This window comes from Marmota flaviventris, chromosome 11 (genome assembly GCF_047511675.1).
Source record: "Marmota flaviventris isolate mMarFla1 chromosome 11, mMarFla1.hap1, whole genome shotgun sequence".
NCBI classification, from domain to species: Eukaryota; Metazoa; Chordata; class Mammalia; order Rodentia; family Sciuridae; genus Marmota; species Marmota flaviventris.
In genome coordinates, this window is record NC_092508.1 from 28,171,540 (window position 1) to 28,459,897 (window position 288,358).

Below are 288,358 nucleotides of genomic sequence, written 5' to 3' on the forward strand. Positions count from 1 at the left end.
AAGAATACTTTCTGGAATTATCCAAAATATATGATGAAGCCAAAAGAGGTTTTTAAACACACCCTTTCTTCCCCTTAGGGTTTTCCCTAAGTCATCCCTTCCCTGTCAGAGCTTGCTGCACACACAGAGGCACAGCACTTGACAGGTGTTAGGAGCTACATTAGCCACTCATGTAGTTGTCTAACCCACTAGACTTTGTAAGTGCCTCAAGACCAGGAACCCTCCCCTTACCTCAATACCTCTTCTGGGCCTGTTTTTTGACCTGAACAGAGGGGAAAAAAACCCACAGGACCCAAAAGACTGAAATAAGTAGTCTAAGTGGAGCAGAGAGAGCAGCCACAGCTTGGGGTGACATAACAGAGCAGTCATGGAAGACCCATGGTGAAGATGTGTTCTCATATTCTTACAGGTGAGAAATTTCAGACATCCCTCATTTTATTGTGCTTCTCAAATATTGTGGGCTTTCTGTGTTTATTTTACAAATTGTAGCAAACCCATGTCAAGCAAGCCTGTTCAAACCATTTTTTCATGTGTCTGGGTCAAATGTTGGTAATTTTAACAATATTTCAAGTTTTTCCATTATTATTATTTCTGCTGCAGTGATCCATGATTAATGATCTTTGATGTTACTGCTGTAGTTTTTTGGGGGCACCATGAATGTCCATCACATAACAGGCCAACTGAGTCAGTAGGCCTTGCCTATGTTCTGACTGCTTCACTGACTGTTGTTCATTCCCCATTCCTCTTCCTCTCCTTGAGCCTCCCTATTCCCTAAGACACAACAACATTAAAAAGAGTTCAATTAATAACCCATAAAGGCCTGTAAGCGTTCCAGAGAAAGGTAGAGGTTCAGGTCTCTCACTTTAAATAAAAAACTAGAAGTGATTAAATTTAGTGAGGAATACAAACCAAAAGCTGAGAAAGGTTGAAAGCCAAGTCTCTGGTGGCAAACAGTTAGCCTAGCTGTGAATGCAAAGGAAAGTTCTTAAAGGAAATTAAAAGTGCTACTCCAATGAACACACAAGTGATTTTAAAAAAAATTAAAAAAAAAAAAAAGCAGATAGCTTATTGCTGATGTTGAGAAAGTTTTAGTGGTCTAGATAGAAGATGAAACCAGCCACAACACTCCTTTCACCAAAGCCTCACCCAGAGCAAAACCCTCACTCTCTTCAAATCTGTGAAGGTGGAGAGAGGTGAGGAAGCTGCAGAAGAGAAGTTTGAAGCTAGCAGAAGTTGATTCCTGAGGTTTAAGGAAAGAAGCCAAATCCATAACATAAGGTACAAAATGAAGCATCAAGTGCTGATGCAGAAGCTGCAGCAAGTTACCCAGAAGATAACTAATGGAGGTGGCTAAACTCATGTAGATGAAATAGCCGTCTATTGGAAGAAGGCACCTAGGACTTTAATAGCTAGAGAGAAGTCAATGCCTGGCTTTGAAGCTTCAAAGGACAGGCTTTCTTGTTGGGGGTAATCCAATTAATGACTTTTAAATTGAAGCTAGTGCTTACTTCCCATTTACCAAATCCTAGGTCCTTAAGAATTATACTACATCTACTCTGCCTGTGCTTTATAAATGGAGCAAGCCTAGATGAATTTTAAGCCCATTGTTGAGACCTACTCCTCAGAGAAAAAAAAAAAATTCTTTTCTTCTCCTCCTCCTCCTCCTCCTCCTCCTTCTTCTTTTTTCAGATGGGGTCTCACTATTTTGCCCAGTCTGGTTTCAAACTTGTGAGCTCATGAACTCATGAACTCAAGTGACACTTCCTTCTTGGCCTCCCAAGAAGCTGGGACTACAGGCATGTACTACCTCGCATAGCTAAAAATAGATTCTTTAAAAAATATTACTGCTCATTGACAATGCACCTTGTCTCCCAAGAGTTCTGATGGAGCTATATGAGATTAATGTTGTTTTCATGTCTGCTAACACAACATCCATTCTGTAGCTATATATCAAGAAATAATTTTTACTTTCAAGTCTTATTATGAAATTCATTTTATAAGGTGATAGCTGTCATAGATAGTGACTCTTCTGATGGATTTGAGCAAAGTAAATTGAAAACCTTCTGGGAAAGATTTATCATTCTAGGTGCCATGAAGAACATTTGTGATTCATGGAAGGAGGTCAAAATACCAGCACCAACATAAGTTGATTCCATTAACATGAGGGTAACCCTCATGGATTGCATTGAGGGGTTTGAGACTTCAGTGGGGGCATAATAGCAGATGTAGCAGAAATAGCAAGAGAACTAGAATTAGAAGCAGAGTTTAAAGACATAACTGAATTGGTACCATCTCATAATAAGACTTTTGTGGGTGAGGAATTGCTTTTTATAGATGAGCAAAGAAAGTGATTTCTTGGTGAAGATGCTGTGAACATTGTTGAAACAACAACAAAATACTTAGAATGATAACTAAAATTTGTTAATAAAACAGTAAGTAGCAGGGTTTAAAAAGATTGATTCCAATTTTGAAAAAAGTGCCAATTGGATAATATGGTACCAAATTCCATTGCATGCTATGGAGAAAACTCTTTTGAAAGAAGAGTCATTCAATGTGAAAGATTTCACTCTTGTCTTATTTTAAGAAATTGCCACAGTCATGTATCATTCAGTAACCCACCACCCAGTCAGTCGGCAGCCCTCAACATCGAGGGAAGATCCTCCATCAGCAAAATGATTATGGTTCACTGAAGGCTCAGAAGATCATTTGCAATAAAGGATCCTTTCAAATAAGGCATGTCCATTGTTTGTTAGACACCAGTGTCATTTACACTTAATAAACTATAGTATAGTATAAATATAAGTTTTATCAATCAATCTGTGATTTGTTTTATTGTGATATTAGCTTTATTGTGGTGGTCTAGAACTGAAACTCCAGTATCTCTGAGATATGCCTATGTTAAATAACAACTGAGGATTTTTTCCCCAAAACGTATAAAGTACAATGTGGTACCTATAGAACTTACAGACATGAAGTTTTCTTTACTGATTTGAAATTTCTCTTAAAAAGGGAAAAATAGTAGTAATCATGTCATAAGAATATTGGGAGAATGAAATGAAAAGACCCACATACATCATTTAACACTGTCTCTGGTACATGGGAAGTGACTAGTGATATTGGATATTATCGTAATTCATAGCATCTAATTAAAATAGAGCTTTCTTATGTCACTAGGAAAAATTAATTGCCATTTAAACATCATTTGACATGATGATTTCTTATCACCAAAATTATTTTATATTAATTGAAAAACTTTTAGACTTATTTAGGCAGATTTTTAAATCATATTTCTTTCCTATGTTATATATGAAAAGTCAAATCATTTCAAGTATTTTAAGATACTAAAAGTCCTAAAGAACTTATGTTCAGAGTCTAATTCCTCTAAATCATTTTTCTTTGCAGAGACATTGATTTCTGTTTTGTTTTTTTTTTCCCCCTCATGGTGGTGTTGTCTGTCACATTAGGAGTGTTGGAAATAAGAAACGCAGCATTTCTAAAATGTGCCCCTCTTCTGGATCCCAGATTCTCTCTCAAACCACTAACACCCACTCTCCTTGTGCTTGCTCCATCTTACCAGAAAGTATCAATGGAAGTTTTTAGACAACAAATACATTCATATCCGCCCCCCCGACCCCGGAACCCTCCCCCAACCCTCCCTGCACCCCCCCCCAAATTCCTGCTCTTCACCTCCTAACCTGTTTCTTCTTCTCATTTCTTAACCCCATGATTGCAGTTCCTCAGGACAAAAATCCCTGGAGTCCTCCTTGGATCTTTTCTGTCTCTTACACCCCATATCCAATTCAATGAGGCTTTAAATCCAGAATCTGCCCTCCTCTGCTGCTGCTGTTCTGGCCTGTGGCCTTACCATCTCTTCATCTCTTGCCTATAATTATCTCTTAACAGGTTTTTCTGCTTTCATGTTGGCCCCGCTACAATCCTGTTCTCAACACAGTGGCCAGAGCAAATCTTGCAGTACTCAGTCAGACCATATTTTCCCTCTACTAAAAAACCATTCCCATTTCACTTACAGTGAAAGTGTTTGCAATGGCCCCCAGGTCTACAAAATTGAGGCTCCCTGATTCCCCTTTCTCCGTCTTTCCTCATGTCTGTTGCATGTTGCTCCATACTTCGCTGGCTGTTTCTCAGTCTTTCAAGGTTTGTCCTTCCCATGGGGTCTTTGTGCTAGCTCTTCCCTCTTCCCGGGATCCTCCTCCTCTAGGCCTGCACAGTTAGCTCCCTCGTCTTCTTCTAGACTTTGCTCAAATCTCATGTCCTCATCAAAGCCTACTTTGACCACCCTGTTAAAGACTGCAATCTGAACCTCTTCCAGCCCCAGTACACCTCATTCCCTCTAAGCTATTCTGTATTTTCCTTATCCCAGTATATAATATACTATATACTATAAAATTTACTTATGTATGATGGTTTATTGTTTATTATGTCTTTCCTCAGAAGGGTAGAAGCATTTTGATTTGTCCACTGATATTCCTGAGTGCTTGAAACAGTACCTTATAGGCATTCAAATATGTTTCATAAATCACACCGAATTGTGATAGGCCCTATGACTGAGGCCACACAAGTGCCATGGGGATATAGAGATAGCCCACACAAAGAGGAGGTTAAGAGAGACTGAGAGTCAATGCCTCAGTTGAACTTTTAAGAATTGAACTTTTTGAACTCAGTTGAACTTTTAAGGCTGGTAAAAGAACTAACAATGAAATCAAAGGTGCAAATATTCCCTTGGTGTCTTATAGCTGGGCCTGCTATAACAAAATACCTTAAACTGGATGATTTAAACAACAAATGTTTACTCCTCACAGTTCCAGAAGTCCACAGCTCTAAGATTCTGCTAGCCAGAATAGCAGTTAAAGAAGTTTACACTCAATATCTTTAGAAGGAAATTCTATGATAGAGGTTTTTCTCCTTGGACGTATTCTTTTAGTGTATACCAGGGATTGTATTCAGAGTTAAAGTGTTTGCTATATTAGTACCTGGAATGAGACATAGACCTATTCTTGAATCAGCTTCTTAACTTATGATGTATGATTTATGTGTTTTTAACAATAGGTGCCATCTGCTAGCTTCATATGTAAGTAATTATTCTTGATAATTAGATGTCAAGCTTAGTTGTTTTTAGCTGCTGGAGGATTGTATATACTGTCAACATGAAAATATAACACATTTTAGAACTGTGCATTCTTGAAAATGTTTGCCTGTGACCTTTAAATTTCAATGGGTTGGTGCTAAGTCCCTCTTCCTTCCCAGTTTTGACTCTGCTTATAGAATCGCCTAAACTCAGTCCCTCCCTGGCACACAGTAATCAAAATACATTGTTTAAATGACTGAATCAAATAAATTTTGATCCAGAAGAAACATAGTGTAAGTCTTAAGGACTTGTGAAAACAGAACTTAATGCACTGTTTTGTGCCTGTGAAATAGGGTTCATCATAGTATTGACCTCAGTCTTTTTTTTTTTTTTTTTCAGAGTAGAAATTAGAAGTTTATTAAAGGACAGCAGAAAAGACTTCTCCCGGAGGAAGAAGGGGACCCAAGAGGTGGAATCCCATTGACCTCAGTCTTTATGAGTGAATGTCATATGAATTACTCATGTAAAGTCTTTGGCACATTTCTTATATTAATACATTTAATAGTAAAACTTATTTTATTAATAGATTTTATTTTTTAAGGACAGTTTTAGACTTACAGAAAAAGTGAACAGTTAATACTGAGAATTCCTAGACAACCCTCCCTGTTCCATACCATCTAGTTTCCCTATTATTAATATCTTAAATTAATATGGAATGTTTGTGATGATTAATGACCTGCAAATCAGTGTAACCATTATGGAAGTGGTATGGAGATTCCTCAGGAAACTTGTAATAGAACCACCATTTGACCCAGCAATCCCACTCCTCGGTTTATACTCAAAGGACTTAAAATCAACATACCACAGTGACACAGCCACATCAGTGTTTATATCAGCTCAACTCACAATAGCTAAATTATGGAACCAACCCTGGTGCCCTTCAACAGATGGATTGTTAAAGAAAACGTGGTACATATACACAATGGAATATTAGTCAGTTTTAAAGAAGAATAAAATGGCATTTGCCAATAAATGGATGGAGCTGGAGAATATCATGTTAAACAAAATAAGCCAATCCCCAAAAGCCAAAGGCTGAATGTTCTCTCTGATATGCAGATGCTAATTCACAGTAAGGGCAGGGGCTAGGGAAGCATAGAGTTATTTTGGGTTAGGAAGAGAGGAGTAAAAAGAGGGGAGAGGAGTATAGAGACAGGAAGGATAGTAGAATGAATCAGACATTATTACCCTATGTATATTGTGATTCTACATCATGTACAGAGAATGAGCAATTATATTCCATTTATGTATGATGTATCAAAGTGCATTCTACTGCCATGTATAATTAATTAGAACAAATAAAAATATAGAATTTTTGTGATAATTAATGACCAATATTGTTTGCATCATCATTATTACCTAAGGCCAAAGTTCATTCAGAACTCCTCAGTTGTTGCCTAATGTCCTTTTCTGTTCCAAGATCCTATCCAGGATACTTATTGCATTTAATTGTGTTATCTCCATAGTCTCCCTTGGCTGCGACAGTTTCTCAGGCTTTTCTGTTTCTGATGAACTTGAGAGTTTGAGAAACACTAACCAGATACATTGTAGGGGCCCTCTCTGTTGAAATTTGTCTTTGGCACATTTTAAGACATCTGAAAGTGTTGATTACTGTTATTGCTTAGTTTTCAGATTAAAATGTGAAACAGAAGTGTAATGTGGGTGGTGGAAAGTTTTGTTGAAGATTCATTATTGAAAAGAAATATTGATTTTTTTAAAGCTTGGTCAGTTTATCAGTGCTGAAAGAAATGTTTGGATAAAATTCGGCTTGCCCACATCCAACCTTCCATCTGTCTATTCAATTCAGTAAATATTTGCCACGTCCCTATTATGAAGGTAGAAGTATATTGGATGCTGGGAATTCACTGACAAACAAAACATTTGTCCTCATGGAGCTTCAAGTCAAGTAGGCAGACAGTTAATAAACAACTAGAGAAATAAAAAATATGAAAGATAATTTGTAAGAAGTACAGAAAATGAAATATCCTTATATTAAAGAATATATCAGTAGGTGAGAGAAAGGGAAACTAAGATCTTTTATTAGTTAGATGCTAATCTTTTTTGTTGTTGTTTTCTTTTTACTTATATACATTCTACATGACAGTACATATCATACATACATGGAGTATAACTTCCCATTCTTGTGGTTGTACATGATTTAGAGTTACACTGGTAGTGTATTCATACATGAACATATGTCTGATTCATTCTACTGAGTTAGATTCGAATTTTAACTCTGAGAGATAAAATACTTAAAATAAGGAACTTAAACGAGATAGATATTTTCATGTTCAACATGTCAGGGAGTTAGCCCAGGGCTAATATGGAAGTTTTGTAGTGTCAATATCCCAGGTTCCTTCCATCTTGTTGCTCTGCATGGATTCTCTCAGGATCAGCTCATAGCCTAAGACAGCTTCTAGAGCTCCAGCAGTCACAACTGAATTCCAGCCAGCATGAAATTAAGAGGGAAAAAGACCTCCTCCCTTTTCCCTGTCTGCTTACTTCTTGCATGCCAGAACTCAGTCAAAATGGCCTCACCCAGACCCCTTAGTTTTTACTCAGGTGGGCATGTATATCAACTAAATATCAGCAGTTTTGTTGCTATAGAACAGTGGTTCTAAAACTATAGCAAGTCATCTGTAGGACTTGTTGACATACAGATTGCTGGGCTCCATGCCTAGTTTCTCATTTAGTATAGGGGACAAGAATTTGCATTTTTAAGGAATTCCCATGTGCTGCTGATAATGCTCATCCAAGACTACATTTGGAGACTCATTGCCATGAGCCTAGATACTGGGGCAGAAGTCTTTGATGCAGACTGTCATTTGGTCTTTGATCATTTACATTACTGAATTGAGATGAGGCTTAATGAGATCAAGTATCTCATCTTTGATATATAAGTTCTGGGTAGCTAAACACAATTTAGTCATTTTGGTATTAGGTCCCTGTTTTGGTTATCTTATGGTTACATAATAAACTTCTCCAAAGCCCAGAGGCTTAAGTAGTTATTTGCTTATGCTTCTGTGGATCTGCAATGTGAGCAGGACTTAGTGGAGAAGGTGTGCCTGTGCTGGAGCAGGCAGGTCCAACATGGTCTCCTCACATGCTTGGGCTGTTAAGAGCGGGCACTTTGGTCTGCTCTTTGAAACTCTCTCTGGCAGAATAGCCTGGACTTCCTTACACAGAAGCTCCAATATATCAAAATGGAAATTCAAAGTCTTCTTGAGGCCCAAGCCTACCAGTCATTCTGAGTTCATCTTGCCAGATTCTATTGGTCAAAACAAGTCATGAAGCCAGCCCAGATTCAAGCAGAGGGGAGACCATGGTCACCTATTTATGGGAGGAGTGGCAAAAACACATGGAAAAAAAGCATGTAGTTGAGAGGAATTACTGCAGCTGTCTGCATGGTCCACCACAGACAGGAACCGGAATGCCAATATTATTATCATACAGACACAGACTTGTTATTCACTGGGGTTTATCTCTATCGGGACCAGAGTGTAATTTGGAGAAAACACTTCCCAAATATTTTAGTATACTGATAGAAAAAAAAGTGTGGCCAGATCAAATGAGGTTTTAGAAAGTTTTTTTGGTTATTGAAAAATCTTTCCTATGCCTTCATTGATATGAAAATTCAAAAATGAGGATTGAGAACAAATTCTGGAAATAAGCTCATAAATAACTTCCTGTTAGCCTTCTTTAAATACATGGCTATTTTGATTGAAAGATGGGGAGTTCAACTTTTGAAAGCCAATATTTAAAAAATAATGTCATCCTACCCAGAGAATGTGATTGCCACTGTGAAAGAGGTCAAATTTATAGTATATTTTTATATGAGGTATTGGTTAGGATGTGGACAGAGACTCCTCTTCCCACCCCCACCCCATGGCATTTCTACACACGCTTGAGATTTCAGAATGCAGGAGTGAGTCACTGATTGTTTTGAGCATTGCTCACTTTCACTGCACTCTAACACAGAAAGTACTTCTGGGAAGGACAGGACAGGAAATAAGTAGCACTATAGTATGAATAATTTAGAAGAACACTCCTCTGTGGAAGAATTCCGAGAGTCCCAGAAGCCTTTGGAGGAAGGGGATGCCGAGAGGCAGGCAGTGCATGGGGAGATGGACTGGTAAGGGCTGAGATATGGCTCAGTGATAGAGTGCTTGCCTAGCATGTGCCAGGTCTGGGGTTCCATCCCCAGCACCCCTCCCCTCCCTGCAAGAAAGACTTCTAAGTTACAAGTCCTGAGCCCAAGTTTCTCTGTCTTACAGGCTGCTGCTTAGGAGATGCGAATTAGGCTTATGTGATGCTAAAACAACCAATTCTATATCCTCTGTTCATTTTGGATAGAACCTTTTGTTCCCATCATATGATAGTTTTTCTCTCTTTGTGGTTTTCCTCCTAAGCAATTTTCTACACAAAGTCTTTCTTTACTTTTAATATCCTATCTCTAGTAATGGGCTTTGAGGCTTTTCTCCTGTAATGTCTTTAAGCTTTTTTGATTTTGCTTTGGAATGAAATAACTCTTTCAGTCCTCAGCCCTGGCACTCAATGGGACCTCTGAAGTTGCTGGTCCACTGTGGGAAAATTCCAGCCTGGGCAGAGGCTGTGTTGTTTGTTCACCAGGTGTCAGACAGATCACAGAGCGGGGCTGCTCACAGCCTGCGCTTTCTGGTTTGAATAGCAAGCTTATTTACTTCTTTGACTTTTTTAAAGGGTGCCCAGTCCCTCTTTTTAATTTATGCCTTTACCCGGTGAAAACCAAATCCAACCCCAAATTGTCACATTCGAGGAAGTTGCTTTTGTCTGAGGAGCTGATAGAGCACTAGGCCGTGATTTTATTATTTCCCCAGAAAGCAAGAGCCTGTTCTGTGGTTCGAATGAAAAGCTCTGTGACTAACAGGATTCTTTATTCTTTCCTTTCTTTTTTGGATTACATTTCTCTCCTCCGCTGCCAGGTCACTTCATGACGGCTCTCCGGCTGAAGTGATTTATCACATAGAGTGAAGAAGTGGGAACCGTCTGGTTTCCTTTTACCCGCTCGCTAACGGCGGCGGGGCTTCTATTCCTGCCATCAGGGCAGGCAGACAGCCCATTGCTTCGGTTGTGTGAGCTGAGGGAAGGAAACTTGACTCATAACTACTGTGGTTCTGGAGAAGTCCCCCGGCATGTTGGGCAGCGAGCCAGTGGGTGCAGTCTGCCTTCTGGTACTCCCGCCTCAAGCAAGGGCTTTGGAAGGCAGGGCTTAGTTTTGTAGCCAAACTAGAGATGGAGGTCCTTCTGCAGTAGTCATGGGGATCTACTCAATATGGATTTTATAGTTAGCCGAAAAGTAAACTGGAACTTGAGCAGACCGGGCATTTTGCCTCTTTCAAGACTCTGCCTGTGTTTCCTCCTCCTCCTCCCAGCTGGTTGGCAGGATCCCTGGGGATACCTACAGGCTGTTGAGAACTTCTCAGGATTGGACACTCCTTAGTCATAGATGAGCACGTTTTTGAAAAGATGTGGCAGTTTGACAAATCCAATTAGTAGCTTACTGTCAAAACAATAGCTGAAAGAGCAGGTGATAAAGCATCTCTAGACTTGACAGCTTTAGAGGTCCATCTGCAGAATAGGTGAGCCATAGACAATGAATGGGGAGAGTGCAAATTTGCTAATACATCAACAAGTAGAGAACAAATGTCAGTGCAATTCCTGGTATCCTCTTGGAGAAAACTCTGCTTAGGAGTTCTCTGACTTCCAGGCTCTGTGCATCGGCTCCATTTATATGCCTAGAAGAGCCCCAGTTTCTAAGCTGGTCATATCAAGTAGGAGTCTGTCAGCATACTAGTAAAGTATAAACTGGAAGAAAGAAGCCATGCTGGGGATTTGAAACAAGAGGGTAGTGAATGCAGAGAACTGGTTATATAGGAGCTAGAAGAACTGAGAAACCAAACAATGGCTGGTGAAATCATCCAAAGTATAACAACAGCAGGAAGCTACAGCTTCTAAACTGGAGGTCAATGGAGGGAGGCACTCTTATTAAAGAGGAGGAGGCACTAGGGTCAGCTGGAGGAAAACTACTGTCTTTGGGTAGCTAAAGCTGGGGAGATACTGATATAGTATCCTGGAGAGGAAGAGGGCTCTCAAGGTTCTGTTTCTGGGATCCAGAACAGAGCAGGAACATGCAAGGACAGGCTCCTGTGGGGAGCATCATGCAGTGTGTGTATATGGAAGGGAGCTCAGGATCAAGTCTTATTGGGTGTGAACTTAGTGTCTACTGTTGTGGGGGTGACTCCTGGCTAGCATGAAATCTACAGTGGCAGCACCTCCAGCCATCACATGATCTGGTACAGTTAAGAGTTCCATGTAATACCACATTCTTATAGGAACATGGGTCACATGGGTGTATATGCCTTTATTGAAAACTTGTTGAACCATCATATTTAAATTGTACCTTAATAAAATGTATGTTAGCATAAACATACAAGAGTGTTATGCTCCAGCGTCATACTGTGTTTGTTACTTATAAACTATTATGAACTGAACTGTCTCCTTCAAATTCATTTGTTGAACCCCAGCCTCCAGCATGACTGTATTTGGAAATAGTGCCTTTAAGAAGGTAATAATGGTAAACTGAGGTAATAAGGGTAGAGTCCTATGTTAGTAAGCTTTTTGCTGCTATGACAGAGTAGCTGAGAAAAACAGTTTAAATGAGAAAAAATTTGTTTTAGTTTATGGTTTCCGTCCATGGTTGGCTGGCTCCATTGATATGGGCCTGTGGTGAGGCAGAACATCATGATAGAGAGGGTTTGGTAGAGCAGATCTGCTTACCTCATGGTGGCAGAGACGGAATGAGGGGGAAAGGACAAAATACAGTCCCCAAGAGTACATCCCTAAGGACCCACTCCCTTCAACTAGGTCTCATCTCCCACAGTTTCCATCAATTCCCAATAATGCCATCAAATGGATTAATAAGGTCAGAGCCCTCATGATCCAATCACTCCCCAAACCCTACCTCTGAATACTGTTGTCATTGGGGACCAAGCCTTGAACACATGAGACTTTGAAGTGCATTCTAGATCCAAAGTATACAGGGCCCTAATCTGATAGGACAGGGTGTCCTTATAAAAAGAGGAAGAGAAACCAGAAATGTCTCTTTCTTCACAAGCACATAGTGAATAGGTCATGTAAGGACTCAGCAAGATGGTGGCCATCTGCAAGCGAGAAAGACTTCATCAGAGACTAACCATGTTGGCACCTTGATCTTAAATTTGAGCTTCCAAAACTGAAGAAAATAAATTTTTGTTGTTTAAGCCACCTAGTTTGTGGCATTTGAGTTATGGCAGCTGGAACAGACTAATCCACAAGCTATATGACCAAAAAAATCATGTATTTTTTGTCACCTTCATTTATTAATCTCAAGAACAGAAATGATGAAAGTTCCCTTCCTGCAGGATTTTTGGAAGAATTAAGTGTAATATGAATTTAAAGTCCATAACATATAGTATGACATGTAGCCTTGTTATTTATAACCTTCAATTTTTGCTTTAGTATCCCTGCTCAGAATTCAGGGTCTTACTTTCAGTTAGATTACTGTCTCCTAAGTTCCCAGCCTTGCACAGGATCTCCCTAGACCTCTCCCTTGGATTCTGCTTTTGACAACCTCTGGCCACCATTTAAGGTCTTCCTGGTGTCACTCAGAATTGTTATTTGCTTTACTTTTAGTTGTCTCTACTCCATTTGGTAATGTCATCTCCACCCTGAGAATATCATGTTGTTACAAGTAGGTGCTTTGGTCCATCCACCTAGTGGCCCATGTCTGAGCCAACATTTGAATCCATTTCCCATAATCCCATCCCTTCTAGTCCTGGCTCCATCCCACAGCATGTGTGCTGAGGTTGGTTGGTCCAGCACATGTCCCTCCTTCTGTAGCAATTAGGCTTCTTACACAGGCTCATTGACTTATGGCAGCTCCCAATTTTCTGTCCATAAATGCATTGGGCTAGAAAGAGATATAGATGAGCTTGCTTTGAAGCTGCATTTTGTAGGGCAAGCATTCCCTTTTAGGATGTGTTATTGAAACCTGGGTTGTGGGCTTATTTGGGTTGGATTTTGGGGAAAATTATATGTGCTCATGTGAGGGGCCATGGTCACAGGCCAATCAGATACCGTCTCCTGACATCAGTCCTTCTCTTGGCACATTGTTACTGGTTTCATGCAGGCATTGGGATCTATGGTTGTCTATCTGAATTTTGTTAGGTGGGTTGCAAACAGTGGTCATCAGGTTTACAGTGACTCTTTTTGCGTACTAGTTTTCTATTGTTGTAATTACAGAATGATGCTACCTGGTTATAACAAGTTAAATATTGAGAAGTTTATAAAGTACAAGGGATACATATGTCTTTCTTACTCTCCTTTGTTCTGACTCTTCTCCAGAAATTACTATTGGTGATTGTGTTCAGTTCATCCATTCAGATTTTTTCCTATGCTTAGATGAATAGACACTTTCACACATGAACCTACTTTTTTCTCTCCACTATTATTAAAAAGAGAGTGAGTGAGGGAGAGAGAATGGCTCATATTTCAATTAGGACTGTTGTTTGTAAGTAATAAACCCTATGAGAAATATCTAAAGCAAATAGAGGAATTCCCTGTTAAGAGAATTTAAACCACAGGCTTCACTCTTTTCTCTTGTTTCTGCCTCTCTCGAATCAGCATATTCCACAAGCAGGAACTATGGTCACCAGAAGCTGTCTGGCTCATAGCTTTGGGTTTCCCCCTGTAGAGGGCTGGTCCTTCTGCCTTTAGTTCTAAATGAATTGTTTCTAAGAAGGACTTTGATTGGCCTGTTGTATTGTTTACACTACTTTTGATTAGAAGCAACTGAAAACCCAATTTGGAGTGGCTTAAACAATAGGAACTCATTCTTTTCACAGATCAAGGTGTCTAGAGTTAAGTGGTTGCTTATGATCCAATGCTGCCATTATGGATCAACTTTTCTGTAGTTCTCTAAGTCATGCCCCCATGTTTGCAATGGATAAGGTAGCTGTAAACATCATGTCTTCACTTGAACAATGGCTTCTTTAAGCTCTCTCAAAAGCAAAGCCTGAGGCAAAGGCTTGTATATAGTGAGGTGGGTAGGTGATTGCAGGGTGCAGGATCAGGGACCAGGGGAAAGAAGCAGGGAAAGAGGGCCAGTTAATGAGAGGAGTGACTGTGCTAGGGATGACTGGCACTCAGTCCTGCTAGGACCTCCAAAGAGACTCTATGAAATGTATTTTAGAATCATTATCCTGGGGAATCCAAGATTCTCCATCCCTTCTGTCCCCAGTTAGACAATATGACAATGAACACAGCTTCCTTCAGTATCTACATATATACAGCACATACAGTTCATAGCTACATCATATTTCACTATACAGATGAGTTACCCTTTGGCCATTCTCCTATTAATGGACATTTAAGTCACAGTCCAAGTTTTATCTCAAGTTGCCATAAGCATTGAAAGGGGCATGGCTTTGGTTAGGGTTTTGATTCTAAGACCAAGGGACCCCTCTTTTATTCTATTCCAAAAATTGGCACATTTAAAAATATAGAAAATTTTATCTTGCCAAAATACAATTATCTCATACTAACCTATTCAGAACGAAAATAGAAAAGAGGTAAAAATAGCTTCTAAGTAGCCAAATAGATGACAGAGCCAGGAATTCCAGATGGAGTTGGCAGTTCTGTGTGCAATGTCACTCTGGCTTTGTCTTAAACCTCATACTCTTCACTTGTGAAAGAGAGCTTTATTAGGATCCCATTTAACCTCATTTTATTTAAAATTCTAACTGGATTGGTATCCTAGTAACTATTTCCACAGCAAAGGAGAAGAGAAGGAAGCCACACTGGAAAAACCAAAATAAAAAAGTGACCACAGATAGAAAAAAGAGGAGGCAAAAGACAAACAAACAATGCAACATCAAAAACCTTTTTAAAAATGTCATGCACATGCAAAAGAAGATTGGTGTTCTATCTACTCCATGGGAACAGTAAAAAACTAGGGTTCACAATCAGAAAGAATCGTTAAAATTGCTTCCACAGTGCTCTTTTAGGCAAGGAAATGAATAATTTATTTTAGGCTATTATATCTTTTCATGCCATATTGACTCAGTATAGTTCTTCTTTTTGTGTAATATATTTTAGGGAGATTTTTCAGAAGTTTGGTTTAAAAAGATGAAAAAAAAAAAGTTGATTCTCAAAGCTCTGGGGAAATTCACTCTCCAAATAACCCTTTTCTACAGAGTTTTAGCAAGAAATTTCCTCCAGTGGGAGGGATCCAAAGCCACTGATCTTGGGCATTATTAAAGCTTCTTTGAGTCTCAGTTTCCTCTTCCATAAAATGGGAGTAACAATAGTGACCATCTCATGGGGTCATAGTGGGGATTCATGTGTCATTCTATATAAATTGGTCAATAAATATGGTTGTGACTATTGGTGGTGATGATGCTTATGATGTTTTAAAACTGAAGATATTTTGGAGTCTAGAGCTGGCACCAAGGAGCAGTTCGGCCTCTTCCTGTGTGTCTTTAAGCAACTCATCCTCTCTTATCTTCAGATTTCTTGTGTACAAATGAGAATAATTATAGTTAACTAGTAGGTTTGTCAGGAGGGTTGAACCAGATAGTTTTACAAGTAGTATGTAGCACAGAGATGGCACACAGAGCATAATAGCTATTATTATGAAAAGCAAAAATTGGAAAACCACTCTTTAGTTTACTTACATGCCACAAATATAATCCCAAATAATATTGTCCATTTCCATGTTCTTTTTCTCACTTCTGTGCCTTAAGCATTGTTAATATTATTTTTTGAATTATAGGCAAATTCTGAAACCAAGAATTCCAATATGATAGCCAATACTTTTGTGTTTCTATTTTTTAATGCCTAGATTTCAGGGGGTTTCAGATCTGGAAACTTGAAAATCATTTTGTTGCTGTTATACAGATTTTTTTTTGCCCATATTAAATTTTAATTCAGAGTCTCTGTTTTTGCTTTTCCTTTATTTCTACCTTTTTCCCTCCCCTCACAACTTCCTTCTGATACTCCTGTCTTTGTTTTCTTCCTCTTAATAATCAGGTTGCCTTCAAACTGTTTCAGAAAACTCCATGGCATGACGGACTAGATCTATTCTGTGGAACAGCAATTCTGAGAATGTCATATCAAAGCTAGCACCTACCTTTTGGCTTCCATGAACCCGAGTAAGTGATGATCTGCTCCATGAAGGCTGCCATTGCTCCAGTTATTGCTTTCTCTTTCATTTCTGCCTAAATGTTCCAGTCTCCAAATGCACTGAATATTAATTTCAGGTTGCAATCATTTTATCCTTTTAAACTCACATTTCTTTCTTAAATGCAACTGTAAACTTGTATTTTAGATTTTGTTTTGCTTGTTAAGTCCTTAAAGATGATGCTGAACAATTAAAATCCAATTTAGACTGGCAAAATACTTCAATAATATAAAATGGTATTGTTTTATGGTCAAGTCCTGACCATACAGAGAAGTTGTTTCAGGGAAAACAAACAATTTTTGCTTGGATTCCAAGACTATTTTATTTGGTATTGAGGGAGATTGAATTATCTAGATTGTCTCCAATAAAGAGGATTCTCACTTTCTGAAAATATTAAAGCACATGAACTCTTGAATATATTATTAACAATTTATTTGTAGAGAATAAAGATACAAATGCATATTACCAGTTAGTGCATGGTGCTTATTATTTCTTCTCTGAAGAATGGGGAAGGTCATTGTGAGGTTTGGGGAGGTTAGGGAGAGAATCACTTGTTCAGGCATGTTTAATAAGGCTCTGGGAAGGGCAAGAATGGGAGAAGGGAGTCCCATGAACTTGCAGCTGGGAGAGATTTGTGGTCCACCCCTTGTCTTTTCTAGGGAGCAGGGGCACAGTTTTGCATATCCATTTTCAGGGAATGAGATGGCATAATGGCTAAGAGCACAGGGTCTTCAGGCAGACAAAGCTGGCTTCAAGAGCCAGCTCTATCATTTGCCAGTTGTATGAACTTTCATAAATAATTTCACTGAGCATTGGTTTCTTCATCTGTTAGATAGGGACAATAATGATACCTTTCTTTCAGGGTTCCACTGAAGATCAAGGGAGAGAATATTTGGCACAAGGCCAGGCACAAGTTACACTAAATAAATGTTTAGTATTGTTATGATTCTTTTAGTATTATATTGCTTTATTATTATTATCATCAAATTTTATAATCTAATAATGTAGTTTAGTTGAAGAATAAGAATTTTATTTCTTCCTCCAAGTAGTCATGTGATCCTTGACTTTACCCTCCACCTTAAGATGGGATGGGCTTAGTTTCTCTTATGCATTTTTTTCATCCTATTTGCTGGAATTTAAGGAGAATAAACCTTTCTGTTCCATTCCATTCCCAATCTTTTTTCTCATCCACTTAAATGCAATAAAACTCTGCTTGAGGTAGATTTCATAAGCCATATGACAGCAGAGAAAAGTGGTTGCTTGCTCTTTCCATTTGAAATGTGGATGTGGGCACAGTGGAATTCTGTTGGAAGAGATAGTGTTCTAGAACTCTCAGGAGCCTGACTTCTTAGGTTTGAAGGACTCGGTGCTCCGAGTCTTTGCAGGGGTGATTTTTGTTTTGAAGCCTGATTTGGTCTGGTGATTGGGGACTCCCAGATGTCTGTGTGACTTGCTGGGTGCTTTTTCCTCCGTGGTTACCCAGACTGCTAGAAGGTGAAAGGAACACTATGTCAGTCCTTTTTGGCCTTTGTCAGCTGCAAGGAAGCAGAGAGAAGTGAATGTCAGCCTCTGGCTGACACTGAGAGGTAAGGAGGAAACAGAAGCTTGCCAACAAACCCTGGCAAGGTCAGTACTAGAGCTGCAGGGTTGAAATCAGAGTGTGTCTGTGATCTTTCTGGCTCAAATGATCTGTTATTGTGCCTGCACTTCAATAATCCAAGTTTGTGAATGTATCTTTAATTTACAGAGTTCTTTCTTATATACCAACTAGTATGGTCCTCATAGCAGCCTCATCCGGGAGGCCAGGGGCAGTCTCAGCCTATTTTACAGAGAAGAAAATGGAAGCTTTCTTTCATAGATTTTCCTAGGCCACGGGGATGTGTGAACTAGGACGTATTTCCTGACTCCAGGTTCCACTGTTCAGAGTGTTTTGGGCTCTGCTGAACTTTCCTAGGTAAAGACAGTGCTATGGCTAGTGGCCTAGTGAGAGAATCTCTAGGCGCTGAATTACTTCTGCTATTCTGCATGCATTTCTAAAATTCCTTTAGTTTGGATTAATCAACTAGAGGTTGGTACCTCCCTAAGCCCTCTCTTACAAATGCAAAGAAACCTTAGAAGAGTAGGTCAATTGTAAATGGTAACTCAATTAACATCCCTCTTGGAAACCAGATAAGATCAAGGTAGTTAGGGATGTAGTGTTTGTGGCAGATTGGGAGAGGAAACCTCTGGAATTTAATGTGCTGTCTGAGAAGGTAGGGCCTGGGAGGGTATACTGTTTTTTTTTCTTGCTGTGTTAAAAATTTCCACAGAGTCAGTTGCTAAAAAAAAAAAAAACACATTATCTCTGTTTCCATGGATCAGGAGTCTGGGTACATGTTATCTGCTTTCTCTGCTCAGGGTCTCATAAAACTGCAGTCAGAATCCTGGCTCTACTGTGTTCCTTTCTGGAACTGGAAATCCTTTTCCAAGCTCACATGGTTATTAGCAGAATTCAGTTCCTTGTGGTTGATGGACTGAGTTCCTCAGCAACTAGATGCCAATTGCAGCTCCCCACCACGTTGTCCTATGGCCATAGGCAGATCACAGCAAAGCAACCAGCTTTTTCAAGGCCAGGTGCCCCTTCTCTCTAGTTTCTGAGATGGAATTGTGTCTTGTGTAATATAATTGTGGAGGTGACATTTTGAGACTTCATCTGGAAATCCAGACCATTAGGAAAAGCTGGGCTTTCATTCTAATTGGAAAGCAGCTAATGGGAACTGAGTAGTGGCTGCCCCCTTGGACCAGGAAGGTTTCTTTAGTTTTTAAAAATCCTTGTCTTCCACTGATGCCTTATATGCATTCCTACCTGACTTGCTTTAATTGTTACTGTGCCCATTTGTCTATATCGGGCATTTGAGTTTGGGACCCAAGATTACATTTTGGAAGAAATGGAGGAAATGTATGGCCCTAGAAAATAGAATAAAAATGCTCTGATTGAGGAAACATGATGAGCTAAGGCAATTATGGCCCATATCCTCCCCTATATGTAATTATAATATACAAGAAGGTAGGATTGAAAAGAACTGAGTTCTAATACTCTCTCTGCACTCAAATGCAAATAATTGGCCCTGGAATTTATTTTCTCTGATCCTCAGTTTCTCAATTGGGATGCTTCCCCTCCCTGAGGTTCTGATTCAAATATGTTTGGGTTGGGGGCCTTGGAATCTGTAATTTTGACAAATTCCCAAGGTGATTCTTAGTGACCAGCAAACCTGGACGTTAACCAGCAGCTACCGATATAGACGTAAGAACCAGCTCTTGGAGGACAATAACAATTGGAGCTCATCTAAACAATCAAAAATTCAAGGGGATATTTCAGTTTTAGCAGGAATATTCTCAGGGAGAAAATATTATGAAGTTGAGAATCTGAAAACCTGAATTAGAAACCAAACCATCTAGATTGGACTGTCACAGCAGGGTAGGTGAAGTGTGTATGTAGTACACTGACCCCCTTACTACCACCATCACCTCCTTCCCAGTCACTAGCTCTTGGCTTCCTACAATTCATAAACAGGATGGTTAGGGTCATTCAGGTTCTGAGCAGGCCGTAGCTGCAGGTAGGCTCAATGAAGGGGCTGACAACTTGTGTCTTGTATCTCAAAGCAATTTGTAAGTTGCTGATGGAGTAGGACTATCCTTATACTGAGTATAATGCAGTTAGTGCTGATTGACTAGGTGAATCAGAAAGAAGTGAGCATTCACTGTCATTATGAACACTTGCCCAGGTTTGGTGCTTGGTGCCACTTGCATGTACTCTCTCACTCTCAGCCTCCCCAGGAACATGGCCAGAAGCCTTCCTGACTCCTGGCATGCTCTACTGAGCTGAGAGCCATCTTTGGAGAACTGATAGTTAATGAGGGGCCTGATGTGTAGAAAATATTTTATTTCCATGCAAAAGCAAATTAAATGCCTCCAATGTCTTGTTTTAAAATTAAAACTATCATTTTTCTTTGAGAAAAAGATCCTTTGGATTTCTGAATTTCAAATTCTGGAGCACATTTTTCTAATCAAGGGGAATTTCTAGTGACTTAGAAGTGCAGAAATCCTTACTGTAGGCAAACTTGAATTTTAACAGTACATTATCCTGTTTGAAAGTTTAAAAAAAAATGGTATGTGGTCTAATAACGTATGATGATTTTTCATGATGGTTAAAAAAAAACAAAATTTATCAATTAATAATCAACATTAATATTGCACAGTCTACTCTTGGTCAATCAGGCCTCAAGAAATCTCTAAAAATAAAAGGACATATCAGGCAAAGAAGGACACACAAGTTTTAGGAAGTAGGGCTTAGGGTAAGATGTTTCTTTCCCTACCAGGACACTTGCTGAAATACAGTTTGGCAATTAACTCACATATTTTTCGCCCTATATCTTTGTAATACACAACATTGGTTTGGTTTAATGACACAAGAAAGCATTGAAATATTTCAAAGCTGATAGTCCTGGTAAAAACTTAACTTGTACCAAAGTAATTTTTTTATTTATGGGCTTCGGGGGCATTTATGGTGCTCTACAAAGCACAGAAAAGACAAGTTTATGCTCTGGGCCTTCTGAGAGTGCTTAGCATTTAGATAGCAGTGACAGGTACCAGCTGAGTGACTTTGTGAGTTATTAGGAAAGATGGCCTCCTGGTAGGGATGATGGGCTGCACTGCTTGGGGGAAGAAGATTATATAGGATATGGTCACCAGTCACTGCATTTGAAGCCACTTTTCTAGAAGTGGTGATGGACCTTTAAGGGACAGAAGGATTGCAGAAGATACAAAAGAGCAAGAAAGCCATTTGATATAAGGGAAACAGTAAGACCAAGGCACAGTGGTGTTCTTATCTATTGTGTTCAAGGGACATATTTTGGGGGCTAGAGGCTGAGTGTTAGGGGGGATCTGGAAGATGAAGAATCTGGGCAGGTAGTCTGGGAATAAAGCAGATAAAAATATAGAGTTTTCTATGGAAGTTTCTGAGTGAAAGAATGGTGTAGTAGTAATAATTTTTTTTTTGAATAATTACTGTACCAGCTTCTCCATCTCTTGACTCACACCAACTCTGTTTTTATTTTATTTTATTTTATTATTTTAGAGAGAGAGAGAAAGAGAGCATTTTTTTAATATTTATTTTTTAGCGGACACAACATCTTTGTTTGTATGTGGTGCTGAGGATCGAACCTGGGCCGCACGCATGCCAGGCGAGTGTGCTACCGCTTGAGCCACATCCCCAGCCCCCAACTCTGTTTTTAGTATCTTTTTTTATGGATGTGGAAATGACCAAGGTAGGATTTGAACACAGTCTTTTCACCTCTACAGCAAATGCACTTACTCACTAGGTGGGCCAGTACTCCTCAGCATGGTAGATGGTTTTTTAAGGGAGATTAGTCTGGTGATGATACTCTGGGAAGGAAGAAAAGCCTAGTGTTGGGAAATCCAATTAGGAGGTGATGGCATAATTCTAGACATCCTAGACACCATGCTTAGTGTTGCTTCCTGCCTCTCCATCACTGGATTTCATCCATTCTCACAGACGATGCTAAATCTAGTCTCCATCAACTTTTGCCCCTTACTCTGCTTACCTCCAGTGCAGCCAGAAAGTCTTTGTAAAGAACAAATCTGATCATGGTACTCTTTTAATTAAACCCTCTGTGTAAAATCCACACCCTTGGGTTACAGAGTTTTTCATGAGCTAGCTCTTGTTTTCCTTTCTGGTCTCATGTCCAGATACCTCTTTCCTTCCTTCCTTTCTTCCTCCCAGGGTTGCAAGGCAAAGGCTTTATTTATTTATTTGTTTGTTTGTTTATTTGTTTATTTATTTATGGTGCTGAGGATTGAACCCAGTATATCACATGATAGGCAAGCTCTATCACTGAGCTACAGTCATAGCCCCTCACCATTTTTTTGACCAATGGTTCACCTACCAGTTGTACATTAGAATCACCTGATATCCAGTTCCCACCTCTGTTATCACAAACTTGGGGACAGGGGCAGGCAGAGAAGACTTAAAAAAAAAAAAGTCTTCTTAGCTGATTCCAATGTCTACTTCACAGACAGACTGGACAGACTCTACTCTCTGAAAGAACCTGCTTTCTTCCCTTGTCTAAGTGTTATGCTCGAATTTGGGACCCCCAAAAGACCACCAGAGACCAAGATTGATGTAAACAGCAAAGATGTGTTTATTGCGAGCTAGCTTGGTCCTCCGCACGCAACACAGCGACTGGTGATGCTGAGAGTCCCCGAGCCCAGGGTTTGCAGCAGTTTTATACATTCTTTGGAGAAAGCAAGGACCCCCACATACATCATAGCATCTCTTAGCAAATCATCACACATTGCAGGAAAATCAAATAACAACTCTAAAACATGATTAGCACATTCACTGGCGGGAACAAGTTGGGTAGGGGTGATTGGTTACTACAAAAGTGGGATTCATTTGAACTGATTGGTTTAAGCCAAGAGGGGTGTTGGTGCTGAACTACATGGTTTCCCAACACATTATCAACCACCATAAACTACTGGGAGGGTCATCTGGCATCCCAGGTATTTCCCTGTCTCATGCTGATTCGTGGCTGCTAGGGGGTTACTATGGGTCTCCACCTAGCCTGACTGAGTCAGGGACACCTGGAGCAGCAGATCTCTCCTGTTATTTGTAGATTAACCACTTAGCAGGGTGGGAATGTGCCTAGGAGTGCTCTGTGGGTCTTTCCAATGATAAAGGTCATGTCCCCTCCTTGGACAGGCTTTGCTCCTTGATAGAGGCTGGTTTTTCATAAGCCTTTGCACATGCCGCTCTTTCTGCAGGGAGCACCTTTCTTGTGTCCTGTTTCACTTGGTTGACTCCTATGATCTTTGGATTCTGCTTATCACTTTCTTGCTAGTGTCTAGATGGGTGCACGTATAGACTCCCAATAGATATTTGTTGAATCATTGAAAAATCTTGGTTAGATGATTAAATAATGCCCTCTCCATCAAGAATAGTGATGTCCTAGAATGGAAAGTTATACTTCACATATATATGATATGTCAGGATACATTCTACTGTCATATATAACTAAAAAAGAACAAATTTAAAAAGTAATTAAAAAAACTAACCAAATGTGGCCTTCAACAACAACAACAAAAAGAGTCCTAATGTTCTGATCCCCAGAACATGTGAATATGTGGGCTAATGTGGCAAAGGGATATTGCAGATATGTTCAGGTTAAGGATCTAGAGTGGGGAGACTATCTTGGATTGTCCAGGCAGTCCCAAAGTAATCACCAGTCTTCCTTTTCATAAAAAAGAGGCAATGGCATTAGAATAAGGAAAATGATGTTAGGACAGAAGCAGTGGTCAGAGAGGTAGTGCTGCACCACTGGCTTTGAAGCTAAGAGGAAGGAGCCATGAACCAAGGGATGCAGGCAGTCCCTTGGAGCCAGGAAAGGAGAGGAGGACATTGTCCTTTAGAATCTCTGAAGGTATCATTGCCCTGGCAACAATCTTGACTTTGACCCAGTAAACCCTGCTTCAGACTTCTGACCTATATACAGAAAGGTAAGAAAATAAATCTATAATAATTGAGATTGATTTAAATGATTAAATTTGTGATAATTTCTTAGAGCACAAGAGAAAACTAACACAGATGTCCTGCCTGAGCAACTTTTCCTGATCACTTCTTCTCTGAGGGGCAGGGTCAATACTTTTCCTGTTGATATCCATACACTTCAATGTCACTTTTCTGTGCCTTGGTTCCCCTGTGTGTAAGTACTTCCCTCAATGGGTTCATATAAGGATTAAATTACTTAATGAGTTAATATATACAAAGCCTTTAAAACAGTGTCTTTTATTTAGTAAGTGCTTGATAAATGTTAGCTGTTTTTATTACTAAAACACAATCCACTTATCACAACATTATAATTTTTTTCCCCTCTTTTTGTACTGAGATTGAACCCAGGGCCTCTTGCTACATCCCAGCCCTTTTAATTTTAATTTTATTTTGAAACAAGTTCTTCCTAATTTGCACAGGCTGACTTTGAACTTGCTATCATCCTGCCTCAGCCTCCCAAGTAGCTGGGAGTATAGGCAAGTGCTACCAGTCCTCCCCCTACCTTTGTATTTGCTGAATGAAGAAAGTGAGTGGGGCTGGGTGAGGTGGCTTTGGAGGCTAAGCCCAGAGGATTTCGAGTTGAAAACCAGCTTTAGCAACTTACTGAAGTCCTAAGCAACTTAATGAGAACTTGTCTCAAAATAAAAATATAAAAAGGGGCTGGGGATGTGGCTCAGTTAGGTGTCCCTGGGTTCAATCCATAGTACCAAAAATAAATAAATAAATAAATAAAGTGGAAATAGAGGGAATAGAGATTAAGAGATGGATGTGATTAAGAGATGTTTGATTTTAATACTTCTTTCACACCTATGGGCCTGATCCCAGGGCCTCAGCAATCATCCTTTCTGGAATTGATCTAGTAAACATTTTCCTCTTAATCCTGTCCTATTTAAAAAAAAAAAAAAAAAGGTTTGTTTCCTGGCTTCCATCCTGCAAATCCCCTTGGTTCTCAGCTCTTCTGGGACCTGGTTATGCTTACTGGTAGCTCCTGTTTCCAAGAACTCAGTCTCAGAGCCCTGAGCTCCTCTGCTGCCTTGGGAAGGGAATTCAGATCATTTTAAGGAAAAAGGAGAAAGATGATTCAGAAGTGGGTAGATGGTTTCAAGGCCACTGACTCAGTGACTGGCTAAGAGGAACAAACTGGAAAAGGTTCAGAGGCCCCTACTGTGGTGGCTTCCCCTTCCCTGGCTGGCCTTACAACCCTGGTGCTCTCCTCAACTGCCCCAAGTCTCAGTGTACCCTCCTGCCAAAGGGGCCATCATAGCACCTGCTTTACCAGAGTATCCTGAAGGTAAAAGAAAAAGTGGCCCTCTGGAATCCAGCACAATGCCCCATCCATGGGCAGGACCCTCTAAATGTCTCTGGCATTAGTTTGAGCAGGAATGGCAGTAAACAGACATTATATTATATTACCTATAACAGTGACTTTCAAACTTGGGTCTTAGGAGCACCTGCTTATACTCTTAATATTACTGAAGACCTCAGAAACCTTTTGTTTATATGTCTATCTAGTGATATTTGCCACATTATAAATTAAATCTGATAATCATAATGCACCAATGAAAAATGAAAACAAAAACAAAAGCAATAAATACCCACCAACCAGTTAAAAAAAAATTAAAACTCAAATATTTAAAAATATTTATTAAATCGTGCAAATGAAAGACCGAAGCAACCTTATTCTACTTGGGACTTCATTTTGCTCTGAAACTTCCTACTGCAGTCCTAAAGTCAGGAAAATACCACAGAAAGCTCTGTGGAAACAGTTCTCAGAAAAGCTGCAGATGGTGATAGCCTAAGATAGGCCAAGATATGGAAATGTCTGAAATTCCAGATGGCCCCCACCTAGTGTGGTGACCAATATCTAAACTAGAAGCCCTGAAGCTTGGAACGTACCCCCCCTTGCAACACCCTCACAGTTTAAACCAATCATTTTTAAGTGTATCAACCCCTTGAACTAACCAGTAATCTTTTCCAGATTCTTTCCCGCCACTTGATGCGCTAATCATGTTTTAGAGTTGTTTTATGATTTTCCCGTGGTGTGTGATGATTTGCTATGATGCTATGATGTATGTGAAGTCCCTGCCTTCCCCAAAGAGTGTATAAAACTGCTGCAAACCGAGCCAGCTCACAATAAACACCTCTTTGCTGCTTACATCGATCTGGGTCTCTGGTGGACTTTTGGGGGTCCCGAACTCGAGCATAATACAAAGAATAAAACCATTATATGTTAATATATCTTTTTTTTTTGAGAGAGAGAGTGAGAGAGAGAGAGAGAGAGAGAGAGAGAGAGAGAGAGAGAGAGAATTTTTTAATATTTATTTTTCAGTTTTTGGTGGACACGACATCTTCATTTTTTTATTTTTATGTAGTGCTGAGGATAGAACCCAGTGCCCCCCGCATGCCAGGTGAGCACACTACCGCTTGAGCCACATCTCCAGCCCCTTAATATATCTTTTTAAAAATAAAAAATAGCCTATTTTTCCAAAACAAGAATAATTAAAGTGGCATTACTTTACACTTTTGCAAATTTCTTTTTTTATATATTTTAAAAATTTGTTCTTTTTAGATACACATGACAGTAGAGTGTATTTTGACTTTAATGTCTGGCTTAATAGAAGGTAGCCAGGTGCCTATGTCTGCTTCTATGTTAGTCTGATGTGGTACCACATGTCAGGGAGTCTCTGTAAAAGTTCACCATACACTGGTGAGAGAATGAGGGTAATAAGACAAATAATATCTTAGTTTCATTACAAAATAGTTGGACCTCAATGACTGCCTGAAGGATACTCAGGCAGTTCCTAAAAGCCTACACTGGGCTTATCTGCCCCGACTGGAGAAACCTATTGACCTCACAACCAGCCTAACCAAAAGCAAGAGAGCAGCAAGTTTGATAAGTGACTCTTTGGGAAAGTTCCTTCTGGCTTGGAGAGCCAGGGACATACCCATTCCCTGGCAACCTATTCCTAATACTCCCTTTGTGTTAGTCAGCTGCTGATCACTGCTGTGACAAATACCCAAGAAAACCAACTTAGAGGAGGAAAAGTTTATTTTGTCTCATGCTTTTAGAAGTGTTAGTTCAAGGTCAGCAGCATTGCTTTGGGCCTGAAGTGAGGCAGAACATCATGGCCTGTTGTGTTGCGAAGCTGTAATGCCAGACTCATGGGACCCCACTAGACCTCCAGGAGCTGAATCCGATGCAATCACATAAGAGTCTTTATTTCAAGCTCTAGCCTGGACTCAAAAACTTTTTGACTCAGCTGTCCCGAAGAGTGAGTTCTGGTCCTTTGTTCAGTGAGGATTTATAGTTTTTTTGCAGGATACTCTGTGTATCAAAACATCACACAGCAAATCATTTCACACCACAGGAAAATCAAACAACAACTCTTAACATTGATTAGCACATTCACTGGCGGGAACAAGTTGGGTAAGGGTGTTTGGACAGTACAAGAGGGGGATTTGTTTGAACTGTTTATGGTAGTTGATAACAAGTTTCCCAACTTGTTATCAACTACCATAAACTACTGTGGGGTCATCTGACATTCCAGGTATTTTCCCTGTCTCATGCTGATTGGTGGTTGCTAGGGGGTTGCTATGGGTCCTCACCTAGCCTAACTGAGTCAGGGACACCTGGCGCTGCAGATGTCTCCTATTATTTATAGACAAATGACTCAGCAGGGTGCTTATCTGCCTATGGTTTTTCCTGTGGGTTTTTCCAAGGACAGGGGTTACACCCCCTTCCTTCGGACAGGCCTTGCTCTGAGGTAGAGGCTGGTTTCTCAAAAATGGAGTTACATCAGTTTCTCAAAGCAAAGCTGCTAACTTTATAGAAATAGAGAAAAAGAAAGGGGCTGGGAGATCAAACATGGTTCCCAAGTGCATGCTTCCTGAAAGGAAAGCGAGGAACCGGGAGACAGGTGATGGGCAACAGAGACCAGGCAGAGATACACAAGAGAGTTTATTTATCAGAGATGACAAATAAAATCCATCTCTACATAGACAAAACAAACTTGGGGTTTGAGACTTTTATGGAGAAGGCTCTGGGATTAGAGCAGGGTGGGCCCTAACGTGGAGGGTGGGGTTGGTATGAAGGAGTGGTGAGCCTTTCTCTGAAAGGCCCTTGGGCGGGAAAGCCTTAAAATGGCTGTTTTCACTTAAGATGGCCATTCATATGCTAAGCAAGTACCTTACACTTCCAATTACCGACTCCCTTATCTAGGCCCTATCTCCTATAGTGCATGCCACCTCCCAGTAGTCTAATTATCTGTCAATGAATTAATTCTTTGATAAAGTAAGAGCTGCCCGGAGCCATCCTGGGGCTGTGAGTGTACTACTGCTCATCAGAGCCTAATGAATAGGAGGATCTGGTGTCTGGAAACTTCCAGTGGACATTTCCTCTGTGTAAGACTGCCCAGACACATTGTAAGCCCTATTCAGCTCTGCCTGGTCCCACACAGCACCAGAGATGGGGTGACCTGCTGCATTCACACAGCCCCTCTGAGATGGGTATGACCTGCTAAGATGCCAGTCAACCTACTGACTGGAAGACATCAGGAAGCAGCAAGACTCCATCCCTGAAATCTTATCCCTGCCTTTGATGTATCCACTTAAATAAGCCACAGGAGACATTTTCTAATTGTCCAGCTCCAGCTCCTGTGTGGGCTGGATCTATTAGGTGCTCCATCCTTTAAACCTAATTCTGACTTTGTCTTTTGTTCTTCACTAATTATTCTAGATTTTAATTTCTTAGGTGGCTTACACCCTCCTGAGCAGGAAGAAAAACCTCCCTAATCAGGCGCTGGCCGCCTCCCCATAATAAAGAGCCTTCATGGTCCAATTCCTTCTCAAAATTCCTACCTCTGAACATTGCTATGTTGGGGACTAAGCCTTCAACACATGAGTCTTTGTGGACACTTCATATCCAAAGCATAGTATACCTCTTGCTTCCTTTCCAATCAGTTTGTTAAATGGTTTGAATGTGTCCCCCAAACACATGAGTGTTGAGGTAATCTCCAGTACAACAGTGTTGAGAGGCAGAACTTTTAAGGTGGTTAGGTCATAAATGGATTAATGCTCTTATCATTATGGGAGTGGGTTAATTAGCATAAGAGTGTCTAGGATTCTTATAAACTTCTTTCTCTCTCTATGACATGTTATGATGCAGCCAGAAGACACCCATTCTGAGACTTCCCAGCCTCCAGAGGCATGAGACAAACTTTTATATTTTATAAATTCCAAAATCTTAAATATTCTGTTATGGCAACACAAAACAGACCAAGGCAGGGACTGTTAATTTCTGAGCCAATCAAGGTTGGTTAGGGGTAGAATACCTATCTGGTAAGGACAGTCTGGATTTGTGTTTCTGTGGATAGATGGTCTGGGAATTTGGGGCCAGGAGATATGGGGCATTAAAACTGCCAGCCCAAATCTCTGAATTGGAACAACTTTCGATACTGAGCTTTAGAGTCATCCCTCACTGATTTTTTGCTAGGCCTACTTTTACTTCTTATTATACAGCTCTACTGTTTCTGACCTGAGTGAGAAAGGCCACTGTCTGGCCAAGCTTCTCAGAGGCTGCCAAAGGTACGCAGCCTCTGGTGGCTCTAGCATTTCCTGATAGGCAGGGCTCAGGGGTGCTGATTTATTGGGACAGAAGGATGGCATATATCTGACATTATACATTTGACATACATTTCTGTGGAACAGGGTGGGACTGAATGAGTGATGGAGGTTGGGCTATGACTCACCCACCCCCAGTTCCCCTGCCCAACTCACAAGGGTGAATTCCCCTTCTTCCCCTCTCAGTATCTTAAATGAGCACTTAGATGAGATTAACATTATAGAGCAAAAGGAAAGGTAAGAATTTCAAGTATTCTCTAGGAGTCTTTTAAGTATTCACTGAAGTATGTGTTGGTTCTTATATTCATTGGAACATAAGTCCAGAACATTCCAAATTATATTACAAGTTTTTAACAATAATTTATAACATATAGAAAAAACACTGCTTATTTAACTCAAGTGCTCTCATTTTTAGATATTTCAGTCCTTATTACATTGATATATAGCTGTAGATTATGGGTTATCTTACTATTCTTGCTAATTATATTCACATTTCTCTAGAATCCTACCCAGTAGTCACCCCTCCCCCCCCCCCCTTTTTTAAAAACTTTATTGGAGAGAGGCTCTTGCTCTATTGTTGAGGCTGACCTTGAACTTTTGGTCTTCCTGCCTCAGCCTCCTGAATGACTAGAATTACATGTATGTGCCACTGTGCTCTGCTGCTCACTTATTTTTAATACCTTATTATATTCCATTGAGTGAATGTTAATGGAGAACAGAAAGTGTGTTCTGAGTTCTGATTCGGGGAGAACTTGAAGATATCAGAAGTTTGATTAAAAAAATGAAAGGTGACAGCTGGGGATGGTGATGCTCTTCTATAATCCCAGTGGCTCTGCGGCCTGAGGCAGGAGGATCTCAAGTTCAAAGCCAGCCTCAGCAATTTAGCATGGCCCCAAGCAACATAGTAAGACTCTGTTTCAAAATAAAAAATAAAAAGGGCTGGGGATGTGGCTCAGTGGTTAAGCACCTCTGGGTTCAATCCTTGGTATATTGACAGTAGAATCTAGACCGAATAAAGACTAACTAAATGATGGTTGTTATTATCTATAACCTTTTCTTCACCTTTCTTCTTCTAAAAGACCCATCCATTTAATGAAAATCTGGGCTTCTGTAGTGACCCCTGTCATCTGTTTAGCATTTAGAGACAAAGTTGACAACTGGATCTCAGGCTGACAGAGCTAAGCAGCTTCATTTTCACATTGGGAGAGCAGCTCAGTGAACTTCCTCTGCCTACTTTATCATGTGAGTAACTTCTGGAGTAGGAAATGTGGGGTGTGGGCCAGAGAAGGGTCACTGAAATAAGTCACTTGGAGAAGTGCTGGGGCCATTCATTAATGCTACAACAGGTGATTTTAGAGCACCACTTTTTTTTCCCCTATCAATTCAGCACGAGACGCTTAGGGCTGCTAGGCCTTAAAGATGCAGATGAATTGATATTTTCTGCTCTGAAGTTCCTGAATGTGCAGAGAAGAAGATGATAGATTGAGAAAGAGTAAATGGGGAGAATGCTCAATGTTCACTCTGGGAGGTCAGGAAGGAGCCAAACCCACCTTGGACTGATGTTGGAGCTAACATAGAGTTTCTTCCAGGAATCACTCAGTGTTTTAGGTAATAACATCAGAAAAGATACTCAGGAACCAGGTCATGGAGGGCATTGTGTGCTGTAGTAAGGTGGATCTCCCTATCCATTCACTTTAACAGGCAGTGCAAGAAGTTGAAGGTTCAAAGGGACAGAAGCAATGGGCAATGAAGGATCATGCCCTTCCTCCCTCACATTGCCCTTTGTTTCTTTTTTTCATGCCCCCCAAAATTTTTATCCCTCAACAGCATACGGATCTAGTTAGGGAAGAGAAGGAGAAATGAGACAGGAGAAAGAAATTCCAAATAATGACAGTGGAGAGGAAAAGGGTGTTTGGGGAGCCAACTGGCTGATGCAGTCATTTGTATTTAAGAGATGGATGCAATTTAGGCATCTGAAAGCCAGAGGTTGTCATAGAAAATAAATTTCCCATGCCACACAGCAATTCATCAGCCCTGAACTTCACCTGCTAGTTATTTATGAGTTTGTAGAACTTGAATAAATGCCAGGCAAGTTTTTTTAATGTTTGTTTTTTCAGTTGTAAGTTTATTTTACAATATTTTTTCCTAAGACCAAATTATAAGTTAGATCCTCACAATAAAAGGTGAAGAGTACTGATGTTTTGGGGTAAGTAAGACAGTTGTTCTGATAACCCCCAATCATCAGCCAACTCTTCTTGCAACTATGAGGCAATTAAACAAAGCAGGGTAGTGTTTTTTACTTGTGAAATATGAATGTGTGTAGATTTAGCCGATGGCATCTTGACATATCAACTTTGTGAGGCAGTTCAGTGAAGTTAAAAAATATGTAAAGTTCCAAAAAAACATTGAGCTTGATTTAAATACTTTTAATTATGGAATATTAGCCAAGGATAAAGTACTTTACTCTGTGTATCTGATGACCATGATTTTGCAACATCTGATAGAACAAATTGATTTCTTTAGCATTTTTTTGATAAGTCATTTGGATATGCCTCTTAAAAGTTATATGAAGACTTCTTAGTGGAACAACTATGATTTAAGAGTGATAAAGATTTCAACTCTAAGAATAAACCACATGGTGTTTCAAATCCAACACTGTATAAAGGATCCTAGATGTCATGGTAGAATTTAGTTTTGGAACAGGAAATGGAAATTAAAATCGACTGGAAAAGTCTAGTAAGAGATCATTCAAAAGCCTCGTATTAGAAACTCTTTAAAAAGGAAAATAACATGAACAGTGATTTCATCAAAATGAGGTGTAAAAAATAAACAGATGGGGACCTTGCAGGAAAAAAATAATTGTTATAGCGAATCTGTTTCCCTTCCAAATAATTTCCCCAAATAATCAAACCTGTAAAAATTACGTAATGTGCAATTAGTAATGTTTAATTGAATCTCCTTTAGCCTTTCTTTTTCTTCTTTTTGGATCTGTACCTGTGGCCATTCATTTGGAATTAGACACGTGTTTCTCAAAGCCATAGGGAGAAAGCAGGGATACTCGGGCAACAGCCACTAGCAACTGGGCTTATGTTCAGATATGTGGAAGGGATACTTGGCTTCTTAGGCTCTGACAGGAAGATGATGTACTCTTTGTGTGACATGGAGTGGGATGGTCCAGAGCAGTTGCTGGTACCAGAGGAAGTCACAGAGGACCTCCTTCCTGCTTCTCCACAGTGGGCTCAGCTGGACAACCAGGCATTGTGTTTATGCTCCAGACAAGAAAACATGGGAGATGAGGAGCAAAAGTGAAGGTCAGAGTCCTGTAGACCTGATACCCTTTAAAATGCTTTCCTGGAGGCCAGGTGTAGTGGCACATGCCAGTAATCCCAGTGGCTCTGGAGGCTGAGACAGGAGGATCGTGAGTTCAAAGCCAGCCTTAGCAATAGTGAGGCGCTAAGCAACTCAGTGAGACCCTGTCTTTAAATAAAATACAAAATAGGGCTGGGGATATGGCTTAGTGGTTGAGTGCCCCTGACTTCAATCCTTGGTACACCGCCCTCCCCAATAAATAAATAAATAAATAAATAAATAAATAAATAAAATGCTTTCCTGGAAGAGCCACCCTGACTTGTGCCTACATTTCATCAGCCAGCATGAATTTCATGGCTGCCTCTAACCAAGGGAGGGGAGGGGTTGAACTGAAAGCTTTATCATTGCAAATGGAATAGAATTTTCTTGGTAAGGAAGAAGGGGAGGATGCTTCTGTTCTTGATTGAAAATATTTACTTTATCCTGTTTGCCATTAAATGGAAGTTAGATGTTCATTGCAAGATGATTGTGAGATGCTTACACAGGCCTTCTGCTTCTCATTTTTGTTCTGTAAAGCACGAACCACGGCCATGACATCCAGCATAGGCACTGGGTGGACGAGAGGCTACACAAGACAATGAGGCGCAATGAGTGGGTTCCCAAATCACACTGCCTGAGTCCTCTTCCTGGCTGCCATTTATTAGCTGTGTAACCAAGGGTATGTGTCCCACTTGTTCTGTCTGTCAAGGGGGGTGATTGTACAAACTACAGGCACTGATGTGAAGAGTAATTGAGTTAATATATAAAAAGAGATTAGAAAGAGCTGGGCACATAATAAAACACTCCACGGAAGTTAGCTATGATTATATAGTATTTTCCAATTATTTATTTAAAAACAAATGAATAATCAGGGATTAGTCCAAAAGTACAGGCTTGCTTTCTACCACACCTAAGTTCATGAGGGTTTTCTTCACTGCCGTCTTCTTTTCCTTCTCCTCACCCTCTTCTTTAAAAAACATATTTTGGCTGGGCACTGTGGCACATGCCTGTAATATCCCAGTGACTCAGAGGCTGAGACAGGATTGCAAGTTCAAAACCTAAATAACTTACTGAGAACCTGTCTCAAAATTAAATATAAAGCATTGGGGATGTGGCTCAGTGGTTAAACACCCTTGGATTTAATCCCCAGTAGCAAAAACAAACAAATAAACAAATAATACCATATTTCTCCCGAGTCTGCTTTGACATTATTCTCTGGTTCAGAAAAGAACTCCTAAGGGAGTTCTTTAGGGAACAGCTTAGTGGCTTTGGTGCCTGGGAGAAGGAGCCTAGCAGCTGAATGCCATGAACCACTGGGATGAGATAGGCTCTTGATGTGGGTGCCAATCACAGCAAAGTGATTGGCAGGATAGATGTTAATTTCAGCTGTCACCCATTTCTAATCCTGGACTCTCCCCAAGACTCTTGACTCAACCCTGCAGTGGTTTGAAATGGATTTTATTAGGCTTTTATTACATCTTTATATCTATTTTTTCTTCTTGGGATCTAAAGTACACAAGACAGTACCACATGCTTGGACAATATTCTGTTCAAGACCTCTTCTAATGTTCAGCTCTCTCTCTTGCTCTCTAATGCAGTAAATCCAAGAGTGAGGTCAGAGTTTCAGAGGCCCAACTAGCTTGCTAAGTGATGAAGCATTGAGGCTATTTTGTGTTGTTTCCCTTCTTATATTTCTTCCTGAAGTAGAATTATAAGTAGGATGCTCTATAATCTATGGTCAAAAAATAGAATAATCAGGCAAATGATTCTATGATAATGTCAATTATAAACGTAAGATATTAATAATACATAGAGTCAAGAATTCAGCTGAAAGATAACAAAAGACAAAGGCACCATATGTCTTGTCTCCTCATTTTTCAGTTCTTTTTTCCTAAAGGGTCTCTCTCTAGAGTGGTAACAGGATTTTAAAAGTGAGTAAAACTTTTGCCCAAAAAACTCACTTGCTGATTTTTATTTTGAATAATTTTGTGACTTCCAAAACCCCGTTTTCTCTTATACTTTTTGAAAACATAAAAGAAACAAAAATCCACACTAATAAACACATCAGAATGTCTTTAAAGCCTTTTATTTTCCTAACTGGAGAAATTTCTGGAGTGATAAAGGAAAATAGTACTGCATTTGTATCTAAATATACTTTCTTGCTTTTGCTCTACTTCAATGAAAGTGTTTCTAAGATTCTTGTGTAGAGTTGATCTTCCTTTGTTAAGGATACTGTTTTTCAGAATAAGTTTTAAGAAATATTCTTTTTTAAAAAATCTATTTTTTCTTTTTAGTTATAAAGAAAAATGCTCTGTAAAATGTTTACTACCTTGAGCTTCCACACTCCTGTTGAGGGTTCTATTCCCTCTGAACTTCCGGTGGGTGATGTGTTGGCAGCATGTCTGGTGCTGAGGACGTGCGTTTTATTTTATTTCAGAAAAGCATTTAGCTCATTCTCTCTCTCCTCTCCCTGCATAGAGAGAAATGTAAACAGTGATAGACTAAGCTCTTCACAAGTCTTTCCCTGATTTTTTTAACCTTCCACAGAGTTCAAATACATGTAAGAAGAAATGATCTTATTTAACAATAAGCAATAACTATTATGACAAGAACTAGAAAAAGTTTTGTGAGATACTAAAATCACCAGGTAAGTGATTTGAACTTTCAAATCTGTTAAAACTTCCCACCCTGTTGGACAGTGGATGAACCTTCATCTCTGTGACTACAGAAAGTCCCTTGTGACCCTCACGATATGTGAACTTAGAGAGCATTTTTCATTTAAGCAAGACTCCTCAACCCAGCATTACCAATTCTTTATGGCAAGGGGCTGTCGTGTGCATTATAGGATGTTCAGTGGCATCCCTAGCCTCTACCTGACAGGTGCCAGTAGCACCCTGCCTCAGTGTGACAACAGAAAACATCCAGAGATGGCCAAATGTCCCTGGGGCAATATGGTCCCCAGCTGGGAACCACAGGCTCACCGTCATTTTCAGTCCAGAAGTATAGTGACAGGTTCTCTACAAAGCACAAAGTGGCTGGAGGATGTCAGGGATTAGAAATCCCAACTGCTGATGTGGCAGTTCAGGGACACTTTACACACACCCAGTCTGTCATAAAGTGGGATCAGGGGTCAGCTTCCCAGTACTGGCCTCAGTCTGCCTAATTGACTGGTCCAGCAAATCCTGGGAAAGTGAAGGAACAAAACTGAGCATCTCCCTGACCAGTCCAGGATGCTCATGATACATTGTGGACTGTTTCCTGGGGATATTCTAATTGTGTAGGAGAGGGAAAAAATACCTCTTCCTCTACTCATTTGAGGTTCATGGCTGAGGCCCTCATGATTTACAAGAGCAGAGCATACATATTCATCTAATATAAGTTTTAATGTGAAACAAGAGCCTTTGTAAGGAAATTAAGACCTCTAAGAAATGAACAAATCTGAGTGTTTTTATTCTAGGTTTGATGAAGAGTAAAAAGCCATGGGAAAACATCAGAGGGCCCAAAGGCCTGGTGGTGAGAGTCTGGGAAATTAGGTCTGATGGTTCAGACCCTCTTCTGTGGTTCAGGAAGAATGGTGTCCCCTTCCCTCTGGTATAGGGAGGGCTCTTTCCCATGAGGCTCTTGTAATCTACTTCAGAGCAAGGTCAGAGGACCCTTCATGACCTGTTCCAGGGGAAAAAAGGTTGGGGAATGGTGAGAGTAACCTACTTGTTTCTGCCATCTTCCCAAATTTTTTCAATTAAAAACACCTTGGCATAGCCTGTCCTGAACCCCAACATAATACATACATATTCTTAGTATACAAAAAAGAAATTTTAGAAAGGATTTCAGTAGCAATTAGTGATTATTCAAGTGTATTAAAAATGGAAGAGGTTTTATTTCCTTTCTCCAAAATCTTTGTCGTTTCAAAAATTATTATTTGTGATAATTTTTATCACACAGCTAACACATGTTCACAAATGAGAAAGCAAAAAATAGGTAGAAGCTACTGAGAGGTGGGAAATCACCCTAAATTGTATTATCTAGAAGTTACTAACAGTAACATTTTGATATGCATTTTCTGAACATGTGATCATATTACAATTCTTTAGCAGGTCCACTTTGAATAACACTTTAATAATATGTATTTTATATCTAACAAATGTCCTCTGCCTTATGGTTACTTTTCAAAATCCTGGTGAAGTATGAGGAACAAGTATCATCACATCTTATTAATGGAGTAGTGAAAGATTTGGAGGGTTTTGAAGGATTACTTAATGTCACTAAGTTTATCAAAGGGAAAGATTTGAATAAGGCCATGGGTTTTTGGCTCCCTAATTCAGTGTGCTTTCCATCAGCCTATTTTAATGATTTAAAATGTAGATTTATGTGAAAACCGTTTTTTTTCCTGAAACTTTTGGTACTTTAGAGATAACTTATTATTTAAATAAAGCCTAAAACCTTTAATGGGAAGTTGTAATGGTGAAGGGAGAAGATGGAGGAAAAGGGCAAAGGAAGTGGGAAGGGATAAATGAGAATTCCTGTATGCAAATTTTGCCTCCTGCCCTTTTGCATTTAGATTTGCTGAGTTCTATGGCTGCTAAAGAATAAATATATGCATCACAATTCTCAGAGATAGAGCAAAAAGGATTTAACCTAAAGACACTGGGCACAGACAATAGTGAAAATCAGTGAAATGAGCTGGGTGTATGTAAGGGAGTGGTGGGGATTGTGGCAATTGATAGAGGTCATGCTGCATCTCAGGAGGTGGTCACTCCTCAGCTCCGGTGAAAAAATGAGCCCAGTCCTGCCAAGTCTTCTGATTTTACTAAGAAATCCAAAATTGGATTTTTATGTAAAACGTTTTGTAAAGAAACCCACTATAGTTCATTTTAGTATGTTTGCAAGTGAAGTGTGACCTCTAGACCTCTGCCTATTCTTGGCATATTTGATTTTTGCTTTCCACATATTTTCAGAGTTGGAGTGCCACCAAGGATTGATCTGGTGAGTATAGTTTTTCCTTTCACTTGTACATATTCCTCATGAGGGGCCTCATGACGAGTGTCTTTCTTACTCGATAGATATCCCTAACCTTGTTTCTGTAAAAGGCATTTCCTCTCCTCAGGGCTGTTGTCTACACACTCTCCACATCTAGTTCCTGTGTAGGTTGCCCTCTCATGGACAGGGACTTATGAACAGACAGGGAGGTGTAGGCCTCCGAAGTCAGGTGTAAGCAAATTGCCACACAGTGTCTCATATCTCACAGTCTCCTTTTGGTTGTGATTTCTTTGTCATTTTATATGATCTGTTCCTGAAGAAAACCAGAAGGCAATTTTACATTCATAACCATAAGCCATTATTTTTTTTAACCTAAAAAGATATTAATGAACTTGTTTCCTTCAAATAGAACAAACTCTTCTCCCTGGAGGAAGAGGATAGTAGTCTCTCAGATGGTGTTCAGATTAGAGAAACTTCAAAATATTCTGTTCTAGAATTCTTCTAAGTTTGCTTTCATGAGAAAAACATTTCTTCCCCAAGGAATTGAATTCTGAAAGTTCAGGGGAACAGTAGCACCATGTTATTTTTTATTCATTTCTTCCAGTGCCCTGTAAAACACATGTAAAAAACTGTACAAACCCAATCCCAAATTAGATATAAATGTAAAAAGGGTGATGTGCTATGCATGTAATATATTTATTTTATGCACACATGCAATGCTAAGTGGATGCACTGTTCTATAAAGCATTTTGGGAGTACAAGGGACAAAAAAGCGACCTGATATTACACAGAATCATGCTATTAAGAAATTGACCATGAGAGGGCAGCATTGTCTACACAAATCATAGAATTGCAACTAAATTTGAACCTCAGATATTTTTGTGAAGCCCATCCACCATATTTGGTTTCAGACACAAGGAATAATAATAGAAGCAGTATTATTCATGCTTAAATTCACATTTTTTTTTCAGTAAAACATTTTTAATCTCTCGGTCTGGGTAGTCATTAGGAATAAGCTAATTATTGTCTAACCATGGCACATATCTTTTACCCTCCTTTTATTTTATTCTTTTTTTCCAGTGTATTGTCTTCATATTCTGTACCCAATTTTTGTAGTTTGATTATTTGTTTTAAAAATCAGCCTGTTCTTTAAAGATCCTGGCCATGTGAGTTGATCCCAGTCAGTTGCTCAGTTTCAGTACTATTTTTAAAGCTCTTAGGCGATCTAGTGTAGTGGGTAAAAATGGGCCTCAGCTGTGGGCAGGTGTTGATTCTGCCACTTAGAGATTTGCTCTTCCCCCTCAGTGAATTGAAGGTAATAATAGCCTCTACCTCACAGGGCTTCATAATGGATATATAAAGTGCTGGGTGCACAGAAAGCGCTCAGTAAACATTGCAGGAACAGCAGTGTTTTTTTTTTCTTTCTTCTTTTTCTTCCTTTCCTTTTAAAAAAATCGAATGAATTGTGAATATTTAAAAATATGGGAGAGTTTATATAAAAACCACCACTTGATCCAGTTTTATCACACAAGTTACTTGCCTGGCTTCTGGTCCTACAGGTTACTTGCCTGGTGTTTTGTGGCTGCTCAATTCTTCCATTTCTCATTGTCTCTTCTTGATCTTCATATGATGATAAAATTGGTATCACAGCCAACAGGAATGGCTGTAGGAAAGAAGATGAAAGATAACAGGTTTTTTTTTTTTTTTTTCCCTCCAAGTTGTAGATGATTGCTCTCAGTCCTAACAACTCTCTCTAGATTCTTTTATCTGAGCAATCCAAGGCCTTTAGCTCTGCAGTGTAATCTAATTTGTTTCTTTTGTCAGATTTCATTGTGAGGTTGAAGGCTTTGAGAGGCTAGGAGAGAGCATATCCTGTGGGAGATTCTGCTTCATTCATCCCTAGGTGGCAGGCTGTAAGGTCAGGATGGTCAAACTGGGGAGGACAGCTGTGGCCTGATGGGAAAACATAAAGCCACTAGGGACAGTTCCACGGTGACATATTTTATCCTTTTCCCCATTCATTGCTCAGCCTTCCCACCCTTATGTGTGAAGGATTCCTGATTTTTATTTTTCATCTTGAAAAAAAAAAAGATACATGAACTATTATTTAGAAGGTTATTTCTTCCTCACTGCAGGAATACAGGGAGAAAGCTTTGTGTCCTGAGAGTTCAGGGAGAAATTCAGATCCTCTCATCTGTCTTGCGGAAGTGTGCTAAGTTGCCAAAGGAAACCACTGCTGCTTTCCCTGACTGCCCAGCAGTTCAGTGCTGGAGGCAGATGTGCTTGTTGCAATGCTCTCAGGGTGGCAGCAGACACTCAGAATGGTGTTTCCATCTAACTGATTGCATTGCAACTCATTGAAAAGCAGAGCACATCGAAGGGCCTCTGCGAGAACACTTTGCAGACTATAAATCGGGGCTGGAGGAGATGCTTAATTAAATCAGTCCTGAGGTCACAGGAAGGAAAAGCACACCTCTCCCTCCCAGACTTGACCTGGTTCACGTAACGTGGCAGCTAGAGAACTTGGAAATGTGTTAGTAGGGCTAATGTAAATATACCAGAAGAGGCCACTTCCCTGCCAGACGATGAAGCAAGAAATCCTATCTAGGCAGACTCTGACCTTCCAGTTTAATTCTGCAAGCCAGAGACACACAGATGAAGTTGGCCAGAGAGGCTGAATTGCTGGGTGTCAGATTATAGTACCAAGGACAGAGTTTCTTGAACTCATTTCTTAAGAGTCTTGTTATTTGCCATTGGGGATTTGGGAAGCCCAGATTAGCCTTCTATCAGAACTGAGTGTGCGCATGGGCCCATCACTAACACCTCCCGGTTCATCAATGAGGACACCTAGGGTTAGCATCTGGGATCCTAAAAAGATGCAGAAGAAGGTAAAAAGGGCAGGCCATCAGTAAGACATGCCACATGCAGGAAGGCCCAGCACAACCCAGGGTGTCTCTTTTCTCTCTTAGGCTCTGAGCTTACATGGTCACTGTGTGCGCCATCTCTCCCCACCTTCTTTCCCCACCCTCCCCAAATTTAAAGGAAGGATCACATGACAGGGATAAAGAGAATAGAACATAAAGGCAGAATGACAGCACTCAAAGGTGTGATTTTGGTTAAACTAGAAGAAAAGAGAGCTGAAGAAGTAACTTTTATCCAGTTCAGCCAGTGAGCACAGGGCGCTGAATGCTGGTCATAACTGTATGGTCCAGCCTTGAGCTCTCAGGGTCCAGGGTCATGATATGAAACAAAGGAGTCTGTGGCTCAGAATCATTACCCCATCCCTTGCGTCTATAATCATATATTGATCCCACTTATTTTTCATTCATAATTTTCCATGATGCCTTATTTCCCATGATACATCCGTATCAACCCCATTAGCCCCTTCGGATCTATTTGTTAGCTGGATCAATTCTTGTTAGGACTTTAGGTTAAGTCAACAGTCCAGGGAGGAGGGAGGGGAGCTCTGGGGTAGGCACAAGCCTCCCCGCTTGCCTGTCATTATTATTTTTTAATTGTATCCCTTACTCTCTGGCACTTTCTGGTTTTCTACCCTTCCCTTCTTGCTTTCCTGCCCCTTACAAATCACAAAGAGGGTCTGAAGGACAAGACTAGGGTTTATGGTAGTGGTCAAGTATTTTCTTCCCCCTTGGCGGTTGTCCCTCATCACTGTGCCCTCTCTAATGAACAAAAGAGATGAGAAGTTGAGGAGGAATCAGAAGTGGGGACATCAGGACCACAAAATAAAAAGGTGTGTGGGTGTCAGGCATGGTGGCACACACCTGCAATCTCTGCTACTTGGGAGATTGAGGCAGGAGGATCCTAAGTTTGAGGTCAGCCTGGACAACTTAGTGAGACCCTGTCTTAAGACAGAGCACTTGCCTACCATGAGCAAGGCCCTGGTATTGATCACCAGCACCACAAACAAAGCAAACACCACCACCAAAAAGATTTATGGGAGGCCTGCTGGGCAGGGGGTCTGGTGGCAGGGACTTAGGATCCAGCACTGAGATGAAGGAGGGATTTGACTTGAGCAGTCATCATCTCTCTGGGCCTCAGTTATCTCAGCTGTAAAAATCAAGCAACCAGACTGGATGTGCTCTAAGTAAGGCTGGCTCTAGGGTTCTCTGAGTTCATGAACTAGGAAATGGCAGTTGGCAATTTGAAAATCCGGCAGCACGCTTTGAGAGTTAATTTATGTAAATAAAAACCCCTACTCTTCCTGTGATCTGTATATTTATACCCCATTACCAATGCCATTATATATGAATAACTTATTAGAGCCAATCACAAAAAGAAAAAAAAAGAAGTAAACGGCTGAATGATGAAGAAGGCAATGGTCCTACCCGGCTCATTCTGGTGAATAATTTGTTTATTTCCTCTCTACTTGGGGTTGCCACTAAAGCTAGGCTGGAGAAACCAGTAAATATTTTTAATGTGACAAGAAATTTCAAAGCTTTCTGTGCATTGCGCACTGTTGTGACTAAGAGATTTATTTCTTTTATTATTATTAATATTATTAACTATAACCTTTGGGCCTGATCTAGTACAAGAGCCCTGTGCCACCAGGAGATGGGTGAGAGGCCAGGTGGAGCCTCCTCCAGGTGCCAGACCATTTTCTAGTAATTCCCCAGATAGTGGCCAGGGCCTTTCTGGTAGGGAGCATGGAGCTGATTCATCACCCATTTCAAGAATATTTATCTTTATTATGGCATTGCCTTATGTATTTTAGGTTAATCATGTAGACAGTTTCAAAACCTCTTTGGACCCACACACGTTTTGCAGGCTCTGATACCATTGTGCATCTTGTTCTACCCACTAGCAAGTTTATTCTCATCTCTCAAGTGCATTAAGAAAACACACACACACACACACACACAAACCATCTGTCCATCCTTGTGAAAACCTAATAAAAGTAATAGCAAAGAGAGCCAGGGTTTATTCAATTTGCTTTAGATCTGGGCAACATTAATTTCCTTGTCTCAAGACAGCCCATATCATAGAAGGATTTGATAAAACTCAGCAAAGGCAGATGCAGGGCTGGTAAGGGTCACTTAGTGACTCCTACTGGCACAGAGAGAGTTAAACTTAAAAAAAAAGTTGAAAGGCAATCTTGGCTCATGTTACCCATTAGCCTGGATATACTATTGACCAAACTTATAGTCAGATAATGCAAACAATAACAAAGTTATTGATTGAGGAGCTGTCAGGCAAATAGGTACTTATCATGATGCTGCTGATAAGCTTGGAATCTCCCTCCTGTGGCAGCTACAGAGGCCTATTGATTTTGCACTTGGTCATCTGTGGCTTCCAGCCGACATGAGATCTGCAGGCTGATTCGATATGCAGGAGCAGAATTTATGGCAGGGCAACACTGCGATCACATAACAGAAGGTCACCAAACTCTGGCTGTGGGGAAGGGAAGGGTTGATGGTATATCCAAAAGAGAAGCTGGCAGTGCTGCTGGGTCACAGAACGCTTTGGGGATGTCTCCTCCTTAGGGTATATTTCTCTCCCCCATGTCTGGATGCCTCACACAAGAGCAAGCCCTTAAGCAGCTGGCATTAGTGCTGAGCTTGGAGCTGACCAGTAGGGGTGCGGAAGACAGATGAGACCTGCAGACCCTCCCCACTGAAAACCAAATGCATCACCTCCACGGCACATCTGCTCCCAAACCTGGGCCTTCCAGTTGGCAGGGAAATCTGGCCAGACGTATTATTATTGCTTCTCCCAGCATGTGATCAGCCTGAGGCATTCATGGTTGATTGTCTAAATTTTAGATGTGAACCAGCAAAACGCCATCTCTCTTAGCACTTTTAGTATTAGCCAATTACATGGCTGTGAAGGAAATATAATAATACTCATTATAATATTTTGGATAGCCTTGCAGGAAAAAGATGCTTGATGTCTGCCAAAGGGACCCGGGTGATTGTTTGACCTTGGAATGTGATAGAGAGTGGGGGAATCGGGTGTGGATGAGAGCAGTGAGGGGGGGCATTTATTTTCCTACTTTCCCATAGACAATTCTGTAGCTGATTTGCTGGTCTTATACATGAGGGAACAAAACACTTTGTGCTCATTATTGCCAGTTCTCCTTTATGCAAAATAACATCAAAAGGCATGTGATATTTATGTAAGGTCACGTCTAGGAAGGAAGAATTCTCTCCATTCATTCATTCCAGTCACCATTCATTCAGTGGGTAGCTACTGAGGCTTCACCATGGGCCAGACATGGGATGCAGGGTACAGAACGACATGAGGCGGCCAGTTCCTGCCCCAATGCTGGTTTCCATATGGTGAGGGTTGAGTGGGAGCAGGGGACGGTAGTACACACACATGTGTATCTACTCATTTTCCTATTTTTGGAGATTTAGATTGTTTCCAATTGTCATGCTCTTGTAAATAAGGTCTGGGCCTCTGAGAGGCCCAGGGATTATTCTGTGGGAAAACCACGGTCAGTTTTAAAGGCATTGCTTTCTGAGCCAGGGTGGGTGTCCGCATTACAGATGTTGTTTTTGAGACTTCTTTTTTGGAGTTACCTTTCAAAAACTTATTTTTAATATTCTCAGTTCTTGGAGGGTGAATTGGATTTGACTTTTAGAAATATTCAAACATCATCTGGCCTTACATCTGGTGAACGTGGTGGAGTGAATCATCATCCTCTTTTTTTTTTTTTGTTTTTGGTAATAATGTGTGACTACAAAGTAATGCCATTGATTTTTTTCTTTGGAGGGGTGGGAGAGTAAGACTCCTAAAGACATTCTGAAAGTGATCAAGACTTCTAAGCATTTGGAACAATGGCAGTGCCTTTGTTCTAGAAAAGCAGGACAGAGGAGGGAACACAGGCTGTGAGGTCAGAGGTTTTTGCCTTGCCTCCTTCACATCCTCTCTGGGTGAACTTCAGCCAGTTCCTGAGTTCACACTAAGCTTCCAGTTGATCATTTGCACAATGAAGCTAATTTGGCTTTACAGCACAGTTATTGTGAAAACTTAACAGCATAAAATAAGTAACGGTAAAGCAACTGCTACAGTGCCTGACAAGTGGCCATTGTTATGGATAATATGTGAAGAGTTTCTAAAAAGGAATAATTCAAAGTGAGTCACAGTTCTTTTTTTTTTTTGTTTGTTTGTTTTTAGAACTATAACTGCCAAACTTGTCCACAAAAGATATCAATGCCAACCTTTTTCAATGCCATGCTTTGTTGGAGATGATGTTTATTGTCTCAGATCTTCTTTCTACTCTTCTCTACCCTACTCTGTACCTATGAGGATGTATCGGTCAGACCTTGGTTCCCTGGCTTCTGAATGGGTCCAGACAAAGGTGGCACAGACAGGCCATCAGGATATTTACTCTCCCTACTTGCTTTACCAAAGTTCTTCCCTGGGGACCACAGCTCTCAAGTCTCAGCCCTTCTCTGTCAGAATTCCCCTCCCTTTCTGACTTCTCACCTATGCCAGGTAACTGCTGTGCTGTCATAATCCCTGGGGCACTTTCCCAGCCTAACCCACACCCACAAATATAGTCTCCACTGAGGTCTCCTCAGTTACCTTGTCTGGATCCCCGACTCATTCAGTTACCATATACTTAGTTTTCTAGAATTGATTGAATTCCCTAATGTTAAGATAAAATGATTTAATTGTGTTGATCGTGTCTGGAAAGAGAATGGGATCCTGGAAATTGGGGAGCTATGCAAAAAACAGAATTTAACTGAGAAACTGAGAGCAGGCTTCAGACATGCACATGCTGACGTTCAGAGTTTGCTTTCTAGGCAGATTGTCAGAGTTTGCTCTTTCTTTTTCCTCCTGTAGCGTTCCGCGTGTCTTCATGTTAAGTGCCTGCATTGTCAGAGGAGCACTTAGAGTAAGTAATGTTGCTCAGTGAGTCACAAATGGAATCCATGTCAGCCAGTGTCGTGAAATGGATCTATAACTGGCTTTTTGTCCCTCAATTTGAGATGATCTAATTCAATTTCTATGATTTATGGCTCGAGAGAAGACACTTTCTATCCCCCTTTCCCACTTTCCTTCTTTTTCTCTCTTACTCCCCAATTTCTCAGGATCTGAGAGAAATTCTTTTCTGAAGTCTAACTGAAGCCTATGATCACACCTACTGATAATTGTGATTACATTGTTTTACTATTGCTGTGAATGCAGGAGATATAGATCACTGAGACCAACCTGTGTCTTTGGAATTGATGAGATTTCTTTTTTGTTTTTGCAGTACTGGGGATTGAACTCAAGGCTTGGTGTATGCTGGACAAACCCTCTGCTTCTGATCTATATCCTTAGTCAAGATGAGATTTCTGTTGTTGGAAAGCCAAATAATTTATATATATATATATATATGGAGGTTGGCTGTGCAAAATCATGAGGACTGTGTTAAGGCAAATGCCTTGTCTGATGGCCTACATGAGCTGCTCAATTAAAGATGGAAGAAGCTATAGTGATGGACACTGCCCAGCCTAGATCCCTTTCCCAGGCTAAGGCCCCATCCCAGTTATTGGTAGTGTTGACTGATAATATTACCCAGCTTTTCTTTCTCCAAAGAATTGCTCAAGGCAGGCAGAAGCCTCCCTAGGGAGGTCCTGCCGCTGCCACCAAGCCTGTAAGTGGCTGATATGGAGGTTCACCTCAGCCAAGGCCTCCTATGGTCTACTCAGGATCCCCTAAACTTCCCCAGTCAGCTTCCCTCATTTCCTTTTAGCCTCTCCACTTTTTTCTGATGAATGTGTCCTCCATAAATCATGTGTTCCTGAATCCTCATCTCCAGCTCTTCTTCTAGGGAACCCAGGCCTTCTCTCTGTCGGAATGTGGAAGGAATTTTAGGTTAAAGGTAGACGGAGACAGGTGCACTTGCCGTATTTGCATTCAGTTCATTTGCCCAGGGCTGCTTCTCAGAATGCTCTTGGAATAGGAACCATTTTGATGGCTGCATCTGAGGAATCTGTGGACATAAATAGTTGAGTTCTGACTTTCACCTGTTGTGAGAAGACTTTGAACATTCTGACCTGAAACCGTCTCAGGATAGACAATATGTACACCATTTTTTTTTTTTTTTTGCATCAGAAAATGTCCACCATTTGTTCTGCTGAGAGCATTTGTGCCAGCTCTTTTGTCCTTGAGGCTTTTGTTGTAGTTCATGGTATCTTTTTGATGACTTTAAAATAGTATGTAACTATCTGGGAACCTCTTGCTGTTCCTCTGTAGAGAATACCTTCTCTCTTCCGCATTTGCTGCACTCTTCATCATATTGAAACCACACTCCTGGATAATTCTCTGAGGGACCCTGTCCCTTTCTAGCCACTCCAGTCATTCCCGCATCTCTCTGACCTTCATTCATTATATTTCACACAACTGTGTTCAATCTGTCAGGGCTCAAAACACAATAACCCAAACTATCTCACTTTGCGAGCTGAAAGAGATTGGAAGGCCTCAGAAGAAGCCTCAGAAGCCAGGCACGGTGGCACAATGCTTGTAATCCCAGCTACTCAGGAGGCCGAGGCTGACCAGTGCTGGGTCAGCCTGGGCAACATAAAAAGGAAGTCTTGGAAGCAAAGTCCTCAAGACCTGACTTTTGCCTGCCTTCCTGTCTTCTTCTCTCTTTCTCATCTGAAGTGAGTTATAGAAGTCAGAATTTCTTTTCCTCAAGGCAATTCAGACACTAGAACTTTTTTTCCCCAAAGCAAGCCACCAAACCTAGAGAGGTCACTCTCTCCCTTTTCTTTTCTCCCTTGAAGACTCTCATTCTAGGGCGGGAGATGTTGCTCTATGATAGTGTTTGCTTAGCATGTGCAAGGCCCTGGGTTTGATCCCTAGCAACACACACACACACACACACACACACACTCTCTCTCTCTCTCACACACACACACACACATACACACTGACTAGTCCTGCCCCATATGCAGGAGGAAGTAGGGCAGCACAGAGAGTTCAAGAAGGACAGACAGACCCCTCAGTCTCTGACTATTAGATTATTATACCTTTTTGTCCCATTACATTTAGTCTCTAAGTATAAAAATAGTTTTCCCCATGTGTTTGGCTATTTATATATTTATTTGGTACTGGGGATTGAACCCCAGGGTTTCTTAACTACTGAGCCACATCCCCAGTCCTTTTTGTTTTTTGAGACAGGGTCTTGCTAAGTTGCTTAGCACCTCGCTAAATTGCTGAGGCTGGCCTTGAATTTACCATTCTCCTGTCTCAGCCTCCTGGGATGGTGGGATTATAGGCATGTGCCATCATGCTTGGCTCTGGGTCTTTATTTCTGAAGGTTCCCATGTTATGTAAAAAATTTGATGAAGTGAATGTGTCATGCTTTTCTCTTGTTATCCTGTCTTATTATAGGAGTGATGGCTGTGCCCCTGATGATGGGTGAGGAAAGGTATTATACTTTTCTGCCCCTATCATACTTAAGGCACCTATAACCTTTCTTTATTAATTTATAAGTTTTTTTTTGTGGTACAATATGCACAAACGATATACTTAAGTGAGCAGATTGAGGAATTTTTACATATGCATTTGTCCAGGAAACCACCACTTGGATCAAGATCTAGAATATTTCCAGTGCCCTGTGCACTTTATCAGTACATTATCATTTGCCCACCTGTTAGAGGTAAACACTGTCATGGCTTCCAGTAACACAGTTTCATGTGCTTTTGAACTTCATATAAGTGAATCATACAATCTGTATTCCTTTGTATTTGCCTTCCTTCACTCATTGTTATGTGAGATTCACCCACAGTTTTTTTTTTTTATATTTATAGCGTCACTTTTATTTTTTGGTGTTAGGAATATAGCTTTTCTTATTATGTATTTTTGTTTCATTATTATATTTTGCCTTGTCTTCCCTTTTACCTTGAATCCTTGTCAAAGTTCAGATCATCTTTGAATATTTCACATATTATTATATTCTGCAGGTGACTGCTGACTAAAATCTAGTTCATACTATTACTTAATGAAATGAATTTTTATTTTCTCCCCTGGTTGTATTGCATGCATAGTTGAAATAGTTGAATCTGGGACTATAGCATGTTTTATTGCAATGATAACAATAGTAATAGATATTAATAGGAACTTTATCCGATGGATTCAGACTGGCTTTCTGTTTCTAGTTCATCTTTTTATTTTCTCTTAGAGCTTGGCAGTAAAGGCATCAAAAGCTTACCCTTTTGCTCATGGGTAAGCTAAGATGCTCTGAGAAGACACTGATCCCAAGTCCTAGAAAACAGAGTGGCAAAACAGAGGAACTGTTTACTTTTATCTTATTCTTTTTCTTGGATCCAATCCCAGGGTGTTCTCATCCCTGGGAAGTGCTTTAGTATTATCCCCATGGAAGCAGGTACATTAGTACAACCACAAGTATTAGAAGTTGAAAGTTTTGGAATACTATTATTATATGAGTTCTTATTATGCTATTCTTTCATTGTGTGTGTGTGTGTGGGGGGCTGATGGCTTGTCTTTACACTTATTTTTTCTTCCAACTTTTGTGATGCTTTTTATAGATATTAATTTTAAACAAATCAAATAGGGGAAGTTGTAAATGTACAAACATGAAAAAGGAGGTATTAAATGATGCCTTTCTATAGTAAAAGCAGACGATATTTGAAGTTTCTGGGGAGTTCACTATACTGGGGACCATGAGTCTGGAAAGGCCACATTACTGCCTATCTTCTCATCATTTTTATTTTGGGGGACCAAAAGTTTTCTTTCCTATGGGATCATGTTTCTGATTTTTAAATGAAATGAGTTGAAAAACAGGATTCATTTGATAAAAAAGAGTTGAAGCAAACCTGGACACATAATATTTGAAGTCTTCAATAACACACAAATACTTATTATTTGATTCACAAATACATGCACGTGGAAATAGTCCATGAAAATATACAATAGGCAAATGGAGAGTTTTAAGACATGACTGCTAGTGAAGAGAATAAGTTTTGAGAGAATTTGTAGAACAGTTTAAAATTGAATGCATCTTCTTGCTTGCTCAAAATTTGAATTTTGTTTTGGTTTTTGTTTGATTTGTGGTTTGCTTATTTAATAAAAGCTCTTGACTTTATCAAAATCTAATTGCTTCTTTTTTGGGATGGGTACCAGGGACTGAATTCAGGGGCACTCGGCCACTAAACCACATCCCAGCCCTATTTCATGTTTTATTTAGAGACAGGGTCTCATTGAGTTGCTTAGCACCTCACATAGCTAGCTTTGAACTCATGATCTTCTTGTTTCAGCCTCCCAAGCTGCTGAAATTATAGGCGTGTGCCACTGTACCCGGAAAATTCCTTCTTTATAAACAGACTGAAATGAGAATTTCTCCTAATTTCTAGCTTTTAATTTTTTTCTTTGAAATATAATTCAGTTATCATACAATTTATTCATTCAAAGTGTACAATCCATTGGTTCTTTAGTTTGTTCACAAAGTTGTGCAGGCATTGCCACAGTTAATGTTAGAACATTTTCAATACCTCAAAAAGAAACTCTATAAACATTCATAGTTACTTCCCATTTCTCTTCCCTGATCACCTACCTCTTTCTCTCAACTGTACTCCACACAACAGGCAATCACTTATCTCTCTATCTGTAAAAATAGCCTATTCTAAATATTCTAACAGTATTTCTCCTAATTATAATTTTATATCCTTTGATCAACATCTCCCCGTCTTTTCCTCCCTCTTATCCACTAAAGTCTCTGGTAATTACGATTGTACTCTGTGCTTCTATGAGATCTCTCTCTCTTTCTCTCTCTCTCTCTCTCTCCCTCCAGTCTAGGGATTTAACCCAAGGCCTCGCACGTACATGAGCTACATCTCCAGCCCATGAGATCAGCTTTTATAGATTTCATATATGTGAAATGATGTGGTACTTGTTTTCCTGAGGCTGACTGAAATGTTTATGCTGAGAAGTCTGTTGCTAGGCATAGTGCAATTCCTTTCTAAGTGATTTGCTTCTTTTCCTTTTCTGCTTTCTGGACCCTATCTTTGATCTTTTTCTTATAATATGCATAAGATAGTCTTATTTGAATAGATTCTTATTGGTATTCTTTGTCCTGTATCTGGATATTTATATTTTTCTCCAAATTTAGAAAGTTTTTTTTTTCGATTATTTCTTTAAACTTTTCTATCTCTACTCACTATTGTATGCCAATGATTCATACATCTTCTCCTTTGACATTATCCCATAAATCCTGCAAGTTTTCTTCATTCCCTTTTATTCTTTTTAATATTTTGACTATGTATTTTCAAATAACCTGTTGTTGAGTTCACAGATTCTTTCTTCTCCTTGATCAATTCTATTATTGATGTGTTCTATAAGCATTTTTTATATTGCTCATTATAATTTTCGGCTCCAGGATTTCTATTTGATTTTTAAAAATTATTTCAATCTCTATTAAATTTCTCTAATTTTCTGAATTGTTTTTAGTTTGTTGAACTTCCTGAAAACAGCTTTTCTGAATTCTTTGTCTGCAGGTTCATGCATCTTCATCTCTTTAGATTCAGTCACTGGTACCTTGTTTTGTCCATATGATGATATTTTTGACTATTTTTGTCCCTTGTGGGCATGTATCAATGTCTGTACATTGAAGATGTAGGTGTTCACTTCAGACTTTTCAGTATGGCTTTATCTGGGGCATTGCTTATCAGTAAGTCTGTCTAGCAGTTTTAGGTAGATCTTCTGTTGTAGTCCAAGTTCTTTTCCTAAGTCCAAGACTGCTAGACTGGTGCTGTGCCAGGCTGGAATCCCAGTCCTGGTTGCTGAAGTCTTCCTGTCACTGTGAGTTATTCTGAGCCCAGTTCCACTGTAGTTGGGCAGCAGTGAGGTGGGTTGTCTTGCTGTGTCTACAGGTTTCCATCTTGTGCCCAAATAGGTGTAGAGATTCAATCCATGGATATTGACCTGGATTCAGGGGATCTGTCTGGTGCTGGGTTTTTAAGTCAAAGTTCTGTGCTCAATTTCCTGTCTTTCCCCAGGCTTGTGGTATCTCTCTTCACACTGTGCTGCCTGGGGTTTGGAGATGGGTGATGTGAGTGTGTCAAACTGTTCTTCTTACACTCTTTAATGCCCTTTCTTATCATGATAGTATACCAGGTCATGTGACCTCTCACTTAATTTGCTCCACTCAAGCAGAAGTTTTTTTTTTTTTAATGCATGGATACTTGTTCAAATTAATGTTTTTGAGGGAAAATGATTGCTGGAGAGTCCTATTCGACCATGTTGCTCTGCCCTTTCTCCAAAACTCTGTTTTTCTTAACACAAACTCATGGCTTGGATAATTGTAAGATTCTTCTTAACTTCTAGAGTGATTTAACAAAGTATGTATTAATGGCAATTAGTTACTCAATTTTGAGATCTAAGTTTATTTTGTGTTTTAGGCTCAAGTCATGAATATGCCGTATTAATAAGTAAATAATTATTCTCAGATAAATCCACTCTATAATTAATATTAATAAGGGATCTGGTATTGGTAGGGTTTAGAAACTACTCCTCCCAAATATGGTGCCTTGACATGTTAAATATTTTAAGCTGAAGGAATTTGAGAAATAGTAGGTGCAAGAAAGGTTTCCCTTTCTCTCCTGAGGCAAGTCACAGTATCTTCATGTGCTATTCCTTTACCTGGAGGAAAGGAAAATCCTTACTTTCAAAAATGGAGAGATGCTAAGAAGAATCTGAGCACATAGGCTTTGTGAGATTACCAGTTTACTATTCTTTGTTCACACCCTTAGTGTTATCACATTTTCCCAGGACTTTGCATTCTTCTTTGAACTTAGTATAAAAACACATAGGCTTCATCATTTCTTTGGGTATTCTTTTTATTATGAAGGGATCTTTGTCACATAAATCTTGTTAAATAAATTTGTCTGTTTTTCTCTTGTTAATCTGCCTCTTATTAGCAAACTAGCAGGGTGTCACCTGGAGAACCTAAGATGGGTAGAGAGTGTAGCTTTTTCATTCCCTACAGCATGTATTTAAATTTAGGTAATTATGTTATTTTCTGTTTTTAAAAAAGCTCAAAACTTAATAAAACTGGAAGGAAAAGACTTTATAATCTGCTTTTTCTGTGTGAAATGTAAACACACAGAAACAGAACCTCTATTCTGGAAGCATCTGTTAGATCAACTACATGGTAAATTTTCAAGTTGTAGAATGGGTGGATTTGTAATTTGTGAAAATTTTGGTCTTCAAGAGAAGATGAGATCTAGAAAGGACAGCAGGTAGTAAGCTGAGAATGTGAGCATGATTTAATAGTGTCTATGTTTTATTGCAAACCTGGAAATTAGACATTTTCACATGTAATTTTTTTTTTTATATAACAGTTCCCAAATAAACAGTTAAAGTGGTTTAGGTGATTAAAGCAATATAGAAGATTAGTTTTGTTATGTATAATCACCTTTGCTTCGCCTTTATTGATGAAAAGAGCTTTTCTCAGCAGGTTGTGTTATCTATTTTAGATATTGCCTGATCTTGTTTTTTAAATGTAAATCAGCTTTTTAATCTTTTTTTATGTAAATTTGATAGCCCCGACCAGCAATTATTCTGCTTTGTTGCAGCTCCCTCTTTAGAACTGTCTCTGTTTTATGTTTAATTGTCCTAATTGTCCAAATTTGAATAAACCTGGAGAACAGCAACGGAGATCATTACTTGTTTTTAAATTTACAAAAAGGTTTAAACACTCCTTCCTGAGCTTCTCTTTAATTCCTTACACTGTTAATTATGATCTTGGAGATTGGAAAACCTTGTTATTGTCCCTGGAGCTGCTACTCCAAATTATAGGTTTGTTTGTTTTTGTTTTACTACTTTATATCAGATGTCTCTTTGTGAACATGATAAAAAGCTCATCAGAGAAAATTTGTTAAGTTCACTTTTTAATCAGCGCAGGATTTGAGCAAAGGGATAGTTAGGTGAAGGAGTATGTTAGGTAGCCTTGGAAGCTGGAACCAACAGATCTGGGGAAAAGAGATTCACCCATCTTCCCTTCTTCCCTTCCCATTTCTCCTTCCCTCCATCCCCCAACTCCCCCCCATTAACACATTCATCTCTCTGTTCACCTACTGATCAGATTTTGTCGGGCTTGGACCAGATGACATATCAATTCAATAAGATTTTGTTTTGATTTAATGATTTTTAGAAAATGAGTATATTTTTATCTTAAAACCGAATTTAAAAATTGATCTAGTTCGTAATTTAGTTGGAGGTAGACAAACTGTAAGGGTCCGGCGAAGTGTCGCGAAGCGTCGGAGAAAGAGACCACCAAGTGACCACTCATGCAATTGGCAGAAGGGGATTTATTGAGGATCCGATTCAGCGTGCTGAGGCTCCAGGCTCACCCAGGAAGGGAAAGCAGTTCAGAGCCCAGAGCAGGGGTTGTGCAATGCTTAAGTACACTTTTTTGGGGAGGGCGGGAACTTTACATACATCACAGTCTCCTTTAACAAATCATCATACACCGCGGGAAAATCAAACAACAATTCCTAAACATGATTAGTTCATTCATTGGCGGGAACAGGTCGGGCGGGGGTGATAGGTCAGTTCTAAACGGGGTACACATTCAAACTGATTGGTCCAGGCCCTGCAATGCCTACGTGCAAGATCATACAGAGCCCTGAGTTATTAAACAACCAAGCAGTCAGGGGGAATATTTACTGGGCGGTTCCAAGCATTGTCTTAACAGCCACAGGAATTTCAGGTTAACAATACCTAATCCTTTACATTTTAATTCAGGCCTTGCAGCCTAGAAACTTTACCATGCCCGGTCTTTTACACTTTAACTTTTACACTTTAACTTCAATTTCTTTTACCCTTACAAAACAACAACAACAATAACAACTATAACAACAACAACAAACAAACAAAAAGAAAACCAAGTAGGTCTGATCTCAGTTTATTGGGATTCTTTGCAGTTTGGGGTTCTATGTTTTGGTTAAGATCAGGGCCTTGTCAAAAAACACCTGATTCAGCAGTTAAGCACAAGGTTTATCTGTATCTGGTACACTATGACCAGTACATCTGTGTCTGGCACCACATCATTGCTGGGACATTTTTCTCCTCTATAATCATGCTGAGAATCTACTTTTCATTAATTTGCAGGTTCACTCAGCAGCGAGGGACACTTGGCATAATGAAGGATGTAGGTTAATTTTTGGTCATTCTGCACTGGTAGGTTGAGTGTGCTCAGATATCCATGAGAAAAATCCTTCATATAATATGGGAAGTCACCTATAGACAGAGTAGATAATAAGCTTGAAAGGTTTGCATGTCCAGACCTCTTCAGGGGTGCCTAAAGACAGAGCCTTGCAGCAACCTTGGCAAGTCACTGAGACCCTTGGAGGTTAATTTCCCCACCTTTGAGGTCAGGGATAGAAATCATTCTCAGGGGTACAATCTAAAGCGAACAGACAAGTGTCAGTGTTTTCGAGAGGCTCCATTATCATATACAAGGTCAGATCAAATGAAAATGAAATGTTCTCTTGGAGCATCTCTGAGTTTCAGCAGGTGAACTCTAATCATGCTTTGTATTCACAGACAGGAAATGTCTATTCAGAAAGAATGAATAATAGATAACTACTTTCTTTGTTTTATACCTAGTTATAATTCTACAACTAACATAATATTAAATGAGTTCCCTTCCTCCTTCCTGGTGATGTTTCATATTCTGGTTACATTCTGTAACCTTAAAACTCAACAGCATGAAAAATCAAACAGCTGGGGAAAAATGTATCTTAAATTTTCCCACCAATTTACCACCCCCTGCCCTCTTGTTCCAGATTATCTACCCTGTTCCTTGACAAATGGTATATTTTAAATCCCTCTACTCTCATAAAGATGAGAATTTGCGGGCTGGGGATGTGGCTCAAGTGGTAGTGCGCTCACCTGGCATGGGTGCGGCCCGGGTTCGATCCTCAGCACCACATACAAACAAAGATGTTGTGTCCGCTGAAAACTAAAAAAAATAAATAAATATTTAAAAAAAAAAAAAAAAAAAAAAAAAAAAAAAAAAAAAAAAGATGAGAATTTGCCACAGTCTGGCTGGGCACAATCAGGAGCCACTTGTCAAAAGAAACTAACTTTATTTTTAGAACCACACACGCCAAACAAAACAGCCTCTCAGGAAAAACCCTCAGAGCCTCAACTGCCACCACCGGCTTTCTACAAGCCTCTCTCTCCCACACAAGCTTCTCTCCACCTCCCACAATCCTCCTGACATGTGCATCTGTCCTTTCTCCCTATCTGTTCCTCAGACGTAAATAGTTTTTCCTCAGATGTGAGCGGTTTTTCTTCCGTCTCACTCATCTCCAGGGACAGGCAACTTAAAACAAAAGTGAAGCAAAATAAAACAGGAATCTTAAAATGGCTACCCATCCTCTCGCCCTGCCCTCAGGGGCGAGCAGTTTCACTTACCCTCAGTCGCTCCCCGTGCGAGCCACCAATGACATCATCAGCAATGGACCTCTGCCAATCTTAGCTGGTTTCTCAGATCCAGCTTTTATTTGCTAAATTTTACAAGCAAGCTTTGCTCTCACAGTGGTGTGTTAAATACTTCATTTGCTGAATCATACCTGAAATAATAAGTTTAACAAACTTGTTTTTGAAATTGCACATATTGTTTATTTTTGGTGTTATATAGCTCAAGAGTAGTAATTTACATTTAGTAAGAAGTAGTCAAAAACTTAGTTGTAAGCTATGTTGTTATACATGGTATATTTCTAGTAAGAAGAAAGGCATCTAGTGTCAAAGGATGACATAATTGTGATCTGGGAGAAATTACAGACATAATTTTATTAACTATTCAATAAAAACATGAAGGGATGACAGTTTTGAGAAACACAGTGACTTGTTCAAGGTCACACAGCTGGTTCGCTCTAGAGTTGGCCCTGAATTTCATGGTTTTTGGCATCTGGTCCAGGACACTTTCCATCACAACGTGCAGCCTCTTAGTTTGTTGGTTTTGGGTCAGAAACATAATCAACACAGGGCAGGAAGCCTAGATTATGAAAAAGTTGGAGGGGAATCTAATGAAAACCAAGCTTTTATGAAAGTTCCGGGCAGTTGACCTGTTCTATGATGTATTCATGGTGTCCAGCTGAAATTGGAATTTGGTGAGTGGCTCTTCATTGCTCATTGACCTCCTGGTTCTCTTCCTAAACTGGTGATTTTAGAGCATACAGAGAGTGTATGAATTCTAGCCCAGTATTAAAAGTAATACAGTAACAAACAAGAATAAACAAATTAAGAAAAAGTAGAAATAATACAGAATAAAGTAATAAAAGTAAAATTTTAAGAAATCTATTGTGAGATGATGGAGCAGCAGATGCAGAGCACCTGTTACAGGAATTTAGCTGTGATGAAGTATTTGAAAGAAAAGTATTTAGTGTCAAATAATAATATAATGTCAGCTCGAAAACCAAGGTGGCAGAATGACAAAAGGGCAGGGTTTAGAACACTGGGGTACACCCACTGGGTGTACAGATGGCATGTATGCCCAGTGGATGTACCCCAGAACCTATTTAAATATACACACATATAACATGTGCATATGTGTATATACCTGTGTGTGTGTGTGTGTGTAGTTTTCATTCCACAGTGTGGGATTTAGTTATCTGTGTGATATCCATTGATAAAGAGTGTCTCCAGGAATTATTTGAGATGGCAAATAAATCTTATAAGCAATTATGAGCAAGGCAGGCCAGGTAAATAGAACCTCTTACAGAGTAGCTCAATACCCCTCTCTTCACCCCTACCTACTAGTGTCCTCACACAAGTTCCTGTCCTTCTAATTCTTTCTGTCTTGATAAGCAGTTTTGGAGAAAAGCTCATGTACTTGTATAAAATTATTTTCCAGTATCCACCTTCAATGTTGATCTTGTGGAAAGAGGGACCAGGATGAGAATGCAGTATGCATCTGTTGACTCAAACTTCCAGGGAAATCACCTTTGTTAAAACTACCATATGAATGTCAGGAAGCAAGACATTCAAAGTATTCTTAGTTAGGATCATTGTTTTGGTTATTGAGTCTTATAACTAAATTCAGTTGGTATCAATGTATCAATCAGAATGTTATCATTCTAATATATTTATCTTAACATATACTCTTAATTTGTATTTATATGCTAATTTTATTTTAATTTGTAAATTAATTGTTACTATTTGAATGTTCATGTTCCTTCAAAATTCACATTAAAATTTAAGCCCCAATACAACAATATTGAGAGGTGTGGACTTTGGGTCATGAAAATTCTACTCTCATGAATGGATTAGTGGCTTATAAAAGAACTGGAGGAACTTAGCTAGTCTCTTCTGCCTTTCTGCCTTCTGCCATGTAAGGTCGCATCAAGAAGGCCCTTACTGGATGGCAAATGCCAAAGCCTTGATCTGGGACTTCCCAGGCTCCATAGAACTATGAGAAGAAAATTAATAAACAAACCAATAAAACAACTGAGCTAAGACATTAATCTATACCTATATTTAATATATTTTAAAATTTCTATTGACCCCTATCCTGGGAAGTTGCTTTCTGATATTGAGTTACCTGGGAGTTGAATTTTAACTGGAGTGTTGATTGTTGAGCCGAGAGTAAAAATTGCTTTGGAAGGATGTTTTATGGAAACTCTAGGAAAGCCCAGTGAAATATTATTACCTCACAACTGAATATATTGCTCTAATGACCAGGTAAAGGAGTCCCCAAATTTAGTCTCTTTTACTTTCAAAAAACATGAGTTCCTCTGGATGCAAAATCGATAAGTTCTATGTAATAGAGTGGCCCCCAAAGAGGTCTAAGCCCTTAGGTTTGGAACTGGTATGTTACTCTGCATGTTGAAATGGACTTTGCAGATGTAATTAGTGTTATGGAACTGAATTATCCAGGTGAGTCCAACCTAATCATACAAGCCCTTTAAAGCGGAGACTCTTCTCTGGTTGGAGGCAGAGAGATAAAATAGAATAGGAGAAATTCCAAGAGTAAGAAGAGTTTGAAGTACTGTTGATTGTTCTGAGCTGTAGGGACACTTGCAAGTTCTAGAGAGAGATCTTGGGAACTTAAGAGCATCCTTCTACTGAAAGCCAGCAAAATCAGAGACCTCAATCCTTCAACTGAAAAAAGGAAATCCTGCCAATGACCTGAATGAACTTCCCAGAAAATTGTTTCTTAAAGCCTCCAAAAATAGAAAATAGCTCGCCCAAACCTTGTCTGGGTCTTATAGCCCCTGGAACAGAGAAACTAATTGAGCCACATTCTGCCAAGACTATTGACCCATGAATGTTGTGAGACAATAAATGATAATTATTTTAATCCTTTGAAATTTGTGGTGCCCTGTTATGGTTTAGATATAGTGTCCCCCAAAAGCTCATTTGTGAGACAATGCAAGAAGGTTTGGAGGAGAAATGATTGGGTTATAGCCTTAGCCTAAACAGTGAACTAATCTCAGACGGGATTAACTGAGTGGTAACTGGAGGCAAGTGGGTGGGGTGTGGCTGGAGAAAGTGGTTCATTGGGGCCATGGCTATGGGGTATATATTTTGTATCTGGACAGTGGATTTTCTCTCTATGCTTTCTGATCATTACGTGAGCCACTCCCCTCTGCCACACTCTTCTGCCATGTTGTTCTGCCTCACCGGGAGCCCAAGGAATGGAGCACACTGTCTATGGATTGAGACCTCTGAAACCGTGAGCTCTCTAATAATTTTTTCCTCCTCTACAATTGTATTGGTTGGGCCTTTTAGTCACAGCAGCAAAAAAGCTGACTAAAACATGCCCTTCTACTGTAGAAATGGAAAATCAAAGCAATATTCGAATATTTAAGATCAGTCTAAGAACACAATCTAACAAAAATCAAGAAACAAAAGCACATGCACAGCCTCCCCACCAAACAATTTAAAGGACAAGGACAATGAAATACCAGAAAGGTCATTCAAACACCAACTGTTTTCTGTAAGATATAATGAAAAGTAAACATCTGTTTCTTTGCATAATTTTGATCAAAGGAGCATAATGTGTTTTGCACACATTTGGAGGAAAATCAACTGCATTAGGGTTTTCATCAGGGAAGAACTATACAGGTGTCAAACAGGGATCCAGGACTCTGAGCCATTCCTTATGTGAAGGAGAGGGTGAGCAGTCACAGAGTCATATATTGGGTAGAAACCATGGTGCAGTAAAAATGGAAGGGAGGAAAGAGGGATTTTCTCTGGGTTGATGTCTTATGCTAATCACTCACCTGTACTTGACAGAATTCTGCTGGCTGCTGCTCAGGTCAATGTTCCTGTAGTGCTTGTCTCTTACTGTGTGTTAATTTTATTTGCACTTTTAAAGAGTTCCTTTCAAAGTTCTAGGAAATCAGTACATATATCTAAAATAAATGTTCAATGTTAAAGGAAGAAGAATATTTTTTTGGAGACACGGGTCTCAGTATGGTATTCCAGGCTGGCCTTGAACTCCTGGACTGGAGCCATCCTCTTGCCTCAGCTTCCCAAGTAGCTGGGATCATGCCATTGAGCCTGGCGTGGGAAGATTTCTTTTCTCATCCTTTGTTAGGTTCCTAGTTAACACCCCAATAACAAAAGACAGATTTTTCAGAGAAAGGCATACATATTTAATTAGTATAAGTTTTATGTGACATGGGAGGCTTCAGAAATGAAGACCCAAAGAAAGAGGGACATCTCTCTGCGTTTTTATGCTGTTTGGTGAAAGAGTGACTGTCGGGGGGAGTTATGATTGGATAAAGGGGTATAATCTAATGGAAAATAAATTGGGGGAACAGCAAAGCCAGTTGGCTCAACTTCTCTGTGTTCCTGTGTCTTTAGAGATTAGATCATTTTTTTCAGTATAGGGTGGTCCATCTGGAGTGAAGGCTTTATGGCCCATTTCAGGGGATAGTCAGCTGGGTTTCATGGCCTACTTCAGGGGAGATGGGGTAAAGGAAGGTGAATGTCATCCTTCTGTTATTTTCTCAAATGCTAAGGTACCATATTTTGGCTACATGTGGCCTGAACTTTATTGCAAGTATTCAACAGAAAATGCAATTTACTGCTTCTAATGGATAAGATTAGGTCCACCTGGATAATCCAGGCCCATAAACTTAATTACATCTCCAAGGTGAATTTTGACAATGAAAGAAGCATACTCATGTTCTAGAGATGAGGGCTTGGACCTCTTAAAGAGACATCTGCCTATCACAAAGAGCTTATCAATTTTCCTTCTCATCACTCTCTCTGCTCAAGGGAACTGATACTTGTTTTTTGGGTGAACTCATACCTTTGATGGTTAAAAAGGTACTGAGTTTAGGGCCCTCCACTACCTGTTAATTAGGGCAGTATAATCAATTGTGGGGTACTTTGCTGGACTTTCCTGGATTTTCTATAAGACATCTTTTCAAAGCAATTTTCTGCTCAACAAGCAGCATGCTGTTAAAATTCACCTTCCAGGTAACTTGATATCAGGAAGGAACTTCTCAGGATAGGAAATGCAAATAACTGGGTCAATAGAAATTTTAAAATATATTCAATATAATCTACAAATTAAGGTATATACAATGGAAATTATAAATATAAACTTGTTATCTATAATTTATAATTATAATATGCATAATGACAATCTATAATTAACAATTGGCCTAATTTGCTGACATTTTGGTTTATTTCCCTTAAGTTAGCTTATGTATTCGTTTGTTTATTCAACTTTATTTCAATTTATTCTTCTATGATACAATCAGATCTGGTGGTTGGCTACTTCATTAAAATATTCAGTTAGAAAAAATATTGAAAAAGGATAAATGCATTCTGTCATTAGTTATAGCCTTTCACCTGTCTTTGGATATAGCATTGAGGCTTCTTTATGTATGGGTCTATTGCCTGAAGTCTTCATTGTCTCACTTATATTAAACACATCTGTAACAGTCTACAGTATTCCGTTTTAGTCTGCTTAAAGTGGATGAGAACTTGGACCTTTGCAAAGCAATTTGAGTGAAGAGTTCTAGAATTTTGTTTATTTCACCCATTCTGTAAGTTTTCTTTCCCACATATAAATGATAGTATTTCCCCCATTAACCCACCATTATTAAGTCTTTCCAAGAGTTCAACCAAGTTTTTATTAAAAAAAAACTCTCTCCACACTCACATTTCATTAGTTTCTATAACTGATTAAATCATGGGATTATAAGAACAAATACAAATGTCATTAGCAGGTGTGGGAGAGTAATGGACTTTAGGTAATCTTAAAAGAGTTCATTTTACAGGAGTGAAATCACAGAATCCTACAGGGCAGTCTATAGACACAGGTTAGTCATTCAGTCCTGTATTTATTTAGTGACTACTATAGGCCAGGCACTGTTTGGGGCCTGAGTATGTGAAAATGAATGTGATTGACAGAAACCTTTGTCCTTCTGGAGCTTCCATCTGGTACTGGCAGGCAGTGTGCTGGGACATCAGTCAGCACATATTGCAGAGGGAGTAATACCATCAGTTAATGAAATGAGTTGGTCACTTCAAAGAATCCTTACTGTATTTTCCCTTTTTCTAATCTTCCTGCTTAACTTAAGTTTATTTGAAACCTTTTTTTCTCCTTTATGTCTTACATCTTATCTATTGTCAACTTCCCCCAGATTTTTCTCTGTAGAGTCTTCTGGCAAGTGACAATCAAGAGTTATCTCATGGCGCTCTCTCTCTCTCTCTCTCTCTCTCTCTCTCTCTCAAATAGCCTGCTTTTCCAGTGCATCTCATGAGCAGATGCTGTTATCATTGGCCTCTGGAACCATCTTCCTCATCACTTTCTGACAACGGGGTTTCTCGAGCACATGACCTGTGCATTTCCACAGGGCCCTGTGCTCAGGGGAGTCACATGCTTGGTTTAATACTCTTCCTGTCATTGTCTTGAAATTCTTCATAATTTTTTTAAAAAACATTTTGTTCTGTAGTTGTAGATGGACAGTATGCCTTTATTTTATTTGTCTATTTATTTTTTATGTGGTACTGAGGATCAAACCCAGTGCGTCACTGCTAGGCAAGTGCTCTGCCACTAAGCTACAGCCTCAGCCCTCTTCATAATTTTTTGAACAAAAGCTCCTTTTTGTTCATTTTTCCCTGGCACCTGAAAATTATGTAGCTGTCCTTCCTAAAGAACCTACAGTACTTCCTTATTTTCTGACTCTATCAAATCTGACCTCTAAGGCCTAGCCACCAAGGTGAATGCCCACATTCCCATCTTGATAACTTCTTATTTTAACCTCTCTTTGATGGAGTCTTTGTTCAAGGCTGGTCAGACCTGCTGCCCTTGCATGAAATTGACCTACTTCTGCCCTGCATCGTGGCTTTAGTGGCTTCTCCTGATATCAATGTTCCTGTCTTCTCTCTGCTCCAATCTGACCCTCCAAATCTTTATAATCTGACTCAGAACTCATCTCCTTCTAACTTGAGTTTGTTCTCTCTTAGTATTTATGTAATTATGAATTTAAGCTTTTTAATAAATTTGTAAATAGCTACTTCTCACTTAGTGTTTACCTTGGGCCTCTTTGGTATGGAACAATCCACTTTACATTCATAAGCTCATCTTATATATAGAATTTTGCATTTTCTTTCCAGTTTTGGGCATGCATACTTGGTACAGTCTGACTCTCTCTCTGTAGACTTCAGATTGTCTGAACCCATGGGTCATGTCTTCCTCATTCATTTGTATTCTCTCAGCACTATACACATGGTGTTTGGTGTAGTGCCAAGGCTCTGTGCCTGTTGCCAAATTGACTGACAAAATATTAATAAAAGCTGAAAGTATAAAGTATTGCACTTCTTTCATCTACTGGATTTTGCAGTTAGCAGCATCCCAGGAAGACTTTGCTGGCCTGAGGACTTTCAAAACTGGTCTGCACCATAACTTGAAGTAATTGTTCTTGTGATTGAAACTAACAACTATATAATGCCTGCTAGGCATAATGCCAAGACATGATTTGATTTCTGGTTAAATTTGCAGCTAAGTTGATTTTTGCAAAATGTGCCCACATGTGCTCAGGCAGTAGGAATGCCCTCCCTACTTCTGTTCACTCTCAAAAGGGCACTCATCCGCAGAGTTGGATATCCTTCACTTGTTGGAATATTTGACCCTATGCATTTAAGGCTGAAGCTTCTAAGGCTAATTAGAAAAAAATTGTTGTTGATAAGCTTCTGCCAAATGTAAAATGCCATTTTCAGATGCCTTTAGGACATCCATTAAAACAGCCAGAAAAGGGGCCATGGTATTTATCAAGTCAAGGGAGACTCATGCCTAATAACAGTGAGTTGTTTTATGCCATTAAGGAATGAGCAGACCTGTCAGGAGAATGTTCAACATAAGGTAACGTCAAACTTGCTGGAATAACTTACTCACTGCGGGGCTCCCATCTGTGAAGTCGCTGGGGAAGTGGCTGCCTCCGTGTGATTCCTCAGATTTGTCAGTTAAATTAGATGCCCAAAGGCAAATCCAGCTGACAGGGGCATTATGGGACACTCCTGGAGGATTCAGAATCCATAATCCCATGAGTAGGTACCATTCACAATTTTGTGCCTGCTGATATTAGGGATCATATCTGATTTGGAAGAAAGTAAGTCATAAGAAAGAAAGCCAGCAGGTCAGTGCCTTTAAGACTGTCAGTATCAATATGCCTAATGTGTATTTTGATGACTGGGGAGATGGCAGTGGCTTTGTATTGTTTTCTAGTAGGAAAGTTCTAGAATATTCTTTTGAGAAAAGCAGTTGCGGGTTTTTAGGAATCAGACATCTTGGTTCACCAAGGCAGGCTACCTACTATCCAGGAAGTCATGTTTGTGGGATGCTGGCTGAAGTTTTACTGATATTTCCCCCATGACATAACAACCTGAGGGTGAAAGTAGTTTTTAATAGTAGAAAGACAGGTCTCTGCTCTGACCTCCTTCAGCAGCTATAGAAAGGCAACCATTAATTTATTCTTATTTACTTTGCTCACTCTCTCTTTTTAAAGGCCCTCCTTCCCCTCACCCCCACCATTCTAACTAGAAGACCTTCAGAATGCTTGGGTGGCTTGGGGATATCTTGAGTAACAGAATGTAGGAGAAACACTAAGGCATTCCTCAGAATTCTCCTTATTACTTCCTTTCCTTTCACCCACACTGATCTAGCGTCCTTGGACAAAGCCGGTAGCTATCAATTCTTTCTTCTCTTAGGGTAAGTGATTTTCCAGAAAATTCTTTGAAACTCAGTGAAATACATTATTTTTAAATTTTTTTAAAGATATACATCATAGTAGAGTGTATTTTGACATATTATACATACATGGAGTATAACGTGTTCTAATTAGGATCCCATTCTTGTGGTTGAATGTGATGTGGCATTTCACTGGTGCTATAGTCATATATGAACATAGTAAAGTTTTATCTGATTAATTCTACTATTTTTCCTATTCCCATCATTGCTCCCTTCCCTTCATTCCCTTTTGTCTGATCTATTGAACTTCTATTCTCCTCCCATCTTATTGTATGTTAGCATCTTGATATTAGATAGAATATTCAGCCTTTGGGGGGACTGGCTTATTTCACTTAGCAGATTCTCCAGATCCACGATTTATGGGCAAATGCCATAATTTAATTCTTTTTTATGACTGAGTAATATTCCATAGTGTATATATACCACATTTTAAAAATCCATTCATTTGTTGAAGGGCACTCTGGTTGGTTCCATAGCTTAGCTATTGTGAATTGAGCTGCTATAAACATTGATGTGGCTGCTTCACTGTAGTGTGCTGAGTTTTAAGTCCTTTTAGTATATACTGAGGAGTGGGATAAATGGGTGTGAACCTTGATGAAATAGACTTATGGTAAGTCTACTTCATTAAGCCCCAGATCCAACCAGATGTGTTTAGCTCATAAGGTGAATGAACACAGAGTCAACTGGAAAAATCCCACCCCTCTCCATGTCAGAATAGATGTTAAATGACCCCAAGACTTAAATGTCAGGTGGTGAAAGATTAATATTGACTGGACTATGGTGAGTATTTCACTTCAGTTTCCTTAGAATAGATCCTGGTACAAGGAATCAAATCCTAGTGGATATTTGGGAGGTGGAATGAAGGAAAAGAGAATAAAGACAGGAGACCAGTAGAGGTTGCATTATCAAACTCTCATCACTTATTCTGCATAGGAACTCTGGGAAAGTGTAAAACATACCTCAGAGTTGTCCCATCTGAGAGGTAAGGAAACTTGGGTACTTGGCTACTAAATCACCTCTGGAGACTGCTTCCAAGGACATCAGCATTCCAGCTCCTTTAACTTGCCCTGTTACAGAGCTCACATACCATTTTTTAACTGGAAAACATAACAAGATTGTGGGTATTCATATTTAGCATGCTTTAATGTTTAGATGGAAGTAGTTATGGATGGATCTCTGACTAAGCCTGTTATAGTGAAAGTGGGAAAAGAAGGTAATTAATGATCAGAATTAGTAGAAAAGCCATCTTTGGGTGGTTTACCTATGAATACATTAACAAAGTACATCTCCTACAAAGAAAACCAGGAGACTGGCAAGTGAAAACTGTGAAACACCTAGAGTTTTATAATTTCTGCAAGGTAACTAGGAAGTCACTTGCTATTGGGTCAGCATGCAAGAAATTTCAGCAAGAGAAGAGAAATTTGATAGACAGATAGGCTCAAAGAAATCTGATTGTACAATACACTTTAAAATTATCCATTGTGGACTTAATCTCCGCGTAAACCCAAGAGTTCTTTAGCTAATTCTTTTCCCAGTGAAGGAGCCAATCAATGTTCTTTCAGGGGAGAAAATTACTGGAGAGTCTAGTATGTGTTTTGATGCCCTAATGAGGCACTATGAATTACCCAACCCAAACCAATTAAGTCTCAGCCTGGATAGAGGGCTACTGAGGAGATGAGGACACAGTATGCATTTAGGGCAGAATTAACTGCTTCCACAGCTTGGAAACATGCTTGGGGGAAAGCCAAACCTTGTAGGAGTGCTGCTGTCCTTAAAGCTGGCAGCCAAAATGTGATCTAGCCCAATGTTAGCTTTTGATGCTTCTGCTTCTTTGGCCTTAAATTTTAAAAATGTCTGTAAAACATAAAATATGTTCGAACATTACATAAGGCTATTAAGAGGGGGTGAATCACAAAAACACGGTATGTCAGAGACAATAAAGTAAGTGAAATGAACTGCTGCTGACTAGCTGCTTGACCTTGGGCCAGTTGCTCAGTCCTTTCTTGTCAATCAAATAGGAAATTATAGCCCAATAATGTGGTTTTGGATTGCAGCTCAATAAGCAAGCTCTAATCTCTTGGTTACGCCTTACTGTACCATGGGAAACCAAGCACTTATTTTCATTTTAATGTGATCTCTTCCAGTGGACTGTGACTTTTTTAAGCACCCAGCACAATGCCTGGTTTGGCTTAGGAACTCAGAAGCTATGTGTTGAATAAATGTGGGATGAATAGTGGAGGAAGTGATTTCACATTCTATGGTGCAACCAGACATATGTGAATAAGCACCCCATCAACACAAATAACTGTGGAAAGAGAATGAAAAAATGTTGAATTTTTATATAGCACAGGTGCATTAGGGGGATAGAGGAAGCATGGCAGGAGAGCTGTCCCTGATGAGAGGGTATGTTGGGTTGGGTGGTGACTAAGACATAGGCTTTGGAGTCGGGCAACCCTGGCTAGAATCTTGGCTCTGCTTCATGCTATCTCTGTGTTCTTATGCAAGTTACTTAAATCTCTCAGGGCTTCTGTTTCTTATTTTGGACCTTGAAGGCTACAATAAGGATTTTATAACCCTGAAACATCTAAAAAGTCTTGAGAAACAGTCTGTAATTTAGAAGAGCTCCATTTAAGGTAGTCGTCAATATCTTCAATATGTACAAAGTTCAGAGTGAAATGCGAAACTTCCTCCTAAGTTGCCTTTCAGGTCTGTATCAGTCTTTGATAGGTATCCGAGACATTTTTTTTTCTTTTCTACCTCTGATTCCCCACTGTGTCCTAGCTCCATTTTTCTAGAATTAGGATTGCCAAAGTCTGGTGCAACTCTTGCTTATGTGTCCATCTTTAGCGGGCCATCATGATGGATCAGGGGAACAGAAGGTGGATCATGGGAACAGAGGGTGGATCCTGAAGTCCTCCATAGTATAGGCATGGTTATTCTAGATTCTTCAGAGTACAGCATCCATAAGACAAACTTTTGTTCTTGTTGACTGCTATATTGAAGTCATTTCCTTGGAGGGTGGGTGGGGCTGGGGAGGAATAAGAGGAGTGGAGAGAACAGATCCATTTTTTTTTTCCATACTGAAATAAGACAGTGCAGATCATATATCTTTTTAGCACTAGTCACTCAGTAGGTGCACAAGACAGAGTGGTGTGTAAGTCTTTATGATGTTAGTGTTCAAGGGACACTCCTTAGCTCCACTTGCTTCACCTCTTTAAATTTAAATATACATTTAGATAGCAAAGAAGATGGCTGAAATCCTGTTATTTGGGTCACCCTTGAGTAAGGATTCAATGGACTGAATCTACCTCCAACAATCTCCAAATGGGGTCCTTTCTGAAACGGAGAACCTTTATGTGACTATTGGGGTGTAAACGTCTTCTCCTGGGGGATGTCCCCCTGTTTTCCCCTCAATGACCAAGGAAATGATCAGTATAACTCCTTATCCCAGAAATTCTGGAAATCTGCTCTTAAGTCACTTTGAATAAGGGCTGTCCATGGGAAACATTTTGAAAAAAATGCATTCCATCTTCCATAATGAAATAATTAACTGCTGTGTGTGTGTGTGTGTGTATGTGTGTGTGTGATATTTCAAGTATCCTAAAGCACACCTATCTAGTCTAAGTCCACTTTAAAGAAGTGAAAATGTAAACTTTGGTTTGCTATGAATCTTCCCTATCTTTTATTCTTCTTCTTCCAGTATTTCTGGATGCCAAGAGCTTTGTCTAGGGAAGAATAAAAAAAATTACATGCTCGTAGACTATTTTGAACAGACTGATGTTTCAAAAGATTCCTTAAGATAAAACAAAATTCACAGCTGAAGTTATGTAGCTGCTTGGTGAGGTGGTGACATGGCATAATGCTTAATATAGCTTATTTTTATTTATTTTTTTTACACCCATGTAATAACAAAAAGACACAATGACATGGACAGTCATAAAGCCAAACAACTCTCCCATTTCATTTTACAGCGGGGAAAGGCACAATTTGGTATCCTGACCATTTTTATAGGGGTTCGGAGACAGGTTAGACACGTCTGAAATATGTCCTTCAATTCTTAGAACTCTTTCAGGCATTCCTGCTGAAGGATGTTCCTTGGAGAAATACTGCTATAAATACAGGATGTTTTCATTACTGCATGTGGTTGATTCAGCCTGTTGGCTACATGACATTGAGAAGAAGTGCCTGAGAAACGACTTCATATAGACCGCGTTCAAACAGTCCCTGGAGCGCCCCAGATCAGAATGACTCTAGTGGGAGCGCTTGGAAATGAATGTTCATATATCACCGAGGTCTTTAAAAACAGGTTTCAGGTTCTGTAGGCTGTCTCCCTCAGTGCAGCGAAATGATGGAATGATAGCATGTATGGAGATTAATTTCTGCCTATGAAACTTTTCACTTCTCCTTATTGAGGAAAGCTACAAGATCAATAATTCAGACGGTAGAAACAAAAACAGACCACCACCACAAAAACCCACAGAGACAGAGAAGGAGGATTTACCTGGGGACAAATAGGAAATACGGGGGCCCACAGGGTGGCTTCACCTTGTATGTTTCCTTTGGTAGTGTGTTGCCACATGCCCATGGAATAGCAGCTGGGTGTTCAAAAATTTATATGCTTTTAAAATAACAACATCTGGTATTTATGTAGCTCTTTACAATTTATAAATGCTTTACTTCTTTTATTTGAGCCTTTAAATAACCTGAGGAGGGGGGTGATATTTAATAAATGGTGAATACGGAGCTCAGAAAGATGCAGGGACCTGCCCAAGGTCACACAGCCAACAGGTTTCTAGATCTTCTGACTCCCAACCTAATACTTTTTCCAATGTCCCACACTGACAAATAAAATATTGCTTCTCTATTCCTGTAATATTGCCAGTGTTGTAAAAACATTACAACTCCCACTTCCCTGATCAAAAATTAACTACTCTTTATTGAATAGAGATTTTATGGCGTGTAAGACAGAGGGATATAGCACTTTTGATGCAGGGCGGGTAAAAAATTGACTGAGAGATGCATCATTTAGGGAGACATTGAATTGGTGATGAAACATGCAATTTTGTGGTGCTTATTGCAAAAATATAGAAAATAATGAGCAGGTTGGAGAAAAGCAGAATACGAATTGAGAAAATTATTTACTATAGTTAGATTAGTCTGTGGGTAGGATAAAAATTTATGAACAAGGGCAACCTTTGCCTGTCAAGACAAGGATAATGCAATATTGTGTGCAGAATGAAGCTAATTACTACCAGGAAGGACTTTTTAAAATATTCTCTCTCTCTCTCTCTCTCTCTCTCTTTCTCTCTCTCTCTCCCTCCCTCCCTCCCTCCCTCTCCCTCTCCCCCTCCCTCCCTCTCCCTCTCCCTCTCCCTCTCTCCCTCTCTGCTTAATATTGCCCTGAATATATAGAAATCTGTATCAATCATCTTTCTTTCTTTTTTTTTTTTGCAACACACCAATCAATTTAGGAACAATGGTCACAGAACTTTAAGAAAATACAGATATTAATAAGACTGTGGAAGAACTGGGTTCCAGCTTGATGCAGATAGTTCATCAACCATGAACACGTCAAGAGAATGTAGAGTAGACTGGAGGGTGATTTCTGGGTATGTTACAGCATAAAAACCAACCAACTATTAAAACAACAATAGCAACGGAACAACCACCCCAAACCTTGATCCCCAACTGATTGTGAACTAGATAACAGATGAGTACAATGCTGGCATGTCAGGTGATAGGGCTCTAGTCCATGTTTTTTCACTGACTTCCTTTCTCTACTTTAGACCTATATTTTAGCAATGACTTTTCTTCCTCCAGCCCCACCATCCTAACTGTGGGGTCCAGAACACCTTTTCACTCAAGTTGGCATCCTAATGTTTCTTCCTCCTATTTTTAATTTTAAAAAATTAATTTTAATGTTTTGAAGTTTGAGGATTTTTAGATTTGAAGGTTTTTAATTTCACAAGGCTCTGGGTTTGATCCCCATCACTACAAACAAACAACCAGGAGTGGATTTATTGGGTATGAAAGTCTGAGGCCAAGAAAATGCATATAAATCTCAAACTGAAAACCCAAACTGGTTTAACACAGTGAAGTTTCACTAATTCAGATTAGTTCATGGAAAAAGACTAAATTAGTGAAAAATCTGAATTATACAACATTTTGTTAAGCAGTACAGATGGAAGTTTAACAACTTTCAGAAACAGAATAAGGTCAGCATAATTTTTTTTAATAAAGTTGTTTAAAAAGGAAAATGAAAAAGAAAATTTGTACAAGGAATTGAACCCAGGGGTGTTTAACCACTGAGCTGCACCCCCAGCCCTTTTTATTTTTTATTTAGAGACAGGGTCTCAAAGAGTTGCTTAGGGCCTCACTAAATTGCTGAGGCTGACTTTGAACTCAGGATCCTCCTGCCTCAGCCTCCTAAGCCACTGGCATTACAGGTGTGGACCACCAAATGAATATTTTTTGATATACACACTAGCTGCTTTTAAGTAAAAGGAATCAGATGTATTCAGAGCATAGCCCTTTGAAACGGCAAGACTGCAGTAAATATTTATTGAATGAACTCTGGGCCCTGCACTAGGCATTAGAAATATAAAAATAAGTAAGTTCTGAGCTCTTTATGGACAGGGGCCCTGTCTAGGAGAGGAGATGCATGGATAGGCAGTTACAATGTAACTTTGTAACTGGAACTATAAAGATAGAGACAAGTTACATTTTCAAAATGTATGATGAGTTTTCATAAACATTTTTCATAAAATTATGTTTACATTATTCATTTACATGATAAATATTTTAGCTCAGATAATGTCTTGCCACAATTATGAATTTCAGATGAACAGAATGTGACTTAAAGATGGTTTGCTATAATACAATAAAGAAGGATGTGAAGGATATATTTGTACATCTTTCTGCATTAAAGTTGTAGAGGGAATCACATACCCATACAGCCAGCAATTAATAAATATTAGACAATACTAAAATGTAGTAGAAGGCATAAAGTGTTTGGTTTTTAGTAATACAAATATTAGAAACTGATTTTTTTCTGTGAAATACACTTTAGATCAGAAAATTATATTTCCTCCCTGTTGCCTGCAACCCATGTCACACCCCCTTGCCAAATTGAGCATCACATACCTTTTTATTTTCCTCCTGATGGTGGTGAAATTGGCTGTTTTAAGTTGAGGGGACATTGGCATCATGTTGCCAGATCAGTGTTTCAAAGTAGTAGTAAATCCCATGTACTTTTTATTTTTACCATTACTTTACTGGTTTTAGTGCTGGTAGTAATAATAACTTCTTTCTATCATAAGTCAAGAACTATGCAGGATTGAAAGACATGATCTTTACAATAGCACCAAACTTAGCTATTATCATCCCGATTTTATCCATGAGGAAAATAAGGTTCAGAGATAAGTAAGTTACCCAAAAGTCACTGAGACAGTAAGAAAGTGGCAGAACTAGGAGTAAAATCCCAGTCTCCTCAATATCTAAGTGCTCTTTATTACTTACAAAATAAATTCATATGGCAAGCACTTTGATGTAATTTTCTTAAGTCTATGAGGCATTTTGATTCTTTATTATTTATTTTTTTTTAGTTGTAGATGGACACATATCTTCATTTATTGTTATGTGATGCTGAGGATTGAACCCAGTGCTTCACATATGCTAGGTGAGCACTCTACCACTGAGCCACAACCTCAGCCCCTTAATTCTTTATTCTTTATTTTAAAAATAGAGGTTCAAACAAATCAAGTGACATGCTCAAAGCACCCAGCTATTAAATATCAAAGCCTGCAAGTCCAGGTTCTTTCTGTTATACCACAGGCTTTTCTTATGGTACCATCAATATTATCTGCAATGAATCAAATGCCCAGAGTAACACCCTCAGCATTTCCCAAATATGGAAAATGCTTTCTGATTTATCAAAAGATACTAACACAGCAAGGGGAGAATATTGCTAATGAACAGTGAGGAACTACATTTAGCTTAAAAAACAGATTTTTTTAAACATAACACCTTTACTTAGATATAATTTATATACTACATAATTCACTTATCTAATGTACAATTCAATGGATTTTAGTGTATTTACAAAGTTGTACAATCATCACCACCATCAATTTTTGAATATTTTGCATGATAACAAGAAACCTTATATTCAGTAGCAATCACTGCCTGTTTCCCTCTACAAACTCTTCAACCTTAGGCAACCACTGATCTACTTTGTGTCTCTATGAATTTGTCTATTCTGAATATTTTGTGTACATGGAATCATATAACCTGTAGTCTTTTGTGACTGGCTTCTTTTACTTAGCATAATGTGTTTAAGGTTCATCTACATCATATAATTTACCAGTATTTAATTCCTTTTTGTGGGGAAGTAATATTCCATGGTATAGATATACCATATTTTTTAAATCTACTCATCAGTTGATGGATATTTGAGTTGTTCCGTTTTTGGCTAGGATAAATAACGTCACTATGAGCATTCACATGCCAATTTTCTGTGGACATGTTTCCTTTCTTTGGGTATATAGTCAGGAGTGAAATGGCTAGGGTGTATGGTAACTGTATGTTTTTCTTTTGAAGTAACTGCTGGGCTCTTTTTCAAAGCAGCTGTACTATCCTCTCAGTGTGTGAATGTTGCAATTTCTCCATATACTCCTCAACATTTGTTATTTTTTTCATCCCTAGTTGGTGTCAGGTGGTAGCTCATTATAATTTTAATTTGTACTTCCCTGGTGGTGTTGAGTACATTTTAATGTGTTTATTGGGCATTTGTATATGTTCTTTGGAGAAATGCCTATTCAAATCTTTTGTCTATTTTAAAATAAGGTCAACTTTTCTTTTTATTATTGAGTTGCAAGTGTTTTTTCTATATTCTAGATACAAGTCCCTTATGAGATATGTGTTTGCAAATATTTTCTCCTATTCTTTGGGCTATCTTTTACCTTACTTGATGGTGTACAAATTGTTAAAATTTTTGATGAAGTTCACTTGATCCATTTTTTTTTCTTTGCTTTTGCTTGTAGGGTCATATATAAGAGACCTTTCCCTACTTAAATCATGAAGATTTATACATATGTTTTCCTCCAAGAGTTTTATAGTTTTAGATTTTACATTTAGCACTTTCATCCACATTGAGTCAACTTTTGTATATGGTGTGAGGTAAGGGTATGATATTTTTTCTTCTGCATGTTGTTCTCCAGTTGTTGCAGGACTATTTGTTGAAAATGCTGCTCTTTTCCCATTGAATGGTTTTGGCGCCCTTGTTGAAATTTATCAATCAAGCTTATGTAGTTTCTTTTCTGAATTCCAATTTTTATTTCATTGATCTGTCCTTATTCTTGTTTTATACTGTCTTGTTGACTGTAGCTTTGTGGTAAGTTTTGAAATTGATAAGTGTGAAATTGGATTTTCTCCTTCAAAATTGTTTCCTGGTCTTTCAAATTTGCCTATGATTTTTAAGATCAGATTGTCAATTTTTTTTTTTTGCAAATAAGCCAGCTGGAATTTTGAGAAATAAAAATTTAAATATCAATTTAATTAAAAAATTATTATTTAATGTATCTTTAAAAAATAATTCCAAATGCTAAAAGGAAACATTTAGAAATATCCTGTGATTTTTTTATAGCACTAGAGAACCCATTTATCCACTAATAAACTTTGGTAACATGGACACAAGGTTAAGAAGTACTCCCTAATTAGATATGTAGCTAGGAAAGTCATTGGGCTTCTCTGAGTTTATTTATTAATCTATTGAAAAGTGAGATAAATTGGACTACATAAAGAACTAGGCACAATTAGAAGAGTGGAAAGTCAAATCATCAAGGGAAAGAAAAATCTGCAAGACATATATCTGACAGGGAATTTGTATTCAGAAAATAATAAAGAAGCCCTAGTAAATCAATAAGATAGATACAGATTACCCAACAGAAAAATGAATGAAAAACTTGAACATGCCCTTGTTAAGAGGACACACAAATTGTGCTTATTTGTAGCCTGAAAAATTACTATAAAAATATATTCATTTCCTAATTCTTGTGACTATTACATTATGTTAAAAAACTGAACATTACCTTATATGATAAGAGACATGATTAAGTCAAGGAACTTGATAGGAAAAACATCCTGGATTCCCTGCATGATTCCTATATGTGTTAGTCTGCTTCATGTTACTATAATGAAATACCCGAGAAAATGGTTATAAGGAAAAAAAGTTTATTTTGGGTCACATTTCTAGAGGTTCCATGATGGGGTGGCCCCATGGCTTTAGGTCTCTGGAGAGGTACACATCATGGCAGGAGGGCATGACAGAACAAATTGCTTACGTCATGAGACAGGAAGCAAAGGAAAGATAGGAAGAGATTGGGGTCCCACAGTCCCCTTTGAGAGCATACTCCCAGTGACCTAAAGACTTTCCACTAGGTCCTACCTCCTAAGTGTTCTACCACTTCCCAAGAAGTGTCATTCTGAGGACCAATCCTTTAACACACGGACCAAACCATATCATGCAATTATATATGCTCTTATAAGGGAGAAATAGAGGAAATTTTGGTAGGGACAGACACAGAAAAGGGGACCAGAAGGCAGATAGAAATTACCATAAGTCAAGGAATGCCAACAGCCACCAGAAGGCTGAAAGAGCTGAGAACTGATTCTCCACAGAACCTCCAGAAGGAGTACAGCCTTGCTGACACCTTGATGTCAGATTGCTGGTCTCCAGAATTGTGGGAGAATAAATTTATGCTGTTTTAAGACACCAACAGTGTGGTAATTTATCACAACAGTCATAGCAAAACTAATAAATCACCTTTGTTAATTATCAGGGACAAGTAAATTAGAAGCACAATTTAATTTCTCTATCTATCATCAGAAACTAAAAAGAAAGATAATTTTTAAAAGAAAAAGGTAATTATAGGCTGTGGAGCCTCTTGAAACCTAAATGTTACTGGTGGGTATATGTTACAACCATCTTGCTAAAACCCTTGGGGATATTTTCTAGATTTGAGTGTATGCTTTTTCTGATTTTTCACTCATAGGTGACATGCCAGAGAGAAATGCATACTTTCACCCCAAATCATGAACATTAAATGCTTATATAATTATGTTTATATTAGCTCAGCTGAAACTTAGAAACAATTCAAATATTCATCAATAATAGGATGGATTAATACTTGTTCATAATGAAAAACTATAATATAAATGAAAAACTGCACCTTTCTATAGCAACATAGGTTCATTTTACATATACAATAGTAACAAAAGTCAGACACAAGAGTATATATTATATGATTCATTTATGTAGAATTTCAGAAACAAAACTAATTTATAGTATTACAAGTCAGCATAGTAATTAATCTTTAATTAATTAACTTTTGCCTTACTGAGGACTGAACCCAGGGCCTCCCACATGATAGGTAAGCACTCTACCACTGAGCTACTCCACCAGCCCTTTGTATTACCTTTTAAAAGAGACAATGATGAGGGGCTGTGCATAAGAGGTTAGACTCTAATAAAAGATTTTTTTTAAAATAAAAAGCAATGAGGTTAATAAAATCTAAATTCATTAGATTATGTTTAGTTCATTTATACATTTATTTAACAAATAAATGTACTGAGCTTCTATTATTTGCCAGAAATTCTTTTAATGCCAAGACAGTAAACAAGACAAAATTTCTGCTCTCATAGAGGTGACATTGTCATGGTTCTCACTCTAACTACTGGAATACACTGCCACAATGTTCACTCCTAGTGAACTCTAGTGGTTCATGTACAGGATTTTTCAGAATTTTGGGTCCCCTCCCACACTTAGTCTGAGTTTGGCCATGTGACCTTCTTTAGCCAATGAGACATTAGCAGGGGAATGATGCAAGATGTAAGCAGAAGCTAGAACAGTTCTTGCACTTTGGGGCTTTAGTTTTTGTAAGGCTCCCATTTGGAAACCAGCTGCTGTATTGTAAGAAACTTGAACTTGGTTACGGAATGTTAAAAGTCTACGTGGACATAATACCTGGAGAATGAGAGTCCATCTTGGATGTTTCAGCCCCAGCCAAATTCTCAGTTCAGTACAACCAAAATGAGTGACTTCAGCTATACTATACACTTAAATTAGCCTAGTCAACCCACAGACTTACAAGAAATTATCAACTGTCAATTTTTAAACCACAAAGTTTTGGGGTGGTTTGTTGTATCTGTGAGTAAATAAGGAATATAATTTTGGAGTGTGATTTGGGCTATGAAAAAAGTAAACAGAGTAATGGTGTAAAAATGATTTTGAGGGGGCTGGGGTTGTGGCTCAGAGATAGACCACCTTGCCTAGCATGGATGAGGCACTGGGTTCGATTCTTAGCACCGCATATAAATAATTAAAATAATGTCCATTGACAACTAAAAAAAAAATTAAAAATGATTTAGAGGAAATTTCAAAGTCTGATGGAAACATATTTTGAAATCTTTAAAGTCACATGTATGTATATTACTAGGGTGTTCAATGCAGAAATTGAGGAATTACAGTTTCTATGAGGGATCAACAACAAAAGCAAAAATATCAGAACTGGAGTTAGAAGAGCTGGATTGAAGTTAACACTCTGCTTTTAACCTTTGGGCAAAGCACTGGCCCATTGAAAACCTCAGTTTCCTTGTCTCTAATAGGGGGATAATCGTGCTCATCTTGTTTACTCTCCAGGATTGCTGGCGAAGTAATACTTGGTAACATAGGATAGAACACTGCAAAGTTTTGAAATGTTATTTAAATGAAAATTGTTTCTATGAAAACAGATATTTTGATCACCCATTTGCTTCCTGAGGTTTCTGCTCTGCTCACAAGATGATACATTTAAAACCAATGAAGTAAATGTTATCTGCCATAACCACAGTCTGCCTGCACATCCTACTGATAAGGTCTGTGTTACACATTAGCCTTTTTTGCTTATTTAGCATACACTGGAACTATGATTCTGCAGTTTTAAATAATCCACCAACTTGTCACTGAAAGCTGATATTCTCTATTTTGATAATGAAGAAAAATACCAATGAACAGCTTTATTAGTGTAAAAAGTCACACAATTCAAAGCCTCTATCCCATTAGGAAAAAGCTCAACATATGTCATGTCACATTAATAAATACTGCATGTTCAAAGTATACCTTACAATAACTGTAAATTCCCCTGTGGAAAAACTGATTTTCTTTTAAATTTTAATCTACTTTAATTTTTTTTTTTTTTGCCTATAGATCCTGATTAGTTTTTCCCTTTCCTTTCTCTTTTACCAAGAATGTTAATTTGCACAAGAAATGAATCATTCTCTAAACCAAATAGAAAAAAAGAGAAACAAAATGCAGGGGAGAAAAAAAAAGAGAAGTAAGGAGAAATAAAAGGGGGAAAAATAACAAATTGGTCATTAAATGGCCAAAGATGCACAAGATAAAAGAGAGGGAGGCAAGACACGCATCTACTGTATTAGGCTTCGGTGCAGATGTAAGTATAAAATGCTCCACAAGTCCTGTAATTGAGAAAATCTATCAAATGTCCTGACAGCTGCTCCGGCATTTCCAGAAGCGATAAAACGTGAATTTATTTCACTCCTAGAAAAAGGGGCAGTATCACCTTCTGGCGGCTTTAATGAAATGCCATAAAATTCGAGGAAAAACTGTGTTGTAAAGTCATAAAAAGGTAGTCGGAAGTGGATTGTTGGAAATGCCGCAGGAGGGGTGGATGCATCTGAGGAGTGACCAGCAGAGCAGAGGCCGCTGGGCGTGGTCCCAGCGCCGGAGGCAGGTTTGTGGGGTTCTGACCCAGCATCCTTGGCTCTGGGTGGGTGGAGTGTAGGATGAAAGGCGAAAGCGCAGCCTATGCCACCCGCCCGCCCACCCACTTTCACAAGGTAGCAAATGGCTTCATGGCTCTCTGACTTTTCACAGACCAGACCGGGACTAATAAGTGCTTTTCAGGGCTCACCAACCCTTTTTGTAGTTTGCAGAGGTGGCCTGCGTTTCTTCGTATATAAGTAATGTAGTAAATTGTGATGGATGGTCCCTGACCATAAGGTCACCTTTCCTGGCTGCAGACCTGAGTAGGAGACTCCCCTAGCTGTGGGTTCTGGGGGTGGGATTTGGAGCAATTGCAACTGGATACCCTATTCTGCTTTGGATTCTGATTATTCAGAGCAGGGCACACTCTTAGCCTCCCAATCCCTTCTGGCCTGAGTCCTCTCTCTTACTCCATATCTGTGGGTCTGCCTCTTCTCCTGGATGGTGAGTGACTGTGAGTGCAGGGATTGCTTCCAAGTCCTTCTTTTAGGCCTTTGGGACCTTGCTTCTTGCTTTGCACATAGTAGGAACTCACTAGGTGTTTCCAAGGGGGCAATTCAATGCCTTAGGAGGCTCAGATTGTCAGATAATGCCTTTTATTTTTCTGCCACTTTTGTGGTCAAATAATTGCCCTTGGCATCATCCTTGGAAGCCTGGGGTGTCCACCTATTTAAAGTTATTTTACAGGGAGCAGTTCATACATTTACCTTGTTTTCCAAAGTTTGATAATTTAATAGATTCATACAAAGAATTCTATTTCAAAGATAAATGAAGAGAACTTTGAACCTAACTGTCAATTTCTTTGGTCAATCTTTTTGCAAATATTATTAACCTGAGTTGTAAGCCCTGAGAACAAGGTGCCTAAAATGAGGGGCTTGTATGTGAAAAAGATAAAGACCTGCTAATAGGTAATGATACTCAAAATAGACACTCGAAATAATGTTTTAAATGGAAGCCACTGTAAGAAAAATGGACCCCTTTAGGATGTCTTAATCAAGAATGACTTTTTAAAACAAATGAAATAAAATTTAAGTGATTTTTAAGATGGTGTAAAGATGTGAAAGAATCAATAACATTAATGAAGACAAAGGAAATAAAAATGGATTGGGAAATTTGACAATGGCAATGAGTATTTTTCCCCCTCAGTGAATTGATAACCTTGAACTGATGGCATAAAGGGAGAATTTCCACAGTACTGGTTTGACCCACACCATAGGTTAAAGGAATATCAGTAAGAATGTCAATCTCTGGAAAATCTTGTGAGCACTCTTATTGAGTTATGACTGTCACTCGAGCAGTGTCTTCAATGGAATAGGATATAAATTTCCCCCAGGCAAGAGGGAGTGCTTGGAAGCCAACAAAGTTTTGTGATCATCCTTTCATTTTTCTACTCTCAAGTCCTTTGTCAGCTTCAGAACTGGGAAGTCAGCTATTAAATTAGAGATGAAATAACACCAGACTCCAGATGTGGCTGCCTCACACTCCTGACTTTATCCAGATGTGCCCAAACGGTTGCATTCATCATGATTACAGTGAAGTGGTGGGAAAGTGTCATTAGACACCCCTCCCCACCCCCTCCAGGAATCCTTAGTCCTGGCCCCTTCACACAGGGAGCTTCCCCTCCCAAGTGGAGAGTCACTGTGCAAGGGGCAGAGAGTGATGGCGAAGGCTCTTCAAAAGTCATGTAAAGGGAGGCACAAATTTTATTTTTATAGCTAATCGATCCTACTCTTGCTTCCAGTGATCTCCATGAGATCATTTAAAAAGATCTTTGCACAGCCCCATATTTAAACAGCCACCCCTCATCTTGCAGCCATCCTGTGCCTTGGGGAAGAATTTATCCCTTGCTTTCTGTTTGGGGTAAAGCATTTCACTTTTCTTCCACCTGCCTTCACCCACTTTGGGTCAGTAGAAAATTAGAATGGGCATCAGTTGGAATGGGAACTCTACTGAACAGCGGGAGGACTCTTGGATTTCAACTAGTGTTTGGAGGCCATTGAGAGGCCAATTAATTGAAGCTCATGGTGACAGTGGTGGAGCCTAGGCAGGCTGAACTAAAGTTTGATCGTAGTTTAAGAGCACTTAGTCACAGTTGTCCTGGTCCAGGCTTGAGCTGGTCTCCAGGGTGATACTGAGAGGGATGATCACTATCCCACTGATTCAAATCTTTAAATCATCTGTTTTGCACAATTGGAGATTAGACTGCAGATAACTGAAGGGTGTGAGCCTGGCAGCTGGTGTGTGGACCCGTATAGACTGTGTGCTTTCCATCATTTCTGTGGCAGTTTGCAGTCTACATCATTGTAACTGGTTCTGTCAGGTGTGAGTGGAGCCATTGTTAGAATATGATGGGGAAGGAGTGAGCCACATCCTGTGTGTAGTTTAAGGATCATATTTATCAGGAATGATTTTATTTAGAGCCACAACATATCCTCTGAGATTTTTTGGCTCTGAGTGTGACATCTTTGCTGAATGAAATGATAACTCCCTGGATTGAATGGTCCCATGTCACATTAGTTAAAATAAAATGAACAATGACAATGGAAAAGGTCACATGTAGGTTCTAGGTGTTTTATGCTGACCAAACATGGTAGCTCATCCAGACAACATGTCATTTTTTATTAGGCACAGGTATTAGGATTATTTGAAAAGAATCTTAGAATATTCTAACATTTTAATTGATATTTCATAACTAATACAGAGGACAGATTGTTCCTGAAATGTTTTCCACTTTTCTTCTTCACCTTGATGTGTGGAGAAACTTCCATCTATGGCTCCTTCTAAAAGGCAGAGAGAGAGAAAAGTGGGGGAGGGTGGGGCGCATGCCAGGGAGGGGGATGGCAGTGAGAATCAGGCACAATTTTAGTTCGTTCGGAAGTTGAGGAGACTTATTTTTCAAATGTATTCTCTCAAATCCAGATTCGTCTAACAGATGCTCTCAGCTCCCAAGCTCCTTCCATCTGTAATTCAATTTCCCTCTAAACGTGATGCTGACATCTGTTGCAATGCAGATACATACTCAAGTACCTGCAATTTCTCTGTCAAGCTCAGTGTCATGTTGAAGACTGTGAACTTTGCAGGGGTGAGGAGCAGACACTGCTGCCACAGGGCTGCAGGCAGAAAGAAATTTAATGTCTCTTTCATGGGTCTGATGCCTCAGCATTTTTTTCTCTGACACGAAGGCTCTTGTTAAAGGTTTTCAAGGGAATGTAAAGTGTTTATTTAATAGTGCAATTAATTGTTTAGCTCCACTTCTAGAGCCACCTCAAATCAGCACACGCTAAGACATAGTAGCGAGGCAGGGATTGTGTCTTCAGATTCTTTCTGACAGGGTAGATTAGATAAATTACCATGCAATTCTCTAAAGTATCTTTAAAAAAAAAAGAAGAAGAAGAAAGAAAGAAAGAAAAGCACTGCTTGTTGCATTTAAAGATGTTGATCTTTGTCCTCCCTTCTTTTTGATACCCTTCCCCCAGCATTAGCATAAAGGAAAACCATTTAAGGTGTAGATTGAGTTCAATCATTCCATCTTAATGAATTCATTAAACAAATATTTGTTGAGTCTCTATTCTATGATGGTATTGTACCAGGTGCTGGGAATAGAAAGGTTGATAGGACATAGGCTCTGTCTTTAGGGAATTTTAGTAGGATTTTGTTTTAGAAAATGTACTGAGACTTAACCAGGCTTTAAGGGGGTGAAGGAAAACAGTTTTATGCCAAAGAAAAATTTACAAGCACTGATAAGAATGCAAATCTATTATTGGGTTAAAGAGTCTCTGCTTTACCAGGGCATGTTTTAATGCTTCATAAGGAAGTGAGAATCTTCACCATGTACCAATTAATTTCGAGCTGATGGGCATGGGGAAAATAGGATATTCCTTCTGACCCTTCTTGCCTCTCCCATGGCAGACATTCAGCTGACATCTGAAGCATGACACTTGATTATCCATGTTATTTCTTTAGTTAGCTTTGCTGAGGCTACAATAGAATCATGAAATCATCTGGACCTTTAAAAAAAGGTTTGTCACAACATTTAACCTGGACAGTGTTTCTACTAATTACCATCATTTCAGTTCTGTACTAAAAGGGCTTAGTGGGTTGTGTGACTCTGGTGTGTGCCATTTAACTCTCACAGAGACCCAGGATGAGTATCCCTATGAGAGTCAGCCTAACTGTGGTTGTTAATAGACAACAGGATTGCAGGCTAAGGTTACAGATCTATGTGAAGGTCGTTGCGATGTTTTGAATATATGTCTCCTCCCAAACTTAGGTTGGAAATTTAAATGCCATTGTGATAGTACTGGGAAGTGAGACCTTTAAGAGATGTTTAGGTCATAGAGCTCTACTCTCATGAATAGACTAATGCCATTATCTCAGGAGCTGCTTTTCCCTCTTGCTTTCTCTCGCTCTTTCGCCCCTTCTGAATTATGATCCCTTCTGAATTATGATGCCTTCTGCATGTTCTCATGCAGATGTTGGCACCTTGATACTGGACTTCCCAGCTTCTGGCACTGTGAGCCAACAAATATCTTTTTTTTTTTCACTTATTATTATTTTTTTAAATTGGTGCATTGTTGTTATACATAAAAGTGGAATCCATTGTGATATATTCATACATGCACAAAGCATAATTTGTTCAATTTCATCCCACTCTCCCATCTCTCTTCCCTCTTCATTATAAATTGCCCAGTGTCAGACATTCTGTTGTAACAGCACAAAATGAATTGAGACCATGGGTCTTGTATAAAAGACAGATAAAAGAGAGTTTGAATTACTCATCTCATTTGTTCAGGAAGTTTCTTCTAAAATATTGTGAGCTGTTGGTCGTGGGCTGAACCTGATATATTATATTAGGTCTGCATTGACTTAAAACTTAAAAGCTGAAATATTTCACAATAAAACAAATCTATATTCTATTTTAAAATTGAAACATCTAACAACACAGAGCTTACATGGTCTCATAGCAAGAGTGAGTTGGAGCCAAGTTCCAGTTACCTCTTTAGATGGGCCATGCATCTTTCATATAACAGCAGTTCCTGCTACTCCATAATGTCTGATACTCTGCTCCCTTCATTATTTAGTTACTGCCTGGTCCCCTGAACTACATGGATCAATTAATCAAAAAGTATTTTTAGTCAATCAGTTAACCAAAAAGATTTTACTGGGTCACTGCTCTATTTCTGTGAGCTTGATATGTACTGGAGGAGAAGCCAAACTGTTCCTGCCTGCAAGAGGAGGGGACAGTAACTTGAGATGGCTAGAGATGTGGTCTAGAAGAGAACACAAACTATCCTGAGAATTCAGAGAAAGGAATGTCCTTGAAGTTCTTAGTCACTAGCCTTCTGAATTTTACTAATTTTTTTGCTCAGGAAAAAAGGAAAAAAAAAACCCATTTCTTTTAGGAAAGGAAAGTTCTTAGGAAACTAAGGGTACAGGTTTTTAATACATCTAAATGCATAAGTCACTTGTACTCTAATCAGATTTTCAAGAAAATCTTTGTTATGCAGAAGAAGAACTCAATTCCAGGCAACAAGAATTACCTACACCTGGGAGAATATAAAAGGCAATGATGCTGAATAGGCCACAGAGATTTGGAAGGAGGATAAACAACATTGCTTCTATTCTGCAAATTGTTGGGAGCCCGCACAAAGTCTATGCGTAAAGATGATTGTAATTGTTGAGAAAGACCTGGGAAATGTTTTAAAATTCTAGGTTTAATTTAATATTGACTCTCTGGCTAGACTTGTGTACTGGGTTTGCTTTATGAGGGAAAGGCTGACATAGAAAGTAGGAAAGGTCAGTCTTATTGGTATTAAATAAGAAAGAGTTGGCTACTGTCCCTAGAAGCAAGCTCATAGCCCATTACACCACCATTTTGAAAATAAGAACTAGTCTCTAATAGCTGGACAATTTAAAGCCACTGCTATGGCTGGGGGACTCTAGTCTTTGACATGATTTGGCACATACAGGTATATGCATGAGATACCACGTTTCTCATAGTGAATGCTCATCACTGAAGACATTGAGCAACTGGAAGCATCTGTGAAGTCCTTGCTTGACCAGTTATTATGTCTCAGACACTGTGATAACTGCTCTATATGTTTTATTTCCTTTATACAGCATCCTTACGATTTAAGTCCAAGTAATACATTCTTACAGATTAAAAACAAATAAACAAAAAACCCAAACAGAGAGGTTAAGTAACTTGTCAAAGTCCCCAGGTAGCAAGAAGCACCAATGGGAGCTGGTGTCAGTATTCATGCTGTTAACCACCAGGTTACACACATGTTTAGTGTGCCTTGGTCTTTCACTGTGTGGATTACCAGCCTCCAAACTTTTTCATTTAAGAAGCAGCTAGAAAACTTAAACACTCTGGGATATCCATGAGTTTACAGGTAGTCTCCGGCACTGAGCAAAGGACTCCAGTCATTTTCTTTGTTCCTATCACGTACTTGTAGCCATTGCTGAAGAAAATCACAAAATCAGGGTACGTGGGTTTACTACAACAATGACATATGCTTAGAAAGGGTCTCAAGAGCTGCTGAGCAATGCTTGCATTCACTTAGAGAAGAGTCCAGGACAACAGCTATTTTAGACATGCCAAGGCCTTGAGCTTGAAGTCCAACCAACTTGCTTCAGGATTGGAGAGACCTTAGCAGATGACTTGTGCTCTGATGACCTGAGAAAAGGAGGCCTATTTAGCAGAAGCTAAATTCTTTCTTGCTAGGACAATGTTGTGTGTACATGCCATCTTTTATTTTTTCCCTCTGATCTCAGGGGAAGAAAAACTGCAGTCTTTCTTTTTGAAACCGACTCTACAGTTAGGTCCATCAATCTCTTCCTTTTTGCTCCCAAGCCCCAGTTACTTTTGGTGCTTCCTGGTCCTGGAATCTCTTTTCTCTCTGCCAATTCTTGCATGGAGGCATGAAAGTAGCATTGTCCAGACGAGGAGCTCAGCCTCTGGATCAGGCTACCTGATCACGTGCCCATGTATTGAGGGCTGCCACTTACTCATTGTGTGACCTTGGTCAATTTACTTAACTTTCCCAAGATTCCATTGAAAATGATTGTGAAGCCTAATGTGGTCAGGAGGATTAAGTGAGATACTCTTGGTTGTGGGACACTAAAGCCCTTGATCGCTGTACTTTGTTTTGATGCCAACTTTCCTCACCTCCTCCCCCTTCCAGCTTACATCAATCATTACTTCAACCACTGATGTGAATTTTAAGTTCAGTGATGTGACTCCCTGCCTAGTGTCCTATGGTCTTAACCAGCTTTCTTCCCCCACATTGAGAAGTGGGCTGCTAGATTAGAGCTAGTAAATATTTATGGTCTATACCCCACTGAATCATCCTAACTGTCTCCTGTTTCTTCCAGGTCTCCAGGAAGAGTCAATGGCTTTTGTTCCCATTTCACAGATTGTTATCTACCATGGTCCTTTAAAAAAAATCAAACGTTTCTTAGTAAACTCTGGCTACACTTTCAATTTTCTTTAAGAAGTGGAAACCTCAGTAATTCCAAAGACTAGCAGAGTGGCTCCAGAGTCAGAATACTTGGGTTTAAATCCCAGTTTGCCTTTTACTGTCTGTGTGACCTTCTGCACAACCCTTGCGGGGTTGTCCTGAAATTTACGATGAGTTACTATGAGAAAAATGCTTAAGAGAATGCCTCAGGTAGCTTACTGATTTAAGAATTGGCACTTGGTTCTTCTCTCTTGTCCTGTATCACTAGATCAAGTAAATATGTGGAATTACATGGATCTTTAAATCACGATCAGAATCAGAGGAGGCAGAGATAACTACCAACAGGCCCTAGTTAATAGATAAGGAAACATGGGATGGGTAATGGTAGTGTTAAATTCAGAATAATAAAGGGCTGGGACATTGTGTTATTGCTAGCAGCGATGACCTGGGAATCTTGATAAAGTCTAAGAATACTTCCTTGTTTGATTCACAGTCCTCCTGCCCTCCTGGCTTGATTGGTTCTGATATAACTCTGATTAGGGCAATCTGCCTCTAAAGGAAATTGGGAGTGCAAGCACACAGAGCATACTAAAGCTGAAAGGGCCCTTCGGGATCCCTCATCTCGCTCCTTAGTTCCACAGGCGAGAAAGGCACGCTGTAATGCCTGAGAGCTGGCCTCCTCATTCAGGAAACAGCAGAGTTCTAGACCCACTGGGGAGCCCCACTTCCGGGAGTTCAGAGGTGAGGTGCAGGGACCCATGTGCTGTGTGTTGACTCATTTTGTGTGTTTCCTGTGTGGTTCTTGTGCCTTTCATCTGAGTTACTGACTCAGCTTAACCCTGCTTAGCTTGCAAGACCTTTCAGGGAAATCAGAGCACGAGATGCAGTCACTGCAAGTTGTCACACATGATTAAGTAGCTGGAGGGAGTGATTTATGTGGAAAGATTAAAATCCCTAAATATGTATGACCATGTGCTGCTCTGATTGAGTGGGGCTTCAGGTATTTGAAAACTGCCCTGTGGGATATCTGCAGACTTCCACAGGGGTAAGATGACTTTCCAGGGGCTGAAGGGCCAGGTAGGTGGCAGAAATGTGATGATATTATAACAGGGTACTACTTCCTGCTGGAGCTGAAAAAGATTCCATTCAGACAGGAAATTCTTCTGCAGCATTTATTTTGTCAGGGCACTGATTATCTTGGGAATTTTCTACGTGCGGAACTGGATGTCATGTGCGATCAGATACCATGGTTCTTGGTAGCTTTTATCCCTTTGCTTTGCAGGGTCTCCCATTCCTAGGGCTCTTTTTGCTTCTTCCTGCTGTCCCTCCAACAAAGTCCCCCCTTTTCTCCTGCTACCCCGTTATCTCCTCCACTCCCTCTTTGACCCTCTTCCACAGCTCCCTGTCAAACAGAACCTCTTGAAGCCTTGATTTTAAGTTAGGACTGTGAAGCTAGAGTTAATTGGACAAACCATTTCCTATTAAACTATCTGACAGATAATTAACTGAATCTCCAAGATAACATTGAGCAAGCCTTTAGTAGGCGCTGAGACTTTTCTTCTCTCTGTTTACATTTGATGTTATAGAATAGAGGAAAGGTGAGTGTGCCTTTCAGAAGCCTCAAATGACCCCATTGCAGGCCATGGCCAGCTGTCAACATGGCTAAGCATGGATATGGGATCAGAAACTAACTGGAGTGGTCCAGGAAGGCTTCATATTCAACAAATTCAAATATTGAATGAGTGAACAAATGGTGGTATTCATGTGCACATTCTAAAATTACAGTGGCTATGCATAAACATTCATGGATAAATGATAAACCAGAGCTTAGATAGTAGAAAATTCTGAAATAGCTGCTTTATTCAGCAACTGAAAAACATGTAACCATTTAATCACTCAGCCCAAGTAGCACAACTGCTTTTCTTTTTTTTTTAAAATGGGTAAATTGCAGGTGTCTCTCTTTAAAAATAATTTCCTTAAATGTGATAAGATTTATTTTTTTGGTTCATATTTGTTAGGTTATTATAGTGTTTTAAAATATCTGGCTCAGATCGCTTAAAATTCTTAAATTATACTTTAAGCAGCTATTAGCATAATGATATTATCTATTAATAGAGATTCCTACAGGAGTAAAGGTACCTGCAATTTACATGAGTCAGAAAACTTGGTCTGATTAGTAGCATCACAACAAACCCAGCATGACTATTGTAACGACTCCACTTCCCGTCACTGCAATTATCTCCTAAAACTTTTATTGGAGCATTGATTGCCATTTGCTCACTCATTCCCTTTGAGAAAGTGGAAAGATGAACGAGTGCCAGGAGTGAAATGGTGTCTCTGCAGGTCCTGTGCATGGCTTCAAAAGGAACCCTTTGCATTGGCCGGGAGAACTGTGTGATCTTTCTGTTGTGGGTTCAACAGAAACGTTAGATTCCAGATTTCCTCCAATTACTAAGAATTTCAGTGAAGATGAAAGAGACATGGCAAAATTTAAGGGAGAAAATATGGAATGAGAATGTTTACATGAAAAACATTAGGCTGAACGTCTCACTCTTCCCCTCCCTCCCCAGTGCCTCATTCATATCACACAATTGAAGGGAGGTGGGGAGGGAGGGATTTTGCTTCCTCTTATCTCTTGAATCCATCCACCTCTCTCCATTGCCACTGCCAAGTCTGTAAGCCAGGCCAGGCTACTAACTGGACTTCTCTCTTGTTCATTCTGTCTCCTGTAGCCAAAGGGTCATTGTGCACATCTGCTGTGTCACTCCCCAGCTAAAAGAAAGGACTCCCCAAATCTTTATTGTTGCTAAGCATGGGTGGCTGGATAACAAAAGGCCTTGTATAACTCATAATCATACCATCCTGAAATTGATTTTTTTTTTTGGGTACCAGGGATTGAACCCATTGGTGTTAAACCACTGAGCCACATCTCCAGCCATTTTTAATTTTTATTTTGAGACAGGATATTGCTAGGTTGCTGAGGGCCTCAACTAAGTTGCTGAGGCTGGCTTTGAACTTGCAATCCTCCTGCCTCAGCCACCTGAGTCACTGGGATTACAGGAGTTTGCCACCATTCCTGGCTCTTTTATCTTTTTTATTAAGATGTATTTATTGTATGTATTAATGGGTTCCATGTGATATTTCCGTACAGGCATTCGGCATTGGTCATGTCCAACTACCCTTCTCTTGCCCTCTCTCTGGCCCCACTTTCTTCCCCTTCTCTAGTAACCACTGTTCTACCTTTCAGGTCAATGTTTTTAGTTTCCATTTATGAAATTGCCTTTTGGTTTTTCTGTATTTGCCACCTTTCTGTAAATCCAGTGAGTGCAGAGCTGAGTTTTTCCGGTTTATTCTTAGCACTTAACATGGAGAGGCGGCAGCTAGTGATGACTATGACAGGGAGCCATTCTACCTTCCAACTTTGTTTGTTGTTGTCTTTGATTTAAGTTGAAGGCAAAGTGTTTATTTAACCCCAGCATCTATTTCTAGCCATTGTTCCCCACTTCCCCTCTTCAGATGGACTTCCTTTCTGGAAGATATCTCAAAGTGAAACCATGGATCTAATTGGATTGTTTTGAGTACAGAAAATACTTAAGATGTTCAGTCTGCTTCTCCCAAAGCCCGTCAGGAAGGAGTGGAGGCTGCTAGAGTAGAACTGTGTCCACATGTGTACACATGTGCACTCACACATATTTCTGCATAAGTGTGCCCATTTGGGTGTCTGGATGTATTTGCTGCCAAATCCTATGATGGGTTAGCTTTGGCTTCTTCCCGTCAAGCAGTTGCTGAGCTGTATTTTTTTTTTTCTTCTTCTTCTTCTTTTTTTTTTTTTTTTGTCAGAGAATGACCTATGTGTGTCAAAAAGGTATTTTTTTCAGAAAGAGAAAAGTAGCAAAATCCTAGAAGGTTACATTTAGATGTCTGATCACCAGTAACCTGGATTTTATGGCTAAAAAAGACTTTTCAGCCTTATCGAATGTGAAGACTGTATATGTGTGCATACGTGATTGGCATTGGACCAAACCAATTTCAAAGAAAGTAGCTTAGATCAAGAAAGTGAAATTGCAGAATATGAAAAAGGCAACCCAGGATATACAGTTACAGGTAGTTGCAGATATCTTCGTGGTTTTAATTTATTTTTTGTATTTGTGAAAATTCTTTTGTATATTGTATCCCCCACCCCCCTCCTTTTTTCCTTCAATCTTCCTACATCTCCAATGAGACTTCTTTGGAGAGATGCTATACAAACTTTGCTGGCTCCTTTATTTCTATCATAGACTAAATGATAATTGTAGGAATGTTCTCCTATTATTGCTTAACCCTGTGCAGTGCCATAGGCATCTGGAGCAGCTTGGCTCCCTTTGTCTAACAAATGTGTAATGCGTTTAAACAAGCCTGGTGGGTTCCTGCCAGGATGCAGACAGAGAAACAAGCAGAGTCTGAAGGATGCCTCTTTCTCTTCCTCCCTACCCTTCCCAATGCTGGGTCCACATAGTAAAATGCAGAGGCTTAGCAAGCACCTAGCAAGCTGACTTCCTGATAAATCATGGAACAAATAGATGTGTCCTTTGCATTTCTTCTTGAAAACTATTCAGGCGGTGAAGTCCTGCCTTGGGTCATTGGCAAGAACTTCAGTGATTGCCTAGCCACTCAAACAATTTCTTCTTTTCTTAGTTGTCTGGGGCTTTATCTTGTATCTTGTTCCTTTAAATAAAAGAGCTGACTTGACTTGTCTGTGACCTCTGGAAATAATTTAATTCTTACAGTGGGGACAAGTAGCCAGATTGCAGCAAATGAAAATTCCTCTCTGAAACACCCCCACACTCACACGCATAGACATGTGGTTTCCTCAGTGCTCTCTGCGGCTTAGAGAGAGAGTTTGGGGGAATATTCGTGTACTATTTGTTCTTTTTATATTCCAACCATCTTAGAGATCAAAGCTATAAATCTCAACAAGAGATGTGGGGAAGCCAACCTTTGTATAATCAAGAGTGTATGTGATATCCTGTGGCAGAGAGAAGTAAGTTCATGCAGTGATCTATCCAGCCTGCACTTTTAGGGGAGTCAGAAAGAGAAAGAAACTAACATTAATTGAATGCTCAATTAGTGCAGTGCACTTGGAGGCAATTCTCATGTTTAATTCTCACAAAAAGCTGCTACATCTATTTTACAGGTGAAGAAGATGAGGATTGGAGAGATTTTTAGTAATGTGCTTAAATTCACATGCATGATAAAAGACAGAAGCTCAGCACAGGTTTCTCCCATGTCAACCAGCACACCAATTACACAACTTTAAACAATTTGGAGGAAAATGCCTAGCAAGTAACCCTTTTACCATGGATGATGGAGAAGCCTTTCTGCTTTATCCCAGCAGGGCCTTTCTCTTGTTCCTTTGCCTGCCTGCCTTCCCTGCTTTCAAGAGTCTCATCCCTGCTCAGTACTCCAGGGGATGCTCCCTGAGTCCTGCAGGCTTCCCTTTGGAATTGTTCATGACACCAGGATAGGCACAGAATCAGGAAGGAAGCTATTGTTACAACTGGAAGGGTAAGGATGGGGCCGTGATTTCTCAAGCTCACCATTACTTTCCCATCCATTCGGAGTTGGCTGAAATATTTACATGGAGTCATCAAGCAACACGCCTTCATGGGGACCTCTCTGTAAGCAGTGAGCAAACCATAGTAGTTATCTATCTACCTGGGAGGTAAAATGTTAGGGGCTGAATTGTTACCCCCACCCCAAAATGTATATGTTGAAGTCCTAACCCTAGTACCTCAGAATGTGACTGTATTTGGCTGTTAAAGAGGTAGTTAGGGTAAAATGAGATCATAAGGGTGGACTGTAATCCAACATGACTGGTGTCCTTATTAAAAGAGGAGTTTAGGACACAGACACATGCACACAGAGGAAAGATCATGGTGAGACATCTACAAACCAAGGAAAGATACCTCAGAAGAAACCAAACCTGCCAACACTTTGATCTTGGACTTCCAGCCTCTAGAACATTGGTAAAAATAAGTTTCTGTTGTTGAGGACATCTGGTTGTAGTATTTTATGACCAAGCAAACCAATTCATATAGGAAGGCACTGGCTGCTGTTGGGATCCCTGAGCAGCTTAACAATCTAGTTGGTGAGATAGATGCCATGTTTTTCTATCTCTAGATATCCATATCATTGACTATAAATTTAGAGCAGCAAGAAAGTTTTTCAGGGTTTCAATGCTCCTAACTGTAAGTGCCATTGGTAGGGTTTTAGAAGACTTGAAATTGAGTATGTTCTTTTTAGAACCTGATAATACCTGCTTATTGGCCTTTCATGAGGACAGATAAAGGTTATTCTTTAAAAAATAGCCAGAACTTGGCAAGGCCTTTTTTGATGTTTATTAGAGCAGCCATGGAAATAATTTTGTACCTTAGGTTCTGTGATTTATTTCCATTATGAATAAATTTGGGATTTCAAAAAAAATTGAGGCTTTCAAAAGTGGGAGTGCTATGGTCTCAGGATTATTTTGTATTAAACATTGTCTCCCTCACTGTTGGCTGCATTTCAGGGGCTGGCTGAATTCTGCAAAGTTGGCTGTGTCAGCATCAGAAATGCTGTTCAATGATAATAATTATAATAATTACATATATGAAAAGGATGGAATCAGATTGCAATTCTGTGTGGCTGAACTTGATATCTGACTTCACTGACTCAGTTTAGGCATCTTGAAAATGAAGATAATTTTGATAAGTACCTTTTTATGTCTGAAGACTTGGAACAATCATGGTTGAATCCTGGAGTGAAGGTGCTTTGAATGCAAATTGTTATTTATATCATCAATATGTTTTACAGGTTCACATTTTGGACAGGAAGAAAATCTGTCAGTTTAAGACTGACTTCCAAATCAAATGAATTAAACATGGTAGTCAAGAAGGCTGGGAAGATCTAACTCTCTCCAGAAGCAGCTTGTCCACTGTGCTGCCCCCATGAACTAGAATTGCCAACTCTTGCTAGCAGATTTTTTTATTTGAAAGACAAGTTACATTTCTTGTTCTCAACTTAGAGCCGTATATCCTAGCTTCTATCCTGCCTCTACTTATTCTTCCAAAGTTAATTCCCTATTTCAATGGGAACTTGCAAGAGAAATGGAGTAAACCATTGAACAAGGAAAAAACATCCATTTGCAAACTTCTACACTAATATAGAACCCACTTTAATGATGTGGCCACATCAATGTTTATAGCAGCTCAATTCACAATAGCTAAGCTATGGAGCTAACCTAGGTGCCCTTCAACAGATGAATGGATAAAAAAATGTGAGATACACACACACACACGCACACACACAATGGAATATTACTCAGCCATAAAGAACAAAATTATAGTATTTTTTGATAGGTGGATGGAAGTGGAGGCAATCATGTTAAGTGAAATAAGCCCAAACCCTCAAACCAAAGGCCAAATGTTCTCTCTGATATGTGGATGCTGACTTGCAATGGGGAGGTAGGAAGGAATGAAGGTTCACAAGATTGGACAGGGGAACATGGGGGAAAGATAGGGAGGATGGAATGGGAAAGATAGTAGAATGAATCACACATAACTTTCCTATGTTCTTATATGAATATATAACCAGTGTAGCTCCACATCATATACAACCCACAAAAATGAGAAGTTGGTCTGGGGTTGTGGCTCAGTGGCAGAGCACTTGCTTAGCATTTGTGAGGCACTGGGTTTGATTCTCAGCACCACCTATAAATAAAATAAAGATCCACAGACAAGTTAAAAATATTTTTAAAAAATAGACATTATTTCTTAGCAAATATCGAGCACTTCTTTGTGCCTGATACTGATTTTAAAAAAATGGGAAGTTATACTCTATGAATGTCTGATATGTCAAAATACATTCTACTATCATGTATAACTAAAAAAGAACATATTAAATTTTTTTTTAAAAAAAGAACCCATTTTGATATAATTAAGACTCTGTCTAAACAATAAACAAAGGAGGGAAGATGGAGAGAAATGTTGTTCATCTAGTGAAGCCCATGGAAACAAACAGAACCTGAGGGAAATATAAAAAATATAAAATACAACTAGCTTTTAGCTTCTAGGAGCTCTGAGTCTGTTGAGGAGAAAAGATGTTCTAACAGTTTATGAGACATGATGGAAAATTTATGGTTGTCACCAAAGCATTGCTTCCTTTCCATCTCCAGGATAGGGAGCTCTTCTTCCTGTCTCCCAGGGGGAGACTTCCCTGGAAGTCCATCGGCAGTTTCTTTTAGTGTCTACAGAAGGGTACCGGTGGCAGAGGGAAACCTTGACTGGGTGAGGAGAGAGCCATCTCCTGTGAGTGCCATATCTGGTAGCAAGACCCACTGTCTGGACATTTCTCTATTCAATTCATAGCTACTTCTAGAGCCACAAATAAGTCCCTAAGGCTTGGCCATGATGGACTTAGGTTCTTGGTCTTGGAGTCTTGATCTCTTTTCCTTCACTTTCCCCCCAAATGTTTCCTTCTTGTGATCTGAAAATATCTTCTCATAGATTCTTAAAATTCACCATTTATGACACCCTTTTTTTCTGGAAAAACAGAACCATCTTTCTGTTCTAAGGGCAGTTACTTTGGTGCTTATTACTATCCCAAGACCACCAAGGTAAGTTTCTGTTACATTTTCTTGTTAAAGGGAAGAAAACAAATGAAATTTAAAAACTAAAACACAAGAATGATCAATTATCAAGTAAGCAGAGGAATATAGTCTGAGCATCAAAAAAAAAAAAAAAAAAAAAAAAGACAGTCTCATATACCTAATTCTATTGAATCACCACAGTAAAACCCATAAAATAGTAGTTGTTTTCCCATTTTATTGAACAGAAAGCTGACATAGGACTTAAACACCTGGCTTAAAGTTACACATTGAATAGAGCCAAAATTGCATCTATTTTCTGTTTCTCTGGACAGCATTCCTTCTAATGTACCACAAGGGCTCCTGGATCAAAAGAGGATGCACTTCCTGTGAATTTGAATGTCCTGGAGGAAAGTTTATGAGGATGAATTATTTGAACCGGTTCTTGACTGAATTATAGGCTTTGGATAGACAGTGAAAGAAGGCAAGGCTATTCCTGAACTGGATAGATTAACATGACTAAAACCTCAGGCTGGGAAAGTACCAGGTGTATTTGGAAGACTGTGTGTAGAGGAAGGTTCACTCATATAATAAAATGGCACCCAGCCAATGAGAGGAGAACCATGAAGACTCCTTCTGCCATTGTTGTGATTTGGGAGTTTTAGGCACCTCAGTTAAGTGAGCAAAAACAGTGTTGACCTTCCCTCACAGGTGGGCTGGGCTTCTGTATCACCAGTGACGGGGAAGTGGCACGCTCCATTATCTGAGGCGTGATATTATATATACCAGCTATTTTGTGCAGTTGGATTTTTGTTCCATTGAAACAGTTCTCTCAGTGTGAGCTCAATAACAAGGGGCATGATGGTGGTTTTTCTATGTTGCCAGAAACTGGGTCTGAATTTCTTCCAGTGCCTCCTGCTCTAAAGCACCTCTTATGATTAATTAACCTTTTGTGGAGTAACTAGGACATCTGTGTGGGATGAGATGTACTTTGGTCAGACTTCAGTTTTCAGTTGTTCAGCAAGAGGATAATTAATTATAAAGAGCTGGATATGAACAGAAGATTGTTGGAGGAAATCCAAATGAAGCAAAACATCTAATTATCAATGAGCAGGATGCTTTTTTTTTATTGTTGTTGTTGTAGGAGTGAATAAAATGTTTAATTCAATATAAATAAGAGGTAGTAACAACTTAAGATGCCTAGTTTGACTGTATACTTAATGTAAAAATTTGGGATATTTGTTTTTTGGAGATAAGGTACCATGTACTAACCATAACTAGACAAATTGGAAACAGAGGTCAAGTTAGTGTCTAAAATAATTATGTATCCTCCTTTCAGATAATTGTTGTGTTGACTTTAACAAGAGTGTATCTAGAATCATCTGACCATTATAACTAGTGACAAATAACAATAAACATTTCTTGTCTAGAGGAAAAGTTTGGATTAAGATGCAAAGTAAGAGATAAAATGCAGGATGCTGAAAACAGTGCAAAATCGATTTCTTTAACATAAATGGTTACTGTGATGGAGAGGCTTTCCAAGTTGCTTTGCTTTCTGAGGTGAATCATCTCCAGTATTTAGCCCATTTCTGTATGATACCAAGCTCCCACAAAACCCATAGGCCAGAGAGTCCAGCTTGACTTCTTGACTGTAGTGATAGAGGGTGGGTTAGTGGATAATGGGAGAAGTTTCCACTCTCAAACAAAATGATCCCACTTTCTTGGAACTTCTTTATAAAGCCTGCACCAGCTATTTTGATGGGTGAATATGATTCTAGTTCATGTTTAGAAATATACTTCCATTGGCATGAAGATTCATGTCCTGTCTTGCTTTTCTCTCCTGGTGCTATGAAATAGCTTTCATTCCTATTTTCTTTTTCTCTACTGTGTGGCTTTTGCTGCTTCTTGTTAGCACTAGATGTATGTCTCTTAGTTTCTACAACTTGCTATTTCTGCTATTGTTGGAAGATGATTCTCTGTGGGTCTTTTGCATTTTGTGCTCAGAGGCATTGACAGCTTATGTTCTGTATTATTTGTTCATGGGTATTTTCATAGTGAACAGCCTTAGAAGATAATGATAGTGTTACCATCCAGAGCAGAGGCATCTACATTTGCTAATTTGTATAATAAAGGTTGTTTTGGGAAAAGATAGGGCAGGTTTTTGAGAAATCCATTATAAAGGTTGTAGGTTTTCTAGGTTCAGTTTTATTCAGGTGGGATGCAAACCTATTATATGAAATGACTGTTTTTTTATTGCCTCTCTTGAGATATAGAGGGATAGAGAAAAGGAAAACTGAGGCAAATATGAAGCTGATGCTTGCTAAGTTATAGTAAGTTCTTTGTTTCTGACCCAGGTGTCTTGTGTCTTCTACTAGTTTCCATTGAAGTGGGACAAGATACGTTGCTAGCTTGCAAAGAAGGTTAGATCCCTTCACTGTTCTTCAATGGTGTGTCTTAAATTTAAACTCCCCAAGGGGATCTGACAGGGTCAGTAAGTCATCATCCAGTGTAGGGGACCTCTGTAACACTGAGCTCTTATGTCAGACCAGCCAATAGATTGCTGATTTTAGATCAGGTATTCTTTCTTGGACTACTCATTTGTGGCCACATTTCAAGGTCACTTTGTTTAAATATTGGAGCCTGTAAATGAGGAGCTCATCAAAAGGGGCTTGTGAGAGAACCTTTGAGGTTCTTAGAGGCAGACATTAACACTTGCATTTTTCATAGACTGCTTAGGGAAATTGTATTGAGAAATAGTTGTCCCTTTAACCATCATGACTACTCTGAGATTTTTGTAAGCAGAGATGTGTGTATGCCTTCTGCAAATTATCAGTTCTCTGCCTAAAATGGAAGTGTTTGGTATTTCTGAAACTGGATATGTGAGATGATTGCTGTAATAATTCTCCCTTAGCATTTATTCCTCCACTGGAAGAGCAGTCAAGGTGTGACTCAGGTATAATTCACTGCTCTTTTCTCAGCAGCTGGCACATGGTACGTTCTCCTAAACATTTGTAGAATGAACCAATCAGTGCTGTCTTTTGCACCCCAGAATTTATCTGTTACTTCCTGATTCTTGTCACACCTTCTTAATTTCCTTGAATGGACTTTGGCTGCAAGATTTGTAGGATTAGTTACTAAAGAGTTAAAGTGACAAAAAATATTATACTACTTCTACAAACAGTGGCTACCATCTTGGGCTCCACATTGTTCAGGAATGGGTTCTCACACTGGAGACTCAGCATCATTTTCCATAGACTGGCCATATTACTTAATCAGAAGTTATAATTTTGGTTTGAATTGTTGGTCCATTATAATCCACAGCTTACATATTGTGGTAAAAGAAAAGACTAATTGGTTTTGCTGAAGTATAGGGTTATTTTCTTCAGAAAATAATCAGACCTAGAACAATGTTTCAGAATACAACTCTATCTCTTGTAAATGCAAAACAAAACAAAACGAAGAAAAATTTTAATAATTGAATGTTTCTGGATTAAAAAAAGACAGAGAAGGCCTTGTTCTGTGTATAGGTTTCCCTTCTCTCTGTTATAAGTGGAGGACTAAGAGGAGTCACACCCAAAGAGAAAGAATAGTGCAACTTTGCTAACCACAGCTAAGGCCATGTTAAAATGATGAAAAATCCTGGTGGGACCACAGGTTAATACTCCCAGCTTGCCAGGCCACATGCTTGCTGATATCAGTATTTTCTAGTACATGTGGAAAACAGTTGAAATTGGAATATCTGGGTCAGCATAATGTAATATGCACTAACTGACAAAAATCTAACCTGAACTGCCTTCCCCAATATTCAGAGTGTACTCTTTCAGGAGCTTTGGTAAATCTAAAACGTGGACAACTTCTCATTATTATTGGACAGCAAATCCACAAGTTGCAACATGGAGGTAGATGGGTTATTATGTAATGATCTACCCTCTGGGAGTAAGGCAGAAAAGCTTCTCTTCCCAGAGTTGCATCACTTACACCACTAAAACCATCATTAATACTGCTAAATCCATGCAACTTGGAATGTCTTCTTAGAATTTCCAAGTTGCTTCACAAAGAAACTCAGATCAAGGGATTGACTTACCGGTACACTTAAAACCAAGGCCATGTGTTACTGTGGAGAGCAAAGAGCCTGCTGGAGTTTTGGACAAAAGATTCTTTGTCCTGGTCTAATTTGAATTCAAAGAAACACCTAACTAAATTCTCTATAGTTTCTCTGACTGGGTTACCCTTCAGTCTTCATTATTTCATTAATGTAAATTTAGGCACAGTTATTAAAATCCAGGCTATCTCCATTGATTAAACACTGAAAGGTGTTTAGAAGTCCTAAATACCACTTTCAGTGAAGCATTCTGATGGTTAAGATTGTCAACTCATTTTCCTTTTCTAGTTAGGAAAAAAAAAAAACACCTATTAACTATTTCCCCATGGTATCCTTCCCATAGTGAAATTCTCAGCAAGGCTACTTAGGTGCTTGAGTTTTCCATAATGAGACTACCAACAGATGCCCATATAATGGAAATCTCTATTGACTATAGTGGATCATCTCTCTTCAAGCTTTGTAATCTGCCTCAGGAAAGCATTTTCAAAATCCTATCTTTCTGGATGGTCTGTTTCCCCTTTTGTCATTAAACAAATCCTCTTCACTGTGCTTCCACCTTCTTGCCTGTGCATTTCCGTATAGGACTATCTCCTCTCACCCTATTACAACACTTGATTATACTTACTTTCTCTATTATTCTTTTCCCTAGTGTGTCTTTTTTTTTTTTAAAGCATGGATTTATTTTATCCAGCTGGTTCAAAGAATAGGAAAACCATATTTTCTAATTCTTTTCATGCCTCTAAATACCACTTAGCACATTGAAGATATCTAGTAAATATGCTTCACTGGTAACACCAGCTTCCTGGTCTTAGCCTCATATGAATTAGTTTGCTTTTTCTTAAAAAATTCCTTAAATTTATTTTTTTATAACTTATGTGTAAATTGTTTGGACATCACTTTCAGTCTTCTTAAAAACTCATTTTACTTGGTTATAGATATGTTGAAATTACATTTGACTAGAAAGGACTCTTGGATGTGTGGGCTATGATCTTACTATATGCCTTAAGTGTAACTCAACATCTTGTTAGTGGCTTTTTCATCATTTTAACTGTAGCTGGTTTATTAAAAGGTGTTAGGCTTGGCAGGGCTTAACCAAGAAACAACTTTCATTTTTCTTCCACAACTGCTCCTCATTATACTTGATCAGATTTCCCTTCTCTGCCTCCTTGGTGGCAACCTGGATAGATTTCATAGCTTTTCAGGCAATTTCCAAGTTATTATTAACAAACAAGCTCATTTTCAAGTGTTAAATAAGATAGCACAGCCTAATCTAATATAAAATTCCAATTTTTCATCAGATCGAAACTCCTTCTCCAATGTGTTCCCCATTGCTGACAGGACCTGATTCCTCAGGGCTATAGACAGGCAGTGAGACATGGTCTCCATTCTCCACTCAGCAGACTGCTCCTGGACTCATGCAGAGTGAGACTGACAAGGATGGAGGACAGGTAAGAGTGACAGAGCTTCTAACTTGGCTGGTACTCATATAATTGGGCACCAGTGTTCTTTGTGTGGCAGGTGACCCAGTGCTTTATATGTCACAGGGGTGTGTTTTGTGGGTAATTTGGAGTCCTTCTCATCAACTACTCACACACTCAGAGGACTCTGTTCTGCACTGGATAATGTCTGTCCTGGCTAACCTCTTGTGACACTCTCCTAGTTCTTTGCTCTGGCAATATACCCCACTAAGTTCTCTTTTGCTAGGGTCTCCAAGCTATGCATGCAGAACCTTTTCACAATGGCTTCCCTGTTATATTCACAAGGCCCAGGGAATCATGTCCTCTCTGCTTGCTTATTCTCCAGGGACATTTCCTATCTTGCAGGATAGCCCAGGTTCTCTGAAGAACTCTTTCTTGCCCCCTTCCCTAAGATTATTATATCATGGACTAAGATGTTACAAGTGGTATCAGATCCTCTCCTACTTGGCTGAAGGTCTTTGCATGGAGTTGAGGCAGGCACACTATCTCAATATCCTTTTCAATGGGAACAGGGACTGAAAAAACCACTTCCATAAATTCCCCTAAAGTGCTGTCTCTCTGTTATGCCAGCAGACTAAAAATGATGGGATAAAATCCCCAGGACTAATTATGACCGCTTCTTTGTCCTGCAGGGAGGGTCTTTGAAATATGGAATGTATAATTCCTGTTCTCACCTTGGTTTTTAGCCTTGGAGACATCAGAGGAAGTTTCAATTAATGCCAGTCATGGCACAGAATAATTTGTGGCACTAAAGTTCTCATGTTTCTCTTTCTTTTCTTTCTTTCTTCCTTCCTTCCTTCCTTCCTTCCTTCCTTCCTTCCTTCCTTCCTTCCTTCCTTCCTTCCTTCCTTTCCTTCCTTCCTTCCTTCCTTCCTTCCTTCCTTCCTTCCTTCCTTCCTTCCTTCCTTCCTTCCTTCTTTCTTCCTTCCTTCCTTCCTTCCTTCCTTTTCTTCTTCTTCTTCTTCTTCTTCTTCTTCTTCTTCTTCTTCTTCTCCTCCTCCTCCTCCTCCTCCTCCTCCTCCTCCTCCTCCTCCTCCTCCTCCTCCTCCTCCTCCTCCTCCTCCTTCTTCTTTTTTTGCAGTGCTGAGGGTTGAACCCAGGACTTTACACCTGTTACACAACTGCTCTACCACTGAGCTACATCCCCATCTATCCTTCCCCTTTTCTTGAGACAGGCCTCACTAAGCTGCCCAGGCTGGCCTCAAACTTGTGATCCTCCTGCTTCTATCTTCCCAGTAGCTGTGAGTACAGGTGTGTGCTACTGCACCTGGCTCAATCTCATGTTTCTTTAATGAAAAATAAAGTATGAGTGCATGTATTCTTCATGTATTTATTCAGATTATTCTACAGGGTTCTTTTTAAAAAATATATTTATTTTTTTTAGTTGGACACAGTATCTTTATTTTATTTATTTTTATTTTTATGTGGTGCTGAGGATCAAACCTAGGGCTTTGCATGTGCTAGGTGAATGCTCTACCACTGAGCCACAATCTCAGCCCCTATTCTACATGTTCTTAGAGGTGAAGCAAGATATTTTGAAAGCCCAGATATCTTGTTCTCTTCTTATTCAAACATTAAACCTATTATTACCAAATCAAGAAATATGATTATGGAAACAGGAATTAGGTAGATTAAAATAGTGGAAAGATGGAAAAATATTTAATTTCAGTATTCTTAATGTTGACTCCTCCCTTGGTTGAATAGTCTGCATGACTCTGTGGTCTGGAATCTTCTGTGTTTGTTTGCCCAGTCATTGGATTCTCTTCAGTACACTATCCATCTGTGTAATATAAATTCCATGTTTGACTATCTTGTTCATCACTGTATATTATTTACAGCACATAGAACATGGCTGGCCCAGCTAAGTCCCTCAATACATATTTTTAAATGGATAGAATCTTATAGTTCTGGAGGTTCAAAACCTATAAGTAAGAGTTGGTATGGGAAGGCTGGTACCACACCAAATTTTTGAACACTAAGATTCAGTTGTGCTAATCAATCATTTGCACAGTAAAATTAGCCATCTGTCCTGTATTAAATCCTCCTTGTACTATCCTGGAAGAACCTGGTGTGGGGTATCTTAATCCAACTGTTATGGTTTGAATTTTTGCATCCCAACAAATTTATGTTCTGGAAACTTATCCCTGACGCCACGGTGTTGGAAAGTGGGGCCTAATGGAAATTGTTTAAGTCATGAGGGTTCTTCCCTCATAAATGGAGTAAAGCCTCAATAAAAAAGCTCTCTCCAGTGTGTTGATCATCTTTACTCTTCTTCCATTGAGGAACAGCGTTTCCCTCCCTCTGGAGGATGTAGCATTCAAGGTATCATCTTTGACGCAGAGATGTGACCCTCAACAGACATCAAATCTGCTAGTGCCTTTATCTTCCCAGCCTTCAGAGTTGTGAGCTAATAAATTTCTGTTCTTTATAAATTATCCATCCCATCTTATATGTTATAGATGCACAACGTGGACAAAGACACAAATCAAGCATCCAACCAAGCCATACCCTGTTAGAATCTTTTCTGGTAAGTTTGTAGAAATATATGTTTATTGAGATTTTCCGACTAAATGTGAATCTGCATTAAAAGTGGTGCATTTTGTTTGTAAGTAATTCTTATTGCTACTAATAACACTACTGGGAAATACAAAGGAACTAACACAAAGCCATTTTAAGGGCTGTTTCACCAGCCAGTTTTAATGCTGCTAATAGAACTTTGGGCATCCGAGTTTTGTGCATACTTGGAATTTTAGAATAACTATTTAATTTCTGTTCTTACTATTTCCAGAGTGAAAACATAAAGTTTTTTGAATTGTGTTTGGTGAAATAACTTGCAAGTATGTAGAGTTTTATTAAGATACATTTTATTCTACTGAGAGGCAACATAGATGGTAGAAAAATATATCTTTCAAAGTCCCAAATCTTGAGTTTGAATATTTTGGGTCTGCCACTTGCTGGCTAAATGGCTTGGGTAGGTTCTTAATTTTTTCTGGGCATTAGCTTCTCATTTTGTAAAAAGAAAATAATATTTTTGTCACAGGCCTTTTGTGAAGACTAAATATGAGTGTTTAGCCTAAAGCCAGCATTCAGTAGTTACCTAAAGAATGCTAGTTTTTCTTCCTTTATGGTATATAAGTATTTACTTACTCAGTTTAGCCCAAAGTTCTTTAGAAGACTATTGGGCCTATTGGAGAAGTAGTTCAAAAAGTTTTGGAATGCTTTCACACAAAATTTCTTATGCACAGGATGAGAATTCAAGGTCAAATTAGAAATGTTGAGATCATCTCTTTACTTTTTTGCTCACATATTTAGTAAGTTATGTCACAATAATTCTGCTGAATCATCCCTGGAGGGCCCTTCATTTTTGTCTGGATGGCTCAGCTCTTACCTTTTCACTTGGGTCTCAACTGGTCTAAGAGTTCTCTTTTCTTTAAAATCTATCCTCTACTCTATGTAGTGCCTGGTTTCTAAAATACAGATAAAATTATATTAGAGTTGGCCCTTTGTTATCTGCAGGTTCTGCATTTGTGGATTCAACCAAATGAAGACTGAAAATATATTTCAAGAGGTAGTCTGCTTCATGCACCTGGGAGTATACTTCCATTGAATTAAATAGCCCTATATGCTTTTTCTAAAAAAAGAAGAAAGAAAAAGAAAATTTAAAAAAGTGACTGTACTGAACATATGCAGACTTTTTTTCATGATTCCCTCAATAAGACAGTATAACAACTATGTACACAGTATTTACATTGTATGAGGTAATATAAGCAATCTAGAGATGATTTAAAGTATGTGTGGAGGATGTGTTATCAGTTATATTCACATATTTATGCCAGTTGACACGGCAGATGTGGATTAAGTGGCTTTGGGTAGCTGCTAGAGTTTCTCGGGGATACCATGGGACATGGAGGTCAAGAAAAAACTGTGCTCTTCTTCTCATGCTTTACAGCTCCCATTTGTCCATGAGTTAAAACTCGTCTATGAAAATTCTTAGCATAGATTAACGCTAAACAACCTTACTATTTGATTTTTCTTCCTTTCTACCTTACATTTTTCTTACATTGGCCCTCTGTCTTCTGACAGCCTTTCTGACTTGAAAAGTAGTTCTATCTAGAAAATTCTCCCTCTTTTCTGTTCTTGGTGATCTGCTGCTCATCTTTCATGGCCCAAGTCACATATCACTTCTTACGATCTATTGAGCATGTGGACATTGACAGGAGTCTGGTGTTGTGTTTACTGTTGTAGTATAGCCATGTCCATGTTGGGTAGGGGTGTGTAGTCCTCTGTGTTGACAGTTCAAGTGATGACACATACACATTTCATAAAATTCACTTTATATTATATCAATAAAGCAATTTATATATTGGCTCTCTGAAAATAGAATTCAAAACAAAATGCACAGTATTAAAAGATGTTTAAAAAAAGCCACATTTTGAAATAAGAGGTCTACACATTTCGGTCAAGGAAAACTATCATAAACGAACTTCAAGAGCAACTTAACAATAAAATTTGATCAAGAATACAACATTAAAATCAAGATACTGTTGTGTGTACTAATTATAAAGTATAAGAAATTTTAACTGCAATGAAAACCTCCAGTGATGCTTAAGTTGATGATATTGCAGTTTCTGATAATAAAACTATAGCATCTTATGAATGTGGTCTGAAAACCTTAAAAAAAATGAGTCATTAATTGATCTGCATGTGGAGAATGTTGCTTCTCACTGTTTCAGTCTACCTGCCAAAGCTCAGTCAATGAAAAGTTTCAGAGAGTTTTCCATGCCTTGGACACTGTGGTAGGCATTGTGGAGATGATAAAGAAATACAAAAAAGTGCTTCTTAGCATCAAAGGGCTTTCAATCTGTCTCCTTCTCAGCTCAGCTTCACCTTGGACTCTCTCTTCTGTCCTAACACTCAAGGCTCTGAGTGTCATTCTTTATTTTCGCTGGTCTTCTGAATTCAATTTTGGGGCTGAAGTTCTGTTTCCACGCTAGCTCATCAAATCCAACACTCCAGTTAGGACAACCATGGTCTGCATCTATTTCTCTCCCAAGAAGGGTATGATTAACTGGTTATTGTAACCCTGTTGTGCCCCCTTATTTGCATTCAATTACTTTCACCTCTGTTACTAGATTCTTCTTCAGCACAGTCATGTTTCTGGAAAGGACTAGTTTTTACATTCATTTTTAATCCCCATTTAGGGAGATTTCTGCTTCCCCCATCCCACCCACAGGAGATTCTGGAACTCCAAACTGACTCAGGGGAGGTGTCACTTTCCAACTTTTCCACCTGAGTTTTCACTAATGTCTCATCAGCAGGGAGAGAGAATGAAGCCAAGGGTAAGTAGATGGAGTGATTTGAAGAAACAGTTGGATGGAGACTCCTGAAGTCAGGACTTTTCTGTGGTCTGGTCCTGGGTATTGAAATGGCTCTTCTATTCAGGGTCTAGTTTCATGAACTCTGCTGTTAGACATTTTTTTCCTAGTGAATATTTATTACCCTAACTGTAATCCTTCATTTAACATAATATAAAAATTGTGGAAAAAGAGAGTAATTAGTAATAAATCATCATCTCATCCATTAGCAGTAAATAATGCCACTTTGTCAAAGTCATAATCATCAAGCAGTCAGCTAGAGGTGATTATGTGTGCTACCCAATTGGAATCAGTCCAAAAACAAACCACAGCTCCCGTTTATTATCCTAATTATGCCTTAATATGATGCCATCTTTTTCTCTCATAAACTTGATGACAATAAAAGGGTAACAATGAAAATTGACAGGATAAGTGAGCAAGGAAGGTAGCTCGAGAAACCTCCCAGCCCTGCCACCCACCAGCCTCTTTAATTTCTGATGTCGAAAAAGGCTATAGGACTCAAGGAGAAAATTGAACAGAATAGGGGAACTCTTGGGCTGGTAGATGCACGACTATGTAGGATAATCTTTGGCCTGTTAGTCCATTAATCAAATTATATCGTCATTTTACGCTGTTCAGTGGTAACCCGAGAGTGTTACCTTGGAGTTGTGCAAAAGAGAGGATATGGTTCTGACATGCACACAGCTTAGCTAACACAGAAATGAGCACAGTGAGAACTGCCTACAGTGTGCTGAAAAATAAACTTTCACCCCAAATTATTATTAACTTGAGATTTTCCAGACCATTTAAGAATAGTGGAATTGATAGTTAAATGAATGCAAAAGGTTTTTGTGTAATAGGTTGTCCTGAACTTTTACCTAAGGATTATCATTTACCTGGTTTGGGTGGATCCATGATAGGAGGATGGGACTTCTGTGTTGAGGAAGGTGAGTGAAGGACAGTGGAGGCTCAAAACCTAATTTAAAGATCACAGTTAGGTGAAGAAACCAGGATGAAGGACAGAGAAAGAATATTGATGTGGTAATTGTATGGGAGGCCCAACTCAGGAAAATTAGGACATTCCCTAGGATCAGGTCAGTAGAGGACCTGGTGAGGGATTTGGGAGCTCCTCCCTGAATTAGTTGCTCAGGTGATGATATGTTGGGACTATGATCTGTTATGAACATCTCCTTGAGAATTTGTCCATATGGGAATGAACCTCTTCACAGGCCCAGTTGGTCACAGTGACTGGCCCCATGGTATAATTTCTAACAGGGTGTCTCTGCTTTCTAGTCACATGGTTTGGTTCAAGGGTATTCCCCAAACCCAAACTTCACCTGAGTCCCTTCCCTGCATATTTGAAATTGAGAATGTCAGAAAAACGATCAGATGCTTACTGGGGAGTGGGACCTTTGAAAGCTGCCTTGCTGTGGGGTGGGCATTTCATTTTTGCAGTGCACACCAAAGATGCCGAGCATGTCTGTTTAGCTTCACTATTTGGTCTCTATAACATTCAGACAGAAGCAGAGTTAAGAGGTGAGGCATACTTTTAGGTGTTTTCTGCCTCCTGGATCCACTCTCTTTTGTGGTTGAGGTGCATTTCCATCTTGAATTTCCATAATGTGCTTCTATACCCTAATGATAAACTCAATTTTTTGGTTTTTACTTGTCTGGATAGGTTTCTGTTACTCACAACTAATATAGGAGTCAAAGGGCATAGGAGAGAGGATGAGAATGGATAAAATCTTGAGGAAGGAGGAAAAGCAGGTTAGATGAATAAGAAACTTGGTGATCCTCATTACAATTGCTGAATCTGAGGGTGTGGCTTGTGCCCAAAGAGTTCAGAAAAACCTTCAGTGATCGGGAAATGTCTAATGCTCCAAGCTTAAATCACATTAAGAGATGTGAAATTTACTTGTGATGGGCCTCCACTCTGCATGTTGGTGCCCTGTAATTAAAAACCTCTGTAACAAGGACTACCGTCTTTGGTCCTTGGGCTTAAGCTTCATCCCCAGCCATCTGCTACCTCACATCTTATGTACCAGCTGACCTTTAAGGGAGCCTCTTTCAGTTCCTGTAGTGGACCATGTCATTCCTAGCTCCTGTGTCTCCAAAACAGTCTCTCTTCTGGTTGGAATCCCTGTTTTTTTTTATTTTTTATTTTTTATATTGTCCATCTGAGCATCCCTTAGGTGTCCTTCCAGGCATCTCTTTTCCTTAAACCTTCCCTCAACCCTGTAAGCAGAGTAAGCTCTTCCTCCATTATTCTATAATTGTCGTTATGTACTTGTTTATGTCTTCCTTGCAGACTCAGTTTCTTCAGGGCAGAAAGCACATGATAATCATCTTTATATCCTACATGTGAGAGCACAGTTTCTGGGCCATATTATGTGCTCAGTAAATATCTATTGACCCAACTTAATGAACCCCCTCAAGCTAGAATACAGATGAAGGTCAGGCATGAGTGGTGGGAGTGTGCTGCTGCGGGCTTGCTGACGAGGGTGTACTTCTAGCAACCAGGAGATGAAAAACAGTGGCAACTGAAGAGGCATGGTTGTTTTGAAGAGAATGGCTACCTTTCCCCTAACTTTTATACCTTTACAGATTACGGGCAGAGAAAAACACTTGGGTAGTCAGAAGACCATAGGCTGAAGGAACCTTCTTTTGGGGGAGGTCTGTAATCACGCAGATGCACAGTCCAAGATTTGGAAGAAACAGGATTCTTCTGATCCCCCATTAAACTGCAGTGTCTAAATCTGAATTTTGTTCATGATTTCTGAGTGTCGTTTCCCCATTTTCATCTGCCTAAGGGACATTGCCAACTTGAATGTTTCCATAATTTTAAACTTAATGAGTGTAAAACTAACTCATCAGAATATCTCCCACCCCAGCTCCTCCTCCAGTTTCCTTTAGAATCATCTCTCCTTCTCAGTCACACACTCTCAAATGTTGGAATTCTCTCCTCCTAGCAACTGAATAACCTGAGTCTTCCCATCTCTCTCCTTAGAATGTCCATTCTTCATTCCCAATTTCATTGTCATCATCTTACTTCATTCCTGGACTATTACAGTAATTCTAAGGTTTCCCAACCTTAAGATATTTCACTCTACAATGTGTCTAACATGCCAACACAACTAAATTAGCCTTCCCTTCTCATCATGCCAGTTTCCTGATAAAAATATTCAGAAGCATCCAGCATAGTGCCATACAAAAACTCTGTGCGTTAATTAAAATCACAAACTTTATTGCAAGTGGGAATTTGGACCATAATATTGAGCATATGAATTGCTTCAATACCGGTATTATTATAGACAGAAACATTATTTTATAGATTGCTAGATACTTGGCATTTTTCTCAAACCAGAGATCAAACCCAGGGCAGCTTAACCACTGAGCCACATCCCCAGTGTATTTCATTTTTTAATTTGAGGCAGATTCTTGCTAAGTTACTTAGGACTTTACTAGATTGCTAAGGCTGCCCTCAAACTTGAGATCCTCCTGCCTCAGCCTCTGAGTTGCTGGGATCATAGTCATGTGCTATCATGTCCAGCGATACTTGGAATTTTTCCAAAAAATTTTTTCAGTAATTTGTTTCTTTGTGTTAAAGAAGTTTTATAAAGAGAAAACAGTTATCATTCATATTGAATGGAGCAAGTGAAAGACTTAAAATGTAATTTGCTCATTTATCAATACCACACACATTAAAGAGTATTTACGGTATGGATGGTAATAAGGCTCTTGGGTGCATTGGAGAGAAAAGAATTTGGATGAGAGGAGATACAGGAGAATGTGACCTAGGCCCTGCCTTCCTATGGCTTATTGTCTTCTGGTCTTATCTTTCCTATTGGATCAAGAGCTATAGAACAGAGTGCAGTCAGGAATGACTGGCAGTTTGACAGATGGATAGAGAGGCTGCAGAGTGTGGGGTGGGGCCAGGTTGGAGTAGGTAGATTGGAGGTGGGGGTGACATAGAAATCAGGCTGAGTAGAACTATGGCATAAGCAAAGGTGTATTTGTCCTCCAATATCTAAAGGAAAGGTAGACACCATTAAAGTGGCCCTTGGGCTTTCTATGTCTACCAACTACAGTAGTGAGTCTGCATAAGGAGCTGTCACTTGGCTATCATGTCATTGTCAGTTTTGTGGGGGAGATTTCTAAACTTATGTAATCCCACTGCTTTAAAGGCTCAAATGACACAAAGAACAGATGCCTATTGGCTTTTGAGGGGCTTTCCCTCCAACTAAGAGGTGAGCATAAGTAATTTACTTGGGCAATAATCTCAGGAAACAGAAGCATGGGCATGGAGATACCAAAACAAATATGGAAGAAAAGCCAAATGAAAGAGCATTCCTGAGCTGTTCCACACTGTGGGAAACTGGGGTTCAATCTCTCTGGGACCTTCTGATGAAGCTTGGGGGCTGTCTCTAACTTGTTTCACGGAGGGGTCATTTGTTCACCACAACTGCCCTCCTTTGGAAGAGAGTGAACTACCCTGCAATTTCGTTCACTATCCTTCTTGGACAGAGAGCTCTGTTGGCCAAGGCAGAAAATTGGAGCCCCCCATGGGACCTGAAGGGCTGACCCAGGTCCTGTCCACTTCACCTGGAGCTGACCCTGGAGGTGGGCTTAGCACATGTAGCTGAGGCACAAAAATTGTCTGCTAGGTCTGTACTTCTCACCCAGAATACCTGTAGTCCTTTGGGGATGAGGGAGTGTCAGAAGTAATTAAAGAGACCTGGAGAACATGGGTTACCTTCCTAAAACACTACTTTTATCCCCCAAAGTTTTGAAGGGTAAAAAGTCCTTCACATTACTTATATATAAAACCAATATAGATAAAGAATAGACTAAAATGTTAACTATGCAATTTTTTTAAGATAAAAACCAAGACTTCAGAAAAAAAAGTGCTGCTTCAAACTGGACTCAAAGATGCTCCTATCTCATGTAAACTCCCTGAGATGGTTAGTCAGCCTGGAAAAAAAAATGGTACCCAGTTATTCAATTAGACACAAATCTAGGCGTTGCTGTGAAGATCTTTGGTAGATGTTGTTAATACAGTAACTTTCTTCTTATCTATAGTTGTTTTCCATGGTTTTAGCTACCTGTGGTCAGCTGAGTTCTGAAAATATTAAGTGGAAAATTCCAGAACTAAACAATTCATAAGTTTTCAATCAAGCACTATTCTGAATAGAATGATAAAATCTTGTGCCACCTCACTCTGTTCTGTCCTGGACATGCATCACAGCTTTGTCCAGCTTATTGATGCTGTGTATGCTACCTGCCACCTGACAATTGAAAGAGAGGGGGTGGGGAGAGAGAGAGAGAGCACGAGCGTGAGAGTGCATGTGCACTTGTGAGTACAAATGAGAGCGTTCATATAATTATTATTATAGTATGTTATAATTATTCTATTTTATTATTAGTTGTTATTGCTCCTCTCTTATGGTGTCTAATTTATAGAGAAAATTTTTATTATGATTATGTATTTATAGGGAAAAAAGAGTATATAGGGTTCAGTACTACCTGCAATTTCACATATGCACTGGAGGTCTTGCAACAAACATATTTTCCTGAAGGTTGGGTTGAGGTTATTGTATCTACAATCAGTTGACTTTAAGTAAAAGAGATTACCCTCTATAATTGGTGGGCTCCGTCTAATCAGCTGAAGGATCTAAAAGGCAAAACAGGTTTCATGAGAAAGAAGAAATGCTGTCTTGAGATCACAATGGCAGTTCCTGTCTGAGAGTTACAACCTGCTGGCTTGCCCTATAAAGCTCAGACTTATCAAGCCCCACAACCATGTAAACCAATTTGTTGAAATAAATTGCTCTCTGTGTGTTTATATCTGTGTGCTACAATTGGTATATATGTCTGTATACATGTAATATATATATATATATATATATATATATATATATATATATATATACACACACATACATATACACTCATATGTGTATACTTGTATAAATGAGTGTGTGTGTATGTGTAATCTTTATATATTGGTTCTGTGTTTGTTAGGATGTTGGCTGATATATTTCCCTTGTATTACTAGGAGCTGTTGAGTTGAAATATTTTGAAAAGGCTAAGGAGTGCTTTTTTTTCCCCCCTCAAAACATTGCCAAGCAGGGAGGTGCAGAGTATCTCTAGCATTGGTCTGCCCTGCACCCTTTTTCTAGCAATAGTACCCTTTGGTCTTATGGGGATTTTTGGCCTTGTATTTTAAATGGAACCAAATGTCTTTCCATCCCTGGGGATGGCACTTGACCCACCCTAGCCAATTAGAATAAGTAATGCATTTTGTGGTCCACAGTGATTGGTTTAGGGATGGGCATGTGACTTGAGCTGGGACAGTTGAGATTCTCCTTGAGACTTTCAGTCAACTCTCAACGAAAGCAACAGTTTATTATGGAATTTGCTAGCAGAAAGGATAATGTAAGGCTAGGGCCATGGAGGGGCCATCGCTCTTTGTTACAGAGCATGCTTGAAAATAAAATCAACAAAGACAAAAGGAGGCAGGTTTCCAATGACATCATTTCAACCCCCAGATTTAGCTATGCCCTGAATTGATCAGTTATATGTCCCAGGAAATCTCTTTTTGGTTTACCTGTTTAAGATGTTTGATGTGTGCTGACACTTGCAGAGGAGTTTTGACTAACAGAAAGATTGAGCCAATGAAGAGGTGGAAAAAGGTTATGATTATGGATAGGGCCAGAAGCAAGATAAAAACTGTTGAGACAGGAGATATCAGGGCACTTTAGCATGAAACACAGGGCATAGAAATAATTCCTTCATAGGGTGGTGTTTTGCCCTTGATTACAGTGTTCAAGTCCCAAGACAACAGCTAAAGTCAGCTTATTAGACTTAAGTTGTAACTTAAAGAAGGCATGTTGGAAATTTCACTAAAATATAAAAAGACATTAAAATAATTTTTACATGAACATAATTTAATTAAATAATGTGAGATTTTTAGGTGCAAACAATATGATAAATCCCTTAGTTAATTTAAAAAATTCTTTTATTAAGAATATAGATTAAGCATCCCTAATTAGAAAAATGCAAAACCCAAAATGCTCCAAAGTCTACTGTGCCTCAAAATCTGAAACTTTTTGAGCACAGACATGATGCTACAAGCAGAAAATTCTACACCTGTCCTCATGGGATGGGTACAGTCAAAATGTAGGTACTCTAGACATATTGCAAAAAATTACCTTTTATATATTTGTTTAGGGTGTATATGAAACAATAAATGAATTTTATGGGGTTCCATTCCCAGGATATCTCATTGTGTATAATGTGAAAACTTCAAAATCCAAACCACTCCTAACCAAAGCATTTCAGAAAAAAGGATACTCAATCTGTACTGACAAATGTGACATTGAATCTCAGTCAGGTTGGCCATCCTCATTTTAGATACTAGGTGGCCACAGTGGCCATTTCTTTAGTACTTAGATTTGAATTGGCAAAAAGTTATGCTTTTATTGAAGAGTGAGAGAAGGTGCTCTGAACTAGCATGGCAGAGAGATGAGCGTAATAGCAGGTACTGCATGGCACCTTATGAGTAGTTTTTTAGAGGTGGGCACAGGCAGTTGAAAGCAAGGAGCAGGGATATTTTGGTCAGAATCAGAGCTCCAAAATGATATCTGAAAGATAAGGCTTGAACTGGTTGATGTTGGAAAAGGAGGAAGAGTTGTCTGGGTGATGAGGGATGGTGAGGGCATATCAGCCATCATGAATGCAGAGGCATAGGAAATACCAAACTGCTCAGTATGGTGGAAATAAAATGTACATGTGGAAGAGGCAGGAGATGATGGTGGGAAGGTGGGCAGAAGTCAGCCACTAGAAACTGTGCATTAAGCTTCAGAATTTGAACTCTGAGCTGAACTTATGGGGTATTATTGGAGGATTTTAAAACCGAATAGTGACCATTTATTTAAATCTCCCAAGATCCATTTTTTTTTTTAAAAAGCACAGCCACACTTGAGGTTAGTCATAATTGCATGGCAAATAAGGAAATGAGCAATTACTCTGATCTATAGGGTGTTATAGGGAAAGCCTTAACTGTCTATGAGGCTCTGATCAACAGGGCTTCCAAGAAGTGACTGGGTCATTGTTCTCATGGGGCTTAACCAAGCCCTTGAGCGGAAAGACAGCAGCACTTTGAGAGAAGGAGGCTTTGTACCAGAGGGCAGTTACTGATTCAAATTCATGTATGTTGAGTCTCAGCTGGGGCCTTGACATTGATCTTCAGTAGTCCTGGATCTGAAATAAATTTAAAAAATACAGTCCTTTGGAATGAAAGCAAAAATAAGAGTGGGATAGAAAGGCGAAATACAGAAAAGAATTAGCCTTACTTTAGTGAGAAATACCCAGCAGGGTATTCTTTTAAGTAGCATGTATTCTGTTCTATTCCATTAGTTTTAAAAGGAGGACCACTAGAAATAACTTATCTGAGTAACCCAAAAGATTCAGATCAGCTAGTCAACTAATGGGACCCAGGTCACCTTTTACATGAATGATGCATGAAGTAGATGATAGATACAAAGAGCTTTGCTAAGTCTGCTGATGGTTAGTGTCTAAGAAATCGAGGGGTTTCAAGTAAAATTGATAAGGATGCTTCCAATATAGTGATTTCCTGCATTTTAGGAGATTAACTAGTGTATGCTTTTGCTAGCAGATTATTTTTTTTTGCTTTGATAAAGAATTAAAGAAAATAAAGGTTAGTATGTACACATGGTAGAAAGATGTGGATTTATAGAATTGCACTATTTTACTGTTTCTGAATGACCCTTTTTTAATGGAAAAGAGACCTGTGACCTCATTTGCATTTCAAATATTCCTGGAGTGGAATGGTGAAGATCAATGAATTGATTGTCAGAGAAACAGCACGAGTGACAAATTTCTTAGTAAAGAAGAAAGAATACAAAGGAGGTGGATAGTGTGGTCTTCCTTATTCACGAGTAATGGAACAAAAAGGTCTCAGTTCTATTCTTGGTTTCATTTTTCTAAAATTCAAATGATCAGTGAGGATAAGAAGAAAAATGCTGACATGAAAGTGTGGCTAAATGTTTTCTCAGTGCATTATTATGGGCATTTAAATATGGCCCTAAATGTATTTTTATAGTGGGCTCCATTTCCCCTTATCTGAAGATATTTCGAGAGGCAATGCTATATAATAGAAAATGTGTGCTATATGGAAACAGAAAGCCATTTTTCCAGGAACCCAAGGCCAGAGGATGGATGGATGGGCTTCTTTTCATAATTATTAATAGTGGAAACATTTATTGTATTTAGAGGATGTCCCTCTCCATTGAGAGAGGTGTATATTAGTCTTATGTCTCTAGAAAAAATAATTACTTCAGCATAATTGTCCAAAATATAAATACTCTAGAAGCATTAATATTTAGCAATCATCAATTGGGTTAGGATGTCATGTCCTCGGTAACATAATATTTGGGATACCAGTTGTGTATTTTTGTGGAGCTGCAGGGAGGTTACTTCAGCTCCTTTTTATGGTCCTTCTCCAATTCAAGGTGAAGATCTAGACTGTACACCTTTCCTTCAATTCATTACCTCTTATTGATCACTTCATGTGGATAGAGAGAGCCTGAGGAAAGGATCTACCCTGATTCATGGGCAGGGCAAGTGGTTTGGCAGGTTGGATGGGGACGGCAAGAACAAGAATGGAGATTGTTGTCTTGGAGGTTTAGGGACAAGGTATATGATCACAAATCACAGAATGAGCTCAGAGTTAGAGAGTTTGTGTACTCCATGTTTGTTAATTGTAGTAGGCTGAATTGCAACCCCTCTCCCAAGATATGTCTAAATTCGAACCCCTGGTATCTAGGAATGTGAACTTATTTGGAATTAGGGTTATTTTCAGATGAAATGAAAGATTTTGAGGTGAAATCATTCCTAGTATAGGGCAAATCCAATGACTGGGTTCCTTCTAAGAGTAGAGAAGAAGACTTGTGACACCCTGGGGAGAAGACCACATGAAGACAGGCAGAAATTGGAGTTATGTGTTTTAAGTCAAGCAACACCTGGAATTACTAAAAGCTGCAAGAGTCAAGGAAGGATCAAGGAAGGATATTGCCCTAGAACTTGTGGAGAGAGCCTTGTCCTGTGAACACATTGATTTCAGACTTCTCTAGAGAAATCCTCCATAGTCTCCAGCATGATGGGAGAATACAATTCTGTATTCACAAACCAAGTTTGTGGTACTTTGCTATAGCACTCTAGAAAACTAATATACTCATGAAAACAATCCCACTCTGGAGACTCCCATTACTACCTCATGTGAACATGTGAAGAGACAAAAAGGGGGGCTATGGTATTATTATTTGGATTTAGAATGTCCCACAAGGTTCATGTGTTGAAACCTTGGTTCCCAGTGTAACAGTGTTTAAAGGTGAGGCTTTTGGGAAGTGAGGGTGCTAATCTCATTAACAGATTAATCTACTGATGAGTTCATGACTGAATGGGCTTGTAGGAGGTGGGCCAAGTGGAGGAAGTAAGTCACTGAGAGTATGCCTTTGAAGGGTATATTTTTGTCTCAGATCCCTTCCCCCCAGCACTTTCCAGCCACCATGAGGTGAGCAACTTTGTTCCACCTCTCCATTCTACCATGATGTGTCAGTTCACTAAAGGCCCAGAAATAATGGAGCCAGCTGACAATGAGAGGTACCAAAACCTCTGAAACCTGAGCCAAAATAAATCTGTTCTCCCTTTAAGTTTTATTTCTCAGGTATTTTGTCACAGTGGTGAAAATATGACTAACACATTGGATTGACTGATCCTGATTCTGAAAGGGAAATAGGATCCTTGCTCCAAATTGAGATGGAGGAGGATGGGTGGTCAATGGTAAGAGCTGAAGGGAGATTCATTTATTCTTAGGACTACCAACAACTCAAATCTCTCAGGAGTAAAATTCTGGGTCACCAATTGAGGTTCTGGCTGAAGGCAACGGGACCTTAGAATGGGTTAGGGGACCTATTGACTAGAGTCTTTTTGGTTGGATTAAACATACTTTCAAACTTCAATTTTATTTTTCTTTTCTTCTTCCTTTTCCATTATTTTCATAGTATGAATTGGTGGGGTTAACTTAACACATTGGTTTAGCAGCTTCAGAATATCAGAAGAAAATTTTGATGGAACCAGTATAAGAACGAACACTCAGAGCTCTTGCATGTGGAGCTCAGTGTGGGACGTGAAGAGATCTTGGGTCTTTGGGTGCCCTCCTCCATTTTGGGGATGAGATAAACACTTTATTGATTATAGAGCAATAGTTACATTGCATTAAGCAGCACAAGGTTCAAAAAGAATATTCATGGGAAGAAGGATGTACATTGATGTTGAACAGTGGACACTTGCAAACCACATCAAAAAGTGGTTTGCAGTGGACATTTGTCAAAATGTTGACACCTAGCATCTGAAGTCTCTGTATATGTGGGAGTTCACCAGCTTATGAATTGTGCGGGAGGGAAAGCCTGTTTCCTAAGCACATGACCTGGGCTCCACCAATCAGACTCATCCACACAGAGCTAGAAGTGTGGAGAAACAGAAGCCATGAATACATCTCACCCCAGCAGCCAGCCCCCCTCCAATTCTGAGAGGCAATGTGGCAAGGTCCAAGTGTTGGTGGCTTTGGAGATGTAAGTGGTAGTATTTGTGTTCAGTGGTCTTCACAGGGCCAGTTCTGCTTCCTGAGGTCTTGGCTGAGCCATAGTGTAGTTGTCTGGTTCCTTCTGGGTATTCTGTGAGCCACCCAAAATCTTATGAATCTTTTTCCCTTTCTGTAAGCGAAAGTTGGTCTCTTTGCCTGTAGAAGTCTGATTGATATAATACTCTAATTAGGATTTTTATTATCTTTCAAAATGCATATTTTTATTTGATACCAAAGAAAATATATTTGTAAGTTAAATAATTTAATACTCATCCAAGGCAAGACTAGAGCTTTACCCCACCTGTACCTCTTTTCTAGCCCAGGGGAGAAACATTCCTGAATTTTATGTTCACTGCTTCCTTGCTTTTTTAAAGAATAGTTTTGTGACAGATCCAGGTTTGTCTAAATAATATAATCCATAGTTTTGAACTTTATTCAAATAGTACCAGTTTTGTCTATTGTCTGTTGGAACCGCCAATTTCATAAATGTAAAAATAGCTCATATGTAAGAAGAAAATCAAATAAATCTACTTTTTGACTTTTAAAATATTTATCATATATTGAGCCAGAGAATTTTATCTATTACAAACTGCCCATTAGAATTTTATCTATTACTAATTTTCCACTACGAATTTTATCTACTACAATTTTTTTAAAAAGATTTATGTTTTAGTTGTAGTTGGACACACAATACCTTTATTTATTTATTTTTATGTGGTGCTGAGGATCAAACCCAGGGCCTCGAATGTGCTAGGCAAGCGTTTTACCGCTGAGCCACAACCCCAGCCACCCCCCCCCCCAATTTTTTTTAATTAGAATATTTGACAGACCTGGAGAACTGCATACTTCCGGAGTCTGTCGTGTTTCTATGGGCATCAGGGGAAGGACAGGGTGATGGAACTACTGGATTACCCTAGTTGTTCTAAAAGGACTGTGAGTGGTGGCTAATGATGACACTTGTCAAGGAGAGCTTGGCACCTGGCAGTGTGGCAGTGTATCATCAGCGGTTAATGAGAGTGTGTATATATATATATATGCCATATTTTCTGTGTGTTGGGCAGTGTTGTGAAAGTAATATATGTGTATGTGCATGCATGAATACATGTGCAAATGTGTGTGTGTAGTTTTGAGAGAACAAGAGGCTAATATATGTGTATGTGCATGCATGAATACATGTGCAAATGTGTGTGTGGAGTTTTGAGAGAACGAGAGGCTCTGGAGAAGTTACAACTTATATAATACCTGGAGGAAAGATGAAAGGGTCATTTAAAAAGTGTTTTTGTGAGCCACACACTTAATTTTCTCTAATAATCTCTTTTCCTTCCTGGAGGGGGAACTGGGGATTGAACCCAGGGGACTCTATCATTGAGCTACATCCCCAGACCTTTTATTTTTATTTTTGAGACAGGGTATGGAAGTTACAATCCTCTTGCCTCAGTCTCCCAAGTCTCTGAGATTACAGGTGTATGCCTCAATGCCTAGCATCCTCTGATGCTCTTCTAAAGAAGAAAACAAGGGAACTCTGGGTGTTCTTTGATTTTTGAAAAATGAACTTTATGTTTTAGAACAGTTTTAGACTTAAAGAATAATTGAGAAGATGTTCAGAGCATACCCACACTCCTGTACCCTAAATAATATAATATGATTATAATATAATATAATCCATATATTATATATAAAGGGGAAAGTACCCACTTTCCCCTTTGCTAACATCTTAGATTAACATGGGACATTTGTTACAATTAATGAACCAATATGGACCCATTATTATTAACTCAAGTATGCAGTTTATTCTAATTTCCTTAGTTTTAGATAGATAGTGCCTTCTTTTCTATTCTAGCATCCCAGTTAGGATACCATATGACATGTGGGCCTCATGACACCTCAGCCTTCTCTGGGCTGTGGCAGTTTCTCAGGTTTTGCTTTTGAGGAATTTGACAGTTTTGAGGAGGACTGGTCAGGTATTTTGTAGGGTATGCCCCATTGGAGTTTGATGCTTTTCTTGCAATTAATCTGAGATTATGGGTTTGGGGAGAGGAAGACCACAGGAAGTGCTATTTTTATCACATAATATCAAGGAATTGCCTTTTAAAGTTATTTGGTTTTTAGATCCTTTTTTCATTTAACAAAGCTCTTTGCAACAACTGAGCCACAGGTTTTATTCTATCCACAATGAAGATAAAAGAAATACTTGCTTATTTTTTTAAAAAATAAGCATTTTAGAAATATTATATTTTGCTGTCAATGAAGACTGTCACAGCGTGGAAACTACTCTTGACTCTCTGCCTGCTTTTCCTGGCCCAGACTTACTTTTCCTTGGCTCTGCTAGAGTTTGGAAAGTTTTAATTCCCATAATGAATTTGCAATGTAGATAAGCTGTGTATTATTATCCTGGTTTTATAAGAAATGGGGAATCAAGAGGTTTAAGTAACTTGCCCAAGATGACCCAACAAGTAAATGAAGAGGCTACAACTCCAGATAAGGCCTGCTGGGTGCAAGTTATTACCTGAATGCGTGAGTTTGCTAGGCTGTCATGACAAAGTACCATAAACAGAATGGCTTAAACCAAAGGAAGTTATTATCTGTCAGGTCTAGAGGCCAGGAGTCCAAGACCAAGGTGTCACAGGGCCATGCTCTCTCTGAGGGCACTAGAGAAGACTCTGTTGCAGACCATTGTCCTAACTTCTGGTGGTTCCCTGGCTTGTGTTTGTATCCACTTTCATATAGCATTCTCTCACTTCCCATGTCTCTCTGGTGTTCCTGATTTTAACTGATTAGCCACATCACCTCTCAGAATGCCCCTGATTTCTCTGCTCCGTGCCTCACTGTTGGATTTCTACCAGAGGTCCAGCACAGAGTTTCAGGAATCCCTAATTTCAGGATGTCAAGCCCATATCCCCTCTGCACCCAGTGTTCTGTATAGTTGCAGGTGTTCCAAACAGCCCTGTGACTGACTTCCTTTTGAAATGCCAGAGCCATTAACTACAGTAAATTTGTTCTACCGGAGAAGGGTGGGCTGCAGTCAGCAGGAGTAAAAGCCATGCCACTTATTGGTCTAAAAAGGTGTTTAGCAGCTACAAATAACCCCCTGGATTAATGGAATCAACAGCCTTTAGGTCTCCAGATGTAAAGGGGCCATTTATTCGACATCCATTCATTTATTCAACAAGCCGTGGTGCCGGCTGGGGTTGAGCTAATTCTGAATTGAGGCCGCTGTCCTTCCTCTTCAGACTTCCTTCAATAATTATTCTGTTATTGACACATCACTGACCCAGGCATGACTAATGGTTTAGTGTTACTGAGAGATGCAGCTAAAGGTTACCTGGGAGGGGACATAGGGGAGCTGAGCTGACATTTCCTCTGTGCAATGGTGGAGCGAATAGAGATTTCAAGGGGGCAGACCCCACTCCGTCTTTGCAGTAGACACGAGTGCCATTGCAATGCTGTGTAATCAAATTTCCTCCTCTTCAAAAATCTTTGTTCTGCTTATTAATTAAGTGAAATGACACAACAGGGTGAGCGGCGGAGGTCTGGGCACACCTAGGAGCATTGTTAGAACAGCAGCGCAGGCTGCCTTACAGTCAGCGAGCACAGTGGCAGGTTACTTATTGGGTAATAAGACAGACCCAGGAGTGTCTTTGTGAGAGTTGAAAGAGGAATTTTCTGATAAAAAAAAGAAAAAAGTGTTTTTAATGAAATTTAGAAAATGAGGTCAGAGTATAATTTATGGAGTAAATCTTGCCCTCCAGCATCTGTAAAGATAGAAAGAAGACAGGAAGGGGAAAGAATTCAAAGCTCCAGGATATTTCTCATTAGCCATATCTCTCCATTTCTGTCCATCTTGAACCCATGTCAATGGATTGTCTGTATTTCTATGCAAGGTTTACTATTATTTCCTCAGGATGCCTTTTCTTTCTTAGATACAGGAGGGCTTGCCTATGAAAGGTTTGGGCTCCTTGATTTTCCTAATTGTTAGTTTTCCTTTATGCAAAATGGGCAGCTTAGTTCTTGAGATACTATTGCTTCACAAAAAACTGAAGAAAGGCAAGGGGTGCAGAACTCTCCCTGAGATGGACATGGAGATGTGGTGCTTAGATTCTTGCAGTGCCTTGAGTGTGGTTTGTCCACTCTGAAACTCACGTTGAAATTTGATTTCAACGTGAGCGGGGTTGGGAGATGGGGCCTTTAAGAAGTAGTTAAATTGATAAAAAGGATTCATGTCTTTCTTGTGGGAGTGGAGAGTGGATTGTGAGAAAGAGAACTCACCCCTCAGGTTTTGTCTCTTCTACACACCTGCTTGCCCTCTGTTGTTCTGCCATGTTAGGACATCTGGCCCTTGGCAGATGGGGCTGTCGGTCCTTGAACTTTCAGCCTGCAGAATTGTGGGTCAAGTTAACTTCTTTATGCATTATCCAGCCTCTAGAATTCTGTTCTAGCAGTGGAGAATAGAATAAGACAATCTTCCATCAGGACTGGCTCTTCCGGCCATAGAGTTGCCACAGACAGATGGCCCTCAGCTGTGAGGGTTGTCTCAGCCTCTAACAAGACCCTGCTTTCTCTCAGCCTTTCTGAGCTACCCTGTGTGTTATCCCTCTTTGTTTTCTTCCTGGGAAAGCTGCAACCATGGACTGTCTGTTGAAGGGATAGACAGACCTTGCCCTCTCACCTCTGTTGGGACAGCATTGAGAAGTCAGCCTATCTTCAGAACTCCCCAGAGGGTCAGCTGAAATGTTTACTGAAAGTTGCGTTGTGTTTCAACTCCTCCCTTTGCCCAGTTTTGCGTCTTTTCCTAAGCTTCCCAGTGTCGAATCCCAAGAGCATTTCATAAAAATGTCCTACACACTAATCTCTGTCTCTGTGTTGTTTTCCTGGAGAGCCCCAAACTGCAACATTCACAAAATATGTAGATATCATGTACTATGCCCCCAATACAGAAGAGCTTTGGGCACTGATTAGAAAGGGTGACAAAGATAGCGTGGGACTCATTGACTGATGAGAGAACTCTTATGGGTGACTAGAACCATTTTTTTTTGTGGAATTTGCAAGCTGGAACACAGCAGTCTGCCAGCAGTCACACCCCACCTCTTCTGCTTTAATCTGGGATCTAATGGCCACAGTTCTGTTGGAGCAAAACTCTTTTTGATTCTCTTTTTCTTAAGGCTGGAACATGCTGGGCCTGATTTACTGGAAACACGACTATATTATGCAGCAGATGTTAATGAATGGGCACATGAGGTTAATAGTACTTTCTGATTGGCTAGTACATTTTGGAGAGAACATTGAAGCTATTAAAATGTGCAATTGGGAAACACAGCCCACAATGCCATCTACATATTTTTTGTGACCCTTGTTTAAAGGGTTTCATTCAATTCTCTAATAAGCGAGGGGAACCATTCCAACAGTGCCTTCTATTTATTTCTTCCTTTTTTTTTTTTCCTTTTCCAGGGCAGAGGAAATAATGCAGACCTGCTCTGCATCCTAGATCTGTTTATTTGCTTCTGCCACTTGCTTGGCTGTAGTGTTAAGGGAAGAGAATGTGGGAGAAGAAAAGTTATGCTCCTTAGAGGCTTTTCTAATTAACTGTTTGAAAGAGACTTTTAAAAAATGCCTAAGTGTGAGGTTATTTGTATGCCTAATTTCGTTTTTATGTTACACTTACTTTTAAGTGTAATTTATCAAGGCTTAACACTTGTATTCTTTCAGGGGCATTACAAAGAGCATTGCACATTTATTACAGCCCTTTAAATGGCTATGTTTTATTTCCATATGCTTTTAAACGGTTATTGAGTGGATTTGGTGCTCTTCCTGTAGTTAAAGTGCATTTTTTTCTTGTACATAAATGGTAAATAATTGATACCTGCCATATGCTTCTCTCTCCCTTTCTGAGCCCCCCTTTCCCTTTCCCCTCTTCACTCTCCTCTCTTCTCTCTTCCTATTGGTTATTCCCTTATCTTCTTCTCCATCCTTTCCTCTCCTCTCTCTGCAGGTTTCCACTGCTTTTAGCACCATTTCTATTGCCTCTCAATGTGCTCATTTGAGAGGGGATTTTATTAGGGTTCCTGAGACCATTGCATTACCCAGTGGGGGTGAAGGGAGGGAGAGAAGGGAGCCCAGCCTTTTATTAGGTGATGCCTGGATCAAGGATTTTAAGTAAGAATGGTTTCAGAGAACATTTAAATTTTTTTTTCAAATTGCTAAATTGATATTATATTTGTTTTTGTTTGTTGCCCCTGCTTCTCTGATTAACCAGAGACAACCTCTAGAAGTCTAAAGTAAAGGAAGACGTGGTCAAATGCCTGAAGCCATTCTTAGCAGGCAAAGCTTCCTAAGCTGAACAGTTTTAAAGAATTTCTCATTAGGAAAAAGAGAGGATAAATAATGTGAAAAGAAATTTAAAGAACATTCTGTCTTTGATAAACTTGTTTTTAGGAAATTCCTACTATATCAAGGATGCCAAACCATAAACATTTTAGACTGGTTTGCTTTTAAATCCCAAGAAGACAAAAATCAAAAGCCATTTAAAGATGTTACAACCCCAAAACACTAGAATTATTTTCCTTTTTGAGATAAAAAGGAGATGGAAATTAAAATGGAAATGCCAAGGACCCAGAATAACCAAAAGTATCTTGAAAAGGAAGAACAAAGTTGGAGGACTCTCACTCCCAATTCAATGCTTCCTACAAAGCAGTAATAATCTAGACCATGTGGTACTGGACAAGGGTAGATATATTGCTCATAGAAATAGAAACGGAAGTCCAGAATAGACCTATGTATGTAGGGTCAATTGATTTTAAACAAAGTTACTAATATAATTAAGTGAAGAAAGAATCATCTTTTCAACAACTGGTGCTGGAACAACTGGATAGCCACCTACAAAAGAATAAAGTTGGATCCCTACCTCGCACCATATACAAAAATCAACTCAAAATGGATTGAAGACCTAAATCTAAGAGCTAAGAATATATAACAGAAATAACTCATTGTGACCTTGAATTTGGCAATGAATTCTTAGATATGACACCAAAAGCACAAACAAAGAGAAAAACAAGTTGGATTTCTCTAACATTAAAAACTTTAGTTCTTCAAAGGACATAAGAAAGTGAAAACATTAACAAAACTGGAGAAAAAAAAATTCTAAATCATTTCTAAGGGATTTATACTTAGGATATTTAAAGAACTCTTATAGCTCAATGATAGTCAGATTTTCTCTCTCCAAAAGAGATAGACAAAAGGCCAACAAGTACAAGAAATAGAGATCATTAGCTACTGGCGCAATGTAAATCAAAACCAAAATGAGATAACACTTTGGATCCACAATAATAAAATGATAGACAATAAAATGTGTTGGCAAAGATATGGGAAAATTGGACTCCTCCTACACTGCTGGTGGGAATGTAAAATGGCATAGCCATTTGGAAAACAGTCTGTTCCTTAAATGACTAAACATAGAATTCCAAACAATCCAGCAATTCCACCCCAAGATACACACTCAAGAGATAGGAAAACATATCTGCACAAAAATTTGTACATAAAATGTTCATCTCAGCTTTATTTATAATACAACAAGGTGTAAACAAACCAAATGTTTATCAATTCATGGATGGATAAAGGAATGAATGACCTAAAAAGGAATGAATGGATGAACTTTGAGAGCATTAAACTAAGTAAAAGAAATCAGTCTTAAATGTTCATGTATTGCATGATTCTATTTATGTGATATATCCAGAATAGGCAGAATGTAGACATAGGAAGTAAATTAGTAATGCTAGGAAACACTGAGGAGACTGGAGAGGGATAGGTAGGGCAGTTTCTTTCTGGGATGACAAAATGACCTAAAATTGATTATGGTGTTGACTACAAAACTCTATGAATATACTAAAAGCCATTGAGTAGCATACTTTAAATGGCTGACTTGTGTGATATGTGAATTATGTCTCAGTGAAACCATCACCCTCCAAAATAATCCCAATAATATCCTTCCCCCAATCAAACTTTGATTTCTTCAAATAATACCTTCCAAAGCTCAAGACACTTGGTGCAAGTAAGCAATTATTCCTGCTTTCCAGGTGAAAAACTGAGACTCTGACTTTCCCAGAGTTTTACAAATAATTGCCAGTAGTGGCGAGGAGCCTAGATTTCTACCTCAGCTTCTTTTTGCAGGGTTCTTTTTGGCATTTCTTTCAGAAAGTTTTTTTTTAGAGGCAGCAGAAATATGAAAGAAAGCTGTCTTTGGGTTTCTTTTTTTTCTGTTTTTGCAGTACAGGGAATTGAACCCAGGAGTGCTCTACCTCTGAGTCACATCCCAGCTCTTTTTATTTTTTATTTTAAGACAGGGTTTCTAAGTTTCCCAGGCTGACCTCGAACTTGCAATCCTCCTGCCTCAGTTCCCTGAGTAGCTGGGATTACAGGTATGAGCCATGGTGCCAGGCTCATTTAAAAAATATCATTGTTGGGCTGGGGTTGAGGCTCAGTGGCAGAACACTTGCTTAACATGTGTGAGGCACTGGGTTCAATTTTCAGCACCACATAAAAATAAATAAAATAAAGGTCATTGACAAGTAAGTGTTTTAAAAATATATTATAAATAATATATATAAAATATATAATATATATAAAATAATATATATAAAAATATATAATCTTGCCTAAGCCAATTGTTAACGCACAAGGCTTGAGTCCTCTTTTAGGAGATTAACAGGAGAAGTTTGTGGTGAGTGAGGGGTTGATATTTCTTCATCACCTTCCTACCAGGTCATCATGAAAGCAGATCTTGGGCCAAATTCCTCTCTGCATGTGAGCATTCACTGAAGAGTCATGTAAGAAGACAAAAGACTGCTCAATCTGCTCTGTGCAAATGATGGCATCCCAGGTCTCTGCCCTTTGGATTACGTCCATCCCAACTTGCATAAAATCTCCCCTTGAGGCAGGTGTGGAGATCCTTCTCTGGCTGGATTCTATTCTTCTACAATCCAGGCAACTGGAAATATTCCTGGCTGAGTGTTGGACTTGGGAGCATTTAGAGGTCAAGCTCAGGGCATCATCTCAAAAGAGATGGACTATAGGTCTTGCTGGATTCTGAAAATCTTATTTGAGCAGGGGTCCAGGGTCTCTTCAATATTTTATCTACCTAATATCACCAACACATTTACTTTTACCATTAAATCCCATTTATAACCTTTTATAAATGTATTTATAACCCTTTGCCATTAAAGCCCATTTATAATCTCAGATCCACTGCTATAAAATGATACATCTGAGGAGGGATATAAGTCTGTGGAAAAACTCTGTGATATGCCAATTAAAAAGCATGAATTTGTTTAAGTAGTCACTTTTGGTATTTTTGAAATTCACTATGCTAATAAGCAAAACCTTTAGAGCTGACTGAGATATAGAAAACAGAAGCAATTGTAATAGGTCTTTGTAAGTTTATTTCTTCTTCTTTTTTTTTTTCTTGATAGAAGGCTTATCCAGTGCCCCAGGACCATAGATTTTCCATGAAGCAGCTGATTACTCCTGAAGTAGAAGTCTCGACTAGAATATGCAGAATATCTCACAGCCTGGAATATTTCAAATAGACACATTAATAAATATGCAACAAAACTTCAAGCAATACATTTTACATATTTTAATTACATATTGTGATGCTTATATCCTCAGGCTTGTAAGCAAATGGTACAATTTTTCAAATCAAATAAAGAGAAAATGGGCAGAAGAGAAAGACAGAGAAAGAAAAAATGGACAGTGGAGAGAAAGCAGAAACCAGAGACAGAAAAAGCAAAGAGGAAACAGAGGTAAAGTGGCAGATGTGAGAATCAGACCCAAGAGACATGCAGAGGGAACCAGAGATTGACATCCAAGGCAGTCATTTATCTTCAAGTTGCACATTTTTCTAATTACTGTGCAGTCCCTCAAAGACCTTCCCACCAGCCAAGAGTAGTAGGTCCTTATCATCAAAACTGTCCCTGGCCAAGCTGTGGGGATCAACAGTTCAACAGAAGCTTCTCCTGAGAAAATAAATCCAATAAACCTTCCTGGGTCTGTCAGGGCCCTGCTGTGTGTTAGGGACAGGATCCTTCCTACGCAGGCTAGGAGGGTTGCTGCTGCTCCCTAACTAGGAGCAAATTCCCAGCCCTGGGGCAAACAGTTGGCTGTGGGCAATGGTATGAGGTTCAGGCAAGTCCCTCCTTATCTTACTATTTCTAGTCATTGCCTGGCTTGGCTTTGCTTGGTGGAGTTATTTGATATTAGGCAAATTACTAAACCTTCCTGGACCTTGGATTCTACCTTTATTTAAAATGAGGTGGATTAGAGCACTAGTCCCCTACATACAACAAGACTCCTACAAAACCATGCTTTCTTTTCTTTTTAAAACTTTTTTTCTTAATTCATTTTCTTTTTTGTTAACAGACATTCCTCCCCCCACCCCATTAAAGTATCTTGTTAAAATGTTGGTTGTTCAGAGAGAAGCGTATTAGCACAGTTTTTCTCAAATACCATCAGGGTGCTGCTAATGGAGGAGGAAACAAAACTTGGACCCCCTGAAATCTGTGCTTGGAGTTATAAGCTCTTGCCTCCAGCTTAAAATGTATTTGCAGTTTTAGGTTTTATAAGTCCCATGAATGGTGCATTTTATTCCAAGTTCTTGTTTTACTCTAGTTTGTAATGCTCTAAACATAATGACATTTCCTCTGTTATTCACACTCCAGGGAAAGGTACCATGTTTATCATTGACTTCTTGTCCACCTAGCATACGCCCTATTTTAGTCAGCTATTTTGCTGATGTGACCAAAAGACTTGACAAGAACAATTTGAAAGAAGGAAAAGTTTATTTGGGCCTCAGAGTTTCACAGGTCTCAGTCCATAGATGGCTGACTCCATTGCTCTAGTCCCAAGATGATACAGAACAACATGGCAGAAGGCCTGGAGCAGGAAAGTAGCTCAGGATATGGCACTAGGAGGTAGAGAGAGAAAGAGAGGAGGTGGAGATGCTCCACTCACCAGAGACAAAATATATATCCCAAAGGCACACCTCCAGTAACCTACCTCCAGCCATACCCCTACCTGCCTACAGTTACCACCCAGTTAATCCATTCAAGTGGATTAACACACTGATTAGGTAAGGCTCTCATAACTCAGTCATTTCACCTCTGAACATTATGATATTGTCCCACACATGAGCTTTTGGGGGATTCCTCTTATCTAAACCATAACATGGCCTTATACTCTTTAGGGTCTATAATCCCTGCTTGAGCAGGGTGGCCTTACCTTATTATCTTTTATGTTAGCAAATATAGCTGAAAGGGAAATGGGAACCCAACAATGGCTCTAGGTTTGTCTTGGACCCGTTGGGTCTGGTAATCGTACCCACACTATATGAGTCTCTGGCAAAATATTGCTGATTTCATTTCCAGACCAAGGCAAAAAGATGATAAGAGAAGTGGTTGGAGAGTTAATGTAGGGGTTTTCTGACGTTCTCAGTCTCCTGAGAATTTGACCTTAGATTTGAGATATTCTTGTCCGTGTAAAGAAATGCCAAGGGATTCCAGTTTTTTTCAAAGAGCATCTTTATTAAACTCGATCATCTTGGCCTATCGAAGAGGGTCAGACTTGGAAATGGCGCTTGAACTTGAAGCATGCTTTCCAGTCATATTTATGGTCTTAGGCATCTGAAGTTCTCAAGGACCTCTTGTTCCAAGAAGCAAGTGTTACTTTAAAATGACCATGCCAAATGAGAAGGCATCATCTAGTCTACTGAGGACATTAAATTTGAGATCCGGCTGTCATGAAAAAGTACGACGAGTTTAAACATTTCGCAGAAGAGGGTCTTTTTAGAGTCATCTCTCAACAAGTTGTCTTGTGCTGCACAGATTGTCTCAATCATTACTAACAGATGCATCTGCAGCAAAAGACAATTTTGCAAGCCCAGGCAGAAAAGAACTCGTGTTTTTCTGAAATGTCTCCCCTGGCTCATATTAAAACTAGCCAGGAGAAGAGACATAGCAAAGTTTATTAGGGACAGTTCCCTGGAGGGGAAAATAATGGGGATAATGAGACAAATATTCCTAAGGCATCGAGGGGCTTCTGAAATAAGCAGACGCTGGTCTGCTGAAATAGCTGGTGAAGAAATGGTTTTGTTGTGCATAGTTCTACAAAATGTATTCTGCTAAACCCAATACATTTGAAATTACCTGAAGGGACTCTGTTCACTTTTAAAAGCATCAACACCAGAAGTAGTCGGTTGAGTAATAACCAACACAGCCTTACTGATATAGATAGTAACATAGTGGTAATGGTTTTGTGTGGGGGATCTGGGGGATAAAATTCATCTGGGTTTTAAGGATGGCCTGATTGAGCACTGTTTGTGTTTGGCAAGAATAGGGATTTGGGGGAGGCTGAGAAGGGGAGCTACCATTTTCTCTTCAAGTTTGGTTCTTTTTAAGAACCAAGAAGGAAGACTTGGGGACAGGTTGTTGGGACAGGGAGGTGTTTGGAAAATTTGGAAACTGCACCTTTGAATCAATTTGAATTAAGAAGGGTGCAGATGAAGAGTGTGGGGGTGGGGAGCACAGGGAGAGGGAGAGAGAGAGACAGAACTGTGATGGTGTGCATGTGGACTTCCTGGTCAACAGGGAGAGAAATTCTAAAGGTGTTGAGCCTGTAAAAACAAATTCTGCCACTGATTCAATCACATGCTTTGTAAATACAGCTTCTATGGTTCTTATTGTTCAACTGATGAATTCAGATAAGCACCCAGAGTGGAATAGTGAGGCCCCATTAGGCCACAACTGCCTGGATTTTGTGAGCTCTATAGATGCCCATTTCTCTGAGGCAAGTGTGTATTTTCTGCCTGATTTTGAGTGAATATAATTGGATACTTTTCCATATCCCTGACATGGAAGTGTAGGCCAAGTTCAATAGAAAGTGGAGATCCACATCCAGCTGGCCTTCAGTGCACTCACCCTTTTCTTCTGCATGATTTTCTCCCTTCTGCTGAGAGCATCTTCTTAAAAGGTTCAACACCCTTTCTTGTCTTTGCCCCCTCCTCCATCAATTTCTGCTTCAGCAAAAGATTTGACATGATTCATTTATATTTCATAGCGAATTTAAGCCAACACATTGCTTCTCCCAGAAGTAATTTCCCCTTAGCCTCAAATATGTGTGGCAGTTGAACTCATCCTGTGTCTGGCTTTGACTTGGTTCCTGTGTTTGTTGCAGCGTGAAAACAACTACAGGGGAATCATTGTAGGTTTTCGTGAGGTACAGCACGCAACTGTGGCAGCAGAAAGAGTTTTCATGCACGGATCATGTTATGATCAGAAAAAAATTATTATCTGTAACGAGAAAAAACAATGCTTGTATGCAAATCATGAAAGACCTTCTATACGAAATTGAATTTAAAAACCAAGAAGGAGGAGGAGGAGAAAGAGGAGGAGGAAAGTGAAGAGGTGAAGGAAAAATAAAAGGAGAGGAAAAGAAACAGGGAAACCATCCCCACCCTGTCCTGGGAGCTAAGAACAAAGAACCCAAATGACAATGTAGAGACAAAGGGACTGTGAAGGTCAGAGCTTGCTGGTATAAACAGGTGCCAGGGAACCAGGATGTTCCCAGTTCTTTTCTTCTTTTCTATGCTGACAAATTTGTCTGATGGGAAGACTTCAAAAGTGACTCCCAAACCACTTTTCTCATTTTCTTTCATTTTTGTTTTTACTCAAAATTTGCTTGCTTATGTCACACATACAAACAATGACACACACACACACACACACACACACACACACACACTACATTTTAGGACTTTTAGAAAATAGCTTTCCAGTCTTACTTGCTTTTTTTCCATTTTGCCTAGAACTTTCTTTTGCTAATTTATTTATTTGAAGCTACTGCAGGTCAAAGTTGAGTTTATTATTACCTTTAAAAATGTATACTAAAAAAATAGAAGAAAGGATATTCCGAGGAGCTAGCTAGGTACTGTGTAAAACCCAGAAGTTGTTCCAATTTCTACTTACAGGATTTAAAAGTTTGCTTTTGAACAGAGATAAAGCTAGGAGGAGAAAAGAAAAAAAGAACATCATCAAAGCAAAGCAAAAGAAGTCTGAAGGTCCAAAAGTACCATGTTAGCTTAAAAAAAAAAAAAAAAACAGATTAAAATAATCCAAAGAACCTCTGAAGACAGCAACAACTTTGTACACAGGGTGTATTGAAAATGATGTATCAGCTTAAAAAGATTTCTTCTTAAAGAAATATCTCTTTTCATACTTATAATGTCAAGCCAATGATATTGTCAATGAGTGAGAATGTGTGGCTTGAGGAAACTTTGTGCCTGACTTACAATTTTAAAATTAAACATTTATGAAATAATGGCTTGTATGTGCCTCATTTAGCTTAGGGCATGATGGCAACGGGTCCCAGCAATGCAAGCTACACTTCTAATCGAGTTATGCAATGAATGATTTTACTTTTTGCTATGTCCCACCTCATTAAAAAAATATTTTGGGGGGTACTGGGGTTTGAACTCAGGGGCACTCGACCACTGAGCCACATCCCCAGCCCTATTTTGTATTTTATTTAGAGATACGGTCTCAGTTAGTTGCTTAGCACCTTGCTTTTGTTGAGGCTGGCTTTGAACTTGTGATCCTTCTGTCTCAGCCTCCCGAGCTGCTAGGATTACAGGCATGCACCACTGTGCCCAGCTATGTCCCACTTCTTTAAGGGCAGAAAGAAATAGGATTTCTTCTAGCAAAATCTGGGTCCCCCAGGCTCCATCTGGCTGCCACCCTCTCAGACTACATTTGTGGTAACCTTCTCTCCTGAGCATGAGAGCCCAACCCAGAGAGTTTTAAAGATGTATATCTAAACTTTGTTACAGAGGGTGTGAAATTAAAAACTATGAAACAACAATAGCCTTTTAAAAAATTTATTTTGGCCTGTTTCATATATACCAAGCATATCTGGGGCTTTCTATTAGTTCTTCCTTATCCCTAAACCTCACAAGCCAACCAACATCTTCAGCCCCACCTCTAATCTAAGGAAGAGAAGCCTTCCTGTTTGGCCTCTGGGTCCTTCCCTTCCCTATTGGTGGGCCTCTTTCATGTGTAGGTGAGGCATTTGCTCATGTGCAAGCTGACAGCAGGGTAGGTAGGGTGGGAGATGAGCGGAGCTCTACAGAGCCCCAGTGTTAGAACCCTGCAGAGCAGTGTGGAGGCATGTCTGTGTCACATGACTAACTTCCCAAAAGATGTGATCCACCTGCTGCCCACAGTACCAGGCAGTTTCTGTCTCAGAGTTAAGCCCAACTGCCATATATTTGAGCTTTCTGTCTGGAAAACAAATGGAGAGCATGAAAAGTCATACTGTTTTTTTTTCCCCCCAGGTTTTGAGTGACTTGTGAATGAATATTCTAACTCACTTCTTCATCCTGGGCTGTGTGCTACTTGTTCGTCACTTGTGAGGAGAACATCAAGGTGGTACCTGGAATGATGGTGGGTGTGAGGCGGAAGTTAGAAGGCCAACATTTGAACCTTATCTTGATCACTTATCAACTGGGTGACCTGGGGAAGATCACTTAACTTCTCTGAGTCTTAGACATCTCCTCTGCAAAATAAGGATTCATGAAACACATAATATAGGCAAAACATTCATTGGGGTGCCTAGCACTTGGCAAGCATTCTGGAAGTTACTCATAATTGTTATTCTGATTATCAGTCTTAGAGCCTGTATAAAGTCTTTGGTACTTGGACTACATACTTCTGAATGCAAATGATAAGCTTTATCAATCATGTTGGAAAAATACTGTGGGTGTTTTTGCTGCTGTGACCAAAAGACCTGACAAGAACAATATTAAAGGAGGGATAGTTTATTTTGTTGCTCGCTGTTTCAGAGATCTCAGTCCACAGACAGCTGGCTCTGTTCTTTGGGGCTGCAGCTGAGTCAGAACATCATGGCAGAGGAGTGTGGTGAAGGAAAGTGGTTCTACAGAGAAATTAAGCTCAGCTCACAAAGTATGTACCCCAAAGACATGTTCCTAGGGACCCACTTCTTCTAGCCACACCCCATTTACCTATAGTTGCCACTTAGTTAATCCCTATCAGGAGATTAATGCACGGATTGGTTAAGGCTCTCACAACCCAATAGTTTCTCCTCTAAACCTTCTTGCTTTGTCTCACACATGAGCTTTTGGGGGACACCTAATATTTAAACTATTACAGTGGATGGTTTATAATGGTGGGGTTTTATGTTTTCTCCTTATAGATAGACAGTTGTGACATTCTTACCTTTTGTTTATTTTTCCTTTCTAATACTACTTAATGTCCTCTTAAGGGATAGGCTTTTAGGCAATTTTATGTATATATGAAAAATTTAAAATAAATAGAAAATAACTATCCACTATACTTGGTAAAATGTTGTATTCTAATATCATACATTTGATCACACTAAGTATACTTTTTTGTAGAAATTATATATGTATTAGCATCTTTTTGGGGGGCACAAATGTGGCACACAATATGATACTGGGGCCAGGAAAACACTACCTCAAAGCACTTTGAGCTGAAAGAGTTTTGGAAGGTCACAGGAAGGTCACTCTGACTGTAGCCTGCCTTTCTGTGTGAAGCATGCTCAAAAAGGAATTGTTTGACCTACCTTGCCTCAAAGTAGATCATGTGACATTCAGTTCAGTAGGGTCCTGCCTCATACCCAGGGGGCAGGAATGCTACATAGGTAGGCCAAGAAGAATCTGAACAAACAGGCCTTGCCGGGTTCCCCCTAAATTTATTGCCATCAAATCACACCCTTTTTGTTCATCCTCGTTTCTACACAGCTACCCACTTATTTCATCAGAGTTGGCATAAACGCATACAGTTTTGGTCTTTGAATCTGTTTCTGAAGGCTCCTGTGTCATGTAAAATTTTGTTAAATAAATTTGCTATGCTTTTATCTTGCTAACCTGTTTTTTGTTAGAGAAGTATTGACCATGACCCTTATGATGAATGAAGAAGTATTACCTTTTCTGCCCTACAGTGGTAAACAAAATAACTAATCTGTATTGAGAAGCCATCTACCATGCTGGCTGTGTATGTGTAGGCATGCATATACCTCAAGCTGAGAAATTAAAATATTTGCCTGAAATTCCTTTGACAAAAATAAGTTGATTATTCGTTTTTGGTATCATTGTAGATTACCTATTTGCCAGTTCATGAAGTTAGTAAAATGATTTCAGAGGTCTCTCTATATCTAGAAGAGTGGCTGATGAAAATTTGCTATGTTGGCCTCTGAGTACTTAGATTCCATTAATGGTGAGGACTCTTTGTCTTTTGATGAGGAAATTTAAATATGGATTTGTTGTCATGGAAGGAAGAACTTTGGTGCCTTGGGCATGTTATTACTTTCTTTGAGGTACTGTTTCCTGATAAAGAAGATTTTGTTTTCCACAAAGACCCTCCACATTTGTTAAACATTTTAATAATTTATTTCATTTCTTGTGTTAAATAGTAGTTAGAACATAAGTTTTGGGTATCATCATCTATGGGCCACCAGCTCCAATGGATTAAGTGTTGAGTGGCAAGACGTGTGGCTTGGGTTCTCACTCATTGGTAGTAGGGTTTTGTGCCCATTTGGAAAGCACAAAATGAATTTCTGGAAATTAACAAAACACATAAAAGTTTTAAAATTAACAAATGACCAGCTTGTTAGTGACAGTCCATGTGATTTCACACCTTGCGTTAGAGAATAAAACTTTTATCAAGTGTGTTCATTATTTTGTTGAAACCATCAAACAAACCTCCTTTCAGAAGCTGTAAGCTGGTTGGCACTTTTTTCTTTTTCTTTTCTTTTTTTTTTTTTTGTACAAAAGTGAAATATTCTGCTCTGTGGGCCCAAATGAAGGGCTGAAGCATGAATACTCAAATGCATGTTATGTACAGACAATGCATCATGATGTTTATCCTGCTTCATGTCAAAATTTCAGAAGGCGTTAGAAATGGCAGCCTCTTGGTTCTTAGAGCGTCCTGTTTTTCTCCCAATGTTTTATCTTAAAAAATGTGGAGCCTACAAAAAAATTGAAATAATAATATAATCCTGACACTGTTTACCCCATTCAATGATTGTTTTAACATTTTGCCACTATCGAGTTCCATTGCCTGTTCTGCCTCCCACCTATCCATGTCCCACCATCTGGATTCGTCTAAAGTTTTCCCTCATGCGAAGATGCAGGCTGAACATTTTTGCAAAGAGGTAACACAGCAGAGGAGGAGAAGCTTGCAGAGAAGATAGGAATATGAACAATTGTTCTCTCTTGTAAAACTGAAGAAGTTGGGTAAAGTCATCCCTTGGATCAAGTGACAGGGGTGACAGCTGTACATTAGGGCAGGGGCTTACAGAGTTAGGGACTTAAGGAGTTAGTGGATGAGAAAGGGGAGCTAGAGACAGGGTGGCTCCTCCTTGCATTTAAATGTTTGAAGACCCTGAGTCAAATACACATCTATTATTAACTCATGGGACTTCTCCTTCCTACATTTCTGAGGCAAAACTTGTGATGCTGCCCTTATGAGATCTACTCATGACTCCTAGGCTAACCTCCCCAAAGTTTGTTTTTCCTTTGAGGATATGTTTTGATAGTCATTTATACTAGGTGTGACAAATAAAAAGACTTGAGGCTGGGGTAAAGGCAGAGGAGGGAATCTCAGGATGATTGGCTCCAGGCATTGTAAAGGCAGCTCAAAATTTTATTTCTCATTTTAAAACCATGATTCTCTAGGGTGGAGGGCGCAGAGGAATATTTGGGAAGACAAGAATTGAGAAATGTTCCTGAAATTGGTGTCTGAAGAAATCACAACTGAAATCCTGTGAGGGGAGGAAACAGAAGAATAGGCTGAATGCCCACGCCCTGGAGTCCCCAGTTAAGGCTGAAAATGATAGACTGTCCTTCCCAAAATAACACTAAAAAAGTAAATGGCAGAAAAATAAATGATACACTTTATACTATTTTCCAGAATTATCCAGCTTTTACTTTTTTCTTTAAACTTCTGTTCCTGGCATATATTGCCTCTGTGGCAAAGATGTTGGAAATTGATTAAAAAAAAAAATACTGTTAGCCCTCCATGTCCATGGGCTCTATCTACATAGATTTAATAAACCACTCACTGAAAATATTTGGAAAAATATGCATCTGTGCTGGATATGGACAGTCCTTTTGGCTAGTCCTTATTCTCTGAGCAACACAGCATAAAAACTATTTACACAGCATTTACATTGTGTTAGGCATTATATGTAAAATAGGAATGGTTTCAGGTATACAGGAGGATGTGCATATTTTATATGCAAACACCATGTTATTTTATATAAGGAGTTAAGCATTAGTGGATATTGACATCTGGGGGTACTAGAACCAATCCCCTGAAGATACCAGAGAGATGACTATATGAGCCAAACCCTGAAACAGCAGTAGCAGACAGCTGTCACAGAAGGACAGGGAGGATGGAGATCCTGTCCTGGCTCACTCTCATGCTCTGGTTCAGGTCCCTGAGCCAGATCATGGGACGAACTTGGAGCTCTTGTGTTTTTTTTTTTTTTTTTTTTCTCCACCCAGCTGGTTCTATAAGCCTCAGAATCTCCACTATAGAAGTAGGAGTGGGGAGGAGCCATACCACAGTGGGCTCCCTGCTTCTTGTAGGTAAGGACAGTTCACAGAACAAGTGTCACCATGGCTGTGAATTAATTACTGATAACATTTCCAATCCCATCTTCCTTTAGCCTCCACCAGTAGGTGGCTCATGCATAAGTGCCCAAATAGCTCAGCCTCATGATATGAGATGAGGTATGCACCCCTAACACCATCCTTATCAGTAGCTGCGATAAAGAAACATCTGTCCCCACAAAAAGTCAAGGGCAAAGGTCATCTGGCATTCCAAGGGAACTCTCCAGCAGGGAGCCTTCTAATTGGCTGGTATTGATCGGTAAATTGTGTCCCTGCTGTGATTAATTCTAGACCCCTCAAACTCTTCACAGCATGAGCGTGATAGGTCAAGGTTTGGGGCCTCTAAGCATCATTTACAAATGGACCTCAGGTCCTTAAAGGTGCCAGTGAAGGATCGCAGCTTGTTAACTCTCCCCTGGCTGCTAGTGCTAACCTAGGAAGCCGGTTTCACTCAGTTTCTTGCTATTACTAATAGCAGCTTAATGGGATGCTAATGTGAGGAACAGACGTTATCAGATGGCTTGTGTGATTTATGATGGATTTATTACCACTCTGAGTTCCCTTGGTGATCAGTGCATCTTTTCCCCATCCATCCCTGTTATTGGCCTTAGCAAATGGTTTCATAATTAATTAATTTTTTTCCTGAAGGGGGTTAAATTATTTTTGCCCTGCTGCTTTTCCTCCATATTTAATTCTCAATGGACACTTCCTCTCTGTGAGCCTACCAAAGATGGAATATACGAGCACACAGATGTTCTCTCCTCCCGATACTTCCTGCCAGCTAATGCTGGCTCATCTTTCTAGATTAGTGGTCCTCAAGCTAGGCTGTTCACTGGAGTTCCCTGGAAAAGCTTTTAAAATACTTATGCCTCAGTCCCAGGCCCAGAGAGTCTGGTTTAATTGATATGGGGGTGCTGCCTGGATATTGGGGAGCTTGAAAAGCTCCTGGAGGTGATCCTAACGTGCTGTCAAGGATGAGAACCACTGGAGTAGAATAAAATCTAGACCACACTAAACACTACCTTCTCCATGATGCTTTTTCCATGTCTCCCAAAAGACGTGACCTCTCAGTCCTTGGAATCCATGTAACACTTTGTACTTGTCCTTGGAACCTGTATAGTCCTTTACATATTTCCTTTGATAGCCACCTTTGGTTTGTGTGTTTGTAATCTCATCTTACTGCTTCTATCAGACTGCAAGCTCTTTGTCGCAGGGATAGCTCTTGAGCCACCCTTGTGCTGTTGCGGGGACTTGTATATTGCAGGAATGTTCAGTAAATATTTTTTGACCTGAATTTCACCAGTGACCATGCTTCTTGGGAAGTGGGCTCCCAGCCCCCAATCCTGTATACATCTCAGGCAATGTGAGTGGATTCTATTTCAGGGTCTGAAGAGATTTTGCCTGCCAGTGGGTTCCTGCTGTTCTCTCCCGTCACTTCTCACCAGGTGACCACATGTCCTGGTTTGTTGGGGACAGTCACTGTTTATGCCTTTGGTCCGAGCATCTTTATGAATAGCACATTCATTTTTTATCCCCTCTCAAAGGTGTCCCAGTTTGGATGACAAATTATATGGTTCTTCTACTTCTCTCCCTCCTCCTCCAGTTCTCTTTCTCTAGGCAGCCTAGAAAATTCAGACTTCTTCAGGTCTCAGACCCTTTTTATGTGGTAGGGCCAAGCGAGCTTCAGAAAGGTCTCTACTAATGTTGTATAAGTCTATAATTCCCCATATAAACAAGTATAAAAACAGGCAAGAGTAATCCACAGTGTTAGAATTCTGCCAGGATTGTGGTTTCTTTGGAGGGAGGTGGGCCTGGATCAGGGAACTTGGAGAGGGGGATTGTGTGATGCTGGAGATACTGTCTTTTTGTCTGAGTGGATTACTTAGGGATGTTCATTTTGTGAAAATTTATCATGCTGTAATGTTTATTCCTTTTTTCAATATGTGCATTATACTTCCAATTTTTTTTTAAAAGAAGCAAAACCATAATCAGCTTAGAAGTGCAAAAGTCAATACTTATTAAGGAATATACTGGGTCTGATTGATCAACACTTATCAACACTAATGAGATGCTGTAATCCACAGAGAACCCAAAAAATCTAGTGTTAATCACCCCGGAGACATATGTTTTATTAAGTAAACATATGTTGCCAATCACAAAATACATTAGTCTTGTTTACTGTATATTTCTTCCGATGATCCTGTGAATGAGGGTGAAGTGTTTTCTCATATAATGATGATAAAGCACTCAAAGAGTTATTGCAAAGGTGGCCAAGTTTACATATGGGTTGAACTTACTCATAGTAGATTGAAAAATCACTGAGGTTTTGGCTAATTTGATGACAGAATCAGATTAAATGTATGGCTGATCATATCGACTGGGCAGGAAATCAAGTAAGAGAGCTTAAAACAAAACAAGATTAAACTACAACTAGAAAATAAACACTCATTTCTGTTTAAAAGAATTCTATTTAAAAGACAAGACCAGAATGTCAATAATGTCTTAATCTCTGAATTGAGATCAAGACCAAATAGTTTCTGAATTTCCAGAAAGCATTATCAAATTCCAGGCACTGTGAGGAATGCAGTCCTGAACTGAGCGAATTCGCTGAGGTTCCACGTGAACCCTGCCATGTTTGAGCTCAGTTCTCCAAGCCCAGAGCAGAAGCTCACTAGGATAGAACCCTCCAGAGAATCCTCAATGTCTGTCCCCATCTCCTTCCCATTCTACCCCATGTAAGCGTGACCAAGAGAGAAATGTCTTCTCTTTTAAATTGTAGTTAACATGGGCAAATGGAGAGAATTAGTTTTCCTTACTACAGATAATAAATAAGTATTGTGGTGAAAAAATAATGTATGAAATAATGGACTAAAAGGAACAGATGAAATCACCCTAAACTGGACAAAAAATCAGAAAACCATCCAAAGTAAAGAAAGTCAGAGCAATCTATTCAATCAAAAATAAAGCACCACATCCTAGGGTCTTGTGTACTGTGCTAAAGCGAGTTTTAGCTACCCCTGCTGTGCTAACTGTTGATGAAATGTCATTGAACTTAATAAAATAAGTTTGTAGTCCTAGATAACACTCTACAAGATCAAATAATATTAGGCCACTATCCACCAACATATGAAGAAATAACTCATAGCAATGTACCAATATGTCAAGATTTTTCAAAGGAGGCAATGTGAAAACTAGCTGGATGGTGTCAGGCTCGTTTAAAAGCTCATTTGCTCCCCTTAGTCACTGTCCTTTCACCTTTACATGTCATATATCTAGGTCTCTTGTCGAGGTGGTTGTCAAAGCACTGGCTTAATAGTGCTGGTCCCTCAACAGGGATGTGTTAAATGTAAAGATGGCAATGTTCCCTGCTGAAAGGGAAATGCAAAGAACTGGAGTCAGCTGAATTCATGGGGTATCAGGTGACAATAAGGCTGTGTCATTTGGTGACATGTTTCCCTGAGGTACACAATGAAGTTTTACCCAGAGTTTTTTTTTTTTTTTTTTCTTCCTATTTTATTATTCTGATATCCTGAGCAAAACAAAACAGAACAAAGGATGAGGAAAGACATTTCCATCCTACACAAAGGGAAGCTTGGATTCAAAGAAGCTCAATGAATTGCTCTAGATTAGTTTTATTCTGGGGGATTTCCTGGTTTCAGTAAACATCCACCAATCTGCCTGTGACACACACACACACACACACACACACACACACACACACACACTTCCCCTGTAACTTCACTATTCCCTGCTAGGAGGAGGAGGGGCAGATTGAAAGTCTGGGAGGGGAGCAAAAGGATGTGCATGAGATGAACAGGAAAGTTCATCTTCCTGCCTTGTGAAATCATCCCAGGGTCCAGTCCTGACTCAACACAGGAGATGTTTATTCCACTGGATTCAGCCTATTCAGGGTTCCTCTCTTCTGCTGGTTGAGATTTCACAACCATAAAAATTCAGCTATCACCATGAGTCCCAGTAGGCTGCTCAATAGGAAGACTGCACTTTCAAACTTTGGAGTCCCAAGACTTGGGTTCAATTCCAGCTCTGCCACTTACTGAGGGAGATATCTTTATGTCAGCTGCTCAAGCACAGCAATCTCTGATTTCTTATCTAGAGTAATTTTGGATAATCTCCTGGGACAACAAATTTGAGCTTCCTAACATAGAGGTCATCAAAGTACAGCCTGCCTGCTGCCTGCTTAGGCAAATAAAGTTTTATTGAAACACAGCCCCAACTATTCACTTAGGCCATCATTCATGTTCATTGTCTATGGCTTCTTTTTTCCTACAGTGTCAGAGTTGAGTAGTGTAATAGGCACACACTGCTTATTACTTGCCAACTCCTGGTTGTCCTTTTAAAAATGTATTCTTTCTCTTAAATACGGGCTCCTAATTGGTTAATCTCTGATCATCTCATCCCTCCTCAGAAGCAGATTGACTGATCTTATTTTCCTTGGATGGTTATTTACCAGAGGGTTTCAATTTCACTTTGGGGACTGCTATGTCTTTGTGATAATGGGAAATTCATCAGGGAGGATGGGGATGGCTGTGATGGGGCATGGAGTAAATAAGAAGCATTGTCACTTCCACTCAGAGAGTGGACTCAGGGACAATCTAGCAGTCTTAGTTACTCTATTGCATCTCTCTCTCTCTCTCTCTCTCTCTCTTGTTTGGCCAGGGATCCTATAATTAGATTTTCAGTACTGATATTCTTTAAAGAGCTATAGGATCTTGTTTGTTAGTGTAAGTAGGGCTACATGATGTAAGGGGAAAGTCTAAATATTTTTTTTTTCCCTAAAATTTCAGCAGTTGGAAAAAAAATCTATTCACTGTTGTTTTGTGAAAACAATAGGGTGGAAAGAGGCCAGGCACGGGAAGTCAGAAAACCCAGATTTAAGCCTGGGTCTATTTAGTTTTATTTTATTGGGTAAGTCACTGAACTTCTAAGTATTATTTTCTTCATAAAAAAAGAATGGAGATAATTCTACTACTTGTTTCACAGCATGATTCTGACACATAAAAGACATTGCAGGTAGAAAGGTTTATAAACTATAAAGCCATCTATAAAATGTGACATAGATGCCTAATACAGTTTGTTCCAGGGCACTTGATTATTTTTCCTTTCGTTGATATTTTACATTTGCCAAGCTCACTGTTTCAGTTTTTACAAAACGTTCTGATATCTGATAAGGCTGATCCCTAAGAATTTATTTTTTTGCTAGTTCTTCCTGTTTATACTTTTGAGCCCTTGTTATAAGATAAGAATGGAGCTTAGCAATTAGTCAATGCTAATTCTAATGACTTCCAAGAAAAGCCCTGTAAAATCTTTGGAATTATTTTAATAAGTTTGAGAAGTCTTTCCACCATTAAATTTTTCCATCTAATAAAAATACAACTATTTCTCTTAATTGTTATTATAACTTTCAATAAAGGTTTACGTTTTAAAATACATTTTTCATTGAGTTTGTAAGTATGTTAATTTGTTGCTATTTGAATAGCTTTTCTTGTTTATTATGTTTTCTATCTAGGATTGCCATGATATAAGACTATTATTGCTTTTTATGTAAATATTTTATTTCAAGCCACTTTATAACTCTTTATTAATAATGAAAGCTTTTAGCTAATTCTTCTAGTTTTTCCAGATGTATTCCTGTGTGATTTTTCAAGTACTTCAGTGTTTTGGTTCACCAAATTTATTCCTTTCATTTCATAATTTATTGCATTATCTAGAGAATCTAAAGTGATAATGATACTAAAAGACCTTTTTGAGTGTGTTTATTTCTGCTTTTGAATGTTTACCTGTGAGGAATAATCTCGATTTCATAACTAGGAAAAGGTGTTGATCTCATCAGCTGTGGTATGTGAAATTACCACGTAGGTTAGTCGTTGAGTCAATGATGACTCAAAGGATTGTTTTCTCCTTCGAAGTCAAATGCTGTGGTCAGCTGAGTGGCTCTGCTGACAGTGACACCTGTGTACACGGTACCTTTATGAGTTTGAACATCTCAGGGCCAAACTCAATGCACCAGAAAGTGAGCTAATGCAGAAACAAAGGCTGTAGGAATATGAGTCCTCCCGAGTTTCCTCCAGCATGGACTCCAAAGTGGGTAGCTTTGCACAATTCTTTAAGGTCATGACAGTTTTGCATAATTCTTTAAGGTCATGACGATTGACATCACAGTTGTGAACACTATGAAGAAAAGACATTGATTCAGGCAGCATGGAATATAGGAATAGAAATCAGTGGCCTGCTGATGAAATGGGAAGTGAGAAAGTTACCAAAGGCGGAGTCCTTGTATGTGCACCTCCCCCTCCCTCAGCTGCCACCCCCACTGGCTCCCACGGAAGACTAAGAGTGGAATTTCAGTCATGGAACTTGCATTTTTTAAATGTCAAGCCCCAAACTCTCCTCTAAAGTGTAGACAAATGAACTGTCAGTATCAATGTCTATACCAGGGTCTCGTTGCCACACTGGCCACTTGGGTGACCTTTCAGCATGGTATTTTAAAAAATGAGCAGTGCTTTCCTCTTCCCCTGGCAGCTCAGAATAGCTCTGTTTCCTTTCCTATAAACAAGTCATATCTCTGGGAATTTCTAAAGCTGAATACTGTCTGCTCAGAAGCCATGACTCACTCTGTTTCCTGGCAGTCTTCAAAATTCAAGAACACCTCTTGAGGAAAGAATCCCAGACCAGAGTGGTCACAGAAGGCCTCAGATTCCTTCATTTTAAACACAGGAAGCTGGGAGACAAAGGAAAATACCAGCAATCGTCTCAGGCCACAGCAGTCTCCTCTTCTTGGTGCAGTTCATCCTTGTGGCTGTCAAGGCAGGAAGGAGAAGCCCACCTAGAAATGTGTCCAGGCCTGAGTTGGGCCTTCAGTCACCCACCTGCCCTCTATTTAGGAATTTACCTAGCTCAACTTCCCCCTCATTCTGGGGGTAAAGCTTCTCTGAGGTGGGACTCCCCAGGGGAATTACCAGGAGGTCACACACCCTGGGACTGTGGGACTTCCTAGCTGCTTTAGCAGGAACTTTGAAGCAAAAAAACTCATGTATGCACATTCTTTTCCCTGTACTTCCTCCTGTCCTCCACCCATAGCCCCATCTAATTACACTCTTTAGTGCCACATCATTTTTCTCATGTTTCCTAAATATGTCAAGAAACAAAGGAAAGAAAAAAGGTTTGTCTTCTCTCTGTTCAGTAGCATAGAAACGTGTGTGTGTGAGAGTGATGTATAAGTGAACAGTAATGCAAAGACCTTGATTGGAGAGAAACAGTTGTGGGGAAACAGGACGTTGCTTCAGTTACACCCATTTCTTGGCTTCATACTAACAAAAGGACAAAGGATTGATGTGCTCATAGCTCCGTGAATGAACTGGGTCTTAATCCCCACTGGTCTACAGCAGAGCTGCGTATCAGTCTCCTGAGAACCAGAACCTTGAACGCTAAAGTCTCTGCAGTGGAGTGATCCTAGAGACAGTAGCGCTTAGCATGTGTGAAGCGTGGTGTGTAAATACTTCACCTGTATTTCTCCATCATCACAACCTGACCCTTCTCAGCATTTCATGAGTAAGGAAGCAGAATTGGGGAAGTTAAGTCAGTTGTTAAAGATTAAAAACAACAACAAAAAAAGGGACTGCAAAGCTGGAAAGTAGACCCATATCTGTTTGGAAACAACCATCTGGTTCCTAGTCACTGTTCCATACAGCTGCCCTGGGAAAGTAAAATGGGATGGGAGGGGACAGAGGAAGACGGGAGAGTGTAGAGAAGGAGTATGTATTTATTATACTGATAGGACTTACTGATTTTGCTTCTCTTTCAAATCTCCATAGTGATCAACTTGTCCAGATTTTCCTGAGACCTTCTCGAGTCTCACATTAAAAATCTCACATCCCAAGGGCTCTTTTATCTTGGGTGAACCTGACAGTTGGTTATTTCATTGGTCATCATCTGGGAAATCTCTGCTATAGATCATGTGGACTATAAGAAGATAAAGGCAATACATCTAGGACCCAAAGGACCCTGGATATCTGCAATACACTTGAAATCCCTGGTTACAGGGTTGCTATGGGTTATGCATACCTTGTCTGTATACCTTTCACAGAGCATGTACAATTTTGGGCATATAAAAAGTCACATAATAGTTGGTGACTTCATTTATAAAGAGCAAGATAATTTATGTGTCAACATCTGCGGGATGAGCAGAATTTCAAATAATACGATTTTAGATAAAACCTAATCCATAAATGATAAAGTTTTTTTTATATATGGTTATTTTCTGTATGAATGTGCAACTTCTTTGAAAAACATTATATTGTATATTTTGACTAGTTTTTTATGCCTGAGTCCAAGAGTATGACTGTCTTTATAATAATTGTGCTTCTGAAAGTTTCTGTGAAAAAATGAATTTTTATAAATCATATTTTCAGTTCCTTAGGGAAATGAACTCTTTTGTAGTGACAATGTAGTCCCTTGTCTGTTTAGTTTTGCAAATGTTAGTTTTGGATAGACAGATATTATGCAAGCTAAAAGTGGAAAATACCTATGCCAGAACACTTGAGGAACAATAAACTTAGAGTAATACCAGACTGGTGGACCTGGGTTTGCACTGGTATGGGCTTAATATTTAATTAAGCAATTTCCCTTTTCTGGAAATAGAAAGAACTGACTTCCTTTTTTTTTCCTATGACTGTCCCAATCTAAAAACTCCCTTATTCAGACACCTGCTTCCTCTTAAGCTTACAGCATTGTTTTTGTGCTTCAACTTTCTGATGTGAGGTAACTGTGTTTCATTTTCTCTTATAGCTTTCAAAGAACTCCAGGAAGTGGTTATGAACTAAAGTAGGATCTTGAGACTGGGAGGAGGTTTGTCCAGCAATCATGGTCTGGGGGTGAGCAAACTGTTATCAGTTCCAAGCAAACCCTGAAATGTGATCTACTAGCAGCTCTGCTCAGCTCAGCTTAATTCTGTCCAATTACTTGATAGAAGTTTTGTTCTTCCATCTGAAGGGAGTAATTAAGACCTCAGATACCCTCTACAAGAGAAAAAACTTATCCAGCAGCATCAATTAAAAGAAAAAGCTAGGGACAATCCCTCTCCTTTTATCACCTGTCAAAAGCAAAGTGGAGACCTTGGGACATGTTGAGTGCAGCAGATACGGCTTGAGTCTGAGCATCTGATCTCTCTTAAAGGTCCTTCCTTGCCTCCCTTCCCCCAAATGTTCTCATATTTTTTAAAACCTCTCCCTCAGTTTAGGTCAGGTTGATCCAGGGATGACATAATTATGGATTTTCTTTTACTTCTTTGATAAATGATTCCCTGGGATTTGATTCCAGGTGAAAGAGGCTTTAAGGGCTAATGTCTCAAAGCCGGGGGCGACTGGGCAGGATTATCCCTTGTGATGCAGGATGCTCCACATTAGGTGTTCCTGGGAGACTAGAGGTTATCAGAGAAGTGCCCCCGTTGAATCTGCCCACTGAGGAGTGGATAAAATGCCTTCATGCACATTGACAGTACTCAAGGATGACGAGAGGAACACTTCTCCTCTCCACTGTGCGTGCTGGTGTTTGTTGTCTCAAATGGATGGACAAGCAGTACAGAAAGGTGCTGGAGAGTTTGTCAGGCTTCTTTGAGAATCTGAAATACTCTTTTGTAGAACAATTCCTTCCATGCCCCTTCAAGACACTGCCTCTTGAAGAGACAGGAAATAACAACTGAGTACTTTGTGGGCTGTTGGAGGAGGAAGGAATCTTCCTGAGATGGTAATATAATTTCCTCATTTCTAGAGATGAGGAAACTGAGGTCCAGAGAAGCAAAGGAAGTCACCCTAGATCCCACAGTAAGTTTTCATGTATGGCTCAGGGCAAAGCTCAGTTTCCCTTTCTGGCACCCTATAATGACCGGGGAACAACCTCAGGATGAGTAAGTAGTTCTAAGCCCTGGGAACAGCATGCATGGGCTCCTCCTCCTCCTCCCTTGCTCTATCGCTCATTGCTCACCTGGGCTTTGTTCTGGGAGGGCCCTCATGTGGCGGGTTTGTCAAGCTGCCCCTGGGCTCCTCAGGGACCATTAGTCACAGGCTCTTGCCTCAAGGGCCCTGATTCATTTCTAGCCAGGATTGCGTCAGGGTACAGGTGTGTCTCTTTGTGAGAGATACAGCTCTGTGTCACACGTGTGGGTGTTTGCTAGAGCTACAGTCTCTCTCCTCCCCTCCAGCTATGGCTGAAGAATAAAGGAAAAAGAGAGATGTCTACTTGGGGCTTCTTAGAGACTAGAGGCCCTGTCCTTTTAAAAATGATAAATGCTGCTGTAGGAAACATTAAGAATTAAAATCATGATTACATTAGGCCTTTGCTCTGCTTTCCACTCATCCTTACTAGCATTTTGAGCCAGTGAACAAAGGCAAGGCAGCATTTTAACTGGCCCCTTGCAAAAGTGGTCAGGCAGGGTGCTCATGTTTGTTGGGAAGTGCATTGAGATCTTGAGATAAAAGGCTTTATATGAGGGAAAGCTTTGTTGTTATTATTTTGAACTTTCAGAGTGGTTTCCTTTTTGCATATTTATGATATTAATATAATCTTAATAGAAGGCTTAATGTGCAAGTTGCTAAGCACATTGCCCAGTGGAAAAAATAAATCATACAACTTCTGCAATGATAAGGCAGTTTTCTGTTACATTTAATTTTTTCTTTCTTAAATGGAAGGATTGAAGAAATTTTAAAGGTAAGCTGGAAAAGTTTCAAGAAAGAAATAGTTTAATTTTGAGATTTATGTTTCAAGACTGAATAATATTAGCCTTTAAAAAATAAACTAACATAAGGTGAGATGAAAGTTTTTCACTATTGTGTGATATCCATTACTACTAGAGAAAGTGGATATTGAAATGGACAAGACTGAAAACTGAAGTAGATTTATTCTTAAAAACAGTGTGTGAGGAGACAGAGGATTTGGTGGTCTCCAGTGAAATAAAACTGCAGTTGACCTCAATCTATTTTAGCATTAAGCTTTGGTGGAGTTGTGCATTACCTGTATCTTGAATGCAAAAGGTTGGGCCCCACTCCTTCTTGAATATTTGGAACTGTCTTTGGCCCATAGATCATGTTTTATCAGTCAATAAGAAACAAAGATGAGACCCATGGTGTCACTGGACTGAAAATATATCAGATAAACTGTTTTTTTTTTTTTGTTTGTTTTTTGCTATACCTCTGTTTCACCCAATCATGTGAATTGGTTCAGACATATTTGTGATCTCTAACTTTTGCTGAATCCTCACTGCAGCCCATAATCCTATGCCCCTTTCTCCCAAGAGAATATAAAAAATTCCTCCCATTCTCACTCTGAACCACCTCACACTTGGCTTATGATATTACAGTAGTATATATTACTACTTCTACCACTAGTACGAATAACCAATATTTATTGTGTACTTCGTATATGCCAAGAATTGTATTAAATGCTTACATGGCTTATGTAAATCTCACAACGTTATGGATTAGGCATTATTATTGAATTTTGCAACTTAGGAAATGGAGGTTTAGAAAGTTTAAGTAATTTGTCTATGGCTATTAGGTTCTAACACAAGCAATCTAACTCCATATTTTCACAGCACAAATCTGACAATACCACCTAACTGTACCATAACTAGATATTTCTGGAACTATTTCTTTGACCCTATAGATCCTGCTTTATCAGTTCATAAAAACAAGGAAGGATGAGAGAACGAGGAACCAATACAGAAAGAGCAACTGAAAGTACGTGGGATAGGGAGTGGTGATCAAGTGAACCTCCTAAAGAGAGGTTGGGAATTTCCTAATTGGCACAATTTCAGTAATAATGCCTGCCCTGTAGTGCTATTTGAGATTTAAATAAGCCAGGTAAGCATTTAGCACAAGGCTTGATATAAAGTAAGTGCACGATAAACATTAGCAGTAGCAGTCACATTCTTCTAACTCATGGAAGTATAGCCTATCCAGCAAGACCTCGCTCAGGTTTTTGGTCCGCCCAGGAAACAGCAGCCTCCACACTTTGCCTTTCTCCCATCCCTCCCAAATCCCCCTTTATTCTGACCCAGGCCCTCCCCTGTGTCCTCTGGGCTTTGGGCTGCAGCCACGCCCACTCCTGTCTCTTCTGGAAGTTCATCCACTTGGTCACCCCTCTCTGTCCTAGGGCTTTCAATCCCTCTTTCTCTGTTGGTTACTGGTTCTCAGCACATAAACATTCTTGATTCTCTTCCATCTTAAAAATATGTTGACACAACCTTTCCTTGACCTACAGTGTCCTAGCTACTACTAAGAGAAGTTGATACTCATTGCTTCCTCTTCCTTTTCTTTTATTACCCAGTTAAGTTTAGCCTTCGTTCCACCCCCACCTCTTCCCAGAAGATGCTCTTACCAAGATCGTGTAGCATCTTTTAGACTCTAACTCCAGTCGCTTTTGTGTCAGGGCTCATGTTACTCACCATGAGGATAAATGCTTCCACCATCCTTGACTCCCTTTCTCTCACATTCCACATCTGGTCCCATAGCAAATTACATCAGCTCTACTTTCCAAGGCTATTCAGAGTTTAACTACTTCTCTCCATCCCATTGCCACCTTGTCCAAGTTACTGTGGAATCTTGCCTGGATTATTGCAATGGTTTCTGAGCCAGTTGTCCTGCCCTTTCCTTTTCCCTCCTGTACCCCACAGCCAAAGTTTTATGCCTAAATTAGATCATGCTGTTTCTCTCCTTAACACCCTTCAGTGACTTCCCGTCTTGCTCAGAGTCAAAGCCAAAATTCTTAGGACAACCCACAAGACCCTTGATCTTCCTCTTGTGCCTGTCTGTTCCTGTCTTCTATTATCCCTCCACCTCCCCAGAGCCAAGACTATCTTGAGACAATAGAGGCACCTCAGGTGCAAGATTTAAGAAGAAACTTGCTCTCAGGTTCACATGGCAGTTAATAATGTCTTACACTCCCTCTCCTCGATGCTCTGCTTTCCTTGTTCATTATGTTGCTTCCTTTTTCTTTACCTTCTTTGACCTGCTCTTTAATTCTTCACTCCATACCCACCTAAGTTATGGTAGTAAAGTCATATTTTTGTTGTGCAAATATGGAGTTGGATTGCTTGAGTTCATTTCCTTTTCAAAGAACCATATGGCCATAAACAAGTTACTTGAACTTTGTGGGCCTCAATTTCCTAAGTTACAAAGTTTCAATAATGATACCTACCCCATGGTGTTGTTGTAAGATTTAAATAAGCCATTTAAGGCAGTTAGCACAATGTTTGGCATGTAGTTAAGTGCACAAGTATGTACCCCCTTAAAGCCCATCATAGTCTTTGTTCAACCATTCCAGAATAACTACAAAATAATAATAATTCCTGGTGCAAAAGTGAATAATTTTGTCTCTATAGGTAAAGAAGAAAGTGGCATATTTTTCTCTTCAAGGAAAAAAGTTACAGGTCACACTTTGGCCAAGAAGCATGAAAATCAGTTAATGAAAACATCCTGTATAAAAGAGAAACAGGGCATTAACAGAATTCTTTTATCAAATCCCATGTTGAATTCACATAAGTCAATGATATATAAAATGTAAGAGGAATTATAATCCCATGTGTGAAGACTAGCAGAATTGTTTTCTTTGCACATCAGTGGGTTGTATCTTAGCATATGTGTGGTATATACACATAAGACTTCAGTGTTTGATTGCTTCGTTATGTTTATCTAAAACTCCATGCTAGTGGGAAAGAAAGTTTTGTTCAGTTAACAATTATTTCTTAAGCCATACTGTGAGTTGGAGTGTTGGGATGGATACTGATAGAGTACTAGCCTCGGGCTCAGCAAGGAACTCTTTCTTGCAATGTCCTCAGATTTTGTCATAACATTCTCTGTCTTGACACCCAGGTTCTAGCTCCCTAACCACTCAAACCAGAACTCCAAATCATTTTCTGTCTTAGTCAGCTTATGTTTAGTATAACAAACATACCTGAGGTCATCAGTTTATAAAGAGAAATGGTTTATTTTGGCTCACAGTTTTGGACACCTTAGTCCACGATTTGTTGGCCAAAGCAACAGCTTTGGGTCTGTGGTAAGTCAACGCGAGGTGGAATGCAAGGTGGAACAAGCTGCTTAGCTTGTGTCAGCTTGGAAGCCAAAGAGGGAAAAAAGAAAGAGACTTGCATTACACAACCCCGCTTGAGGACATGCTCCCGTCCCCTCAATGACCTAAAACCTCCCACTGGGTCTCCATCACCTTCCAATAGCACCAATTGAGGAACAAGTTTTAGACACATAGGCCTTTGGGGGGACATTCCAGATCTAAGCAACTGCACCATCTCCTTATCCTGTTTTATATTTTCACAGATCGAATTGCCCTGACACTGTAATTTACTTTTTGTTTCATGTTTACTATCTGTTCTCTTTCTCTACAATATAAATTCCAGGAGAACAGAGAACGTGGGTCTTTGTCCCAAGAAACTGTAATATTATTGGGTGTTTGAAAACATTTGATTGATGTTTTCTGAATAAAATAAGTGCACCTGGATGCCAAACCACAGGTAACCATTCCCAGAGAACACCTGCTGATCAGCAGTATGGTCCCTTCCCTTGTTTTTGTATGAAGGCAATAGTTAAAAATTTGTGAGATCATTAGAGGAAAGGGACCAGGAGGTAGGAGGCAGGGAGGGAGGGGGGAAGTGCTGGGGAGTGATATTGGCTAAATTATAATATTATATAGAATGCGTGGATGAATTTGTAACAGCAAATCTCATAATTACGTACAACTACAATGCAGCCATAAAAATTTGTGGGTGGGAAAAAATGTGTGATTATGATATAGTCTAGTTATGGACAGAATGTTGTGATTTCAGAATGCTATGGAAATAAAAAAGATTTGTTTTCCCTACAAGATCCCCTGGCTATCAAGTACAGAGTATTCAAACAAGTGTGAAAACAAAAAAATGAAATCAGTTTTTAAAAATTTGGTGAAACAATACAAATCCACACATAGAACCATGCAAAGACTATCCTTAGATTCACTATTCAACTTCATCAAAAGTTTATTACCATAGTAGTTTCAGATTTTCAAACAGTGTTAAAATAACTTAGAATCACGGTCCCCCATAAATTCTTCCCAGATCCTGTTAGCTTCCCCGTCCTTCACTGTGTCAGAGAGTCAGTGCTCACTAAGTATCTATTAAGTTGGGGTGATGGGAAGTTTTGTTCAATGACTGTGAATAAGATAACTTCTGCATCAAGGATAAGAGAAAGAGTCTCCTTCTCCAATTCTCTGCCGGGTGCATCCTAGAGCCAAACTCACATTAGATCAACAAGGAATATTTCTTTACTTTATAAGCCTCTGGGACTTTAGGATGTGCTTATTGACACCCCCGCTATTTTCTATCCTGAAAAATATACACATCACTGTACTTAATGTGGTATTATTCTCTGCTTTTAATAATACTAATGCATATATACTTGATAAATAATATATAGGTTATTGTAATATTTTCAAACATGATATAAATGGTTTTACACTCTTGTGCAACATGCCCCTCAACCCGAGTATTTAGGGATTTATCCATGGTGACAAATGTAGGCTTAAGATAACTTATTAGAGTTATTCATCCATTCTCCCATTGATGAATATTTCTTTCTTTTTTTCCCCTATAAGCAACACTGACATTACTAGTCTAGTTCATGCCTCCTCCTGCACATGGTGGGAGTTCCTGTAGAGTTTATATACCTACAAGAGGACTTGCGAAATTCAAAGACAAGTGCAACTTCAACTTCACAAAGTACTCTGAAATTTCAGTGACCACCATTCTGTTTTTATTTGTTTATTTATTTTTTATTTGTTGTTTTTAGATAGACATGACAGTAGGGTGTATTTTGACATATTATACATACATGGGATGAAACCCATTACAATTTTGATCTCATTTTTGTGGTTGAACATGATATGGAGTTACACTGGTCATGTATTCACATATGAGCATAGGATAGTTATTCATTCTATTGTTTTTCCTATTCCCATTCCCTCTCCCTTCCCTTCATTCCCCTTTGTCTAATCTGATGAACTTCTATCTTCCTCTCCCTACCCTCCCTTGTCATGGGTTAGTATCCACATATCAGAGAGAACATTTGGCCTTTGGATACTCAAAGGACTTAAACTCAGCATACTCCAGTGACATAGCCACATCAATATTCATAGAAGCTTAATTCACAATAGCCAAGCTATGGAAACAACCTAGGTGCCCTTCAACAGATGAATGGATAAAGGAAATGTAGTAAATATACATAATAAAATATTACAGAGCCATAAAGAAAAATGAAATTATGCCATTTGCTGATAAATGGATGGAACTGGAGAATATCATGCTAAGTGAAATAAGCCAGTCCCAAAAAACACCACTCTATTTTTTCAAGTAGCACATTCAAATTATATATCTTTGATGATATATGATATGTCTTGAATAGATTAAACCTAGTACATTAGGGTTAAAGATAATTTAAAAAATGACATGTTTTTAATGTTAAAGATAAGCTCTGAGCAATTTATTAGAAGACTAAAGTGTGATGCAACCAGCTAATTATTGAGGTTTTTACTCTTTTCTAATAGATGATTTTCTTTTCTTGTTGGAAAAATAAATTAGTGATATATGCACATATTTCAAATTAATGTATTTGCACATATTTTAAAATTATACACTAACAAGTACAGGAGAATAATAACAAAGGCATTCAAGAGGTAGATATAACCCAAAAGAGGATTGAGGGTCCATTTGCTATTAGTTTTTTGGTTCAAACACTCAAACTTTTTGTTTTTGAGTATGGCTTGCTAGTAAACTGGCTTCTGATGGAACACTGATGTTATATCTCAAAAATGACTCTTGTTTTTTCTATTTGTTCTAATTAGCTATACATGATAGTAGAATGTATTTTGACATATTATACATACATGGAGTATGACTTCTCATTTTTCTGGTTGTACATGATGTAGAATTACATTGGTTTTATAATCATATATGCACATTAGATAGTAATGTCCAATTCATTCTACTATCTTTCCTATTCCCATTGCCCCTCTCTTCCCTTCGTTCCCCTTTGTCTAATCAAAAGTACTTCTATTCTTCCCTCCCCCTCCTCCTCCTTATTGTGAGTTATCATCCACATACCAGAGAAAACATTTTCACCTTTGGTTTTTGGGGATTGGCTTATTTCACTTAGCATGATATTCTCCAGTTCCATCCATTTACCAGCAAATACCATAATTTCATTTCTATTTATGACTGAGTAGTATTCCATTGTATATAGGTACCACATTTTCTTTATCCATTCCTCTGTTGATGGGCACCTAGATTGGTTCCATAGCTTAGCTATTGTGAATTGAGCTGCTATATACATTGATGTGACTGTATTATGATGATTTTAAGTCCTTTGGGTATATGCTGAGGCATGGGATAACTGGGTCAAATGGTGGTCCCATTCCATGTTTTCTGAGGAATCTCCATACTGCTTTCCTGAGCAGTTGCACCAATTTGTGGTACCACCAACAATGTATGAGTGTACTTTTCCCCCCACATCCTTACCAACATTTATTGGTTCAGCAAATGACTTTCTAAAATCATTGGGCCCATGATTGCTCTGACTGTTCAGAACTGACATTTGCCAAGAATCCTCTGCTATTCCCAATGTCCTATAATTGTGAGTTAGGATATTCTTACTCAACTGAACTAGAGAGCAAGATACAAAACTAAACCTAATCTGAAGATGCAAATGTCACCATCCCTCTCTATGATGTGAAACAATTATTGTTGTTAATTTAAGAGTTCTGCTGGAAGTTAGTATTTAAAAAGTCACAGTGAATTTTTTAAGTTTAAATTGGTTGTCTACATGTGTGCGAGCACATCTTAAATTGTCTCTGGATGCTAAGAATTTGAGAAATCTTAGCCCCAGTGAGGGGATCTCTCAAAGGAATCATAAATGCCTATGGGTTGAGGTACTGCCCTGTGGCCACACCATCTGAATCAATGTGTCCAGATTCCTCCAGACCAGATCTCTCTGATGATCCCATTCCTTGGTATCCAACATGAACCTTGACAGGTATACTCAGCTACCAGACAACTCTTCACACTAAGAAAGTCCAGAGTTGATCTCATCATCTTTCATTCCAAATAAGATCTTCCTTCTTCAAGCAAATGCTTCAGTTAATGGAACCATCATCTCTCTAGTGACTAAACTTAGAAATTTTAGGTCACCTTTCTCCTTATATGCCACTTCCCTTTGAAACTATCCCTCTCATTCCTTCTACTACTATCTCCACTGGTCCTGTCCATCTCTGATTCTGGCCCTCATCATCTCCCACCTGGGCTATTTCATTGGTCTCTTATCTAGTCTGCCTATTTCACTTCTGGTCCCCATCCATCATCAATACTACTTCAAGAAGGAACTTTTTATAAATATGGACACCACTAACCAACCATTTAAAAAATCCTTCGGGGGCTCCCTATTTCCTTCCAGGTAAAGTAAAATCATTTTTTTTTAACATCCTGTATACCCTAATACTTGGCTACATCTCATTTCCTAACAATTCTTGGCTGGGCAAGAGCACAGGATACACATTAAGCATCTTGTGATTTCCTCTGCTACGTTGCCTCCTCCTGGAAGATGATCTGTCTTCCAAGGCTTGGTGCAAATGTTAGACGCTTGGTGTTCACTCAGTGCTCTCTGTAAATGTCAATCTTCACACATTCATTCCTACTGGACTGAAAGTGCTCCTAGAGAAAGGCTTTAGAATGTGCAGTCATGAATTGCTTAACAACTGGAGTACGTTCTGGGAAATGCATCTTCTGTGATTTCATCCTTGTGTGAACATCATACCATGTACTCATGCAAACCTAGATGGCAGAGGTCAATCACTTGACGTGGCCTCTTGATGTCATCAAGAGGCAAAATAAACACAAGAAGGGTGAGGTTGCTGCTGGTGTAACATGGCCTACTGTCTTATACTTATGTTTTTAGTATAAAAACAATTTTAGCATTAGTTTTAGTATTAGTTTAATACTAATTTGTTTTTAGTGGACAAGTGGCAGTGCACTCAAATAATGATTAAAAATACGCTATTGTAAATACATAGACCAGTGTTCTATGTATTAGGGTTCTCTAGAGGATCAGAATCAACAGGAAGTATAATTATAAGAGGGGGACTTATTAGGTTGGTTTATGCAACCAGAAGCTGGATAGTCCACAATGGCCGTCAGCAGGCTGGAGAGCTGGGAGAATCAGTAGCTGCGCAGTCCAAGAAACTGAAGCCTGAAAACAAGAGGGATCAATGGTGCTACCCTAGACTGAGACTGAAGGCTTCTGGGGAATCACTGGCAGAGTTTGCTTTGGAAAATTGAAAAAGTGAGAGTCCAATGTCCTCAGACAATTGCAGCCGCAATCAAGAACCCATTCAAGACAAATTGAGCTTGCATCTGCAATGGCAGCACCATAGGTTTGTTTACACTAGCATCACCACAAATATGTGAGTCATGCATTGTGCTGCAGTTTTAGGATGGCTGTGATGCCATACATATATTTGCACATATTGCAAAAGCAATGTTTTTAGCCCTGTTACAGTTTTATAGAAACTTCATCATGTATGTGATCCATTATTAACTGAAATGTTGTTATGCAGGACAAGGCTATGTTTGTGTCTGCTTTCTCCAGAGCCATACACCTGTGGGTAGCAGCTGTGGCCTGCTACAGAAGAGTAGCCAGCAGCCAGAGAAGGGAGTGGAGTGTGGTTGCCTTCCTTTGTCCTTTCTACTCTTCTTCCCATATTACTAACTTTGCTTTTTGATGCTTCAGGTATGCAAACTCAAGTCAGGACTGACTAAACATTTACCATGTTCTTATTCTCTTCTGGACAATTTCATGGCTTCCTTGAAGACACTACTTGAATTTGTGATCCTCCTGCCTCAGCCTCCAAAATCACTAGGATTACAAGTGTAATCTGTAATCCATGCCTGACTATTGGAACCATTTTAAATTGCAAAATGAAGTGCCATTAGAAGAACATTCATGTTATGGTTTGGATGTGAGGTGTCTCCTGAAAGTTCACATGTGAGACAATGCAAGAGAGTTTGGAAGAGGAAAGATATGGGTTAAGAGAACCTTAGCCTAATCAGTGAATTAATCCCTGATAGGATTAATTGAGTGGTAACTGGAGGCAGGTGGAGTGTGGCTGGAGGAAGTGTTTCATTGGGGGCGTGGCTATCGGGTACTTATTTTGCATCTTCCTTTCTGCTTCCTGATCATCATGTGAGCTGTTTCCCTCTGCCACACTTTTCCGCCACGATGTTCTGCCTCCCCTGGAGCCCCGAAGAATGGAGCTTGCTGTTTGTGGATTGAGATCTCTGAAATCATGAGCCCCAAATAAACTTTTGCTCTTTTACAGTTGTTCTGGTCAGATCCTTTGGTCACAGTGGTGGAAAAGGCTGACTAAAACAATTCATATTGTTGGGCAGCCATCACCACCATCCATCTCCAAAACTTTTTTATTTTCCCAAACTGAAGCTCTGCACTCCCTAAATGCGAAGTCCCCATTTTCCCATCCTCTCAGCCCCTGGCAAGCACCATTCTATTTTCTGTCTGTATGAATTTAGATATTTAGGCACTTTGTATAAGTGTACTTGGTCTTTTTGTGTCTGTCTTATTTCCCTCAGGGGAACGTCTTCAGGATTCATCCATGTTGTAACATGTCTCAGAATCTCCTTCCTCTTTAAGGCCAGATAATATTCCACTGTATGCATTTACCATATTTTGTCTATTCATTCACTCATAGAATAAATATTTGGATTGTTGCTGCCTCTTGGCTATTGTGAATAATGCTGCTATGAATATTAGTATACAAATATCTATTCAAGTGTTTGCTTTCAACTCTTTTGAGTATATACCCTGAATTTCCTTACTTTTACTTAATGTTCTTTGTCTGGTTGTCTGTTTTTTGGTTTTTCCAGGATCTCATCCAGGAAACATTACCTTTATTCTGCATGTTTCCTTAGGTTCCTCTTGGCTATGACAGTTTTTCAGACTTCTCCTGTTTTCCCTGACCTTCACAGTTTCAAGGTCAGGGAGAACAGGTTAAGTATGTTGTAGTGTATTCTTCTATTGGAATTTGTCTAATATTTTTCTTATAGTTAGACTGGTGGGGTGGTTAAGAGTTTCCTTAGTAAGGACAGGGTACCTACACAAATTCTATGAGGTTCTCCTGCCAGGAGATTTGTCTCTTCTCTCCCATATATTTATTTATTCAATCATTGTTTTATATTAGTATGAGCTGATGAATATTTATTTTATACTGTGGATTATAATCCAATGATACTTTGTTTGTCCCTCCAATTGTACAAGCTTTGGCTGTTGGGAGCTCTGACAGCTGGCTCCTGTGTCCCTTTGACACACCCCTATCAATGTCAGGGTTTTGTTTGTTTTTAACATTTCCTTTCATTCTGGCACTGCAAGATGCTCCAGGCTCATCGTGTATATGTTCTGCTCTATTCCAAGAATCAGTAATTTCTCCAAGAGATCCTGAATCTTTTTTTTTTCCCTTTGGAGAATAGCATTAGAAACAAAATCTGGGGGCTATTTGTGCTATACTGCGGTGGTGTCTGGGTGTCTCACAATATTTTCTTGAAACTGAAATGTTTTGATGGTATATTGTAGCTATCCTGGATAGTTTTCCTCTCCCTCCAGAGGTGGTGGTGGCTTTCCCATTTGCTTCTTGGTGATTTAGCTGAACTAACCCTGCCATGTCTGTTCCCCCCCACTGTGTGCAGCCTCTGGATGTCCACAATTAGACTGTGTCCACTTGCTTTTATCTCTTAGTTTGGCTCCCCCAGGGTTGCCCTGGTTTAGGATCTGCACAAGCTACTATTGGTCAATGGTACCACTTAGGACCCCCTCGCCAGTTAAATTTTACTCTTTACCTTTGGACATGTCTGTGACTTCTTGGCTGCTGTCAGGGGATGTGGTTTTTTTTTTTTTTTTTGTTGTTGTTGCATGCCTTTGGCCAAGGACTAGCCACTTGCAGTTTCTTCCTCTGACTGCTCCCAGGAGGACCCAGGCTTGGCCATACCCGTGATGTTCCAGTTTTCCAGGGTGAATGGGACTTTATTTTTAAGCCTGGTTTGGAGGGAATCACCCCTGGGTCAGGGTAGCTGATTGGTCAAGTTCTTGCCTGGTCCACGGGTTGTATTTAAGCCCCTAGTGTCGGGGAAGATTCCACTCTGTGTTGACTGTGATCCCAGAAGACCTTTTCCAGGCTGCTCTATCCGTGGTTCTCAGGGAAACTTCTGACTGCTCTGCTTTTGTTTGTATGTGGAGCTGCCAGCCACTTCTCAATTGCTATCCACCAAGATCGGCCTTGTTTTTGACAACACCTGTAGACACGAAGTCCACTCTGTTCCCCGTGATTAGCCCCCGCAGGTGGAGCAGCAGAGCATGCAGGGTCGCTCATCCATGGGTGGGACCCTGTGTCACCTAGGAGTTATCCACCAGCTCTACAAGGGGCCCAGGGAAGAGCAGGGCCAGCCCCTGGTCTCCCCACCTTTCAATCTCTCCTGTGAGTGAACTGAGACGAGGATGATGGATGCATCATTACCAGTGAATTACAGATGCTGTAGGTCTGGGGAGGGGGGGGGGTCCCAGCTCACTGCCTGGAATAGATCTGCCATATAGGTTGTGGGGGAGGGGAATGAGCAATGCCGCCAGCATCGTGACTTTCCCAGGGTGAACCCATGGCCCCAGATGTGCGCTGTGGAGAGAGGAAGCCCCCATCTTTGCTCGTGCTCAGGATTCAGCTTCTGTGACATGGAACTATGCAGGGTGGGCACGAGGGGACTTTTAAAGGAGTAGGTCATGGCTGAAAAGCCACGGACTTGCTGTTTTTGTGAAATTTGATAGATGGTGTTGAAGGAGTATTTCTTCATTTACTCTACGCCCTCAGGACAATTTCCAGAGACTTTAATAATTTTTTTTTAATTTTTACCAGTTTCGTTACTGTTTTGCTGGGGATAGAGTCCATCAGAAGTCCCACCCATTCTGTTTTAGTGTCCTTTTGCAAAAGCATTATGTTCCCTACCATGAATTCTGGAGACCATCTTCCAAGGTTGCTGATGCCACAGAGCACTTGGTAGGGAGAAGGGATTTGAGAATCAATGAGCATGTTAGGCCCTTAGGGAGAATTAAGGAAAGAATTGGCATGACCACTGCTTTCATCTGTGGCCTCTGACTGAGTTTGGGCTTGATGCTCATCACCTGGATCTTCTTCCTATATTCATTTTGGTGCTCTGGGGATCTTGATATAGCTGTCTGATGTTTCCTCAGGCATTTGAACAGATATGAACATCAGGTAACATCTGTTCTCTTTGAGGAGAGAGAATGCATTTTAATTGCAGCAGAAGGAATTTGGGCTAAATGTAAAGAGATAGTCCCTGATCACAAACATCTGACTGGCAGGTCTTTTTTTTTTTTTTTAAGTGTGAATCCTATTATGCCACTCTCCTGCTTTGAGCCCACCAATGGCTGCTCAATGCAATTACAATGGAGTCCAATCTCCTAGCCAAGACCTTCATCTCATTACATTCTTTTGTCCACTCATGAGGGTTTACTTTCTGCCTTTCAAACCCACCAGGCTTGTGCCTACCCCAGGATCTTTGAATAAGCTGGTTTTTGTGTGTGGAAAGCCCCAGCCCATATCTCCACATGGCTGACTCTAATCAATGGTCTCAGCTCCAAGTTTGCCTCCTTAGACATGCCTTTCTGAACCACAGCATCTAGAATAGGTCTCTCCCACCCCCAGCTTCATTGTTCCCTATCATTATTAAGCTGCCTTCACTCTCAACTGGAGTGCAACTTGCTTGAAACAGGATCATTTTTTTTCCATACTCTTATACCTAGGCAGAATTTTATTTTTTATTTTTAGTTATACATGACAGTAGGATGTATTTTGACATATCATATGTACATGGAGTAGTATAATTTCTCATTCTTGTGGTTGTACTTGATGTGGAGTTTCACTGGTCATGTATTCATATATGAACATAGGATAGTTATTTTAAGATGTGCCCTTCTTCCCCACTGATCCTCAGTTCTTAAAAGTAGACATGTGAGTTCCATGTGCCCAAACTGTCAACCAGTTTAGAAATTCACAGAAAAATCCACACTTGACTTTGCAAACATATAGAATATATTTAAAAAGATAATAAAACTGTTTAGTCATATACTGAGTACTTAGATCCAGCAGTTGTTAATATTTTATTAGTCACTTGGATTAGCATTTCATATTTAAATACTTCAGTATCCCTCTTCTACAAATGAGAGCATTCTTCAGTAATAATTCTTCATTAACATTGATTTTTTAAATATTATCTAATAGTTACATTCAAATTTCTCCAATTATCCTGAAAATATGTTATATCTTTTATTTTTCAAACCAGCCTTATTGCAAGGCATGTATTGCAATTGGTGTTTCTAGTCTCTTTTATTCTGAAATAGATTCCACCCTTTACCACCCCCTCATCCCATGACATCCCACTATTTATGAGATCAGGCCAGTCATTTTGTAGAGCATCCCATATTCTGGATGTTTCTTACTGTTTTAGTTGTGGTCTTATTTTGCTTTTTCATCTAGCCACTAGACTTGGTTCATTTTAAAGTTACACAGTGTTGTTAAGAGTTCTTCAAAAGTGCACCACATCAGGAGGTGGGTAAGGTTAGAATGCTCCTGATGATGATTTTTAAAGTTCTTTAGCTTCAGTGCTCCATAAGAAAACAGTTTATATTTGGACAGTAGAGAGCTATTTCATACTAAAATTAAGGTGGTTTGCAGCCTGCAATAGAGTTACCGGCAACAGTTTGCAGAAATAGTCTGAAATGAGGACCCATTAGCCATTATTCTATGTTTGATAAGGGAGGCACATCTAGATGTCAAAGGGACTTGAGAAATAGTTGAGGTCAGACTGCCTCTCCCCAGAAGGAAGGGCAAATTTTCACATGATGCGGATCCTGGCAATAATTTCAGGGGCCTACGTTTGGGGCCTGGCGATATAAAGGGCCTAGGACAGTGGCAGAGATGTTCAGCTCCCCACCCCCACCCCCTAAACTGTTTGTCTCCTAAATTTTAGAAAAACATCCCAGCTATTTGGCAAATAATTAAACAGCCCAAGTGGAAATAAATTCTAGCCCTACTGTTTGTATTGCTGTTATTTCAAGCACAACAACTATACATTTATCTACTTGATTTAAAAAAATTGGTCCTTGCTTTTAAAAGCCTCTGGGCACAAAAACAGTAAGATCGTTCACTAAAATACTTAAATCAACTGACACTACCATGTTGAAAAACACAGTGTATCACAAAGTGACATAAAATGCCATGCCCATGCCATTCCCTTTAGCTTACAGGAATTTCTAAAGACAGGTTTTGCATTGGGTTTTTAGCATGTATAAAACTGGGTCTGGCTGAACTAGTGAATGCAGATGGCCATGGAAAAGGTACCTTTCCCCCAGTTTGGCTGGGGCAGGATGGTGAATTAGTAATACATTCAAAAATCATCATCTGACCTACCTTCACCTGATGCTTACTGTGCACTTGGACCCTCCTGGCTCAAGGGACTTACATTCCTGGCATCGTTTAGTGAGTACAAAAAACCCTATGAAGTAATTTGACTACTATCTCCATTTTACAGGTGGAAAAAAAAGAAGGCATAAGAAGCACAAAGAGTTTATGTGAACTGTCCAATGTCACACTATCTGGTTTATGATGACTATGGGATTTAGACCCAGAGCCTTTACTTCTACAGCCTGTGCTATTATTTTAAAATTTTTTTTAGTTTCTACTCTAAACCAATTGCATTCATTCAGATATATTTACTTAATGAATTTTATATATGACACATGTATGTGCACGTGTGTGAATCCTACCAAGGGCCAGGCATTTCATTTGACTGGGTTCTAGAATGCAATCAAAATCTATAACACATGAAGCTTTTCAAACTAGGTTGAGCCCAGCTCAGGCTGGCCCCAATTTGGAAAGATCCCTAATAGTGTGGGTCTTGGATTCATAGATAAAACCTGATGGGGGGGGGGGTCACATGTCAACAAGTTACATAATTGGAGTTGGAGGCTTCAGGATAGACAGTCTCTCTGTTCTGTTATGTGGACTCCATGGTAGTGACATTTAATGGCATGTTGGAGGTGTGTTAAAATCGGTCACTGTGTACACAATGTATGAATGTGCTCAAGAAAGTCGATTTTAGAGCAAAGGGGTGCTGGAAGAGAATCAAGAGACAAAGGATTAACTTGAAAAGCATCTCCCATGGGGAGTGCTCCTATTTATTGCTTTTTCTCAAGAATATAAACTAAACATAGAAAGAACAACATCCCACTTTAACAAAACACATTTAGGCTCCCTATTTTGGATAGGATTTTTATGAGGTGATGAAGTGGCTTATTTCAAAGAGGTGTTGTTCCAGCTATAACTGGGAACAGGGACGACTTCATTTGCACAGTGCAGTTGAAAGCTCATCAAACTATACAAATGTGGAGACTTTGAGGTAGAAAGACACGTGAATTAAAAAAAAAAGACCAATAAAACATCATCAATTTTCATTGTTTGGGGCTTTACAGTTTTCAAATAGCTTTCTCACATCGCATCCAAATTATCTTATGTGTATCTTCCCAATTTCATCAGATTCCCATCTTTGAGATTCTGCCATCCTCACCAGCCCCCTGACCTGGACTCCCAGATGCCTCTTTTGAAGTGGAAGGATTTTGTGTGGGGCTGCTGAGTTCCTCCACTGTGGTCAATCTGCCACAGGCTTGGAGACCTACTTTTCTAGCTACTTTCAGATTTGAAAGAAATGCATTGCTGAAGGACACAGGAGTTGACTTCCTGGTGGTGGCTTTAATGGAGTGGGGAGACAGGTGGCAGGATGAGGCTCCCGGAAGTGTGGGGCAGTAAACTCTCCAATGGGTGAATACCAATGTTCTGTCCTCTTTTCCATGGATTACTTCAAGGTGAAGTTTCCCCACAGAAGACGCCCCATGTGGTCTAGTGGATACTCCTGCCAAGCAACTGGCTGTGTCCTTTAACAGTTCCATGTAAAGCAGTGGTCCATGTGGTAATTACCCACTTTTTATTTCTTCCTATTCTTTATTTCCCCCTTTGCCCTCCTTCTCAATGTCCTGGGATTGTCCTTCCCATGTGAAACCCCAGCACTTATTCTTTGCCTCTGTTTTCTAGCAAACTGAGGTCTATACACATATTTAATCTCAGACTCTCACGAACACCTTGAAGCAGGCAGGACAGTTATTGTTGGTTATAAAGATGAGAAATCTTAGGCTCAGTGAGCTTATATCTCTAGCCTGAAATTATATTCATTCATTGACTCATTCATTCATTCATTTTGCAGACATTTCTCAAGTACTTTCCACTGTTCTATGTGCTGATGGTGACTAAGACACAGTTCTTGCCTATGGAACATAAGTTCTAGTTAGGGGAGATAAGTAGAGCACAGATGCAATACATAAATAAACAAATTGATTTGTAAATTCTATGAAGGCATTACAACTGAGTTCTGTGTTAGGCAGTGGAAGTAGGGCAAGGAGACCTGCATTTACAAGGTGATGGAGAAAAGCACCTCTGAAGAGGTGGCATTTGAGCTGACAGGGGGGCCAGGTTATCACTTCTAGAGACACTAAACACTGGGGTAAATCTATTCCTCATCTTTGCTCATGTAATTCAGGTGGAAATATCACACATGAGCAGATGAAGCCCATCATTGAAAGTTTTCTGCTAAATGAATGAACTGATGAACAAATCCAAGATTCTTATTTTGCCCATGATGACTACTTGGATTTAAAAAAAATGATATCAAATTCAAATTCTATACCCCATATGTTTTGTGGGGACAATGCCATTGTTCTATTATTGTCCTATGCTTGTGCTTAATGTACCCACTGACTAACCCAATATTTGTTGAGGGCCAAATGATTGGTAGACTCCAGGCACATTAGAGATATTGTAGGCAGAGAGAATAGCAGGTGCAAAGACAATGACATACGAACAAGCCTGGGTGACTTAAGGAGCAGAAGGAAGGCTGTGGTGTGGCTGGGGAGTAGCAAGTGAGAAGGAGGGAGGTGTGAGATGGGGTTGGAAAGATAGGCAAAAGGAAGATGGTACAGAGTCTTGAGCTGTGCTGAGGAGCTTAGACTTTATTATAATGGAAATAGGGAGCCATAGGAGGATTTGATGCAGGTGTGCAATGAAATTAAACCAATTGCTGGGTGATAATTTCAAGTCCAGAACTCGTTCTTCTGACTCCCAGATGTAAGTACCTCCCTTCCAGGCAGGTGTCAGAGTTGGAATTAGAAGATAAGCTCTGTGGTGTTCACTCTGTGATAAAGTGAAGGCTCCCTTCACAGTGACATCTCGTCCGATGAGGCCCTCAGATAAAGCAACAACAACGTGTCTCTGACCACGTCATCTCCCCTGACAAAAGAAAACAAGACACTCATGGAATCACATCACTCAATAGGGCCTTTGTCCAATCTATAGATTGGGAATGATATAACCTCTTGTCCAGATAGGGAAGTGGTAGGGCAAAGACCGTGAGTCAGCAGGACCAAGAAAGATGTGACTTTTGGGCTGCTGAGGATCAAATCAGTGGGTCAGATCATGAAGTCTCCAGCCATCAGATCACCAGCAGCTGTCTTGTCATTTTAAGAAGTGAAAATTATGCTATTGCTTCATTGACTGAAGGAGCTCTGTGTGGTCTGAGCAGTAGTAACAAGGGAGAGTCAGAGGTCATTTCTCATAGTTTTGAATATTATCTTGAAAACTGCCAGGGCATCATGGGTAAACACAATCTTATGAGTGAAGTTTTATTTTTGTTTGTTATTTTTGCATTAAAAGGATGGAAGATGGATTTTCCTAAGTGGGAGAACTTTGCAAAAAAAAAAAAAAAAGTGTGATTCTTAATAAATGGGCATATCTGTGCAAATGCTAGAGTCCCTGTTCTAAAGAAGACTGAGGATGTAACCACAGGCTTGAAGCTTTGCTCTCCTTTCCCTTACAGATTCCATTTTCTCAAAAGAGAACTCTGCCTCTTTTCCCTGGGAGGCCTCTCTCAGGGGAGTAAGGGCCAGGTAGTCCTTGAGGCCATAGATAGTTCAACACCTTGTGCCTTTGCATCTTGAACACACGAATCCCCAGCGTGACACAACCACCCCCTTCGCTCCCCAGCCTGTTTCTCAGGGAGGCTGCTCTTTCTTCTGAGTCTGCAGATCTCCATTCAAGAGGTTACCCTGAGGACAGCAGCTGTCCACTAAGGCGGCTGACCACTAAGTGACATTTGGTCGTATTAATGTGTATGTATTCTTCTGCTCTTTTCCTTCTTTCTGGGTTTTATCTCTGAATAGAGATAGAGGGAGAGAGGAAATGTAGAGAGGCTGAGGCACGGAGTAGACTCCAAAGGGAGAGGGTAAACAACAGTGTTTGTGCTTCGCAGAATTGCACCTTTCTCCAGCCAGCTGGCTCACCAGCCTGCCCCCACCAGCCCGGCGCCTGTCGCAATCCCCCAGCTGTCAGCTCTCTACCTGCCTGGCTCTGGCGCTCGGCTCAGAGCTGCTCCCCTGGGCCTCTCTGGCTTGTCAGTGGGCTGCGTCAGCATCACGCCACACTGTCTCCCGTTGGCCCAGTGATCAACGCCTGACGGGCCAGCCCTCTCTCCCCTCTCAGCTGGGGCCAATGGGAGTCAGGGGAAGGTTTTGGTTACAAATGAAAATAAAATAAATAAGTCATACTCCTGCACTCAGGAGTCTGGGAGAAACATCTTCATGGCCTCGTAAATCTTTCTTTTTAAATTTGTCCTTCTCCTTCTAGACGTCCCTCCCAACCCTCCTCCCCCCACCACCACCACTTGGCTGCCCCTCAAGGTGCAGGGAATACAAATAAGAGGCTTAGACTTAAGGCTGAGGCTGGCATTGGCTTCCCCCACCCAATGCATTTGTGGTGTGTGTGTGCGCGCGCGTCCCTGTGGAGAGAAGCCAGCAAGACAGAATTCATGACAGTGTCAGCCTGTGCCTGCCCCCTGCCTTAAAAGTCTTTTGACTTTTAAGGACAAGTCATCTGACCTCTTCCCAAGCCCCCCCCTCAACCCTGGCTAACTCCCCCCCAAAGCTCTCAGTATCTTTATTTCGCCCCATTACAGGAAGGCTAAGGATTAAATGCACTGCTATATTTTAAGATACCTGGAATTTTTTTCTTTATGTGTATTAGGTATTTTATTAAAGCTTATTGATTTTGAATCTTTTGCTTGAGACTTGGTCCTGCTTAAAGACGCATACTTTAAAGCAGCAGATCTTATTCATCTCATACCCTGAATGTGAGTCAAAGTGCCTAAAAGTTGGACCTCAGAGAGCCCTTGAGGACTCAGGGGAAAAGGAGGGGGCAGCCTGAGGGACGGATTCTGGAGAAGGTCTCTGACATTTGCTGAGAATTTCTGAGGAGGATTCGTCCCATGTGAAGGGGAATGACCTCTGAGAAGGTGATGGTCTGAGGAAAGCAGAGCCAGAGGATCAGAAGAGAAGCTGGGATGGAGATCAAGATGGTGGTTGCTCAGGAAACTGATTCTTGGAGCACAGGACTCCCCCAGATGATCAGTTTTGTCTCAAAAAGTCTTTTAATTTTAGGCTGGGGTGGACAGTCCTCCTTGTCCTCTGCCATCTTACACTCCCCCACCTTGCTTTGATGCCTCATGCATGAAGAAAAATTTGCCCTCCCATAACTGTGGCTACAAGGGGTCACCTTGCCAGTGTCTTGTATTGTTCAGAAGACATTGGCACCTGGTGTGTCATCTTAGGAAGTTAAGAAGAGGGGAGAACTGTAGAAGGGTTAGGTGGAAGAAAAAGGCCCAACTTCTGCCACATACACTGAAGTCACCATATGGCAATAGGATTGTCCTCTGGGATGTGCAAAGATGGAGCAGTGTTGCTTCCAGAGGACAGTCACAGAGGGGGTTTGCTGCTGCTGATTATCCAGGAAGATTTCACTGTGTTCAGAGGCATGTGCATTTCTATTTCTTTGAGCTCTTCTAACTGCTTCCTCAGCATGGTTGCCATGGAAAGTAGTGGCAAGACTTTTATGAACTGTACTTTTCATCCTACTCAAATCTGGGGTAGCTTCCAGATTTGGTTGGGATCCAAAATGAAAAAGGTTTTATTGCAGAGCCTGTGAGTGCCGTGCAGAAGTGGACTGGCTGCAAACTAATGGAATATAAACTTTAAGGCCCTTCATTTATCTGGGTTCTGTCTATGCCTGTGAGGTTGGCTAAGAAATGCTTACACTGGGCATATGGTTTGCTCTTGGGAGCAGAGATATCAGGAAGAGGTCTAGATAGGCTCTGTTTGAACATGGAATGCTAAGGTCCTGTGTATGTGGAGCAAGATCTAGAGGTAGGGGCAATGAGTGTTGGGTAGACATGTTTTTACCCCACAGACTTCTTGTCCTATGCAAAGGGACACCAGGGCAAGAGGAGAGGAATATAGCTCTGTAACCAGGTTCCCTCTTGCCTGGGTTTAAGGTGAGGGTGGTTCTTATATTATCTCCACAAGATGCATGAGACTGGGAGTACGTGTGTATTCAGGCAGAAACAGCATTTCACATCTACAGAGCCAGAAGCTACTTTGTAGAAAAATCTTCCAAAATCTTATAACTCATATACTGAAGAGAGACTTGATAAATGTTTTTCCAGATTTGACAACCATCCTAATGGTTTATCTGATAAAACCACTAATGAGTCCTGGGACTGAAGAAAGCTTTTCTAAACTATCAATAATGAAAGGAAAATTTTGCTAGAGGAAAGATAGAATCTTCATTCTGTTTCCCTGTGGTAAAGATATTGCCAAATCATTGTCACATGAAGAGGTCATCAGCGAGCATGCAGCCAAAAATGAAGGGGAACAAGTGTTAGGTGGGACAGGAGTTTTTTAATAAAAACATCATCACATAATTTTTCTGTATTTATGATATATGTAATATTATTTAAGTTTGTGATGTTTGTCTAGTTTTTAAAAAACTATGTTTTATTTTTTTCATTCTAAATAAATATTTACTTCTTATGTACCTAATTTTATTTGTAGTTTAGCTTTTTTTTTTTTTTTTTTTTTTTTTATCTTGAAGGGGCTTCTAAGTTTCAGACAGTTTAAGTCTCACCAAGCCTGTATCTGCCCTTAACACTCTAATTCTCTCTGGGTAACAGTTTTCACATCCTCCCTCTTAGCCTGAAAATGAGAGGAAATTATTGTAACACCTTTATGTTCTCAGTGGACTGGGTCACCGAGGCTGAGCTCAAGTTTTAAAATGTTTACGAGTTTTGAAAATGTTTACCAAACTTGCAAAGCTCCATGATCTTTAAGCCACTTAACATTTTTGGATTGGGTTCTTCAAAGCAAAATAAGAGAATTAGACAACATGCATTCTAGTTTGCTCTCAGGCAAACTAGAGACACTAACATCCTATACTTTTCCCACTAAAACAGTATTCAGAATTGATAGTTGGGGGTGGAAAAATGTCTGGGTCTAAGCTGGGAACTGTGCTATTAATTATCATCTATAGTGATAACTAGATCCCCAGATGATGTCTTCCCTGCAGCATCTCATCCCACCTCCCCATGCCCCACTTCATTATGGGTTCAGCTCACAATTTACGGGACATACGTGCTTGTGTAAAATTTTGGTTTTCTGATTCATAGCGCATAATGAATGTATCAGGGGGCTTTGCAGAAAGAAAATCTATCACGAAGATCCTATTGGCAAATGTAAGAAAACGTCACTTTATAAAAGGATTCTTCAAGTATATCTATGTACATAATGAAAGGAAAATTTTGCTAGAGGAAAGACAAAGATATTCACACCCCATATATAATTTCTTAAAACTCATGTATTCAGATTTACTGAATGTAAAGCCACACTAGCACCAGGCAAAAGTAACAAATGGGAGAGCCAGTTTTGATCTTACAATGGGGACATGAGATAAAATTGGAAGAGGTGAGGTCTGGAAATCTAGTACATGGATTTAAAAGGTTCTAATTGTCCCCCCAGCCTCTGGGTGATTCCCAACCACATGAGAACTCTTGAAACGTGTCACAAGTGCCTCAAATGCTCCTCTTTGATTATAATACTTCTGGAATCAGAAATATGACCAAGGGATTTCCACCCATTACTATAAACGAGTCTGCTTCTACATATTATGTGTAATATGTTTAGAACCCAGAAGTATGCATTATGCCTCTAAGAGGAAGAACCGTGCAGGGATGAGGCTAAAAGACTTCTGCTCAAAGGAGCTGCGATCTCTCAGCTCCAGCAGATGAACTGCTCTGCCTCTTTGCAATTGTTCAACATCATCTCCCCCATCCTTCCCCGCTGTCTCCACGCACTCCTCCACTCATATTAAAATGTACACTAGCTGGCTGCATATGTTATTCTGAAGCAATAATGGCTCTGAGCACATATTTTTAATTCATTCTGCTGTGTCACTGTCACTCTGGATCAATAGTCTTTGGCATGGGAAGGACTAACTTGGAGCAGAGGCCGCTTCCTCCCTCCCCAGCAGAACAGCAGGAGCTCCCGGGAGTGTTGGCGAACACTTGTGCCTTTGCCATCTCTCTTTTCTTCTTGTTTCGGTCATCCTTCCCCAGGCTGAGGCCGACCCTTTTTTGTAAGGATGGACTTAAGGATAGAGGACCCAGATCTTGATTTACTTTTTTCTTTGATCCTTGTGCAAAGTTTTATTTTCAGATGAGGAAATAATCAGTTTATTTTTAGCTCTCATCCTTTTGCCTAGGCAGAATTTTGCAGACTTTAAGCACAGGGATCTGGAGAAAGCTTTCCTGAGTTCCAAATATTTCTTATCTGTGTCCTTGGATAAGTCACTTAACCTCTCCAAACCAATTTCACAATCTGGGAAATGAGGATTAAAAATGGAGCCCCCGTAGAGTCGTGATTGGACAACCTCACACATCAGGTGCCTGTGCGCCTGTTGAGGGTCAGCCAGGGTTATTGCTTCTTGTGTCTTCTCCATACTCAGTCCTCCTTTGGGTGGACTTGAGCTACAGAGGGGGCAAGAGATTGGCGTAGATCTCTATTATTAGCCCTTTGGCTTTGTGATGTGTTTTCTCCTTTTTCTAAGTTTTATTTTCCTGGCCACTGCCTGCCTTACTTCCTTTCATCCTAACACAGGCTCATCTTGATTGTGAGTTTCTCAGAGGCCAGTAAAGAGTGCATTTCCCTTCTATCCCCAGCCTTTGACTTAGGACATGATTTGTAGTTAATGCCCAATAAATGTCTGTTTAGTGATTTCCTTTCTATATTCTGATCAGATTCTCAACTTGCTGTTTCATTTGCTTGTTCTGGCAATGGAGTCTGTGTTTATAAGCTGCCCCTGTAAGGCTATGTTCTAAAACAACATTTCACAAAGTCTGAATGCTCTGTAGTACCCTGGTCCAGTGGGAAGTACTGGGAGGAAAGTCATGGTCATTGGTACCCATTTCATGTTCTGTAAGGAGTGGACAATGGTAAGGAGTTGTCTGGTGGAGAAACAAATGACAATCTGTATGCTATGAAGAGGGCATTAAGGGCTCCTATGCTTGCTGTCTTCTTTGGGGCTTCCTGCAAAGACAACTTCTAGGGAACCTACTTCAAGCTGAGCATCTCTTCCATCAGCCAGCCTGTCCCCTCCCTCTTCAAATGGCTTTTCTCTAACATCCTACATGTTTGCAGGCAAGGCTCCACTTTGTCTAGCCACCATGATTAGCTGCCAGCCTCTGCCACACATTTTTTTCCCTCTTTCCTCCCTCCCTTTGCAATCATGTTCAATAGTCATCCCTCCTCTCCCTGTCTTTTCCAGCAGCATCCACCCCTAACAAACAATCTTTTGTTGGTCTCTTAGTAATCTAAAACTAACTCCTAAAAATAAAGGAAGTTGGGAAACACAGAATAGGATAGTGATTCCTTTTATATGAATTTAAACAAATGTTTAAAAATAATTTCGGGAGAAGTTGCCAAGATAATTCAGAGTTTCTATATACCCTCTGGCACCAGTTTCCTCTGTTGTTAATGTCTTGTACTATTAGGGTATGTTTCTCATAGTGAAGAACCCGCATGGACACATACCATTAAATAAAACCTCCACTATCTGTAGTTCACTAGTTTTCCCCCAGTGCCTCTTTCCTGCCATAGTGGCACATCCAGGGTCCTCCATTGTATTTGGTCTTTATATCTTCTCAGCCTTCTCTAGATTGTCATAGTTTCTGAGACTTGTCTTGATTTTGATGACTTTGGCAGTTTTGAGGAGCACTGGTCAGATATTTTGTAGAATGTAGTTGAATTTAACAAAATAGTTTGTATAGATAAAATTCACCTTTTACAAATACTTGAGACACATCTGTATTTCTCTGCTGTTGAATGGAGTGATGTATAAGACACCCATCAGGTCTGCTTGGTGTAGAGTGTTCTTGAATTTTTTTTTATTGTTGATCTTCTGCTTAGTTTTTTATCCATTATTCAAAGTGGGTACTTGAGTTGTTGTTGACTTGTCTATTTTCCTTTCATTTCTGTCAGCTTTGCTCCATATATTTTGATGCTCTGCTGTCTGTTGTTAAAATCAGACAATTGTTATTTCTTCCTAATGGATCACATCATTACAAAATGTCCTTCTCTGCTTCTAGTAGCACTTTTTGTTTTTAAGTCTGTTTTGTCAAGCTTTCTTGTGTTTTCTATTCCATGATGTTAGCCCATTCTTTCACTTTCAATGTCTTTTAATCTCTGAATTGAAACTGGGTCTTCTAGTTTTAATTTGCATTTCTCTAATTGTTAGATTTTGAACATTTTTTTCATATATTTGTTGACCAATGGTATTTCTTCTTCTGTGTAATGACTGTTCAGTTCCTTTGCCCATTTATTAATTGGGTTATTTGGGGGTTTTTATGGTGTTGAGTTTTTTGAGTTCATGTATCTTAGAGATAAATGCTCTTGAGGTGCACGTGGCAAAGATTTTCTCCCATTCTCTATGCTCTCTCTTCATGTTCTTGATTGTTTCCTTTGCTGTGAAGAATATTTTTAGCTTGATTCCATCCCATTTGTTGATTATTGATTTTATTTCTTATGCTGTACAAATCTTGTTAAGGAAGTCAGTTCCTAAGCCCACATGATGGAGATTTAGGCCTACTTTTTCTTCTATCAGGCACAGGGTCTCTGGTCTAATGCCTAAGTTCTTGATCCACTTAGAGTTGAGTTTTGTGCATGGTGAGAGATAGAGGTCTAATTTCATTTTACTAAATATGGATTTCCAGTTTTGTCAGCACCATTTGTTGAAGAGGCTATTTTTTTTCTCTTATGTATGTTTTTGGCACCTTAGATTTCATTTCACTCCAGTCAGAATGGCAATTATCAAGAATGCAAGTAATAATAAATATTGGCAAGGATGTGGGGAAAAGGTACACTCATGCATTGCTGGTGGGACTGCAAATTGGTGCAACCACTCAGGAAAAGAGTGTGGAGATTCCTCAGAAAACTTGAAATGGAACCACCATTTGACCCATTTATCCCACTCCTCAACATATACCCAAAGGATTTAAAAGCAGCATACTATAGTGATGCAGCCACATCATTGTTTATAGCAGCTCAATTCACAATAGCTAAGCTATGGAACCAACCTAGGTGCCCATCAACAGATGAATGGAAAAATAAAAAGTGGTATATATACACAATGGAATACTACTCAGTCATAAGGAGAAATGAAATTATGGTATTTGCCAGTAAATGGATGGAATTAGAGAATATCAAACCAAAAGCTGAATGTTCTTTCTAATATGTAGATGGTAACTCACAATAAGTTGGGGGTCAGGGGGCGGGTAGGGAAGAATAGAAGTACTTTGGATTGACAAAGGGGAATGAAGGGAAGGGAGGGAGAATGGGCATAGGAAAGACAGTAGAAGGAATTGCACATTACTTTCCTATGTGCATACATGATTACATGACCAATGTAATTCTATATCATGTACAACCAGAAGTTATGTACAATGAGAAGTTATACTCATATATGTATAGTAAGTCAAAATATATTCTATTGTCATGTATAACTAACAAGAACAAATGAAAGAAAAAAAGAAAGTAGGTCTTCTACAGATAAACTATCATTAGACTTTTTTTTGCAACCTCTAACTTTTTTTAATCCATTCACATTTAATATGAATATTGACATAGTTGGACTTACATCATCCATTTCTGTTTTCTATGTCTTAGATCCTTTTCATTCTCCTATTCCTCCATTACCACTTTTTTTTTTTTGCATTGAGAATTTTCCAATATGTCATTTTCATTTCTTTAATAATTTATTTTTAAAAAATCATTCATCAGGGATTTTTTAGGTCTTTTTAAAGTAGACTTTATTTTTTAAAGCAGTTTACAGAAAAGTTGTACAGGAAGAACACAGAGTTGCTATATAGCCCGTCTCATACCACCAGATTTTTCCATTACTGATGAGATCTTGCATTACTGAGCTCCATTTATCATAATTTATGAATCAATGCTGATATTATTAACAAAAGTTCATAGCTGTACTGTTATATGTGTTTTGACAAATGCATAATGTCATGTATCCAACTTTACTGCTTTTTTAGTTATACATTTTTAGTTATTTACTTAATGGTTGTTCCTGAGACCACACATAGGAATAACTTCAGATTTATATTAATTCCAGAAAGATAGAGAAATGTTACTCCTATGTAATTATATTCCCCTTTCCCTACTGTATTATTTTTACACATTGCATCACAAATGTTACAAATCCACCAATACAGTGTTGTATTTATTACTTCATATAATTTTATGTATTTTAAAGAAATTAACAGAACAAAGAAGAACAAATACATAGTTTGAGCTTTTAAAAAAATCTTATTTATAATTTCTTGTTCTCTTCATTTGTTTCTGTGAATTCCAACTACCATCTGAAGTCATTTTCTTAGATCAATAAGCTTTCTTCCTGCCCCCCTCCTTTGTACCATTATTGGCAAATATATTATTTTTCTATGTGTTATAGGCCCAATGATACATTAAACTCATATTGTTTTGTATAGTTGTGTTTCAGATCAGTTAAGAGAAGAAATGACAAATATGCATGCATAATGTCTTTCATATTATATAACTACTTTTGACAGTGTTGATTTTCTAGTGTGGATTTGAATCACTGTCTGTGGCCACTTGCTCTCAACCTGAAAAACTTCTTTTACTTCTACTTGTAAGGCAAGTCTGCTAGCAAGGAATTCTCTCAGAGTTTGTTTATTTGGGGATGGCTTTATTTTGCCTTCATTTTGTTAAGCTAGTTTTGCTGAATATTTATGAACACTTTGAATGTTATCTCACTGTCTTCTGGCCTCCATTGGTTCTGTTGAGAACTGAGCTGTTAATGGTATAGGGTTTTCTGTGATATCTAATTTCTCCTTTTTCTTGCTGTTTTCAAGATCTCTCCTAGTCTTCAGATTTCATCATTCTTACAATTTGTGGATCTCTCTGTTTATCCTCCTTGGAGTTCCTTGCACTTTAGATTAGTGGGCTTTTTTAGCCAACATTTTTTCCACATATTTTTTCCTGATCCTTTTCCTTTTCTCTCTTTCTGGAATTTCCATTATGGGTATGTTTGTGTACTTAGTGATGTTCTCTGAGGCTCTTTCTTTATCCCTTGTCCCCTTTTTCAGATTGCATAAACCCCATCAATCTGCGTTTAAGCTTGCTTTTTTTTCCTGACAGCTCAAATCTACTGGTGAACCCTTCTAGTAAATGTTTTATTTTAATTATTACAATTTTCAACTCCAGAATTTCCATTTAGTTACATATATAATTTTTACCACCTTATTATCATTATCTATTTGGTGCAATATTGTTATCACATCTCCTTTCTTACTATGATTTCCTTTAATTTTTTTGAGCATTTTTATTATTGCTATCTTGAATTCTGTGTACATTATATCTGACATCTGGTCACTTTCATAGTCAATTTCTGTTGCCTATTTTTTTCCAAGTCATATTTGCTATTTCTTTGTATGTATTTTTTTGTTTTTATTGTTAGAATATGTACATTTTAGGCAATACATTATAATAGCTCTAGTGCGGGTCTCTCTAGGGATTGCTATTTGCTTCTTTGCTTATTTAGGACTGGGTGAGTAGCTGAATTATTCCTTCTGTCTCATCCTCCTCATGCTGTGAGATGCCAATGTTGCTGCTCAGGTGTGTGTCTTTTGGTATGTCCACGGTCACCCTGGAATGACTGGTTTTGATCATTTATCTTTCCTCAACTCACACAACTGTTAAACTCAGTTAATTACGCACAATGGCTCTGTTGTTTTCAACAGTGCCCTGGGTATAAGTTGCATCACAGTCTCATTCAATAAGATTTGGGCTTCTTTGAAGGGAAGTTCTGAAATGAGTTGTTTTTAATTTGTTATTACCCCAGGAGGGTAAGATGCTGCTTTCTTCACTTCTCTCCAGCAAACAGGCTGTCCTACATCTTAGTTGTTGCCTCCAACTTCCTCTGTTTTAGAGAGCACCCATAAACTTGAATTCCTTTACATCCTGTTGTAAAAGAAGTCAGTTCCTTTGGGAAGGAATTTGGAGTTTCCTATTCTGTGGGCTGTTTCTCCCCCTAGGCAAAACCTATGAACCACAATTCTGGTGTTGGGGACAGTGACAATGGTGGTTTCTCTTTGAGTGGCACCCTTCCTTTAGGAACTGAGTGCTCAGTGGATGAAAAGGGTGGCAACCCCAGCTCTCCTCTATTGCATGCCTCTGTTGGCATAGCAAGCTAACACACGTGTATAACAGCACCATTCTCCAAGGTCACGCGAGTGAGGACTGGGCAGAAGAAGAGAACCACCACCTCCAGAGCTTAGCCTCAGCAACAGGTAGCTGAGGAAAAGATGAGAAATGCTCATGTTCTACTCCTCCCAGGAAAAGAGGCCCCTGACTGGCACTTGAAGGGAGCGGGAGTCCTGTGTTTTTGGCAAAAGCAGTTTTTTTGGGTGCTAGGGATTAAGCAGTTTGAAGTTGACCCTTCATCACCTGAGCTGAGAAAGGGGAGGAAGGATGTTGGTCTTGGTTAAAATACCACTAACTCTTGCGTTTATTATTGAGTTTTAGTAGACATTCATGAATGCTTCTTCATTTTCTATATGCAATGAGGGCGATATAGAAATTTCTATATGCTATGAGACCTTACATTGCTGTTTTTTAAAATAATTTTCACCAATTTTCCTGAGGGGTGGGTCTGCGGAGGTCCTCATGCTGGTACACTGGAACTTCTCAATTCTAGGATGGTGATTCTTAGTATGAGGTAGGGATCAGAAAGGCATAGCAAAATCCCCTGATCAGCAACATGGAGAGCTCCTGCATGAGCCACGGTTAATAGGGGTACCTTGGCATCTGCCATGGTATGCAGTAATGAAAAAAGGACAAAAAAATAAGGAGGATCTTTCTTTTTCTTTTTAATATATTTTTAGTTGTAGATGGACACAATACCTTTATTTTATTTATTTTTATGTGGTGCTGAGGATTGAACCCAGTGCCTCACTCATGCTAGGCAAGTGCTCTACCACTGAGCTACCACCCCAGCCCAAGGAGGATCTCTCTTGCAACTAGGAATTTACCTATAGAGAGAAGCTGATATGCTGCCTACACAGGAAATGCCCACTGATCCAAAGCAGATGCAGAATACAGATTTGTAGCTAAAGTTGTACGCAGAGTTGAGAACATGGTTTCTGAAGTCAGATTGCCTGGGTTTGCTTCTTGGCTTCAGTTTTCATTAGTTGTCTGGTTTTGGGTAAGAATCTTACCCTTTCTGTGCCTCTGTAAAATGGGAATAATATAATCGTTTTTATCTTAATCAATGTCAGCCACTGAGCAGGTCAAACATAAAGCAGGCTTTTGAGTTTCCTTGGATGGATAAGTAGAATTGTCTAATGATCAACATGGAATATGAGTTTCCAAAGAAAGAATTAATAATGCATTCAATTATGATCAGTGTAGTTAAGTGTTTCTGGGGTGATTCAGAAAGCACTTAAGCATTACAGGAACCAAGCATCACATCTCTGAGAGGAAGAAGTGAGGGAGATGGACTGGGTCCAAACTGGCCCAGTGACATCCCCTGGAAGTTAATTTTGTAATGAACCCTTAAAATCCGTTTAGCTTGCTCACCCTTTTCTCTCGTATCTAAAACAACAGCGTCAAATGCAGGATGGAAAAGCCTCTATTGTTTAGATGCTTTGTGTATGGACTTTTATTGTCACAATAAAATACACAACAGGTGTCACATCATTTCCGGAGGGGTTGGATTAGAAGAGCCACGAGGTCTCTTCCTAGGCTTAGAGTGCGTGGTACTTGGTAACCACATCAACAGTACTCCTTCCGACAAAGTCTCTCTCGTACTGCCAAGAAGCAGCCCCACAGAGCCACTTTAGTGAAGGAAAGCTCTCTCTTACTCCTTCTGTGATCATTATAAATTCATCATTTCCAGCTGCTCCTGAATGCGTCTCTACCTTTCTTCTTTGTGCTTTACAAATTTGTGTAGCTTGAGGCTGGAAAGGGATCGCTTTAGTAGAAGCTATTGCCAAAAACACAACATGAAAGAACTGCTTTTCTTTGTTTCGAATCTGCCATCTCAGAGGATTTCTCTTATTTTTTTTTCCCTGTTAAATTACATCTCCTAATTAGGTCATGCCACTGGAGGTGACCTACATTTCAGAAGCCAACAAGCAACACCAGCAAGGCAGGGAAATGGGTAGGAGAGAAAGAAGGGTGGCTTCAAAATGGCTTCAGATGCTGCTTCTCTTAACGGTTTTGCTGTGGGAGAAGGTTCTATAAATTTGATACTTAAATAAGAAATGTGCTTGTTGGTTCAACATAGTATGCTGAAAGTTCATTTAACAGGACACACTGTGCTTGTTCATTCATTCACATGTGTTCAGAAGGCATATTCATATGTATAACAAATTATTGGGCATAGTTAAATATGCAAAGAAAAACAAAACAAAACAAACAAACAAAAAAATAGATCCCTGCCTTCAAACTATCGTGATAGTTTGCAATCTGTTTGAGAAGTCAAGATCTTTCCAAGAAAAGTTAAGAAATGTGAGACAGATAACAGGGGTTGAATCATTTATTTGTTGCTACTAAAAAACTTTAGAACCTAGTGTCTTAACCTACTGTCTCATAATCTAGTGTCTTAAAACAATAGATCTTTATTATGTCACATAGTTTCTTTGACCCTGGAATCCTCAGTGGTTTAGCTGAGTGGTTCTGATTCAAGATCTTACAAGGTTGCAATGTTGAGAACTCAGGGCTCCAAGTTGGATTGCAGTCCGAGTTGACTCACTCAAATGGCTGTTGGCAGGAGGCCTCAGTTCCTTACCAGTGAACTTCATGGGATTTCCAAAATATGCTAGTCATATGGCTCTTGGATTCCTCCAGAGTGAATGGTCCAAGAAAGTAGGGTAGAAGCTGAAATGTTTCTTTTAATCTATCCTAAGAAGCAGTGCATCATTTCCAAAATTTACTACTTATAGCATAGGTCAATCCTATTGATGTGGGATGGACCTCTATTTAAGGGCATTGATATGATGAGATGGGAATTATTGGGGGGGGGCATGGGAAACTGGCTGTCACAGGGACTAAGTGATTTGTCTAGAATTTTGGAGATGGAGAAGTCAAGAAATAAGAGAGGTGACTATAGATAGGAGAGATGTTTCCTAGGGCTACTGTAAGGAATTACCACAAATCGGGCAGTTTAGAACAACAGAAATGTATTCTTTCACAATTCTAGAGGCTGGAAGTCCAAAATCAGGATGTTTCAAGGTTCCTAGGGGAGAATCTTTGCTTGTCTCTCTCCTGGCTTCTGGTGCTTGCCAGCGGTCTTTGGCATTCCTTGACTTGTAGACACATCATTGCGATCTCTGTGTCTGTCTTCTCATGGGGTTTTCTCTTTGTTTGTCTGTGCATCGTTTTATAAGAACTTCTTAGAAGGACACCAGTCACTGGAGTTCGCACCCACCCTAATGCAGTCTCATCACACCTTAACTAATTATATCTGCAAAGATCCTGATTCCAAACAAGATACCTGGAGTTAGGTTGTCAACATATCTTTGGGGGGGAATATAATTCAACCCACAAGTGGTGGGAAAGAGGTCATGAGAAAGCAGAATTTAACATTCCAGTCTGGTTAAGATTTAGATGTAGAAACAATTATATTCTAGGTAGGTAAGGCATGATTGCAGAGGATGAAGAGAAGGAGAAGAGGAAGGAAAGAAACCATGGGTTCTGTTTAGTAAAACCATGAATAAGTGAGTATATCTGATTGGAGAAGAGAAGTGGTAGGATTTAGTTTGAAAGATTAGGTCACTGGAAAATTGTGAAGGGTCTTAAAAAGACTTGCTAAGGAGTTTGGACTCTGCTTTTTAAAATTTTTTTCTTTCTCTCCCTCCTTCCAGAAAATTACAAGTCTATTTATTTATTTCTATTATGTTAGTTAAGATATAGTTTGCATATAGCAAAGTACATAATCTTCAATGAATTTTTATATACATACATGTGTGCACACATGAACAGGTAAATGCCTCTGGCTGAAACTGTAGAACAATCTAAACACCCCAGAAGGTGTCTCTACCCAGTCAATATCATCCCCCAGAAATACCCACTGTTCTCAGATCTATCACCATAGTCACATGTTCTTGAACATCGCATGAAGGAATCACGCTGTATGTACTATTTCATGTCGAGTTCCTTTTGCTCATTTTTAACGCCTGTTACCTGTGTTGTTGTGTATACTAGCAGTTGGTTCTTTTATTGCTGTGTAGTATCCCATTGTATGAATACATCACATTTTGTTTATTCTTTCTACTACTGATGAGCACCCTTAAGACTTTTTTAATGAATGGAATGGCTCAATGAAAAGAAAGATCGTTCCTGGCATGTGTTCTTAGATAAATGAAAGATCAATTCCCAGGTGGACTGAATCAGTAGAAAAGGGTTTCTAAAACTTTAGGGTACATAAGTATCACAGGTGAAGAACTTGTTGAAATATCAGATTCCTAAGTGTTGACCCCAGGTATTCTTAGTCAGAAGACTAGGGCCTGGGAATTGTTCATTTTTAACAAGATCCTTAGTGATTTCTTTGGAGATGATCTTTGGCTCCCTTTGAGAAATACTCTTGAGAAAGATCTTGAATTTAGAGAACAGGAATTAAACAGTCTCAACAGATTTTCTTTTTACCTTGGTGGGTACTAATGATGACCTGAAGTAGGATTTTTTTTGCCTCAGGAATGGAAAGGAAGGAATAGAGAGAAAGACAAGGAAAACTTAACAGGCAGATTGCCAGAAGAGTGAGGGAGACCGATGAGTCTAAGATGACTCTGAGTGAAGTATCAGGCCTGGGTGGCTGAACAGAGGTGATATCACTTACAGAAACAGGAAATTCATGCTAAGGAACTTATTTTATGGAGCTGATGTGCTCAATGCAGTCTGTTGATTTGAAAAGTGATGTAGACCTATGACAATATTTGGATGCTATTTGAGCAGGCCATGCTGAGGCTTGCTATTTCCGATCAGATTACAGTCATCTTGTTGAGCTTAATGGTAGTCAAGGTCATAAACTATACTTCTGAGAGGTATTCCCCCAAAGTCCTTGAGACAATCTTTCTGTTGCCAACTGAATCAAAGCAGAAAGGAAAGTAAGAATAACTTTGCCCCAAAATTTCCAGGCAGACTCCAAGACCTTTTTAAAATTAGGGATAGTTCTGAGGATCCCTATAGCTTAACACCTCAAATATTTAAAAATCTTGTTCCAATGGGTGCAAAGTGTATCTGATTGTTCTTTAATGCCCTTGCTTTTGCCTTCAGTCAGTTCTCAGGTTTGCTGGTTGCATGCATTCCTTCACGCACAGTCTGGTTGAGAGCCCTCTCCTCTTACCAGTCTTTTCTTCTTGAGAATATGGGAAGGCAGTTCCATTAGTCTCTCTCTATAGATCCAATTTCCCAAAGCTTTAATCATTTTTTGTGCCTCTCATCTGGAAATATGTGATTACATGCTTGACTAAAAGAAGCGCTCGTCTTCTCAATACCACATGGGCATTGCTGAAGTGTGGGAGGGACTTGACCCACAGGTATAGCTCACTCTTACCACAGATGTGTTCCTTAAAGTGTGAATGCAAACTGCCCTTTGGGGTGAAATCAAATTGCACTTTCTCATTGGCTTGAATTATAATCTCAACAATGCTTTCCCTTTATTTCTCATTGGTCTTCTGTGAGCTCTAACTTCTGACACTTTAGAATGAAGTATGTTCATCTTTCTAAATTGTTCATGGACTAGATTGTTCTTCCTCACCCCCTCAAAATGATGAAAACACATAATAAAATTTATCATGATTGAGCACTGATCACATCTCTGGAACTGGATCTCTCTAATAGGGAATTCTTCAAGACTCGTAAATCAAAAAGAGAGAAAGTACTAGAGGATGGAAATTCCTGGAAGAAGCTTGGGTAGCAGCTACAGGCCACTGACTTTAAATGAAACAATATTAAGAGTGACTCACCCTCTCCTAGATTCTGAACTTATATGCTTGCAGAGAACAGGACCCAATTGCCAGGGCTGAGCTAGGCAGGGCTTATCCAAGGAGGTGGGAAGGAAAGACCCCGCAGGTAAGGCTGGCCTTCACATTCAGAGTGCCTTAAGTTTGTGAATGCTCAAAGCCACATACAGCCAGTCTTTATCCTGCTACTCTGAATATCTGAAGAATTATAAAGGCAATTTCATTTGGCAAAGGATTCACAGCTCAGAAAGGTTAAGTGATTAGTTAAAGATGATGTTATAAGTAAGTGATAGGGTAAGAAGAAAAACTAAAGATTATAGATCCAGTGTTCTTCCCAAAGACCAGAGGGTTGTGATTATGGTGAATGATATTGGGTTTGATAAAAATGTTTCTTACTGGAACACGCAGATGCATGCCCAGAAAGGCAGGAGAATCCCCAATTCTCTCACAACCATTAGCTTTGCTTGCCTCTACTCAGAGAGAATTACTTACCCGTTTTTCAAGAAGGTAAGATAATTTACAGAAGGTTACAAAGGGATAGTCGTTTCAGAGTGGGGAATGATGTTCATTCTCTGTCTTGTTCCTGATGAATGACAGGAGATTTGTTGCTTTTTATGATTGTCAGCATTCATATTGGCTCTTGCCACCCCCACTCCCAATTTCAGCACTGAGATTTATTTCCTCATCTGAGAGCTTCCCTCTCCTGCTTCTCACAGAGGTCTGGACTCCAAGCAGAGTGGCAGTCTGGCGGCACAATGGCACAGCCTTGCATGCCCCAAGCAGAATCGTGCCAGGGTGCGCTGCCTTTGGTACATTTCTTGAAGAAAGCCCAGATCAAATATAAGGTTTTCCTTTCTTAATTCTGACAGGAGAGCTGTAAAAAGTACTCTTGTAACATCGTCTCAAATTTGGGTGCTACTTAGACACAGTTCACAAAATGTACTCTTTTCAACCAGGTTGTCTTGTCAGAAGCTGACAGACATGCTGTCTTCTAAGGTATGAGGCTGTCCACATTTTTGGCAAATATGTCATCTAACTAGAACCACAGACAGTCCCTTTGGAATCCCTGGTTCTGCCTGACTGGGTTATGGCTAAGCTGAATGAAAGCATACCATGGTTATTTGGCTCATAGAGGCCATAGGCTTTCTCCATCTTTTACGGCAAGAAGTTTTGTTTAACACAACAATCTGAGAAGATGAGGATTCTTCTTACTAAGGCAAGTGCCCATTGCTTTGAGTCTTTGAATGAGAATGAGGACTGTGTTGCCCTACAGAGGGCACAAAGAAGAGCTTACTTCTGGGTAGTACTTTGGGTCAATTGTGCTTGGAAGTGAGATAAGTATCTTAGTCATCTCTTTTATTTTGATTTTAAGTAGGATTTTTATTAAAGTATAATCTATAGATAGTACATATAACATAAGTATATAGCTGGATCAATTTTTCAGAAAGTGAAACCAGACTGTGTAGCAGTGTTTCATCATCAATAGGTGGAGACAGAAAATATTGGGATCCCAGAAGACCCCTGTTCATTACCTCCTCTCCAAAGTATTCCAACACCATATATTATGCTTTCTTTAAAACTTCTCAGAAATGAAGCAATGCATTATGCTCCTTGCATGTCTTGCTTCTTTGTGACATGTTTTGATAATATTATAATTTTAATACTCATTCACTCAAGGATAGTCATAGCTTGTTCCTTGACATTGATGCTTAGTATTTCATCCTTTAGATAAAGGATAGTTTATCTATTGTGTTGATAATGGACATTTTAGTAGTTTGTTTTGTTTTGTTTTAGATTCCAGCCCTCTTTTGATGTGTTTATATGCTGTGTACCCAGGTGTCACATACATGTGTGTACATATGTGTGACCTTATTCTCTGCGGAGATACAGCAGCCAGAGAGCATCTGGTTTGGGGCTCAGGCCTGATATTGAATATACTCATTGTTTAATGATTATACTTGAGCTTATGAAACCAGTTATGCCCAAGTTTGGGTTGGGGAAAAAATGTTTTTTGCAGAAGGAGATGGAAGTATATTTCTTACAAGAACTTGCTTTATATACATGAATATTTCAATGTCTTACACCTCTCAGGTACGTACTATGTATATATGTGTTTATAAAGAAGCTTAAATTGCACATAAAACCAATTTAGATTATTCACATAGAGTTTAGGTATGGCATAATTCTAGTTGGGCAATATAGGGCACATTTTTTTACCCAAATTATACTACTTTGGTTGGAGCTATTTTGCTAAAGTATATTCTCTTCAATCTAATTATTTTTAGATTAACAATTTATTTTAAGAAGTAAAGCAAGAATCTGGAATAAGCATGACTAAATAAAATGTGTACAACTTTTGATGTATGTTTATCTACCATGGGATTCTTACCTTTCAGGTTTCCAGGTATTAGGGATGAAAAATGAAACCCGTTTTTTCTTAGGATGTATACCTAAAAATATGTACATATTTGCAGCCCAGTTCCACTCCTGGAAAGTGCTTAATTATGTTAGCCAGCCCACATAAGCAACTGTGATAAATCACCCTATATACTAAGGGATGATGAACCCTAACTTTCCAGGAGAAAATGAGGCAAGGAAAGAAATGACTAAGAACACTTTTCTCTCTAAAATCGCAAGCACTTTTTAATGGCTTCAAAATATGTGAGCCAACATTTGCAGCACAGGCGTGTGTGTTTGTTTTGAGTCAAGACATTGTTTACACGAGTCACCAATGAACTACTAATGCAGTAATTAATTTACTATGCAGCTCTAGTTGGGAAAATGGCTTGAAATTGTAAAAATGTCTTGTAAAGAATGATTTAATTTAATGATTTAACATCCAGTATTATCCCCTTTAAACTCAAATTTATGGAAAACTCTTTCGTTTTGACACCACGTGCCTGGCATGGAAATTGGGCGAGGAAAAGAGTCACATTGGGGAGGAGAGAGGCCTCCACCTTGCTTACACTGATCTCCCTGCATTCTTCAAGTAGCCTTTAAGGAGACTCCCTCACCCACCTGTCCTCCTCCACCCCTTCAAGAAAAGGACAATATATTTGGACAGACCCATGTGACATCATCTCATTCCCCCCTGGGCCCATTTATGAGCATGTGTCTTTATTTGTGCAATGACCAGCTCTTGTGCTAAAAACTCAGGCAGAAAAATCTTGACAACTTCTAGTTTCTTGGAATAGTCAAATGATTGTCCCTGTACATCCCAATTTCCCTTCACTGCTTATGTGACCTTGGATAAGCCAATTAGCAGACCTGAACTGGAAATAGGGATGACCATACCTCCTTCATTTCCTTGTGAAATGCAAACAAAATAATACCATTGCAAACTATTTGTTAGACTAAAGAATCATAATTTTTATTATAGTTGAGCAAAAGTGGATTTTTCTCCTAAGTCTGAATTGTGCCAACCCTTCTGATTCACTCAGGCAGGTCTTGATTCAGTTCATGTAGTGTGGATTTTGCCTGTGTGTAGTTTATCTTGCCTGTTTTTGAATAGAAACTCCTTTTGGGTAAAGCTTGTGATTTTCTGTGGATTATACAGAGTTCTTATCCAGGCACAGTAGAAAAGCTTCATGCATTGTTAAAAAATAAACAATTACCAAAAAAAAAAAAAAAAATCACTATTTTAATGAGCTAACACATGGTCTCTATGTACCAACTACAGACACAGTTTTGTAAGATTTCCTTTTTTTAGAAGCAACAGAAACAGAGAAAAGCTTAATTGTTTTGCTCCTATGAAGTGTAATAGGAATTTCACCTGGCTTCCAGCCAAAGGCTGTAGTTTGGGTGCATATCAAGAGTAACATAGCTGGTCTATGTTTGATCCCATTCAGATTCTTCCATTGGACCTCAAAAAAAGAGCATTTAGGAGTGCAAGGAGAAGGACTTTGTAGGATGTGTCAGTGTTTCTACAATTCCCAGGGGGTCCGTGTGATTCTCATGTGATTTTGGCAATGCTTAGGGAATTTATACAAGGCCCACAGAATCTACATGTAACTAGAAGTCCACACTTTTCCCTTGGGCAGGTATAATTGACATCAGAATGTGATTGGTTTGCTGATCTCCCTCATATCCCTGCCACTTGGGCTTCTCAGTAGGGCAGGGTGGGCAAATACCTCTGTACTGTTGTTTTTTAAAATGGGATCATATTACTCATTCTGAGAGCTTGTTCTGAACATTGAGTGAAATAAAACAAAATTATCAATGCAGGCCTGGCTACGTTAGCTTTTTAAACCCTTTTTGTGTGCTTCCTGTCTTCTCCTGTGAAGGGTGCTGTACCCCGCAGTAGTAGTGTTCTAGCCAGGTAGTACCAGCCTCATTCCTGGAGCTACAGAAGGAGGATAAACACCCTTCAAGTTTGCAGGATTCCTGCCCTTGTCTTATTTCTGCTCCTCCAGTCTGACTCCTTATCTCCATCAGCCAATTCACTTTCTTTTTCTTTTTTTTGTTTTAAGTTTTCAGTGGTTTAATATTCATATGGAAAATTGACTAATGACATAGTAGGTATTGTTTTTTTTTTATTCTCTTTTTTTTGGTTGTTCAAAACATTACAAAGCTCTTGACATATCATATTTCATACATTAGATTCAAGTGGGTTATGAACTCCCAATTTTACCCCAAATACAGATTGCAGAATCACATCGGTTACACATCCACATTTTTACATAATGCCCTATTAGTAACTGTTGTATTCTGCTACCTTTCCTATCCTCTACTATCCCCCTTCCCCTCCCCTCCCATCTTCTCTCTCTACCCCATCTACTGTAATTCATTTCTCTCCTTGTTTATTTTCCCATTCCCCTCACAACCTCTTATATGTAATTTTGTATAACAATGAGGGTCTCCCTCCATTACCATGCAATTTCCCTTTTCTCTTCCTTTCCCTCCCACCTCATGTCTCTGTTTAATGTTAATCTTTTCTTCCTGCTCTTCCTCCCTGCTCTGTTCTTAGTTGCTCTCATTATATCAAAGAAGACATTTGGTATTTGTTTTTTAGGGATTGGCTAGCTTCACTAAGCATAATCTGCTCTAGTGCCATCCATTTCCCTGCAAATTCCATGATTTTGTCATTTTTTAGTGCTGCGTAATACTCCATGGTGTATAAATGCCACATTTTTTTTATCCATTCATCTATTGAAGGGCATCTGGGTTGGTTCCACAGTCTAGCAATTGTGAATTGTGCTGCAATGAACATCGATGTGGCAGTATCCCTGTAGTACGCTCTTTTAAGGTCTTCAGGGAATAGTCTGAGAAGGGCAATAGGTGGGTCAAATGGTGGTTCCATTCCCAGCAAAAAGTTGGCTCCGAGCCAATTCACTTTCTAAAAGCAATAGCCCCACTCTTCAAAAGGGTTGACTGGGTGAATAGTTTTAGACTAAACCATAACAAGTATAATCAATATAGCAATAACTTTTGGTTGACTGACTGGATTGGTTTCTTTTTTGAACCCATGTCAAGGGAGAGAGGGTGAAAGAAAAAGGACCCACTCTTTGCTTCATCTTTCCCAGTGTGGGGACCGGGGGATCTTTTCCCAATTGAAAGGAGAAAAGTTACTTGATTCTGGGTAAGATACATGTGATAGTAACATGCCCCAAATTCATAAACATTGGAGGGAATGGACAGTTGGAATTTTAAGGGGAGCTAGTCTGCTACTTAATTTCTATCTCACTTCCTAGACAAGCTGTTTCTTTGCCCTGTACCATTAAGTTCCAGGTAGTCCAGAGGTGGCGATTTGCAAATCTTTCCCCTTCTATAGCAAAGGTTCCTTCTACTGCCATGGGTTTTTCATAGAGAAAATAGGTAAGCCATATAACCAGAGTGATCTTTAATGTTTCATCAAAAGCTGTCCTATATGGATATTTATTTATATTTAGCCCCGAGTGAAAGGCCCCAGGAGGCTGCAGCCTGTGCAGATTTGGTTCAATATCTGCAAAGAAATTTAAATAAGCTTTCCAATGAAGAAATCTTCCTACATGAAGGGAAAAAAAGTGGAACTTGAGTCTGAATTGACCTTGAGACAAAGACAGGCTGGAAAGCACTTGACAGTCAATAACAGCCCAGCCGCATGTTCGCATGTCTTTGCAAGTGTGCTTCTGTGTAAATTTGGCCAGGAGTGGAAGGAAGGAAGCAGCATCCTCCTGCCGTCTCCATGGTTGCTTTAGACTGAAAGGGGAACAGATATTTTGTTAAAAGGGTGGATGTTAAAAATTAACGTTCCAAATATTTCTGGCAATCTGGTTAAAATAAACTAATAACTGATGAATATGAAAATGATACTGCTAGAGATTAACAGTGGCACAGTGGATATCCTGCCGTACAACATTTATGAATAATGCATCTTTATCTATTATCTTTAAATCTGTCCAGGATTAACAGCTATGCAGATTATTTAGCATTAAAGATTTAAGGGATAAAATCAATACCTATGTTTTGATTATTGATGATAAGCAATTCACTAAAAACAAACATCTAGCTAAATTCAGTTAAATACTCAGGGGGAGTCCTTATTCTCTAATTGTGTTGTTTTATTTCCCAAACCAGAGTCACCATGTTGGGCAAGTTAGGAAGATGTCCTCATAATCTATGTCCGTGTTGAAAAGGAAGAAAGAGAGATGCTCCTGATTCAAGGAGAGAGGGAAAATAAACAAAAAACAAAACCTAAACCTCTTCTACACGTGTTCGGACCTAAAGGAACAGGGCTTTCTATTGCCCTTGGGGCTTTGCTGGTGAGACTCCTGGCACTGTAAGTTGGACAGTGATCGGTTTCCTTTGATAAAAAGTTCAGCTGAGTCAGAGGAGGCCTCTGGGCTGTGGGTCCTGGCAATGCAGGGCTGGGAAGCACAAAGGAGAAGCTACCTCCTATTCCTGCAACACCCCTGGGGAAAGCAGCAGGCCTGGGAAAGGTGACAAACTGCTCTGTCCCACATCAGAACCATCTCTATTCTTTCTTTCTTTCTTTTCTTTTTTGACATGGATGCTGAGCAGAAAGGGGTTTTAGGTTAGATTAGCAATAATTGTGGGAGTCAAGAGAGATCCTCCATCCCAAATCCTGTGGTATGCTTCCTTCTTCCTGTGTTCATCCTCTCAGGGTGACACTAGACCTTCCTTTCAGGCAGTTATTAAGTCTCCCCACCCCCTACCTCTTCCTTTCTCTTTCTCTGTAATGCCAAGCTTTTGGCAAAGATACCAAACAGACAATCTATTTGCAGCCAAAATGCACAGAGTTTGTGTGCGTGTTGATTGTTTCTGGTGAGCGGATTGAAACCTCAGCTTCTCAGTGCCCTTGAGCAAAAAAGAGCTGAACAAGTCACATGTTTCCACATCACATATTGTCACAATAGTTGATTCCTAGGTGGCAGAATATTGTCATAATACTGGATTCTGGGGTTGTAGCTCTGTCATACTCCTTAGTAATCTGGTGCACACACTGTCTGACCATGTCACAGCTTTTTCTCTGGACCCTTAGCAGCTTTTACAGGGGTTAGAAGCCTGTGTTTGAGAAATGTGTTTTGCATTGATTAAAATTTCTTAAAGGACACGCTGCAATTGAATGACAGGCTATTTTTAAATTATTTACAAGCTCGACATTTTACTCAAAGCAAATTGTCAACTAAATCTAGTTATCATTTTATCTGCTGGACCCATTCCCCCAGAGCCTACCAACCACGAAAAAGATTATCTCCTCAATTTATTGCTTTAGCAATTCAGTAGACATCTTCTTGGCATCCCCCTCCTAGTACTAAATGGTGATAGAAAAGCATTGATGAGCTTTGGGGGCATTTGTTTCCAGAATTTCCCCAAACACGATTTTTCAATTGCATTATGAAGGAAGGCCATGACACAAGGGCTTTTTCTGGATCTAATTTTCACCATAATCACTCTGATGTGGACAATCAGAGATTATTTTTCCACTTACCTTTTCCTTTAGCTGTTGCTGATCTCACTTGACGCTGTTTCCTTTGGCGCCTCTCTGCTAGGTCCACATTGCTAAAACACTGTCACTGACACAGATCCAGATTGTCTCCATCTCCCTGCTCATGTTGCTTAATTCCTGTGTCTGGGAGCATCTTCCTGTTGATCTTCACTAGGTTCTGTTCTCTCTCTCTTTTCCAGTACTGGGGATTGAACCCAGGGCTTCCTGTGTGCTGAGCAAATGATCTGTCATGAGCTACAGCCTCAGCCTGGCTCTGTTCTTCTTATCATCCAAACCTTAGTTCAGGTATCAACCTCGATGGGGGGGCTTCCCATACCACCTTATCTAATGTTGCCTGCTTCCCCAGTACCATTCCAGTGACTCTCCATTGCCATGTCACTTACTTTGGGTCAATTATCACTATCTAAAATACTCTTATTTATTAACCTACAGGAGTATGGTTTGTTTCTATTAACTGAAGATAAGTACCATAAAGCAAGGGCCTAATTTTCTTGTTTCTTACTATTTTTCAGTGCCCCTCGCAGTGCCTGGGCTATAATAGATACTCAATAAATAGTTGCCATCACACAAATGAATGAATAACTAAATGATCATAATCAGGAGACTTAGCTATGTTTCTGTTTTTCTTTTTCTTTCTTTCTTTTTTTTTTTTTTTAACTTCTGTACCACTGTGTACCAACCACTCTCCTTTAGCCCAATGGATTTTCTGTGAGCCCATAAAATTCTAGATTTCAGGATCAAAAGATATCCTCAAGATTACATTACATGGTCATTCTGTTGATGAGGAAATGGAAGTTCAGAGAGATTGATTCACCCAGTGAGTGGTAAACATGGGGTTTAATTTTAGGTCTCCAGTTCCCTTAGAGCAGCAGTTCTCAACTGGGACACTTTGGCCCCCCAGGGGACATTTAGCAATGTCTGGAGATATTTTTGGATGTCCTAAATCGGGGTGGGGGGGATGTCTGTGTGTGTGTGGGGGGGTAAAGGCCCAAGATGGTGTTAAACATCTTACAGTGCATGGGACAACTCCTCCACCACCAATAGAGAACTCTCCAGCCCCAAATGGCAATCATGTCAATATTGAGAAATCCTGCCTTCCAGCTGTACACAGCAATATTGAGACTTCTCCCTTCTTTTTGAGGAGGAATGAGACAAGGTCCACAGGGAATTGAGTTTTTTAGGATCTCCTTGTATAGAATTATTAAATGCCTTTTAAAAAACATTTTTCAAAATAAAACAACTTTAATATTTTTTGAGTACAAAAATAATACATGCAGCTGGTCACAATGGCACCATGCCTGTAATTCCAGGGGCTTGGGAGGCTGAGGAAGAGGGATCTCGAGTTCAAAGCCAGCTTCAGCAATTTAACAAGGCCCTAAGTAACTCAGTGAGACCCTGTCTCTAAGTAAAATACAAACTAGGGCCGTTGATATGGCTCAGTGGTTGAGTGCTCCCAAGTTCAATCCCATTATCCCCTCAAAAAAATAATATGTGCATGTTGTAAAAGAATCCAAATAAGACAAAAATATACCAAAAAGAATGAGAGAATCATCCATAATCATACTACTTGGAGAAAAACATAAGCATGTTGGTATGCATTTTTCAAAACATTTTACTATGCAAACATAGAGATGTTTTTGACAAAAATGGAATATAGTATTTAATTTGTTACTGTTATAATCTGCTTTATTCTCTTAACAATATTCTGTTAACATATTATAAAGCTATAAATAAGGAAGCCACATTGTGTTTTCTAATGGGTTTTTAATATTATGGATGATCCAAGTATGTTTTGCCAATCTGTTGATGTACACCTATGTTATTTTTGATATTTTAATATTAGAAACAACCTTTTAGTGAGTGCCTTTGTTCATTCATTCTGTTCATTCTCAATTATTTGAGATTACGTGGGATTGTTAGGGCAAAGGAAGTGTGATACACATCATCAAGTTGCCTACCTAAAGGTTTTCCCCATTACTAATACCAACCAAGTAGATTAGACATCTCAGTGTCCTGGAATTCCCCGTCACCCCACTTTCAGGTGAGAGGCGCAACTTATAAGGCAAAGTATCTTTTGGGCTTATTTTTTTTCCCTTTACTCCCCAGTATCAGGACAAGTTCATTTCCATCTCCACACTCATTTAAATTTGATTCAGGAAAAAAAAATACTGAGGAGGAGGAGGGAAAGGAACATATCCCTAAGTCCCACAATGTGCTACCTACTATATACTAGAAACTCCTATTCTTCTGAAAACCAGAGGGTTTAATTGTCTCCTCCTATCTGCACATGGGAAAACTGAGACTTAGATGTTCTCACTGAAGATCACAAACCTGATACCTGACAGAATCAGAATATGAATGTGGTCCTTGCCTTTCATAAGTTTATAGCCTACTGTAAAGCAAAGAGTGCCAGGAACACTTCCTGTATTAATGTCATGTACAATGAGATTGATGTTCACATTATGATCCTGAGGATCTTAAGTTTTTTAAATCTTTAAAGATATAATAAGCTAGGTTCAGGATATGAACTAACCAAAGCAGGAAGTAGATTAATATGTACTTGAAAAATACTTTCAATAATTAAGATGGAAAATGCAAGGGTGTCTGACCTCTCTTTAGTAATCAAAAAACTTGGTTGTTAATTGAGGTTTGTATTTGATAAATTACTTATTTCATAGAACCCTGTGATTCTTGCTTATTGTCAACATACAGGATACACTGATGAAGTCCATAACGATACAGTAAAAATAGTTTCTTTTAGTAATCTGAGAAGTGAAGAATATTTGAGTGCTCTCCTGCCGGAACATTTTCTCATGTTGCTTTATTTCCCTCATCAAACTTCTTAACCACTTTCCTCAAGCCATGATAAACTCATGTGATGGCCTTGAAAGGAGTGAAAATGGGAAGGCCAAGGCACAGGGAATGCAGAAAACTAATTTCAGAGTGAGATTTGCAAGATGGGAGAAAAATCGTGTGGCGAGAAATATCTTCCTATTGGCCTTTGTGATTTGAAACTCTGCTTCATCACATGACTCAGCAATCCATGTCTTGATAATTCATTAGGAAAACACTTAAAGATACACAAGCATATTCACTACTGCACTATTTTAGAAAGTGAACAGAATGGAGTAAACGATCATTACTAGAAGAGCAACACAAACTATAATACATGTGTACTATGGAATATTATGCAGCTATTAAAATAATCTATTCTGGATATGAATCCTGTGTTAAATATATGCATTGTGGTTATCTTTTATGGTTTTGACTCCCTTATTGGTGCCATTTGATGAAATGAAAGTCTAAATTTTCAAAATTAGTCATGTGTTGATTGATGATGGGTATGTTCTGAGAAATGCATCATTAGGTCACGGAAACAATGACAATGTTGTGGGAGCACCAGAGCATAAGTACAACCGTTGATGGTAACACTTGCCATGCTCATGCTGTGGTCTAGTCTTAGGGAAACAACATCATATGTTTGGTCTATCGTTGGCCAAGGTGTGCTTATGTAGCATGTGACTGTGCTTTATTTTATGGCTTGTTTTATTTATATGTAGTGCTTTTCTAAAACCCCACTTATGAAATCTTCAACCTCTCCATGGTCATTAGGATAGTATCATTTGTTTTCTTGAAACACCTTATTATTTCACTTTTCACATTGAAATCTATAGTCTATCTAGAATCCAGAGTTCATTTTTGAGTGTGGTGTGAGATAGAGGTTAACATATATTTTTTTAATCTCAATATCCTTTTGACCCAGAATGACGAACTATAAAGACATTTCCCCCAATGTTCATCACTTTCAGTTTATCGCAAATCAAGTGACAATATAGCTACAGGATTCCTATTGTTTTCTTTTCATCTGTTTCTTTATCTTTATGCCAATACCACATTGCCTTAATCTACTGACGCTTTAAAATCGGCAAAAATTTTGAATAAGTCTTTGCAAAAGAGGATATTCAAATGCCTAATAAACTTATTAAAAATGTTCTTCTGTATTAATAGGAGAATATACATTAAGTCATAATAAGATACCAATACTTGTCTTTCAGATGGCCAAGATGAAAAAACACAAACACAAATAAAAACAAAAACAAAAGAAAAAAAAAACTGGTGTTGGTGAAGATATGGAGCAACTGGAATTTTACATACTTCTGAATATAAATTGGTACAATCATTTTGGAAGGCAATTATGCCCATCACTATATCACCAGTGCCACCCTGGTGCAATCATTTTGGAAATGTGTAAATATATACATGAGTGTTTATAACATATGTATTCATAATAGTACCTCCTTACCACCAAACTACCAAATGTCCAATAATTTGTGTTACAATTGATGAAGAAAGAGCAAACTGTTGTGACATATGGGTAGACCTTCCAAAGCAAGGTTGAAAGCTCCAGATAAAAAAGAAGGAATTCATCTTCTAGACTCATCATTGGAGGATGGAACTCCACCCTCTACTCAGATAGTAGGTGATTGGCTGAAATTGTTAAAAATCAGATTTCATGAAGAGCCAGGTTGCTATATTGTACTGTATTGTCTCACAAGATTGGGAAATGGACCTGTTACTGGTTACATTTGCTCTGGTTAAATGTGGAATGAATTGTGAAGATGCAGTATTGTTTATAAGACAACAAGGAATGCTCAACAGCTACTTTACTTGGAGAAGTACAGACCTAAAGTGTGTGCTTCAGAAATCCCAATGAACATTGCTGATACAGAAATGTAAACGAAGGCTTACATTTAGAGGTAATCTTGGTATCTAGAAATGTGAATCTGGAATCTTACCTGTATTATCAAAGTAGTGATGGGTTTAGTACATCTCAATCACTCTTAGTGATTGGGAAAAAGCAAAAAATAAATCCATCTATGACATAAATAAAATGTAAGGAAAAAAAGTTACACATGCTACAATTTCATTTACATCAAGTATACAAATAGCCAAAACAAGTATATAATAATAGAATTTAGTTTAGAGATTAGGGGATAGAAACATGGGGGGACTCAGGAAGGATTATATTTTTGGTACTGGTAATGTTCTATTTCTTCATTTTGGTGTTGTTAATTGGGGGAATGTTCAGTTTGCAAAAATTCTTTTAACTATATTCCTAAGATTTCTATCAATAATATAGATTCTATTTCAATAATTTTTATTTTAAAAATTCAAATAGTTATCTATTGTTGAGTGAAATTTACTAGATGCTATATGTGGCATAAATGTACTTACCAAGTACCCACAAAACAATTCAACATGTTCTTTAAGAGCATATACATACATGCATAGATTATTATCTCTGGCTTATATCTGGGAAGGATATTAGGAGTTGATGTACACATTGAATTTGACTCATCACAATTCTGCTGGCATCGGGTTGCTAATCAAACTGGAGATCGGATCCATGGGTTTATCCTCATTTCCTAAGAGAGGAGCCCTGTTTTCCTAGCACTAAAAGGAGCAGTGGATCAAGAGTGGAAGTCTCTCTGAGTACCAGTTGACCACAAATAATCTCAAACATCGTGCAAACTGCTATAACACGGGCTATCAACTTCACCAAACACCCTTCAACATCAAGCATTCAAAAGGTCACCTATTAAGAGAACCAACCACATTCTAAAAAATGGCTGCCCTTTTATAAATAACTAAAGAAAACTCAATCATGTTAATTTCCAGATCATTTGGGGCATGAAATAAATATGGGGGCGGCAACACACATTGAAAACTTCCTAAGTGTTTGCTTATTTCTCTGTGGATAAGATAAAGAAAATAAGACACTAAAGTCTGGACATCCAGTTGTTTGGAATATTATTCTCCAGCTTCAGAAGGACAAAAGAGAATCTATGAAACATGACTTTGAAAATAACAACAAACATGACTTTGGATAACAACAAAGCCAGAAGTCTTACTGACATCTCTTGTGTGTGGAATTAACCCTTGGAAGCCCAGGTAAGGCCACAGGGAAATCTCCCACAGTTAGATGGCTGAGTCCTAGGAGGTTTGGCAGTAGATCAGCAATAGGATCCAGGATCATTAGGAGATCTTAGGAATACAGCTAATCTTAGGAATAGCTAAAAGAATTAATATTGGGCTGTAGGGAAGTCAAAGAGGACTTTAGAGCACCTGTAATCTTATTTGTTTGATTTTTTGGAAGAGAACATAGCCAGTGGTATTACGTGATTAATTAAAAAATAAGTCCTTCTATTAGTGAAAAGGCCAGAATTGGTTCTTTAACTTTGGCTGGTAAAGGCCCTATTTTTAAATGTTTGCATTACCCTGGAGAAAGGACAATCTTGTAGAATCTTATGGAACCAGAGAACTGTAGAGGATGGCAGGGCCTTAGATCTGTGAGTTCTGTAGCTCTCAACCCAAGATACCCATGAATTCCCTGAAGGGCTCTCACTATGTTGAAACCGAATCAACAGGACAAAGCCCAGACATCTGTATTTTTCAAATGCCCCCAGTGAATTCTGATGGATGGTGTGGGCTGAGAACCACTGATCTGTTTGCTCCATTGATTTTCATCTCTCCAGGACCCTGTGGCCTGCCACAGAAGCTTCAATGGAGCTGCTTTCTTCTGCTTTCTGGCTTCACCAAGGGTCTTATTTGGAGCATTGGTTCCATGTCTAAAGGCTGAACTATAGAGGACCATGGATGTAGTCTGATGAGCTTCCAGGCAGTCCTCTTTCTCTACCTGGACTCGTTGGTCAGATCGATCATTTGGTGATAAACCCATGAAATGACTGAAATAGGAAATAACTGACCCAGTTTGTCTTTCCAGAGAAGACTCTGGGTTGGCGTTTTCAGAGCAAGATCCTCATCAGATCTGCACCTGAGAAGGGAAGGAAACCAAAGCAGAATTGGGTGGGGGAAGATGTGAACTGTGATATCAGCTCCCAAAGGCCATGGCCAAACCTGACTGAGAGTGCAGGGAATATTGCTGGTCAGCATGATCCCCCCGTGGACTATCCCTCAGCCAAGGAATGTGGGCCATCTGGGGGAAAAGTGTGGCCTCAGGTGGGAAGTGAAGTAGCTGATGGCTGGAGGAAGGCTACTGCCTGCACTGCCCACACCAAGTTCTTCCTTCCAGGGGAAGCTATGTGCAGCTCTGGGTGTACACTGCAGATGTGTAAATTTGGGGAGGGAGGGTATAGGGAATCCGTGAACTGATAATCCATGATTCTAGAAAGGGAAAGTGTTCATGGGAACAGCACAAGCATTCTAAATTGATTTAGCTCATAGCAACAGGACCGGGAAGTCTCCAGAAGGAGCTTAAAGAGGTGATGTAAGTTAGAGAAGAAACAATACTACTTTTTCCTTGTACATTTTGTGTTTTCATAACAAAATACCTGAGGTGGGGAACTTTATAAAGAAAAGAGGTTCACTTGACTCATGACTTTAGTGGTCAGTGAGTCCAGACCAAATGTCATCATTTGGCAAGGCCACTTTGGCTATGCCACAACATAGCAGAGAAGTAGACGAGGAAGCGGGCACATGCAAAGAGAGAGGTCACATGGTGAGACAGGAAGTCAGAAAGCAAGGAGGGACCTGACTTACTTTTTTATAACAACCTGCTGTTGCAGGAACTACTCCTGTGTGACCCAGTCCACTCCATGAGACCAGCATCAATCCCTCATGAGGGCAGTCATGGCCCAATCACCTCCTCTTCAAAGTCTGACCACTTCTCAACATTGCTACATGGTACACCAAGCTTCTGGTGCACACATCTTTGGGAAACAAAACATATCCAACCCAGAGCATCTCTCTCTTAGGAAATCTCTTAGGTGGTTGGCTTCCTTTTCAGGGCTTCTTATTAAGGATAAAAAGGGAATTTTAGGCTTATGGTGGGATTAGATAACTTTTCAAAGAATACTTTTGTGTCTTGACCTTTTTCTGTTATCCCTGTGTTATGGCTTAGATATGATGTGTCCCCTAAACTCATGTGTGAGACAGAACAAGTGAATTGATCACATTATGAGAGTATGATCTAATCAGTGGATTAATCCACAATATGAATTAACTGAGTGGTAACTGCAGGCAGGAAGGGTGTGGATGGAGGAAGTTGATCACAGGAGGCATACTTTGGGGTTTATATTGTGTCCCTGGAGAGCAGAGCTCTCTCTGTGCTTCCTGATGGCCATGTCATGAGCTGCTTTCCTTTACCACACCCTGCTGCCATGATGTTCTGCCTCAAGTTGGGCCCAGAGCAATTGAACTGGCCCATTGTGAACTCTCAAACCATGAGCTGAAATAAATTTTCCTCCTCTATATTGTTCTTGTCAGTCCTTTTGGTTACAGCAACCAAAAACAAACAAAAACTCAAAACTGACTAAAACACTCTGTCTATAGCAAAAGATTAACTTTAGAATAAAGGGACTTCAGCTGACGCAAATCAGATTCAGTGTATATCTATTGAGCACCTACTGTATGCCACCTGCTGAGCCAGATGTTTCTGCATATACTCCAACAGGCTCATATTCCTATATTTATTAATTTGTCATGAAAACTATATTTTGAATAGATTTTCTTTTCATTTTTCAAATTACCAACTTGTTTATATAAAACCAAATGTAGAGGACATCCTTTTCTAAACCGAGAACAGTAGAACCCCTAGAATCTTGTTACTAATGTGGAAAACAAGCTTCCACTGTGTTTAAAAGATACTTTGTGATTACCACTTCAATTATACTTGTAAAATAAATCTCTATGAGCAGGAATGCTTTTAGCTACATTCTTAATCTTAAGAGATAATGCTTGGCCCTTTTATGGTGGTTGAGTAGATTAGATCTAGAGCAGTGAATTAATACTGAGTTAATTATCACAAGATTGGTGATTGATATCAAACTTCATGAAAAACATAGACGGGAACAAGTCAGCCATGCTGTGTTTACAAACCACAACTTTCAATAACAAATTCTTAAAACAAATTGTAACATATGTGGCTTACCGTGACAAATGTTTTTTTCATTTCAAGGTTATAAGACAATGGTTATTAAAACTGTTAAAACAAATTTTTTAAAATATTTATTTTTTAGTTGTAGTTGGACACAATACCTTCATTTTATTTATTATTTTTATGTGGTACTCGGATTGAACCCAGGGGCTTACATGTGCTAGGCGAGCGCTCTTCTGTTGAGCCACAACCTTAGCCCACAATTTTTTAATATACTAAGAAACTTCCTTGCATTAAGAAATAGTCTTGAGGCTTAAACATGGATGTGCACCTGAGGAACCTCTGGATCCATGGGCCTAAATATGGACGCCTGAGGAACTTCTGGATCCGGGGACCTAAACATGGACATCTGAGGAACTTCCGGATCCTAGAGCCTAAACATGGATGTACACCTTTGAAACTTCTGGATCCGGATCCGGGGGCCTAAACATGGATGTCTGAGGAACTTCCGTATCCAGGGGCCTAAATATGAATGTGTGCCTGAGGCACTTCCGGATCCGAGGGCCTAAACATGGACATGCACCTGAGGAACTTCCGGATGCTATGGCCTAAACATGGAGGACTGAGGAACTTCCGGATCTGAGGGCCCAAAGATGGATGTGCACCTGAGGAACTTCTGGATCCGGGGGCCTAAACATGGACGTGTGCCTGAGGAACTTCCGGATGCTACAGCCTAAACATGGAAGAGTGAGGAACTTCCGGATCTGAGGGCCCAAAGATGGATGTGTATCTAAGGAACTTCTGGATCTTTGGGCCTAAATATGGATGTGCACCTCAGGAACTTCCGGATCCAGGGGCCTAAACATGGATGCCTGAGGCATTCCAGATCCTGGGGCCTAAACATGGACACCCGAGGCACTTCCAGATCCTAGAGCCTAAACATGGATGCTGAGGAACTTTTGGACCCGGGGGGGCTTAAATATGGATGTGCACCTGAGGAACCTCCGGATCCCGGGGCCTAAACATGGACACCTGAGGAACTTCTGGATCCTAGAGCCTAAATATGGATGTGCACCTGAGGCACTTTTGGATGCTATGGCCTAAACATGGACATGTCCCTGGAACTTCTGGGTCCTTGTGCCTATAAAGGGCAGGGCGTGACTCTAAGAAAGGACATGGCCCATGAAGGGGAGCTGAGTATGGGGCTTGTTGGGGGGTAGACTGAGCTGTCGCCCTGAACTTGAATGTGTCGGTGGCCTCACTTCCCAGCCTTCCCCTGGGTGTCACTTCCTCCCCTTCCAGGCGGTGCCGGGGAGGAAGTGAGACCAGGCGCAGGGGCCAGGCCACCGTCTTTCTCCTCGCTTAGCCGCCTGGCTGAGGATGGGAACTTCTTATGACACTAGCTACCTCCTACATCCCTGCCCCAGGACCTTTGGGACCACAGGAGGGGAGTCGTTGACATGATTCTCCCCTGGCTGCTGACCCTCAGCCCGGGGTCTGCCCAGGGAGAGCTCTGTCTCCCAAAGGGTCAGGGGGCCCCTGTGACCTGCTGCTCCTTACCTACCGTCATCCTGGGCGAGCAAAGTTCAGGACACCAGACGCTACTGAGAGTGACATCTCCTGGATGGGTGTCTGGGGACTTTGCCTCTGACTCCAGGCCTCAGACACCGGATGATTCCTCCCAGAGACAGAAAATAATCCCACACTGCCCAAGACTTATTTTTAAGCCTTGGATTCTGAAATTTTCCTGCTGCCACCTTCTTTGTGAAGCCAGTTTTTCAACAGAGACAATATTCCAGGAAAAAAAACACAACATGGAGTCAATCAAACCAAGCTGACACATCTGGTCCTCCAAGAGAAATCTGGTTTGGAGGGAAAACAGCCATTCTCAACTGGCGAAATAGTGAAGCTCTCTTGTCCTTATTTTGTGTAAGCAAAATAAATAATCTGATGTTAACTCATCAAATTATTTTTGATGAGTGCTTGGCTCATAGGAAAACTGATTCTGTTTTATGGAATGAAGTGTTACCTGATTTTAAAATTAAAAATAAGCCAATTAGGATTGTTAAAAAAAAAAAAAAAGAAGAAGAAGAAACAGTCTTGAGATTCAACTTGAAGATATAATGGATTGGTTGAGCTTAAATGATAACAGCTGGTATGCAAATATCCAATAAGTAAGTATCTTCTTAGCTATCATTCAAGGTGTGATTTCTAACCAGAAGATTTTCTGCTCAAATTTACTCTGTTTATTGTCACCCAAATGCTCAAGGTTTCTCATGAGTTCGCTCACTGATGCTTGTAACTTTGGGCTTTAGTTATAAATCCTAGCCAGATGTATGTTAAAGAAGTATGGAGCCATTTAATTTCTGTGGCCTCACTGACAAGACCTTATATTTGAAAAAGTTTTCTGCTACCCATATTCTCATTTTGGCATAAGTATGGGCATCTAGAAATGGCCCTTCAGCTCATGGCCATTTGTAGGGGCACATCCTAGGTGAGGGCTGAGTGTGAGTGGGCATCCCCAGAGCTGTCACTCTCCTTTCTGATGATCATGTCAGCTGCTTTTCTCTGCCACACTATTCTACCATGATGTTCTGCCTCACCTCAAGGCCTGAGGAATGGAGGCTGCAGTCTGTGGATTGAGACTTCTGATACTGTGAGCCTCCGAATAAACTTTTCCTCCTCTACAATTGTTCTGGTCAGGTCCTTTAGTCATAGTGGCAAAAAAGCTGACTAAAACAGCTAGTGAGAAGTTAGGGTCAGAAACAAAGTTGGACAGACGGTGGTAACAACAAAGCCAGCAGTTATCCCTGGGTCACCTTACTCCTATAGGTGCCGACTTAGGTCCAATGATGGAAAGGGAGGGATGATCATCAGGGGTGCCACCTTTTATTTATAAATGAAAGCTAGAACAGGGAGGCCAGTGGAGACAGGACCACATGTGACTTTCATGTGTCCTACATACTATGCTTGTTGTCATGAGTGGTAAGTTGGCTAGACAGTCCAGGTGCAGAGTGCTGACTTCCACATCCCCAGGCTTTTTATTTATTTTTTTATTATTAATTTTATATATGGCAGCGGAATGCATTACAATTCATATTACACATATAGAGCACAATTTTTCATATCTCTGGTTGTATAAAAAGTATATTCACTCCAATTCATGTCTTCATACATGTACTTTGAATAATGATGTCCATCACATTCCACTATCATTTCTAACCCACTGCCCCCTCCTTTCTCCTCCCACCTCTCTGCACTGTCTAGAGTTCATCTATTCCTCCCATGCTCCCCCTCCCTACCCCACTATGAATCAGGCTCCTTATATCAGAGAAAACATTCGGCATTGTTTTTTTGGGTTTGACTAACTTCATTAGCATTATCTTCTCCAACTCCATCCATTTACCTGCAAATGCTATGATTTTATTCTCTTTTAGTGCTGAGTAATATTCCACTGTGTATATATGCCACATTTTTTTATCCATTCATCTAAAAAATATGGAATACTTCATGAATTTGCATGTCATACTTGCACAGGGGATATGCTAATCTTCTCTGTATTCCAATTTTAGTATATGTGCACTTCCTCCAGCCACACCCCACCTGCCTCCAACCACCACCGAGTTAATCCCATCAGGGATCAATTCACTGTTTAGGTTAAGGCTATAACCCAATAATCTTTCCTCCAAATCTTCTTGCATTGTCTCACCTGTGAGCTTTTGGGGGACACGATGTCTAAACCACAACAGCCTGCTTCTTCAAATCCCTGGGATGATTGGATGGCTTAAGTGAATGAAACTTGAACAGGAGGTGTCGTTTGATTGTGCCTTATTTTCCCCCTTTTAATCCAAGCAAAATATCAATGAGAATGCATTAAAGTTCTCTGAATTTTGAAGTTAGAATCTAGATCTCTCCCACCAGCACTGAACACTCATAGTGCAGCCTTGTCAACCTGTATCCAACCCACATCCTCCAGGTGAGGTGTCTAAGCTTCCATCATCAATTCCTTTTGTTCAGAGCCTTGATAAACCCAAGGCTGCTAACAAGGGGAGAGCACCTTCATTCCTGAATATTCCGTCCATTGCTAGGTTGCTTTTGTCTCTTCATCTCACGGACTCCATCTCTCTTCCTTGCTCTATATTCTACTTGATATTAAATCACTGTAATCTTTTCATACAAGTTTCTTAAAACATGTTACACTGGTGCTCCTACAGATTTTAATTCCTTACTGCCTGGCTTAGTCAGCACCCGCTGCCATAACAAAATATCATGGACAGAAATTTATAATCAAACAACAGAAATTTATATTCTCATAGTTCTAGAGGCTGAAGGTCAAAGATGGGGGGTGATAACATAGTTGGATTCTGGAGAAGGCTCTCTTCTTTACTTAGGAGTGTCTGTATTCTTCTTACATGGTCTTGCCATAGTGTGTGGTTGGAGGGAGAGGGAGAGAAGGGGGAGGGAGAGAGAAGGAAAGGGAGAGATTGAGATTGATCTTCCCATTCCTCTTCTTATTAGGTCACCATGCTATCAGATGAGATCCCATCTTTATGACTTCATATAGTCACATAGGGTTTCAACATATGAATTTGGTGGGACCATAGTTCAGTCCACAGCACTGCCCTACTTCATGATACCCATTATCCACAGTCTCAGGCATTGGTGGGGTTCATTTCCTTGTGATTTTAACTTGATCCTACTCCAAGTTGTTTATGCCCAGTCTTTATATTTTCTTCTTCATTTAGCACACATTTCAATTCACCATTTAAACCTACTACAGGGAGAGTGATTTATAGATTATCCTTGCTTTTGCCCTAGTTATGAAATTTTTACTTTACTAAAAATCTGGTGTCTTTTATTTTTGTTCAGAAAAGCAGGTCAGTATGGAATCCTCTGTCCCCCTTAAATAGTTTGCATGCATTGTTCTCTCTGGCCCCCATAGCCTCAATCTTAACCTGCAGTTGCACAGGTACAACTGCATCCACTTTCATGTGAACTCTTGACCTCTCTCCAGATAGCTTCTCTTTTTATAATCATTTGGGTTTCTGTTTAAAGCTTCAGTGAGGTCTCAACTGAGCACTTATCTGTGGAAGTCAGCCAAATGACATTACATGTTTTATTTCTGATAACTAAGAATACTGTTACAACCTGCAGATAAGGAAACTGAGGCTAGAGAGGGTAAGAGATTTGTCCACAGTTGTTCACTTTCTGTCTTTCTTTTTTCTTTTGATAATGAGGATTTAACCCAGAATACTCAACCAGTAAGTCATATCCCCAACCCTTTTTAATATTTTATTTAGAGACAGGGTCTTGCTGAGTTGCTTAGGGCCTTGCTAAATTGCTTAGACTGGCTTTGAACTTGTGGTCCTCCTGCCTCAGCCTCCTGAGATGCTGGGATTACATGAATGCACCACTGTGCCTGACAAATTGTTCAATTTCTGAGCCATAAAGAGAAGACTTTAATGGCAGGGGTGAGGCTCCAGGGTCCTGGAGACCAACTAGCCCTTCTCCCATAAAAAGCTGAACAATATGTCATTTGGCTTTCATCTTTTCAAAGTCCTTTGAAAGGACTCCCTTCTTTCTGTCTTTACTTCCTTGACAAAACCTGTCTCATAGTGTGTTGGGATCAGTATGAGAATGGTGACCAAACTACTTGGCCAGATGTAGGGTTACCAGACTTAATAAAAATACAGAAATACAGCTAAATTTGAGTTTTACAGTTCCCCTATTTTCCCCATCATATTCCAAGACAGATTTTGTCAAATAAGTGAAGACTGAAAAGAGGGAGAGTATCCTTCAGAAGACTTTGAAAAAATGGAAGCCAGATGACTCATCCTCCGTTTTTTTATGAGGAAGGGGCTAGTTTATCTCCAGGCCTCTTGGAACCCCACCCCTGCCACTCAGGTTTTCTCTTTTTGGCCTGATAAACAATAAGTATATTTTATTTTTTTTTTTAAATGTAGCATTTCTTTCTTTCTTTCTTTCTTTTTTTTTTTTTTTGGTGGTGCTGGGGATTGAACCCAGGGCCTTATGCATGGGACGCAAGCACTCTACCAACTGAGCTATATCCCCAGCCCACCAATAAGTATATTTTAGAATCAATATGTCCCATGCTCTGTGTGGAATATGGACTCCTCTGTCCCCATTAGACATTGTGCATGGATCATACCCTCTGGCTCCCATTTCCTCAATCTTACCTGCAGTTGCACAGGTACACCTGCATGTACTGTGTGCAGTGCTAAAACATTATTTGTGTTTCATTTGAAGTGAAATTTAACTGGCCATCCTGTATTTTACCTGGCACCTTTGGCCGGATGGCTACCCTACAGATATGTGAGTGCTGTGAATGATGGTTCTGCACCTCTTGTGATAGTGAGGACATTTGGAAAAAGATAACAAACATTAAAGTCACATTGAGCTCCACTGTTTTATTTACTATTGTGGATTTTGACAATAAAACCACCACCACCAATATTCTAAAATGAATATATATTTTACTTTGAAAAGTCTGACATATATCTTTATCAACCCAGTGCCTGAGATTTTTTGTGAATTCACAGCATTTCATGTCTAGCCTAAGGGAACTTAGAAAACTATATTGCTTCCTCATTCAAGCTGAACTCATGTTTGAGTAAAGTTGGACAATCTATTTAACCTCTCTTTTTGCCTTAGTTTATTCATCTGGAAAAAGGAGATGGTCAGAGCAAAAGATTGTTGTGAGGAGCGAATGAGAAAACACATATGAAATTGGCTAGTCTAGTGCTTGCTATGCAGTAGACACTAAATAAATATTGGCTTCCTTTTCTTACCTTGCTTCTCCATTTCTGAGTATGGACAGCATTGCTTCATAGACCATGGCAAATTTCAAGGCTATATATTGCATACATGTCTCAAAGAAATTTTTGTTCTCTTTACTAATGCACAGGTGCCATCTGAACCACATCCTTGTGATGATTAATGAATTGATTGAATTGTTTGCTCAGAAAGTACTTATTGAGTACCTAATATACACCAGGCACATAGTGTTCTTGGAGTTGTGGATACGTGGTAATCAGGGCAAAGTTTCTATTTTCTCATGAGAATTGCTTCCAGTATGATGTGTGGGGGGGCATGGATAATGAATAAAAGAACAAGTAAATATATTTATTATACGGAGCAGTCAATTAGGGCTAATGTTGTGAAACTGAGCATTGATTTTGGTTATGTGGAAGTCATTGGTGAATGTGACAGCTTTTTTTGTTTCCTGGAGTTTGCTCAAGAGAAGTTGATAAAAGAATTTTGCTGAAAGGGTGGCAGAAAAATGATAGGCAACTGAAAAGAAATCTGGAGTTAAAAGATTTTTTAGTTTTTAAATCGAAGCTATTGCAGCTGTAAACTGAAAGCATGACCAAGGCAAGAAGATAATGTGATAATGCACAAGACTGTCTAGGAAGGAGTGCATGGCAGAGTGCTAGGGTAGGAGAGTCTGATGGACAAGAGGAGGGTTTGGCCTTAGGCTGCAGCCAGAACCATTTTCTCACTGAGTTCAGAAGGCAGAGTGCATGAGGCTACGAGTGGTGAGGTGCTTACTTAATTGGGCAATGGAAAGATGTGGAAGTTATATCCTACACTCTCCATGAAATAAGACAAGATATTGTCTTTAATTGCCCTTATTAATAACTACTGATTATCGGTAATTTGAAAATATTGAAATTAATTGTTGATAAGGAATTCTCGATGCATGCATGTAATACCAGCAAGTCTGGAGCCTGAGGCAGAATGATTAAAAGTTCAAGGCCAGCCTCAGCCTCTTAGCAAGATCCTCAGCAACTTAGCTAGACCTTGTCTCAAAATAAATACCAAAAAGGGCTGGGTATGCAGCTCAGGGCAAAGTGGGTTCAATCCCCAGTACAAAAAATGAAAACAAAACAAAAAAAGATGAAAAGAAATGATCCCTTCCTTATTTATATCAGGTTCTTACTAAGCACACCCAAATATTCTTGGATATATCCCATTGTCTCCCCACTTCCCCTGTGAGGAGTGAGACTCCAACTTCCTTTAATTTATTCACAGACATCTCTTTTCCGTTCAGCAGGTCCAAGTGCTGGTCTTTGATATTTTTCACTCCTCAGGCATTTGTCTCCATTGAGATAAATTCTTCCAGAAGAAGCTGCCCATCTTGACAAGTCTGTTGTGAGTCCGTGCTCCACTGCACAGCCAGACCTGAAAGTGACGGGAACTGACAAACTCTCTGAACTTGTCCCCTTGGATTTGTCTAATGGGCCTTTTCCTGACACAGATGAAAAAGTCATTGACAGAAACAGACCATTTACCATGAACCTGAGCAGAGGTATGAGCAGCGACAGATGAAATAGGGCTCGAAATAAAGCTGGGAAATCCAGGACACATGTGATGGGCCCAAGGAGACCTCTGCCTGGAGAATCAGACATGCAATGGATGGTATTGGAATTTGCAGCCCAAATCACCTGTTTGGGGTGGAAGAAAGCCAAGTCCCAGATTTCCTATCTCTCACCCAACTTTACACCACAGAGAGGCTGCAGAGAGACAACTTAGGGATCAGAGGTGGCTTTCAAACAGTCCACTCAGGTCCAATGCCAAGTTGTCTTTCCAAGGGTTTTGAGATAAGAGGGGGGTTGGGGAGGTGTTGCTTACAAATTTACAGTCACTTAGAAATTCTATTCTGTTGGCAGCAAAATTCAGGTTGAAGAAAGCTTTCCAAACAGAAGAGTCACATCTTGCGGATGATAATTTTAGGTTCTATAATCAACCCCTGACGTGAATGTCATAAAAACTCAGAGTTACCCTTGAAGAGCCCTTACCTTACCCATAAAAAATACAACCCCCAGTATTCTCATTTCCATTCATGTTTAAATTTTAAGATCTTTGCATTGCATTAAAGGAAAACAACAACAATAACAACAAAGGATGTTTGTGCAGTTGTCTGGTCTGCATTCTGCCTTTAAAGCAGATATGGAATCCCTAGCTTTAAATGAGTTCTGGGTGGAGAATGTGAAGTGGCTTTGTTAGGCCACAAGTTTTACTTTCTTCCCTTTTAATAAGAAGCCTTGACAACCTTTACGACGATAAAAGATGTATTTGTCATTGTGATGGTTAAATAAAATCGTGGCGATGCATCAAATCCAGGTTAAGGCTAAAGTCTGTGTGTCAATTAATGCTGAAATATTATCACCCTGCTCTATCAAAAAAAAAACAACTCTTAGATAATCCTGTGGATATGTAAAGGCAAGGTGTAGGTCTCCTCTAATAAAAGGAGCTGGCAGAATGAAGAATTAAAATTACTTTGTTAAGTATGAAAACAATACATTTCTTAAATACTTTAAAAATTTTAAATGCAGCCGAGGGTAATATGGTGCTCTGCCAAAAGAGGCTGATGGTTGGTGTTTAGATGGGAAGAGAAAGACATCTGAAGTAGTAGCCAACACTGGAATCTGGAAAACCAGCACTTTGAAAGGTGGTAGAGCAGAAAAGAAGGGGCAAAGCCTGAGCAATATGGTGTCCCTGGCCTGGGGGAGAGAGGACCAGTAAGGAGCTCTCCGTGAACTTGGCGAGCAGAGATATCAGACCTTGACCTTTGAAACTCCCTTATGATCTTCTCAAGACTTGGATAGAGTCAGTTACTGGCAATGTCCCTATTTTATAGAGAATTATGCAATGGGTCAGAGCCCAAGTTATGGAAAAATGATAAGAGTTGCCTAACCTACCCAGGACCACCCTTCTCCTAAGGTAGAAGCAGCATGGTATTGAAGACAAATGGTTGTTGCAGGTCCAAGAAGGTGATGAACAGTAAAACCATCAGAGAACTTCAAGGTGGATCAAGGATAGGGAATTAGGAGGGAAGCAACATGGAGAATAAGCTGCAGGTGCCATTAGAAGAGTGGGCTGGAACAAAAGCCCCTCTCCCAAATAGTTGGAGTTAGAGTTGTTCATTCAAATGCCTCCAGGTGCCAGACAATAGCATAAATGATATATAGTAGGCCCCCTCTACTGCAATTGAACTTCCTATCCCTTAAGCTATGTTGGCTTTAAAATATTGTGGGGATGAATCCAACAATGAAACAAGACACACTTTCTCAACCTTCATACTACAAAGGCTCCTAGGCTACAGCCCCTAACCTAAGGAAGGTGACCACCCAAAGCGGATGCATGATTCTGCTATGATGTGCATGGGTCTTGTGCTTGTTTGCATTCTCAGTGTGAAGTCCTGAGAACTAGTACTGCATGTTCACCCTGCCCAGAGGGATTTATGACCAAGGCCCTTGGATACTTCCAGAGTAGTATCTCTGTCTGCCCCCACAGGACACAGCTCAGCCTTTGCTCATTACAGAGGTAAGCCAAGATCTGTTCTATTTATTTAGCATTTCAGGGCTTTAAAGGAAATGTGCACTCATGCTTCTGCCAGTGTTTCTTGGTCTGCCACCACCCAGGCTAGCTTATCTTTGCCTTGGCCTGGGTTTTCCTGAAAGCAGAGCCTCAGTCAAGAACTGAGTGCACATAGTTTATTTCAGAGGTGATCCTAGGAAACAGGAATGAGGGAGTGGGGAAACTGTGGCTAGAGGAGGAAAAGCGAGCATACAGATACGTGGAGATCTCTACCATGGGCGGCAGAAAGGGCTGGGCATTAATACCTGGCTCTCAGTGGCTGGAGGTTGAGGGAAAACGGACATTAGCTTTGAGTGTTCCCTGGGTGAAGCATCCGTAGCTTCAGAGAAACCCAAGGAAAAAACGGAGAGAACTGTAGGAATGTGCCCAGGGTGAGCATTGTCAGGGTGTGTGATTTCAAGAAAGGGCAGTGATGCAGGATATCTAAACATTTACTATAATCTCTAATGGATTGTAGCAAATGTTTAGATCCATCACTCTTGGGAAGTGTCAAGAGCTGGGTGCTGCTGACATGACCTGAACTTGGCTTCATGATCCTTCTTTTGCCCATTCCTTGGACAGTGGAAAAATTGCTCCACTGCATGAGCCCAAGGACATAAACCCAAGGATGTCTCTCCTAGATTGTTTTTTTCTGTTTCTTTCCTAAAATTCACCCTTAATGTTTCCCACACAATGTTTAATGTTGACATATGTGAAGAGCCCAGAATAAGCAACAATTCAGAGGAAATTGCTCTCTTCTCTGTTTCTTCCTTTGTTCTTTAATATTCTTTCCTTTTCTTCTTTCTTTTATTTCTCATGAGACATGGTCTTCTGTTATGTTTAAGTCCTAAGGTTCTTCTTTTTGCCCTCTCCCCTGACATGTTACTTGGTCTGTGGTTTCAGCTTCACCTCTAAGTCCCTGCCTCCATCAGAGTGTCTCCAGGTGAGTATCTCTCTCCAGCTATGGCCCTGTGTGTATACCCACCCCTCACTTCAAAGTCACCTGGCTATTTTTATGCTAATGCAAAGTCTGAGTCTCCCCTCTGGTGTGGAGTCTCCAGTTTGGATTTTTTTTTTTTGTCTGTTTCACATTTACTCCAGTTCAATATGTCTAAAAGTGACCTTGCTTCCTACCTACCTCATGCCTTCTTTATTCTTCCCAATGTCCTTCCTGCTCCACACAAAAAAAGAAACACTTGACAATTTTCTTTATGCTAATGTCAGTTTATGGCTACCTGTCTTCAAAAATCTGGAACCACATTTAATTCCTTAGTCCATCTTGCACTCATAGACCACGGTGTGGTGTCAGACAGCTAGTGACATGACTGTGATGGATGCAGATCATAAGAAAGGGGCTCAGTTCACTAGTGCTTTAGGAACTAGGTGGGAATTTTAATGTCAGAATGTCCAAGCTGGAGGGATCATTAGAGATCGGCTTGAATGACTCCTTGTATTGTTTATGAAGAAACCAAACCCTAGAGAGATGCAGAGTTTTGACAAAGATTTCAGGGCCAGTTCACACTGTAATATGGTGTCACATTTTGCCTTTCTTCCCAGAGTCCCTTCCACAATGACACAATTAAACCAAGAGCCTGGATCAGGGACTTTGTAATTGCACACAGCAGAATACAGAACTTTAACTAGCTCAAATAATAAAGGGAAGTAATTTCATGTAAATGAAAAGTTTAGAGATGTTTAGCTTTAGGGGACATTTGAGACATTTGAGCCAGGAGCTTAAATATGCCAATAAGGACAGGTGGATCATGGGACCCCTAGGGTCATAGGTGAAATTCAATTAGAAATAAAGGCTGTCAGAAAGGGGGAATGTAGACAACAGATGTTTAGCAGGGCTAAAACCTCTACAGAATCCAAAAGGCAACAAAGGTATGCTCTGAAGTCAAGCCAGCCAAGTCTTAACCATTTTTTACATACAATCAAGATGGAGGTCTGGTTTAGGGTTGATACCTAAGGGATTACAAAAACCAGAAAGAACTCTGTGATTTGTTGTTGGACAACTGGCTTTGCCTAATTAATTTATGTGCCCTGAACATTCTTCCACCCTGTTCCGAAGGCAAGACTACATTCTTGGGATGACTTGGGACTTCCACTAGAAAACTTGGTGTGCTGGAAGATTCTGCATCTCTGGGAGATGGGGAAGGCCGGCAGAGAGGCTGTGAGAGCTGCCCAGCAGGAGCTAGTCCTTCCCTTTGAACAAGGAGAACTGGTCACTGGTCAGGACCCTGGTTTCTGTCCTCTGACCTCCACTGTCAGTAAGCCTCTGCCTCATCTGTCTCTATCTTCCCATCTCAGCCAACCCTCAATTCAGGTGCAGATTGCCTAGTGCCTGGATCACAGCCACAGCCAGAGTCTACAGGAATGTCTCCGAGGCTTTCTTCCCACCTGCTCCATCACACCCTATGCCCTGTGCCAGGACTCTCACCTCTACCACCAGCCTTGGTATGATATCACTCTCCTGCTCCAAAGTCTTCAGTAAACACACACTGCTATTAGGATCCAGTCCAAGCCCCTAATCCAAGCCGAAATAACATCTCCTCTGAGACCTCTTCAGTGGGGTGATCATTCCCATTCTGAAACCCAATAGCATAGAGTATCTGACCCACTCAGTTGGAACAGATCAGCTTTTCCTGCTTTTCATTGTTAATTATACTTTTGTGTGTCTGTGTCTCCCCACTCTGATTATGTGATCTTAGAGGACAAAGATTTACATATCTGTCTCTCAATATACCCCGTTTGTCCTATGCATTGAGTAAACAAATAGTATTAATTCACTGGGGTTAGATTATGGCTCTGAGTCTTGGTCAATGGAGACTTTCTTATTATAATATTTTTAAATTTCTAGAAATGAAGGTTTGAATTATGAGAAAGGAAGAAGACAAATGGAAGATATTTTCCCACTGTGTTCTTACAATTAAATTTATCTTGTCTGTTTATCTACCTGCATTGATATCTACCTCTGATTTAATTTACCAGAAAATGCTCAAAAAAACTTAGCCAATGTGCATTCCTAGAATTCAAACAGACATGGATTGAAATGCCAAATCTGTCATGTCTCCAGCACGTTGGGCTCAAAGGAGCATTTCGAAAAACAAAATGCACACACACAAAACATGGTTTCAGGTCAGAAAATTCTAAATGGGTTTTATTTTAAAGCATTACAAATGTCACTAGAGTGCTTTCTTGACTCTACCTGTTTAACTCTTCTGTATTTAAGAGGCCAAAATTCACCCCCTGAGAGGTCTCAGTATTGCTGTCCTGGGAAAAGTCTGAGTGGGGCTGGCTGGATGGTTGGAAATTTCTGAGCAGGCATAAGTTCCCAATGGGACATGCTTGGGAATTAGGAAGTGGTTCTGCTTCTGCTTGAAGTGACTCTGGTTTGCAACAATGATGACATCACACCTGATGGGATTAGGGACACTCTGATGGAGGAAAGACAGAAGAAGAGATCCAGAAGTGAACCTGCCACATGTTTTTTTTTTTTTCTTCTGCAATGTGGTTGATGGAGTGCTAGATTCCAGTTCATATTCAAGACAAAGGGAAGCTTGTTCCTTTACCAAAATAGACCAATCAGACATGGCATTGGCAATGGAACAACCAGGCAGTAGCTGCTTTCATGCAAAGGGACTGGCTACCAAACTAAGGGGATCTGGTGGCAGGAGTAGACACATAAAGGGTGAGATGTTGCTAGGCCCCAAGGATTCAGGAGCCTATTCTTACTGTCCTCTCTCCTTTATCAGTAGCATTATTGACTGTAAAAATCAAAGAAAGCACTTTTTTTTTTCTTTACTACTACCGGAAACAGTAGAATTATTTGGTCTCACCTTCTGTTGGGAGAGATGGTTGATATGGTGGGTAGGCAAACATAGCAGGCCAGATCCTGTGTCTTCCTGTGTGTGCCAAAATGCCTGTGCAGTTGCAGAGGCTAACACCTCTGGCTCTGTGACACACACAAAAAAATCATAATTGTTATGAACTGAACTGTGTCTTTCTCAAATTCATGGGAAATTGAAGTCCTAACCCCCAGGAGCTCCAAACATGAATGCTTCTGGAAATAAGGCCTTTAAAGAGGTGATTAGATAAAATGAGGTAATCAGGGTGGATCTTAATCCATTATGACTGATGTCCCATAAGGAGATTAGGACCCAAAGTGGAGGCACTTGTGGAGATGGCAGAGGAAGTGCCATCTGCAAGCCAAAGAGAGAGGGCCTTAGAAGGAGCCCATCCTGATGGCCCCTGGATCTTGAACTCCAGTTTTCAGAACTGAGAAAAAAAAAATTCTATTGTTTAAACCGCCAAGTCTGTGGTCCTTGTTAAGGCAGTCTGAGCTGACCAATTCAATTGTTAAGAAGGATCAGAGGCAGACAGACTTAAAATGGAGAAGTCTAACATTGTGGCAGGGCTGAGCTTTAGTAAGAGTAAATGAATGAAGCAGTCAATTCATTCTCAGATGCACAGTTGGTTCTTAAGATCTGCAGGTTCTGCATCTGCCAGTTCAGCCGACTGCAAACTAAAACAATGCCGAAAAAATTGCATCTGTGTTGAAGATGTACAGCCTTTTTTCCTTGTCATTTTTCCTAAATGATAACAGTGTAATAACTATTTACAGAGCTTTTACATTGTATTAGGTATTACAAGTACTTTAGGAGAATTGAATATATATGAAAGGATATGCCTAGATTATATGAAAATATAATGCCATTTTATATAAGGGACTTCAGCATCTGATTGTGATATCCTTGGAGTGGGAAGGGTCCTGGGACCAATCCCCTGTGGATCAAGAACAATAGTACTTTTTGTGGGACAAGTGTACTTTTACTTCAGACCCTTGGAGGTGGCACATAGCAGCTGGAAGAGGCTCTTCCTTTGTTGTCCCCAACAGAGAAAATGAAACATGCCATGTTGGCTTAATAACCTCTGTCTACCAGCTGCTGGCGCTCCATCTCTGTGAGGCCAGGATAGATCTGGTGATCCACTGATCACTGAACACTTAACACTGGAATTAAATAATGATGATCTTTTTCATATTTCTACCAGCCTTAACCATGCTGAGCCAATGTTATTCCTGAGCTATAAGTTCTCAGCTTGTACATAACCTTGGTTCAAATTGTGAGGGTTCAAAATAGATAAAATATTTAATGCCTTTTTATTGCCCCTCTCAGCAACACTTAAAGTCCTTGTTGGCCTCCCGCACGTAGGATGGACAAGTGGCTCGTTCCCTTAGCTGCTCTTACAAGCTGCTTTGCAAATGGCTCTGGCAGGTGGTGCAGCGCAGCGGGGAGGGCTCGCAGTCTGTCCCTGGAGGCTCTGCTGAGCATCATCTCCGGGTACAGTACCATCCCCCAGGCCTAAGAAGCCCAAGCCTCCCCCACCCCTTCTTGAGGTTATTTCTCCCTCCTGACTCCTGTCTGCTGCCTCATTTGAGTTACTGTGCAAACGTTTAGCCAAGAAGCCATACCAGGCCGTGTTCTTGTTTACGAGCGCCTGAAGAGTTTACAGCCCGAGCACTGAGGCAGCATTCCGTCCCCAGCCTTCTGGTCAAATAAGGACAAAGCGAACCCCGCCTTCCATTCTTGGCAGTGAAGCACGTGCTGTTAGAATGCTGTGCACTGGGTGCCGAAGCCTCCCCCACACAGGGCTGGTTCTTTCCCAGTGCCCCAGTGACCCCCAAAGTTGGAGAGCCATAAATCAGAAGAAAGAAGCACAGACTAGTTGTGCCATGTCTAAGGATGCTCGGGGACGGGGGGTGGTTCTCACGTGTCCCCTTTCCTGGTCTTTCTGTAGGGAGTTGTGTTCCAAGGCAAAGTGCTTTTGCCATTGTAAATGTCCTCTTGGTCAGCAGGGAGCCTTCTAGAACCCAAACAATGCAGCCAGTCCAAGACACATGAAAATGTGCACCCTCACCCAAAAAAGAACTGAAAAGAAACTGGACGGGGGTGCCATTCTAGGGGAATGACCACAGCAGAAGGCAATCTCAATGCAGGGATTTGAAAGTAGGGTGACTGTAGCTGGGTTTCTCACTTTAAAAATCTTAATATGTGCTTGCAGTCAATGGGAAAATTTAAATCTGCTCTCTGCAAACCCTCTTTCTTAACCTTCCTGGGGACACAAAAACTCTCTAGATCAAGTCCCTGGCCAGGAGGAACTTACAATCCAGTGTGGTGTGGGGAGTTGGGCGGTGGGGATGTACAATGAAGCATAAAACGATTCACTGACAATTGAGATCAAAGGAAAAGCAGGGCCAGTCAGCACTGTGGGTGGGGCCTGGTGAATAGAGGAGTCAGCCCCCTCCGGAAGTTTCAGTGCTTTGTTGTTTCATTCGCTTAATAAACCATAAGCCTAATGTCTAAGCAATTAGACCTCTGGTGCGCAACCCCCAGAGAGAGAGGTGTCTAGTGGAGACAGTATCAGTTTTGACTGCCTTCCACCAGCTCTCCCAGGGAGCTCAGCTCCTCTGTAGAACTGGCCTAATATGACCAGCTCTGTGTGCTTTACAGGTGATTAGGAGGAGAGAGCAAACAAAATAATGGGTGGAATGGTGCTTGGAATGCCATAAGTGCTTTCCAAGGCATTCAGAGAGGAGAGGCAAAATGGCATTCTATTTCCTCACAGAGGACCCTATACATTAGTGCTCAGCAATTATTTGGAGGTTCATGGTAGGGAAGGTTTTAAAGGAATCCCTCTGGGGCAAAAATGGAGAATGCTTCTTTATAAGTGAAATGCTAAAATGAAAGAAAAGAAAAAGAAGTAGGCCACAAGACTACCGAGGCTTAGCCTAGACATCTTCTAAGCTCTGGGTCCTTTCCTTTGGGAAGCATTTCTTTACTGTTCCATTCTCTCCATCCTTTTCCCTTCTACCTGCTACTCCTGCCTTGTCTCTAGGAACATCCCTTCCCTCTACCCTCCATTCACAGCTGTCCCCAGGGGGCCAAGAGCCCCCCACTCCTGCTGGCTTGGAGAAGGGGAAGGTGCTCCTTCATGGGAGCTGGTCCTCCACACTTTTAAATCAACTTCCATGGCAGGTTCACCACACACAGGCTGTCATCCTGACATGCATGCGCACACGGCTTGGATAACTAGGCTTGGATCTGCCTTACTGCCCTTCTGCAGATCTCCCCTTCCTTCCCTCGGCCACACCTGGGCTTTATCTAGAAAGCAGTCCCCAGGTCAAGGGGGCATGTCCCAGATGTCTCAGGGACAGTTCAGAGACTGCACAACTTGTAATAGCTCAGACCCTTGCGTTGGCTCAGGCTGCCATGTGGATGACTTGCCTGTGTAGCAGGGGATACATTTATAAAGGATCTTTTTTAGGGGAGAGGGTGTAAGAACAGGAGGGAGCAAAAGACAACAGAAGAAGAAAGGTGGTCAGCTCTGGCTGATCCTTCTTTATCGTTCATTTCTAAATGAGATGGCAGAGCTTGGTGAGTCCGCAGGGGCCATGTCTGGCATGAGTCAGCAACCAGTGCAATCTACTGCCAGTTGATTAAATTAACATTTGTTATAAGCCAGAAAGGAAGGAGGGGGGGTTGTTGTATGCAGGGATAGATGGAGAATGAAGAAAATCTTCTTCATATCTTTTGAATTATGTATATCCTGAAACTTTACATGCTCAAGCCTCACCAGAGTGGATATAGAGGGCTAGGAAGGGCTCTCACTTCCCTTAAAGCCACAGAGCACATGCTTTGGGTCCCCTTGGAAGACTAGGAGAATGCTAATGATGGCAGACCATAGCGTAAAAAGTGAAAATCTCTTAAATTTATTATGACCCTGAAAACAGAAAGCTACATTGCACCCCTGTTGCCACAGACCCAGGAAGAGAGATTTCTCCGTAACCTTTTGAGTGATGGGCACGAATGTGTGAATGCATTTCACTTTGATTTTGCCGAGTGGTAACATGGGATGACTGTCAGATCGGTGGACAAAAGATAGGTCTCTTCGATCTTCGCCTCTGGCTTCCAGCCAGATGGGAGAGAAACAAAGACTCCAGAGCCCCTGCTTTCCTTCCCCCACACTCTCCCTCCTGCCTGCTTTTTCCTCCTCCTGCCTTAACCGCTTAGAGACAATGAGTTGGATGTAGTCTGCTGACTGCTCTTACATTTTGGGAAATCATGTCTAATCACATGTCTTCATGTGATTTTTATCTCAGACAGGAGCCCTTCCTTTCAGGAGATGTGTGAATCCAGAAGAGAAAAACTTCCAAACTGGGATGCCTGCTGCAGGCAGTATATGTCCCTGCTGGGTACCCGGGTGGCTTGGTGAGCATCCTTTATCCTTTGTTCTTGGTTCTTCTCATTGCCCACATGCCTACCCCGAGGAGCTGTCTCTGTTCATTGTCCAGGTTTGAAGCTTTGTGTGAAAGCCCTGGTGAAGAGACAAACAGTTGGTGTCCTGCTATAGACTCAAAATCTGACTCCAAAATAGCTTCAGGATCAGGCTGCTTCTTTACAGCTGAATCCTTGTCTGTGGACCACATTGTACAGTCCAAGGTTTTCACTGAACTAAAGCATCCAGCGGCATGTGACCTATCCCAAGAGATGCAAGGAGAAGGAGTAAGGAAGAGTGGCTCAATGTGGGAAAGACAAAAGCAGCGTGGCAAATAGCAGAGACTAAGCAACAAAGAACTGGCATGTGTGCCTTGGCAAAAAAGCAGGCAACAAAGTCATTTCCTTGCTTCATCACTGTTAGCTCAATTTCCCCATCATATCAATACAGGCTAAAATACGGTGAGTCCAAGACGGACCCTCCAGCACAAATTGAAATGAATCATTGCTTCCAGTCATTAGTTTAAGTCCAGCATTTTCACTTGTATATAAATGAAATAAAGCAGTGGGGGTCTGTTGCAGTCTTAGGATATGCAAAGAGAGTGAATGATGAACACTTATATAATGTCAAACAGAAAGGGACAACACAATGTTGAACTTGAGCAGGGTGGTGGAGGGTGGGTGGGTACGGGTTCTCCTGCACCCCTATGCCAACACCACAGGGGCACTTTGTGCCACAGGACATGGGGAAGGGATTGATTCCTATGGCCCAGATACCAAGCAGTCAGTGCCCACTGCTCCCTTGGTTATATGAAGAAGTAAGTTGAGATAATTTTCATAATTTAGGCAAAAACCTCCCTTTCCACTTGAATTATTTTAGGCAAAGGCAGATTTTTAAAAAAATTAAATAGCAGAATTTGAGTTTGGGAACTCATTAAAAGGCAGTGAGACTTCCTGTATTGCATCAATTATAAACAATTTGGAGGAAAGAGATGTTGCTTTTTTTTCTTTTAAGGAAATTATCTGGAAAATTACCCAGGTCTTTGCTTCCTCTTTTTGGATGAGATCTGGACAGGCTGCGTTAAAGACAATAACCTCATTAGAAGGGGCTTAGATGAAAAAAAAAAAAAAAAAAAAAAAACCAGGAAGAGGAATCAGAAAGTCCCAAGTCTGCTCTGGGGCTTGCCTACCATGCCCTTGCCTCTGCCCAGTCAGCTCACCTCTTCAAGCATTCGATTCTTTTTTCTCTACTGAAAAGGTGCCAACACCCTTTGTCTCTTTCTTACTTTATAGGAATGCTCTGAAAATTCATATTCACTGTGAAACCAGGAGAGCTACAGAGGAACGATCCTATCTCAATCTGAGGCCTTATCAGTTTTGTTTTGCCGGCCACTCTGAGTTGGCATTGATATATTAATCAGAACTTGATAAAACTCTTCTTTCTTTTTCTGACCTCCCATGACCACTAAATGATGACAAACTGTGGAATGGACTAAATTCAAGAAAGGAATATATTTGCCTGTCCATCAACTTAGCCAATAGGATCTCAAGTGATTACATTCATTTTAAGTGGTTCAGGGAATGGATACACTGTGTACTGTTACATAGGTGCTTTATGGAACAGGTTGCTGCAAATCTTATCCTTCCTTCTCCAGGTTTTTCTTGGTGTTAGAATTGGTTTTAGAGAGGAGGATGGAGATTTGAATCTTAGGGACTTGGGGAGGTGAGTCATGCTGAGGAGCTATGAGAGACTATTCCTTAAATGTTTCTAGAAACTATCCTTACCTTCTATCCCTACTACTCTTATTTGGCTCTTGTCTGGATATCTGAAGCAGCCTTGGACATGGTCCTCTTGATTGTAACTTTATCTGTTAAGCAGTTCTCCCCACTGCCACTAAGAATTCATCCAAATGGCAGGCTTTGCCATATCGGTGCCTCTGTTGCCCAGAAAACACAGCCCAGTGTCTCCATGGAGGACTTCAATGTTCTGTCAACACCTTAGCTTCCCAGATTTCTAACTCAGCTCCCACCATGCTCTGCCTTACTGGTTCTTGTTCCACACTACTGAGCTGTGTACACTTTCCATACATGGAGCGGGCTACTTTTACCTTGGGGTCTTTGTTCAGGCTATCTTGTCTGCTAGCATGGTCTCAAAGGGAGCAGACAAACCAAAGAAGACCCTCTACCTCCTTGTTCATTTTCAGGGGGGATCAAGTCATGTGACGCACCTGTGTCCTTTCTCCCCAGCCGGTGTATTCCTCCAGGGGTGACAGGCTATACTCCTGAATCCTCACCCTTTAGACAGAGCTGTAAGGTTATATGGATCTTTACATTTGCTTGTCTACTCTAAACACTGAGCCCCCTGAGGAGAGAGAACCTGTCTTTTCACTTCAGAATCTTGAGCAATACCTGGCTCAAAAAGGGAACCAATAAATGGTTAAATATATACTGTATTTAGCTTCATGTGTAAGAAAGTTGTGTGCTAGGTGTTTGAGAAAGTTCCAAATGCAAGGCTGTTCAAAAGAGAAAAACAGTCCGATAAGTATGTCGACATATATTTAAGTGAATTTTAAATTTTCCTTTGAACAAGTGATCCAGGATTATGCAAATAATCAGTTAAGGGGAAAACCCCATGTCAACAGTGGGCCATCTGGCAGTGTGACATCATGGCTGGTTGCTTGTCTTTGCTGCTACCACTTGGAGGGCAGGGGACTTTCTTGTGGCTCTGGCCTTGGGTGAAGAGACTCCCCCTTCTTGGGTTCTCTGCCTTGTATGCTGTTGCCATGGCAACAACCCACTTTCATTCTGGACCTGCCGCATGGGAAAGGGGAATCCTTTACTATAATGGCATAAACGAGGAAGGTTATTTTTTTTAAAGCTGACAAGGTTAATCATCAACACATTATACTAGTTCCACAGATTTTGATTTAGTGATGGGATGGTTAAGCCTTTTCTGGCAGTTTTGAAAGTGGATCAGCCATAAGAATAGAAGATTTGGTTACCCTTTGTTTAAATGTCTAATTAACTGTGTGCCTGTTGTGATTCTATTTTTAATGCAAAAAAAATATATTTTTATTCTCTTGAAGTACATGGAAAATGTGTCACTCTGGCATACCAAAGGAGGGACTGTGATTTCTAAAAGGAAAGGCTGGGATGAACAAAGGTACCAATACCTGTCCAGGGTTGTAACACATATGCTTGAATCTGTTAAGAGATTATGCAGAAACGTAGTAATGTATTATTTAAATACTTTTTTGGAATAGAGTCAGCTTGTAAAAAGAAACAGTGTAGATACTCGATTTTTAAGCACTTTTATGTATTCAGGTGAGCAAATGCAGATGTATATTGCAGAAGCCTGGCTCATTGTTCAGTGACTGCAGAAGCCGGATACAGAGATCCCACGTGCTCCAAGCAGGATGTCTTAGTCTGGCTCTGTAAGCCCAGGGTCTTTGTTTCTCAAGACATCTTTCCCTGGGATTCTTTTTCTGGTTCAGATGAGCACCCTCCTTGGCTAGAGCAGGGTTCATTTTGTCTCTTTCTCCAGGCGGCTTTTCTTCCTCATTTCTTGCTCTCACCCAACACAGATGGAAACTCTGGTTTATTTAAGAGGCAACAGCCACCTGCATTTCAGAATGTGATGACATGGTTTTCTCTCTCCTCCCTCCTTCTGGGTTTCCCTTTGGTCAGATACTCCTTACAACTCAGGCTTATTTGTCTTCTCTTGGAGGAGCCAGACAAAATTCTCATTTTTCACTCACAATCAACTATTACCATCACACAGAGATAGAGAATGTGCATGAGCATTGTTATACCAGGGACATCGCATGCTCACAGGCACAGCCATGGAAAGATAGGATTATTTGATTGGCAGGATTATCTGAAAATTGATCAGCAGATAGTGTTTTTGGAGAAAAACAAAAGTGATATTGTGCTTATGAAGTGTCACTCTCAGCAGCTGCCCTGGGATAGGCCCTGTAGCTACAACCAGTTGGACTGGGGTGGGAGACAATAATGGACTAATCCAATAGGATTTTGTCCACTGGGATTTTTAGAGTTGGCAATGAGAGATGGAATATTTTCATTATATTTTATTATGGGATTCAGGAACAAGGATCACATTGCAAGTTAGGATTGGGAGCAGGGAGATGTGTTAGCTTTCTGTCATAACAACTAATAATCAACTTATAAAGAGGAAAGGTTTAGTTTGGCTCACAGTTTTGGAGGTTATAGTCCATGATTGCTTGTTCCCACCACTTTTTGGACTGGCAGAAAGCACATGGCAGAAGTACATGGCAGAATAAAGCTGTTCATCTTGTGACCAGTGAGCAAAGGAGTGTGAGAAATGGCTTGGAGTCCTATAGTCCCCTTCAAGTTCATTCCCCCAACAAAGTAAAGACCCCCCCCCCCACACACACACACACACTAGGCCCCACTGCCTCCTAAGTAGCACCACCCTGAGGGCCAAGCCCTGAACACATGGGTCTTTGGGAGATATTCAAGATCCAAACTATAGCCAGGAGCATGAACAGAGTTCTGTGAGGCTTGGTGCCTACAGAAGTATGACCTGGACATAGTACTATGGAAGGTGTTCAAAAATATTTGTGGAAGGAATGAATGGAGAGAAAGTATGCCATTCTATTTGGACACTCTTTGCCCCCCTCCATGTGTCCTTTCCTGAGAACATAAGGGGAAATTTCATGAGGCTAGATGGTTGAAGGTCTATCAAGAGACTTCACCAGAGGTATAGACAAAACCCAGTGCTCAAGGTATGTGAAAGTCCCCTGCCACTCCCTGGTTCCTACTCCCTCACCTCCATGCACTCCTGTTGCCCTCATGCCTATGAGGGAGTGAAGACTCAACAAGTTACTTTGAAAATACAAGCCAGTATTTCCTATTATGCTCTAGTGGCCCTGCATTAGGCTTTGGTTGGTTATAGTGATGTTTGGGGGGAGTGTGATTTAATCCATGATATATTGCATTCTTGATGATAATGAGCTATAAAGAATAGGTACTACTGTAATTTATTTCAATAAGTTTCAAATTACTATATAGAAATACTAGGAATAATCTCATGAAAAAAAGAAATAAAAAAGGAATTTATGGGATCTTTACATTCCCTAAGGAAATAATTCAAGTACCGAAAGAAGAAACTAAATTTAGGTAATAGGAAAATCAAGGTGTTTAAGGAAGAGCTGTTGTTTTACAAGATCTGAAATAACTACTTGGAATGCAATAAAAAGCAGGAAGGGTGCCAGCTTACAAAGAACCAGCATCCCGAACCAATACAACCATTTACTGGTATTATTATCCTGGCCAAAACAAACTAGGTGATTCAATTTACAAAGGACATAAAAGACAATAGGAAAAGATCTTTTGTGTACCAGCAGAGAAGCACCAGGGAAATCTCTACCTCTTGATTAGATGTGGAGATGACAGAGTAGATAACACCCATGACACATTTTAATGGAAAGTTGTGCTACGATTGGAATTGGGGCCAGATCCTCCAGGCAGGTGACTTGAGTCAGGTGGGGTGGAGGGGCTTCTGGGGAACCACACCTGTGGGTATTAGGGCTGCAAGAGGGGGGAGGGAATCCAACCAGGGTGCAGGTGCCTTAGTATCTCACCAGGAGTTGTGGAGTAGGGATGTCCTCCTGAATCAGGCGAGGAGTGCAGCTTTTGTATCCCTAGACTGACCAATCAATTAGAATTACTGCCTCCAGGGAGAGAGCACATCCTGGGTTAAGGGCATGGTTGGGGAAATCTTCAACTGGGAGCCATTAGCAGAATAAGCTCATACTTTTGGCATCTGGGCAATAAGTGGCTCAGCCCTGAAGGGATAGGAAAGGGGCTGGGTAGTATATCTTAGGGTCTGGTCTACTGGAACCATCACTGGGAGCTTCAAAGGAAAGCAGATGGTAGAATGTAATCTATTTTTCAATGTGGTTCTCTATGGGCCATCAGCTTTTCCCTGAGCCACTACAATAGTCTTCCTATTACTCTCTCCATTTCCATATCTGACTACAGGTGAAACAACCTGAAAACATAAATTCAGTCTGTCATACCTCTGCTTTATACCCTCCATGATTTCCCATCTCACATATAATAAATTCTTTGTCTTGCTCTTTAAGAAGGGGGACCATGTATCATGCAAACCTGGACATTTTGAGAGTGAAAGGGGCCCTGTCCATAACTGCACAAGGACAAAGGTCTACATTAGTGATGCTCTTGTACACTGGAGTGTATGTTCCCTCTACCCATAAGGTACCTGTCAATATGGTCACTTCTCACTCTCCTTTCCCCCACTTCCCAAAGTCCACCTTCCTTTCATTTCTGTTAAATTCAGGAATTTTTCAACCCCAGGGCTTTGCATTTTCCATTTCCTTTCACCTTTTCTCTTTCATTTTTCAGGACTCAGCTTAACATTGCCTATTCAGAGGTCCATCCATTTATTCTCCATCATAGCATCCATTTATTTTATCCGTGGTCCTAACTACAACCTGAAACTATAATCACTAGATGTTTAGCTCCATAAGGACACGAATCTGCTCTGTCTCACAAGCCAATGTGTCCCCAAGGGCTACCCAGTGTTCTTCTATACATGTTTGGTATCAATAAATACAGAAGAAAATGAGTGAAGAGCTTAGGAAAATGTTCTGTATCAAAAATTGTATGTGTGAATAAATTGCTCTGAAATTGTGTATATATGAATTATTCTAAAACAAAAAAGTGTGTGTGTGTGTGTGTGTGTGTGTGTGTGTAAAGGACAAACACATCCCCTACATTGGGAATTATACAGGTGGCAGCTCACCCTCAAAATGTGAACATAGAGGAATGCAAAACATTAAGCAATCAATTTGCAAACACCTAGAGGATCACAGGCTGCCGGATAATAACCAGCAGTTTAGTGATGAGGAGATACTGTCAGAACAATCTAATTTCCTTTTAAGACAGAGGGACCTTCATCAAATGCATTTATTAAGTGTCTGTCTGCACACGGCCAGGAGAATACTGTCAGAGGTGGAGGGGCTTGTGTTCAGCTGTGAAGCATCAGATTTAATATGTGTCTTGACTTCAGTGAAATCTGATTTTGCTTCCGTGATAATTTCCCTTCACAGGTCAAACAAATATGAGTTCCTACAGCAGAAGGTGGTAGCAGAATAGTTTCTGAGTTAAGCTCAGAATAATTACCAAAGCCTTTAAAAGTAGGAAAAAAACACACACACACACACACACACACACACAAAACCTAATGATCAAAGGATGACATTTTGCTCAGGTCAAATGAGGTTAAATTTTCATTGTTCTGCTTCCTAACATCCAACTGTGTCTCAGAAACAGAATTGCACCCAGACTAGCAGGTAAATTGTTCCAGGTCCATTTGGAACATAGACTGATTGTCTTCCTAAATGAACTATGGAAGTGGAAACTTTGATACTGAACTACACATAAGCACCAAGGACAGAATTGCAGGCTAAAAGAAATGCCTTTTTAGGGGTCAAAAAGTCACATGCACATTCCCAGATATCATTGCCCAGGATTGTACCCTTGACTTTTTGACAAACAATACTTTGGGTCAAGCAGACACAAACTCATCCTATTATCCATCCATACAGACCTTGCAGATGTGTGAATTGAATGCAAAGCAACTGGAAAATTCCATAATTAACACAAATATTTAAAGGTTGCATTCTGGGAGACAGGCACCTCAAATTCAGATGAGGATCTGATTGGTCCCAACTGTAGAGATGGCACAGGCCATCAGGAGTGTTGTCACAAGTCAACAGGAGAGAAGTCAGCATATGGGAAGCCAAAAACAGTACCTCCGCAGCAGCATTCCACCTTGGAGAGACATGAGCAACATGGAATCCCAACCCAGAGAAACTTCAGTCTGGGAAATATTGATGAAAAGCTTCCTGTCTGTCCACAGAGGGACAAGGTAGTGACAGCCTGGTCACAGGGAGAAGTCAACACAGCACTGAGGATGGGAGTCAAATGAGACTTAACCTTCCTCTATGTGCCCAATGTTTGGAAGAATTTCTTTGAGGCTACGTACTGGGAGTTCCCATGAACAAGACGGAGGCTATCTTTTCCCCTGTGGAGCTTATAGTTTCCAGAGAATCTAGATGTCTGATGAGTTGTTGTATTTCTGGGCCAATGGAGAGTCATGGAGTTGGAGAGCATCTGAGCCCATAGGAATATGAATTGTGAGGAGTCGAGGTATTAAGTAACCCCAGCTATCTCAGTAGAAGACTGCAGGGACAGAGAGCCCTGAAGAGCATTTGATGAAGATCTATGTTATATGATTCTTTATTGCCCCAAGGAGGACAAGTAGCATGTGCATACTTGCCAAATTCAATGCTACAGGATGGTTCTAGTCCCCTGTGTCTGTCATGACCTCCTCCTTGCCCATGCTTTCTGTGATATCCTTATAACTCCTCACTTGCCCCTCACTTGACTGGCAGTTGCTTGTCAGTCAGTCTCCATGGCTGGCTCCTTCTCAAGTGCTCAACTCCTAAATATTGGAGGGTTCCATATCTCTGTCCTGGGCTCTGCTATTCATCCCAGGTGACCTCATCCAGTCCAAGGCTTATGCCCTTGACACCCCTCAAAACCCATTCCTCAGTGCTTACCCCTTCCCATAACACAACTCCATGGAGCCCTCTAGATATGTGACCTCTCCTTGTCCTAGCAGGCCTCTCAGACTTGAATGTCCACCCCCCAGCCCTGCTCCTTCCTGAATCTCTTCCATTTCCATTTATATAGTTACTGAATAAAAATCTTAGAATTATCCTGATTCCTCTTCCCTTGCCCCAACTCCCTCATCAAATGCATCTCAAATCCTGTCACTTCCTCTTCTAAAACATACTTCTCTCAATCTCCATGGCTATAACCTTGGCCCAATCTGGATTATTGCAGGAGCTTCCTAATGGATTTAACTCCTCTACTTTGTCCCTTTAATAACCACTTTGTGCCCATCAGCCAGAGTAATCCATCTAAAGTTTAATCAGAGTAAGTGTCTGACCTGTTTTAAAAGTGAAGATAGCTTGCTTAGTGCATTTAACATAAAACCAAATTCTTTACCCCAGATTTAAAGGCTGACATGCTCTGTCCTTTGCTTTCTTCACCTTTTACTCTGTGCTCTGAATAGAGTATGCTCAGACACACCATGTTCCAATCTCAGGGCCTTTACCTTTGCTGTTCTCTCTTTATGTAGCTTACTCTATGTTCACATTCAGATCTGTCTAGACTTTGAGGTTTCCCTAAAGCAACCACAAAATTATTCTTTATCATATACCCTTTTATATGGTCTGTATATTACATATCATTAGTTGATACTCACGTTATTGATATATGCCTTGATATATTTTTGGTTTATATGTACCCATTAGCATGCTCTAAGACAGCAGGGAAATTGTATCTACAGTGTGTGGAAGAGGTCCTATGATAGCAGTTCAGCCAATGGGATAAATGATATGTGAATGCCTGAAGGCTAGTATTACAAGGACCTGTCATGTAATGTCCTCTCCATTAAATGAGTAAGTATATCAGTTGGCTATTGCTGTGTAACAAGTTACCCTAAAACTTGGTGATTCGAAACATTGCTCACAAGTGCACAGGTCAGTTGGGCAATTCAACTAACTGACCTAGGCCAGTTTTTGGTTGATCCTGTTTGGCTTCCTCATACTTTGTGGGTAGCTGGAAGGCTGTCTGAGGGCAGCTTGGTGCAGGAAACTTTATTCATATGTCAGACTGTTGTTTGGCAGTTGATGGGGGTAGGGGGCAGGGCCATGTGTCTCTGTTGTCCAGCAGTGCAGGCTTGTTCATAGGGTAACCATGGGATCCAGAGAGAAAGAGCAGACCTGTTCAACCCTACTGAGATCAAGGCTCAGAATGAGCACACTGTCATCCACACCACATCTGTTGGTCAAAGTGAGCCAAAAGGCCAGCCCAGGTTTAAGGGGTGGAGAAATAAATTCACTTATTCACTGAAGGAAATGCAAAGCCACATTGCAAGGTATGGCCACTGGGAGGGATGAAGGGCTGGGGACAGTTTTTCACTCTCAACTCCCACAATCCATCTACTACATGAAGGACAACGACAGACATGGTCACTTTTCACTGCCACATTCTCTTTTCCTGTCAAAGGCACAAAGAGCATTGCGAAGCCCAGAAATGACTTTCCATCAGTCCACAGGAATAGGTTTAGCCACAAGATCCACCGTGCCCTTAGTTTCACAGCCACTATGACTGGGGCCAAGGGGGAGCTGGAGCCCAGGTACACTGAGTCATGGAACTGCACGGGTTTGTCTGTGGCCGGAAGGAGTCACAGAGTCCCCAGGGCCCCCTGATTCTCCTGTTCTTCATGGAGCCTGTATGTAATTCCACATGTGTGTGAGTGGAGGGTGGGGCCTGAGGCAGGCAGGTGCAGTGCCTTTAGGAAGCCACCTCCAAAGGCAGCAAATACCGGAGCTCCTTTCAGCACCAGGCAGCTCACCACTTACAGGCATTTGGTGAAAAAAAAAAAAAACCAAGATTGAATCAAGGTGTTCTCTCTGTCTCCTTTTCGAACTGAAATGACTCAGAATGAAAAGGCCTTGACACAAGCATCTTCAGGGAACTCCTTAAAAAGTGAAGAAAACAACACGCCCAGCCTTGCCCTTGCCCTCTGTGCAGAGTAGAGCATCCCCACCCTGAGAAATTCAAGGCTAAAGCAAGAGGAGAAGGCTTTTGTTTCCCCAGAGGAGTTCTTAGCTTTTTCAAAAAAGGCATAAGATGTGCTAAATATTAGCACTTATTCATGACACATAGAGTATCTTTCCATGGACCACAGAATTTAAAAGCTAACTCTATGGGCTTAAACAACTCCTTCCACACAGTGAACAAAGGACTCCAGAGTCTTGGCTCCCTGTCCAATCTCACTCTCCCCTTCTCAGTTGCCCACTCAATCTTAAGAAGTTTTTCTTGCTGGGCACAGAATCCTAGCAGTTTGAGAGGCTGAAACAGGAGGATTGCAAGTTCAAGACCAGCCTCAGCAGTTTAGCGAGGCACTAAGCAGCTTAGCAAAGGCCAGTCTCAAAACACAAAACAAAAAGGGCTGGAGATTTAGCTCAGTGGTAAAGCACCCCTGGGTTAACTCTCCAGTACAAAAACAAAGTTCTTCCTCCATACTCAGGTACAGGCAAATGTGATGACTCTGGAAATACTGATTTCAAGCAGATGAAAGTGGAAGTAGCCATTTAGAGTGATCAAGATTTAGACCAATGATTTTTGAAATCACTTGAATTGAATGTTTCCTTTTCCCAACCATTTCATATAGCAACCTGCTTCTCCAGCACAAAGTATTCAAATTATTTCTAAATTTCATCTGTTAAAAAAAAATACTTCTAGGCCATAGTTACATGATATCTCCACTGGGAACTATGTTCCTTTCTATACCCTGAGAAAAGTGGTTCTAAAATGGATTTAAATGACTCAGCAATAGGACTCAGGTCTCTGCCTACGCCTGCTTCCTGTGTGGTCGACCAGCCTGCAGGGCTCCTTTGCAATCCAGTATAGAAAGGAAGGAAAAAAAAAAAAAATCAATGACTCCATCCCTCTACATGTGAAACTCTTCTAGCTTTTCACAGACACATTCCTGAAGGCACCAGTCATGAATGAAGACTCCAATGGGGTCAGAGTTGGAACCCACGAGGCTGTTTAGGACGTGACAATGAAGCATCAGAGGCTTGATGTTCCCAGGGCCTCTTGTTCATGATTCATGGCTCTCCACCCCAAACATCAGGATTTGCCCAACTTCACCAGAGAAGAAAAAAAACTGTAGGCTTGGAGGTCCAGGGAGGAAAGTACAGGCATGTCTGGGATGGTTACGGACATGAAAAGATAATTAGGGTAAGGTTTGCTTGTCATTCCTAGACTGGAGGTACATAGAGTACAATGAAGACAACATTTGAGTACATCAGATAACAAGGCTCAGATTGGATGGGTGTATCCAATAAGGGCTTCCTATCACCTTTTCTAGAACAAAAGAAAGCTATGGATAGCAAAGGTAACCAGTGTAGGGCGAAGGGACTACTGTGGACATGGTGGTGACAAACTGCTTCCTATTTTCCTACATGCACATACTTCTTGGTAACAAAAGAAGGCTCAAGTCCTTAATGGTGCCCATGTTAATGACCTCTGATCACTAGAACAGAGACAGGATAGCAGGGCTGGTCCTGGTAGGTCAGGTGTCTTATGACACCCTTAAAAAGGGATTAGAGTATTGAGGACTCTGGTGTAACTAAGTGATCCTTGAGCTTCTTCAACTTATTCTTGAGCAAGAACAAAAGCTCTTACATTTTAGCACTTGCACTTCCACCAGCTCCATAAAAATTTGCCAAGATTCCTTCCATCCTGAATCTTTCACCAATAAATATTTCTGTGTCAGTTTTCTGTGGATGTGACAAAATGCATGACATAAACAACTTCATAATAGAAAAGGTTTATTTGGGTTCATAATTTCAGAGAGTTTCATCCATGATCACTTGGCTCTGCTGATTTGGAGCCTGTGGAGAGAAAGCCTGTCATGGCAGAAGCCCATGATGGAAGAAAAGTCTTCACTTCATCTTGGCTGGAAAGCAAGGAGAGAGAGGAAGATACCAGTCTCCAACGTCCCCTTCAGGGACATGATCCAATGACCCAATCTCTTTCCATGAGGTCCCAGCTCCCAAAGGTCCTAGGAGTTCCCAAGAGCACCACAGTGGGACGGCCATACCTTTAACATAAGGCCCTTGGGGGACACCCCAGATCCAAACTATAGCAATTCCTAAGCCCCTGAGGCTTGTTTATGCAGATTCATTCATCAGCTCAGTCTTCTGGGCTGAGCTGCCACTCTGCTACCAACTGCAATGACCCTCCTTGGTGTCTGACCCGCACCCTCCTCTCCTCCTCCATCTACACAGGCCTTGGCCACTCAGCAGGCTTTGGAAAAGGAGGCAAGTGTCCTTCTTTTGCATATGTCCAGTTAGGGGGATCCCACAGCAGGATGGCTTAGGTCTGAGAGTTTCGTGGGTTTTAACAAGACAGCCCTCTCATTTCTCACTTTCCATCTTCTCTCTCATTGGCACACACACGTGGGGCCACTGAGACAGGAACATTCGAGTATCTGCCACCAGCTTGACTCAGGACCACAACTTCCCTCTGCAGGGAAGATCTTCAAAGCATATTGCCAGGTCTCATTCATATTCCAAGTTCTTTCCTTGTGGTTTAGTCTTTCTCAGCTGACCTATCTTCCCTCCTGACAAAATGACTCAGGGTGCCTCCCCTTCTCCCTTCCCTCCACTCCCTCAGCTGCACCCATATCTGGATGCATGTTTTGAACTCTATGAGTACACAGAAGTCATGTATTCCCTTGAGGTCCTTTTGGGCCCCAAGTAAATCCACTGAAGTAAATTTCCGCAGTAGTAGGCAGTTTGCCTAGCTTAATCTGTCAGCCATGTTCGCCTGTCATTCCATTCCAGCTGAGACCTTGGTAAGTGCTGCCATTGCTGTTTTGCTGGTCTGTAGGCGGTTTCTCAGTGTCTGAGTCGCTGCATTCCCAAGGCTGCCAGGGTTGTCTCAGTCAGGACACCAGCCACATGGTATATCTCCTGGGGCAGGAGCTGTGCTGCCCACAGGAGGCTATATGGGTCTTGGAAAGCCAGAGGAAGGGCAAACTTAGGATTGGCACCAGTGAGACATTATCCAAAAAGAGGATGGCCTGAGAGGGCTGTAGATCGAGTAAAGATGCTACCCACATCAGATCTAAATTAAAATATATTGATATCAGGTAAATGGTGTTTGAAGGTGATTTTCCTAATCACCTGTAATTGTTTACTACTAACCTGTAGAGGTCAGAGAGTGTCCATGAAGATGGGTTGGCCATGCCCCAGACAGGTGTTATATAGTGCTTAAAACCCTCCTTGTGCTTAGAAGATTATTTACAAAATATAAAAAGACCCAGTGACAATAATTCCTTCATAGGGTTGGGATTAAAATCCCAACTAACAATATTATAACCAGATTGGAAATTGTTTCTTCTAATTGCCAGCTGAATACACAGGTTGTTTTTCTCCCTGTAAGTGGAGGTACATGGTAATCTGGGCATCATCTTTTTGAAATAAAGATAAGAGTAAGATAAATGTTCTAGTTTTCTCAAATCCCCTCTCATTTTCCTTTCCACAGAGGATTGCTTTATGTTCTGTTTTTACTGCTGTTCACTGGGGCTTCTAACATCAATATCTCCCTCTGCTCTTCTCACAACACCTGTTGTAGGTAAGGATGTAGTTACTTTCAGGAAACAGGGTAGGGGCATCTTTTATACTTCAGGGGATGTAGGCATGACTGGGTGGTCAGGAGTCAAATAATGAGCTAAAGCTCATTATCTCTGTTTCTAGCCCTGCAGCTGAGCAGTATCATCCTAGTTAACCGTGCAATCAATTATTCATTCAATCATTAAATTAGAACCTACTGTGTGCCCACCTCTTCCCTTGGCTTTCCGGATGATTAGACATGGTGTTTGTCCTCAAATGGCTCATTCACCAGTTGAAGATACAAGAGTTACACACATGAAATAATTAGCAACTCACAGGTGCTCGACAGCTCAAAAATCCTGAACAGAGAGGAGAACTCTGTGTGGCTTGGAAGGAAAGAGCAACTTCAGAAAGGAGTGGCACAGGACAGAGAAGAGAGAGAAAGGACTCGAGTCCAGCAGTTCTTCTGCCTCTATATTCAGATGACTTAGCATTGTTATTTTTAATACTGCGGTAACAACAGTTCGGGTACATATTAGAATCCATACGTCTTTGGATCTAGTTTCTAAGAGAGTCCAAGTTCTCTTTATGTAAAAATGCCTTTGTAAAAGAATGAGATGTTTTGTTAAATGGAAAAAATTAACTTCAACAACAGATCAATAAATTGTGTATTCTTGGCTGAATAACACTTCCAAACAGCTTCTATTCAGAACATGAGCCCCTTGCCTATTACTGTTTGGATATGAGGTGTCCCCCAAAGGCTCATGGGTTTGACAATGGAAGAAGGTTCCGAGGAGAAACGATTGGGTTGTGAGAGTCTTAAATCATTGAATCAATCCCCTGACAGGGATTAACTGAGTGGTAACTGAAGTGGTAGGGGGTGGCTGGAGGAGGTGGGAATTGGGGGCGTGGCTTTGGATCTGGCAGCTGGAGACCTCTCTGGTGTGAGCTGCTTCCCTCTGCCACACTCTTCCGTCATGATGCCCTGTCTCGCCTTGACCCTGAGGAATGAAGCCAACTGTGTATGGACTGGACCCTCTGAAACTGTAAGCCCTCAAATAAATTCTCTGCCAATACAGTTGTTCTGGTTTGGTCCTTTTAGTCACAGCAGCAAAAAGCTAGCTAAAACATTGCCTATCTGCCCATTCTCCACTGACCTCTACCATATTTCCAGCACCTAGAATGGCTTGTAGGTATACAGTAGTTTTTTGGGGAAGGGGGGATACTGGGGATTGAACTCAGGGGCACTCTATCACTGAGTCACATCCCCTGCCCTCTTTTGTATTTTATTTAGAGACAAGCTCTTACTGAGTTGCTTATCACCTCACTTTTGCTGAGACTGGCTTTGAACTCACGATTCTCCTGCCTCAGCATCCCAAGCCACGGGAATTATAGGCATGCACTACCACACCCTGTAACATGTATTTATGAAGAAGTGGTTGTGGAGTATTAGGAGTTTCAGGAGTGTTTTTAAATGAGGGAGAAGTAGAAGCACCAATAATCTCAAGAATAAGACACAATTATCTAACAAATCGGAGATAAAGTCTAATAGTCTATAGTTGGGAAACTATAATATTGCTCAACGTCTTCAACTTCTGAAATAATAACTAGCACATGGACTTGGTTTGGCTGGGCACAGTGACTCATGCCTGTGATCCCAGTGATTTGGGAGGCTGAGACAAGATGATTGCAAGTTCAAGGCCAGCCTTAGAAACTTAGTGAGACCCTGTCTTATAACAAAAAGTGAAAAGGACTGGGGATGTGGCTCAGTGGTCGAGTGCCTCTGAGTTCAACCCCCAGTACCAAAAAGAAAAAAGAAAACCCCCAAAGCATTCTTGGTCTGTTATGGTCTGTATGCTGTGCCCACCTCAAATTCATGTGTGGAAATGCTCATCCTCAAATGATGGAATTAATATTTCCATTGGGATTGAGTTCATGTTCCACGTAATTGAACAATGAACACCATGAACTCCACCAAGATAAAGAGCAAGCAGGAATTTTATTAAAAAGGAAAGATTGAGAGAAAGATTCAGAACTCCTGGCTCAGTGCACCTGGGAGGGCAAGAGTGCCCTTTAAGTCTCACAGAGCTCTGTCTTTCAAGGGCATGTAAGGAGAAGTTGATAAGCTCCTCTTGATTGGTTTTTGATATTTCAATTGTCCCATGGCAGGCTCAGGACAATTGGAATATCATAATTCATAATCCGGTGATTTCGGCAAGATGGAGCTTTACGCCCTGAGAAATAGGAACTGTCTTATAACGTGTCCAGGCATGTCCAAAGGGCTGCCCTTGTGCTTGCCCTCTTGTCGACCTTCACTGTATCCTTTTCTATCTCATTAGGGGAGGAGTCTTTGGGAAGCAATTATGTCATGAGAGTGGAGCCCTCATGGATTCTGAGACACTGGAGGACTCGCTTCCTCTTTCTGCTCTCTGCTCTGTGAAGATACACTAGGAAGAGAGCTGTCTGCAAATCAGAATGGGGATACTTGGTAGGCAGCAGTTCTGCCAATGGATGCTGAGTTGCTTATCACCTTATCGCCCAGCTTCCAGAATTGTGACAAATCAACGTTTGTTGGTTAAGCCACCAGTCTATGGCAATTCATTACAGCAGCCTGAACTAAGTGAAGTACTGGTGTAACCACTCTCACCTTAGTTCTTTTATCCTTAAGATAAGCGGCTTATGAAAATTTTCTATTTTCTTCCCAATGTGAAGCTTGGGTAATCCCATTGAAATGGCTGTTTGGTTTTGATTTTTAGTTTCTTGCCTTTCTTCTGACTTCCATGTACATGGTACCTAGGTGTTGCCCTTGGATCAAAGTTCCAGAGAACAGAACAGTGTATAGTATCAATTAAGCAAAGTCCTCCTCAGGAACCTTGGAAAAACAGAAATAAGTTTCATATATATATATATATATATATATATATATATATATATATATATATATATTTTAGAGAGAGAGAGAGAGTTTTTTTAATATTTATTTTTTAGTTTTCGGCGGACACAACATCTTTGTTTGTATGTGGTGCTGAGGATCGAACCCGGGCCGCACACATGCCAAGCGAGCACGCTACCGCATGAGCCACATCCCCAGCCCATTCTCAGCTATATTTTCAGTTTAACCATTTTAAATTTTTAAGTTATTTTTTTTAGCTTTAGTCCATTTTACTATTGCTTGCAAACATTTAATTGTTTAATGTATGGGTTATTTCTTTGGTTCCTGCATTCCTGTTTTCGTACACATTTTTATTCAATAATGAGAAATCGCTGAGCAGCTAGAGATGAAGGGGCCCGAGAATCAATCTTCAAGACTCAGCCCTTTGTTCTGGGCCCTTCTGAGTAAGTTACATGGTGTTTGGTTGGCGTCATCCAGGTATTCAATAGATGTTCATGATTTCCTTTTCTTAAGAATGAATAAGCTATTTTTAGATGCTGAAGTTTGATTTATATCAATAGTTGGGGTGTTATATCTAAATAATCCTGAAGGATTGGTATTCACCCTGCCCTTTGGTTATCTGCTGTTATTATTCAACATCCCTCCACCCCTTTCATCTATTCCTTCCTTTCCATTCTGGCTGTTGTGTTAGCTTTCTTTTCTGATCTAGTAATGGGGACAGGGATAGTGGCCGCAAAGACTAGGGAGCAGGGTGTGGGGGGATTTTTATGGACATGGAATAAAACAGAAGCCTGAGCCTACCAGTTCGCCCTCTGAGTGTGAGCAGCAGATGCTGCTGGAGGTCATCTGGAAAGTCGTTCAGGTTTGAGAACTGGAGTAGCAGACTGGCAGCCTTGGAGTCAAATTCAATCACAAACATAACGGTTCATCCAAAAAAAGTGTTCATGTAGAGCCCAGCAAGGTCTATGGTTTCCACCACTCCCTAATGGCTTGTCCTGGGCAGGTTGCACACTCATGGAGTTGCCTGTCCCCTTTTGATGAGTTTACTTTTACAAGCCATCCTCTGAACTCAGTTGAAACTTATTGTTCCACACAAAGAAGACCCATCCCAGCTCATCCTCAACTCCCTCATGTTCCCTCTTGGTCTTGCTCAGAGTAGTTTGGGCCATGGTTGGAAATTGTGGTGACCCTGTCTGTAGGCAGGAACTGTGAAAATTAGCATCCAGACTGATGATCAGAAATTGGCTGACTTCGTGTTTCAGAGCTTCTCCTTCAACTTTTCTCTGCTGTGCTAAATATATGACAAGCCAAACTCTCTCTGTGTGTCAGTCTTCACTGTGCCGAGCTCTGTTGGAAGCCTCTGGGAGCCCAGTGTGCAAGGGAGATAAGCCAGGGGCATGATGCTTGTTTAACGGTTCTCTCTGTAGTGTCCTTGTGTTCTCAGCTCCTTTTTTCTTGCCCATTTCCTTGGCCTTTTATCATAAATTCCCTGTGTTGTTTCTATACCACTCTTGGCAGAATGACCCCCTGAATTCTGTCATTGACTTGTTTTTATAAAGGGAAAGGATATTAGGTATCTTAGTCTGTTCCAGATGCAATAAAAATGACCTGAGATGGGTTAATTTATAAACAACAGATATTTATTGCTCATAGTTCTGGAGATTGTGAAGTCCAAAATCAAGGCACTAGCAGATTTGGTGTTTGGTAAAGATTCATTTTCTGCTTAATAGATGGCACCTGTTCACATTGTCCTCAAATGGTGGAAGGGGTAAACAACCTCTCTTGGGTCTCTTTTAAAAGTGCATGAATTCCATTCATGTGGTATCACCTCCTGAAGTTTTTACCTCTTAGTACTATAGCATGGGAATTAGGTTTCCATTATGCATTTCAGAGGGACACAAACTCTGAGACCACAGCACTGGGTACTACCTGAAGAGCTTTTTGTGTTAGTGTTTACAGACATTTCCTGTAACACCTTCGTCTAGCATCCTCCTGTCAAGAAGCTCCTCTCTCTCTTTCTGGCCCCTCACTTATCACTTTACAGAATTCCATAGTGTCAGCTTAGTGACACTATCACTGTGAACTCCTATGAGATTGTGGGCACCCCAAACTCAGGGAAGTTTCAAGGGAAGGTCACTTGGTCCTCTCTAAGGATATCATGGAACAGATTTCTACAGTGATAAGGTAGAGGGTTTCAAGACATCTTTAGTCTATTTCAGCTTATTTTTTAAAGGTTTAATGCAAAATGTTTTAGGCAGTGTTGTCAGGGACAGTATTGTTGAGAAGACAAATAAAGCAGGGGAGTGGGAATGTAGCTTGGTGGTAGAGCACTTGTGTGGTAGGCATGAGGTCCAGGGTCCAATGCAGCACAACAAGAAATGAAAGAAGAAAGGGAAGGAAGGGAGGGAGGAAAGAAAGCAGGATGGAGCAACAGGAAAGGTTGAACTGTTAAAGTGCCCTCTGGAGCTGGAGTGGGTTTTCAGAGATGTCCTGAGTCACAGCCAGGGGACCAGGTCTTTATGTGCTTCATGTACCAGTAAGTTAATACACGATACCTTCAGAGGAGGGGGTGTGCCTTTGGTCATATTCCACCTTTTAGATTCTGAAAATGGATTAAAGGATGCATTTGGCTATTTGTACAATGGGGTATGCATATTTACCCCAAGCCCCCAGGATCTGATGCTTCATTAAGGTCTTCTATGATTATTGTCTTGAAAATATTTTCTGATGATAACACGGGTAACCAATGATTCATAACTATTAGTATTTGCTTCAGCTAGAAGCAAGAGGACAAAGAAAACAGCCCAGCAGGAGGTAATCAGGACCCCAGAGAGGATGACAGAGGGGTGATGGAACAGGAGACCTAACCCTGCAATACACCTCTCCGAGTGGAACCTGCTCAATTTTTAATTTTCTGCCTTGGGCACAAAACGCGCTTTGTTTTATCTTTCGCTTCTGCTGAAGGAGTCTTGAGTATTTTCTCAGCTTACCTTTTCCAATCTTGCAGGCTGTTCGTGCAGTGTCTCACTTGTGGTTTTAACCTTTTATCTTTCTTTCTGATACTTGTTTTGAGTTTACAACTAATAACTATTCTGCGGGCACCCTCGGGTTTGACTGGTCAGGGAGGAGCCCCAGACAGTTCAAAGCCCATTTCCCACTTTCCAGATGCATGCCGTGAATGGAGAAAAGGAGGGAGCTCCTAACTCATGGAGTGGGAAACCCGGGCAGCCTTCAGCTCAGGGCTTCCTGTGAATCAGCTGGGGTTTGTGGCATAGCAATGAGCAAGTGGCATTAATGAGGGAGGCATAGATGGTGCCAGGGGCTTGTACATTTGGTTGGAGCCAAACCCAGCAACAACGGTAAGGAAACAATAAATGAGGAGGGTTCTTTTACCACCCTCCCTTTTTTTTAATAGGAGCAACTTTTTGGCTGATGAAAGTTCTTTTCATGGTTCCAGGAGGGAAGCGTCTTTTGTACTACACACTGGAATGTCAATTCTCATTACTAGACCCTGGCTGTTCAAATGCTATCTGAATCTCCCCAAGGCCTCCTTGGGGAGGCTGGAGGCAGAAATTTCAAGGAGCTTATGCCAATTATTTTCTTACTATCTGCATATTGATGGCTGACCCACAGTCATCAGGTGAGTCAGGTGATATGGACAGCTTCCTTTATTTCATTCATGGCTTTTAAGGCAGATAAATTTTTTTTTTTTGAAAAGTCTTTGTCCTTTAGCCTCTGTGATGCCATTTATGTTGTCTGTCTATTTGAGAATTATAGGGCAGACCAGAGAAGTGATCCATATTTGGTTTTTCAGGGGTGGGGGGTTGGTAGTTATTTGGACATTTTCCTGGTAACACAGGAGTTCATCAGGGATGTGTGACACAGGCATAATCTGAGGCCCCGGTGATGGGAGGACGTGTCAAGCCCTGGGCTTCATTCTTTTAAAAGTTTGTGATTTGGGGTCTTTTAGTATAAGTTACAGATATGAATCTGTCAGTTCACAAAGGGAGAAATAAGGAATAAATTGAAGCATATGCAATAGTTATTTGTGAAATGTCAAAGATGAAAACCAAGAATCCGAAAGTCTAGAATGAGAGAATCAAGGATCAGGAAGTGGTGCCCTTTAGGAAAGTACCAGTGTTTGGGGTTGTCTGTCATTTTGGTTCAAGATTAAAATTCCCATGAAATTGTGATTGACCCACATTAGGTTTCTTTCCATCCTCTTGGCTAGATAAGGGCAAGGGACCTTGACTCTTCATCCTTTAAAACTGATCTCAACAGGGGCAGATCTGAGGTGCTGCAGAAGAAGGGTGACTAGATTTGGATGAGCAAACCAGCAGATGTCCATTCACTGCTGGAAGATCCCAGATTTTCCTAGAAAGGATGCCCAAAGGCCCAATCCCATATCGTTATTTGTCACTATGACAGAATGGCCCAAGAACCCTTCTCCTTTTTCCAAAACACCTGGATGTGCTCCACATTATCTCCTTTGAAAGGAAGATGAACCACTACAATCTTTCAGCGTGGTAAACAGATCACCAGGAACAAGCAAGTTTAGCAGATTCTATCTCAGAGGAGAGAAGAGGCTCTGAAGGCTCTGAAGATTTTTCTAGAGGAGCTGGGAATACTTAGGCAAAGACAATGACTCTCCAAACCCCTCTTTCTCAGGCCTCTGTGCAGTCATTCTCTTCAGTTGATCAGAGAGGCTTCCATCAAGCCCTAGCAGGCCTCATGTGTATTATTTATTGGATTTTAAAACAAATTGTGTCATTTTCCTTTTTTAAATATTTATTTTTTTTAGTTGTAGGTGGACACAATACCTTTACTTTATTTTTATGTGGTGCTGAAGATTGAACCCAGTGCCTCACACATGCTAGATGAGCACACTACCTCTGAGCCACAACCTCAGCCCCTGTCATTTGCTTTTAAAGAGCCTCTGGGAATGAGCACAATTAAGCATAGATTAAAATGTCTGAAAGACTGAAAACCACCATAATGATACAGTGAAATGGACACAAGAGGCTGAGAAACACTCCACGCTATCATTCCATCAAAGCATCCCAATTTAAAATGATACCTAAAAGCCAAGCCACGCTTGAGATGACCCAACTGGGATGTGAGCTGGTGTACACAGGCAATGGTTCTAATGATTTAGAAAATAACTCAATGGAGGCATGAAGGGCATCAGCCAAAATTTGAAGAAAGAGGAGAAACAGAAGAAGGAAAGAGGGTGGAGGAAGAGGAGGAGGAAACAAGGAAACGAGGGAGAAGGAGTTGGAAGATTAGGAGAAGAAGGAGAGACAGGACCCCCTGAAATTCCTAAATTAACACTGCAGGTGACTTTGATGTTTCCCAACACCTGGGCATTTGCTATGAGAAATATAATGTTCTGGGTAAAACAGACAAATTGACCCTTGTGAACAGACATTAAGCAAAGGACATTATTATTTACATAGGAGTGAAGATGAAGGAGATAAACAGTGTGTAGTTCTATAAAGGAGATAAACAGTGTGCAGGACAGAGTTCCTATTGTTCTTCTGTACCATTTGCCATTTCCCAGGTCAGATGATCCTGTGTTTACTTGCAGACCTTTCCTTTCTTTCCAGATCCCAAAAAACCTTCTTGGGTGCCAGTTCACTGGTTCCTTAGTCATTCCACTCTCTTGGTGCTTGTGGCCATGAGTATGAGAAATCTTTTGGTGGGACCAAACCCTAACACTACAAGGCTCACTGAAGCCTTGTGAAGACCTGGACTTATTCCTTTCAGGAGACAGCCTACCCAAGGGAGAGTTTTTTGGGCAGGTGTTTGAGAGCCATCTTGATGGCAGCTCAGTGGGAGACTGGAAATGCAGTAGCAGCAGCTTCTTAGATGCCATGTCTCAGGAATGTTCCTGGCATAGCCACAGTTGGTTTCACTGTGCCCAGGGAATTGGGAAGGGGGTGGGAGGTGGACAGGAGAGGGGAGAGGTGCTGAATGGAGAAGCGCAACCTTTTGAATGTTTTCCTTTGTGATGGACGGGTTTTTACTCCCTCTGGAGTCTGGGCATCTGCAGGAGTGCCGGACTCTATTTTATAGTGAAGATTTTTTTCCCTTCTCTTTTTTTCTTTTCCCATCAACACTTGTCAGAGATTCAAGGCAAAAAGGCTGGCAAAAGCCTGGGCATCTGCAGCAGCGCAGGCAAAAGATGAGTCTAAACAGGGAACAGAGCGAGGCATTGTTCCAGCGCCGCAGAGTGGGAAAAGTAGGTCAGAGGAGGAAATGCAGGTTTGACAGAACTGGGAATTGAACTTGTCACCTCAGAGCCCATTGGGGTAGAAAGTGAACAGCCAGCCAGGGACCAGGGAGTAACTGAAGTCTGCTGCCTGGGCGAGGGCAGACACATGCTGTGCAGAGCTGCCTGTGCCATGGTCACTGTCTCCTTCTGCATGTCTCCCTGCTCTCCTCCCCTCCCCCATCAACCCTACCCTGGGAAACTAAACCAAGTGATGATTCTAAATGACAAGAACAGCTGAGACTCTCTGAAGAGAAAGGCCAGGCGACAGCTTCCCAGCCACCAGCTGCATTTGCAGAACTGGGATTTGAGACCAACCCCCCTCCTAGAGAAGGCTCTAATTACCATCAACACCACCCTCGAGGAAACCCTTTCTCCTCACCAGCCTCCTGGCTAGGACCATCACCAGGGGTGCTAGACTCACCGGGGCCTTGGTGATTCTCCTACTTTCTCTCACTGTCTAGGCCAGTGATTTCTAATGAAAGGTGTTTCGCCAGTTGGGAGGACATTTCACTTTGGAATTATCTCCAAAACCTTCCTCTGGACATTGTTTGTGCCTAGTAGGAACCAGCTCCTCCTCCTTTCAGGTCTCAAACTTCTTTCAGTAACAACAAGGGAGACTTTGAATTGGTCATTTCAGATCTTCCTGCCATACTACTGAAAACAAGCGAAATTGAATGGATGCTTTCCCATTCAATATCTCCAATATATGTTTGGATCTGAGAGAAACTTGTAGTCAGTTTAGTTATACAATCAAGTCCAGGAATGACTACTACTCATTCCTGGACTTGATTCTATAACTAATGGCTTGTTTGAAATAGGAATGGTACCACTTATTTGTAATAGAAAGGCTCAAGTTCACATCCTACTAGCTATTCATCTTGTGGCTTTAGGCTATTTAGCAAAATTGTCACCTTCAGATTTCCTTGGCAGTAAAATGGGTATAATGTCACTTACTGCAGAGTTGTAAGGTATCAACCATGTTTCAGTGTGATTCATATGCGAAAGCACTTTCCCTAGGCCTGGCACCTGCAAGAAACTGAATCCAGTGTTTGTTTCCTTCCTTCCTCAATGCCACTAAATTAATTAAAATTAAATAAAGTTTAAAATGCAGTTCCTCAGTCATAGTAGCCACAAGTCAAGTGTTCAGTAGCCACATGTGGCTGGTGGCTATCACATTGGACAGTATAGATGTGGAACATCTCCGTCATTGCCCGAAGCTCTCTTAACCATGCTGACAACATCCATATAGAAATTAGGCTTTCCATAGTGATGAGAATAGGGTTCTTACAGGCAAAACCCAGATGCCTCTTTGCCTCTGTGTGTATCATCATCCATGACCTCACCTTTAAGACACACAGTATGTATTTTAGAGCATAACCATACACAGGTGTGTTCGTATCCTGCTTTTAATTGGTATTGCACTTGAATCTCCTGATTGGCTTCCACTGTCTTTGCAAGCTCATGGTGGGGGTGGGGGGGCTGTGAGTACAACTTGGTTGCAAATTGAGTTTTCATGCGTCACAGACCTTGCTCCCCCAGATGGCTTTGTGCCTAGCAAATGACACTGCACACTCTATGCTGTGGGATACGAGGCAACCTTAAAGCAGATAGAAGTGTCTCTTCTGCTGTCTCCCAAGGGCTGAGTCCAAAAAGAAAGATTTTTCTTTTCCTGGTGGGGTGAAGGAGGCGGTGGTTGCTGATGCTGGTAATGGGAGTGAGGAAGCTGGAAAAATGACTCCTTAAAGAAAAATTAGTGTTGCAAAAATAGAAACAGTGACATTTCATAAATCTTAAATGGCTTTAGCCTCTGGCTGCCAATATTAGTGGAAGGACATTTGATGGTCATTTTACATGGGCGTGGCTGATGCCCCAAGCCCCTGTCACCGCAGGCTTCCCCATGACACCCCTTCCTGCAGGGCAGCGAGCACATACTTATCCAATGGCTCTCATGTTCTGTGATCCAAATAGAGCAGAAGAAGTTTCCAGGAGGGATTAAAATGCACACTTGGATGACTCCAACCAACTTCAGCCCAGAGAGAAGCAAAAGTCAGCGTGATGGGGGCGGGGAAGCATGAAATAAGTCAAGGTTAATTCAGCATGTGAAGAAAGTTTGAATTATTCATTTTCTGACCCATACCAGGTACTTTTTACTGCAGTCTGTTATGATCTTTTGGGGGACTTAGTAGTCACACAGGTTTCTCCGCTATCTTTTAAACACATGCTTTGTCCTTTAATTTTAAGGAACGGGATTGCTAACAGAGGGCTCTGGTGCCAATCGCAGGCTGGGAGGTGCCTTTTAGAAGTGCCCAAATGTTGCACAGCTGAGAGGAGGGAGGTAGCGGCCACTTAGCACTTCATTCCCATTTGGGTTAAGTGATTGGGGAGGAGAAGAGAGACGGAAAGCAAGAAGTGAGAAAAGCATCTGTGGGTTTGGAGGAGGGTGGGAAGGAGGAGGAAGCTTCATAGAAGATGCGTGATTTGGTTTCCTTTCAGTCATAGGAGCTCTTTGTTTTGTTTTGAACTGACATTTCTGATTGGAAATTCATCTGATCAAGAACAAAAAGCAGGATAAAGATGTATTGCCTTAAAGAAGCAAAGAGCATCATGGAAAGAAGGGTCTAGTGCCTATTAAGAGGGATCAGAATTGGAGGCCTGGCTAGGCTGTTCTTATATGTTAAGGGCTATTTCTCACATCTCATCACACTGTGAAGTGAGTATCACAAATATGCCAAGCAGCTTCTGGATCTCAGGCTGCTTTGGCTGGCATTTTATTTAGCTTGTGACATTCTTGGCTGTTCTTATTCTAGTGGGCATCGACACTGTCCAAATCTGCTGAATCTAAAATCCTGTTCAGATACCCCTTTGTTCTCATGGCTGCTCTACCGCACCCAGGTAGGGATGGCTAAGTGTGTATACTTCAGAAAGGCATCTCTGCATCCATGAAGGTGGCAGCCTTGTAAAGAGTTGTGGCCATGTTTATAGCAGGCCCTCATGCAAGGGTAGAGGTGAACCTTTGGGGAGGAGGGAATGAGAAGGGGCTGTGTGCAAACTGTGCTTGGCAGCTATAGAAGTTAACCTTGTATTTCTGGTTGAAGTTAGCTCAGAAGCCAGGCAAAGGAGAGGTCACTGACTTGAGTGCTCCACAGGGGCACAGGTAAGTGTAAATGAGTGATGTGGGAAGGGAGTAAGATAACAGGGAGTGGTGGCGACTGTGGCAAACTAGAGAACATGAGACTCCTTAAGGAGGAAAGCCAATGCTCTAGCATGCAGGCATGCCAACCCAGAATCTTTAGACTTCCTGGATTTCTAACACAATCTAGAAATCCATGTTTATGAGTTTTAAAAATATTGGCCCCCAAATACGGGTCAATATTTTAAAAATGGTTTGGCTAGGCAGAAAGCACCCAGGGCCAGATGCAGCCAAGGGGGACATCAGTTTGCAAACCATGATTTGGAATCAGCTGTGAAAAGGCTGGTTCTAGTGTTCTTGATTTGCAAAAATAATTTGTTTCATGGTTCCCAGGATTATAAAATCCCCCTCAATGGTGCTAGTAGCAAATGAGGCCAAGGGGGTGAGACTCGACACTTCTACTGGGCAGCCACTTTGCTAAGTGCCTCTTACCAGCCTTAAGCTGTAGAGTTGCTCACCCTCTTCCAGGCATGGCCTGGTCCTTCTTGGGGATTGGAAATTGCGCTTTCACTCCTCTTCCAGCTAATTGCTTTAATGCATCCTGAATGTATCTCGGCTGCCGCCCCTAACCACTGGGTCATCATTTATTCACAGGCCTGAAGTCCCTGAAGCAGCCTCCTGCTGGCCCTCACACTGCAGGGGATTAATGTAGTCTGGTGGGTGAGTCAAGAAGAAAGATGACATCATTTTCATGTCAGGATGGGGATGTGTGTCTGTGTCTGTGGGGGTGATGGAGTGCAAAGAGAGGAAAACCAGGGCCCTTCTCCTCCAAGGTAGCACGGGGGCCCCTCCCTCCTTGTCTTTCGCTTTCAATCCAATCTGGCTTCTCCCAAGGGAGTTATTAATATGGGACACCGCCTGGCTTCTTCCCTTCTGTCTCCTCATATAAATCCAACTAATTAATTTACTTTAACAAGAGGAATCTCTTTCTAGCTCTTTCAGTCTTTGTCATTCCAGCTTAGTTTCTCTTCATTCAACCCCAAGACACACAACTACTTTCACAATATCCCTTCCAGCTTCATCTGTGTGGAGCTCGGGCTACAAAGAGCTCTTACTTTACATCATCAGATCTATTGTCTGATGGAAAAGGGATCTTTAAGATGAAAGGTTATTAAACGGGAAGAAGGGTTGGAGGAGCAGGTAAAGGCAAGAATTTATACTCTGGTTGATTAATGAAAGGAAAATGGAAAGATTGTTTCATGTGGTGGAAATTAGACAATCTGAAGAAATTTATATATATATATATATATAAATGTATATGTGTGTGTGTGTGTGTATTTCAAATAGTTCCACTACAATGGGTTTATCAAAAAGACTATATCAAATCGAATCTCAAGGTCTTAATTGGCTTTCAGTTGCAATTGTAGAGTCAGGCAACAGCCGTTCTATTAGAGAATGAGTGTTCCGATGAGCTGAGCAAGGGAGGTTGGCTGTATAGAAAAGGGTTGAAGAAAGTAAAAACAGAACAAAGGAGGGTTGGTCAATTCAAAGGTACTTTCTTGTAAAGGTTAAAGAAGAGGGGACTTCCTTCTCATGCTGGCTGACCTTGGCCTGTTTAGAGATTGACAACAACTTAGATTGGCCTGGGGGTGGATCTTCAGCATGAGTGACTCCATTTTGGTTTGGTCTATTGGATCTTGTGCTGGGGCTCAGTCCCAACCAGTGGCCTTCCTGTAGGTTGACTGAGTACCACAGGATGGTGGCATAAGAGTGCCCGCTCTTGCTTCTTTCCTTTGTCTTTCCTCCCTCCTTACCCTCTCCCTCCCTCTCTTCCTTCTTTCTTTTTAACACTGTAAAACTACCTAGTTTTATTTTGAAAACTACCTAGTTATCTTGAACAGAGCGGGCACTCTTATGCCACCATCCTGTGGTACTCATGAGTTTCCTGTCAATGTAGGCATGGAAAACCTCTCCAAAAATACCCCATTTAGTGCCTGTTAGCCCACTTGATTTTACAATTTTTTTTTTTGCAGTATTAGAAATTGAACCCAGGGTGCTTTACCACTGAACTATACCCCAGTCCTTTTTTTGTTTTTATTTATTTTTTGACTAAGTTGCTAAGGCTGGCCTCGAACCTGAGAGCTTCCTGCCTCAGCCTCCCTAGTCACTAGGATTACAGGCCTGTGTCACTGTGCCTGGCTAGCCCACTTCAGAAAACTACTTCTCTCCTCCTTCTCCAAAAAGCTGAGGTAGCCAGGGCTGTGTTGGCTTCAGGGTTGCTGTTTTATATAACACAGCGTCTGCATGCCAGGAGCTGAAGGTGAGGTTGCTCTTACGGGAGAAAGCCAGGCGGGAACTGACAAAGGTGAGGTTAGAGTAAGCCAGCAGTCAAGGGGAGGTCTCCTTCTGTTCTCAGCAACCACATGGAAAGTGTTGGAATGGTTTGTCCCTGAATAGGGCCAAGTGGAACTTTCTAGATTACTCCTTAGAACTCCTTTAATTCTTGCCTGGGTGCTGCAAAGTATTTTCTTTGTAGAAAGTGTCTTTTTAAAGCCCTGCCATCACCAACACTACCCTCAAAGAAAGAAAAAAAAAAGATTTGGGAAAACAAGTGCCATCCTGCCCATTTGCACGCTGGTGTAGGGAGAGGAGTCAAGATCTGCTAATGAATGTACCAGCTGTGTGTGGAAAATCAGCCAAGCTCAGGCATGGGGCTCTCATTTCTCTGCTGAGATCTGTACTCCAGACTGTGTGTGAGAAGCATGAGTGTGGCTTCACCCACGGCATGCGTAAGGCGCAAGGTAACAGATGCCAGCTATCTTGATGCACTAGTTCAAAATGAACCCTGTCTTGGGGCAAGGGCAGCTAAACCTCATTATTGTTTCCTAGTTGGTCTGGTGGTGTTTTACAACACAAGCAAACCCCCCCTCCTTCCTAAGACAGGAGGCCTTTTCAATTCAGCTGTCCAGGATTTGAGGGCTGAAAAGTCTGGTTACTTTTTAAGATAAATCTCCTAGGTTCCCTTCTTTGCTTGCTTCTTTCCTTTGTCTTTCCTCCCTCCTTACCCTCTCCCTCCCTCTCTTCCTTCCTTTCATACCTCCTTTCTTCCTTCTTTCTTTTTAACATTGTAAACTACCTAGTTATTTTCTTATTGAAATGTATCAAAATCCTACTGTACAATTTAGGGATGACTATAATCTGGAATACTGTATTCCCTCCTTTTCCACCGTTTTGCTTTCTGAGGTTTCCGTTACTCACAGCCAAATGCAATCTGAAAATATTAAGTGGAAAATTCCAGAAAGAAACTTCACAAGTTTTCAACTGTATGTTGTTCTGAATAAGAAGATGAAGTGTCACCCACCCTGCTCTGTCCCGCCAGGACATGAATCACCCCTTTTTCCTGTGCATACTGTAGGTAGGTATCTCCTCTGCATATTCACTTCAATTATATTAATAATGGCTTCTGTTTATTGAGCACTTAGTATGCACCAAGCACCATACCAAGAGCTTTGCATATATTGCCTCATTTAGTGCAATTAGTAAAACCGGAGAAGTGGAGCATCTTATTTCTGCATTTCAGTAATTCTTTATTAATGGAGTCTTTCATAGTTAGGAGTATGCCACTATATCTAGCATAAACCCAAATGAGGACTGTTGCCAAGGGTAAAGTTGTTCCAGAGAAAAGAAGGAAATTCATTTTTAAAACAGTGATCCTGTGTCTACTTTGGGGAAGTTTGCTCTCAAGAGATTCAATGTCTCAAAGTGAACTAAATTATTCACTTCCAAAGTTTGGTATTGGAAAAGCTATTCAATCTCTTATGCTCTTATTTCCTCATTTATAAGATGAGATGTTATGGGCATGCACGAAGAGCTTAGAGTTGCACAGAGCATACTGTAAGTGTTCAATGAATGTTGTTAGCTCTTTCTATTGTCATTTTTAAATTATCACAATATCCCAAAGGAGGTGTCGTCATCCCCATTTTACAGATGGGGAAAATGAAGGCAAAAGACTTCAACAATTTACCCAAGATAATCCAGCAAGTCAGTGATGGAGGTGATGGTTCTATTTGTAGGTCACTTTCAACCCAGAGTTTACAACTGAAATAATGTTGTTGCTTCTCATTATAGGAAGTAGATTCTGATCATGGCAATATAAAATATAACTCCTTTCTCCTGTCGGGAACCTGAGCTGTAAAACAAATATAAAATGTCCTGAAGACCGGACATGTGTCACATGAGAAGCATTTTCGATCCCTCTGGTAGAGAGGATGTGCTTAATTACCATGTGCCACTGCTGTTAACCTCTGCAAATAAGTCTAATTATCACAGATTAATGAACAGAGCTTAGGCACATCTAAAGGGGCTTTGCTGAGGGGTTTTCATTTCTGCATTTCATTATCTCCATAAACGCTGTTGTTCCCCATGCACACGGTTATGGGACTTTTATTATTTTTTTTAGCCGCGCTCTGTGAAATATCAACAACGGAGCCTGTGAAACAGCTCAGGGCAGGGATCGCTTTCCAGGAAATCTTTAGGAAGCCTGTAAGTTGGGTGGCTGCTGCTTCGCTGTTTACTGATGAATCATGCCACGTTGGTTCATAGGGAATAAAGCTTAGCCGGTCGCCAAGGAAACAGGCTGAGATTTTGGAAATATCTGAAACCACAGAGATATTTCCAGGAAAAATCAATGTCTTAGTCAAGAGTCAGGTTAACCGTACGTGCATCCTTGTGAGCAACAATGCTGCAAATGCAGTTTAATTGTTCCTTCCTGATTGCATTATGACTTAAAACCACACACACAGGGTTTCATGGCACTCTCAGAAAAATGCTCTCCAGGAGAAGAAGAAACCAGGTCTGCTGTATGCATCCTAAAAAGTGCCCATTGTGCTGGTCCTTGGAGCCTGGCGGCCATGTTGGATATGCCTGTGCACTCAGAAAGACAGATCTCTGGTGAGGATCTTGGAAAGTCCAGTGTCACATTATATAGCAAGACAACAAGCTGGCAATTAGCGAAAGGCTTCGGTCATACAAGAAGCTGGGACCTAAAGAAGGTCTTGGGCACAATCCACCAGACACGTTTCATTAATAAATGATTAGATTTGCAAATCTTGTCAGAAGAGATTGCTATCACAGAATTAATGAAATAAATAATGAAACATTTCCAGTGTTTCTGGCTGGCTTTCAGAGCAGAGTAGATCTTTGCCTTTGTTGCAATTTATGGCTGTCTCTTTGATCAACTCCTGGGGAGTTCAAGGAATGATTTTTCTGCTTCCAACACCCGCCTTCAGCTTTTAGGTTTGCCTTTTTTTTTTTTTTTTAAACTTGACTTTTCATATCATTTTGTGCTTCAAACACAAAGGTTCCCCAGGATAATTTCAGATAAAGAAACCCAACAGAGTGAATAATCTGCAGTAAAGAAAATCTGAATTGTACTTTGAGAAACAACCCATTTGACACTGGGTTAGAAAAGGGGCAGGGGAAGGATTTGCTCACAAATGAACACAAAAAAACGTTCACAGTTTTATTCCAACATCTCCATTCTGTACAGACTAAAGCTGAAAGCATTTCCTGATCCAGAAGCAAACCAAGATGCCACCCAGTGAGGATTTCCCAGCAGGCACACAGGAATATGCTCAGGACATTAGTATGCAGGGGCAGCTCACATTTCTCTTGTTGGAAAAAGAAAATAACCAAAAATTTTGATATGGCAAAAAGAGTGTCAATATAGTCATGGAGAAGTCAGAATGTTGTTGTAGAAATCAAAATCTATTTCTAACTTAGAAACATTTTAATTTGAATTACTATTAATTATGGAGCGAATGGAGCCCAAACATCTGTTAGCCATGTGGGACCTCTAAAGCTCTATAATCTTGGTGACGAACAGTCTTCCCTGAACCACGTCAATCATAAGGCAAAGTATCTGTTACTTTTAAGCCTGACATGTGGGGTAATCTTTCAGAGGAAAGCATGATATCGACAACATAAACAGATTTCCAAGTTCTCTCCTTCTGCATCCCCACCCAGCACACTGACAGACACACATATGCATACACACTCACCATTTTTTGGAAATTATGAGACCAAAGGTCAGGGTCCTAATCGATTGCTTGCTTCTGGACTTATCTTCTTGGAGCTACCATTGGGCCTGTTCAGTGAGTTACAATGGAGCCAAGTTCAAATCCATTTTGTTATGAAAAAGTTCAATTACTAGTGCATCTTTGAATAAATATGTACAATACTATGGATCAATTAAAAATAAAAATATACTTTAAGAAATGTGCATTTGAGTATCATCTTTTCAAGTGTCATCCAATGGCATAGCAATTCCAGAGGTAAAATACGTCAAATATTTCTTGTATATATGGGTCAGATTATTTCTTCTGAGAGAAGATAACTTCCCTGTTTTTTTAAAAAAAGAAGACTCTAAAAATTAGGAAATTACTAATTCGGGGAAGTAAAACTAATGATAACATTATAAAGCTCTAAACAAAACAAACATTACTCCTCCATGAGACTTGAGACAGGGGTCATTAGGACCTTCCCATACATAGATAAATATTCTTGTGCTGCTCAAAAATTTTATGACACATCTTTATAGTTATTTTCCAGCATTGACTAGTTCTCTAATCAGAGTTTAAACATGTGATTGATTTTACTTGTCAGGATGAAAATTAGACTTTCTTTTCATCAAATTATTACGCTATCGCATGGATTGTGTGTTGCACGATTTTTTTGCATTTTGTCAATTCTGAAATCAGGAAACATATTGAAATCAACATCATCCGGGAACAGTTTTGATGTAGTTGTCAGTAAGGCAAGGGGGCCTTGAAACTTTCAGAGTGGCTGCCAGCTACTACAGAGGACAACCAGAGGCAATAGCTGTTCTGCGTCATCAGCGCTCCTAATGGCACAGATCAGAACGTTGGGTGGAAAGATGTGGATGTTGATGACAAGGGTCAGAATTAAAGCAGAAATCACAACTTGCAAAACTGTATTGTAAGATTGGCAAAGCAGATAAATCATGTGAACCATGACATGAATAGCAAATTAAGTTTGAAGGGTTTTGACATCAGCCCTATATGTTCCAAGATAAGAACACTGACTTGCAAAAGCTCTTCTTTGTTATACATTTGGACCCATCCCTACCCAGTCCTCACTTATTTCTGCTCCAAGCCACCTTGAGACCACCCCCACACCTGGAAAAATACCATAAGTGCCCCTCTCTGCCTCCCCTTTCAGAATGTTGAAACCCTGCCAAGCTGGAACTTTTTCCTGCTCAGCAAGTTTAATAAACCCAGTTTTGTATGATCAGCAGTGTTCCCTGGTGGTCTTGGTGCAGAGCTTTGATAGCTCAAGAAGAAATTCAGGTGAATTGGACTCTAAGGCTAAATAGTTTCAGGAATGCATTAAATTATTTAGCTTACATTTACCTTTTAATGTATGTACAAGTGTGATCTATGATAAAAATACATGTCTATGAAGTGTAGAAGGACTTTTGCAGAAGTGTAAAATGAACTGTAAGAAAGCATGTGTTAGAGTTGATGAGTATCAATTTTTTCTTACTGATACATAAAATAATAGTAACATATCATACAATTCACAGCATTTTGTGTTTACTAAGACATGGTAAGAAACAGTAATAATTGCTGGCTAACTTGTGCTGGATGCTAATCCAGAGCCAGGCAGTGTGCCACATGCCTCACCTGCACTAATTACTTCTACCTTTGCTAGAGGTAAGTCCTATCATCACTCTTTATTTTGTAGAGGAACAAACTAAGGTGTGGAGAGGGTCCACAGTTGCTTCAAATTATAATAAATGATGAAAGAGTTAGGGTTCACATCCAGGTAGTCTGACTATCAGGCTAGGCAAGGAGGAGAGAGATGGTGCTTAAAGCACTATTTTCTTAAAACCAGCAGAAAGCATTAATTAAAATGATAGTGCTTGTACAAGGCATGTACTAAATTTGGGGCTTTGGGCTTTTAAGGGTAATATATTTAGCAGTTCTTTGGTTCTTATGGCAGTGAAGTTGTTTCCCTTGGGTACTTAAAAAAAAAAAAAAAAAAGATGCCTTCTGAACCTAAAATATATGCCAGCTTCTTTCTTCTTAAAAAAAAAGAAAGAAAAAAAAAAGAGTCCCTTGGTGTTTAAAGCCATGTATCAGGGTTAAAAAACATGCAACCAAATAAAAACAAACCCTGCACTGGGTCATCCATTTAAGTCACTGCTTGACAGCTGTTCTGGGAATGGCTGTTGCCAGGGGTTACTGCCAGGCACTCCGCATCCCAGCCTTACCCATCACCCCCAGCCTGGGCTGTCTCTCTGGAGAAGTGACCCTGCCTTCCTTTCCCCGCCCCACCCCCACTTTGGTGGTCATATTAAAGATTTTTTTTTTCTCCTTTGCAAGAGAAATGAAGTAATCATATGCTGAAAATTCCCTCGGTGTTGCTAGGGTAGTCTCTGCCTTTGATGTTTTCCTTGCCCCTGGTTTTTCCTGGCAGATCACAGCATCAGCACCGCTTTTTCTATAAACCTCAACACAGGGTTCCAACCTGCGGCTTTCCACAGGTGGGGCTGCCACCAGGCATTATCACCCACGGCTGTGCCAGTGTAGATAGTAGTAGTCCATAGTGGTGTATATTTTAAGACTGTTTGGTTTTGTTCTTGTTCTCTGTTCTCAAACTCTTCCTTCTTCTCTTGACAGTACATCCATATATTCCTTTTGACCAAGAAATTTGATCAGGATGCAGTGATGTTCCTTCTGTCACCCTCTTTTCACAACTTCACCTCCGCCTATATGTTTTAGGAAAGGGGAGTGATTTAGTCACAACCCCCTCTATAGTACTGTTTATTGGAAACATACAATCAAATAATCTGCTATGTGGGTTGATTTAATAGTTCTGTTCCTTAAAAGCTTCAAAGTCATGAAATGTATTTTCATCTGTCACACTTAAAGATGATTTGTGGGAAGCACTTTGAGATTTTTGTAAAAAAAAAAAAATTGGCATATTCGCATTCCTTTGTTTTGGGTATTGGGTAATGTTTAAGAATCACAGCTCCCACTGATGCTCCAAGTCAAACCAAGTCTTGTCAGATGTGCTGTTGGGTTCTCTGACATTTTATTAAAAGGAATCTGTTATACTTCTTTTCCCATTATACTTCTTTTCCCATTATACTTCTTTTCCCTTGCCTTTTCTCCCCATCACCTGCTCCCCAACCATTACTTTCTATTCTATTCGGCACATGCCCCCTTTCTAGGGTTTGCATATAGATTATTAAGAAAAAAGATGTAAACGCACAGGGAGGATTAAGGTAGACACAGCTGGTGTCAACAAAAACAGAGAGAGATGAAAGTGCATTGAGCTTGTCTGAATGGACAGCCCTGGGGCTTTCTCATGACTCATCCTTGACCTTTACCCTCCCAAACCATGCCCAAGGCAAGTAAACAGCTTTTCAAAGCAGACTACCTTCTGGGACTCTTCATACATTTTCATTTTAATCTCTTTGCAAATTGGTCAAAAATAAATGCACCTATGAAGAGAAAGGCTACTGACAAAAGTCAAATCTGAAATGACATAGAATCACTCTGTGCCTTACACACAGAGGGTCCTAAATTGCTTATCAGTTTGTATCAAGTGAAAAGGAAAGGAAATGTCCTCAACAAGCATTTTAATGTCTCTCTGCATCTTTCATAAGGGTTACAAAGGCTTTTGAAAATATTGCCTTGAGGCATTTCTAAGTGCCTTAATTTCTTCTTTGTATTTTGTGGATTATCTATTACTAGTAGATATACTTCTATCATGAAAAAAACACTGCTCCAAAAAAATGGAATTATAGTATACATTTTTTAAATAAGAAAAGTACCACCCAGTGAGTTATTTTTATAAATGATTGGAATAAAAGAAGCAGCTTCTTAAAGTTGTACTACTTGATGATGTAGATAAATTGTCATATGGCTAAGAAATACCTTCTGATATAAAAGGCAGGTTAAAGATGGACTTAAATTCTTCTTCATTCCAAACTTAGTATTATATCTAAAATCATACCATAAGTTTCCCTTTGTATATCCCTTAGAGATTTTTGTAAAAAAAAATTGGCATATTCGCATTCTAAGTGCCTTAATTTCTTAGCCCAAACAGGAAATGGAAATTTTTCTACCTATGTTTTTCATTTGCAATTTTTTATTAGTCACGTCCAGTTATAAGAAGAAACTTGAGACCACAAAATCATTTGACCTATAAAATCTAATGTCAGTCTCATGCACCACTTGATAACAAATGGAGCTTTTGGAAGAGAATACAACAGAATGACACCTGGGCAGAGGTCTCTTATTATCCTTCTATCTCATTTTCTTTTTTCTTTTCTTTTTTTTTGGTCTGACAGTACAACTTTTTAAATTTAAAGTTCTAGTGAGTTACATATTAAAAATATGGATAACCAGTTCTCAAGGTCAACATAGAGAGAGGGGAAAACAGTCCTGTCTCTGGTTGTATGAAAGCAACTTTAATCATTTTATCCAGTGAGTTCACAATGGAAGGGAGAATCTACCAAGCAGTCATGGAGCTTACTTCTGTTAAAGAAAACTAATACAGAGATGTGTTCTAAGTTCTAGTTATACTAAATCCTAAACATCCTGCTTGAAAATGTTTTCTACAGACTTGAAAATCAAATTGCTTTATGGTTAGAGGAGCATTTAATACAGTGTGACCAGTTTAAAGTTAACATTTTGCATTCAGGATGATTAATGACACTATATTGTATTTCAATTACTACAAGATACTTCTCTGTAATAAACGATGGCAATAATATTCACATTAAGTCAATAAAAAGCATCTTCAAAGTGTGATGTATAAGTGCCATTATTATAGTATAAGTTGATCACATCATACAATGAATTATCAACAGTGTAACAGGAAATCTCTATATGAAAGCATATATTTTCATTTCAGTGCACAAGGATTTTGGCAGATCACCCTCATTAGTATTAACAGGAGTCAAGTGAAAATCCTCACACTCATTAGATAGAGGACTGCTCCTTCTTTCTCCAATCTAACTATCCTTTCTCCAAACTGAATTTTAGCAGGTTCAAGTATGAGAAACCAACCACCCCCTCACCCCCACCCCAGGGCATTCAAGTTCAAAGAGAGATGTGGCAAGTGACTTAACTATTTCCCTTCTGGGAAAAAAACAACACTTGGGAAAGAATAGACATTTATTTCCCTAAAGAGACTTGATCACTTGCAAGAGGGATTTGGAGCACCATGGAACATGGAGAAGTTTCTGGTTGATAAATCCCCAGGGGATTGCTGCTTTTTAAATTGCTCGGGATAATACCTGGTTACAGAAGCTAGGTCACTGATGGTCCAGGGGGCTGTGAAAGTAGGCAGCAGAGAGAAAGTGAGGAAAGTGGGTAGTTTCTGCTTCTCCTCTGTCTGTATTCCTGTCCTTCCCCACATGCTTTCAGCTGACTTGGTCATCATGACAGAATGTCTGAATGATAGACATCAATGGCCATGGTTCTGAGTCTGGGAGCCAAGGCCACTCACCTGACAATGCCATAGAGCTCTGAAGGTACCTGTTTGTTGGGAAGATGGTGATGTCTGTTGGTAAGGTTGTCTCTGCTTGGTTGGGTAGGCCTGTATTGTCTGGTTGCACTTCTGTAATAGTTACACATAAATATGATCTCCAAAATAAAGGGAGATCCACAGGATCTCTTTTTTTGCTTGTATCATTTAAAAATATTAATTTTCTAAAATAAAATTCTATCTTGCAGACTTCATGATAGTGTAGGCCCAGGTAATTGCTGGTGATGTTGTGGAATCAAAATAGTTTTAAAAATAACTTTAGATGTTCCTTAAATTCGGCATTAGAAGAAAATAGTCACTAGTGAGAAAACTACAACCCAAAGTCATCAATAAAGAATTTCTAAGTACCCAGAGATAACGGAGAGCCAATAGAATAGTCATATGAGATGAATGCAGACTTCAGAATGTAGTTTAGTTAGATCTACATCAAACCAAATTTTTCTTAGAAATCTGGATTTACATGGCCCTGCCCTGTGACTCTGCATAGTTGAGGATAGTGGGATCCTTATAGTCAAATCCTAACCTGCCCATAGTTGTGGTTTTGCAGATTGTAACTTAGTTCTCAGATGACTGTGGGAAGGCTGTCACCCACCCAGGGCCTCAATCCAGCAGGTGTATGGAGGCTCTCACAAGTGCCTGCTACTTCATAAATCTTCTCTTCATCTACAATCTCTCACTTGTAATTCTGAAAGTCACCAAAATTCTTTAAAAAAAAATGTTTTTTTTTCCCTTGTTTGTAAATTGGTGTCAAAACCCATTTGGTAGAAAATCTGACCTGAGCTGACATGAGGCTATTTATTGGCTCTAATTCCACTTAATATAATTTGCTGCAGAAATGTTAATGGATAAAATCAATTTAATTAATGTATCTAAAATCCCAAAATTACAAATTCCAAAAAACATTCAAGGCCAAGGAGTTCAGAGAGGGGACTACAGACCTCTGCTGCTGATGATGAAGAAGTTGGCAATAATACCAACAACTCTCATGAGCTTGCTTCATCCTCCTGGTTGTGAGGCTTGGTTTCTGATTCTTTATGTCTATATGTCCCAGTGACCTTCCTGTATGTGCCTTTGATCCCTTTGTGACACAGCTTCTCCAGTTTCTGGCACTGACTTGCCAGGATATCTTTGGTTTTGAGTTCACTCAACCTCTGGTGATCTGGGTTCAACAGTCAGTGGTCTCCAGGAATGAAGAACTTGACTTTGTGCTTGTCAATTGGTAAACACTCTATTGTTCAATTTTGAGTAAGGATAGAAGGACACAAAGCATGGGGATGATTCATCTTCTGTAAACTAGAATCCATTCCCATGCCAGTAGCCTCTTTGTTTCTTATTCATCCCAATTAATTCTGGCTCCACTCAAACAACATGATCAGAAATAGGAATACTATGGGAGGTCCATGGATGTCACCTGGGATGTGTTCTCTCTCCTTGATCCTTCCTTAGTGGATTATGGCTCCTTGGTCTCTGCCCCATTAGATGAGGATTCTGTCTCTATTCACATATGGCCATAGCCTAAGGGATGCTTAGGAACCTGCTTCAGGCACCAGGGAGAAATTTCCTCCGCATTAAAAAGAGCCTGTCGCTGAGATACTCACTATAGGCTTTGCATCAGCTATTTCCAGGACACGATCAAGGACACTGGAGCTTTCCCACTCTTTTCTGGGTCCTTTCTGATTCACATTGTTTAGAAACACTTCTGGGGCTGGGGTTTTAGCTCAGTGGTACAGAACCTGCCTAGCAGATATGAGGCACTGGGTTTGATCCTCAGCACCACATAAAAATAAATAAATAAAACAAAGGTAATGTGTCCATCTACAACTAAAAACAAACAAACACACACACACACAAAAACCCTGTTTCCAAATTTATCAATCTCAGTGTCATGCAAGATGCATGCATTTGAACTACATCCAAAAGAAAATTAGTTCCTGAAGAACCCAAAGGCTTTATTCTAAGGAAGTTTTACCTGTAAGGTGGATATTCTCATTGAAGAACAAAAATGGGACATAAACCCATGAAAGATGAAGTTTCAAGGTCGGAAGGATATGATTTGTAGCATAAATAACTCAGGAAATAGGTGTTAACTACTACAGAGTTTGGTGAAGAAGGCAGGTTGAAATATCAAAAAGATGTTTTTAAAGGATGCTGGATTTAAAGTGGCCCTTAACATGTGTGTTTGACTGATGGAGAAGAATAATGGTGCAAACTGTGGATTAGGGAAAAAATGTGTGTCCAGGTCATGTGGTGAGAACTACTGAGGAGTGGTGTTGGGAGAGGCATGTTTGGAAGGACTTTAAGGGTCTGATGGTAAAAGACCTTGACTGAGAGACCAGTTTTTGGAGTTTCTCTGATGCCTCATTTAGGTTTTGAAACAGCTTTCCTCATTTTTGCTTAATTCTAGTAAGAGAAAATTAAAAGAGGAATATAGAGCAAAGTAAAGAGGGAAGAAATTGATTATGCAAAACTGCTCAAAAATAATGTAATCACTTGGCATACATTATCTTGATCATTGTTACACCCTGAGGGGTAGTTAGTTATTGTTATCTTTGTTTTTCAGATGAGGCTTGGAAATGTTAAGTCACTTGTCCAAGGGGACACAGCTAGTAAGTGTCTGCTCCAGCATTTGAACCCGAATTTGTTTGCATCCAGAGCTAAAGTCTTATCTGCTCGCTCACAAATTAATGATCATAATGACTCAGTTTTTAGATTATAAAGACCTCCACTAGAGTAATAGCTTGGAGAGTCAAAATAGAGGCTGGAGATGAGAGATATTGTAAAGGAAGTATCCACAGACCTGGCAACTGACCGTGAGTGGCAACAGGGGGGCAAGTTGAAGATTTGCTTTCATTGCTTCAAGGCCGGATATTTAGGAGGATTGCAGAAATATCAGTTGAGAAAGACAGTTAGGAGGAAGCTTTGGCTTGAAGGGACAGAATGTGAATTATTCATGAAGCCACGGTCAACACTGGCCTCCAGTTCTTTCTCCTCTATCTTATCCCCCATCTCTGCCTTTTATTACCAGCATCTTTGGAAGGCAGTAAGATGCATGTTTTAGTCCTATTCTGAGCCATGTAAGGTAAAATTTATATAATATATGAGAGGGTGAAGCAAGTACAGGGGGAAAAGGGGGAATTAGTATTTAATGAGAATCCTCAACTGAATCTATCCTCAGTCTTCAGGATTTATTGCAATCAGATTTTTTTTTTTTTGTAAAAACACTATTATACTTACTTTGCACCATTCTCCCCATTGTGGCATTGGGCCCATGGTGCAGTTACAGGACCAAATCTCAGTAGGCACTTAAAATTCATGATCTTGCTGCTGCACGGCAGAACAATATAAATTGAAAAGCACAGCCTGGATACCATCTTGTGGTTTTTATAAGGGGAAAATAGTGGCACTTTGATTCACGAAAGGCTTATGGCAAGCCTGGGCCCTGTGGTGGCACTAATATAGCCATCACTGGAATGCCAAGAGGTGGCCTGCTGTGTTAACAGCTGTCATTTCATGCCAAACTCATATAACTGAAAGGTTATGGGCCAATAAAAAAAAGAAAACAAAAAACTGTTGCTGCTCCTCTCCTTTGGTTATGAGATGCAGGAGCAAGCACTTTGGAAAGCAAGCTACCTTGTTTCCTGCTAAAATATGCCTGTCAAAGTGGGCAGTTTCTACGGTGAGAGGGATTTCATGAGCATGTCCATGTTGGCATTTCTTTGTCTAGCAGCGAGCCTTGCTGGAATATGTTCTTAGAGCTGAGTACAGAGCCAGCAGGGGAGAGTGACTTAGTATGGTGTTGCCTTGACAGTTCAGTCAGGATGGTGGCCAAGGCAACTCTGGGGCAGAAGGAAGTAGGACAGAATGCTGGAGCTCAGATCTGAGTGGTGGATCTGATTCTGCCACTTAGCAGTTACTCAGTTTGATGCAAGTCACCTGTCTGGTCTGTCTATAATGTCCTATTTGTACAAAGGATTTAGTACCATTTGTAATTGAAGGTTTGTTTTGTTTTGTTTTTAAAAAGATCAGAAATAATATATGAAGGGTATCTTAAAATAATAATAAGAACAAATTTATTTTTTATTATCCTCCAGCCCCATGTTAGGCAGTTTCCATGCATTATATCATTTGATTGTCATACTTGCCCAGCGAGGTAAGTGGCATTCTTATTCCCTGTTTTACAGATAAGAAAACTGAGTCTTGAAGAAGCAATTTGCTGAAGTAATTTCCCCTTTTACCCTATCTTTGGCTCTGAATACTGCATTACTGACTACCAAGTTGTAAGAGCTAGTCAGGCCCCTTAGAGGCTGTGAAAGAACTCATGCTCAAGGATTCAGGGCACCAAGGTGAGCTCCTTGGGGAGTTTCTTGGCTCTGTAATCCCAGGCTGTCTGGCACACTATGTGCAAAACTCTCCCTTCCTGAAGAAGAGTCCCTCACAGAAGCTGATTTCCAAAATCCCATGTGTCCCCACATCAGGCTGGACTACCTGCTTCCCCCCTGCTTTTTCTTGCCATCAGCATTCACATGTGCCTCTGGAGTGGGCTACTCGGGCTGGGCTACTGAGCGGGGAGGCCCAGGGAGAGGGCTCAAAAGAACAGCATGGTGGAATGGCTTCCTTCTACCAGGGCCAGAAGAAGTAGGAAAGAAGAAGATCTGAATTGGAAGCCCCGTGAGTAATCCAGAAGGCAGCAGTGGCTCGGAAAACATGTGCTCTGCCCCTAAAGAAAGGGAACAGAGAGTCTGTCTGCTGACTTTGCTTCCTCAGGGGTAGCCTGAGTGCAGGTGCAAAGTCAACCAGGAGACAGGCAGCCTTGGGGGGTGGCCAGAGTGCAGGCATTGATATCCTCACTGCGAGCACAGGAATGCTCAAAAGCAAGCGCCGCAGTCAATTTTTCGGTAGAGAGAGTTGGAGCAGCTCCGTGGAAGACAGGATCTGAAACAAGGCCACGGCAGGGTTTGATTCGCTGGGGTTCAGTGTTTCCTCCTCAGCAGCTTTCAATCAAGGGCCGCCCCTCCCAATGTCTCGCGGAGGACCCAAGTCTGCTCCCTATAAAATAAACCCGACAAAACAAATAAGAGTTAGTCACGCTTGTGATTTAGATTCTGCCTTGCCCTATATAATTTCAGCGTAGTAGGTTCTGAGCATATCTCATTTATAACCCACGTCCATGTTGAACTAGCTCCATTCTTGTCATGCTCTGAAACTGCAGGTCCATGGTCCGGAATATTTATTGTTTATATAGTTACAGTTATTTGGAAGAGAAAGACGCTTAGCATATAGAAATGGGAATAGGAATTGTGATTCCTCCTCCTTTTTTTTTTTTTTTTTTTTTTTTTGTCTTTTCACTTTTCACTGCCACAAACTCAGTGTGTCTTTTATTCAAACTGTTAGAAGTCTACATTTGGATTAGCCATCAGGAAAATGCAAATAATCGTCTTATCTAGGAAATGTTTCAAGGAATCAATTAAAGTACAAATAGTCTTGCTAATCTCCCTTGTGGAGCTGTTCTGGTGCCAACACAGCGATTGTGAAGTGTTGAAGATCATTATCCAACCAATGGGTGGTACACAAAACACAGGACATTTTAATATTCAGCAAGCCACTATCAGAGAGGAAACTTATCTTCCCTTCTAGTGTGAATAGTTCTAGAATGCTCTATGGTTTTGCATAGTAATTGTCCACACTTTTTCCTAGTAGTTGTTTCTAGGGAACATAGGTAATCCCTAAGAATTCACTCTTCCTTGAAAATGCATTCCAGCATTCAAATGCCTATAGTTCCAAATTAGCATATCTTAGACTCTAGAGACTTCTTCAAAGTAGGTGATCAGATGGCTGAAGTCAAGATGGGTTCTGCATCTATAAATACTTTCCAACATCCAAAACACTAGAACATTTCCTTAAAGTAATCCAGGTGTTCCTCTGAATCTCTTTTTTGGGCCCTCAATGTTGTATTTATGCTTCATGACTACCCTATGGGTAGACATTATTTTATCTCTAATTATGGATGAAAAAAGGTGCAGAGAAATTGAGGTCACCCAGCATGTGGTAACTAGACTTCAAACATAGGCTTGGAATTCTAAAGCATAAACCACAGAATTCTATAGCACTCTAAGTCTTTCATTTCAGCCTTGGTCAATTACTAACTTCTAAGAGGTACTGGGGAATTTCCCTGGAAACATGATGTGATGGTTATTGAGCAAAGCACTGAGGTTGAGTTGGGGCTATGGACATTGTCTGATCTTAATCTTGATTTTGCTACACATCTGTATAATCTTAGACAAATTACTCACTGTGTTTCATTGTTATAAATAAATACTTCATAGGATAGTTATAAAGATTAAATGGGTTAAGACTTAAATAACACATAGGAACAGAGGACACACTCAAAAAAAAAATAGGCACACAGTATGTACCCAAGAACATTTACTCTATAAACGATTAAATTAATGAATACCTATGGACATATTAGAGATAATAATCCAATTCTTGGGGCCAAGTAAGATTTAGACTTTATTAGCATGGTCCTTCTGTTTGAGCATACTGTGGAATATTTAGGAACAAGGAAAGATCTGTAATACCTGCTTTTCCTCACTATGATTGAGAAGCGTGAAGTCCCTAGAGGATAGGTGACATTGTGAGAGGTAACTTCATGAGTTGACAAAGCCTGAATTTGATTTTACCTCATTTTACTTTTGTAAAAACTCTGTAAACTTGGGTGGAACTATCATTGGGGGTGATTTGAACCTGATAAATTGTTAGGAAGCTGCTTTTTCTTTAGGTTTCCATGGAAGGAGGGAAACAGTGGAAAAAAGGAAAGAACATCTTAGTTTTGAAGTTATGAGTTAGTACAGAGTGGAATGTCCACAGTATTTGTGATACAAATCTGCATTTTGGATCTGATTCCTACCTTTGCATGTTGGTTAGGATTTCAGCTCTGTACTAGGTAGACTATGCAACTTCCAGAAAATCACTTAACCTTTCCAAGCTTTGGCATATCTCATCCATGGGATTAGTTGTCATTAAGACTCAGGGTCACCCTGAGGAGGCTAAATGAGAACATGTAACTTGAATACTTAGTACAGGACTTGGCCCAGAACAAGTTCTCAGTAAGCAGAGCAGCGGGCCATGTTGATTCTTTCCATGTAATGTCTTACTCAACTATACCTTTTCATGTGTGGACAAATCTACCTCATATAACTGCTGGTTTGCTAAATCTCTCCCAAGTCATCCTTTGGTTCTGACTTCCTATTTAAACACCAAATCGGAACTTTCTGATGTTTTTCAAAACTCTCATCATAAAACCACATTTCACCTCTCCTACCACTTTCCTCAGGACTCCCTTCAAAGCTCATTTTTCCATCCAACCCATCTCTGCTCTGTCCATGGTCCTGACTCCTTGGGTTCCTATTCTTTGCTCCCTCTTCTTTTGGCCTAGCCAAATCCTCCTTATGTTTCAAGGAATGGCTGAAGTTTCAGACCTTTTAGGAAACTATCTCTGATTACTTTGAGTTGCTATTATGAGTTTTGACAGTGCTTTGGGAGCTGTTGAGATGGCTCCTGATGTTCACTGCAGCAGGGGACCATCAATTGCGACTGAGGTGGAATTGCATAAACTATTAGTGCAGTGTTATATTAGGAAGTTACAGCTAATCATAAACTGCATTAAATATGTAATTTTAATACTGACATATCACATTGGTACAATGATATATCAGCAAATTATATAGAGTAATAATGAATATATGTATGAATTTCTATAAAATAGGCATAGATGAGTGAATACCTAAATTTAATTTGTTAAAGGGAGACCATGATATTTAAAAGAATATTTTGTCTTTTGAAATCCATGCAGTTATTAAAAAGAACAAAATGGATCTATATGTATTGACAAGGAAAGATGTCCTTGATATATTATGTATAAATAGTAAGCAGAGTAGTTTATATGACTTAATTTCTGGAAAACAAACATATAGTTTATGTTTCTCTATGGATAGGAAAAATTAGATACCTACTAAATTGTTGAAAGTGCTTATCTCTGAAGAGTTAGAGATTGGAGAGAGTGACAAGTTTCAACAAAATCAAGATAATTATGCATATTTAAAACTACCCCCCCCCAAAAAAAAAAAAAACAAAAAACCCTGTGCTTGTTTTCTTACAACTTTAAAGTGCTTTTTAAAGTATAGCACTATGATTATAAGAATTGAAAGTTTTCTCTGTGTAAATTTTCTCCCAGTGTTGGAGATCATTTCCCTTGACCTTAGAGCTACATTTGGATTTGACAGTATTTCTCTCAAAAGCCAGCAGTAAGTGTTCTCCAATTTCAGAGATTCAGTAAGGACATTATGGGTACGATATCTTATAAATATATAGCATGTTAAATGGCTTTTACACTGACCAGTCAGGATGGATGCTGACTGGTGTGTCAAGGCACCTTGGCAGAATACCAGCCCTGGCCTTCATAAACTGGCAGAAATTGGTCTCTTGAATCTATTACTCACTTCAGGGAGTTAAGATGATAGAATAGAAAGAGTGTGGGCTTTGGAGCTGGTAGATCCGGACTTGAGACCTGACTCCATCATTTCCTGGTTTCATGATGTAGGGCAAGACAGGTAATCTCTTTGAGCTGCTATTTCATCATGTGTAAAGTGATGATGATAATCTCTATTTCCCAGGGATGTTGGTTAGGTAAAATGAGTGAACCTGTCAAGTGTCTCAGGCATAATAGATATCATGAAATGTTAATAAACTTCTGGTACTCCCCTTTCCCAGTCCTCCTTCCCATATGCCCTTGACCTACTCTAAAAGTATCTGACTCAGGTCTTTTCATCATCCACTAGCAAATTAATTCTTTCCTCTGCTATGTACTATCTTTATTATTGCCCAGTGCCAGATCACACACCCATGATTTCACTGGATTAAAACAATGATGTATGGAAAACAGGTGTTTATTAGGCTGCTACGAACATACAATCCTCAAACAGCTTAGAGCATAGAATACACCCATGGAGTAATTTAGGCCATAATGGCTAAACATATCAGTTTCACCTTTTTGAACTCCATCAGAAGCTCTTTGAGGATAGAGACCATTATTCTCCTAAATATACAGCAATGCCTTGCATAATCATGAGTACATTTGTCACATAGTCATTAGCTGATTGACTGGCTCAGGGGTTGTAGATCCTCTTTAAGGTGTGGGCAAAGAAGGCTGCAAACTGGTCACAGGACTTGATGAGAAATTAAGCCCAAATCTGGCAGTTGATGCTTAATTATACTCCCTAAGCAAATATAACTACACCTAACATTGCAGATTGTATAAAATTTTCCATCTATAGCTATTTTTTCATTTTTCTCATTGGCTTTCTGGTGGTTGATTGGTGCAATAGAGATGCCTTCAGGCAGATTTTGATAATTTTAGAGCATAGGCAGACATCCCTGGGCTTCAGGAAGTACCTGGACAGGCCTGAAAGCATGAGGGAAAGCTTTGGAGAAGGCAATTGAGACACCTCCCAGTGAGACATTGTCTGCGGATCACTGGCCCGATATCACATAAAAGCCCCATCTGAGTCATTACAGCCTATTGTGTCAATGTGTTTTCTGGGAGGCTGTCATCATAGATCATGGTTGGCAGCAAAGGTACTGCCTCCATGGGAGCTGTTACTATTTCCCATCGGTGAACTCTATTAAAGGTCCGTGGGCTACTGCCACTCGAGTTCATATTAACTTGGCCAAAGGGATGGTGATTGATTCTGTGGAATTTTGTGAATACACACAAAATACATTTCATATTGTCATCCGGGTTTTGTATTGCACTTCTATGAGCCCTGCTACATGGTAAATCCAATATCATCTACTGACATTGCTATAGAGGAAAAAACCCACAAATTCCCCTTGCCATTTTAAGGCTGAAATACCTGCCCATTTCCTTTCTTCTCCAGTCATGAAAGATTTAGATCTGACTATAAACCATTGACTTCTCTCCTGACTTAACAACTTGATCTGATGGAAAGGGCATTTATTGCATGCCCACTGTGTACTAAAAAAATAGCAGGGGGAACTACAGGATGATACTGAAAATTTAATACATTAAGGTTTGTACCTTCAGGGAGTTTAGTTAGAAGACACCTAAACAAGGGTTAAAGAATATAATTATAAAACCAATAGGAAGTGCCAAACTAACATGCAGGTATGCCGCTTAGTGCAATAGCTATGTTCTTCAAAAGATGAGTGTGTGCTGAGTCTCGTGAGGCACTTAGAGGGGTCTTTAATAGAGTGAATAGTGAGTGATTCCTTCTGTAGTCTAAAGTCCTGATATTAAAAGTTCTAAATTTTGTGAATCATCCTTTCCTTTGAAGTAGCAGTTGTCCCTCTTTACCCACAAGGGGTACATTCTAAAATCCCAAGTGGATGCCTGAAACCCTGGATAGCACCAGGATCCAAATAAACTGCTTTTCCCTAAACACATATACATATGATAGTTTAACTTTCAAATTGGGCACAGACTTAAGAAAATAATAAATTAGACAATTATAACAATACACATGCATACATAGAGACACTTAGAGGTCTTTTGACCCTGTGTCTGAACTCCTGGAAGAGAAACAGTCCCCTTCAAGTCGTCCTGGGCTACTGTGGTCACTAGCACCTGAGTGGAAGGTCCAAATGTCTCATTTATTATAGCAATTCCTTCATTTCCTCTGCAGCTCATCAAGATTTGAAGATGGTCTCTCTGAAAAGAGTTGAAACAAATATTAGTATGTTCAGACCATGTTTGACCATAGGTTATCTAAAACCACAGAAAGTGAAACTATGGATGCAGGAGGAGGGAAATATCTGCATATGTTTGGGGCTACTAGGTCAGGACAAGCATCCAGCTTAGGGGTAATCATGCAGTTTTCTACATGAATTGAATTTCAGTGAGAGGCTGAAAGTGAAAGATAGGAATTAGTTGTAATTTTAGTGAAGAACAGCCACATGCTCAGAGAAGAAAAAATAGCATCGGGTCTCCATTTCCTTCCTGAGTGGGTGTTGCTCAACACAAGGAGAGCTGGTGCCAAGACGCTCATGTGGCTTGCATGTGGAGATGTGTTACTGTGATGAGTCCTTTCTTTAATATGTCTTTCTAAACTGCATTCTGATATATCCTGCATTCAGTACCATGACAGCCTGAGACCACATGCATACGTAGAGACACTCGGTCATCTTTTGACCCTGTGTCTGAACTCCTTGAAGAGAAACAGTTCCCTTCAAGTCATCCTGGGCTACTGTGGTCAGTAGTACCTGAGTGGAAGGCCTGAATCTCATTCATTATAGCAATTCCTTTATTTCCTGTGACTCCTCTCTGTGACTCATCAAAATCGCAGACCATGTTGATAGATTTATGGGCTTGAGGTCTCCATTCTGAAGATGGAGCGATGATCCAGATGGGCAGAGCTACTTCTCATTCCTTACTAAAGCCTTTTACAATGTCTTTTCAATCTGTACTTCTCTTTAATTTCCATAGTTCCATTGTGGTATGGGGTCTCCTAGATAGATAGATAGACAGACAGATAGACAGCAACAGTCTCTGAGCTGATTCCTCTAATTTCCATCCTCCCTTGTCTAATCAGTCTAAACTCAGCTGGTTATTCAATTGTCCTCAAGCACAGAAACCATCATCCTCTTATTAATGGTTATCTATTGCTTATATCAACAGGTTCCAATTCTTCACTCTAAGATCAGCATCCCTCACAAACTCCCTCTTAGCACAACTGAAACCCTCTCTCAATCTCCCTCTTATCACTGACTTTTTCCTTCCTCAGTACTCTCTGCTATCTCCTAAGTAAAATCCATTTCCTCTGCTTCTGTGGCTTTCTGTGGAATATTCTAGGGCTCAAAAGCCCTACTCACTTCTCTCATCCAAGCCACACCCTGTGAAGCTCAGATTCAAATGCATCTTTTCTGGCATATCTTCATTAATGCAGGATTCCTCCCTTCTCCTCAGCTTTAACATACCCTTCCCAGTTCATATTTTGGTCAGTACAGACTTGTTTATCTAATCATGCTTAAGGAGTTTTATGTTTGTTCTTCAGTTAGAGTTCAAATTCTTGTGGACAGAGGCTGTTTTTCCATTTCTTTTGCCTTTCCTTGGCCTCCGACAGCACCCAGAATCCATTATTGTTTTTAAGCCTAAGGGTAGATACAGGCAGTCACCAAATAATGGCTAGATTATTTTCTAAAATATTTTAAGTTGATCTTTTGGATTTGGAATTATTCCCCCTTAAGAACAAAATTTAAAATGGTGCTTAGGCTTCTTGTCAAGTATTCAAATGTCTGTTTGCATATTCAATGGCATTAGTAACATTAAATTAATAGAAGTGCTATATTTTTCCTAATAACGTTATAAGTAATGTATTCATTCAAATATTGTGTATAGTGGGCTTTCTTTGAGCTAGTACAATGTATATGGTGGAGAAAACCTATCTTCTTATGAGATAGATACATGCTATGGAGGTAAATAACAGCAAGCAGGGGTAGGAAATAGAGTGATCATGGAAGGCTTCCCTGGGGAGGTGACATTTATACTGAGACTTAAAAATATGGGAAGAAATCATTCATGCAATGAGTGGAGATGTGTTACTGAGCACCCAGACAGAAGTAATCCAGTGTGAAAAGGCCCTAGAGTAGAAAATAGCTGTGATGCTCAAGAGCCTGGAAGGTCAGTGTAGCTTCAACAGGGAGGTAAAGATGGTGGCAAGAAATGAAATTAGAAAAGAGACAGGGACCAGGTCACATAGGGCTTTGGCCACAAAGAGGAGTCCAGATCTAATATGAAGGTGATGGGAAACTATTAAAAACTTTTCAGTGAGATTGTATCTTTTTAAGATAATACATTACAAGAATTAGCTAGATATGGAGATGTCATGTTTCCATGGGGCAATGATTTCCACAGAGTGGACAGGAGGGATCGTGGAGGATAGAAAATGTTTATGTGGGATTCCAAGACAAGGTCAGAATGGAGCCAGATACCCAACCATCCCCCTTTGCAGGGATTCAGGGATGGCCAAACAATTTGAGAAGGAATATGGGGTCCCTGCCTCAGGCAACCCTAAAGTCTGAGAATTACCAACAGAGGGGCAGTGTAAGCTAAGAAAGTTGCAAGGAAAGCTGAGGCACAAGTTCCAGAAAGACCAAATTTCAAATTCTGAGGTCAGAAGGCAAGGGTCACACAGCTGAGTTAAGCAGGAGGCAAGAGTGAGTCAGTAACAAAGAACCCCAGGGAGCTTATGGTTTCCTTGGGTGGGGGCAGAAGACCCACCTCTTCCTTCCCGGAATCCAGTGACAGGGGGATCCTTCTCACTCACTTGGCCTTGAGGGATTAGAGTGTTCCCTTGACATTAATAAGGAAGTTCAGGGCAGGTGATAATTCACAATAGGGATGATTGTATCACATGGTCAGGGAGTTTAGCCCAGGAAAGTAAAGTCCAGATTTGTCTAGCTCTCCCCCAAGCCTCGCAGGTTACTTAGAACTCAGTTTCCAATCTGTATGTAGGGATGGCTGTAGGGAAATTTAGATGAAATAATGTATGGAAGGGCTTAGCCAATGCATCATATATATTGAAAAGCTGATTTAAGGAAGATAATCAATTAGTGAGCAGATGAAATTTGCAATGCTACATATAAGTGGCAACATTTTGCCCATAGAGTGATAAATGTATTTCAGAAAGAAAGAAAAGACACAACAAAACTAAAACAAAAAGCCTTGTACTCTGCAAAAACTCACACCCAGAATACCAGTGCTTTGCAGGGGTGGGGTGGGGGTAGGGATTAAGATTGAGACAGACCAATTAGCACTGAGGCAACACTTCAACAAAGTACCAATAAGAACGATAATTTTAATTAAATTGTAGTAGTTTAGAAATCAGTCATATTAATTTCTGACTAAATATACTATAGCAAACATAAGAGTTTAAAAAACGAAGGTAGCTTGATAAAAGGAACATTTAAGGAAATAACAGATTATGTCTATAGATCATGAGGACACGGTCGACATACACACAGATTAAGGGAAACTAAAAAATAACTTCTAAGGACAGGATAAAGAAGACAAAACTGAATTCCTCTGTGGTTTGCTGCACTGAACTGACCAAATGGGCTTTGCAGCTAGCAGCCATTACTATACCGGGCAGGCAGAAAGCTCTGTGGGAACCAGTGTGTCCTCTATATATTCATAACACATGTCCCTATTTAGATAATTTAAGATATGAGCTATTTCATATTCTGGAAAACACGTTTGAGCATGGTGGACTGGTTTTAAAAACTTTGGATAAAAAAGGTCTATAGAATTCTCTCTCTTAAATCACAGACTTGGCACTGTGTTAGGCCCATGATGACTCCTTTTATGTGGTCTGAGCAGTATTTTAAAGTTTTTGAATTTTTAAAATTCAAACATTCAGACATTTATGTCAAAATCTGAATTTTTCTGTTCTTTATTCCTTAAAGGTAATAATTCAGTGGACTGAGAGTGGTTGCCGCTCACTCAGTTGGTGGCTCTTTTCATTTGTTACCTGCATGGTACTGTAGGCACTGGGGTTGGCAAGTCTGGTTAAACATTCCGTTCTGCAGGGCTCTGCTCAATTGTATGTGTATTCGTAAGTGACATGTTTGTGATTATGGAATGCCCACATTTTATTTATATCCACAATCTTTTTTGTGTGTGTGTGGACTTCTCATTACCCCAAAATGCGTACTCTTTCATTTAAAAGTGACCCAGATCTATACTAAACAGGTCACAGGTAAGTGAGATAAATGAATTCCAGAAATAGAAAAAGAAATAATGAGTTTTATGGGCAAATCAAACATTACCCTCCTAATTATCACAGATGCTTAAGGAAGATCTGTTGATCACCTTTGGGTAGTGAGTATTTTAGTGCATTCTTTTAAATTTAATTTGATTTGATTGCTATGGTTCTTGTAGAAAGACAAGAATATATAGTGTCAACATAATTTTATTAGCTGCCTTCCGTATAATTGCTTTAAAATAAGCTAATTCTTCATTGCTATACCTTGAGGTTCTATTCTTATTATTAATGTAAACAGAGCTTAAAACCTTTAATTTTTTTATGTCACAACTGTCTAATTATTATTTGAATGTTGACCTTGTTATTGAGATACAATCAATACACACATATTTGATTTGTATTTTTCAAATAAGATAATGCATACCTCTCTATATTAATCTAGAAGATAAAGCTGGCACTAGGCTACTGCCAATGTAATTCTTACATCTAAAAAAGTTTTGCTTTGGAATTTGGCATTTCTTCATATCTGATTCTCACCTTATGTAACCATCCCACCCCATCCCCAACAGAGTGAATAATGAAGATCCCTGTTTCTATGTTTGACCATGGAAGGGCTTTATGTTATTTAAGCCCTATCTCAAACAGAGATTCCAAGCCATAGACTTGCATTTGATGGATGTGTGTTCATTGCATCAAATTCACCCTGTCTTGTTCCAACAATGATTGATAGCTTTGATTTAAGACCAATAAGTTAGAGGCAGATTGTTCTAAGAATGCTCACCATTTCTTATCAAGATGAGAATGTTCTATAGAAGATACAAAATGCACAGCAATTATTAATTATGGAGAGATCATAAAAATAGGCTATATGAAATATTAATGTAATAGGTTCTTTTCTCCTTATTATGATTTTACTTGGTTAAAAGATTATTGACAAAAATCATGAGCAATCATCTGGCATGAAGCAATTTAGTGAATTATAACTGAATCTTTAAAAATTGTGAATCTAATATCCTCTCACACCTTGAAGCTCAATTTACTATTCCTTTTGATGTTATTGCTAAGTATTGCTGATTTCAGGGTCAGAAAGATTCCATGCATTTTCTCAGACCCCTCCAATACTCAGTGTTATGTAAATTTTTTTAATGGATCCTAGTTGTTGACTCTGTTGTCAGTCATAGATGTTATGATTTTTTTACTATATCAGAGTATGTTTCCATGGAAAGTAATGTGTAGTAAAAGATCAAGTGTATTTCTCTCCCCAAAAGGCATATTTCCTCTCCACTTGTAAGTACCATCTACTGCGACATTTACTGCTGATGGTGTTTCAAACCATTCTTTACAAATGTTTCTTTTTCTTTTTAGGTTATATCACTGAATTGTTAAGTCAATATAAAACTACACAAATTTCTCTCCCTCGGTTTTTCCAAGTTCCATATTATAATGGTTTCTAATAAGGGCTTCTGTTTTCTCATTTTTGGTCATTTTATTCATGATTATTAAAGAAGTTATTGAACACATGCATAAATTTATTCTATTTTTACAAAAATGTTTTTGCAAAAAAACATTTTAAGAATAATTTTTGAAGAATTTCCACTTAGAAAGCCTACAAGTGTGCCCAGTATGGTGCTTGTACTGCAACTCCTTGAGGTCCCACGGACACAGCAGGTGTCTGTGACTGAGGAACAGTGAGCCCACAGTCCTTCTGACACTGGAGAGAGCACTGAAATGAGTGTTAGGAGAGCTGTCCTGTCTTTTACAATATGAATATTTATCCCCTCCTCCTACCATAAGTGGTTTGAGACTACTTAACAATACTAAAACAATAATAAAGCCATAAGTAGAGGTTATAATCTAGGGCAAAGGAAATGAGAACCAGAAATGTCCCAAGCCTAAGACCAAAGTAGTCACTGTTGTTGAGTTGAATTCTAAAGGATGTAGTTATAATCCCACAGGATCTGTCCCTTAGCATGCTTGGGCAAGACACTTCATCTCTCTGGGCTATGACTTCCTCAACTAGAAAGAGCAGGGTGAATTGTTAGATAATTCCAGTGATCTCATCCAGCTTCACAATACTAAATCTCTGTGATTTGGATCATCTACGATATTTAGCTAAATATAAAGGAAAAAAATTGTTTTTAGGGCTGAGTCATGGCCTTGCAAGACTTAGCCAGTTATCTTGCAGAGGGGTAGCACTTTTGATCATGATATAGATGGCGCAAGAGAGTATGGGAGGCATATGCTGTCTCCACTGAAGGTGGGGAGATAGGAAGGAGACTCAGAGCTGACCACAGGGACAGCATGTGCTGTCAGCCCCAAAGAACATTCAATTCTGTTTTGGTCTGATCTGAAGATCCCTTAAACACTGAACATGAACAAATTTTCATGTTTATTTATCCTTCACTAAGATGTGGATATCTGACTTCTTTTAAAGGAAAATTACTTTATAGATTTTGATAGAATAAATGTTTATTTACTTTTATGACATAGATACTTTGAGCAAACCAGAAGTGTAAAAGGAGGAAGCAAAAGCAAAACAAGCAAACAAGAGCTATATATACTAAAGTCCCACAAACCAGAAATCAAATCATTGATTGCTCAGGTAAAGTGATTTAAGAGAGAACAGGTAAATAGAAATGGTCTTATTGTACTGAGTAATATCCAACTTACTGCTTTAAACAATAAAAGATGATTCCAATTTAACTCAAGTTTGATACAAAGAAAAATAAACTGAAGTAAAATAAAAGGAATTTCTGAGCTTAAGATAAATGCTTGCTCCCCAATACATATTGCACAGAGGAGACTTTTGTTCTAGTTTTCCCAAGTATTTATGGTCACTTATAAGGAGGAACAGAGACCAGAAATCCTAATGCTTAACTTGTCCACACACACCACTCTTGTTTTCATCTACTGTGATGTTAAGTGCCATGGATCACACCTTGGAGTATGATTCCAGCTAAACTTGAGTATTTGGACCTATGATACCATGGGCATAGGGATTGCCTAGTCAAAGCTGATTAGAGTTGATGTGTGGCCCCGAGTATAGCACATATTTCTTCACCTGCACAAAGTTACCTCCTTTGTAAAAGTGCAGAAAGGCAAGATGATCAAGTAGATGTGTTCAAGAAAGCCCAAGGATCTGCCCCATTTCCACACCCTACTGAATCATTTGGGGATTTCTCAAACAAAGTGTGCACATGGAGAATGCAAGAAAATTCCTGAGAAGAAAATGACTTTGACTCATTCTTACAAAAGCTCTGTTTTGGGTGTATGTTTTATAGTGTCCATTCTATCTTAGTGCCATAGTACAAGTATATCATTTGCAAGTAAATAAATAAAAAGATATACTTCAGGGGTGCCTGCTTCAAATACCTTCCTTAGAGGTAGGAGTGCCCAGTCAAGAGCTAGAATCCTGCATTAAATGGTGGATGTGGAACCAGTCGGGGACTTCCTCTGTACCTTTGCCTCTCTATGTGCAAACTGAAGTTCTTCTCTCTTCTTTTTTTTTCCAGAAATGTTGGGAGACCCAGAAAGAACACTATGATCCCAAACAGCAAAAAATCCTGTAAACACTGTATATTACCTGGGATCATGTAACTCAAATTTAAATATTATTTTGCTAAACTTATTTTAGATCCTGTGTTAGTGGTTTCCATTTCCTGTGTTTAGTTTATTCTAGTGAAAATTCTCCCAAATGCATATTCGGAATTAAGAAGTGCACACTCTGACTCCCCCAACCCCCCACAAAAAAATAATCTAAGAGAAACTTTCACTCTACCTGATAGATTCATACTAAGTCCTCGTGTCTTAATGTATAACTAAAGGAGAATAATATAAATGTTCTCTGACTTTCTCCTATATAGCTTGTTTATAAAAATACATTGGCTTGTTAAGAATTTGCCTCTTGTTGACCATTAGAACACTTATTAGAATATTTATTGATTATTAACACACATTATTGCATGTGTGTGTGTGTGTGTGTGTGTGTGTGTGTGTATGCACTCACTGAAAGAAACTTAGCTCTCTAGCTACTCACTGCTGGGCTTGATTTAGATTATACACATTTATGGAATTAAAAATCACTAAATCCAAGAGCAGATTTAGCTGAGGCTCAGGAGTAGAAGGCTCAGTGTCCAACAGGGGCAGAAGAAGAGAGAGAACTTCCTGCTGTATCTTGAGTTTCTAGGATTCAGAGACCCAGTCACCCAATAAATCCAGACAACAGGGCTAGTTATACCCAACACCTTGCTGTTATTTGTTTGCTAGGGCTGCCCTAACAAAGTACCTGGGTGGTTTAACATAGATATTTATTCTCTTACAATTCTAGAGGGTGGAAGTCCAAGTTCAAGGAATCACCAGGATGGGTTCTTCTGAGGTGTCTTCCCTTGGCTTGTAGATGACCATCTTCTCCCTGTTTTCTCATGGTCTTTTCTCTTGTGTCTGTGTCCTAGTCTCTTCTTCCGATAAGGTCACCAAACATATTAGACTAAGACTTACCCTAATGACCTCATTTTAACTTAATCCCCTCTTTAAAAATTCTTCAACCACAGTCATATTCTGAGGTACAGGGTATTAGGACTTCAACATCTAAATGAGGGAGCTGCTATTTAGCCCCCAAACAGTGGTATTCCCCAAGGTGAAGACTGCACAGCCATCTCGACAGCATTCTAGCTAAGTTACAGCTAAATTTACAATAGATGAAAGCTTTCTGTGACTTGGACTACCTTTACACACAATTGTGAAATGCTTTATTGTGCAACTGTTAAAAAAGAGTTTGTTGCTTTCCAAGGCAGAGATGACTATATTCCAGAAATGAACGAAGGTTTCCTGTGCCTTTTCTGTAATGAAGGAAGGAGAGGAAAGAAAATTGGGGATATTAGTGCTGTCAGTTACTATTATAAGATATTCAGCAAGTTTTAATCCCATTTGGAGGTTTCATTTACATGGAAAGAATCAGATTTATATATTAACATAAGTTTCATTTGTTTTTCTCCTGACTCAATCCACCCGAAGGGACTTGAATTTGAACTCTTCAGATTGTAGAGAAGAGGGTCAAAATACAATTGGTTTGCTAAACTGTCATATGAGATTCTCTTGCCGATATCTGCAGTGTTTTTCTTGGCTGACCAAGCACTTTTTTTTTTCCTGGAAAGCAAACAGAAAACATCTGTCTATGAAATGGGTCAGAGCAAACATATTTGGTCAGGTGCAGGATAAATAGATCACAGGTTGACTAAAATTGTCCTATACAAAGCAAAACAAATCTTTAAGCCAGACAGACCCAACTTGAAGACTTTCAAAAGCAAAAAAACACAAAACCAAAAAAATCAAGAAATTGAATGTGCTCATGACTAGCCCTTATTTCTATAGAAGGTATGTTTCCTAAAGATTTATTCTTGCAATTATAGGTGACCAAAGCACCAAACAATCAACCAAAAACCCTGAGCTTGACATCTTTGTGACAACTATGATCTTCCAAGATGTCATGGTCAACAAGGTGGTTTAGAGATGGTACAACCCTAAAAATCATAGAGGACATAAAGGAAAGGTCACTGCATTAAGAAAGAGATAGGCAGAGAATACGCTAGGTTGATAACAAAGTTTTATATTCCAGATAGTAATCTGATCTTTTAATGAACAAGAAAGAATTGGAAGAGATTTATGGACAGAACATCTAGAGAAAAAAAAATTTAACTTGAGGAGGAAATAAAGTCTATCACCTCCACTAGAAATGAAGCAAAATAGTTGTTCATTTTGTGTTTGCAATGAAAATGAGAAATCTAACTAATCAAGTAGATATCAACTTTTTTTTTGTTATTCTATTTAATTATATCAATTCTCTATCAAAACCCATGATCATTACATCTGTCAACTGGGATCACAGAATCCCACATTAATAAGAACTCAGAGATTTTCCTTCCTTGAAAGTCCTTTGGTCTTGATGGTATTACTCTATCTTGGCTCCCCTCTACCTCTTTAGATCATTTTTCTCAGTCCTCTATGCAGTCTCTTCTTCCTTTGTCCATCCTTAGATGCTGATGATCTTATCTTTCCTAGGTGATCTTATTCACTCTCAAGCTGTTAGCTAATATCCCTGTATCGATGACTTCCAATGTATATCTTTCTTCTGAATCACAATCTATTAATTCATCTTGAACTATTTAAGAACTTTATATTTAAAATTGAACATTCCAAACTGTAGTTGTCACTGGCTCCAAATGTGATACCCAGGACCTAAGATGAGCCTCCATTATCCCTACTTCTAGGGATTTATGTCTTTGGATTTGTCTTCCCATGTTAGATAGGGCTTATTAGTATAAATAAAACTTTATAAAAATGATAATATGGCTTCCAAAATTTGGTCAAGATGACATTGTGGCTTCTTTCTTGTCCTCGTTCATTATTCACTTAGGGGAATCCTGATGTTATGTCATGAAAAACTATTTCCTATGGAGAAGACCACATGACATAGAAGATGCCTCCTGTCAGCAACCAGCACCAACTTTCAGGCATGTGAATGAACCAAACTGGAAACAGCTCTCCAGCCTCAGTTAGGTCTTCAGATGATTGCAACTTTGGCTAACATCTTGACTACAATCTCCTGGGAGACCTTAGGCCAGAACCATCTAGCTGAGCCACTCTCAAACCCTACCTCACAGAAACTATGAAATAATACATTTCTATTAATATTTGGGGCCACTAAGTTTGGGGGATAATTTGCCATGTAGCAAATACATTACCAATACTCAAAAAAAAAAAAAAAAAAAAAAAGAAGAAAGAAAGAAAGAAAAGAAAACTCCTGCATTTTCTCTGTCAGTTGCCCACAGAACAATCTAAATTCAGTAATTCATGGAAGAAGTAATGAGAACTTTGGTTAAGATAGTGGGAAAAATGCATGGAGTAAATGGACATTTTAAAATATTTTCTGGAATTTGGTGATAAGAGATGATTATGGGGAATATTAGGAAATAGCAGGAGTTTAGGATGAGAGGCTTATTCACTTGGTGTTAGGTTTTATTGAGCTCAGTTCCAAAAGAAAGGCAAGAAAAAGCCATCCAAATAAACTTTAATGATCTAAGACTTCTTTCATAAGTCAGTTTGCACAATTTCTTCATAGGAATTGGATTTTAAATATCATGACTAAAGAGAAAAAAATAGCGAGAAAGGTTAACTTTAAGGTCAAATGCAAATAATCTTTCATATTTTGGTTTGTACTCTTGAAATTTTCTTTATATGTTTTATCTTATTTGCCATTCTCAACAATACTGTGGTGTATTATTATCTCAGCCAGTTTTTATGCAGATGTAAGTAGTGAGAAAAAATAAGATAGTATGTCAGTTGGTAGATTTTTTATTGAAATTGTGACAGGATCCAACTCAAACCAGCTCAAGTTTTTTAAAAAATGATTTTATTACTAAAAGAACAGAAATTGGTACAGCTTCAGATCACAGTGATTCAACCCGTCCACAGTATCCATTTCTTACTATGCTTCATTGCTTCCTCTGGGCTACCTCATTCTTCCACTCTATGTGGTATGGCTCAGTGATGTGAGGCTCCTAGTATGACAACACTGGACACCACACCAGATCAATGGAGCTAAAGCAAGTCTCTTCAGGTAGCTTCTAGGGAAGCCCTGAGATGCAGTCTGATTGGCTGCCCACCCCTGAGTCAACCACATAATGAAGGAAAATATGAGCTGCTTTCACATGCTTCAATACTTGAAGTTGAGGAGGCAAGTCTGTCCTGAAGTTCATGGACTCTGTCTCAAGGAGAGAGTTCTCAAAGGAAAAAATCAGAGTAGAATTGCCAAAACAGGAAACTGAAACTGCACATCCTAGGTGACCAAAAAACAATCACTGTCCAATAGAAATATTATATGTAAAGTCTGAGAACATGCACCTGAGGAACTGCCATTAACAAGAAAAAAAGAATGTTAGGCTTAAATAGAAAAACTGAGGCAAAAAAAAAAAAAAGTGCCTGAACTAGAATTAGAACCCAGGTTGCCTGCATTTCAGATTGATTAGTGCCACTTCTATTCTGCCATGTCTAAGGTGGGAGGTGAACAGTTTCAGATTGCAGACTAGATGGTTTCTCTCCCTTGTCGACCCTCATACACCTTCTCATTTCATGCTGGACTGAATCATTCTGTCTTCTAAGTGCTAACTGTGGAGATCATGGCCATGCCCATCCATATACTGTTTTCTCTGAGCCTCATGTGCCTGCAAAGATCCCTGGGACTTGTACAGTAGAACCCAAGTGGGAAATGGCTCCTGTAAGAGAACACCTTTACCCTGGGCAGTGGGTGGGACTAGTTGGTGGCACAGGGAACATGTTGTACATCCTTCCTTAGTGCTGACACCAGCATCTATCTTGGAGTCCCCTGGAAGGGAGACTGAGCTCTAACATAACGGGGCAGAGTCTGAGCAGGGTCACTGGTGCAGAGCTGAAGTACCATAGGAAAGTATGTTTCCCTGGAGGGCTAAAGTAATTCTCCTTAAGTAGAAGGCTGGGAAAATGTGAGTAAGAGGTGGGGGAAGCAGTCAAGGCATGACCATTTCGTCAGAGCATTTTAAAATTTCTGCTCAGAGTCCTTAAAAGGTTGTCCAATAAATGTCCTGGCTCAGGTGGGTCAGCTTTGAAACCATCCAAAATACCCAGTCTCCTGGACAGTGTTTAGAGACATTTGGAGAGGAAGATACCTAATTTGGAAACATGTTCCAATGCTGAATCACCCTTTCAACTGAAAATTCCTTTTTATGTGTTGTCACACTCCGTTTTCTGTCTTTCAAGAGAGTTAATTAATTCCAATCTAGGGAGTGGGTTAAAGGACCAATTTTTCATGACTGTTTGACCTCACTTCATCTTGCTCTTCAGTGCCCTGGTTTTTACATCTGTCAGGAATGATAAGTAATACATTTTGTAGGAACACAGTGCAGATGAGGAGATATAGTCAGAAAGACAAAAGGACCATTTAATCCATTATTTAACTATTTAATCCTCATTATTACTAATAATGACAGTTGTAGTTGTAGTAATAAATTTATAGGAAGAAAATAGAGTAATTTCTAGGGAAAAAAATGTATAGATGAAAAAAAAGATGAATGTTAACAATTAGGTAGTACTTGATTTTGCATTTGTTGTAAAAGTACCAAGGAGAATGTCTGTTTTGGAATGTGTATGTGTGTGTGTGTCTGTGTACTGTACACACACACAATATTTGACTTCAGGTGTTGTTCACCAACTTTCATATATTTCTAACAATAGCCCCAGATATGTTAAAAACCAATATTTTATTGTCTAATTTGGGGATGTTTTCTCATGTGGATGGTCATAAATCTTGCAAGACATATTGCTCATTTCTTTGAAGAATTCATGTGGATTCCTAGGTGGGAGCCTGGAATCATGTATCATACCCTCAAACACCTTGTTTCTGCCCAGCAGAGGAGCCCCACATAAGTCTGACAGTTTTGTGGTCACCAACAATTTCATGGTTACTATCTGCAGCCAAAAGGGTCCATCATCAAATCTTCCTTCTACTACAATCTTGTCTTCCTGGAATTTGTAATATTTATCTAATATGGATAGGGGATATTTTTTGGAGAGTGCATAGTCATGTTAAAATAAATACCCTGGAGAAATACTTTCAATTAAAATTCAGAAGGTTTAAAAATCCAGGCTAGAAAGGATTTCCCTGACCTACAAAACCTAATAAGATTTTTCCTTTCCATTTCTCCCTCATCATCCCCCCTAAGTGTGTGGAGCCGTGCTGCTTTCTTACCTGATGGCCCCATTTAGCTCTGCCCTCTAGACATTTCAGTCAGAAAATGGCTTTCAAGAATATTTTGAGAAAACTTGACATACTGATCTACTCTCAAACTCAATGATTTTTTTTTTTAGTGAAAAATAGAAATCACAAAATCAAGCGACAACAAAATAAGAAAAACCTGATCAGAAGAAAGAGAGGTCAAATTTGTGGTGATTGAAGGAGTTAATATAAGAAGAATTTAGACAGTAGAGATTGCAAGGCCTGAAGTAAGTAGACCCAGAGTGAGATAGACTTATGTTAGAGTATGGGCCTGGAGTGGGATAGACTTATGATAAAGAGGGCCCTCTTCTCTTTGGGAATGGGGCCTAGCTTTCATCTCTCCTGGTCTTATCTATAAAGCGGGGGCTATGCTACGAATCTCTAGGTTGCACATTATCTTGATGAGTTTTTCCACATTGCATATGTAACCTTCCTGTCTGATTTGAGTATAGTGCCTCAAATCAACATACTTGATTATTTAGAGTTATTATTATGAAAAATAAAAGGCCTGAATAATATAAAATTTTCTTTATCTCTGAATGTATCCTTATTAGAATGAAAGAATAGATATTCAAATAAAATTAATGAAAATATCCAGTTAGAACTAAGAAGCAGACCTGTAGCAACCGAGATGAATACAAGGTGATACAGTGTTCACTAGAGATTATTCTTTGCCAGGGCTTGGAGTAGGAGGGGCAGGAGCAGCACCTGGAAAGATACTTGGGAGGTCCTCAGCCTTGAGTCCTGCAGGCCTGTGCTTGCACAACACTGAGAGTACGTACCTCCTTTAAGTTTACGCCCCAGGTGACCCTACTGCTCTACCCTAGTGATGGACCTGTTCAGAGGACATCCTGCCTGGCTCATTTGTCAGGTACCCTGTCCTCTATCCAGAGCTTTCTTTCACAGTCAACATATGGAGATACAACAGCCACTGTTGCCAGACCTCTTCAGCTACCCAAAGGACTCCAAGAGAGATCATTAGAGGAGCTGGATGAGGAAGGGCGCAGAGGTGCATCTAAGTCTATAAAGTTTAACTGCAGAGATGATCTCATGTTCAGTGGTCAAGCACATGGAGGGACTTGCTAAGCTTTCCACTGTTGAGGGTAACGAGTCATGACCTCATTTTCTCTCAAACCAGTCTTAGTAAAGGCACTAAAAATAGCAAACAGGATATTTTTAATTGACTTTTAAAGAACCACATTGGGAACAGAAAGACACCAGTCACCTTCAAGAATTAGCAACAAAGGGGAGTTGGATGGCAATTGGTGGACAGTCCCCAACAAGGACATTTTTCTTACATTTTGTTTTTAAGATGTCTATAAAGGTGTGGAACTTTCAGTATTCAGTTCACTCATCTCCACTCACAGTGTAAATTATTTGTAAACACAGCCTGATACCAACACTTGTACTCTAGGTTGATTGGCATTATTTGACAAGTTCATACAAACTTTTTTTTTTTTTTTTTTTGAGAATGGCAATTTATTAGGAATGTGTTTGGCTCTATGTAGCAGAAATGACTTTTAGCATATGGATTTATTTTTCTCATGTATCAAGATATTCGGTCAGTTATTCTTGTTGGTCTGCATCCTTAGTCCTCTTGATCTTTCCCTCATAACCACAGTATGACTGGGCAGCTTCAATTATTGAAGTAGAACGAAAGAGGGACAGTGAAAGGAAGGTACTCAATCACTGTCCCTTTCTACATGGAAAGCCCACTCTCCCTGCATGTTAAATATTGAATTACATCCCCCTACAAAAAAGATATGTCGAAGTCCTCACATTCAGTACTTTAGAATGTGAACTTGTTTGGCGAGAGGATGTTGACAGAAGTTAATTAAAATGAGGTTGTTAGGGTGCATCATAAACAATATGATGGATGTCCTTATAAAAAAAGAGGAAAGTTGGATGCAGAGTCATGCCTACTGGAGAATGTCACATGAACAAGAAAGGCCATCTATAAGCCAAGGAGCAGATAGATCCTTCCCTCAGGGCCCTCAGAAGGAACCAATCTTATGAACACCTTGATTTCAGATTTTCATCCTCCAAACCCGTGAGAGGATTTCTTGTGTTTAAGTCACCCAGTTTGTGGTATTTTTTATGGCAGCCCAAGTAAACTAACACACCTCAGAAGACTTCCATTTCCATGCTATTGACCAGAACTGTGCCCCTGGTCACACCTCACTATGAGAGGATGGGTGAGACTATATTTAGCTGAATATATTCCAATGTTTGTGCTTGTAAAATGGACTTGCTAGGAAGGCTAGTACTCCCCCCAACTGAGAATGAAGATTTGAAAAAGCACTTTGGAGATAAAATTGTGCAGTGGAAAGAGACTTAATCTCTTAAGTCTCAGCCTTTTTATCTGGCAAATGGGAATGACAATGCTCTTAGCATTTTGGGGGGGAGTGGGGGTACCGGGATTGAGCTCAGGGGCACTTGACCACTGAGCCACATTACCAGCCCTGTTTTGTATTTTATTTAGAGACAGGGTCTCACTGAGTTGCTTAGCGCCTCTCTGGTGCCGAGACTTGCTTTGAACACCTGATCTTCCTGTTTCAGTCTCCCGAGCTGTTGGATTACAGGTGAGTGCCACGAGCCCAAAGCTCTTAGTATTTTAACGTTGGCAATGTCATAAAGCTGTGGTGAAGACCAAGTAAAGTAGCAGATATGCACATTGCTTTGAAAGTATAATGGTCTACTTAGACGTAAAAAGATTATAAAAAGAAGACATTTCAGTTTATACACCTAGAAAATGAAGGAGAGTTAAAGCAAATTAGACTTCTCTTAGAAATTCAAATAAGTGGAAAGGGGAATGGCAGTACTTCTAAATCTAATTTTTACCAACAAGAAGTCACCATTTGATGAAGTAGAAATAACACCATAGACAGCAGCTCCATTTGCTCAGCAGAAATGGGAGTCAGGCAGGTGGTTGTGACCAGGTGGAACTGGCTCCAGCTTCAGGAAGCCATTTATCACAAGTTCAGGAAAAGATGGCCCTTGGCTTGTAACCATGCTTCACTACCTTTAATGTGCACACAGATCACCTGGGGATTTCATTAAAATGCTTATTACAGTTCAGTAGGCCTGCATGGGGCCTGCCATTCTGTGGTTCTCACAAGCTCTCAGGTATTGTTAATGCTACTGTTCTAAGGACCACACTTAGAGCAGCAAGGTCTACATCACTGAAAGAGAGGATGGTGCAAGTGGGACAGGTTTTCAAATCTAAAATCTGACAACCTATTGGGGGAATGACCCTTCTGAGGCCAAAAAAAAAAAAAAAAGTGAGAAATCTAAACATAGTGTTCTGAGGGTCTTGAGGGTATCACCTCAACAAACAGCTTCTAAGAGAAAGTGGGGAAGTTGGAAAGAGAAATACAGCTGAGGACAATCATAAACAAATGATGTGGACTTGTCTGGAACACATTAGAACAGAGTAAGCAATACTATTTAAAAATTATTCAAGAGCAACAAGAGAGGTACCTGGGAGATAGACACCTCCCAAGAGCCTGTTCTCCCAAGTGACACGGGGATCCTTATGGCAACTGACTTGGGAGCCAAGAAAATACCCTCCTGAGTCAAGACTATATTTTGATTCTTGACTTCATTTTCTCAACAAAATTCTAGAATTCAGTATTAAACTGATGGAATTGTGGACTGGCAATCTTCAGAACCAGCATCTATCTTTTAAGCTGGAGTTGGGCCAGATAGCACAATATCCCTGTTTGAGAGGTGACCCAGCCAGAGGCAAAGGGGCACTTGGGTTCAGTATAAACAGGTTATTCAAAGGTTGATATATGAAAAGGGAAAGAGATTATTTTTGGGTGGGAGGTGAGCAATGGAAGACAGAACCATGCCCAATCTGAAGACCTTAGAGGCCAGGTAGACCTTATCTTAGTCTTAAGAAGAAATGACTAAGAACCTTACCTCGGTCGGGGTGGAGGTATCTCAAAGTCAAACTTCCTCACAAGGGGTGTCCATTTCTGCCTTCTGCTCCTCTCCTACCCTCACCACTCAGCAGGTTCTGAACTCCAATATTTGCACCCTTCAAAGTTGCTGAAGCCTCTCCTCTTCTTTGCACCTGCCAGCTGTGTTTTCTGCCCGGCTTCACATAGACACTGCAGTGGGATGATACCATGCTGATTGTTGTGCTTATCACTGAGGGATCCCTTTCTCTTGGAAAGCAGGCTTGGTGAGTTTACACCACATGGTTATTTTTTCTTCATGTATTTTTATATTTTGTCTATATTTTCTTTTTGTTCTCAGGGAGCATTCATCCAACACCAGCTGATTTACCTTTGCTGGGAGACAGTTACCCCAGTGGAAGGCCATGTTCACGCTCTTTCTCCCAGCCAGCCAGTGTCAGGAATGTGGAGCTTCAGAGTGCACCTCAGATGCCATGCTGATTCTCACCTCCATTTAGATTCTAGCCCAATAATTTATTATTATCTTGTTAGTTTATCAATACTTATGTCCATATACATATTTTTTCTGAGCATTTTGGCTGTTTTTACAGATATAGTGACTGCCCCAATAATCTACTCTGCTGTATCACTCTCATTACTTTTTATTTAAGTCTCTCTTAGTTAACATGTCAGTTCTAAGAAGGACAAGAAACATTTCACCCACCTTTATAGCCCCAGTCCCCAGCCTATGTGCTTGACAGAATGGTTGTCGATAATTGTCAAGCAAATGAAATTATGTTTTTAAATAAAAATATCTGGGTGGTGGGCTCACCAGAACCAAAGCTCAGTTTTTCCTAGTTTAACAACCAAATGATTAAATTCACAAAGGTGAGAATTTGTGTTCTAGGGACGTGTGTTCACAAAGCAAATTTACAAGGAACTAATTTATAAATAACAACATGGCTTGATCAGTGTTTAATGGGAGGCACAGCTAGAATGATAATGGATACCTGTTATATTTCCTCTTCCCTTTTCCTTTTGTACTTGACTTCGGTCTTTTATTTAGGATGAATTTTTTTTGTATTATGGTTCCTGTTTTTTTTTTTTTTTTTTTCATACCTCTCCAAATTTTTTTTTTTTAAATTTTTTATTGTGGGTTGTTCAAAACATTACAAATTTCTTGACATATCATATTCCACACTTTGATTCAAGTGGGTTATGAACTCCCACCTTCACCCCATACACAGATTGCAGAATCACATCAGTTACACATCCATTGATTTACAAATTGCCATACTAGTGTCTGTTGTGCTCCACTACCTTTCCCATCCTCCCCCCTCCCCCCTCCCCACCTCTCCCCTCCCCTCCCCTCCTCTCTCTCTACCTCCTCCACTGTATAATGGTTCCTGTTTTTTATTGTGTTTATTCAGACTTCCTCTCTGAAACTAGAAGAAATAATATACAAGTATGAAAATAAATAAAAATCGATACCAGGTGTTTACCAAGCGCAATCTCCCAGAAGCCAGTCCACTCAGAAGACGAAATCACAGACTAGAAGTTTGCTATGGTATAAATGAATCAGAAAGGGGAAAGTCAAGGTTGCCAAATACTCACTTTAAAGCGACTCAAGAAGATCTCCTTCCACTCTAAGTGATCTTTAAAGGTCATTTAGTATCAGGACATACGTTGCCCACAGACAATGTGGAAGAAATTATAGTGAACCAGTTCTTCCTCCCCAGCTTTCCTTTTTTTGATGCTGTTGCTGGTTCCCAGAAAGGTCTGTTATTACATCACTTTGTGAAATGTGACAATATTGAGATTGCAATCTCTCTTAAAATGTAACAAATTTAAGTGTGACTATTTGCTGATAGACTGGTGTTATGGCTTGGATCTTAAATTCCGGCCAGAGGTCCATATGCTCAAGTCTTGTTGGCCAGCCTGTGGTAATGTTGGGGGGTGGCAGAACTTTCAGGAAGTGGGAAGAAGTTAGACCACTGGGGTGTGCCCTTGAAGGGGATATTATCCTCTGAGCTCACTGTCTCTCTCTCTTTGCTTCTCAGCTGCCATGAGTAAGCAGGCCTCCTCTGCCATAATGTCCTGTGCCGCCACAGGCCCAAAGTAATGGAGCCAAGAAACTATGGACTAAAAGCTCTGAAACTGAGAGCCAAAATAAAACTTTTCGCCCTTAAAGTTGATTTTAAAGTCATCACAGTAATAGGAAGTTGACACAACTGGGAAATAGCTTATTTTTAAAAAACACATGTTATCTCTCAATCACTCTGTAAAGAGTTATTTGACAATGTGTCTGTGTTAGTCATCATTTTGTCACTGGAACCAAAATACCTGACCAGAACAAATTAGAGGAGGAAAAGTGTATTTTGGCTCATGGGTTCAGTGGTTCAGTCCATGGTTGGCTGACTCTTGCTCTGGGCCTGGGTAGGGTAGTGTATCATGGCAGAAGGATAAGGAGGAGGAAAACTGCTCACTTCATGGTAGACAGGAATGAGAGAGCAGAACAAAGTACATAATCCCTTGCAGTGACCTACTTCCTCCAGCCATGTCCCCCACTTTCTACAGTTACCACCCAGTTATTCCATTAGATGGATTAATCCATTGATTAGGTTATAATTCTCCTAATCATTTTACCTCTTACCATTGCTGCATTATCTGACATGATAACATCAGATATGGGTGGGAGTGGTGGCAACTCATATCCCAATCATGACAGTATCTCATACACTCTGCATAGCTTTGGGTAATTTTAATTGCAGTCATCCCCAAGTATCTTCAAGGGATTGGTTTCAGAACCCACTGTGTATACTAAAATCCTCAGGATATTCAAGTCCCTTACATAAGATTGCATTGTACTTGCATGTAACCTACCCACATCCTCCTATATACTCTAAATCATCTCTGAGTTACTTATAATACTAATGATAATGACTAGGAAAAAAGTCTATATGTTCAGTACAGATGCATTTTTTTGCATTGTATGAGAATATTTCTGGTCTGTAGTTGGTTGAATCCATACATGCAGAATTCATGGGTATGGAGGACCAGCTTACAGAGATTTTTCCAGAAGCCTTAAAATCTCCTATGTTTTCTTTCTTTGAGATCATTTGAGTTAATATCATTTCCTCCTATTCAGGCCAACATAATAGAAGATAAAGCAAACAATACAATGTCCAAACAACCCTGGAGAAAGAGAAATACTACTTTAAAGTTTTATTAAAAATATATTTTAAAAAATACTTAA

General features: G+C 40.0%; 2 long non-coding RNA genes and 1 other non-coding gene across 4 annotated transcripts; 2 read left to right on the forward strand and 1 right to left on the reverse strand.

Moving 5' to 3' along the window:
• Positions 1 to 17,898: 17,898 nt before the first annotated feature.
• On the forward strand, positions 17,899 to 133,887 carry LOC139707705 (uncharacterized). The gene is made up of 4 exons (XR_011709166.1): positions 17,899 to 17,986; positions 100,431 to 100,580; positions 103,070 to 103,137; positions 133,000 to 133,887. It is a non-coding gene; the product is annotated as an uncharacterized lncRNA (long non-coding RNA).
• A 69,417-nt stretch (positions 133,888 to 203,304) lies between these two features.
• On the reverse strand, positions 203,305 to 203,410 carry LOC114097982 (U6 spliceosomal RNA). Its single transcript, XR_003583648.2, has one exon. It is a non-coding gene; the product is annotated as a U6 spliceosomal RNA (small nuclear RNA).
• Positions 203,411 to 243,851: 40,441 nt separating this feature from the next.
• On the forward strand, positions 243,852 to 251,267 carry LOC139707706 (uncharacterized). Of its 2 annotated transcripts, none has more exons than XR_011709168.1 (4): positions 243,852 to 244,045; positions 245,690 to 245,751; positions 248,279 to 248,450; positions 249,838 to 251,267. It is a non-coding gene; the product is annotated as an uncharacterized lncRNA (long non-coding RNA). The 2 variants fall into 2 exon arrangements; XR_011709167.1 differs by lacking the exon at positions 243,852 to 244,045 and adding an exon at positions 244,384 to 244,615.
• Positions 251,268 to 288,358: the final 37,091 nt, after the last annotated feature.